The sequence below is a fragment of the Phalacrocorax carbo genome, chromosome 19, assembly GCF_963921805.1.
Source record: "Phalacrocorax carbo chromosome 19, bPhaCar2.1, whole genome shotgun sequence".
Taxonomy (NCBI): domain Eukaryota; kingdom Metazoa; phylum Chordata; class Aves; order Suliformes; family Phalacrocoracidae; genus Phalacrocorax; species Phalacrocorax carbo.
In genome coordinates, this window is record NC_087531.1 from 6,659,820 (window position 1) to 6,898,834 (window position 239,015).

Sequence of the window (239,015 nt, forward strand, 5' to 3'; positions counted from 1 at the left end):
CAGCCGCCCCCACCATGGCCCCGCCCCTCCCAGCCCCCCCCCCCCCGCCCCGCGGCAGAGCGCGGGAAGCTGGAAAGGCAGCCGCCCCCCCACAGTGAGGAGAATTAACCCCTTCTCAGCCAAAACCAGCACATTCCCCACCCCTTATTCCATACCATTTACACCATGCCCAGGTCCCATATGATGCAATACAACCGTACCAACCACCACCCCTCCCCTTCCCATCCTTTAACATAACACACAGACATCATTCCCTTAGTTCATGGACCTTCCCTGTAAAATGTCCATTAAAATGTCCATTGAGTTCACCCAGTCCATGACTCTGGGCTCCATCTGCCGTATCAGGCTTTCAGGGTGGGAGAGGTGGTGTGTGGCGTTGGGTTGCTGCATACCGAGTCAGTCATCGTTCCATCCCTGCTGCACGGCTTGTTTCACAGTCTGTCTTCCATGGGTTGGGAGGCTCGTACTCTGATATCATTGATACAACGCAGAGGTGACACACAATGTTATATAGCAGTTCGCATTGTGCCATTCAGTTCATTGGCTGGTTTCGCCCAAAATCAAATCCCCTTGAGGCACACATCGGATTTCTCCATCCTCCCGCATCACCCACCAAGTGCACCCAGGTCCTCGAGCAAAAGCCATCCCACGAATGGGTTTGCCTCTGCCAGAGGCAGGAAGAACCCAGACTGTTTTGCCCAGCATACTTTTTGCGTGCACTACAGGGACTCTATCCCCTTCCACAGTATGTAGGATTTCTGACTGGGCAGGGCCAGCTCGGTTGGCAGATCCCCTCGTGTTGACTAACCACGTGGCTTTTGCTAAATGTGTATCCCAGTGCTTGAATGTCCCACCCCCCGTTGCTCTCAGTGTAGTTTCTAACAGTCCATTGTACCGTTCAATTTTCCCAGAGGCTGGTGCGTGATAGGGGATGTGATACACCCACTCAATGCCGTGCTCTTTGGCCCAGGTGTCTATGAGGCTATTTTGGAAATGAGTCCCGTTGTCTGACTCAATTCTCCCTGGGGTGCCATGTCGCCACAGGACTTGTTTCTCAAGACCCAGGATAGCGTTCCGGGCAGTGGCGTGGGGGACAGGATATGTTTCCAGGCAGCCAGTCGTTGTTTCTACCACTGTAAGCACATGGCGCTTGCCTTGGCGGGTCTGTGGGAGTGTGATAGAGTCAATTTGCCAGGTCTCCCCATATTTAGATTTCAGCCATCGTCCCCCATACCACAGAGGCTTTACCCGCTTCGCTTGCTTGATTGCAGCGCATGTGTCACATTCGTGGATAACCTGTGCAATAACATCCATGGTCAAGTCCACCCCTCGATCACGAGCCCACCTGTATGTTGCATCTCTCCCTTGATGGCCTGAGGTGTCATGGGCTCATCGAGCTAGAAATAGTTCACCTTTATGCTGCCAGTCCAGATCCACCTCAGCCACTTCAGTCTTGGCAGCCTGATCCACCTGCTGGTTGTTCCGGTGTTCTTCAGTGGCCCGACTCTTGGGGACGTGAGCATCCACATGCCGTACCTTTACAACCAGGTTCTCTACCCGGGCAGCAATATCTTGCCACAGTGCGGCAGCCCAGATGGGTTTGCCTCTGCGCTGCCAGTTGCTTTGCTTCCACTGCTGCAGCCAGCCCCACAGGGCATTTGCCACCATCCAGGAGTCAGTATAGAGACAGAGCACTGGCCACTCTTCCCGTTCAGCAATGTCTAAGGCCAGCTGGATGGCCTTTACCTCTGCAAACTGGCTCGATTCACCTTCTCCTTCAGCAGTTTCTGCTACTTGTCGTGTAGGACTCCATACAGCCGCCTTCCATCTCCGGTGCTTTCCCACAAGGCGACAGGACCCATCAGTGAACAGGGCATACTGCTTTTCATCTTCTGGCAGTTTGTTATACAGTGGGGCTTCTTCAGCACATGTCACCCCCTCCTCTGGTGATAATCCAAAATCTTGGCCTTCTGGCCAGTCCATAATCACTTCCAAGATTCCTGGGTGACTGGGGTTTCCTACTCGAGCCCGCTGGGTGATCAGTGCAACCCATTTACTCCACGTAGCATCAGTTGCATGGTGTGTAGAGGGGACCTTTCCTTTGAACATCCAGCCCAGCACTGGCAGTCGGGGTGCCAGGAGCAACTGTGCCTCAGCACCAACCACTTCTGAAGCAGCTCGGACCCCTTCATATGCTGCCAGTCTCTCTTCTTCAGTTGGAGTAGAGCGGGCTTCGGACCCTCTGTATCCCCGACTCCAAAACCCTAGGGGTCGACCCCGGGTCTCCCCATGTGCTTTCTGCCAGAGGCTCCAGGTAGGGCCATTCTCCCCGGCTGCAGTGTAGAGCACATGTTTTACATCTTGTCCTGCCCGCACTGGCCCAAGAGCTACTGCATGAACTATCTCCTGTTTAATCTGTTCAAAGGCTTGTCGTTGCTCAGGGCCCCATTTGAAATCATTCTTCTTCCGGGTCACTTGATAGAGAGGGCTTACGATCAGACTGTAATTGGGAATATGCATTCTCCAAAAACCCACAACGCCCAAGAAAGCTTGTGTTTCCTTTTTGCTGGTTGGTGGAGACATGGCTGCTATTTTGTTGATCACATCCATTGGGATCTGACGATGTCCATCTTGCCATTTGATTCCTAAGAACTGGATCTCTCGCGCGGGTCCCTTCACCTTACTTTGTTTTATGGCAAAACCAGCCTTCAGAAGGATTTGGACTATTTTCTCTCCTTTCTCAAAAACTTCTCCCGCTGTGTTGCCCCACACAATGATGTCATCAATGTATTGAAGGTGTTCGGGAGCTTCTCCCTGTTCCAGTACAGTCTGAATCAGTCCATGGCAAATGGTAGGGCTGTGTTTCCACCCCTGGGGCAGTCGATTCCAGGTGTACTGGATGCCCCTCCATGTGAAAGCAAACTGTGGCCTGCACTCTGCTGCCAGAGGGACTGAGAAGAATGCATTAGCGATATCAGTTGTGGCATACCGCTTGGCTGCCTTGGACTCCAGTTCGTATTGAAGTTCTAGCATGTCTGGCACAGCAGCACTCAATGGTGGAGTGACTTCGTTCAGGCCACGATAGTCTACTGTTAGCCTCCACTCTCCATTAGACTTCCGCACTGGCCATATGGGACTGTTAAAGGGTGAGTGGGTCTTACTGATGACTCCTTGGCTCCTCAGTTGGTGAATGAGCTCATGGATGGGGATCAGAGAGTCTCTGCTGGTGCGATATTGCCGCCAGTGCACTGTTGTGGTGGCGATTGGCACCTGTTGTTCTTTGACCTTCAGCAACCCCACAACAGAAGGGTCCTTCGAGAGACCGGGCAAGGTAGACAGCTGTTTAGTTTCCTCCGTCTCCAAGGCAGCTACACCAAAAGCCCACCTGTACCCTTTTGGGTCCTTGAAATACCCTCTCCTGAGGCAGTCTATGCCAAGGATGCACGGAGCCTCTGGGCCAGTCACAATGGGGTGCTTCTGCCACTCATTCCCGGTCAGGCTCACTTCGGCCTCCAATACAGTTAGCTCTTGGGATCCCCCTGTCACTCCAGCAATGCTGATGGGTTCTGCCCCTATATAGTTTGATGGCATTAAGGTGCACTGTGCGCCGGTGTCCACTAAAGCTTTATACTCCTGTGGGTCGGACGTGCCAGGCCATCGGATCCACACAGTCCAGTAAGCCCGGTTATCCCTTTCCTCCACCCGGATGGAGGCAGGGCCCCTCTAGTCCTGATCATGGCAGTCACAACTCCCTTCCTGTAAATGTGAATCAGGAGTCCCTCTATTACACTTAGAAATAAAATCAGCGCTTCTACTCCTCTGTCTGGGGACCTGCTCACTGGAAACTGGAGCAGCAGCTTTCCTGGAAGAGCCTCCCTGAGTGACTGTTCTTCCTTGCAGTTCATGCACTCGTGCCTGTAGGGTCGAGGTAGGCTTGCCATCCCACCTCCTCATGTCCTCTCCGTGGTCACACAGGTAGAACCATAGGGTGGCCCGTGGTGTGTATCCCCTCCTTTGGGCCAAAGGACGCTTATTCCTAACAGCTGAGACACTGCTCTGTCGAGGTGGGGAGCAGGACAGATCTTCTTTGAGTTGCTGGACCTCTTGGGATAGTTTCTCCACAGCAGAGATGAGCGAGGAAGAGAGATTTGTGTCGTAATCCCGGAGTCTATCTATCACCTCCGCCACCGTTGGTGTCTCATCGTCTTTCCAGGACATCACTGCCAATGAGTTTGCATGCGAAGATGGTGCGCTCCGTACAAACTTCCGCCACATGGGTCGTGTGCACTCGGCTTCATCTGGATCTTTGGATGACCGTTGATCATCCAGGTCACCATAAATCACCTCAAGCACAGCTAATTCCCTTCGATACTGGATGCCTTTCTCCATAGTTGTCCATTTTCCTGGGCGATATGTAACATCTTCTTTGAAGGGATACCTTTCCTTCACTCCAGACAGGAGCCACCTCCAGAGGCTGAGGGCTTGTGGTTTTTCCCCAATTGCTTTGTCAACACCCCCTTCCCCAGAAAGGGATCCCAGTTGTTTGGCTTCTTTTCCCTCTAGTTCCAGGCTACTGGCCCCATTATCCCAGCATCGGAGCAGCCAGGTCACAATGTGCTCACCTGAAGGACAGCTGAAATCTTCTTGCATATCTCGCAACTCACTCAAGGACAGGGATCGGGTGGTGTCTATTTCATTTATTACTTCTCCCTCCTCTCCCCGCGATGGCCCTGGTTCTTCATCATCCCGTTCTAAACGAGTTGATGTCCGCTTCCAATATTTTGTCTTGTGTATGGGGGCAACTGATACTGGTACGGGTTTATTTTCTGAGCCAGCTCCGGTACTTGTTGTGGGGGTTTGAGTGGCTGCAGTGCCTGTTGTCAGGGCTGGAGTGACTACAGTGCCAGTCACTTTGCATTTCAATCCAGAGACACTCTATTCCACTTTGGGGCACTGAATACTGTTGAGCAGGGCTCGGTATGCATGGGCCAGGCCCCAGCATGTTGCAGTGATCTGTGTCTCTCTGGAGTTCCCAGCGTAACAACATACTTCCACCTCACCAATCCTTCTAGAGTAACACAGCATGGAGAGCAGGGTTTTAATTACGTGGTTTGGGGGGTTGTACCACAGATATCTGCTCCCCTTCAATACAGCTGCCATCCAGAAAGCAGCTGGGGAGGAGGTGTGCAAAGCCTCCACAAGCACCTCAGGGGAAGCAAACCCATTGCAACAGGTTGCACCGAATGCGATAGAATTACTGCAGCTGCAGCAGGAGCCTCCATGAGCAGTGTGCAGCCCTGGAGCAGCACCAGGGGCTGCTGGGGAGTGAGGCCAAGCCTCTGGCTTCCTTTAGACTTGCAAGAAGCAGGTTTTGAAAGAACATCCTCCTGCGAGCAGGGTTGCAGCGAGTTGTGCAAGGCGATTCCCAGCAGCGCCATGGCCAGCGCCAGGGGAGCCTGGGACCAGAAGCAGGAGCTGCCGCCGAGCCAGGAGATGGAGTTGGAGCCCCCCAGGCCCCCACCAGTGCCAGGGAAAACTCAGAGGTAACAAACTGCTCTGCAAATGGGGCCCAAAAACGAGCTTCCCAGCAGCCCTCCAGCAAGGCTGCTTCAGCCTGACACTTTACACTGTAGCAAGAGGCAGGGCAACAATCCCCAGTTCCCCAAGGGGTAACGGGGGCTGAGCTGGGCCAAAGTGGGGCAAAGCCTGAATTTGCACAGCGAGTGATGTCCCCAGCAGAAACCAGAGCTTTTAAAGAAAGCCACCGTGGTTTCAGTGCTGCCTGTGGCAGCAGGGTCAGAGCTGCAGGTTTGTGCTGAGCCTGGCCCGGATGGGGAAGTGAAACCCCAGCCGGGGCTGCAGACGGCTCCTTCCCACTGCTCTCCTCTTTACGGGGTCTCTGCTTCTCCCTCCCAATGCACAGACCCCCCTGTCCTGTCCCAGTCAGACCCGGGCCAGGGGTGTCGAAGGCTTTTCCTGCTCTTGTCCCACATCTCTCCCACTGTCATGTCCTCCTCAAGGCCACCCAACAGGGACCGCAAGCCAGACATGAGCCCATGTGTACACACACCCCGGCTCAGTGCCTGTGCAGGTGTGAACCGGCACATGTGAAGCCCCCCAAGGCAGCTCCCACCCCTCAGGAGCAGGAGCACTGCCAGGACCCCCCCAATGCAGGAGCTGAACTCACTGAGCCACCAAACTCCCTGTCTTTTGCCCCAAAACCACACAGCCAGGGCTCCCCAGGCTACTGCTTCCCCTTTCTCCTTATTCTTCCCCTGAGCCAGCACCGAAAGGAGTCAGAAACCCCCCGGGGCTGACTCCTGGCTCTGTGCAGGGCCGTGGTGCAGGCGCAGGGCAACATGCGTGCCTGCTGCAGCAGCCTGGACCTGGGTGCCCCCGGACCACCCGCCCCCACGCTGGACATCCCAGGGGGCCACCCACCTCGACTGACCGACTCAGCCCTCATCTACAGCAACGTGGGTGAGTGACGCCCCAACCCCACTGCCCTCCTCCCCACCGAGGTGTCTGCTCAGATGGCTGAGCTGAACCCCGCTGCTGTCCCTGTCCTCCTCCTGCAGCTCCCAGCTGTGACCCCTCTGGCTGGTGCTGGGCATTGCTTTGGAGTTGGAAATATGCAGTGGGGCAAATAATAACAAGCTTGTACCACCTCATCTCCTACTTTCTTCCCCCACCCTGGGAAGTCTTAGCCCTCCTGTGTCTGTTCCTCCCTGGGAGAGCTGCGGGTTCACCTCGTCCCCTGCAAAGCTAGCCGAGGAGAAGGAGCTGGGAGACCCCCCTCTCAGTCTGCCCGGGACCCCCTGCCTCCCCCACTGCCGAAAAAACAGCTCCAGCAAGCGGAGTCCCTCCCAGAACAGGGGCTATCCCAGCACTGTCAGGGTGACCCTGCACCATGGGCTGGCAGCATCCTCTACAGCACCCCACCACCCCATCCACAGCACGAGGAGGGGGTTCCCAGCTCTGTCCCACCATGGGACAGACCCTCCTGGGGACCCAAGAAGCACCTGACTGAATCTCAAAGCCTGGGGGAACCAGTGGCCCGGAGCAGCCCACAGAAAGTCCCATCACCCAGCCAAGCAGAGCTGACATTTGGGACGGCGGACAGGGAGCTGGGGCAGCTCCTGCAGCCCCTCAAGAGCCCAGCTGGGGTGTACAGGGTGGTGTTGGGGTGCCAGGCGGCTGCCCTGGCCCGGCTCTCAGCTTGCATCCAGGAGGAGCTTGTGGGGTTGGAGGAGCGGCAGCAGCTGCTGGAGGCAGAGCTGGCGGGGAAGAACTGGGCAGCCCTCAGCATCCTGGACCGGGAGCTGTGCTGTGAAAACGGGGACGCTTGGTATTTCCGGGTGGGCTTCACTTTTGAGCAAACCCAGCTGGTGTTTGCAGCCAAGGTAAGCAGGGACTTGGGGAAAATGCCCCAGGCGGTGCAGAGGGAGCTGGCTCCTGGGGCACACCGGGCTGCAGTGCTGCAGGCAAGCATGAATGCAGAGCGTTGGCTTTTCCACTGACCCCATCACACAGGTGGTTCCTCTTTCTGCATTTACTTCTGTATTTGCTAAATGAGATGGTGCTGCTGACACAGGCCAGGGAAGTGAGGGTGACGGCTCCCACAGGTCCAAAGGACACGTCAAGGACAACGGCATGGCTGGGGGAGACACCCTGGCAAGTGGTCTCAAGGGGCCAGCAGATGCAAAGTAGAGGCTGGAGCAGAGCTGGTTCCTCAGGCAGTGCAGGATGAGACCCATGAAAGCAGCTTTGCAGCTTGCCTGGGGGTTACACCCACACACACACTCCCATTTCTTGCTCAAAGCTGTTCCAGCAGGCACCAGTGGGTTTGGAGGGGGCAGGGGGAGCCCAGCACTGTGTGTGGGTTGGACCAGGGCTGGTGGCCCTGAGCTGAGGTGGTGGCCCAGCCCAGGACAAGGCACCCCATGGCTCCTTCCTTGCACAGCTGGCCATGCCCTGTCTCTCCTTGCAGGTCCCCAAGCTGAGCTGTGCCAGCCTGGGGGTGCAGAGCTCCCTCAGGGCACAGTGCAGCATTCAGCGCTTGATCGGCTGCTTCACCAACCACCTCCCTTGGGAGCTGGTGCTCCCAGGAAGCCCTGGGGAGCAGAGTCAGACCCCTTCTGGAGAGGAGCCAGCCTGTCTTGCCACCCGCCCTGTCCTGCAGGTCCTTATTTCTCCTGAGGTTCCATACCAGACCCTGGCAGGCTTTGTGAAGGGATTCCACAGTTTGCACAGGACCAGCCCTGGGCATTACAAATGCCTGGCTTGCCTCCTCCTCCTGCAGGTGTGCACAGGGCTGGAGCACCTCCGGGTGCAGAAGGTGTGCCAGGACCTCTGCCCCAAGAACCTGCTGCTGGTGTGGTGCCCGTGTCCTCCCCGGAGCCAGCAAGGCAAGGAGGCATCCCTGTCCCTTCCAAGGCTGCTCACCAGCCACTTCTTCAAAGTTAAAGACAAAAAAAGACCTTGTTCTACCAGCCAAGAGCAGGACTGGACTAAGGGGCTTGCTGCATCGCTCTCCCCGGTGGCAGATGAGCTGAATGTAGGCATGCTGATCTATCAGGTCTTGTATGTCGATATCTCTCTGGAAAATGCCTTGGGGTTCAGAAGCAACAGACTTCCTGAAATCCCCTCCCTGTCCATCTATTCCACAGGACTCAAGCATCTGGCCATGTTGCTTCTCCATAGAGATCCCTGCAAGAGGGTCTCCATCGAGCAGGCAAAGAGCATCCTGCAGGTCCTGCTCTGGGGGCCTCGCCAGGAGCAAGATGACCCTCACCCTGCTCCAGAGCTGGGTGGAGGTGAAGAGGGCTCTGCTGCTCCTGAAGTTTGCAGAGAATTCGGCTGGGGCAGGGGCAGGCCTCGGCCTTGAGGAGTGGCTGTGCTGCCAGTACTTCAAGGAGGTCACCAAACACATGCTCTACCAAGTCACCCAGGCTCTCTATACTCTGTAAAGGCCAGCTGAAGTTCAGCCCACCCAAAAGGTCTCCCCAAAGCCAAGAGCCCATGGGGACCTGGCCAAATCCACCAGCTGCCATCTCCTGCAAGGAGCCCAAGCTGGTCCTGGCTGGAAAAACTCTTTGCAAACCCAAACCCGCTTCCCCCCACAGCACATGAACGGTGAAGCTGGGACCAAACTCCCACCCATGGCTTCCACAGTGCAGGGTGTGTTTTTACACCCTCAGCCAATTTTCGTTTGATGCTGTAAGTCCAGTTTATCAGAGCATCTCAGGAAAGACATCTGGATGGATGCCACAGGACCAAGCACCAGTTTAGTGGCTGATTGTCCGGAGTAAAGTTTACAGGACTTAGACTTGGCACAAAACGCCCTCGGACCCCTCCTGCGGCCACGAGGCTTTCACTGTTTTACATAACAATGCAAAGCCACACGACAGCTCACCTTAATGCACGGTTAACAAAGGAGAAATACAATACCTCCTACAGCCTGCTCTTTTTAGAAGCAGTTTGTGGCCTAGTCACAAACATAAATGACATTTTAAAGGGGGAAATTCAACAGCCACACAGCTTCAGTAAAACCCAGAGCTGAACCTCTTAAATACTGGTCCTTTATGTGCTGCTTTGACAGCATTACACACCCCAGTGATCTATCCAGGGAGAAACACAAAACCAAACTTCACTGCCCAGCGGCGATTAGCCAGAACAGCCTCGATGGCATCTAGCAAATAGCTCGGGTCAGTTTACAGCTGCTGCGCCCAGAGACCAGGCTTGGCTGCACCCAGGCAGGGCCGTTGCATCTGCTGCTCGGTATAAAACACACAGCACCACACGGGATGTGCGCCCCCATCCCCAAACCCATGCGGGTGCCAGGTGGCCATCACAGTGGAATACTGTGCAAGGTCCCTCAGGTCATTTATATTATTATTAAGTAATTATGAATCCACTCGTAGCTGACCTGAGAGCAGCAAGAGCAGCCTCTGTGGGCTGTGCACGCAGTGGGATGGACCTTCTCGGGCTTCCCTGCAGCTACTGCTGGGGCAGCCCTGGTGTGCCCATGGTCGTGGGCAGCGGCACACGAGGCAGTCACAAGAGCCAGTGGCATGGCTGGATCAGGGAGAAGTCCTAGGAGTCCCTGAGCTCAAAATAATCCCCCCCGGTAAACCAGAGCTGTGAGCCCCACCCTCAAGATGAAACCACAGGGCAGCACATTCCCAGCTCCCCATGTCAGTGGGTTTCTTCCTCCTGCCCTGCCCGCTGAGCATGGGCAGGCAGCAACCTCATCATCTGGGCTACAGTGGAGCTGAAGACCCACCTGAGACCACAGCCCCTCTGTGTGAGGCCCCGTGCATGCTGGGGGACCATTCCCTCCCTGAGCAGCACCCAAACACAGCAGTGCGGCCTCCCTGCTGAGGCTGGATGAGCAAGGGGGGACCAAACAAGATCCCTGGCCACACAGGGTGACACGGTCACCTCCCAAGCACAGCCAGTCCACAGAAACATTGTTGAAATTTCAATATGGGTTTTTGGGCCAAAACATGCAGGAGGGTTTGTCCTGGGTGAGCCCCAGCCCTGCAGACCCCAGCGCCTCTCCTGTAGTATCTTGCATGGCTACAAGATGGCAGTAAAGCCCATGGCACAGCAGCAGCTCACCCAAAGCCACCTTGGGCATCTGATCCTGGAAAAACAAAGACAAAACCTGCTTCTGCCAGCGCCTGCAGGCCCAGCCCAGCCCCAGGTGGGCACCTCCGAGCACCCCCTGCACCCCCATCTCTGGTTTCCACCATGGGTGACCCCTCCTGCCAGGAGCAGCTTGGGGCACCCAAGGTCAGCAAAATGTCTACAGGGGAGCACAGCCTTCAAGGCAGGACCACGTACACCTCCACACTCACATGTCCCTGCAGAAAGCAGATCGCAACACAGGCACAGCATCACAGAGGAAAGCATGAATTTATCTCTAGAGAACCAGTTTGTGAACTTCAACTTCAAACCTTCGCCAGCCTGTTGAGCAGAAGAGGAACACCCACCCCTCGGTCATGCCCACTTCCTCTTTGCTGGCATTCCACCAAGAACAGCAACTTCACAGCTTTCCAAAAAAACCCACAGGGAAGAGCACGATTGAAGGGCCACAAAAAAATTGGCAAGATCTGTGGGAAGGAGACCTCTTGCATTCAGCAGGCTGCAGCGCAGCCAGGAGCCGTGGTCACAGCGGAGATGATGGCTGTCCTACGTGCCATACCCCAGGACCAGAGCACAGCCACAGCTAGGGAAGCGTTAGTGAGAGGCTGATAAATATCTGAGGCCAATTAAACCATCAAGAACATCTGCCTGTCACTACATTGCTAATTTAACAACAGGCTCTCGGGGAACATGGTGCCATGCCCCAGGGTTACCTTGCGCTGCGGATCCCACAACAGGCTCTGCTCCCTGCTGCATCTCCGAGAAAGGCGTTTCAGGGATTACATTTTGGTGTATGCCACATGATTCCAGTACTGCTTAGCCCAGAACACCTGCCTAGGGGTGACCTGCTTGGTGAGCCTTAGGCCCCCTTGCTTACCTGAGATCCTGAAGCCACGCTCTGCAGAGCTCCATGGGGATCAGGCCTCCAGCAGAGCACACACTCATGATCATGTGCTTCTATTTACACTGAGCCACAGTGTAACAACCTGGTAAAATAACCCACCCCAGGGATTCACCACTCTGAGGTTTCATAAAGATTAATCAGCTCAAACCGTGCTAAACAAGCCTCCAAAGCTGCAAGCACTGGAAAAAGAAAATTGAAATATAATGCTTTAAAGCACAGGCTTTTGGAGACCTATCTCTAGTAACTTCAGGACAAGTTTTGTTACCTCTAGCACTGCACCAGCAGCCAGTTCACCTTCCGTTCAGGATCCTGAACACTGGTGTCTGTGGGCCCCAACACCAGGCACTGCTTGACAACAGCCCCTTCTCCTTACACCTCAGCCCATTTCCCCAGGGGCTGCAGCTCCTGTTCCAGAGGCCACCCAGCCTCAGCAACAGGATTTATTAGCTATGGAAGTGCCACAAACCTTCCTACATCACAGCCAAAGAACCTGTCAAGCCATGCTCAACACAGGCTAGCATAAGACTGCTGTTACCAGCAACATTGAGATTTTGGGTATCAAAGTTGCATATTCGATACTCAAAGACAGCTGAAGCTCAAAGCACCCATGCACTGTGCTTCTCAGCATTTCACCTGTGACTTTCCAACTAACACAGGCCCTAAAGCATTCTATGAAATATTGATGGAACAGGGATGCAGTGATGCTCATTACCAGTGGAAATGGACAAACTGGTAATTATTTCACTAAAAGGAGGCTTTTACAGGATTGCTAGATTATTTCAAGTCCTAGTAGATCATAGCCATGAGTTCTAGCCAAGAAAAGAATGACCAACACCTTTCCATAGCTGCAGCTTTAATGGTTGGGGCCATTCCAGAGCCACCTCTTCAGAGTGCAAGTCTTAAACAGCTTAAACCAGCAATAAAAAGTAAAATATAAATTTTTATTTAGAATTAAAGCAAATACTTCAGTATCACAAACACAATATTAAACTTCAAGAAATATACTGCTAATTTGGAGGGAGCATTTATTTGCACAACCACAACATGCGCACAAATCCAGAGAAAGATGTGGAGTCTGAAATTTTCAACATCTCACCACCAGAGCAGTTGGTCACAATGTTTCATACAGACTTATATATACACTGTAATAGATGTTGACAAAATTCTACAGAATCATCTTTATAGACAACAAGAAAGCTCTAAGAGGCAAACATTGCAATCTATTCTTCTTCTGATGAGTCTCTCTCAAATGTGTAGGCCATGAAGCAAGCATCTGGTCTCTTGGGGACAAGGGGATGCCCTGGTCTCACAATCTCAAAGCCCAAAAAGCTGAAAGTCCGGAGCAATGCAGCTAGGAAAAAAAAAAAAAAGGAGAAAGCAAGTTTCATCCCTTTGATACTGTACAACAGTTCAAGCATCCACCAGAACCAACTTCAGATGCTGCACTTGCATCTCTGGAGACAGTGCTGTGAGTTAACACCTACCTCTATCATCTCTGTTCTTGTGGAAACAAACGAACACATGATCAACTCGAAGCTGTTCTTCGGCAAACTCCAGAAGAACTGCAAAACTGCAAGACAAATGCAAGGTGTTCAGTGTACATGAGCAAACATTTCCTTCAGGAACAGCAAGCCAGGCCCTGTGAGCCGACCTGCACAAGAGGCTAGTGGTGGAGACTCGCACCACAGGAAATCCCAGCCCCCAGGATGAGATTGAGGCAGAAATCTGGGTCTTCATTAACACAGAAAACACGCTTTTCTGTTGCAGCCAAAGGGAGAACTGCAGTGACAGACTCAGAACCAGGCTGGTGTGGACAGAAGTAGCCACCCAGTACCTGGGAACAGAGCTTAGAATCCCAGACCTTTTGGGTGGTTCCACCTGACAGAACAGGCAGAAGAAACCAGGATCACTTAGTTGCAGCCTAGCACAGTAATTAGACTTCAGCTTTCAGAACAACGGAAGCAAGCACCAACAATAGTCCAGTGTTACTCCACACTACCAAAGGCCTTCAAGATGGAGGCAAGTGAAACCCACAGCTGCATTTTATTCTACCTGTCTTTGCTCCCTTCAGGCAGAGCACCACTGGGAATTTCTATATAGAGGTTGTTGTTGTTCAGCACTGCTCTCCAACTAATGTGTTTGGCATCTGTAAGCCTTGACTGGACATTCAGAATTCTTGTCCTGTTATTAGATGTTAGTTCTTCTGTTACATTCAGCCGATTATCCTGTAACAGTAATATATGCGAAGTTATTTCCAATTCATTTTGGAGAAAGAGAAGCCATTAATAGGCTTGAGGCAAGAAATTCATTCAAGCTCACCAGAGCAAGCTGCTTATTATTACTCACCGAATAAAATAAATTAGCTGAAAGATTGTGATCCCTCTGACTATTCCCTCGCCCACCTGGGATCTTCAGGGGTGGGTGAGGGACATCAGGAGCACCACCGAGGCCCCGGACCCAGGTTACTACAGCAATTGAAGGGAACCCTGGAACTAGAAAGAGATCACAGTTAAAGAGGCAACCAGGCAGCGTTAGACAAAGCCCATAGAATTCTAGGCTTTAAACAGCAATCAGATAGCAAGATTAAAAAAAAACCGAAACAACAAAATCAAAAAACAACCCCAAGCCCCAAACCTAGGCCAAGGGAACTCCTCCCACAGCAGCCCAGGGATGTGGCAACACAAAGGAACCTCCAGACCAGAGACAGGAATGCTGCCTCAAGCCCAGACCCATCAGGGTCAGAAAGCCACTACTGCAGTATTTTGAAGGAGATTAAAATACTCTCCACTGGAAGTGAGCAAGGTGTACTTATCTCAAGAGAAGAACCATTCTGCTATCATGTCTGCAGGATCCCATTCTCTCCCCCACGTTGTTCTCATAAGTTATCATGAGTATACTTGACCCAGCAAGCTAGGAATCATTTTTTCTTCCCCTGTGATATATGGCCCTAATTACCTTAGACCTTTGCATCAGCACTCTGGGCTTGAAGTCAAAAAATAACATGCAATAGTCTCACAGATGTCACTACCTCAAACGCTTTCACCATGCAGAGCTCAGAAGCAAGCTCACAGGTTTTAACTCCGAGACCATGCCTGAGTATTTGAAAACCTACCAGCCTTTCCACTGAATTCTTCAGAGCAATTTTACACTGCTCAGCTAAGTTCAGTACTTAAGGTTAAGAATGTTAATCTCCTAAGATACAACACATATTTCTTGCACGCATGCAAAGTTTCACCCCATCCCGCTTAAGCGAATAAGCCTTCTACTGTACGAAGAGCGATCGCTGCGCTGGCTGGCCCCTCCCTCTGCACCATCCTTCACCCTGCAGGCTCAGTCTTGAGTTGCGTCATCTCAGCAGATGCAGCAATCGAGGCCCTTAGGGAAATTTTCACAATCGTCCTGCCTGTGAGTGCCAGCAGCCATTTGCAAATCAGAATAAACATGTACAAAATAATCCACCATTTTGCACAGTTCATACGAGTTTGATTTTTTTTAATTGGCTTGAAACTTGTCATCAATAACACATAGTAGAAAGGACTAAATGGCCATATAGGTCAAATATTATATGCTGGAAGGCATTAGTAAGAACAGCGACTGTAAAGTTCTATTAAAAAATTAATATTTGCACTCTCTCAATTAAATGAGTGTTCAAGCCATTATTTTAGGCTCTTTAAAAGAAAGCTGCTTTTCTTTAATACTAGTATTAGATACTTATTTTGTCTCGGGCTGCAGAGCCAGGCGTTCCTAGTTACCCGTACAAACAAGCCTTCAAGCACCCTGTTCACAAGTGTGCAGTGGCAATCCTTTATACAATCTCACCTTTCACCCGATGAAAGGCATAATGAAGGTTGCCTACACTTTGCAATTGAGAATATATTTTAGAGTGCTGTTTGGGTGCACATACTCCTCTGGGGAAAAAAAAAACCAACACCTTTAAACCGCATCCAAGGACAAAAATAGCTTTCTAAAAAAATTTTGTCGTTCATATACGAGGTCTAATCACAGCTTCCTTCCTACAAGGCAGTGAAGTCCTACACTTCCATTGCTCTACACCAGTCACCCCGATTCTGGTATTTTCTTCCCCGTATCTGTCTGGACTGTTTTATCTTGTTTTAAACTAACAGCATTCCTAACACTCTTACGTTCTACTTTAGGCTCAGTACCTCGATTAAGTTTTCGTAAGGGGATAAAGACTTTCAATCCTTTGATATCTTTGCCTAATTGTGTTGGTTCTTTCTCCAGGCCCTGCCTCCAGCCCGCTTTCGGCACCTTTCAGCCCGTTAACCTGCTCGGGAGCTGCCGCTGACCAGCCGCCTGCCCTCGGGAGCCGGTGTGCGTGGGTCAAGGCTTCCTCCCGGGGCTGTGACAACCGCAGAGACGCGCTGGCAGCTCTCCCCGCCGCCGGCCCGCAGCTAACGCGGCACACGGCGGGGACGGCCAGGAGTACACACCCCCGGGGGACGTGTCGCCCGGCACGGCGACGAGCCACACCGGACCGGGGGGAGGGGGGGCCGCAACCGACGCTACAAGGGCCAGGCACCGCCTCGGGCTTTCAAAAAAAAAAAAAATCCTTTTTTTTTCTTGCCCTCCCGCCTCCCGCCCCGTCTCCGCGGGGCGGGGGGGGGGGATGGCCGCAGCGCTGAGAGAGCAGCGCGGGCCGCCCCTCCCCCCCGGTCACGGGGGAGGCGATCGGCACTGGAGGGACGAAGAGGAGGAGGATCAGGGCGGCCCCTGAGGGGAAGGGAGGAGGCGGCGAGCGCCCAGCGGTGCGAAGGCTGAGGGAGGCCCCAGACCCTCACCTGCTCTGTCCGGTACTGAGGCTCAGCACAGCGGGCATGACGGTGCTTTTATTCCCCTCTTTCTCTCTAGCGAAGCAGTGACTGTTGAGTATCCGCTGCAGGGAGGATTTCACCATCCGGCCGCTCTGGTCCGAACCCCGAAACCCTCCGCCGCCTCTCGCCGACCGCTCTCCAGGCGCTGCTACACAAAATGGCAGCGGCGGCGCAGTGGGACCTTATATAGCCTTCCGCGGTCACGCCCCTCGGGGCGGGCGACGTCCCCGACAGGGAAAGAGCTCCCGTCTGTGAACGGCCCGGTTGTCCCTTAGAGAGTCTCCCTTCCTATTGGCTGAAGGGAGCGATGGGGGGGCGGAGCAGCGAGTTCTTTCCCTATTGCAGTCAATAGGGTGTTCAGCATTGGTTAGAAGGGCGTCAGGATGGGGAAGGGGGGAATAGCGATCTCCGATTGGCTACGGCCATTGCGGGTGGGCGGGGCCTACTGCGGTTCGGCGCCGGGAGGCTCCAGCGCGCCGCCGCAGCTCTCACTTCTCTCGAAGCCGTCGGTTCGAGCCCCGCGTCTGCGCCCCCGCCCGGCTGAGGTACACTGCCAGCCCCGGCCCCGCGCATGCGCCGGCGGGCGGGGAGCGGCCCTGCGCGCGGGCGGGACGGAGGGACGGGGTCTCAGGGCGGCCCGCCCGCTGGTGGCGGGAGCAGAGGGGCGGCGGGACCTACTGTGAGGAGCGGTGGGCCTGGGGGGCATCGCTGCCTTCTGATCTGTCGCGCAAAGCGTTTGTCGGCTCGATGCTGAGAGAAACTTTAATTAAAAAAATAATAAGAAAATCCTCCAGGTGCTGGAGAGGGTCCCTAAAAGGACAGGCTGGAGTTGTGACCCGGTTTTGGGGTGCACGCTGTGGGCTGCGGCCGTGCTCCCGCCTCCAGCATCCCCCCGTGTCCCTCAGCCTGTGTGCTGTGCTGGCCGAAACGTACGTCTTCGGTTGTCTGGGGCATGGGTGGTGGTACTCTTAAACGGAGAAAGGCTTTGTGCTGCACCTTCGCGAGGAAGTGGATAAATCCTGGTTATTTATATAGCAGAAGCTGGTCTGCATCCCCACCCCCACAATGAACAGCCTGTAACGCTCCCCTGGCAGTGGAGCGCTCTGCTTCCCATCACCTGTGAGGGTCTTGGAAATCCGAGGCTTGGGGACACAGTTGGGTCTTTCTGCAGCCCCACGGCAAGAGCAAGGGCCAGAGGAAAGGGTGTGAATTTGAAAGTTGAACGCCCCGCTTCTCTTTCAGACAATGTTGATGAAAACACAGATTCATCCCTTGGGTGGGAGGAGCCAGTCTTCCTAATTTATCTTAAAAGCAGCAAATGTGTACAAAAGGTGGATAGGTTATAATTTCCATGGCAGGAGATCTTTGACTCGGCCATTTCTGAACATTTCAACGTACCAGGTGAGACCATCCCACCTCTGACAATCAAGTCAGAAACACATCCCAGAAGTCAGGGCACATCTTAAACAGTGGATCTTGACCAACATGGAAAGAAAGCTCAAAATTGTGGTTAAAATTATGCTGAATCAAGTTTGCAGTTGGGTATGCTTTGTAAATTAAGTGGAAAAAGGTGTTTATAGAGCCAAAGAAAACTGCTAAAGATATGTTGAAATGATTTTCAAAATCATTGTTTTCTATAAAGAAAAATATTGTAGATGGCCATATTTCTTTTTTCTTCATTCAATTTGGGCTACAACACGCCTATTTTATTGCCTTCAGGTGCTGTAGTTTGCATTTAGGCATTTTTTTATTTTTTACTATCTTGCTTATTTTTATTTGCTTTAAAATATTCCCACCCAGGAGCTCTGAGCACATGGATATTCCACTGATTGGTTCCACTTTGCACAAGGATAAGTCTCTAAATCCCCACCTACCTTCTGTGTCCTGAAACCGCTCTGATTGACTATGATGGAACAAAGTGTATTGCCAAAAGAAAACAGTCTCTTCTCCTGCAGCTTAGATGAGAAGCCTAGCCTGGCCAGCAGCCAGTGACTAGTCTGGGAGTCATGGTAAGTAAGAGGTACGAGAGAAAAACCCTTTTTTTGCTGCAGGTATCTGCACTTAGCTCCCAGAACACACCATAACAGACGTTAGTGCTTGCTTTCACCCCACTCTCTAGATTTGGCTGTTGATTTATGGAGGGAAAACTGGCTGCCATTTAATGTGATACCCAGACACCAACTTGAAACAATGGGATAGCTGCAATTCAGGAATATCTGGATCAAGTGAAGCACATCAGAGAAGATTTAGCAATTCATGTTTTGTATGTTGTTTTAGAAAGGTTTTCCTGAGAGGGGGCTGAATGTGTTAGTCGATGGAAGGACTGCCTTAGCATTTTGTGGTAGGTTTCATTATTTCTAATAACGGTATTTATTATTTATGTAGTAATCTGACTGTAATCCTTATAATGGCGCTGTGTCAGAGGTCATCATCTTTGCAGCTGCTTTCCTCTTTACTGTTGCACTGGAAACAGCTTTGCCCTGTGGATACCCGGCATCTCAATGGGCCACCATTCCATTTTACAGTGTTGTGACCCAGATATCGCTGTGGTGCCCTGTAGTATGCAAAAAGCCCAATCAACCTGTTTTGGTTTTGTGCATTAAGTATCGTGTGGGATTAGTTCCAGCTGCAGTTTTGCTGAGATAGCCCGACTTCCAGTTTAGCAGTGACAGTGATTCATAAATCCTCACAGAGAAGCCTCTGACTCACAATTTCAGGTTTGCCAGCTGAGGCAGTCTGAGATGCTGCCACCTCCAGCTGTTTTTTCAGCACTGGTTTGCCATCATTACCTGACCCATGGCAGCAGAGCAGGCAGAAGGAACTGTGTGCCAGTGTCTCGGTTGCTCCAGCTGCATTCTTAGTCTGGCACTGTAGTCCAAACCCATCTCAGTCCCGGGGATTATCTCATACACTGGGCAGTGAGCCCTAACAGCTGATGTGAGGGTGTCCACGGTAGCTTTCAACACAGAGGCAAGATGGACAATTGCAAATAGAGAATCTTGTCCATCGAAGTCCTGAGGATCTAGTTCATCCCAAGTCCTATGCTGGCATCCACAAATACACTATCAAAGGCCTCCTCATTCTGCTGGCTCCCATCTCCAAAGAATACATGTTTCAAAGGACTGGCACAGTCCCCAAAGCAGGAGATGCAGCAGACAGCTTATATCAGTTCTTTCCTGATCTGCTTACTGAACTCCCCAGAGGAGAGCGTGCAGCGAGTCCCTGTTGTTCTGTGTTCTTATACAAGCAGGTCGCAGCAATTAGGCTGTATGGAACGACCTGGGAAAATACCTTGTACAGTCCAAGTTACTCAGTAGCCAGACCTGTTAACAGAGAAGGTACAGAAGCAGCAACACAACTGAACTCCATGTTAGGAATTGAAGTTGAAATTGTTTCAGGTTGAGGAAAGCAGAGTAGTTTCATTTTCTAGAATTTCCTTTTTTAGCTTGTTTCAGCATGCTTTTCAGCCTCTCTTAACAGAAGAGGTCTCAAACATCAGTCAAAATCACCAGTTAATGAGTCTTTGTCAAGCTTTTGTAGTTTTTACTTCCTGAAAGATATTAGATTGGAAGAAGAGCTTATGCCAGCACAGGAATAAGTTAAAGTCAGGTTCCAAATTGGTAGCTGATGATGTAAACAGATGTTAGGGCAAGAAATGGGCAGGATAAGTAACTGAATGTCTTTCCTCTTCATTGTCTGTTTTCAGGTTTGCAAGTGTTTGTGATCAGATGACGCGAAACTAGCGCTTAGAAAGATGTGCAGGACCTGAAATGCTCATAAGACTTGTTGGTTCTGAAATCCTGCACATTGATGCCGTAGTTGTATCACATCTTTTGTTTTGAGAAGGAAAGATAAACTGTTCTGTGGTTTAGGTGATAAAAACATAACTAAATAATATGGCTGTAAATATTAGTGCTTCTGTGTGGTTTTCTGCCACTATTGCAGAGTGGGCTGCTGCAGGCTTCGCTGAAGCGTCTCCTGCATCCATGTTCCAGAGGAGTAACAAAGTTCCAGGGAAGGTGAATGGAAAAAACCGGATATTTGACATGTAGCAGAACCCCCCATATATTTTCTGCTTAGCTGCATCATGCTGTCATAGCTCTTCTTGAATGTGGAAATAGATATTTATGACATTTAGCAGCTTCATGGGAATTAATCTATCTCTGATTTGCTGACTAGGCAAGTACAACAGAAAGAAAAACATGAGCTCTCTTTAAAGCAAGTGCCGTCCTTACAAGCATTACATGCTTAGTAACTCCCCAAAAATGGTTAAAAAAAAACCTAAATGAATTGAGCCAGACTGTAAAATCAAGTTGTTCTGATTGCCTTTCCTCTCTGTTTCCACTCCAGGAAGACTCTGCTTGTTCTTACAGTTTTAAGAGTTATCTAGAGATGTAGCCAAGCACCAAAACAGAACCAAAACTGAGGCAGAGATTAGTTCCAGAATAACTTAAATGTTCATCTTGCTCAGCTCTGTGTGGAGACAAAGTACAGCAAAAGTTTGTGAGGTCTTTATCAAAACACTGGACAGTGCTATTTCTGAATTTTATAAGACCTATAGTTTATAAGTTCGATAAAGCAGGGCTCTTAAGACTACCTGTCCTTCCTTAGGACTTCTGGTTCGTTTCCTTGCAGGTAATGGTTAACTACCAGTTATCTAATTATAAATACTCCCCCACTAAAACCGCTTTTGGTGTGTTAGAATCTATTCTGATCTTTGTGGGATGTGTAATTAGAACACTTTTTCTAGCTGGAAAACTCTCCTTGTTTTCATTGTCATCATGGGAGAACGATTTGATTTGAAGGTCAGGTTTTCTGCAGACCCACTTGTGCTAGAAGGAGGTTCTGCATGCCACTGCAAAGTTCAGCCAGAATTCTCAGGTGTTTACCAGCCCAGGGAAGAATTTATTTGGATCTCTGCTTTCTCTATTAAAAACAGCTGGTATGAAGAGGACTATATATTGAATGTAAATGAGGTAACAGATGCTTAAAATGCTTTAAAGGCTCGTTATCTGATTTATATGTAATCCAACATAGCGCTGGTCACCTGATCAGTGCTGAGTTGTTTTCTTTAAGTTTGCTTTGCAGTTCAGTTTCCATATAAAAATAATGTGGGGGTGAGGGGAAAAGTCTGAAGTGAGAACAGGAAATGTAGTCAGCTAGAGAGCGGGTTAGGCAACAGCCAGAGACACGAGATACGGTCAGGGGATGACACCTTCACATTTCTGGGGAAAGAAGTGTGCTCGAGCAGTTTGTCCTTACAGTTCCGTAATTTAAGAATACTGTTCCACAAGTTTGGTTTGTTTATTGATTTTTCTCTGGGCGTTGGTACCAGTTATGAACGAATGGGCATGAGGAATTCGGAGGTAGTTACAAAACAATAAAGTGGAAGACGTAAGACATTGTGACATCGTCCATTCCACAATCCATTTTCTGTTTCGTTTCCATTGGGCCAGGCACAGCTCGCATCTCCGTCCCCTCCTCTCCCTCTCCCCCGGGTAATGAGAGGTGATGAAGGTCCGGTTCTTGCAAAGGGCAGCATGCCGCAGAGGGCATTCAGCTCGGGGAGGAGATGGAGCGCTTTCCTTCCCGCTAGCACAGGGGAGAGCAGCGGGGTGCACAGCACCTCGCAGAGCCGGGTCCTGAGAAAATGAGCCCCCTGCAGTCACATGTAATCGGCATTTCGGTGTGCGGCGGCTTTCTGGAATTCTTTCATGAACATTTCTTTCTCTGCTGACCCTTTCCCTCATTTGCTTGCTGAAGCCCTTGTGTGGTGGCTTTATTTCTTTATTTTTTGCTTAGCTTCCCTTTTCTCTTCCAGAATAGTTCAGCACCCTCTGATGTTTCTTGACAGTGTGAGCCACTTTCACAGCCTCTGTGTCAAGAAGGTGAGCTGGATGGCATGGCTTAGTTTCCTGCAGTTCCTGTTGTGCCTGGATCAGCCAGCCTTAGGGACGAGGAAGTGCACAGTACTGCTCAGCTTTTGTAACTCCTAATTTCATTTGGAAATGTTACCAAAACAAACAGATGCCAGCAGGATGAGCATTAAGACCTGTGCAGAATCTGCTCTGTCAGAAACCAGTTCAGAGTCAGTTTTGCCTGCCTCAACATTTCGCCCAGAAGCTCATTAAAATGGATATATTCAAAGGAGACTTCCCCCCCCCCCATTAGATCATTCCTGTGATAAGAGCATTAACGAGCATATTTTCCCATAAATAAAATGAAGGAGCCTCGAGGGCAGGGAAGGTTATTTAGCCTGCAATGTTATATCCCACACTCATCCTTCCGAGCGTTGCGAGTAAGGGAAGCAGTGCACCCCTTTGTTGTAGCTGAGAACGAGCCCGAGAACAGCCTCTGACCAGCAGAATTGGCAAAGCGGGATTTCTTCCAGCTGGACATTTGTGCTGCACACTGCTTTATTTTGGGTATAATCCCTGTGGATTCAGAGCTCAGCAAAATCACTGGCTGGAGCTCACCCGGAGCTGCGCTAGCAGCCAGGAGGGACAGGGGAGGTCCAGCCCTGGCAGCACTTTTGCCAGCCCGTTTATTTGAGCTGCATGCAGCCTTGTGCTTTTGCCCACGAGCTATCCGTGTTTGAACCAATATTTGCTCACAGTGCTGTGTACCAAGATAGTCAGCAATCCCTCTGGGTGAGAGTGGAGCTGGAACCAGCCATCAGGCCAGCTTAGCAGCTCGGGTTGTTTACATTTATTTTTTTTAAATACTCTTGAGTTTCAGGCTGGTGAAAGGTGGCAGCTTGACAGCCCTGGTGAGCCTTTACCCATGCAGCAGATCGAGCAATGACACCACCAGCTTCCCCTGCAGCATACCCCCTCCAACCTGCCCACCCGCTGTGCCCCCAGCCAGGAAAGCCCCTCTGCGCAGCGGATGAGGAGCAGACCCCTCACCCGTGCAGGCCTTGGTGTCTCCCCACTGCCTGCTCTGTAAGTGACAAACTGAAATCCAAAGACAACTGGTGCTATAGTGATGTTTTTAAGGGATTGACAGCAAACTGCTATCAAATAAGCCACCAGGTTGTCAACCCACATAGGAGTGGAGGCTTTAAATGAAGGCAGCTCTATTCCAGTTTTCCTAAAGGTTTTTATTTATGAAGCCATTCTAGGTACAGATTAACTTACCCTGCCTCCTGTTTGTTATTAACTCTAGAAGGAGCTGAGATTTGAAGGGTTCATTGCTTACCCCACTGGAAAGGGGTGACTTGGTGCAAAGTGCTGCAGTGTTTTCCAGCAGCACTCCCAAGAGCATCACAATGCCTGTCCCTATGTTTCCGAAGTAACCAGTCTTTAGGGGAGGTGTTTATTCCCGCATGTCCTGCTGCATGTAAGCCCAGTAATCTCCTGCAGATACCCTAACTCGACCCAGGGGGCTTCCTGCTGCAGAGGCAGGATTGTCTAATCTTTGGGGTGTGCATAAGTGCACTTCCACACCGAGCTGAGCATGTGCTTGTAACTCTTAATAAGACCAACGGATGTCCAAAGATGCTAGAAGATAAAGAGGTGGCATAAGGAAGGCAAAAACCCTTGAAATTAACTGTTCTGGATTGGGCTGATGACCCAGTTAGCTTGATTTCCTGCTTACAGTGACTTTTACCAAGTACTTCAGGTGATGATCTGAAACCCTACTGCTTCAGAAGTGTACACAAAGAAAGGGAGCAGTTGTGATTACAGAAAATAAACTGTCTGGGCAGGAGTTGAGAATTAGTTCTGAAATTTGTTTTTTGGGTATTTTAGCTACTGAAGCTATTACTTCTGCTCTTCTGGACATCTGATGCCCATATAAATGTCCATTCTTGGGTCAGAGAGTTTCCATTTTGGATTGTCTAATGGGTACATCCTTTCAAATTGCAATGCAGATTGTAATGGTGCCCTGCCTTTCTGGTGCTTCCCCGGACTTTTGTCCTACAGCACATTAATTTCTTAACTTACGGTTCCTTATTCCCCACAATGTTTCCATGTTTGCTTGGTGTCACACACAGACATATCCTCGATCTCTGACTGCCAGCTGACAGGCAGCAGTGGAAGCCAAAGATCATATACTATCCAGTTGTGCAGTCTCAGCCCATCTTCAGACTCATTGAGCTCATTAGGGAGGAAAATGTAATCAGCTGTCCTTCAAGGAACAGGATGTGACAGGAAGCAATGAGAGTCAGCAGGTTAGTCCTTAACAGCTGTCAGAACAATGTGCACAGTACGGCAGCTCTGTAGTTCTGCTAAATCAAGTCACAGGCTTAATGGGCTGGAGTATGCACATTAAAACTGATCTCTGCAGAGATCAGAGTGTGTTGCAGTGGCGGCAGCAGATCCTACACCATCCCTGTGACCGCTTGTATTCATTAGGCAGGGAAAATAGGATCTGTGGTTTACGTGTTTAAGCTTCCAATGCTACCTCTCAGTCCTTGCAGCCCTCGTTCTCCCTTCGGAAGCTGTTATTTACTGCACATGTGTCACTGTGGATTGGGAAACGGGCAGAGAGAAAGGACCGTCCTCAAGCTGTACAAAGGCAGAGCTGAGATGGGGACTGAAGAGGTCTCATGCCTCTGCTCCTTTCAGGCTGCCTCCTCTGACCTCGAGTCCTACCAGACTGAGGGGTTTTAGGTCACTTTTAAAAGTCTGTTTATCTCAAAGTATCTTTGAAATAAGCAAAATGTTCTCTTGAACCTAAATTATCTGTCCTTATCCTGTCTCAACTCTCATTGATAATCCTCTCTGTTGCCTTTAAAAATATTTATGGGAGATTATTCTTTGGCAATGACAGTCATGTTTAATTCTCTTTTCTATTACACTGGGCTTTTCTTCTAATGATTTCCTGATATCTTGCTGTTTGGTATTGCTAGGTTTATGTATTGCGGTTTTAAGTTTTTAAATGGGTTCAGAAATACCCTTGCTTGTGGTAACTGGATACTTTTCCCCATGAGCTGTTACAGAGGTGGCTGCAAGATATCAACTTATACAAACCTATATTTTTTAGCGTTCTTATGGTGATGTCAATTGACATCACCTCCGCCTCTGTGCAGCTCTGACCACCATCGCGGCAGCTTGTGTCTTTGTCAAGCAACACCAACGCAATGGCACTGAAACATCGCTACTTTTGCATCGCTACTCTCAGTGTCCCTGGGACTTTTAAAACACTCTGGATTTTAATGACAAGCCTTTCCTGAGCCTCGCATACAAAGCAATGCAAATAAAGTTTAATAATATATAAGGCTTGATGAAGCCTTTGTCGTTCCAGTTCAGACTGTAAAACCACAGGCTGGGATTGAGGCATTCAGACCTGCTTTAGGACTGTCGTCTCCAGGTCACTGTGGGACGTGGAGGGCCTGCTGGGTTTGTGCTGGCAGCTAGCAGCAATTCTGCATCCAGCCTTGAACATAAGTGATCAGAGAGGACCGTGTTTTCTTAATCTTGGTGCTGAGCTTTGTATTACAGATTATGATAGCTGCCATTTCAGAAGGCCATATAACCCATGCTCCTGCCCCAAAAAAGGATCAACTTTTCAGGAATCATTCCTGACAGATGTGTCTAACCTGATCATAAAACCCTTCAGAGATAGGGAGGCCAACATTTCCCTAGACAATCCCTTCCAATGCTTTTCTGTCCTTACTACTACAACATATTTGGGCTTTTCCCCCTTAAATTCATGACTGCTGTTCAGCTTTGTGTTACCATGGTGAAAAGGGTAAGAAGACAGTTTCTTTTCAGTCTCTCCTTATTGTATTCATACAGGACACATTCAAGCTCTTTTTCCTTGGCCAAAATACTTCTCACAGCAGTTCTGATTAGACCTTTTTTCCATGACCTCCAGGTATAACAGCTGTGACACATTTGTTTGGAGGAGACTGTAAGATTAGGAAAAACAAGCTGTTCTTAATTTTCCTTGAAAATAAGCCATTATTGTAGCTCTCCAAGATCCATGCTCGTTATAGTACTTTGAAAAGTTACCAATCTCAAGGCACACACAATCCAAGGGAAGTCAGCTCATGTATCTTCTTTGATTGACTTTTCATCTGGGAAGATTTCAAGAGCTCTTGGCACAGCTTTATGGGACATTGAGCACTGGGACTTCACCATGCTGCAAGGATTACCTTTCCAGTTTCAGAGACCTACATGTGGGATGCGTTTACTGATGGAGGCACAGGGCTAGGAGAGACCTTCTGAGTCAAAACCAGACCTGCTGTCCACACATGGTCCTAGGAGTCCCATTCATAAAGGTACCGTGCTCCACTCTCACGGCCTCCAGTGTGTCCCCTGCAAGGCCATTCCAGAAGCTGAGTGCTCTAAGAGTTATGAAGCTCCTTTTTAATCCCAGTTATATTCATTTGTGGCCAATTTTTTTTTTCCAATTGGTTTCACGCCAACATTGTCCTTATGCTTAAATAGGCGACTCAGCTCTCTCTTGGGTGCTTTTGTGTGTAGCGATCCTATTCCTTCTGGCCTTTGTTTTGTTAGGCTAAGCAAACTGAGATCGTCCTCTGTAAAAGCTTCCTTTCTCCTTGTTATGCTTCTTGTCAAGGAATTATCTCAGCCATCCAAAATCTTTCCCACGCAAGCTATAGATGTAAAGCATCTCCCCATGACCATGTAAGTGCCATTACTTCTTAGGTAAAACCCAACTATTCATAAATGCATTTGCTGGATGTTGGAGAAGGGGCTGAAAAAGCACACGCATGCAAGCGGAACAAGGAGCAAAAAGCTTGGCGCATCTACCTGGGGGGGGTTATAATTCGACAAGGATGTTAGGGCTTATGGTGTTGTGTTTCACAAAAGGGCTGTTGGAGCCCCAGCACTGGATCCTGTGATTCATTTGGGTCTCTGCTTTGCTGTGTTGTTGAAAGCCTTTTTTAGTGGTCTGGCAAAGGGATGCAATCTGGCATTGGTCTGAACCACTAGCTCGGTAGTATCTAGGTGGAAGGAGTTTGGCAAAACCTTTCTCTGCACCACAAAAATGTTGCTTAGAGATCTCCCACCAGTCTGGGCCTGAGCCTGTTTAGCTCCTCTGTGCTGATCTTTGATAAGGAACTAAGAAATTTTTTTTTATTTTTATTTTTTCGTGTGTGTGAAAACTGGTTGTTTTTAATCTTTCTTTGCATTCAGAGCTAGAGATCCTCTCAACATGGTTCCCACCAGACTGGTGGTATTGCCCCTGCAGCCCTGCATGCTCCCAGTGAGCAACAAGTTTCTGAGGACGGTGGGTTTAGTAGGCATTACTCATGGAAGAGGTGCCAAAAGGGGCTCAGAAGTGACACTGTGACTTGATGTGCAAGAGCAGCGAATCTGCCAGCCAAAAACTTGCACCCTGCTGTCCTGCAGGTCCCAGAGATGGCCATTTAAAAGCTCTTTTAGTTGCAAAAGCGTGGAGCTCTTTTTTGGGCAGATCTGTGCTATAAAAAACAATTGTGTTTTTTGTAGCTGTGTGTAGGTTTGACACCTGGACAGGGGACATCTGAGGGCTCAAACCCCATCCTCCTCCTTCCTGAGGGGGCTGCAGGTGATGCTGAGCCAGGGAGCTCCTTGCCAGTGACCAAAGTATGTTCCTCCATCTGAAAGGAGTGGAGATGGGGAGGGAATCGATGACAAAGAGAAAGAAGGATTGTGGCAAGGCTTTGCTCAACTTGAGGATCATCCTGCTATGCTTCAGGGCTCAGGCTCCACTCCCCAGTCCCATGCCCCCAGCCCCATCAGGGTTCAGCCCGCTTTGGGCTGTGCTGTTGGGAAGACAGTGCTGAGGATGCCCACGTCCCCTTGCTCCCCTCTAAAGCCTCTCAGCACGAATGTGGTACCAGCATCCATCCTCAACACAAACACGTGCTCTCCTCGCAGGGAGCAATTGCGCTGCTAGCTGGTGTTTGCACGGATGATGGGGAAGGGTCTCCCGTGTCTGTTGGATGGTTGGAGACGCTGTGTGAGTGGAAGGGCTGGATCCCAGGAGAAGTCAGGCTGGCAGCACGAGGCTGAAACAAGCACTGCTGGGAAGCGATGTGGCCTCCTTCCTCCCCCAGCCTCCCGTCTGCGTGCAGAACTGATGGTGCCACACTGGCGGCATTAAGCGGTGCTTTCCCCTAAACCCATGCACTCGTCTTCTCTGTGCCAAATGTTGCCCAGGCAACATACCTGGGCATGGTTGAGGCTGTGCGGTGGCTGACTAAGGGTGACTCAGAGCTGGCCCGTGCAGGGTGAGGAGCTGGAGTGGGTCCCACCTCGTGGCATTAGTATCTCTCTCCCACTCCTCCTCCCCATCACCCCGTACCTCGACTCCTCACCACTGGCGGGTGGAGCAAGACTGAACTGGTCTCTGCATGCATATCGCCTTTGTCTGGTGTGGATGAACATAAACTGCTGGAGGGAAGCATTTTAACAATGAAAACCGTGCGGGGCTCAATTGTTCCCTGCATCCATGGAAAATTACTCCTGCTCACTCTCCCCTTTGCTTGAGCAGCTCCAAAACATGTTTGTAAGGGAGGGCGAGGAGGAGGGAGGTGTATGTGCCTGTGGGGTCAGAGCTGCTGCTTTCTTTTTCCCCTGCCCCTAAATGATTTATTCTGACAGACTCTCGCCTTTGTGTCATTGGGAAAAACACACAGCAATCAGAATGCGTTTTGGGGCCAGCCATTTAAATGTCACTGGGAAAAGAATAGAAAGAAATGAATCCCTGACATCCCAGCGATGCAGCCCCATTCCCCAATCCCTCCCTCCCCTTCCCATCTGGCACAAGCAAAAACAGATGGGAGAGGTGGCCGTGGTGGGGCCGCAGTGGAGGGTGCTGGTCCTACTGCCTGCCTGGGCTCCAGTCCTGAGCACTGGCCAGGCGGGAGCTCCCCTGCAGCAGGGGGCATTTCCCTGGGCAGGCGGTGGGCAGGGGAGTCAGCCGGGACATGGGGGGCACACACCTGGGCAACACGGTGGCCGTGGGCACCGCTCTGGTGCTCGGGCTGCCAGTCACTGTCCCATGAACCCACCCTGGGAGCTCTGCTGGTCCATCTGTCTGTCCATCCCCTTCATGGCTCTTGTCCTTCAGGGCTGACCGGGTGCTCTCCTCCTGCCTCTTCCCCACAGATTTGCTTTGCAATGGTGCTCCATTTTTCTTTTTTTCACCTCTTTCAGACCTTGCCTTTTTTACCCAAATTTCTGACTCGTTTGCTCACCCTCATCCTTGATTCTTTTCCTTTCCCTTTTACATTTTCCCCCTCCCTCCACTCCCAGTACTGCCCAGCTTTCCTCTTTATCTCCAGCTCTTGCTCTCATTATGTTTTCTTTGTGGTCCTGACGACAACATTCTCAGGTATAAGAAAAGGAAAATCCCAGCGATACTCAGCTGCGCAGCTTTCATTAGCAGTTGGGGCTGACCAGGCTGGCTTTTTTATTCCCTGTGCAAACCATGCCTTCCCTCGCCGCTCTGCATTACCCTTGCACTCCCTTCCTCAGCCGATCCCCGGTGCTGCAAGATGTGCCAGCCCCACCAGCTGCCTTCAGTTACCTGCTCTGCGAGGATGGAGGTGGGAAGGCTCAGGGCAGAAACCTTCCCAGGAGCTGGCTCTGTGCTGGGCCTGGATTTGTCCCCAAAAACCAGGGAAGAAGAGAGCAGCTGTTGCAGGTTGGCTGGGCAATCGCTGCCATAGCCAGTGACAAGTGGTGAGCACCCAAAGGAGGAAGGCAGCAGCATGGATGATGTATTGTGAAAGGGATTAAGCTAAATAAATGTAGATGATAGGCTGGGTGTCAAGGATGATTTCTGGTTGTGGGATGTGGCAAGCAGTGGATGGTATCTCGAGACGAGGAACAGAACTGTTGTTTGGATGCTGAAAGCTGAACTGAACAGAGCTCTGGGAGATACCGTTGTATAGTTGGGGTTGGTGGATTTAGGGTTAAACCTTGCAACAAAAATGTGAGATACTCTAGTAAACTCATCTAGGATCTTATACAATCCGTCTTTAGTGAATTGATTTACCTTTCCGTGATGTGGGGAGCCTGGCAAATATTATTCCCTCTATTTACAGCAAGGGAAGCTGCAGCACTGTGAGGCGGTGGGATTGCCCCTGGTCAGAGCCCACAGCAGGTCCAGGCTTGGTGCTCGGCCTCCATCAGCCTGTGGCTCTGCCCCAGACCCTCCTGCACGATTTTCTCCAGTGTGTGCACTTCAGCCCCATTGTGTTGTGGGAACGCAACAGGCCGCCCTGACAGGCTGATCTTCTCTTGCCCGTGGTGTGAGATGATGCTTATCTTCAAACATTCCCTCTGCATAGGTGTTCCTGGCACCCGCAACACTTTTTTGCACCCAAGAGCCTTGGGGTGGGCTTTTTTGGCATATATTTTTGCATTTTCAATTTGTTTTCTTCTGCTTTGAAATCCTTCTTGTGCACCTGGTGTCTTTCTGAAACCTGGTGAGAGCCTTCTTCCCAAGGCGGGACGGAGCAGGAGGCAGGCTGGGTTTCATCCCAGGTACTTAGCTGTGGTGCTGCAGCCTGGCTCGCTCTGTGGGATACTTCAGGGGTGTGCCTTGAGCCACCTCCTTGCCATTGCAGTTCCTTTCACTCTCTAGTACTCAAATTCAGTTTTCTTGCAAAATCCTGATTCCTACAGGCACCGAGGGAAGGAAGGGAGCTGGAGGCATTCCCTGGTACAATCAGGGAGCCACTCCTGCCATTCCCCTCTATTTGTTCACCTTTTTTTCCCAAGACCTTGAGCTGTTTCAACTTCTCTACCCTGCCCAGGCCTGGACAGGACAGCAGAGACCGATATTTAAAGCATTTGTGAAACTGCAGCTGAACTTGAGTAGCTCTGCAGTAGCCTAGTCTCCCTTCTTGGTTTTGAATTCTTTGCCTCTGTTTTCCATGTAAGTGGAGAGCTGCTTTATTTAGGGACTGGTGAACACCCTATCAAAGGCGTCTACAGCAACAGGTTTCTGTGGCGTTTAGGTATTGCTCAGGGTCCCAATTCAGTGGCTTGCTCAGGGTTGCTAAAAAGGCACCGGAAAGATGATGTGGGGAGGCAGGGCTGGAGCCAAGCTCATCTTAGGTGTGGTTCCCAAGCCAGTCTCTTTTGCAAGCAATTGCTCACTGCAGCCTCCCCGCTGACTTCCCCACAAACCCAGCAGCCTCTCCCTTCTTGGTATTGGAAATTATTTCACTCAGAAATCAAGAATCATGAAACTGAGGTCATGGGACCAGTTAGTTACATGAAGGGAAGCAATCCCACAGCATTTTTTCCATATGAATAACGCCAAGAATCCCTTTTTGGGCACATGTATTGTCCTGCCGTAGCCATGGTTACACCGAGAGGCATGCACCGGGCAAGAAAGTCAGAGCCCCAGGGAAACTGGAGAAACGTTCCCCGGCAGCAGGTGGGGTGGTACTGGTGTAAATCCAAAGTAATTCTATCAGTTTCACTGGAGTTAGACCAGAAGTTATGTCCATGTCACTGACATGGCAGCCTTGACAGTTTGACATCTAGGGTTAGAAGCCTGAAGGACACGTGTAATTTAAGCCAATGGGGAATTTCATGGCTGTATAAGACCAGTGACCTTCATGCCAGGAGGCAGAAACCGGGGCAGTAGCAAAAAGAGCAGCTGTAGCACAGCATAGGTTAGATCCTCCCATCCTGCGCTGCCCAGGAGTTTGTTCACTGTTTTCTTGCTGCACCTCTGCGTTCATCACATTTAGTTTGTAAATCACCCTTGCTTTGCGCAGCCGTTGTATCCCGAATTGGCAAAATTTACAGGACTTTACCCCTTATGCCATTTTCTGGCCTGTTTATGTCTCGTAAATTAAATCAGTAATGAGCTTGGCATGGGATCTGAAAGTTTTTCACAGCAGGATTAGTTTCTTCCCTTTAATTAAACATTACAGGTTCCTCATGAATCATACTTCATGCTGTTAAACTTTTATTAAAAGTCTTAACATAGTAATTTATGGGAAATCTGTTTTGATGTGCACATCTGGGCCTCGCTTCTAACCTTGGACACAATTGCAAAGTTCCTGTAAATCACCTGACTTTGCTGGATTTGCATCTACCCTGCAACTGCAAATCGGCGAGCACAGCCAGGCCGAGCAGGCGTGCAGCACCGCAGCCAGCCAACCGACGTGCTGAACTTGGGCTCTCGTGTCTAAACTTGGGCTCTCAAGTCTAATAGCATGGACCCGTCCTCCAGGTGGGTTTTTAAACCCTTTTCCAAAGTAGGTCTTCCCTTGGCTCCTACCGCATTTCTTTTCTGAGATGACCAGAGCTGTGGCAGCGGTCGAGATGTGGGTGCACAGAGGATTTCTGCAAACACAGGGTGGGCTTTCCTAGCAGCATCTCTGCACCACTTGCAGCAGTTCCCTAGGATGCCTTTTTACTGTCGTGAGCCCTGAGCTGACATTTGCACAGTTAGATCCACCGTGACTCCAAGATCTCTCAGCAGCATTAGCTCATTTACAGCCTGTTACTGCAGATGGGTTACTGCTTTTTAAAGAACCAAAGTGTACGTGATCATGCTACCTGGCGCCCCGCCCCTCTTTCTAATAACTGTAGAGAGCACTGACCAGCAACAGATAAACTGGAAGGAGGGGTAAATGTCCCCAGGATGGTTGGTTTTCCTTTTCGAGTGAAAGAGGGAGACGCGGGGCCACACGGCCTCTCACAGGCAGGCAGAGCTCCGCCATGCAGCGCCCATGCTGGCAGTGAGGCTGTTCCCTGTCCACCAGCTCTCCTGCCTGCACCCCAGCCAGGGTACCCTGCTTGTGCCCACCGAGGGACATGAGGGGTGCTGGGGATGGGGGGCAAAGGAGAGAAGTCAGTAGGAAAGCTCCTCCGGTTCCTCTGGGCACAGCAGAAGTCGTCCCATGCGATGGGCTAAGCAACACCAAATTCAGCTGCTGTCCTGGTGTCTTGTCCCACGCACCAGCTCTGGTCCAGGGACAAGTCAAGTCACACATCACTGAGGTAGGATGGTTTCAGACGGCTCACCTCTGTCTCAGAGGGGTGTCCAAAAGTTGTTTTTCTAAAAAAAACAAAACCAAAACTCTTTGCAATGTTAGCTTATGTAAAACATCTGCTTGGCAGAGACAACCACATGTCCAGTCCCAATGTGGGTGTCAGATCATTTCCACCCCTTTTCCACATCAAGTTTTTTTGCCCGTTATTCCCACTGCTCTGCCTACTTAGTCCTATTTATAGAGCGCCTTTCATTGGAGTCACTAGGCTTTTAACCTTTATTCTTGGAAAATTATTCACTTCTTGGACCTGCCATTGAGCAATTACTCACTAACACTCCTCCCCAGCCCGACTTTAAAAGAAATTCCCACGAGGCAGCCCAGAGCTTCAAACCTCCCTGCAGCCAAGCCCCAGCTCTGCCTTGAGCCGCGACCTGTCTCGGCTTGTCCCGCGGTTCTCGGCCTGGCTCTGTTGTTCATTCACCTGCAGAAATGGTTTGCTGCCTTTGATGCTTCTCCAATGAGATCATTCATCTCCGAGTACAGGAGCAAAACACTCTAAATGGGATTCTGGCATGGGCTGATTGGTTCTCCAGGCTTCTTCCTCATTCTCTTGCTCATCACCTGCTGGGCCACCACAGCTTCCGTCTCTGGTCCTGGTGGTCACTGTGGGACAGAAGAGCCCAGAGGTGACCATAGAGCAATTTGGGGGTGGCTGGTCCCCCAGCTGGGGATAGCTTCTGTAGGAATGAAAGTTGCCTCTTCCCCCCACCCCAATATTTCTATAGCACGCTCCTTGCATTCTGTAGGGTCTGAGATAATCAGTGGGTTGTTAGAGGTGCCTGTTGCTACCTGGCTTTCCAGAGGTGCGTGGGATCCATCCAACACTGCCTCAAGTCCTCAATGGCTGTGCATGCAAGCAAACATCGGCACGCTGCCATTTCCTGTGCATGTCTCTGCACCTACCTGCCCCATCCCGGGGCGCATTTCATTACTTTGTGCCTTTTTGCCAAGAAATACCAGACTGGTGTCGTAGACGATCATGGGAACTAATTCAGTTTGTGCCGAACTCTGCTGTTGTGATCCGAGGCATGATCATGGAGGGCTACATCCTGCCCCGAAATATGTCACGGGCTGCTGAAACCGGAGTGAGAATGAGGTTGTTTGGTTTCTTCAGGGGGAAAAAGAGAAGGGTCAGTAGTCAGAACAAGCCTCAGTACTCACATCACCATGTGGTATTGGTGAGAAAGCAGCATAAAAAACAGGGCAGTGCTCCAGACTGAATGATTGCTTAACGCAGGAGCCACCTGGGTGGAGGCACTTGCCCAAGTCCCACTCAAGACCTTCCCCCAGCCAGGTGGGCAGGAGCCCGCTTTCATTCAAGGTTCATTCTTGTATCTTCTGCTCTGCCATGCATTAAAAAATTCCACCTAAGCTTGTATTGATCATGGCAAGTTGGTGATTGCATCCAGGCATTTGGTGATTGCAGCCTGGCTTTTCCAGGACATTTGCTTTCTTCTGGCGATGGCAGGGAGCTCTGAATGAGCATCAGTCCTAAAGATGGGCCTTTTTGATGCCAAAGAACCACAGCTCCATAATTTCCTCATAAATCTAGCATAACCCCATGTATTCAGAGAAGCTGCCTTGGATTTACACTGGCAACACTCCTCCTGGCCCGCAACCCAACATCTTGAGCGAAGCATTTGCAATTCAGCAAAGACCTTGCAGGCTGTGGGTATTAATGGTGACCCATGAGCATAAACTACAGCAGCATCTCTCCTCTTAATGCTGCACAGATGGGCCCTGTGCAAGCTCCCGGCCGCAGTGCCGAAAGCAGAGTGACGCTCCTGGAAGGCTTTTGTGTTTGTGCTACAGGGTGGAGGGAAAATTTAATTGCTTGGCTGCTGACCATCAGCTCCAGCCCAAAGCACGCTGGCTCTGGTGTGGCGGCGCAGGGTCCTGGCTTCACAGGCTCTGGGTGCTTCTCTGAGGTCAGCAGAAGCTGGGTTTACAGCAAGGGGGGATGTTCTGTTTTCTGTCCGTCTCTGTCGTGGTTTAGCGGCAGCTCAGCCCCACACAGCCGCTCGCTCACTGCCCCACCGGTAGATGGGGGAGAGAATCAGAAGGGTAACGCTCGTGGGTTGGGATAAGAACAGTTTAATAATTAAAATTAAAATAAACAACAACATAAATGCAATGTAAAGGAGAACAACGAGAGGCGCAAAGCCCCGGGGGAAGGGGAGGAACGAACCGCCGACCCGCCCCCGTGCTACCGCTGCGCCCCCTTCCCACACACACACACCCCCCACACACCCCCCACCCCCCCCCCCCCCCCCCAATATACTGGTCATGGTGTCACGTGGTACGGAATGAACCTGCCATTGGCCAGTCGGGGCCAGCCGCCCCCACCACGGCCCCGCCCCCACCACGGCCCCGCCCCCACCATGGCCCCGCCCCTCCCAGCCCCCCCCCCCCCCCGCCACGCGGCAGAGCGCGGGAAGCTGGAAAGGCAGCCGCCCCCCCATGGTGAGGAGAATTAACCCCTTCTCAGCCAAAACCAGCACAGTCTCTTTGTCTGCTTGTCCTTCAGCCAGCCACAGCCATGGGGTTCTTGTAGTTCGGTCACCTTGGGGAGTCTCAAGCCTTATTTTAAATACAAACCTTGTTGCATGCCGTTTGAGTAGGAGCAAATGACCAGCAGGGACATTTTGGGCAAGGACTAGAAAACATTAAAGATCCTGAGCTTTGATGTCTTCTGCTTTAGCCCCAGAGGATGGGAGCCAAGAGCCCTGAAGTTCCTATAGACCTGCAAGCAGGGCGGATGCAAACAATTACTTTTTTGCCTCATTGCAGTGGAATTGCTTGTGCTGGACAAAACCTGGTCTGTAGGATGATGTTAAGGGTGGTGGGTGAAAAGGAGAGGAAACTGAGTAATTAAGAATATGGCTTTGGGAAACAGTTCTTGCTGCTATTTTGATGCCTAAATGGTTTGGTTCTTGCTTGTTTCTATTGTGTGAAATATTTCATTTGGCATTACTTTATGCAAGAAGGGAGAGGGAAAGCTGGAGCAGAAGGGAACTTAACTCAAAAACCTTGTCCCCAGGTCCCAGCCTTTTCTGCACTGCTTATAATTAACCGAGTAGTTAGGAGACCAGCTAAAATTTTGGAGAAGGAAAGTCATTGTCAAAGTTTCCAAACCTCAAAGAGATGACAAAACCGATCCGTGAGGACCGCAGCAAGTGCCTTGCAGGGGCAAGAGGCTCCAGAGCAGACAGTCCTGGTCTTATCAAGGGTGGGGACTTTTATTAAGAAGACAGAACCCAAACCTCTCCAGCCTTCCTTTACTGTCACAAAGAAACCGAGAAATATGTGGTGTGAGGTGGGGAGGAGAGAACAGACAAGCCTGGTGTGGACGAAACTTTTGCCCTTCGTTTCTGAAGTCTGCTGAATTTTAACTTGGGAATTTCTTGTCTGGTAACAGAGAAAGAAATGGGGAACTGGGCAGGGAGGCACTGGGAAACTGGGAAATGCCAGCAGAGGGTCTGGCAGCGGGGAGGGGGTAGATAGGAAGTTCCTGCTATTTTTGCTGCCACTGCAGTGGTTCTGCTGTACTTTGTGGTGGACTTTGTACTTTTATGGCCCTCCTAACCCTAAAGACCTGAAGCCTGTCTGGGGCATCCCCTCCCTGCGTCACGTCGCACAGCCCATGCGAGGGTGCTGGGGCTGAGCCACTTCGCTGCGGTGCCACAGCTCAGCACCTCCCAGAGCAGCTGCCAAGGGCTGTGAGCATCCCCCGCGATGGCAGAGGGATGAAAAGGCATTTCTCTAAACACGGGCTGATGGCTGCTCAGTTCTGCTGGGGCTTCACAGTGTTATTAATGGTGTCGGGACAACCTGGAGCCCTGGGAAAGGCGCTAAAACTGGCAGGATCTGCTCTCCAGTAGGGTGCCATTGTCCCAAAGAGCTGGGAAACAGCCCCTCATCTTTTGCATGGGGCAGCGGCAGCAGCAGAGCCCTCTCACTCTCGATGCCCTGTGTAGTTTGCAGGGTGCCCACTTGGAGCAGAGGGAAGCGGCTCCTTTGTTGGGTGGGATTTGGAAAGGGAGGAGTGAGGTGGCATCTGCAGATCCCGCAGTGCCAGCGTGGGGGGACGAACCTCGCCGCATAAAGGTACTATTGAACCAGTCGCTGCCCTACCTCAGGAAAGTCAAAATGGGGAATCTTCAGTGACATGGGATATTATTCCCAGGCTGTTCCAGCACTCCTTACCCAAAGCCTCACTTTCCCCTTAATCTCCTTTTGCCTCAGTTTCCCCGGCATGGCTGTTTCAGACTGATAGAGCACCAACCCCCAGCAGTGGCTCTTCAAGGGACAAACATCGCGGCCTCTTTCACCATTCCCAAATGGCACTTCCAAGGACAGTTCATTTGAAATATCATGTTCAAACACAGTCCCATACTTGTATTTGCCTCAGAGGTACGAACAGCTGCAAATCTTCAAAGAGAAAAATGATTAGCCCTAAGCAGCGCTGGGCTGTGAGAAAAGAGATCATGGAACAATTGCTGAAAGCAGCCGAGACTAAAAGTAGCATTTAATGGGATCCAGCATCTTCTGTTCCCACTGACCTGAATGCTCCTCCTTCTGCCAGGCAAAGGGAGCAAAAACCTCTGAGATTTGTAAGTCAGAGTATTTAAGTCACACGTGGATTAGAGTGTGATCAGGTTGGCTTTAATGTAGAGCTGCTCTGAATACCTATAGCTCATAAAGCGCACTGAGGGATCAATGCTTCCAACGGCTTTTAGCAAGGTGATGGGGCAAGCCTGGTGAAAGGCTTTCCCTCCCGCAGCACCACAGTGTTTTGTACCGGCTGCTGGCGGCACAGTGGTTTATGGGTGTTACTGACCCGTGTGTGGTCTCAGCTGCTGCGCTGGGAGCGGTGGGGCTAGGAGCCCCGTGGGTGGAATCACTGCCTGCAGCACAGCCCCGCGCCATGCTCGCCCCTGCTCGGACGTGGGTGTCACGGTGAAGGAGGAGGTGCAGGGCAGAAGGGGCTTCTTGCACCATCTCTGTTGCCTCTTTTGCTCTTTGCAGAGACCTAACAAGCTCATTTCATCTAAGACCACATCCACACAGCTCTCAACCAGTTACAAATGCATCCAATGCGGCATTTTCTGCCCCTGCCAGCCTGATGTCTTGTCATGGTGCTGAGTGGCCTAAGCTCCAGCTAGTCCTGGGACTGAGGTCTGTAACCGACCCATGGCAACCTGCGGCACCAGGACCTGAGGGCAGGACTGCAGCTGCTTCTTGTCCTGTTCAGCTCTGCCAAGCCAAGGCCTGGCCCCAGCATAATTCCTCCATCATCACTGGGAAAGATTATGAGACAACCCAGGCCTGACCATGATCGGGATGCTGCTGCCAGGTGGGTCTGTGTGTCCAGCACAGCCACTGCTCTGTCCCTGCAGACCAGCTGGCCAGCTCTAGCTCAGGGCTGGAAAGCCAGAGGTGGTGTGGAAGAGTTTCTCTGATGGATGTGATCACCTTTGCTGTACTTGACTGGACAAATGTGCCCACATGTGGTTAAGCTGGTGCTGGGTCTGCAGCATCATGCTGTGCTCCTGAAGACCCCGTAGAGGTGTGTCCTCCCAACCTGGTCCATTGGCAGGATGTTCCCTTACCTTTAAACAAAGACCCATAGTGTTTCTGGCTAGCTGTCCCACAGCTAAAGCTCAGGGTAAGAGGAAGAAGAAGGTCCTCGAAGATGCCCCAAGCTGTGATTCCTTAAACCAGGAGCTGGCCTGAGAGTGCAGAGCTCCCATCTTCTCCCTCTCCAGTTCCATACCATGTCAAACCCTCACCCCAGGTGAGGAGGCAGAAGATACCCTCAGCTATGTTTTCCTGGCTAACCAAATCACTGAAGCTACAGGGAAGGGCCCAGGTCTGAGTTCTTGCAGCGGTTCTCTGCTATCAGATGCTTTCCATTAGCTGAACAGAGCAGGGCTGTGACCTGCAAGCAGCCAGCCAGGGAATTGCACCGGGGCATCAGAGCACGTCCAGGTATCAGCTGTGGGTATCAGCTTGCACAGAGGATGTTCCGTCTCTCTCGCTGGCTTCCTCCAACACAGGCAGCACTACCCAACCCCACTGCAATACCTGGTGGCATGAAGCCACAGGGACATCCAGCTTCCAAAATGCTCCAGGCTTTCAGTTAGCTGCACCTCCACCAGGAGATTGCTCAGCTCAACGTGTCTGAAATCTCCCATGATGATAGATCTTGATTTGACAGAAGCACAGCTGGCAGAGAAAAGACATCTTTTCGCTTCCTGTAACTTCCCAAGCACGTCTTAATAATGCCAGCGCTCATAAAGGTCTGTGGTTCCTGCAATCACGCGGCAAAATAATCTCCCTGGATGATGCTGATGCGTTGCTACCTCGGGGCAAGGAAGCAGCAGCTGTGTGTCAGCACACAGACGTTGCACAACCGTTGAGGATGGGAAGAGCTGATGTGTGCTGGATCCAACTGAAAGAGGAATTTTAGGTCAGCAGAATATTGTTGTCAGTGCTGGGTTGTGGCCAGGTTGCTATGGGGACACCTGTGCCTTTAGGTTTTTGATCGTGTGAGGAATCAGGATGCTCTTTCACCTGATTTCCCCAAGAAATCATGCTTCTGTGATCCTCTTTTCCAGCCACCAGCCCCGCTCCCCCTCCGATCGCATCTCAGCCCAGTGGCAACCTCCAACCACATCTAAGAGAAGGGTGGAGGGCTCTGAGACACAAAGCACCTACGACAAGCCCATGCAACACCTGGCCTGAGTGCCACGTGCATCTCCGGCAGGTATTTGGTGCCAGGCAGCACGTTGCAGCTCCGCCAGCAGCGGCGGGAGACACTCACTGGATCAGCTGAGCAGGGACCAACCTACAAAGCTGTCCTTTGCCCAGGGGACCTGGGCTTAGCAGGCAGCATCCAAATTCCCGTCTTTAAAAGCAGGTCAAAAGCCCAACCCTGCCTACGTGAGGAGTTGAAGGATAAATGCTTCAAGGGCTGGAAGGATGTTTTCAACTCCCAGGCCTTGGGAACCTGGGCGGGTGGGTCTGGTGGAGCCAGGGATGAAATCTGGGGAAAAGACCTGCAGCCAGCCTGGTGAGCTGGTGAGTTTGGGCTGAGAGCTGGGGCAGCCACCCGCATAGCTGGCTCAAGCATCCGCCTCCCCTTGTACCTGTGGCAGGAGGAGCTGGAGTCAGGCTGGGGCTGCTGTAGCAGCAGGGGCTCTGGGGAGAGGGGGAATTGCATGGAGAAAAGGAAAATTCATCCCCAGAGCTAACCTGTGCCAAAAATAATCAGTGACTAATTTTATGTCTTTATGATTGGCTTTTAACTGCAAGTTATTAAAGACGGGGAGAAAGAAGATTATGTCCTGGTGGGAGGATAAATGAGTGTTGCCATAGAAGCGAGGAGATGCTGCAGCACAACTCGGTCCATCTGGACCACAAAGCCAGAGCAGAGCCTCGGGTGGCCGGTGCGCTGCGGACAGAGGCACACTCATGTGAATCTGAGGCAAGCTGTCAGCCTGGGAAGTCGGAGAAGATAGATTTGTGTTATCAAGCCAAAGCCAGAAAGTCAATATTTAGCCTGGGCATGGAGCCCAGCCCTTGTGCAGCCGGGCCCATGTCATCACGCTGCTCAATTGCCATCCCAAGCTCTTCCAGCAGTGGCTTTCTCTCCACCTGGTCTCACAGCCAGATTGTGTTTCCCCTGTCTCTGAGCTAACCCTGTCCCAGAGACACTTTTATCAGTCTCAGGGCAAGGGAAAAGCCACGATTTGGGGGGGTTCAAGGGATTAGGAAAGAATTTGCCTCTGGGAACCTCTTTCCTCCATCTGCCTGGCATAAATTGTCTGATGGAGATGGAGGCTTTGCAGCTTGGTGGGGAACTGCTCAGAGCTAAACATGTGGAGGCAAAAACACTCCTGGTCCCTCCCCGCTGCAGGAACTTGGTGTTGAAAGGTCTTGGAAAGGGTAGGGAGAGCTCTCTGTCCCGTGGCCCCATGCTGGGATGGAGTGGGAGGGCGTTTTGCCTGGGCTCTGTGCAGGCAGACGTTGCCCGTTCAACCCCCGGGGTTCTTTCCTGGGAGAACCAGCTCGCCCACGGGAGGCAGGAGCAAGCTTATGAAGCTGCAAGTGCCATGCAAAACTTGATTAACTGGGAGAAGAAGGGATTTTTATTTGGCCTGTTTATAATTTTCTGCTTTCATTATGTCCCTATCAAGCAAATATGCCTTGCCAGTTAACAGCCCTGACCTTACTGGAGCGGGAATAAAACTGAGAAAACTACCCTTGGCATGTGTGCCCGCAGCCCTGGCATGGCGTGGGGGGCTGTGTTTACAGCTCCATCCCTTTCTCCATCTGTGTTCAGCTTCTGCAGCATGTTATTTATACTGCAGCACAGTTCACGGCGTGCTCGGTCCTGTCTCTGCCAAAGAGGGGAAATCCCTGCCCTGGAAAGCAGATGACTGCTCCTAAGTTCATTTACAGCATGATCCTAAAGCAGGATCATGACCCAGTCTCACTGGGTCTCCAGAGCCCTGGAAAAAGTCTAGGTCCCCTCTGGGATGCCAGTGCCCAGTTTATGCCTCCTTCAGATCTTGCATTCAAAGACCTTTCACACCTCTGCTAAAGAAAAATGTCAGTACTGCAGACGTGACCTGTCACAGTTTCAGGTGTATTTTTTTTAAAACCTGAAGCCTTTGGGAAGTGGATCTCTATACAAGAGATGTCCTCAAAGCAGGATGCCTCCAAGATGTGCCGGGCTGGTACCTGCCACAGCTGCACCACATCCCCTGGGACAGGCGCTTCTGCCCGAGGCTGTACCTGCCCATGCTGAGCTGGGGGCTCCGGGTAACCTTGTAAGGCAGGACCAGAGCCCAATAGTCCTTCTCAGCTCCCCAGATGGGTGATGCTTCATCTCCTCTCTACCTCCTGCAAGCGGGAATCTGCAGGGAGGACCGCAGCCCTCTCCACCTCCCCAAGAGCTGCCTGTGGCTGTGGCAGGGCTCCTGGGGACCTGGCTGCAGGAGCAGGTACCACGGAGAAAACGGAGGGTTCGGAGGGCAAAGGACCTGCTCTAAACACTGGAAGAAAATGGTTTTCACTGGGGTTTTCTAAGTACTGCTGGGCCCAGGGGATTGCTCCTCCTCTCTCCTGCACCACCTTCTTAGCCATGCCTGGCAGGTTTCTGATCTGCCTCTCTGCATCCCTAGCACCCGTGTCCATCCCACAACTGGCTCAGAGACCCCAGGTTGGGAAGCAAACGGCCCCTTCTCCCCCCTTCATGCTCTCCAGGGGGGCTCACAGAGGGACAAGCCACATCCCAGGTGCCCTTGAGAGCCGCATTCCCCTGCGTCCACCTTGCCAGCAGCTTCAGCTCCTGCTTTCAATGCCTGGGGCTAAACTGCCTTTTCTGGGGCTGAAGCACGGGTGCTCCGGCTCCCGGTGATTGGGTGCTATTTTGCTCCAGCACTGTTCGGCAGCTGTTGCTGTATATTACCCCAGCGAGCCAGAGCCAGCCAGGGGGCTGGAGGCAAGGCGGCGGTGGTCGAGCCCCAGGTACGACTTTCTGTGGGTTTTAACCCTTTCAGCTGGATGCGGGGCAGCCCATGGGCACGGCCCACGAGGCAGCGCTCAGCCCGCTGCCGGCCGGCAGCAGATCAGGGGCCATAGGGCCCATCCCAGTGCTGCCATGCGAGCGCACACAGGGAGAGCAGGACAGGCAAGGGGACTATTTTTGGAAGTTAGTTTGATGTGAGTCAGCGGTAGAGGCAACCTTGGGCAGGAAAAGTCCCAGCGGCAGCAGAGCAGAGCTGGTTATTCATTGAGTGTCTGTAGTTTTGTGGATTTAAGAGAAGATCTGGCATGTGGAGTGTGCATCCAAGGGAGCTGGAGCATGAGCAGTGCTGGGATGGATGAATGGATGGAGCAGGCATACAGGAGGGCTCCTGTGCAGGAGTGTGAACCGAGGGCTGGAGCTGGGCTCCGGGGCTATGGGTGACCAGCCTTCCATGGGCAAGCCGTCCCTGGCATCAGTGGCCATCCTTGCTGTGCTTGGCCTGGGCAGTGGCTGTGTGCTTGGTACATCGGCACTGGAGCTGGTCCAATAGGAACTGGCCCCAGGAAACCTGGTCCTGCAGGTGACACAACCTGTCCTGGCTAGGGATGAGGATCCCACGTGGGTTGTAGAGTCCTAAAATGCCTCCCTCCAGGGCACAGACCCCCATCTCCTGTCTGGGGGAGGGGAGAACAGACCCAGACACAGGGCTGGTCAGCTCCTGGGACCGAGGTAATGCCCATCGGTGCCAGGGGAGGATGGCTGCCTGCCTGGCCACAGAGTGGCTGTTGCAGAGCCCTGCAGCCGTTACAGCAAAGCCGGGAAATGTGCCCAGGGGCTGGAGGTGGTTTGGGCTCCTCCATCTGGGTGAAACCCAAGGAAAGGAGGCGTGGGAACAGACCAGCACCCCGTGATGGGGAGCTGAGCTTGGCCAGCAACTGGGGACCACAGCAAGGATGTGGCAGGACGGGCCGTGTGCTGCAGGGCACTACCGCCTGCTGACCGCCTGGCATTTGTTTTATCCCTCTCGGTTTAGTGAGAGTCCCTTGAAGTGACATGGCAGCAGGTCCCCATGAGGTGTCGGAGAAAGACTTGGGATGCCCCGAGGCCACCGACGAGCTGCCCGGGCAGGTGGGGAGCACTCAGAGGCAGCCAAGGAAGGACAGGAGAAAAGGTACCTTGTCCGTTCTGCGAGCCAGTGGCCAGGAGGTGCCGGCTGTGGCTGTGCCAGCACTGCTGCCGTGGTGACTGAGGCCTCCCAGGAGAGGGCTCAGCCTGGTAGAGATGGCTCTTTGCGGCACAGTGAAATCACAGGGCAACCTCGGACATCAAGAGGCACCTGTGTGGTGCCGACCCCATGGGGACATCAGCCATGGCCACAGCAAAGAGGAATGGAGGCTTATGCCCTCCTCCATCTTCCTTGTGCTCATCTTTCTTCAAAAAAAGTGTGAATAACTGTGTAGCTCAAAAATACATCAAGAACTTGGGGGAAAAACTCTTTAAGGAAAAATTCTCCATCTTTGTGCTTTCCTCGGGGCTGGGAACCTGCCAGCCAACACGAGTCCTGCAGCAGCTCCTTCGCTTCCCAGCAGAGAAAGGACCAGACTCGCCATCACTAAAAGAAAACCAGACTTTTTAAAATTTCCTGTTGAAAGCTAAGACCTTTCATGCCGCGTTTCCCCAGCCAAAAGGCTTCCTCTTATTTGTTTTGCTTCCAGTGTCATGTCTTAGATTTCATCCTGGGAACTGGTATTTTTTCTCAGTCTGGTGAGGGCTTGCAGGGATGTGGCAACCAGATCCCTGCAGAGCGAGGGCTGCACTTGGAGGTGCTGAGAGGGCTGAGGCCACTCGGTGTCAGGACCGTGTTGTACATCCTCACCCCAGACCCAGGGGCAGAAGAACCCCCGGGGAGCTGGGGTGCAGAGCCCTGGGGACCCCCTGGTTTCTTCTCTCATTTCACATCTGGGAAAAGTCCCAAGAATCACCCCGAGCTTCACAGTGCTCTTGGGTGACTTGTGGTCTTCTCTGAGGTCAGATTGCTCCATGGTAGCCGGAGCTTGTCCTGCTGTCTAGGCCACAGCCTGAGCTGCCTCCAGCCTTCAGCCGCGTGTTTTCAGGGTATCTGTGCATGCCCTGGGCTGTTTGTCCCACCATGCGCTGTGGCAGGGAGGTCACCATCCCCCTCGGCTGGGGATATCGAGGACATTTTGGGGCTCAGCAGCCCCAGACGTGCTCTTACACCCCAGCCTTGCCAGCTGCAACCGTGATGGCTGGGGACTTCTGAAACCTCTCTTGACAGGTGACCTGGCTGCGCTAATGGGGGAAACATGGCCATAATGTCCTTGCTCTGCGAGCCAGTGGGCGGCAGCAGGAGGATCACGCACACCTGGCCCCCAGTGATTCCCACCTCTCTGAATTCGCTGCCTAACAGACTGCGCTGTGCTTGCCTTTAACAGATGTCAACACGCCGGTGAGCAGCGCCGGTGAGAGCGATAGAGCCCATGTAAGTGTGCAGTATCCTGGGGCTGGGGGGGCTGCTGGGGGTCCCTGTGCCGCGGCGGGGGGCTGAGCAGGGTGCCGTCCCACGGCAGTGTTCAGCCCAGGAGGGCTCTGCGGGGCGTTGCACCAATGTGCACCCCAGGGGAGCCAAAGGCCATGTCCTTCAGCTGTCGCTGTCACTGATCCGTGCTGCCGGTGGGCAGCTCTCCCTCGTGGCACCGCTCTGGTGCCACTGACACAGGCCAGCAGCCAGCCCGGCCACCAAACCCCCCGTCCCCAGCAGCATCCTGCCCGGACCCCGATGCATTGTGTGATCCCACTCCTGGATCTGACCCGCCGCCCTCAGTGGATGTGTGCAGCCATGCTCATCCGGGCTGGGGGCAAAGCCAGCCCCGAGGGCTACGCTGGGGTGGGCTTGCTCAAGCGCAGCCATGGGTCAGCAGCCACCAGCCCACCCCGTGTGTGCTGGGGCCGCACCCCAGTGCCTGCTCTGCAGCATGGAGCCAGCTAGTGGCTAAATCCATCTTAACAGACAAAAAGGAAAAACCCAACGTGTTTGTAAGGCTGCCGATGCAAACATGCGCACCAGGGTTAAGTGCTTGAGGAGCCGGTGTTGAGCCTGGTTAGTGCTGCTCGGGGCCGGTGGCAACATCTGCTCAGCCCCGGGGGACTTGAGCAGGGTGAGCACAGGCTGTGGAGCACAGGGACTGGGTCCCTCCACAGCTGTGCTGAGCACCCCTTGTCTGGGAGGCACACACGTGCAGCCGTACCCCCTGTGCTGCTTGCTTTCCCCATGTGGGCTGTGTGATGTTCTTACACCCCTGGCTGCGCTTACACCCTTCCCTGCAGGGGCTAGAGGAGGTGAGGACCCAGCTTGGCATCTCAGAGTGGGATCCAGACGAGCCTGAGCTGAGCATGCCAGAGCCAGCGGCGCTCAGCGTGTACAAGAAAGCAGCAGAGAAGAAGCGGGCAGAGAAGGTGGGAGCCAAAGGCAGTGCTGCTGGGCCTCCAGGTAGGTGTGCGGGAAAGCCCTTCTCTGCCCCAAAGCGGCCAGCCTGGCCCCAGGTGCCCTCAGAGGCACAGACCCTGCCCTGCATCCCCGGCCAGCGCGGGAGGTGCTGTCTGGCCATGGATCAGTGACGGGATGAGCTCTGCTCTCCACAGTCCCCATGGAGCTCAGAGCATGGACTTAGGGCTTCTCATCCACCTGCCAAATCCCTCTCTTCCTCCTCCTCCGCCTCTTAGCCCTGCCCAGATCTGCTCCTCGGGGGGGAGCAGCAGAGCCGAGAGCACAGGCAGACGTCTTCCCCATTTGGGCCCCAGGATGCTGTAACACCCTTGTGGCCCAAACACCTCATGCTCAGCCTCCCCCATGACACTCTTCTCCCCACCCCTGCAGTGCAAACCCCTTCCTCTGCTGGTGGTGGCAGAGCAGGCAGCTCCTGCCCTGGCCTCTGCCCCTGCCCCTGCCCTTCCCACCCCGCTCAGCACCCCATTTGCCACTTCCCAGCTCTCCAAGTAATGCTTTTTCCTGGGGGGGGGTCCCCAGTCCCCAAGAGCCTCCCTGTGCAGAGGGAGGTGGAACCCTCCAGCCTGGACCCCACGGAGGAGCCGCTCCTCTGGGAAGGGCTCACCCTCAACAAGTGCATCCTGGTGGCCTCTGTCATCGCCCTGCTCAGCATCACCTTCCAGGTGCTCCAAGGTGAGCTGGGAGCCGGACGGCACCAGGGACAGGGTGGACAGACCCTGCTACCCCCTCCTGCCCCCTCTGCCCTCCTCTCTTCCAGCACCATGCTCCAGGGAAGGAATCAGCCGCGGCAGCCAGAACCCTCCACCACCTCCCCTTCACGGTGGGTTCAGATGATCTGGGCTGCCCCGATACCCCGAATCCAGCCTGAGATGGGGCCGTGTCCCAGGGTGGGGTGGGTGGCCCTGGGACCCCAGTTCTGGGACATCACAGCCCTGTCCCCTGCTGATGGTGGCCCATCCCTCTCCCCTCCCAGAGGTGGTCAGTACCAAGGAGGAGGCGGTCCAAGTGGTGACTGCCCAGCCTTCCCAGCCCGAGAGCAGCATGTTTGAGGATGATGATGGTGATGATGATGATGGCGATGGTGACAGCAACCTGGTATGGGCCCTGGGGTCCTCGGGGCACCTCCCACAGGGGGGAGCATTGCATCCCTGGGTGGGAGGGATGGTCCTGGTCCCTTGAGCTGCATCACCAGTACCTGGTCCTCTCCATCCCCCACCAGGCAGAGCCCTGGATCTTCAAGAAGTGGTTTGGCCGCTCAGCACCAGAGGACGGGGACGAAGAGCCCACGGATGTCCCTGAGGTGTCACCAGCTGCAGTGGAGGTGAAGAAGAGCCAGGAGAAGAAGCCAGAGAAGAAGGAGAAGAAGCCAAAGAAGGAGGGGGAGGGCCGTACTGCCCAGGCGGAGCGGAGCAGCTGGAGGGAGGCGCGCGCCAAGGGCAGGGCGCTGGGGGACAAGCCCAGCAGAGCCCCCAGGCCCCCCCGGGAGCCAGAGCAGCAGCCCCAGAAGAAGCGGGGCCGGGAGGGGAAGGAGAGCCGGCGGAAGTGGGATGAGCCCAGGAAGGAGGGGTGGAAGGGCCGTCCCGGCAGGGCTGATGGCAGCAGGGAGAGCCCAAAGTGGGACTGGCTGCAGCAGAAGGGCAGGAAGCCCTGGGAGCCAGCGGCTGCCCCTGGGAAAGACAGCACTGCCAGGCCCAGGGAGGGCAAGAAGCGTGACTGAGGCTGAGGTGATCAAGGGGCTCGATGATGCTGAATCCGGGGGGGTCCAACCCTGCCACTCCCCAGAGACACCCCTGGGCCGGTGGCGTTGGCAGTGCAGGCAGCGCTTCAGGATCTCCGAGCAGCAGCCTGGGAGCCTGGTACGAGCCTCCCTGGGGACTTTGGGCCCCCCTGGATTAGATGCACAAAGGCAACCCAAAAGGACCAGGGGAAGGAGCTTCTCTTCATCTGGGCTTCGCGCTAGTTCGCTGTCCCCACCTGAAAGCTCTCTTGCAGTTCATTTTCACTTGCGAGCCCTGAGGCATCGGGGCAGCACAGTGGGCACAGGGATCCCAGTGAACACAGTTTGTCTCCAGACTGTGTAGCTCTTGCATTCAGTTAATGGTGTTATTTAAAGCAAATCAAGAGAGAAGTGTATTCTGGGTTAATGAAGCCAAGCTGCTGCCGCTGTCTTCAGAGGGATGTCAGGGGAATGACCACCCGACCCCGCTGGGCCCCGGTGCCATTGCTGCAGGGTGGCTTGAAGCTTGCTGGTAACTAAAGAGGGCTGGAGAGCCCGTCACCCGGGGGTCCCTTTGGGCCTTGCCTTCACAGAGTTGCTTTTAGGAATGAAACACAAGTGCAATATCACGCAGCACTGTAGCAACTACAGGAGACATTCACAGCCCCAACCCACAGCAGGTTTAAGTATTTGCTAATTGAATAGAGGTTAAAATAAACTATTGTCATTTTTAATTGGGTATTAAATTGAATGTTTAAAAAAAACCCAACCTGTCATCCCTGGTTATGTTTGGGTGTTCTCTGTGCCCCCCACCACTGGTGCACAGGGGCTCATGGCTAACCCGGGTCCCCACATGGGCTGGGGGCCGGGGCCAGTGTGTGCCAGCCTCCGCCCGTGCCCCTGCAGCCCCATGGGGACGCTGCAAAGCCCAAGGGCTGGTCTAAGTGCTGGGGGCTGCAGCCAGGACGAGCCCAGCAGCTGCTTTCCTGGGGCTTGGACCCTGTGGCAGCCCTGGCAGGTCTCACAGAGGGCTGGGCTTAGCTGGGAAGATGATCTGGGGGCAGCCAGGCTCTCCATGCTGAAGCTGGCGGGGATGCGGAGCAGGTGCTTTGGCAGCCATTCGTACCCGCTCCTATTAATGGTGTGAGCAGCCCAGGAGGTGTAACAGGATCGCTCCCATCTCAGCCCTCTCTTCCTCCCTCCCCTCATCCCTCTATGGCTCTGGCAGCATCCCGGGAGCAGGGTCAGCACAGGGCGAGGCAGACATGACCCGGCAGCGAGCTCCAAGCCACTGCCAGTGCCCCTCCATGGCCCTGGCTCACATGGGGGCAGGTCCCCAGATAAAGGCTGGGGATTTTGCCTCTTGTTCTGCTTTTGCAGGTGGAGCTGTGTGGCTGATGGGGGTTTAGTGAGCTCAGGGGGCCGTGGGCTGGGGGAGTGGGGCTTGGAGGAAGCAACAACTGCCCTGCCCAGCCACTACAGGAACAGAAGGCAAGGGTAAAATAAGCATGGTCCTGGCCAGATCTGCCAAGCCTCGCCATCCCATGATGGCTCCACAGCACCAGTATCCAGTCCAAACCTTGCCACAGGGTCAGAGCCCTGCTGCAGCATGGCCACACGGGGACCTCGGGCACTCCTGGCATCGGGCACAGCTGCGGGGTAACACCAGGCTGCAGAGCAGCCCCCAGGGACCGGCACAGGTACAGACAAACCCAGAACCAGAGCAATGCTAACGAGCCAAACCATGGGGAAAGGACACCTGGGGAGCTCCCACCTTGGAGAGAAGCACCAGCTCCCAAGCTGCAAGGGCAAACTGGGCAAGGGGGGAGCAGGATGAGGGTGGGCGGGAGCCTCTACCAACAGCTGCACTCCTCTGCCACCATACTGGGGAACTTGCGGACCTCCAGCCCCTCCGTGGAGAGGCTGATGATGAGCTGGTCCAAGTAGCAGACGGGCACGCAGCAGGGAGCCCGCTGGAGGGGGGAGCCCTGCTCCTGCATGCCCAGCAGCAGCACCATGTGCAAGTAGTAGTTGGGGACACAAGTGGAGAGGGGCAGCTTGCAGGGACCCTCACAGTTGTTGGCCGCATAGACAGTGGGCATGACAATGAACTTGCGGTCGTGCAGGTCGATGGACAGCTCCTGCAGGCAGCAGCGGGCCTGGGGCCGCGTGCTGCGGTTCTGCCGCAGCACCTTCCTCCGCTCCTGCCAATGCACCCTCACCATCTGCAATGCCTTCAGCAGCAGCAGCGTGTGCAGCTTCCCAGAGCTGGGCAGCTCCTTGCCAGCTTGACCCTGGCCCGGCCCTGGCGGGTAGTAGCAGAAACTCAGGAGATGCTGGAAAAGCCCCGTGTTGGCTTGGAAAGCCAGGATGTCCTTCAGCTCCTGGATCACCACCTGCAGCTTGCCCATCAGCAGCTGCAGCACAGTCCCGTCTGGCTGCCAGCCCCCCCAAGTGCTGCTCCAGCATGGCTCTGCTGTCCTGGGGGAAGAGCAGCACCGATGGCTCCTCCAACTGCACCAGTCGCTCCAGTGCTTCCTCCTCCGACAGGTTGAGCAGCTGGTGAGGGAGGGTCTCCATCACCTGGAAGTCCAGCCAGTGGTGGGAGCTGGGCTGGGTGGGCGGCTCGCTGGAAGGGCTCAGGACCTGGCGGATGAACTGGGTCAGGATGCCCAGGAACTGGCTGCTGCTGCCAGGCGCTGGGGATGAAGCGTTGGCTTGGCTCGGGGCAGTGGGGGACAGCAGCTCCTCAGTCCCGGCCTGGGGTGGGCTGTGAGGAGAACACAGGGAGGGTAACAGGGACACCCTGCACTCCAGCGTTCCGCCAGGGTCTGTCCCGCCTCCTCCCACCACAGTCCCGCAGCAGAAGGGCTGGGGCTGCCCCTTTCTCCCCCGCAGCTCCCAGCCCCTGTGTTTTTCCATGGCTGTGGTGAGGGCCACAGACCTGAGCTGCGGGTATGGAGCCATGTCCACCACCCCGTCGGCAGAGAGGTAGGAAGAAGGAGCCAAAGCCACCTCCTCCTCCTGCTGTGACTTGGCCAGGAGGAGCAGCATGGGGGTCATCCTGGTGACGCACTTGTCATCAGAGCCAAAAAGGAGCTGCTGGGTCTCCATGGGGGGCAAGGGGGCACCTGGTGGGGAGAAGAGCGGTTGAGGATGGTGGCTGGGGTCTCCCACACGTCCCCAGAGCCCCTCGTTACAGACAGGCTTGAGAGGATCTCAGATGCCCGAGTCAGGACTCAGAGGGCACAGATGTCACTGTCCCCCACCACCACAGGCTTCCCATGGCCCTACCTCCCTCTCTGCAACGCCTGATCGCCAGCGAAGCCTCGAAGCTGAGCTGCTTGCTGGTGCGGGTGACAGACGCTACAGCATCTCCCAGGACCAGGTACTGGGGTCCCTGGTGAGGCAGAGGCTCTGCACAGAGGCAAAAGATGCAGGAGCCCCCAAGGAGGTGGGTGAGACATCACGGGGGGGGACACACACTCAAATGAGCCCCCCGCTGAGGTTCCTGCTGGCTCCTGCTCACCCAGTCCACAGTGGCCCAGGGAGCAGCGAACTGGGAGGGTTGGGGCCACCAGGAGCAGAGTGGGCTGGGGGGCTTCACTGCACAGCCCCAGAGCTGCTCGGGGAGCTGTGGGGTGCAGGGAGGCCCACGGGGTGCCTGGGTGGGCAGAGAGCCCCGAGCGAGCTCAGCCCCCGACCCACTTCTCCCGGCAGCGGTGCCATGGCTGCTGCCCCTGGCCAAGCAGAGACCCCTGGGGCGGGGGGGGAGCCAGGACCCCCAGAACGGGATGGGGACCCCGGGGTGTCCCTCTGTCCTTGCCGGGAGCTGGGGACAGGGCAACAGCACTTTCTTCAGGCACGGCTGGGCCTGGCGGGAGGGTGCGACAGGGCAGAGATGCTGGCGGGGGAGTGGCAAAGGGCTCGGGGGGGATGACAAAGGGGCCAGGAGGGGATGGCTAAGGGCTCGGGGTGGGATGGTGAAGGGCTCGGGGGGGGGGGGGAATGGTGAAGGGCTCGGGGGCAGATGGCAAAGGGCTCGGGGGGGGGGGGGACGGCAAAGGTGCTGGGCCAGCAGAGCCAAGACACCCTGTCCCACTCTCCCTGCTGACACCCAGGCCCAGGCACCCCAGCCATGGCCACCCACCTGTTCCCGCGTCAGCCCCATGCCAGTGGCCAGCAGCTCTTCTCGGCGCTCAGCGCCCAGCCCCTCTCGGCTGCCCCGGTAGAAGAGCAGCAAGGTGAACCGCAGCTCTCCCAGCAACCGGCCAACCTCTGCCTGGAAAACCAGCTTGAATGACAGCTTCGCCTGGGCTTCCCACTTCACTGGAAAGGAGAAGACAGAGGGGATGAATCGCCCCTCCAGTGGGACGGGGCTCCTGGAGGGGTGATGGGTGAGGAGGGGACTTTGGGGCCAAACACTGGTCCCAAGCAGCGGCCACAGCATCTGGGATGGAGCCAACGGGGTGGAGGGACGTGGCAAATCCCGTTCCCCGGTTTCAGGGAGGTGGTCAGCAGGGCGAACCCTGCAGCCCTGGTGAGTGGGGGGGGCTGCCTCGCTCCCAGAGCGGCTCTGGCAAATTTTCATGGGCAGATCCCCACAGAAATCTCTTCTCCCATGGCAGCTCCTCCAGTGGCTCGGGGATGTTGTGGCCATTGTGCCACAGCCAGCAGCACTGCCTAGGCAAGAGCCACGTCCCCAGCTGGCCAGCACCAGCGAGTTTAGCTGAAAAATCCAAAATCCAGGAGGGGAGGAAAAGTTTTCAAGATGAGAGAAAGAACTGTGACCCTCTTGCTATGCAGGAGGCTGGATTAAAACCGAGGGCTGTGCTCTCCCTCAAGCACAGTGCTTACCACTGAGACAGGCCAGAGGAGTGCGTGTTGCTGGGTCCTGCATCAGGCTGATGCTACACAAGCAAGCCCAGGACCCAGGGTCCTCAGCAACACCGAGCATTACAGATTGGCTCGGGCTGCAGCCGACTGCGAGCAGCCGGGCTCACATCACAGCAGGACCAGCCAGGGCCGCTTGTCTGACCCTCTCTTCTCTTTTCTCAGTCAGACAGAGTGGGGACAGGGTCCTAACCCGGGTCATTAAGGCAGAAAGTGAGAAACGCTTGTAATCTCGAAAGCAGAGCAGAAGCCACGGAGACTGTGGCACTGGGCGTTAGGCACAGGCAGGGACAAGGCACCCTGTTGCACACAAGCTATCATCACTACTAAAGCTTCTTAAAAGTGTACCCAGAAAGGCATTTTACTGTAGCGCTTTGCTAATTTTAAAGGCACCCAACCCCACAAAATTAATTTTGTTCCTAAATCTCTGATTTAGGACAAGCAAAGAGCATCGACCTCCCCAAGCCCCGTGCTTGCCCCACTCAGCCTCAGCACAGGGATTTTGCACCAACCTTCCTCCAGATGCAGCACAAGGAAGCAGTCCTGCCCCAGCTCCACCATGTGCGCATGGATGTGCTTCAGGGAATGGAGAGCAGCACCCCCCTCCCCGGCGGGGCAGAGCCCAAAGGTCTCGAGATAGCTTTCGTCCCAGCTGGTGCATTGCCTCAACAGCTTGATGAAGCTGCTTTCATAGTGGGTGAGAACACCCACAACTTCCAGGTGCCTCAGGGTCAGCCCGTCCTGGTCCATTTTTCACCCTGCACACAGGCCCCTCCAGCTCCCCGAGCGGCCACGGGTGCAGGCTGGAGCTGGACCAGCTGATGCCCCCATCCTCAGCCATCCCCTGGAGGCATTTTGCTCCTGGGCCAGGCTTTGAGAAGAGGCGAGCAGCAGCAGTCATCCTTGAGCTTGCCGCTGAGCTGGGTCTCACTCTTTCCTGTAAACTTGCTTTTTCTCTCTTTCTCTCGTCCGCTTCAAGTCCCAGCTCCTCCAGCAGGCTCAGCTCCGGCTGGTTAATAGGGGAAATCCTCTCCCCTGTGCTTGCTTTTCTCGGAAATGATGCAGAGAGGAGCAGCAGCACCAGGCACGGCAAAAGTACCCTAAGAGCAGCCTTCATGTTCCCAGTTCAGCTACTCCCAACACAGTCATCAGAGCCGCTCACAGCCACTCCATAACACTTGGGCGGAAGGGGAGGATGGCATCTCCCTTTTAAAAACCAGTGGCCTTGAGTTGACAATGCACAACACACCTCCCTTGAGAAACTCAAAGGATGCCACGCTCAAGAGGAGGGAGGGATGTTTCAAAGAAACTTTTTTGTTCTATTTTTGGGTTTGTATCTAGCATTGGAAACACAAAAAATTAAAGCGGTTTCTCTTACTCGTAGGGATGCACGTCCTTGACTTCAGATGTTTTCTAAAGGAGGATGGACGTCTAGACTCGGATCTTCATGGGAACTGGCACACACTATTCCCATCATCAGTGAAACACCAGGAGGGAAGAATTAGCCAGACTAGGAGGAGGGGGATAGAGACAGATAATGGAAACTAAGTAAATGCATGGCAAGCCACCCCCCTTGGCTGGCACCTCACACGTGGCAGGTTAGAGAGGCCACCCTGCAGGGGCTCCTAACGCCTCTCCTGAGCCCCGGGCTGCTTCGGCCTGGGAAGGACAATCTCATGGGGTGCAGCAGCAGCCTGATGACTTTGAACGCTTAAGAGTTGACTTAGAAAGTCTCACAACACACATATAGGACTTTTCCCTCTGTGAGATGCCGATACTCACTGTAACACTCAGAATTACCAATGCCACCTATCATTAGATTATTACCACCCCAGAGACCACCCTCCCCCAAGGAACCTCCTTTTTTTGCCAATAGCAGAGGGGAAGGTACCTGCAAAAAAATTTCCAACGCATGTTCAGACCCTTCTCGGGGTTTCCAAGACTTTGCAGTTTGGAGCTCAGGATCTGACTACAGCACATCATAAACGGGCTGTGCACCCGAATGGGAGAGGGACCACGGGCACCACACCAAAGGGCTGGTGAAGGCAGACCTCTCCTCCACAGGAACTGTGACAAAGGACAGGCAAAGGGGAGGCCCACACAAGCCCATTCAGGCACGGGGCCAGCTCAGCTTGAGCCGAAGCGCTGCTACTGCTTTACGGTGGTAAAGCCAGGGAGGGCTGGGCACACTCTGCCTGGCTCCAGCATTGGTACGGCTCCGGGTGTGATCCGTGCCAGGCCAGCAAAGGCAAAGACTTTGATTCCTCCATCAGAGGGGCACACAGCTGCAGGGCCGCAGCCAGCACAGCCTCCCCCGTGGTCCATGAAAGGAGCCAGGCACTGGCCAAGAGCAAGTGCAGGTCAGGCAGCCTGGCCTCCAGCGACGCCTTTACCCACCGAGCACACTGGTATCCCCCGCCAAGATGCCCCAGTTCGGGGAAATGAATCCTGGAAAGGACAGAGAGGAGACATCTCAGAACTACTACTTTTTAAGGGGAAACCATATGATTGTTTTAGTATAAACAAAACCACAGAGAACTAAAAGCTTGCTAAAACTAGCCTACTAGTGGGAGGATATATACAATAAAACTCATGCCTGACAGCAGGTGCTTCCTAACAGTACAGAAAACATTTAATGAATTATAATAACAACTGAAGATTTAATATCCCTGCAGTTTTGTCAATTTGAATGCTCCCAGATGCCCCTGCCACACAGGAGAGCACCAGCGCTTTGTTTGTGCACCCATGTTTGGCATAAACAGTCTAGTGAGCAGCAGGTAGGAGTGAGGCAGCTGCACACCGGGAGGGACGACTGCCTTCCCGAAACTGCCAATGAAATCTCATCTGGCGCTTTCCAAGGACTCCCGAGGAGCAGTCCAAACTGATTTCCTCAGCAGAGATGTTTCTGTGATTTAGCTGGCAGCACCTGAGCTACTGTACAGTGCCCCAGCACCAGGAGGAGAAAGGTTTCCAAATGCAGCAGGAGCACTGCTCTTCTGATTGCAACCCTAATTCAGCAGGGAGACGGGGAAAACAGCCTTTAGGAAATTCTGCTTGCCCTCCATCCTGCCCGCTGCTGCGATTACTGGGGATGCAGTAACAGAATCCTTTCCGTGTGCCTGTGACAAGTCTCCCCACCACCAAATGAATGACTTGATGAAGGACTTCAGTTGAATAGCAACTGATTAACCAGCTGGTAATTTATGGGATACGCATCAAGCAGACTAAGAGGGGGTAACACGTTAAGCTAAGGCAGCTGAGCTGAGGCGATGTAGCTGCTTCAGTTCGGAGGAGGTGAGGTGCCTAGAGATTTCCAATCCTTTGCCTCCTCTTTGGAGAATTTCCAAGATGTAACCAGACTGGGAATGCTTCATATATCTAAGGGCTAAAGAAAGCGAACACATGGCAACAGTTTTAACCAAGACACAGGAAAACAGAGAAAGGAAAATTGAAAACCTTTTAATGAACCTACAGGATTTTGTCACATTCACACGGATACAAAACAGATATTCTTCTGAATCAGTTGTGATCTGCATATGAAAAGACAGGAGCTAGAGGAGTCCAGCAGGACTGAGTCCAGGAGGGGCTTCAGTTGGAGGGAGGTGGAGGGGGGATAGTGCCTGGCCCCTCTGTGGGGAGAGGTGGTCTCATCATGGGTGGCAGGGGAGCAGGGGGGGGTATGCCGGGTGCTGGTGGCAACTGAGGCGGCACTGGAGGCGGTGGCACTGGTCCAGAGGGAGGCATGGGAGGCAGAGTCATGCCTCCCGGAGGCGGCGGCGGCATGGAGTCCGGCAGAGGTGGCCTTGGGGGCAAGCCGTTCATCAGCGGGGGTGGAGGAGGCCGCTTCACAGTTGGGGGCCCTGGAGGGAGGTTTGGGGGAGCAGGGGGCTTCTCCATCTTGAAGTGGAATTGGAGGAAGAACTGGGGAGGGGAGGGGAGAAAAGCAAAGAGAAGGGAACAATTAATCCTCAGGACAGCTTTGTGCCATCACACAAGACAGCTGCTCTCTGCCTTCAGGAACACAGCTCAGACTCTCCTGACCCGTTACCTCCACGGATCATGGCTGCCCTTCTACCCTGGCAGCATTCATGGCTTGCACCAGTCTTGTCCAGCCCTTTAACGCCTCTGAAACTTGTTCTAAGCGCTAAGCTATCCATGACACGGTCAGTACCTGTCACGGTGCATTTGCCCCCTGCTCTCACACGCAATACCCAGCGCGTACGTCCACACCACAGGCTCACCACAGACAGCTGCGTGCAGGAAACGCAGCGAGGAGCCACAGAGAGGGCACAGCGCTGCAGCTCACACACCGTTCTGCTGCTGCCAACGGCAACTGAGGATGCTACCTCCCAGGTTAAATTCTCACAAAGATCCCACAGAGAAAGGTCTTTCTGTCAGGAGGAGTCACTGTACAGTGGCATTGAAGGAATGAAGATTTTGGCATTGAAGCCAGCACAGGTATCGCTGATGTGTACTCGTCCTGCACTGCCTTCCCCCCAAGCTGCTCTGCCCTCCTGCTCCCTCTTTGACCCTTCAGAAAGATGCTGCGGTGCTCCAGCTACCTGTTTGGTTTCCCTGTTCCAGTGGGTCCAAAACTTTCCTTCTGCTTTGTCGATTTCTCTGCTTGGCACCTGCAACAAAAAAAGAATATGGAGCTATTATTAGCACCACAAGATCAGCTCAACGGCCCTTCATAGCACCAGAGCCTCCAAGATAAGCACAGTTATTCCAGGCCTTTGTGAGATGGGCTAGTCCCATATGTTATTAGATAGAGATGGGGGCAGGAAAGAATTAAGTTACTTCCCTATCGGTCAAGGACAAGTATGCTGGCAAAAAATCCTCTCTCAACATCTGCAGAAAGGCTGAGGAGCGAAGCCCAGAAGGCTCCTTTCTGTGCCAGACACAGAGAATTCCATGGCTCCCCAGAGCTCAGCACACAGCCTAGTTTTCATGCCAGAGTCCTCCACTAATTCTCAGCAGGGTTTAATGACTTCCAGTCATGTCTTCTTGACTCCCCTTTCCACTCCATTAACCCCTGAAGGCTAGACCAGAAGTCTACAATGATGCTCACTGGGAATTAACGTCTTGGAAAACACAGGAAGGGAACTTTCCCCAACAGTCAGTTAATCCCAAATCTTACCTTGAAAGCTATGGTTTCATAGGGCTCCGCTGCCATCAGAAGGTATTGCCAGCGTCTATCCGGGGGCTCAATCCTTTGCTCATAGGCTGACATGAACCGATGACGAGGCATGATACTTTCTGCAATCTCCGGATAATCAATCTGTTGGGGTGTTATTAGAGCATTAAGGAGATCATCCCGTTTTCAGTCCCCCTTCATACAAAATGAACCCCTCAACTATGAAGCATATTGAGAGATCAGCTCCAAACAGAAAACTTAGTGTCACCGAAGGAAACAGCCTGACCATTGCAGTCATGGATTTGCTTGACACAATCAGCAGCAGAGGACTAGCAGGGTAAGGCCTTTTAAAATTTATTTATTTCATGAATGCTGTAAAGAACTGCTCATTTAGCAGGACTTTTACTTGGATAAACCCAACACCAGGGATTTAACAGTGCCCTTACCTGGAAGAGAAGGCTCTGCTGGCCTGTTTCTGGATCCCTCTGTTTGGTCACTGTAAAGAAAGCACGAAAGCTCAGTACATCACATATCAGGGTCAGAGCAACATTATTTCTGCCCTAGGAAACACACAAAGCTTCCAACAACAAAGCATTACAAGATTTTTCTCCCATTTATCAAACAAACACCACATTGTCTTTAACTGAAGCTACTAAGGATCTCTACCGAAATTCAGCTGCTCTGGGGCAAAGACGCCAAGCACTGCAGAACTAAGCTGGGAGATAAAGAAGCCAAGTTGTATACTGAAGGCCAAAACAAAACAACGGGGAGTTCAGCGAAAAAACTTGAGCTAGATGGGCAACGAGTGATTTATGAGCATTAGTGAAAGACAGTGCAGCACGATAAAAGGAGAAGAGAGACCGAAACAATGTCATCATCTCCTGCATGACTACTAAATAAGAGCTGAAAGACTGAGACATACCAATCTATTATTAAAATGGTTGTCACTCGACTGTGAGCAATAAAGAGATGTTCCATGGGAAATTTAAACAATAAAGGACATCAGGAGATAAGCCCATATCTTATTCATGGACAGATCTGCTAAAAAGACTGACTAATAATTCACATCCATAGGACTGCACTTCAGGCAAGCTCCAGCAAGCATTAGGTATCTCCAATGACTGGAATATGCTATAGATACTATATAGGAATATATCTGTTCTTTAGATATATACTGTTATAGGAATATATCTAGTTATAGGTAGTATGTCACGCCCCTGAGATACCTTTATAACCCGGTCGTCCAATTTTCACAAATTTCTTCACTTCCACTTTGACTTTTTCTGGTGCGGGCTGGGCAGGGGCTTCCTTAGCTTCCTTGGCAGCTCGACGGGCCCTGGGTTAATTTGAAATGTGCCAAAACGCAAAAGGTTAGCTGCACTTCTTCCTAAAAGATACACGAGGAGCGGTTTGAATCCCTCACCATGGAATATTCAGTGCTTCACAGAAAGCATGCCAAGAAAACCTGCTATTTCTCTTCCCCATGCACCACGACAGGCCACCTGTATCCACCCCCTGACTAAAGGCCAGCATCTCAATTATCTCATCCACCCCCAAGATGACCTTGGTGCCTGTCTCCACAGATGGATTTCAGAGAGTGACTTCTTGAAATAACAAAGAAAAATCCCTACAAACTAGTAATCTAAACCAAAGCAAACTGGATTTCTTAAAACAAAACTTACAACTTGCACTCACAAAACCAGGTCCTTACACCTAGACTCAGACAATTCGCTTTTAAAACCCTTTCTCCCCCTTCCTTCAGAAATCCCACAGCTGGCTTTGAACTTGAGCTCGAAATGGAGCTTGTCAGCACCATCTTTTGGAGCAGATCTAGGCTGCACCTCCTGGCTAGTGCCAGGCTGTTCCCTAGAAAACACACACGGTGAAAGAACACTCAAGCACAGCATGCTACTGTATAATGGAGTTCAAGATTTATCAATGCACACAAACATAATTTTAAAGTGCTTAGGTAACAGAGAGTGAAGTTACAGCAGAGAATGACTTACAAATTGGTCTGATGCTTCTTCCCCTGGGTATGTGCTAAGTAACTTCCCTGAAATAAAAACAATGAAGAAAGTTAAACGAAGACAGGACCGTTCCCGCACTGAAAGATACTTGTCACAGAGGAGAGACTGTATCATGCGTTGACAAGGATATTTTAATCCTTAGCAGAGAGGAATCTTACTCAAAGGTTGCAGATTGCTCTCAACTGAACTGTCACAAACTGTCAGGCTTAACTCATACAAGCCGCAACTCAACCATCATCTCTTCAGCAGTCAGTCATCAGACACGTCCCAGGTTCTTGCACTTGAAGCTACTATTGTTCTAAAATTCCTGCTGCCAAGATCAAGACAGACAGCCGTGCAACTCACCTCATTGTTGTGCAGCGTTAGGCAAAGCTTGCATTCATAAGAGCCCAAGTGATTTTTCATAAAATAAGGGTCCTAGGAAGAGAATTATTTAAAAGTTATGTGCAAAATACATGGCAAAACAACAGAATAATCAAAATACCGCCAAACTTTTGCTGCACTGAAAGAACTGAGTTAATAGATTTAAATGAATAGCATAACACCGCTTTAGGACTATGAAAACAGAGAGAAACAATAGCATTTTTGTTAATTAGTGACAGACAGAACTCTCTACTAAATCTCTCTCCCTCCAAGCCGTTTCACTCGGGCAAAGCTCTAAACTTATGCCCACAACAATCTGCAGGATGGGAGCCCTGTGTCTTTTCTTTCCTATGCATGCAGAGGCCAAGGCTCACCTTATTGATGTCGATGGTTTCCAAAGCCAGCTGCCGGAGCCGCTCCCTGCGGTCTCGGTTACTTTCCGAGGCAGAGGCTACACCTCCACTTCCAGTTTTACCTCCAGGACGATGCTGAAAATCCATGATGGGGACTTCTGTGCTTCAGCTACTTATGGAGAAAGAGTCTGGAAAAATGAGGAAAAGCAATGTTGAGTGATAACTGACGCTTCTCCTAACTGCAGTTTGTAGTGCTGTTTACACCCATCAGAAAGGACACAAGACAAGCACGACAAACCATGCCCCCGACACTCGGCACGTGATGCAATTCAAACGGAGCAGGTCTCATACCGCTGACTCAGTGAGTTGAGTATAAGTAAAATGATCCACAACAAGAAGCCCCAGAGCCCTGCCCACCTCCTCAGCCCCTTCTACACACAGACGTATCCCCGCAACATGTGTGGCAGCCACACCAGCAGCTCCCCACAGCCCCCCCGACCAGGAGCCTCCAACACCCCACCTTGGCAGCCAGCAGCCCCAGACCCTGCTGTGGGCCACAGCCCCTCTCCACCACCAAGGCTCAGCGCTGCCCCCCACTTCAATGCCCCCCCTCAGGCCCCAGAGCCGCCCCCAAACCCTCTGCGAGGGCCAGAGCCACCCCCACCTCCCCCCACACATACATGAACCCCCCCCAACAAGGGTAAGACCTTCGCAGGAAGGCCACAGAGAGCCCTCAAACACCCCCCAGCAAGGGTCAACCCCCTCCAAACCCTCCCCAGCCCCTCAGCAAGGGCTAAAGCCCCCACCCCAGTGCCCCCCGACACCTTAGCGAGGGTCAAACTCCCCTGAACACCCCTCAGCAAGGACCAAAGCCCCCCAAAGCACCCCCCAACAGCCCCTCAGCAAAGGTCAAAGCTCACACCTAAGCGCCCCCCAACCCCTCAGCCAGGGTCAAAGTCCCCCTCAAACACGCCCCAGCCCCTCAGCAAAGGTCAAAGCCCCCCCCCCCCCAAGCGCCCCCAACCCCTTAGCAAGGGTCACACCCCCCAAGTATCCCCCAGCCCCTCAGCCAAGGTCAAGGCTCCCCCCAACCCCTGAGCCAGGGCCAACTCCCCCCCCAAACACTTCCCAAGCACCCTTCAGCAAGGGCCGCCACCCCTCAGGGACAGTCCGGTCCCGGACGCCCCCCCAACCCCGACAAGGCCCCAGAGACCCCCGGACCCCCTCCGGGTCCCCCAGGCCGTACCGGCGCGCCGGGCCCCGCTTACCGCTCCCGCGCCGCGCATGCGCGCTGCCCCCTCCCCCGCCAGCGCGAGCGGTTCCGGGGCAGGCAGGAGCGGTTCCGGGTCGTGGCGGGGTCGGGCGGCCTCACCATGCGGTACAACGAGCGGGAGCTGCTGTCCCTGGCCCGGCAGCCCGCCGAGAAGGCGGCGGAGATCCTGATGCGGGTGCCCAAGAAGGGGAGCGGTGAGGGGGGGTCGGAGGGGCGGGGACTGGCAAGACTGGAGAGTCAGGGCTTGGGAACTGGGGGTAGGACCAGGGCAGGACTGGGAGTGGGGACACGGACACGGACACGGACACGACTAGCTGCGTTGGGTGGGCAGGACTGGAGCGGGACTGGGGGTGCTGGTAGGCAGGGCTGGGAACAGACTGGGAGGGCTGGTGTGCAAGACTGGGGGTATTGGGACGTGGGAGTGGGAACAGACTGGGAGGACTGGTGTGCAAGACTGGGGGTATTGGGACGTGGGAGTGGGAACAGACTGGGAGGACTGGTGTGCAGGACTGGGGGTATTGGGACGTGGGAGTGGGAACAGACTGGGAGGACTGGTGTGCAGGACTGGGGGGGAGCACAAGTGGCAGCATTAGACCAGGGGCGCAGGGACCAGGGGATGGGGGGAAGAGGCTCTTTCCTGAAACCTCCCAGCAGATGCCCGTGCAAACCTGCACTGGGGTGCAAGGCTCAACCCCGCTCCCTCGTCGCGGGCCCCTCCTCCGCCCAGGGACCTGCAGCGTCTGGCGGACTTTGTCCGGAGGTGACCTCTGCGCCGGCCGCCGCGGGCAGGGCCTCCCCTGGGACTGGCAGCACCCTGGGGGTGCTCAGGGCCCGTCGGCCGCGTCCCCTGTGTGTCGGTGCCGTGGGCTCTCTCAGCCCAGCAGCCACTCGGGAAGCTGCAGAGTGACTTTGTCACCCTGTGGCTGCGGTTCAGCCGAGGGCAGCCCGGCGGGGTCGGTGCAGAGGGTGCCCTTCCCGAGTGCGTCGCGTGTCCTGAGCTCCTCTAGAAGCAGAAGGCTAAAGCGTACCGGAGCTTCCCCATAGGTTTGCTGGAATTGGTGCCGTGCTGGGCGCTAGCGGGGGTGGAAGGGGCCTCCCCATGCCGGCCAGCTCGGCCCTTCCACCCGCCTCAACGCTCTTTTCCTTTACAGTGTTAAAGAAACGCCTTGTGAAACTTGTCATCAACTTTCTCTTCTACTTCCGGACAGACGAAGCAGAGGTATGGATTCTGCTTTTTTGTTGTTGTTGTTTGTTTCCCTCCCTCTCCTCTTTTTTTCTGTGAATTGATTGTGTGGGCTTTGTAAAGTGGCACGGTAACTGGCTGCCAGAGCCAGGACGCAGCACCCCTATTTCCTCTTCCATCTCCTCAGCAAAAACTCCTGGGGGTGAGGAGCAGCTCTGCCATCTAACTACAGCCCGCTGCTTCTCTGTGAGCTTGGAACGAATCTTTTAAACATAAGAGTTGCCCCAAAACTGCAAAAGGTTGAGTCTGTGATGTTTGTTTGTGGGGCTGTGCCTTATCATACCAAACTGTGAGGGGAAGCTTATATTTTGCTCTCCTTGGAGAAGAATTAACGTTTTTTCTTCTTTTTTATGCTAGAAATTTTACTTGCGTACAACGCACACTGCTACTGGGAAGCTTTTGTGGCTGTACCCTGACAATATTGTTATTTTGGGCATACCCAGGTCTAGGGAAACAGAAATGAGGGATGGGGCCTTTGGGCTCTGTTTCTGGCTTGGCCACTGCTAAGATCTGGTGATTTTTAGTGAATCCTGTGGTAACAGTTGCTAAAGATTCTCTTCTTGGAAAATGAATATAAAAGCAATCTTAATAATGCATGCGAAGAAAGGTGTTGTGTGCATGCTGGTGCTACAAACACAGGAACTGGAAAGCTTCTAGTGGCGTTTTTAGACTCGTTCCATCACAAATATTTTACCCTGATACCAGCTGAGCTCCTGTCTTCAGAAATACCCTTCCCTCCTTTCTGCCGGAGTGCAGTCGCTAACCACGGCCTCACTAGAGCTGCAGTCGCAGTTCTCTGGGTAGGGCCGAGATGCTGAGCGGTCACTCTGGCATGTGTCTGTGTAAAGGCTCAGCTGTGGCTCCTGCACTGGCGTGGGACGAGGCTCTGAGAACACGGCCCGTCTCCTTCGCTGCCGCTCTGCTCTCTTCTTATGTGGGAGTTATTTGTAAATGCTTGTGTGTGTTCTGGTGGGGGGGATGGTCTTGAATAGATCAAAAATAGCTCAGCAGGTAGGTGGAGGGTGCTAATGTAAAACCGTCGTGCCAGAAACATGTAGTAAACCAGGTTTTTCAGTATCTTCCCTCCCCTCTCACATTTTGTTTAGCCTGGAAAAAAGAATTCACTTGTGGGTTGCTTTTGTTTATGGCTTGTATCACCCTTCGGTTCTCATGTCCTTGCTCAGTGCACGCTGGCGAGCAAATAGTACCTACCGCTTGTCTGTTTATCCTGAGCTGTTCTCGTTCATCAACACACTGTTCTTAACCTCTTGCAAGGCTTGGGGACAGCCCTTACAAAGTACAACGTGAGTTGTTCTGTGTGTCGTGGTAAATATTTAATCTTCATTTGATTTACTGAACAAGGAAGTAAACGTGTCTGCGTCGCAGAAATGAACACCAAAGCCCAGACTGAATCTGACCAAGCAGAAATGTTTAACACCTAATTAGTGTATGCAAACTGTTACAGGCAAGACTAGCACAATGAAGCATGTCAGCAGACACAAAAAGGTCGATTAAAAGAACATGGAATTTTCGTGCAATTGGACTGAATTACTTTAAAAGTAGCACCGGGTTATGAAAATTGCTTAAAAGGCACTGAGCAAACTCCGTGGGTTCAGACCACTGTCGCACGGGTGGGCAATGCGGCTTAAACCCTCTCTCCGGGTCTTTTGCAGCCCATTGGAGCTCTGCTGCTGGAGCACTGCAGGATCACCAAAGAGGAGGAGAACGTCTTCTCGATCAGTGAGTTCTGCGTACGCATTCCCTTTGTGTTTCCCTTACGGCAAATACCGTTATGTGAAAGGAAACGTTTTGCTGCGGAGTTTCTGCTTTTCCCTCTGTTTCTCTGTAACAGCAGGGTTAGTGCTCCTCAGCCCTTCTCCTCATCAGCTGCCAGTGGTTACTCTGGTGTTGCCGTGCCCCATCCTGAGGGCAGCAGGCTTTCAGTGCTGGCTGAAGCAGGCTGTGTGATTTGCACAGCTGCATGTGAGGAGAGAAGCAGCAACAACAGACAGAGCGCAGCTTAGCGCTTGCGGAAATCCCTCTCTAGGAGGGTTTGCTGTTGACAGATTGCTGCTTCTGTGCTATTGCATTTTATCAAAAAAAGTGACTCAGATAAATCATCTGTTGGGCTAATCTAGCAGCAAGTCCTCCTGCCACGCGGTTTGTCCTTGTGTTGATAGCCACGGCTCCAGCTGGCTTGTGGTGTGTCATCCTTTGTAAGCAGCCTTTCATCCAACAACTAATAATTGTGTGAGAGGTATGTGGTGAAAATAACAGGATGTTTCTCCAAGGCCATCCCCATATCTTTTGGCCTGGTTGTCGGGCACAGCTGCTTTTCTGTGTAGAGCCTTGTCTCCTCTTTTAGCTGGGAGATGTGGTGCTCTCTCTGTCTCCAAAGGACCCTCAAACAGCCCGAACGTACCGATCTCTCTAAGCACCACACTCTGAATTTCTGGGGCTTTAGGACCGTCCTGGTGGATGAGGATTCCTGAGAAAAGTGTTCAAACCAACAGCAGTTGGTGTTAGGTTGTGTCCCCACACGGCGGCCCTGAGGGGTTTGATGCAGTCTGACCCAGTTATTTCTCAGCAGCAGCCTTGATCTCTGTGGACTGTGTACTAAAGAGCAGAGCTCTGGGGAAAATGTAATTAATTAGATGTCCTGATTCTGTCTTGGTAAAGAACTGGAGTTGCACGGGGACTTGCTTTCTGCTGTGCACTGTACCAAATTCCCAAAAGCCGTGAGCAAAGACAGGTCAGTACCTTCTCCGAGTACAATTTAATTCCTCAGATGGCTGCCCTCTGCATATATCAAAATCACTTCCTTGGGGCCATTTTCCACTTTGGTTACTGACACTCTGGTGACTGTTCACAAGGAGGCTCAGGGAGTTTCAGTCCTGAATCTGAGCATGTTGGTCTGGTTCAGTTCTGAGCTGTTGCTCTCAGTTTCAGAAGTTGCTCTTTCCTCTCAGAAGCCTTTGGCTGCCATAAGCTGATGGACGCTGTAGGCAGCTGCTCTGGGTCACCTGGGAGCCACCCAGGGAAGGGAGAGGGAACAGAGGCCGGGGTTACCAGCTTGTTCACATCTTAGTTGAACAGAGGTGCTAATTGTGGCCTGGTAGAGTCTGGCTGTTGCTGGGGAGGGAGAACAGTGGAGCACAGGCAGCTCTGCCAGGACCTCCCTTAAACCTTTTCCTTATCCCTGGCAGGTTTCGTTGAGGAGCCAGAGAGGAAATACTGCTTTGAATGTGACAGTGAAGAGCAGTGTCAAGAGTGGATTGAGGCACTAGAGCGAGCCAGGTAGGCTGAGCCACTAGTGTGAAGCCTGCGTCATGCACTCTGCGCTGTTTATCTCCTGGGATCAGCTTATGGCAAACCCAGGGAGGAAAGCGGTCGTCTCCTCCCAAGCCAGCTTCCCTTCAGCTCTAAATAGCATTTGAAACTTCTCCACATCCTTTTCTGCTCAGCCTGTCGCATAGTCTGTTCCTGTCTTACAGCTATGAGTTCATGAGGAGGAGCTTGATTTTCTACCGGAATGAGATCCAGAAAATGACAGGGAAGGTGGGTCCCTTGAAGTCATCTTGTTGGGTGGTGACCGATGGGTTTGGGCTGGAGCAGGAGCTGGTGATCTCAGGTGTTGCTGCCAACTGTCTTGTTCAAGGCTGTTTGCTGCCATGTGTACAAAAGAGATCCCATAGTAAGCCAGATCCTGAAGCCATTGTCTCAATGGCCAGACCTGAGAGTCTTCCTCTACCGAGCAGCCTGTGTTGTTGCGCTCAGCTCCGGCTCTTGGAAGAGCGTGCGTACAACGGTGGAGTGGCCCGAGGTTTGTAGCTTGACAGGTCCGGCCTGGGCTAGCCCGGGCTCCCACCAGTTCTCTGGAAGAGTTCCCAAGCCCTGGCCAGATCAGGGTGTACGTGAGTTGTGATGCTGCTTACACCTCTGCCAGGCTCCTCGGAGCATCCCTGCTGGAGGGGAGGGAGGTGGCTGTGGCTTACCTGCACGCTTCTGTGCCAGAGTGGACTGAATACGGCTCGTGGGCCGTGGCTATCCGCTGTGTCCTGCCTGAGGGTGGCTTGACTTTCTGCACCAGAAGCAGCAGCCAGGGGCTGAACTGGGGTAAATCCAGCACACAACTGGAATCGGTGCCCAGCCCAGCCCTGGACTGCGGGCTGGCTGAGGGACAGTCCTGCTGGCCTCCCCCCTTGTCTGCCTCTCACTGGTGCCTTCCCTGTGCTCTCGCTGCAGGACCCCCTGGAGCAGTATGGGATCTCCGAGGAAGCCCGCTTCCAGCTGGGAACGCACAAGCAGTAATCCCCTTGCCTGGGCCAGACTGGCTTCTGGCCCCTGCTCGCCCCAGAGGGTCAACCCAAGCCCCCCTGGGAAGAACAGCAGCAGTTCCTCCACAGCGCTGACCAAGTGACTTTTTTAATTTATTAGCCAAATAATTTTGTATGATTTTTTTTTTAAAGGAAATTCATTGCACATTCCCACTTGCCCCAGCTGTGGAGGCAGCCGGTCTTAACTGCTTCCTGCAGACTGTGCCCTTGAGCTGACACCGTACTGCTGCAGCGGCAGGAGTAAAACCAGCCTGGCTCCTAGCGAGAGCAGAGGCAGGGACTGAACAGAGCTCCCAGCACCTGCTCCCCTCCAGCACAGGCTTGCATCCCTCTGGCCCCGAGCTTCTGAGGCAGGCCCTGAGCCAGCTCTAGCCCTCTTCTTCCTCCCTGTCCCTCTCCTGCAGAAAAGCTGCTCAGCTTTTCTGGCTCAGGATCTTCCTGCAGTCTCCAAGGGAGCCATTGAGGGTTGTTCATCCCCTTGCTGTAAGAGGATGCTTCAGCCGATTGCATTTCTGTGCTTGCAGGGTTAACCCTGTCACACCCTCTCCTGTTCATTGCTGAGACCCACTGGCAGAGCCTGATGGCTCAGCTGTTGAGGCCTTCACTGACACGAGAGCTCAGCCACAGCTCCAGCTGACAGAGAGGGGGCATCTGCCTCCTGTGTCAAGGCATCAGCGTCTGTGTAGCTACTGGCACCTGCCTCTTGGGGTTGTTTCCTTCTTTTTTCCCTTTCTGGGCAGGTGGTGCTAATTCCTAGAGGCCTGATGAAGCCCACGCTACAGCCCATTAGAGCACTCTCATCAATGCTTTGGAGAACAAAGCTGCAAAGCACAGGGGAGCCAAGACAGGGCTGAGCTCTGCTTAGCGATACTGCCTCCCTCTGCAGTGCTGTGGGCTGGGCTAAGCTGTGCAGTAATTCAGCTTCCCAGAGAGGAAAGCCAGATGGAGAGGCTTGTAAAGACAGGAACTGCTCCACTTTGGCTGGATGTTTGAGCTCCAGGGCATGCAGAAGTTAAGCCCAGGGGGCATGCAGCAGGCATTAATGCTTCATTCCCTGAGCTAGTGCTGCAGCTCTTCCCTTTGTGAGTGTCCAAAGGGAAAGACCAGAAAACTGTGCCAAGGTCTCAGCAAGCTGGCAGGGAACAAGGGCTGCCTTCCCTGGGCTCCTGTAATGGAGAGATAAGAACATCCCTCCTCAGGGCTCTGCACCCTCAGCCAGCGCTCTGGCTGCACAAAGGGAAACTGCCCAGAGAGGAGGGATGGAAAGACACTCCCCACACCTGCAGCCAGGGCTCTAGCAACCCAGTTTCCCAGCTCCCACAGCAAAGTGTGCAGCTGGCTGCAGCAGCTCCCCTGGAAATAGACCAGGAAAAGCTCCAGGAAAGGCCCTTGGGAAGGTCCCAGGTAACATTCTCAGGCAGTTGATGACAGAAGGAACTCAAGTCACTGCTGGGGCAGGTAAATGCCCCAAGGGCTTGGCCTGAGCTTTGGGGGTTTGCAGCTCTGGGCTTTGTTCCACCTGGCTAGCAGGAAGGCTGTGCTGCAGCTAACCAGCACGTGGTACGTGACGGGGGGGGGGGGGGGGGGGGGGGGGGGGGGAGGGGAGAGCAGCCTGCACTGTGATCTGCGCTTGAAGGGAAGTTTCGGGGCTCTTCCTCTTTGACTGGGAATTAATGCTGAAACAAGAGCCCCTATTGCAAGCTTTAGTGGCCTGGCCTTCCCTCTTTACCTCATGCTGTTGGGTACCAGGAGAGTGGCAGATGTCACTGATGCTTTATTTTTAACCTCAAAGCCAAGATTTTTTTCTTTCCCTCCAATGGTTCCAGGTGCTTGCTCCAGAAATTACCAAAATAAGCAGAGGGACAGATGTCCTGCATAATGAGCTGAGGGCAGGGTAGGGTGGAAGCAGAAAATAGGTCAGTTTTGAAGACAGATGGCAACTCTAGTGGAAGCAGCAATGAGGGATTAAAAGCAGGAACATACGAGAGCTTGTGCTTTAGGGAATTAGTGTCCTCAGATGACTTTAAAGTGCATTTTAATCCTCAGAAGCCTACTCTGCTTTACCTCAGCGCAGGGGCATGTTCCTGACATGTTGGTGGGGTACACAGCAGCTTTACTTACTGTGAAAAAGACACTCGTCTGTCTGGTCGCTTGAGAGAGGACAGATGGATGCACTCCAGGCTCAGCAGCAGGATAACCAGAGCTGCGCTGCAGCTGCCATTTCCTCTTCTGTAGCATGAGCAGAGCAGAGGTGGGCTCCCCCACCACAGGTATCTGGCTTTGGTGTAGCAGCAGCAAACACTTCCACGGCTCCTGCCAGCCAGTTTCAGAGGCAGAACGTCCACGTCCAAACTCAGCTCCCCAAGGTTCAGCATTAGCGAATTCTTCACTATGCAGAGCTGACCCACGTATAAACAGAACCCTGGGAATTCTGCCAACGTTCAGTCATTTCTAGCAAGCAAAATCCTGGCGCTACAGCGAGGCTCACTGTTTCTGCCAGCCACCTTCAGTAGCTAACAGCTCTCCACCGCGTGCCTTCCAGGACCTTCGCTAGCGTCCTCTCTTCACACCTTTCAGAAGGTAGAGCTGACACTCACCATCTTCACTGTACATAAAATGGGCATTTTCTTTCAATGTTATGGGGAACAGTTGGGTGAGCAGGAGATAATCCCAACACTTACTTATTTAAGAGGCAACAATGACATTTCTTAACTGAATGTAATACAATGCTGTGAAGAGTTATGCGGGCCAGTGCAGGCCCAGTAACTTACTTGGATCAACTTCTAGAATAGCGCTAGGACACTGGGTTAGGTTTCAGGAGTAAGGGAAGATGGTACTTCTAGACACTTTGAGATCTGCATCAACTGCTGGTGATTTATAGACAATTGTTGATTTTTCATCCTCTGGCCACAATGCTTTTTGCATTTCAGGGGCCTGTTCCAACAAGCGCTGTGTGCAGGCTCCCTGAAAGCGTGCTGAAGTCATTTATCTGTTGTAAGTGAACATTTCCAATAAAACTTGTTTTAATCTTTGTGGCAGTCAAAGCTGTTCTAAGAAACCAAAACTGCTGGGGAGGGGTGGCTGCAGCAAAGCTGGGGGCTGGTGCAGCCCCGGAGGGACTGGGCGGCTCACCCGATGGCCGGTGGCTCCACACCTCGGCACTGCGCTAGAGGAGGTGTCACAGCCAGGACCAGCAGTGGAGGAGCAGCAGCTGCACCCAAGAGCCTTCAGCCCCACGAGGAAGAGCAGGGTGGTAGTTGGAGCAGGAGCAGGTGTGGAGCCAGCTGCAGCTGGCTCTACACTCTGACTTTTAGAGGCCTTTTGCTAAGGGAGCTGAGCACTTGGCAGTAGCTTGAGTGACAAAGACGTTTGGGAAGATGAGCTGGGTCAGACTGCTGCTGCAAGCTGACCCCAATGTCAAAAAACCTATCTAGAGCTTTCCTGCGTTCTATGAGCTTCATGGTATAAATTTGGGGCTGTCCTGTGCAGGGACAGGAGTTGGACTTGATGATCCTTGTGGGTCCCTTCCAGCTCAGGATGTTCTGTGATTCTACGAGCTGTGCAAGCGTTCAGTGAAGCAGGGCCTTCATCTCATGTTAAGACTCCTACAGCGGATTAGCTCAGAAAACATCATGGCCATCACTGCCAAAGTTTAAATACGGTGCCCGGCTGATGCCAGTTTCATTTATAGTGGTGAAATTAATGGCTAAAAGGGTGAATAGGAAATGTCACTAGGGTGGGTTTGTAATGTCGCTAGCATGCTTACTGTCCTCAGCTTTGCCAGAGCTGAATGCGCTGCCTAATTCAGGGCGCGGGGGCCTGTCCCTGCCTGCGCCGGCTGCTGCTGCCACACAAAGCTGTGGTCGGGAACATCTTTCCGTGGCGGGAGCCAAGTGCCATCCCCTGTGGACGCCCGTCCTGCTGAAGCAGTGAAACTCCACAACAGTACGGTATATTAAAATACATACACTTTAATATAAAGGCAAAACTTCAAAGCATTGTTTCAATTACAAATCAAGGTAAAGACACAAGAAATTAAGTGGAGGGAGGGGAGAAAAAACTAACTCTTACATTGCGGAGAATTAGAAAGGCAGGGTGGAAATATATATATTATACATACATATATACACACCAGAAGAATTCACGCTACTTCTATGGAAGAATGAAAGGAATGACAGGACAACTTACCAGTATAAAAAAGAACCCAACAAAAAAAAAAGATAAATTAGGGGAAGTTTGAATTTTAAATAATTCCATTTAATAGGCTAAATTATATAAACTAATTCCTATTCACTAGGAAACATCCCATATCATTGTTCTAAGAAAATGTTTTTTTTAAAAAATCCATTGAAAAATGGATTTTTATTAGTAGTTAAAAGTTTACTAATCAATTCCTGAGCAACAGCAACCTCATAATCTACTGCTTTCTCCACAAAAGCCCCACTCAGCGAGGGCAGGCTCTCACTCCTAAAAAGTTTAAGTAGAACAGAGTCCTAAACCGTTGTTTTATAATTTGAGATCAATTGCTTAAAAGATTAATAGGTTAAAAAAACCAAGCAGGATGGATCAACCCATTCCACCTCTTCCTCATTAACTCCAGCAACAAGACCTTGCTAAAGAATGGTTTGACTGCACCAGAAAAGCAAACAGATGTCCCTTGAAAAACCCAAAGGATCACAAACTTGAGAACTTCAGGGTTAGCATCGCAAAGATGTGATTTTTGTTTTTAGGCTATGAAAACTTAGGAAACCTCTTCAGAAAGAGGGTCACAAACAGCAAATATACTGGAGAAGTATTTCCCATTCTTGCATCTCGGGTTTAAACCCTGAAGTTCACAATTATAGCATCTTTTACTGCAATATTCACTCTAGATATTTATATAATTATAATGCATAAGGATAAATAAAATATGGCACAACAACATTTTTAAAACTGGTCATCCATCGTTTAGTGAAAACTTGATATGCAAGCTATGGAGATGTTGGAGCAAAAAAAGGAGAAAAAAAAAACCAACCCAGCCCTTTAACAGCCATAAAACTTAAAATACTCTTACACCGACTATGCATCTGTGCTTCCCAAAACTCCGAGTCTTGTGATTTTTCCTCAGTGCTGTAAAGATAGTTCACAAAAACACTGTCTAGTTTCTTCTCCCCAAACTGTGATTTTAAAATACATTATTGTGGGTTTGCAGTCCACTGTACAATGACCATCCCTTAACTGAAGCAATCATCATTTGGAGCTCCCAATGCTTAATCCTCTTTATGCTTTTGGCAAAACAACAAATGCAGAATTTTTCAAGACAGCCACCTGTGTGAGTTGGGATAACTCCCTCCAAGAAAAAAAATACCTCAGTAATCTTCAGGTTTCCATACCCTGTATTAAAAGGACTGATTTCAACACAAAGCAGTGAGTTATGCATAGGACTTGATCAACCAAAGCCGCCTTATGTCGGCACTAGGGCAAAATTACCAAGTCCTAATGAACGGCTCTTCTGTGAGCAGCACCTGTGATTGGCACCAGTCGGCTCCAGCAAGGGATGGCAACCCGGGCTGGGGACGCATGTGTTTGTTTGTTATTAGTGCTTGGAGGTGATTAGCACCAACTCCAGACCCGGCTGGGGAAGGAAGGGCCATGGGGAAGTCTGAGGCAGGAGGGGAGTCTCTGATCAGCAGCTTGAAAACATGCTCCCAGCACTGGAAGTTTCCTCTTCCAGCAATGCAGCAAAACCTCGAGCAGGGCAGGCAACCACAGGCTGACAGAGCAGCCGTTTGTAACATCAAGGCCTAATCCCGCAAACCTCCCCTGCCTGCAGAACCACCCTGCAGCAGCAGCGCTGCGCCAATGAGTCCCTGCTGCAGGAGCATCGTGAGGGCACAGGTCCCACAGGTCCTCGTGCGAAGGCTGCTGACATCCACAGGAGTGACAAAGCGGTGGGCCCTCTGAATAAACTCAGAAGAGATGAAAGCATGTGCTGGCCCTCAAACTGCTCGCAGTGACTCTGTGTCCTGCAAAAAAACAATCACCTGAACAAGAGCCAAGCCTACCCTGCTGCAGATACCAGCTCTGCATCCACTGATGCTCTCTCTTGCCATGCAATCGCTCAGCCTGTCTTCTGCTTGGACTCTCTTCCAAGTGGAAAAAAAATGGGTGGGGGGAGCAGATGCTGCTTTCTAAATATACAATCCTAGCAAGAATCAAACCACACAGGTCCCTGGAGGCAACCCCAAGCTGCCTGTCCGTGGCCTTGTTACTCCAGAGCAAGAGACCATCTCCTGGAAGGGGAAGCCCAGCAGTATGGGAAGACACAGCCTCCCCTGCAGGGAAGACTGGGATGAGACAGAACCTCATCACCATGGGGAATAAGTGCACCGTGGTGTGAAGCACCCGACCTGCAAACACTGTTGTAGCCCCCCTGCGTTCGGTATGAATCTGCACTGCAATAAAAGCAGGCGAGGCAGATCTGGCTTACATCCATCTCCTTCCCACCCACACCCTCCCATTTCTTTTCTGAGGCAAAGCAACTACCCCCGATAAGTCTGTACAGAGTCATAGAATGGTTTGGGTCAGAAGGGACCTTTAAAGGTCATCTAGTCCAACCCCCGAGGGAGGAGGATGAAGAAGTGTCACCCACACCCCTCAGAAGGAAACTCTTGTTCCCAGCAGAGTGAAGGCAGGTACCCACAGGCAGCCACACACCTGCCCATGCTGCACTGAGCCACACAGTCAACCCCGACCAGCTACGAAGGCCAAGCAGTATTGAAGCGATGTTCCACTCCAAAACATTACTCAGATGCAATGGAAGAGCTTATCAAGCCTGAACCCCATCTGCTCAGCAGATTTCAAATGAAGAAGTTACTTGCTCGGGTATTAAGTTCGACTAAAGAAAGAAAAAAAGCTACTCAACACTTTGACTTGAGATGAAGTAACCAAGTGTGACAAACGGTTGGGTGAGTTTCAGGCTGTGTGTTGAGTCCCGGGGATTTGAAAGCTCTTGATTCACAAAACCAATGACTAGGAGATCCCTTCATGATCAAGTGATGCAACCTTCCTGCCTGGGGTACTTCCGCAACTGTAGGCACAGTCACAGATTCAGACCCTACGAGCTGACCTTCATCCCCACATGCCCATCCCACCAGTGAGTCCTGGCACAGGCAGAATTCAGGCTTCACAACCCAGGTTGAGCCCACACCCAGAGCCAAGCCAAATCCCAGCAAACAGCGGGGCGAGCACAAAGCATGTGCTAAGAGATAAAGCAGCTATCACCATGAGGAAGGAAGGACATGAGATGGAAGCACAAGAAAATATTTCTATATTTGGCCAAGGAGACACGAGTTCCTGCTATTAGAAGAAACCAGTCGGAGATGGTGCTCTGTCTCTAAATGTCATGCACATCATGAATGCGCTGCGCTCCCTGTTGTTGGCAGCTGCCCCAAAGAACAGCTTCCCCTTCACCTCTCTCCCACTGCATCCACGACCTGAACTAAGAGAGGTGAAGGTGCTTCCCATTATTATGGTTGTCCAGATCGATCCACACCTTCCTAAAGGAAACAGCCTCATTTGCACCAAGAGGCGATGCAGGAACAGCCACCCTGCACACCAGCTCAGTTTCAGCAAGCCAAGCTTCTATGTCCCCCAGCGATGTTTTCCTACTTTCTCCCTCAGCTACATGAAAAGCAGAGAAATCTGATTGCTGGGTGCTCCAGACACCCCTGGCTAATGGAAGAGTTGTTGCAGAATGACTACTCTGCAGCAGTGAGTTTAGGTTTAGCGCTTCTGGAGCACTCCCAGCCTCGCAGCACGGTGGGTCTCTGGACTGAACCCAGCAAGCGCGAGCCAGAGGTAGCAAATCACCAAAAAAGGAAGAGTGCGCAAGGCTTGTTCCTCAAGGCTGACGTTTAGCAGCAGGGCACAGGTTTTGCTCAGCACAATGCTCAGGAAGTTCCAATTTTTTTGGCAACATATGTGCTACAAGATGTATTTTAGCTTCCTGATGAGTCCCTCGCTGGCAGCAGCGGTGTGGAGGAGAAGGAACATGTGTGACGGCCATGAAATGACTGGACCCGGCAGGATGTGGTAATGCAGAAGGAATTCCTTTTTGGAACTGGGTGTTTGGCTTTGATTACTCAAAAGTATCTCCAATTATTGAAAACAGGTTTCAGACCTCTGGCACGGTGTTCCTACAGTAGGGTCACGAGGGTCTTATTCTTGTAGCCATATGGATCAGATCTCAACATCTCAAACCTATTCCTTCAGCAACCCTGCAGTAAGGTAAATGCTTTCCCTGTTTTGCAGACAGAGAAACAAGTTGAACTTGCCTGAAATTATGACAAAGCGATAAAAGATCAGGGAGCAGGGAAGACGACAACACAAATCTCTTGGCAACAACATCTCCCAGCTAACGCAATACTACATCAATGCAAAACCTGCACTCACCTGGCTTCCCATCTCACACTACTCCCTGCAAGCATTAGCTTATCAGGCACCTTCCTGGGAGCGCATCTCGGTGGGGATTAGTACAAGGATTTAGATTAGAGCTGCCGCACAAGTGAAACACACTGCAATTATGCAATGCATCGCAAGGTGAAAGTGCCAACCGTGCCAGGTGTGGGTGGAAGACACTGGCAAGGGCAGAGCAGCTCCAGACTCCTGCAGAGTGGGCTGCCAAGATGGTAACATCGGGTCACTGGGAATGACAGCACTGAGGTGATGCAGAGGTAGGTGAAGGCCCGGTCCCAACGGATGCCAGGAGGCTGAAGCAGATGCTCAGCAGGTTGGCCGGCAATCTGAATCCCTTTCAAGTACGTCCCAACTATGCGTTTATTCCTGGGTCAGCATCTGGTTTCCTTTGGCCTTCCCGGATGACGGCTGGAGAGTCACAGACTCCAAAATCCTGGGTAGTTGAAAACATCTCGATAGTGCACATGTGCTCAGCTACAGCGAGCAGGCTTGTGCTGCTGATTTCCAACAGCTGCTCGTGAGCAAGTCCTGCAATAGACACTGGCTGGCTACCGATCACCAAAGCACCCGCTACCACAGGTGACACTGAGGGACAGAGGGGGTTTTGCTTTTCCATGACACCCACCAGAGAGCAGATGACAGACTCCTTACCCAGGGCCTTTGCTCTGAAGGGTCATAAAATTGTTTATGTTGGAAAAGGCCCTTAAGATGCAAGAGTACAACTGTAAACCTAACACTGCCAAGTCCACCACTAAACCATGCCTCACAGTTCTGTCTTGCTCCCCAGACACCGACTCCTGAAATGCTGTGAACCTTGGGGCAAAGCAAGTCATTCCCGCAACACGGATCTGGCCATGCCCTTCAGCTGAGGAGGAGTGCCAGGAGCCAGCTGGGCGATACGGGCCTCCAGCATGTACTGGACAGCAGAGCAGGTTCAAGGGAGCTCTCAGTCGGTTTCTCCTCCAAACAGGCATCTTTGCTGGTGTCCTGTGAGCGCCTCGGGTATGAGCACAAGCAAACCCTCCCCATACAGAACAAGCGATGGTAGCCGAGTTCTCTTGCTGGATGCCTTCCGCAGTTTGAGATAAAGGGGGGCACAAGAGTCCCAAGGAGCACCGTATCTTGGTCCCTTTTCAGAAAAGGATCTGATAAAAGCAGAGTGATTAAAAGCTTCTACTTGCATTTCCTCGTCTCTATCTCATCAGGGATATAAATGATAGGGGGGAGATGTAATTAAGGCTGCTGCCCCTCCAGCAATTGCTCAGGCACAGCCTACCAATTTAAAGCCTTCAAAGACCTGAGCACTCTGCCGTTTGCTGGGAAGGATGCTAAGGCAGCTCTGCAACTTCTAGTTACCCAAGGATTGGAAGAAGCTGGAGCTGCCCAACTCCCAGCTGCAAAACGTCTGGGTTACATTGTCTTCCTGGATTCCAGGACATAAACTGTACGGCTTCTACTAGAAGCTACTGGATGTTTCTCAGCTATCACCCTCTGAGCATTTTTGCCTTTTTCCAGGTTTTCATCTTGCTGTTAATAACTCAGCAGGGCGCACCGCTGTCAAGTCCTCTCCCACATGCACAGCAGAAAACAGTTCCAAAACGTCCCTAATTTCCAGGGCTATCAATCCCTTCCCTTTCCAGTGAATAAGAAGGCAAAGTTAGATCGACAGTTTCTGCGCACAAAGGCTGCCTATGGAAGACACACTTAGAATCAACAAAATAACTGCACTTTGTCCTAAATCTCTACTAAGATTGCCAGGGATGAGGTACAGGGAAAAGGGCCTAACTGAAGCCTGTAGAGGGTAGGAGCTGTTACGGCACCGCTCCCCCACCACCCTCTTGAGCATGGCCAGCATGACGCTCACAACTGTTCCTCCTGGATCGAGACAGCAGGAGAGTGCGCCCGAGGGCAGAAGTATCTTGCCTACTTCAAAAAACAGAGGCAGGAGTTAAACAGCTAATGCGTTCAGCCCAGCTTTTTGTGACCGTGGGACGCTCCATTGGGTGGCTGGTAAAGCAGGGCTCAAATCTAAGGTGAATGCCCGATTGCTGGAGGTGGGGGACTCGTTAGGGAGTGCTAGCGACCTAGGAGGGATTTAAGGACAGTGAGTGCCTCTGACGCAGAGCAGTCCATGCTGCCCCTCAGAGCACCGGGGCTAGCAGGCAGGTGTTTCCCAAAGCCTAAATGTGCTTTTCTTCTAGTCATTTTGCTGTTGCAATTCCCCCTCTTTTACTGTTGTTTCCTTTATTGGTGCTTGGTTCCATCTGAACTACAGACCAGCGTGATTTCTACTTAATAGATCATCCTTCTCCTCACTTTGTGCATTTGAATAAATAAGTTTTAACAAGTTTACTGTGCATTGTACAATCTAAAAATAAATGAAATAAAGTATATGACATTTATAATTTTTCATCACATCTCTATAAAATACAGCCGCCGCTCCGAGCGGCACTTTCTGTACACAGAACACCAAGTCACAATACAATTAACTGCACCAGTTTGATAGTGTGACAGCACGGTAAGCTAGATTGTGGTGTTTTTGTGAACTACCATTTAGACCTACTTAAAGCAAAGAAATACAAAAGCAAAATGCACTTCGCCAATAAATGTACACAGCTAAGCCATCTCTGAATCAAGTATCAAAACCCTACTAACAAAATACATTGTACTTTGAACAAAAACAACAAGCTGAGAAAATCTGCTACCTGCACCAGTACAGAAGCACTACGTTCAGTCTTCCCAACGTTGGTAACAAGGGCCTGACCAATACCAGTGATTATGCACCCTGTTCATATGCCAATGACGTCCCAAACAAGTTACCAGACTAGCTACCAAAATTCACAGTGACTTGAGTGCCACCAGCAACTGCAAATGGCCCAGTGCAGTAGTTACAACGGGGCAGGACTTGAATTTCTTCTGTTCAAACTGTGCCTGCATTGGCTGAGCTTGCCTGGGCGACCCCAGGCACTCTAGCTGCCACTCCAGAGGGGAGTACTGAGATCTTGTTTGTAATTAACACAATTAAAAACCACCCAGTTACCAGAGCGCCTGGCTCAGTTCAAATTAAAACACTAAAGGCTGCCGTTCTCCGTAGCTCACACTGCTGCAAACCAAGCAGATTTTTGGTATATGAACAGAGTAACTGGAATAAATAAACTGCAGGCCTTTCTGAGAAGTGGGTTTGGCATTGGTCAACCCTCCAAATTCAGCACCAAGGATTCAAACTAGAGGCACAGTTCTGACGGATGAAATAGCACCGAGGAAGCTCTTTACATCTCTGCTGGTGTGCCAGTCCTTTATTATTCAGATAATTTAATAATAAGTTGTATTTATGATTCTAGGTGGAATAAAATAAGTCAAAATTGTTTTCACTTTAAAAAAGATAAATACTTTATCTAAACTATCAACAATACAAACTGGAGCTTTAAGCATTTCTTTTGCCTTTTTTTTTTTCTTTTTTACTCAGATTCACAGTAAATATTTTCTCTGTTGTTTAGGTCTTTTTATGTTTATATTTTGTCCAGTAGTAAGAGAGTAGAAACCCCTGCACAGGCCAGGTGAGCACCTTTCAGTGGAAGCCGAGTGAAGTTGGTCCACATTGTCCTTGCATAGGTCACATTGGGTTGAGGTAGAAATCCTAGTTACCTGCACAACAGGAGGAGAGGAAGAGACTCATCTAAATAAAAGATAAAAATCTACTGTGTGTTAGATGTATCAATCATTTCTACAATGCCCCAAGACCTCGTTAGCCAGCAAAGAAGGAGCAACTCTTGACCCAACCTCAATCAGACAGAAAGGATGCCTCCAAGAGTGACACGCGGCCCGTCACGGCTACTGCTGTTTTTAAAGCTTTCTGACAGTGTGACCATACTGAACTCTTATCCTGTGACTGACCTCAAGTCGGGGGGAAAAAGTGTTTTCCCACTTAGTACTTCACCTTTTTCTAGCACTCACTAATCTGCTTTTAATTTTTTATTACTCTGGGGCAGAAACATTATGAGAAGCAAAGCAGTTTACTTTAGCCCCCGATTCCAGATTTCAACCTTGGTTCACTGAGGACTCTGAGCACACGTATTCACACTGAAGCCAATGGAACTGCTCAAATATTTGACCTGCATTCAAGAGTCACAGGGAGCGGGACCACAGCTATGGTATGTCTGTCAAACACCATCTCCTGGTGGTGTTATTTCTGCTCCTTTGCTCTGCAGTCCAGCTTTGCCATCCACCTACCCTTCTCCATACATCACTTTTGTGCCTTGCCTATTTTGCTCAGAACCTTTTTGTGACAGGCACCACCACATCCCATGGTTTGGAGTCTAGTGCAATATGACCTCAGTTCCAGGTAAGGCAACTGCTTCAGCAGAAGGCTTCCATGCTGCTCTCGCTTGAGTCGCTCATGTATACAAAACCCCAGGTCTATCCCTCCTCGCCCATCTTATTTCATTTCAGGGTCTTTCAAGCCCATTCTGTAACCACGTCACACTTTGTCCCTGTGGGCGCACAGGGACTGCATTACTCAAAACCCTTCCTCAGCCTCGCTTTCTTGTATAGAAGGACGGAGGTAATACTTATGTGCCTCACAAAAGCCTAATGAGGACTTGTTCATGTCTGTGGAGCAACTTGATGATGAAGACACTATACACAATGCACAGTCAAAAGAATCTCTCAGGTATATTGTAATTGAGTCATATGTTTTATAAGCGGCAAAGAGTATTCAACCATATATTGTACGTAGCTTTGGTATCAGCGAACAGCAACAACATCAAGGACCTACAAGAAAAGCATGGAGCAAGCTCTGGGGCCTAACATACTGATTTAATTTTGCAAGCACAAGTTGTTACATCAGGATGCCACAGAGTAGTTTCATTAACAACAGTACCCAACTCTGTGGTGGTACACTTTATTCTGGAGTTGCTCTAAAGACATTTAAATATTTGCTTCAGTAAAAATGCATACAGTCTCCAGAAACCCTCCTTTCTTCTACAGCCCCAGCCTTTATGAAGCATGGACCACAGTTAACCCTGCAGATTCACTGTGTTCTCATTCACAGTCTACCCAGTAAGCCAGTGATTGCCAAGTGAGCATAAATATAGCATCTGATGGTAACTGTTAGCCCTAGCAGGCAAGTCCAATGAAGCTGCAGTGCACAGATAAATTACACCCCTTCTTTGCTACCTGTGGTTGTTTTCCAGTGATGCAGGGGGCACATTAACTGCAATGCAAGACCAGTGCATTCGCTCTCCAAGGCAAAGCTGCAGCTTGTAGCCTAGAGATTTTTAACTTCGTGATTATTTAGAGCAGCTGGTTTTGACTACAGTAAAAACAAGACCACTGCATTGCCACATACAGTCACAAAGCAGCACCATCACATATCCTAATGCTATGTGAACGTGGACTTGTAGAGATGCAACAGTCTGTGTCAGAGGGCAAGAAGAGGGGAGGGGGAATCAAAGTAGGCGACAGCCACTTGCAGTAAGAGTACAAAACCATATTTAAAAAATAGACATTTCTTCCTGATTACCGATCTTGACAAACATTTTCATGAAGTGATCCTAACCTGAACATAATCCTAATGTCAGATAAGACAGACCAGAGTTACCATTGTGAGCACTCCTTGTCGAGAAATCTTTACTCCCAGGAGCAGAGAGCATTAACACTCTCCATCCTCTGCAATCAGATTATTTGCCTCCCACATTTTAGAGGTTTCTCTGTTTCATAGAGCCCATCCCCAAACTATCTCTGAAAAGGAAGAAGCATCATTCCACATCTTGTACAAAACTCCTCTTCTTTTTTCTCTAGCCTTACCTTACAAAATAAGAACTGTTAGCTAAGCAAGCTCTTTATCGTGGCTTAACCCCAGAAAGGTGCGAAGCATAAGGAGACTGCATGCCAAGTGTAACCCACATAGCGGACGTGCCAGCTGCGTTGGACTGCGTGATCATGGGCGCGGACTGTGCCAGCGCCAAACGGGGCAGAGGTGGGTGATGGACTGTAAAGGAGGGGCGGGAGGTTTTGTGCTGGAGAGAAGCTAGCTTAATAGACAAAGAAGCATTAGCAGATTGGACAGAAGCAGCAGAAGAGGATGGCAAAAAAGCTTCACTAGGTGGGATGGATGGCAGGTTCTGCAGAAGCACAGGCTCGGAGTTAGAAGCAAGTAATGGAGGAGGTGGGGGCAATGAAACATTAGGAGGGGGCGGAGGGGAATGGAAAACAGATTGCACTGGCGCTCTGTTGAGGTGCTGAGCAGATCTAGTCTCACTAGATGTTACTAAATTAGAGGAAGGGGGTGGGAAGGATGAGGATGAGGTGCTGGCAACAGCCTGCAGAGGGTTTAAGCTTAGCACTGTGCTGCTAGAGACAGCACTGCTGCTGAAACTGGCTCCAAATTGATGAGGAGAGGAGGCAGAAGGCACCACATGGTTAAAAATACCTGCAAACAGGAGAGAAAAACTCAGCTTCAACAGATGGGCTTTGTACAGTCTCAAGTGACAAGAGAAACAAAAAAAAAAAGAAAAAAGCAAAATTATAGTTACAGCCCCACACAAAAATATGCAGCATGAGAAGGCAGCAAGCAATGAGAGTAATGGTGCAGGCCAGGAGGTACAAAAGATTTCACTTACCTTTCCTACTGCCAACCTCTAAATGCCACGAGGAAAAATGGTCAGACCCAAGAACTGTCAGTTCTATACCACATGGGTAGACTTTTGATGAGATTACGTGGTCTCTAGAGTTGCTTATCTGAAGACTCAAACTGCTGCTCTTTCCTCCCTACCCTCCTGCTTTCCCACATACAGGGCAGCAGAGGGGAGACTGTATTTCCAGCAAATCTATGTGCTGAGAGATGTGAGAGTTAGGATTTCCCAACATGGTGCCTGAATGATTATGGACAGGTAAGAAAAACTGCCTTGGACACTTAGTAACGGCAGGTTCAGACTATCTTCTAGTCCTGCCAGCGTGTCTCCGGTTTGGGCCGCAGAAGCCAAGCCTGTGCAGAATCCCAGAAGTGCAAGGCGCATATGGCATTGCCCTTCCTGGCAAAGAAATGCTCTTCGTGTCCATTCAAGAGCCAGAATGCTATGCAATTCCCAACACCATCTCCTCTGAAGTGGCACTGATGTTTTGCTCTTCCTGGATCATGTTAAATCCATTCAAGGCCTAATCTCAACCTTTACTCAAGTTGACAAGTTAGAGATCCTTAACTTAGTACCATGACAAGTTAAATCTTTTACCTGCAGGCAGACCTAAGTTGGTTGCAACACAGCAACATCTGAACAAGAATACATTATGAAATCACAAAGTCTGGGTGTATTCTTTCATTAAGGTGATACAACAAGCTCATCTAGTAGACAAAGCTCATGAGATTTCACTGTGGGGAACTGAACTCATCCTAGCATTTCCAAGAGAAAGAGGGGACCGGTTATATGGGACAGATCTGCTTCACATCCTGCAGAAATGAAAGCGTTTCACCCCTGGAGAGGCAGTGTCAGACTTTCCTTTAGGCCCTGTCTTATACCAGAAAAAGAGTTCTGCCTACCTCCAACTGTTCCACCTGTAACCCCAGGAGAGAAGTTCCCCATAGTGTGAGAGTTAGTCAGTCTGGTTGCACCTGATGACACGTGGACCAGACTGGCAGCAGCTGGCATTGAATTAAATAAGGACTGCAATACTGAGGAATTTGTCACCGAGTTGAGGTTGGCTTGCAAGGCCATGGGGCCGAGGGGGAACTGCGATCCAGTGGTCAAAGTGTTTAGGAAAGGATGGTGTGTCTGAACAGAAGATGCTGGGTTGCCTGCTGAAGAAACAGCAGTAGAAAGGCTTTTACCATTCAGAAGGCCACCAGATGAAACAGCAGCAGAAATGAAAAGGTTGTGGCCATTTTTAAACTCCACATCTCGGTCCCTTCCTTTGCCAAACTTTCCGTTATGCTGCAAAGAGTTTTTTTCTGAAGAACCCCCAGTACGAATACTTATTTCACTGATCTCTTTGCCTTTGACTCCTGATCGATTCAAATCTTCTCCTTTCATGCCGCTGAGGCCTTCGAGTTGCCTCTTGTTCAAAAAAGGATTCGTTTCCGATACCCCCACATCTTTGCTTCGCTGCGACTGGAAACCCAGGGAGCAGCTGGAAGTCGTCATGTCTGAAGCCTTATGCGGAAGAGAAGCACCATCGATAAAGCTGTGTAAACTGATGTCAGCTGACAGTCCACCATTGTATGTGAATCCGTTAGTGGAGTTTGTACTAGGGCTAAGCCCGTCTGCCCCAGACGAGGGCATGGCAATGCTTTTCCTTGTGTGTGCTGTGATCTTGGTGTCAATGGCAAGGCTATCCTCAGAGGACGGCTTGAAGGCAAACAGCGAATTCTGGCTCAGAGATGAAACCGACTGCAAGGGACTATCTGTAGTTTTGGCCAGGTTGATGTCAGATATTGGTGAAAAAGTAGATTTCCATTTACTGCTATTCATGTTCTCGTTGCTTTGTGCTTGTTTCCTCCCAGATAAGCTGCCACCTAGTTTGGAAGAAAATTACTAAGTGTCAAAAATCAGCATTCACTGAATCTGCTCATTAAGAACAGCGTTTTATCTTTCAACACCCACATTTTACCAGTCTGTAATTCTATTTCTGATCCAAAGGCAGAAAATTTGTGAAGTCACCTATAAGTCCTTAAAATTTACTTTAATGCTCTGAAAAAGCTTGAGAATGCTGATCTACTTTTTCCTCAATTTTGTACTACACATTCCCTCCCCAAACCCTGGGTCAGTGAAAAAAATGGTCAGATCTTTGTGACTACAGAAAAAAACTGACCCAAAGTCCGTAATTATCAGCCACCTGTCTTAATTACAATTACACAAAGCCCTGGCAGAACTGCACTCTGCTCAGCAGCACAGAAGGGTCTGCTTCTGACTAACAGCTTCAGGCAGTGGCAGACACCCATTCCCAAGACCAACCATTACGATGAATAATTAACATTCCTCACACCCACCATTTTCAACAGTCTTCTGTGGAGATTTGCTTTCCAATGATATCGTTGCAATTTTCCTTTCAATTCTAGTGGAAGAATAAAAAGGTTATAGCACTCACTGCAGACCTTTTGTTGCACATTTACCCTTACAACCTATCTTCCTCATGTTCACATCTTAACAGTTGACTAGAGTATATAAGCCAGGTCAGCTAGAGAGCTGTATGTTACTAAAGGAACTTCAAAGCATAAAAAACCCACCGCAAACTTTAAGTAGAAGCTAATACAGAATTTGTGCTCTTTGCCAAGATTAGTGCCCATTCAGAGAACGTCATTGTTGCTCCTCTTTCACAAGAAGTAGGATGTTGCTCACACTTCTATAGTGGTTACTTTTCCAGCACCTTAAAAAGAAAAAAATTGCAGCCTACAGGCAGGCAAAGGGTGGCAAGTACTAAGTTTTCAGAGCAACAAATCAACAGTTTGGGGCAGGAAGTGAAGAATTTTTAATCAAGCTGAAACTGGGAGTTAGGGGGAGGCAGATTCTTAGTTAAACATTACACACAACCTCAGTACTCCTACAAAGCAACGTAGTAAAAAGAAATCACTTCCACGCTAGTTCTTTCAGAGGCCAGACTCTGTCAGCCTTGCAAACACAGCAAGAGTAGGTTCCCACATTCAAGTACTACTGCCTAAATACCTTCCTATTCACAATTTCAGCTGCGCAAGAGGCTTGGCATAATGGAATTGGTCTCCAAGCAAAGGGAACAAAGGCAGCTTAACACACCTCTCCAGTTTAGAGCACCGTTATCAGCTCTCAGAGAAATCTCATCCTGAAACCTATGCCTGTGTATTCACCTGCTTCTATTGTGCTCATCTTCAGATCCCTGCTCTTCATCTGATGTCAGAGGAGAGTAATGAACGCCGTTGGTCTGAATGATGGGCTTTTCCTTTTTCAGTACAGGGGGCTGGTCATTGTCCTGGTAAGGAACAGGAGAGTTCTTCAGGGAGTTTTCAGGAGAGGAAATGGCTGTTATTTCTAATGGCTGGTTAATGTTATTGACCTGGACAAGAAGGAAAGAAAGCAGTTACAGATGAGAGTATCCCTTTAGAAACCAGGCATCTCGTTAAGATATTAAAAGCAGGCTTAACTTGCCCAGCTTTAGGATATGCCAACAGCTGCTGGTTTAGCACTGCTGTTATACTCCACCATCCTGCATTAGAGCCCGAGATGAAAGCTTTAATAAAATTTGGAAAAATATCTAATTTTCATTCTTCGATTTCATGTTTAAACACAGGAATGAAGACATGGGAAAATCACTTTTTTTTTTTTCTCCAAACTACCATTGCAGGATCACATGAACACAACTTGTATAGCTGGCTTAATTATGCAGGAATGCCATATGCTTCTGGCACTCTTCTGCTGTTTAGTCAATCTTAGTTTAAACTGTTTTCAAAATATTTAACCTACAGCCTAAAAAACAACCTCACTACAGAAACAAGGTCTTTTTCATAAGGGAAGAGAATATTTTTAATTTTTAATGCTCTGACAGCAAAGAACTCTTTGAAGATGTTCTACCTATACAGAAATAGTTCACCAACTTTTCAGCATTTCTCTTGCCTCTCAGAGGGGCCATTTTCACAAAGGGTCTTCACGCCAATTCTAGCTACTAGCACTGTAACAGCCTGAGAGCATGCTGAAGAATAGAACAGCTGAAGCTTATTTCTAATTCAAAGAGCTTTCCCAGGCCCTTCTCTGTTGCTAGAGCTCTTCATTTTTGCCCTTACCATGGAGTTGATATTGAGTGGTGAACCCGACGGTTGCATAAAGAGTCCAGACACAGTAGGTAAGGATTTGCGTTTAGGGGAGACCCCGGAGTTCCCGCTGAGATTCCAAGTAGAGGATCTCTTCCTCCGGCCTCGCTTCTTCCCATCCTGCGTGTGTGCTTGGCCACAGTCCAGCCGAGCGCTTGCGGGCAGAGGACTGTGCTTGTTGGAAGGGGATTGTTTTACATGTCCTGTATTAGGAGAGATTGTAAAGATGATTCTTCTCTTGGCCTCGTTCTCAGGATCTGAAAACGCTGCATCAGACTGAAGATCCCCCTTTGTTCCTTCGGCAAACATCTTCTGAGCATCTGCATATTGCAAAACCCCTACCAGGCTCTGGGAGGTGCCATTTAACCTGGGGCTTGTTGAGTGCTGGTGAGCAGGGGAGTTTTGCCCAGAGTTCCTTGACTGCATCATTAGCAAAGGATGTTGTGGAGTGGAACTCCGAGACCCTACTGTGTTAAACAGACTCCCAGAGTCGTCCAGAGCTGCCTGATCAACACTATGGTTAAGATGGGCTGGGCTGTTTGTAAGATTTCCATTGACTGCCACGGAGCCAGAAGAGTAAGAAAAACCTGTTGAAAGGGAAAGTATACATCATTGCTTCTGCTGAGTGATAGTTCACAGTGCTAGATTTCTGGGATGACTGGGAGTGGTTTCAGCTCTACATGCGGTAGATCAGCCAGCAGCCATGCATTACACGGGAAACTGCATGGCTGCTTTTTACACAGCGCAGTTGAGAACGTGGCTCTGTGTGCTGGTGGTTTCAGTTAGGGGTTAGTTATTTTCACTACTCTTTTGCCAGTTCAGGAAAATTCATGTGTTATATGGAGACAGCCTGTGCTCTACCTGGTTTTTAAATGGAAATCAAGTGTAAGTTTCTTTTGAGCTATTACGCCTTTTGAAATCAGGGCTCCTCTACTCTCAACTCCTTCCTATCGTCAAGGAAACAGATGGCCAAATTCAGTCTGTTTCCTTCCCCGAAAAAGAAGGGACTGTGTCATCTATACAGCCCACCTCCTTCTCAAAATTAAACAAAAGGCTGTGGCTTAGGGAGTGACAGGGGATCTTCAAAGACACTGTGGCAGAAGAATGCCACAGGGAGGAAGCATGGAAAGGGAATTAAGTGTTTGACATGGTGTATCATAAATGGGTTTAGTGCTCTAGTAAGGCCTTGTCTCTGTGCTGTCTAAATGAAAGAGGTAGAAGGGAACATGGTATTGTTTTACAACAAGGGGGGTGGGTGGTAAATACTTCCTTGGTTTTATAGAAAACTGCAGGCAAGCCCTTCTTTGCAAAACAGATGCTAGAAACAACACAAGCCCCTTGAGGTGGTAAACATTAAGAACAAATGCACTCTCTGATGAAGCTGTGGAATAGCTTCTGTATGCTAGAACCTACTTTTCCTGGTCCACAACATTTCCATATCCTGAATAGCTAAAGGCCACAATTTCAACAGATGAGCGAGTTCAGAAGCAATGTCTGCGCTTCAAGGTATCCCTACCCTCTCCCATTTTGACATTTCTTCCTACCCAGATACTTGTGCCTTTACAACTGCTCTCACGAGGCATTGTGACCTGCATCAAGAAATTAATTTTGCTATTAGAACTCCACCACTGTAAAATAAAACTTTTAAAGCCAGATCATCAGCTCATAGCCCAGCTATGCAACACTTCTCTGGTTTGCCACATTGTAAGGGTAGGAATCTCTTAATCCACATTGAAGAATTTACAAAAGCAATTATTTATTTACATTGCAAGGTGCTGCAGTTCAGGTAAAGGCACATCAAACCAATACTTTATGCCAGAATCCATCCAAGCTGTAGGCACATGCTGTCTCAAAACATCATCACCCATGATTCTTTGGTCTCGTTACAAAACACATTTATCTAGCACTCTACTGCCTGAATGACCTGACAAGAAGCGCTCGGAAAACTCCAACACGTGCACTTGGGGGTGCTGTCACAACAAGCCTTCGCATAGATGAGGCTGTTACCTGAGGTAGCCAAAGCCAGTGGCTTGTTTCCAGCAGCATTGCTTACACCATTATGAGAACTAGCACCAATCTGCTTTTCAAGCGTCGATGAGTCTCTACTCTGATGAACTGGGCTAGGTGTGCTTCTCTGGGGGGAGAGAAACAGGCATTTTAGTACAGGAGGTATACTCAAAAGTCAACAGTTTGAACAAAATTCTCATGCATTAGTAGATCTACTAAGGAAAGCAGCTCTACTTCCTAAATGTCCTATTTTGCTTGCTTTGAGAAAAACATATCAGCATATTCTGGGACAAAAATAAATACCATGCTTAATTATAGTGCAATAGTATCTAGCACACAACAGATACCATGCGGATAAAGGGAGAACAGGCTCATCGTCCCAGAAAGTTTAGACTCGTGACAGCACTGCAATCAGAGAACGAATGCCTCAGTCCACTGCTTCACAGGCAGCCAGAAATGAAACAAATGGTTGTATCTTGTCCCCAAGCCTGTGCACACAAAGTTCTCCAAAACAACCCCAAACTGAACACAAAATGCATTAGGCTATGTTCTCTGCTACGCTATCTGAGGGTATGATCAACAAGTGGTGCTCTCCTAGAGCAGGCAAAACAATTGTGAAATGGCAGCCTGAATAAACAATGTGTTGAAGTGAGAGATGCCATCCATAGCTGACATTCTCTCTCTCTGATGACATATGACTTCTGCTCAGAGCTGGGCAGACTGTAGTTCTGCTACAGCTGAAAAAAGATAATGGATTCAATACTATGAAACAACTCCAGCTTTCCAAATACAGGATTGTAAGGCAGGCATTTGTGGATGGATTCTAAATTCACAGCTCTCATGAAAGCAGCAAATGTTTCTCTGTTCTCTACTATAACACTTTTGTGACAAACGTCATTTGTGAGAAACTGGACCAGGCTTTTTTAAACTCCTCTGCCACTGAGAGTAGAATGGACTTAAGGATTTCAAAAGAAAGAGATTGCCCCAAAAGTTCTCTAGTTCCTCTCTGCTGCTACAGAGCAGTCACTCGCACATTAGGTGTTACAGCTGCAAGGTGCTATTCAAGTTCATCCTACACACATATGTGAAAGATAGACAATTTGGAGATGACCAAACTGAGGCAGAAGAATTTGTCTGCCGGGACCATGTAAGAAGGCAGGGGCTAAGAACTGACATGTGTGACTCTCCGCCTTCACTGCCACAAACTCTCAGACTCTGTGCCTTTTCCACCCAGCCAGACATTTAAGGCTAGGATCTCTTGAGGCACGTACTTTACTTTCCTTCCTGGCCAAAACACCCCCACCCCACAGACAAGAGAGAGTAAAAATCTACAGAATTACTAAGAGCCAAGAGGATGCATCCCAACAGCAGCCTCCCCCAAAGCATCAGATGTTCAAGATTAGCAGCCCACTAAGGATTCTGGTGCACAGCACCCCATTACTGCCCAGTGTGATTTTAGTTAGGGATGGAAAGTGTTGACAATCCCTTACTCACCACCTTCTCAACACGGCTAGGTAGGACTACGCTGGCCAGAGGGATACTAACAGGGAGTTTATTGGGCTGCACTGTGCTGAGAGGAATACTGATAGGTAGGCTGGTGATAGTTTCTCCATTACTCACAGAGGTTCTCTCTCTCAAAACCTGTAAATGCAAAAGAGAAAGTAATGTTCTTAACTGCATGCTATTACTGAAAAGGCTTTTTAAACTAATGATAAGCTCATTAATATTTTGTCCCACCTCCCCTTTGTTTTGTTTTTTTTTTTCAAAGAATTATACAATTAAGAGTGATGACTATACAGCAAAGACAGGGCATGCATGGAGCAGCTTTGTCACCAACACCAGTCTACTGGGACAGCAACATCCAACAGCATAAAAATATGGACATTAAAGCTACTGTTGGCCCCAAGCATAAGGAAAAGGATGCCTTAGGCAAGCTCATTTCCTAGTGTCTTTGTTAGAGCTCTGTGAAAAGCACTCGTGACAGGAATTCACATCTTGAGGCCCTCTGTGCGCAGAAGGTGTAGTAGCCAGGAATATTTCCATGGTAACCTCCTACTGGAGGGCACCTGCTTACTCTGAAATGAGCACCAATATGATTCATGGTTGGACCAATTCTGTGGACAATTTTTTGTGATTTTTATTTTTTTAACTATGAAAGGGTTTACTTTTCAAGTTCAAGTAGACACACCCCAGATCAAAAAGAAGTCCTACTGCATTATTGGCACAGTTCACGTGCAAACCAGTAACTCACAGGTAAGCACGTCTTTCATGAGCACAGTATTCTCTTCCTCTAGCCAGCTCCTTTTTGTTGTATCACACCTACTGTATTTTGTGTTATTTTCCATGCCAAGCTGACCACAGAAAAGAGCATACCTGCATTCCCTAGTTTGGCCAACTTTTTCTTTCTTCTAGCGGGTGTAACATCTCTGCACTGGAGCACCAGCAGATCTCTTACCTTCTCGCCTGCACCTGGTAAGGCCGCTGGGGAAGAGGGCCGAGTTTCCTGAGGACTCAGCTTTATGCTGTTTGAAATACCAGGGCTTGGATATGTAAGGCCATTCTCTTTGACATGGTCAGCTCTGGAACAGAAACATATGGTTGTTAGAATACAAAAGCTAATGACTTCTCCTTTGCAAGGAATTCCCGTACCAAACTCAAGGCACCCTACCGCCTTATTTACCTGTCAACTGCTGGTTTTCCCAACACAACACTTACAAGTGTATAAAGCTCCACTTAAAAAAATATTTTTCCACAGTCCAAATAAACCACTGTTATTAAAAACAAGCAACAGTATTAGCCCTCCTTTCCCACCCTAGGAAATGATCACTCTCACCTCTGTATCTCATTAATTGTTGCTTTTCCATTGACTGCATGGTCTTGATTCAAGTGTCTCCTCAGTGCTATTTTAGCTGGGGAAAACCTGGTATAATCAGGTAAGGACAAGCTTGTCATCTTGTCTGTCCTCTGTCTGCTGCTGTGATTGGGGGTACACGGGACTATTTCTTGGTCCAGGTGAGAGGTCGTGTACTGAGGGGTGTTCTGCTTGGAAGAGGGCCTGCTAAAAGTGTTATGAATTTCATAGGGAGTAGCATGGCCGTTCATGGACAGTTCAGGGCTCATGCCATTGATATGGGGCATAGGAAACTTAGAGCATTCAAGCTCCAGCTGGAACTTGCTGTGATCAGCCTCAGGATCACGGCTCAAATGGGTTTTATTGCGTAGCTGTACTGACAGTGACTCATCAGATGGTGTGTACGATTTCAGCTGCATGAGCTCTTGCTGTCTTTGACTTTTCTCAAGTTCCACAATGCTGATCTTGAAATGAAGATAAGGACAATGATTAAAGACCATATTTAACAAGACTATCACATCATGGAGTTTTGCCTTGATATGCTTCTCAGGAAAAGTGGCCCCATTTCTGGGAACAATGCAGAACAATTGACCTACAATTTGAGAAATAAATTTCAACATGCTGCTCTGAGCTTGAGACCAAAAGGCGCAGATAAGGGGAATGGCTCAGAAACTCTTAGAAAGCACCTTTCAGATCTTGAAAGCAAACATAAAGTATCTCCAACTCATAGAGAGAGTATGGAGTAACTCGATACATTGAAGGAAACAGTCACTCCATGTCAAATCATCCAGCAAAAGGCTGGATTAGCTCTACTGATAATCTCACAGGGAAAGAAAAGTTACTCAGTCACAGAAATTTAATTTCTTTTCACTATGGTAAGTGACATTCTGTGGGAACTGATTCCTAAATCAAGACATCAGAGCACACAGACAACATTATCATGAAGCCACATATTACACAAACAAGCAGGATCTTTTCCACCAGGTCATGCTTTTAAATTATATTTCATGATAAACCATGATTCCTTCTTCCACAGCATTTCCAAAGGATCAGGTCATAGCATCTCATTCCCTTAAAAGTTACCCACATCCTTATTCTTCAAGTTTACTAAAACCCTCTAATAATTAGATTAGCCTCTGGGGGAAGTACAGGGGAAGAAAGGTGGGAAAAGAAAAACAGCCACCTAGCTTATCCTTTAACACCATATTTAGTCAAATACCCTTAACTGGCCCATTGCCTAAGAGCTACTCCAATTTGGTAACTCTAGATTTGTCTCTTGCTCTCTACCTGCAATTCCAAACAGTGCTTTTGTTTCTCAGAAATCTGATTCTTCAACGCCTGCTTCTCTTTCAGCAAGTTCTCCAGTGACAATGTTGACCAATCCAGCTTCAGTTCTTCACACCGTGCCTTAAGCTGCGAAGACGCAGGATAAACAGATCAAAAGACAACTTTCACCACTTCACACCACCCAAGGTGCAAGCTGAAGGCCATGCACCTTTCAAATGGATATGTGCAAGAAGCTGCTTAGCCCACTGAAAACTCCTCTCAGCTTAAGCCAAATGCCACTGAAATGGTCCTGTGGTCACCACATAATGTGGCAGGAGGTGGCCTGGTTCTTTCTAAAAACAGTGTTATCACCCAGCCTTCCTTAACCATTTCCATGTCCAGGTTTCCCCCTCACTACCTTAACAGTTTGAGTTACCAAAGATGAACAACACGAGAGTTATGGCTACCACAAAGCAAGCACTGTACAAACTTCTTGGCCAGCGAGATCCAGATTCAGCAACAAGTGCACATACAGGTGCACAGCTGCTTACGGGACACAGCTGAGGCCAGAGTCAACTGTCACCTCAGCATTTCCCCCCGTCATTCTTCTGTTAGAGGAGCTACAGCAGCTGGATGATTTTTCATTTGTTAAGATACCCTGAAGCCAAGGGCAGCCCTCAGCTCACGACCTGCTCTCCTTACATAAGCAGGAGCATCACCCCGCTACTCAGACACAAGCATTGTACACACCAGCTGTAAGCTCTGGTTCCTGAGTTCGCTGTTATCCTTCTCCAGCTGTTTTGTCTGTTCTTTCAGTTGCTGATTGTGAGCAGAGATTTCCTTCTGAGCCTGAATCAGGTCATTGTATGTCAGAGCTTTAACTCCCAACTACAAGATGAAGGGCGAGAAGGAAAGAGATCATACAATAAGGTCTTGACACCCTAATTCCAGACGACTGTCACATTCAAAAGTGGCATTCAGGAGATCCACAGAACTTATGCAGCTCAGAGGAATTCCCCCAGCACTCTCCAAGGCACTTTGTCATTGCTAGGGAATAACAAGGAAGGACAAAAAGCACCTCACTTGGAGCTGCTGTTCCAGCAATTCAACTTTAAAACTGGCATTTAGTTTCTTGCCAGCCAAAAGAACACTGTTTTTGTAAAGAGCCACCACATTTCCTTCTGTGCTTCTGAATTTGCATTAGCAACACGGTTTGTTCAACCAGCAGGGGATGTATCCTTTACTAAAATACCACAGTGTCTGTGGTCTGTCTCCCCCTTCCCTTAGATACAGAGTGGCACACAATTTCAGCAATGAAGATAAAACCTAACCAGAGTGATACAGATTCCACATTATTTAGCATGATCTGCTGCAAAATGGAGGCTGAAGGCCTGAGATTACTCTGGTCCGATTTGTTTTTATCAAAACTGTTTGCATGCAGATAGCTGACAAGATGGCTAACGCTTCCACCAGACCAGGGCTACCTCATCAAGTTTCTGCTGAAAAAGACGTTTGATTTCCTCTTTCTGTGCCTGGCAGTGGGTAAATAACTGCTGTGCTGTCCCCAGTAGCTGAGCATTCTTTTCCTGAAAGAGAGAAGAGTAAGAAAATACACTTTTAGCACCAACTGCAGCATGGTCCACCTTAGTAAGATGTTTACACCTCATTTGTATAGCAAGTTAGGAGGGAATCTGAGCTCAGACGGGAGATGTATGAACTGTTCCAGCTCTGTCTCAGACTTCTGTGAGCCTCTGTTTGTTAGTATTCAACACTTGGTGAAGTTAAGTAAGCTGAAAGGGCCTTTTTCTGCTACGTGGTAAAATATAATCAGGACAGTCTTAAAAAACTCGTTTTCATCTGCCTAATGCATTGTAAAGAAATAGTAATAATCACATCCTACAGAGCAGAAACGGAATTGGAAAAGATTATCTGTAATCCAAAATCTGTTACTAAACTGGGAACAGAATCTAAATCTCTGGAGCCCCAATTCAGAGTTTTCCTACATAATATTCATGGAAGACACAGAGTAAATGAAAACACACTGTGGGGGAGGTAGGAGGAAAGTCATAAATAAGCCAAACCACTTGTACTTCTAATGCCAAAATGACTTCGGTGGGCCACCCTACCCTTCCACGCGCCAAACACTTCCTGCCCATAACACTCTTAACTAGGTACTTGCTTACGAGTTTCATGGTCACGCACTATGTGAGCAACAAAGGGCAAGGACAGGACTGCCTAAGGAGTCTCATTTATTCAGTTCCCTCTCATGCCAACAGCTTGGGAAAACCGTTGAGTCACTGCAATGCTAAACGGACTGCCATAGGTGATGCTGAAAATCATTTATGTTTTCAACATCAGTCATTTCATTCAGCCTTTGCCAGCAGTGGAGGAGCTGACAGCTCCATCTAAGGGTAATCTGGTGAACTAGCAGCTCACAGCACCTTGATTATTTTAAAATCATATCACAGAAATGTTTTGCTTGTACTTGAAAAACCTTTGTGTAAGAGGGAATTATTAAAAAGAATATTCAACAGCACCTCATCAGCAAAGTTCTGCTTCTGCTTTCGTGAAGTTTACCTTGCCATGCCCTCAGTGTAACACTCCATTAAAAAAATATTTTCATACTGAATTCCTCATTTTAATGTCTTAAAGTATGAAACGGCTGTCAGACACCAACACAAAGCAATTACTTTTCCACACTCAATTTATACTTTCAGTGTACAGCACAACACTTGCACACTATCCTTTCTCATGCTATTTTCTGTGCAAGGAGGTAAATTAACTTGATGCTGACTTTCCTGACAAGCACAGAACAAGCAGAAAAATATGCTTCTTAAGGAAAAAGTTGAAAATTCAAAATGCTGTTTGACTGTGAAAACAAATGGAAACAACTGCAGAAAAGAGGTTTGCATGAACACCACATCAGCATCAACCAATTCTCAGTAACGAATAGGGTGGCACAAGTTAGCCTCTCCCCTCTGGAAAATGAGATCCCATTATGGAAAACCCCACAAAACAATGCTACAGCTTCGTGCTGACACCTTCATAAAGAGCACAGAGCAAAGGAAAGCTTCCACAGGGGCTACCAAAAGCTAGAATTGGCCAGAAGTTAAAGACGACTGTTGAGCTCTATGGGGAAAGCTTCCTCCATAGAAGCAGCAAGCACAGTCTCTCTCATCAGGGCTAATTTATAAAGCAATTAAATTATTCATTAATTGAGGCGAGGCAAAGTATACAGGAAGAAGAGGTGTTTAGCCAATAAATCTCCACCCTCTGCTGGAGAGATGGCTCTATAGCAGAGGAAAATGACAGACTTGACAGCTGCAGGGTTTTCTTCACCTTTCCGTGTATTTCAACCCATGACTCTACATTTACACTTGGCCCACCAGTGTAATCTGTGCTGGATTTGGCTGAGAAGGGGTTAATTCTCCTCACCGTGGGGGGGCGGCTGCCTTTCCAGCTTCCCGCGCTCTGCCGAGGGGCGGGGGGGGGGGGGCTGGGAGGGGCGGGGCCATGGTGGGGGCGGCTGACCCCGACTGGCCAATGGCAGGTTCATTCCGTACCACGTGACACCATGACCCGTATGGGGGGGGGAATGATGATGATGACAGCGCGGGAGTGGCGCGGCGTTGTGTGCGGTTTGTTTCGGCGGTTTGTTCCCCCCCCCCCCCCGGGGCTTTGCGCCTCTCGTTGTTCTCCTTTACATTGCATTTCTGTTGTTTCTTTTAATTTTAATGATTAAACTGTTCTTATCCCAACCCACGAGCGTTACCCTCCTGATTCTCTCCCCCATCTACCGGTGGGGCAGTGAGCGAGCGGCTGTGTGGGGCTGAGCTGCCGCTAAACCACGACATAATCTTAACACATTAAGGTTATCAATACTAAGGATGCTTCATTAAGTGTTTGAAGTCAGTGATGACAGTTTGTCTTCTTTAATCCCATACTTCAATTTGTTACAAGTTTAATGAACCATCCTCATGCTAGAGTATTCCATTCGTTTAGACTTTCCTATGGTGGGAAAAGAATAGGGTGTCAAAATCCAGAAAATTCAGCTCCAAGGAATTAGTATCTGTGTGTTTTTCAAGACAGGCCTCAAAGGTGCTACAATCTTTAGCTAGACTGAGGAAAACTTAATTATCTAAGATCAGTTTGACTAGCAGCTCGCAGGATGCACCCATGCAGGGAAGCCCCTCTAAGTGGGGGGCAGGCAAGTATTCAGGCAGTGCATGCTGCTGGAGAAGTTGATCATCACCTCTTGTTCCTGTGACTCAGGAGGCATTTAGAGAAGAGAAGTAGCTGCCAATCCCAAATGGGAGAAAACAATATGAGGCAAGATGGTGTCTTGAACCCTAGGTACACACAGCTTCATATCAAAATAGAGGAAAAACCAGAAATATTGAAGTAAGACTTATTAGGTAGAGGGACATCAGAGAGAGGAGGGAAGGTGCGTCTCTCCCAGTTTGAAGCTGGGAAATTTAAGCACACACAGACTGACCAAGTTCACAGTAAAAGCCCCAGGTACTTTGATTCAGCCTAAGCATTACTCTGTTAGAGTTTTTACAATTGGCCTGGTGCAGCACTGGTGTTAACTGTACACAATTCCCATCTCCAGCATTTTTTCCCCACTTCTAAGGCATCTGGTAGCCTGCTAATTTTGTTTAGAAATGCTAAAATGAGACCTACCTTTTCCTGCTCCAGTAACTGTTGCAGACTTGCTTTATACTGAGGAGTTTTCATATATGCCATGAACTGCATGTACTGGATCTTAAACGAGTCTGCAAAATAAGGAAGGAGATGATACATTTAAAGTGAGAGAAAGTGCAACGGTCCTATTTACCCCTATTTGCTCCCCAACACTTCTCTCCCCTTTGCTCTCTCTTGCTTTTTATTTGGACTGTAAGTCAGACCAAGCCATTAAAGATCAATTTAGAGCACGCTGAAAATCCATCTTCTGAACTCTTGGATCCATTAGCTACTTATAATAGGTACCCCAATGGAAGTCATGACAACGCATTCAAAAAAGCAGAGGAAGATGATAGGCGCTAATGGCATGTTTGCATGATGAAAGGGGAGTTGAACAGCTTTTAATGCACTGTAAGTAGAAATAATAAAAGAGATTAGCTGTAACGGCCAAAACCAGCCCTGAGCCCAGAGCACTCATTCTCCCAGCGTCACAAGCCAGGGCTTGCTGCACTCCTACCTCCATACAGACCGATGACAAGCTCTACACCCACATTTACTCTACCCTCCAAGGAGCACTTGCTCTTCATTGTCCTATCTCCAGTCTCCTATTATGCAATGAACCTTCCTTCAGCCCAGCCCTTACCACTGGGGCCCTTTCATCGCAAAGCCAGCCGCACAATTAAGGCCAGTCTGCTGCAATCACAGGCAGCAAAAACATGTCAAAGATGGTATACAGACTTTTGCAGCAAGATTTACTCCAGACAAGTGTCATTCTCTCTGCTCCCCCTACCTCAACCTGAAAAGTCCTTCTAACTCACTCTTTCTCTACAGGAAGAAATCAGTCATAACTGTAAAACACCACGCAAGAGAGCAAGAGTTAAGGACATCACAGATGCCCTTCATCTCTACATAGACAGGAATATTACACCAGATTCCCAGATCTTAGACTGATGCCCAATGCCAAAGGCCAGAAACAGTTGGGGGGGTAGGAACCAGAAGACCCCAAAAAACACCCTCCAAGTTTTCCCTTAAATCTCCTCTTGCATGTGGAGCATATTTTCCAACCACATCACCTTTGGACCTCAGAAACTCAGACAGCATCTCATTTACTTTGCTCTAAGTTTTGCAGAGAAAATGGAGTTGTGTTCTCCAACATTGTATCATTTAAGGATAAGAGAATGTTTTCATTTAAAATAGTTATTTCTGACTAGCCATTTCCATTTAAAGTTATTTTGGATTCCTGCTAAACCCAAGCTTATTTCCTTTTGTGCCAAGTGAGAGCTGAAACAATGTCAAAAAACAAATGCAGACCAAAACATCAACTTCAGCAGCAAGCAAAAGATACCTCTTGGTGATGCCAATAGAAGGGGGGCAGGTGGGGGAAGATGAGGGAGAAGCTATCCCCCTCTCCTGTTCAAGATAGAACTTTCCAGAGTGGCTGTCTATTAGTAGCCCTTTGATTTACCATATATTCAGAAACCTCAAAGTAGAGGTTCCCATGACAAACACAGTGACAACATTACAGTCTTACCTAGCAGCTTCTGTAGTGCAGGTGGGGTAGGTGTCACCAGTAGCTGGTTAGATGAATGCCGTTGCACTTTAGGAGGTAGTTGGTAGTATGGACTATGAGGTGACTTGTATGCATCTAAAGAGGGAAACAAAGATACCTTTCAGATTATGAAAGTCAGTGTTTCTGGCAAGTACTTTACCACGAGAAAGCATGTCATCTACAACGCAAGATCCAGTAACTTAGCTAGACCACCACACTGCAACAAATCGTTTGAAAGGACATCTACAATTTATCCTTAGAACAGCAGCAGCAAGATGAGCTACCAGCCACAGCCCAGCTCCAGCTTCTGGCCAAGTACCTACAGACAGGTTCGATCACCATCTTCTCACAGACACATACCCCCATCTCAAGGCAAGTTTCACTTTAGCAGCAAGGGAAAAATCATGACACAAAACCAAACTAAACCTAGCAATAAAAGGAAGAATGACCTCCAAGCATGCATTCAGATCCTCAGGTACTCATCCACGCTCATGTGGTGGGGGAGGCTTCTTCCACTGCCAGCCTTGAACTCACCCTGAGGAGAGGATGAAGATGTCTGTGAAACAGTTTGAGCATGCAGAAGTTCTAGTGCAGTTTGGTTCTTCTTGGTCTTGCGCTCTGTATTTGCAGTGTTCATTTTCTTGGGACGTCCTCGTTTCCTGCCTGCCATTTTCCTTCCTTTTTTACTTAGCTTTTTCTTCTGTGCTTTGGAGGGAGATGGCTTTTTAACAGAATTTGCCCCAGCCTTTTCTTCATCAGCACCAGAATCCTAAGAGATTTTTAAAAGCCAAAATCACTTTAGTCATTTCTACCTATATATGCTGCATTCCTTTTAAGCAAGCATTAATAACTTCGTTTAATAACTTTATGAAAGGAAACTGAGGCACTGTAGTTAAGTAACTTGCCAGTGAAGTAGACTTGCTTGGGATAAGAGCTGTCCCCAACACCCAAGGAGTTGTGCTCATTCTCTTCTGGACTTATTACAGAAAAGGAAATCTGTAACTGTTGTCTGAGAAAAGCTGATTATTCTCCCTGTATTGACTATACTCTTCAACTGAATTCCATTAAAAAGTCAAAGTACATTCAATACTTTACATTTTTGTGCATGAACAGTCACTGCATTTCTACCAGTATTATGCAACAGAATGAGAAAGGAAATGAGTCTTTGCAAAAGAGACTCAGCACACTTTGAACTCCATTCAGTGGGTTACGACTCAGGGAAAGCTCTGCAAGCTGGTGCTGAAAGTAAGCAAGGGTGGACAACCAGCTATTCTATTCATCTTGCAACACCTCTTTTTCCAGAATTAGTGGTGCAATTAACTCCCAAGGGCAGCTTTTTTTAAGTCACTCCATCATTTTTTGTCCACAGCAACAGCTATACCGGTTTACACGTTCAGAACACACACAGTCAAGTCTTCCCACAGAATCAGGCTTTTCCTGGCACAGATTATGAGTTCATGCACAGCTAAAGAGCAAACACATTTACGCTACAAAAATGCAGAATGTTCACCTTGTTTTCTTGAACCTTCGTTGGAGTAGTTGTGTTGCTCTTATTTTCTCTTTGTTGACGACGTCTAGCTGCCTCTTGTTCCTCCTGGATAAACGTTTTAAAAGACTTAATAATTTGCTCATAACATTTATCACTTTTTAATACAGACCACTGTGTTTCCCAGCTTAGTCTTCCACAAGAGCTAGGTCTAAGTGCTCTTATCATACAATGCCTAATTAAAAAACAACAACCTTTAATTACCAGCAAGGGAAAAAAAACCTCACCCTGCCTGAAGCAACACTCAGCGGTAAAAGGAAGATAAGTGCAAGTCACCCTTCTGCACTGCATTACCTACTATAATGGTTTGCAAATGTGCAGCCACGGGGCAAAGCAAATTAAGGCCCAACCTCCTCTTTTTTTTCTGCCTCTCCCAATCCCAACCCCCAAATCACACACTGGTGTTACAGGTTTTGGGTTGGGTTTGGGTTTTTTTTCTTAACTATTAAATATTTCAATAGCTTTATCTATATCCCCAACATTTCATGATTTGCTACATCACTTTAAAAAATCTTACATGACTTGAAATGGCAAAACCATTAATCATCATCTAATTCAACTTTAGCCAAGTCTGCAGAGAGACAAAAAACCCCAAACCACTCCACCACAAAAGCAGCAACTTTTAAGCTTGATTTTCTACTAGGCAGTAAGGACAGGAAATTTCAAAGAGCTCACTAAAAGCATTTCTTGTACCTTCCAGGTCAGGTTGAACTTGCATAAGAAAGAATTCTGGCAATTCCAACACCTCTTCAATTTAAGCAAGTTATCAACTAGACCCTATAAATGCAGATTTAAATAGCCTCACCATTAAAACCAGAAGTTCAAAAGTACAGGGATGTCACCCTGCATTTTTCCTTTTGAATCTGAGAAGTCTTTTTTCTCCCAAGTTTGAATTCAGCAGTCTGAAATAACCCAATCTCAAAGCTACCATTAGTCTGTTTTCAACACTTATTAAGCAAGTCACACTGAAAACTAACATTCACCTGAAGTTTCAAATTAAGTGGCCTCACTTAATTCTCTTACTGGGAATAGCAGCCTCATCGGTTGTTTCAGATTAATACAGCCCAGCAGAGTATTGGAAATCCTCTGGCATTTTAATTCCACATGTGATAGCACAGAGTGCAGCAGCTGACAACGCATTTCACGTCTCAAATAGCATGCCCCAAAAGTAACATCTCAGAGTGCTTTTCAGCTTCATTTTCATGCAGCTGAACACTGGGACAGATTCAAACTATCATTTCACAGAATCACAGAATGGCGGGGGCTGGAAGGGACCTCTGGAGATCATCCCGTCCCACCCCTGCTTGAGCAGGCACACCCAGAGCAGGGGCACAGGGCCGCGTCCAGGCGGGGGGTGAATGTCTCCAGGGAAGGGACCCCACAGCCTCCCTGGGCAGCCTGTGCCCCTGCTCTGGCACCCGCACAGGGAAGGGGTTTTTCCTCACATTCAGGTGGAACTTCCCGTGTTCCAGCTTGTGCCCATTGACCCTTGGCCTGTCATTGGGCACCTCTGAAAAAGAGTCCGGCCCCATCCTCCTGACACCCACCCTTCAGATATTTATAAGCATTGATGAGATCCCCCCTCAGTCTTCTCTTCTCCAGGCTGAACAAACCCAGGTCTCTCAGCCTGTCCTCATAAGGGAGATGCTCCAGGCCCCTGATCACCTTTGTAGCTCTCCACTGGACTTGCTCCAGTAGTTCCCTGTCTGTCTTGAACTGGTGGGCCCAGAACTGGACACAGCACTCCAGATGCAGCCTCACTAGGGCAGGGTAGAGGGGGGAGGATAACCTCCCTCGCCCTGCTGGCCGCACTCCTTTTAATGCACCCCAGGACACCGCTGGCCTCCTTGGGCACAAGGGCACATTGTTGGCTCAGGGTCACCTGCTGCCCCCCAGCACTGCCAGGTCCTTCTCAGCAGAGCCATTCTCCAGCAGGTCACCCCCAGCCTGTACTGGTGCGGGGGGTTGTTCCTCCCCAGGGGCAGGACCTTGCACTTGCTCTTGTTGAATTCCATGAGGTTCCCCTGGGCCCAGCTCTCCAGCCTGTCCAGGTCTCGCTGGATGGCAGCACAGCCTTCTGGCGCATCAGCCACTCCTCCCAGCTTGGTATCGTCAGCGAACTTGCTGAGGGGACGCTCTGTCCCTTCGTCCAGCTCATTGATGTATATATTGAGCAGGACTGGCCCCAGCACAGACCCCTGGGGAACACCGTGAGTTACGGGCCTCCAACCAGACTCTTCCCTGTTGATCACGACCCTCTGAGTTCTGCTGTTCAGCCAGTTCTCTGTCCACCTCACTGTCCTCTCATCCAAACCACACTGCCTAAGCTCACCTGTGAGGGTGTTATGGGAGACAGTGTCAAAAGCCTTGCTGAAGGTAAACAACATCCACAGCTCTCCCTTCATCCACCCAACAAGTCATGCCATCATAGAAGGCTACCAGATTGGTCAAGCACGATCTCCCCTTGGTGAATCCACGCTGACTACTTCTGATAACCTTCTTTGCCTCTACGTGCCTGGGGATGACCTCCAGGATGAACTGTTCCATCACCCTTCCAGGGATGGAGGTGAGGCTGACTGGCCTATAGTTTCCCAGGTCCTCCTTCTTGCCCTTTTTGTTGACTGGAGTGACACTGGCTACCCTCCAGCCCTTGGGCACCTCTCCTGTCCTCCATGACCTTTCAAAGATGATGGAGAAAGGCTTAGCGACAGCATCCGCCAGCTCCCTCAGCACTCGTGGGCCATCGGGGCCCATGGATTTGTGAGGATCCAGTTTGCCTAGGTGATCTCTGACCCAATCCTCCTCAAGCAAGGGGAAGTGCTCCTTTCTCCAGATTTTCTCTCTCTCCTCCAGGGGCTGGGATGCCTGAGGGCCAGCCTTAGCAGTGAAGACTGAAGCAAAGAAGGCATTCAGTAACTCTGCCTTCTCTGCACCCTGCATCACCAGGGCACCCACCTCATTCAGCAGCAGGCCCACGCTTTCCCCAGTCTTCCTTTTACTACTGATGTATTTGAAGAAGCCCTTATTGTTATCCTGGACATCCCTTGCCAGCTTTAGTTCCAAGTGGGCCTTGGCCTTCCTCATTGCATCTCTGCAGAGCCTGACAGCGTTCCCATATTCCTCCCAAGCGGCCGGTCCCTTTTTCCACATACTGTAAACCTCCCTCTTCCATTTGAGTTTTTCTAAAAGCTCTTTGTTCATCCATGCAGGTCTCCTGGCTCTTCTGCCTGACTTCTTCCTCACAGGGATGCACCAATCTTGAGCTTGGAGGAAGTGGTCCTTGAATATTGACCAGCTCTCTTGGACCCCTCTACCTTCTAGAGCCCCGACCCATGGGATGCCTCCAAGCAGGTCTTTGAAGAGGCCACCGTTAGCTCTCCTGAAGTTCAGGGTTGTAAACCTGCTTGTTGCCCTGCTTCTACTGCACAGGATCCTGAACTCCACCATCTCATGGTCACTGCAGCCAATGCTACCCCCAACCCTCACATCCTCAACTACACCTTCTTTGTTTGTTAGTATAAGGCCCAGCAGCACATCTCGCCTCGTTGGCTCTTCTACCACCTGTGTCAAAGCTATCCTCAGTACTCTGCAGGAACCTCCTGGATTGTACATGCCTCACCATGTTGCTTTTCCAGCAAGTATCAGGGTGGTTGAAGTCCCCCATGAGAACTAGGGCCTGTGATTGTGAGGCTACTGCCAGCTGTCTGTAGAAGGCCTCATCAAGTTCCTCTTCCTGATTTCCTTCTTTAACTTCAGTTCTTTAATGAATGAATAGTTCTTTATAGACCTCCAATGCAAGCGAAAAACACCTTGCAGCTGCCCCATTAATCCTCTATTAGAAAGTTCTTGAACATGATTGTATTAGCGCTTGATGGCATATGATGCTTCACTCCAATTAGTTCCACACCCACGTTCCTTGCTTATCAATAAAATTTGATTTTCTATCAATTATGTACATCTTTAACAAGTGACTAAATTCCTCATATTGGCTGCTCTGTTATTTTGAGTTTTCTACGGAAAATGACCGAAACTTACCCTGAGTTTTGGATTTTTGAGACTAGAAAAATAGTTTTCAAGCTGAAAATAGAAAGATAAGATAGTCATTTTCAAAGTCACGACAGATGAATACATAAGAAAAAAATCTTAGCTTAAGACAAATGCAGAACCGCAAAAATTCTGACTGTTTTTTTTCTGATAAGCTACATCAAGAAGCCACTCACATTCATTCTTTTCTGTGACACAGACACATTGTGTAGCAGGCCATAATCCAAGCCTCAAGAAGGTTTTATCATTTTCACAACTGCCTATCCTTGTTTTAAAGCTTTGTGTCATATATCTCCACCCAGCAGAAGGTTATTTTCAATGAAGCTACTTCACTCTTGTAGTCCACTAAAATATTTACCTTCACTCTAGCATATTCTTTAACAAAAGCATTATTAGATTACAGCAGACTTAGAAAAACAGTCCTACTATCATATTGCAAAAAAACTCAGTGTGCAAAGAAACTATTTCTCCACAAAAGTTTAGATTTCTACGGGGTTGTTTCTGTTTTAACTGAAAAAAAAAGTGAATGCATCAGCACTGTTATGGAGTTTTGGCTGGTTGTACAGCAACTGAAAGTTCAACTAAAATTGAGGTTTACTGCTTGAATACGGTGGAATGAAATGGTCTGTGCACCACAAAGCAAACTGAAGAATTAAAGACCCACAGAGTCTTTACTCAATGCAGAATCTATAGCACAAGATCACCATTCTGCATAGTTGCATACTCTGGAGCACAAGAAGGAATTATGCTGGTAAATCTATGCACCTTCAACGAATTAACAGACTACCACAGTACATAATTACACTGTTTGTGTAACACGCTGCACTGAAGCAGCCAGAGGCTAAGCCATGCAGTATCATCTGCACATTCAGCTGGACTGAACAGGTAACTGGGGAAGTGCACCTATTCCAATTAGGTGCACCACAGGTCTGTAAATATGCAAATGAATATGAAAACAATTCCCAAACCCAAGGATCTAAAGTAGAAATGTTGATGCCAGAGCAAGTAAAGCAGCCAGAGATTTACTGGCCTGTATTTATACTCACTATGGTTCGGTCAATAGTATGCAGGTAGTAAGAAACTGGTTTCCCGGTCCATGACACAGACCCTTTCAGTGGTGATAGCTCCACAACTCTCATTATAGTGCCAATATCTAAAGGAAGAAAGTCAAGTTAGGGAACCAAAGCTTGCTCAGTTTGCCACTCATTTCTACTCAGCTGAAACTAGCCATGGAACAGTAATGGCATATTCAAAACAAAAAGATAAATTATGTACTCAGATAGCAATCCCCTAGAAGAAAGTGCCACAGTGAGTTTAAAAAGTAATTTCTTATCCTCTTGCTACATGCACCCTACAGAAAACTTAAGAAATTTGGAGGAGCTACCTTTTATTTCTTCAGAGATAGTCAGCCATTCTAGAGTAAAATTACGTGCTAGTGCAAGCTTTTAACAAAAATGGAACTTTCCTGTGCCTCAGAGACAAATTTTACGAGATGTCCAGCGACAACACATCTGTAGTAACAGGCAGGATTTAATTAGACAGAACCAGTAACAGAATGTCATTAGATCCAACCCATGCAAACTGTAAATGTATTTGGATTGGGGACAAACATGTTTTATATTTGCAGTCTTGCCTGTATTTGTTTTGTTCCCTAGAATTAATAGGTATGGGATGTGTCTAAGCATTTCCACGGCCACTGAGTGAGTGGCATGACTGCAGAAGGAATTACGGCACACTTCTAACAAAATAGCAAATTACCCAGAAGAGCCAAAAAGCAAGGTTTAGGATTCAACAACTTCAACCACTATTTTAACCACATTTTAATACTTGTTTTTGTTTGTCCCAACCCTTTCCACATTTCCATTTATTTTTCCAGATGAAACAACTAAGGACAAAAATGGTATTGAGAAAAAAGGTTGCCTGCTTCTTAGAGCTTTATCTTTTCCACTATATTTTTAAAATATACTTTAGATCAAAACATTAGAGAGTCAGGCAAGCCACATGATTCAAATTAGATTAAGGAATAATAAAAATACCACTGAATAAAAGCATCATGAAAAACCTTGCAAGTGAAGGATACTGGCCACATTTGATGACACAAGCTCTCAGTGGATGACATTTCCCTGAAAGCGTCACATAGAACAGGCCATTAAGACAGGAACATGCCCCAGGCCTCGCACACCCCATGCATGTTTATTTCATATTGGTATTTCCCAAATACAGTATGGTCACAGAATGGGCTTAACACCTAAAATTTACTCCCACAATTGTCCCTCACTGTTTGTAGCATACAAAGACCAGTTCAGAACCCCTGAATCTGAATCCCTGGAAGAGTTTCTGTGCTGGTTTTGGCTGAGGAGGAGTTAATTCTCCTCACCATGGGGGGGCGGCTGCCTTTCCAGCTTCCTGCCTCTGCCGCGGGGGGGGGGGGGGGGGGGGGGGCGGGGAGGGGCGGGGCCATGGTGGGGGCGGCTGGCCCCGACTGGCCAATGGCAGGTTCATTCCGTACCACGTGACACCATGACCAGTATATTGAGGGGGGGCAGTGGCAGTGTGGGAGTGGTGTGGCGTTGGGTTGGCAGGTGGTGAGTGGCTGTGTTGCGTGCGGTTTCTTTCAGCAGTTTGTTCCCTTCCCTGATCCCCCAGGGCTTTGCGCCTCTCGTTGTTCTCCTTTACATTGCATTTCTGTTGTTGTTTCTTTTAATTTTCATTATTAAACTGTTCTTATCCCAACCCACGAGCGTTACCCTTCTGATTCTCTCCCCCATCTACCGGTGGGGAGTGAGCGAGCGACTGTGTGGGGCTGAGCTGCCGCTAAACCATGACAGTCTTCTTGGCGCCCAACGTGGGGCTCAAGGGTTGGAGATAACAACAGCTGCTGGTCACAGCACCATGTTGTCCTTTTTGCAGTTGGTGTTAAAGATTGGTGTTGGTTTGTTGACTCTGCTGTGTTCTGCTGTGATTAGTAAGGTTTTGCCTACAAGATTTGTTATACAAACACTGGTTTTCAGCTTTATCTGGTATTTGGGGTTTTTGCTGAAACTGTTACTGTACTTTGGATGCCACCTTGTTGAAGGAATTAGCAATTATACCTCCTCCTCGGAGAGATTTTATATGGAGGAAATACAGAATAGTACCTTTGCAACTTTCTTCTATGATGCCTGTGCCTCTGTTACAACAACCTTTTTGTATCTTGAACATCCTTGGGTGGTTAAGGTGCACTTATTGTTAGTTTTTGAGCATGTTGTTTTGGTTTTGACTAAGCAACTTAAGAATATCACCCAGAAATCTGCCCCGAGGCTTGATAGTTACGAGTGGCAGGGCATGTGGGATAGCATGGGCAAATACCTAGGGCAGTGGGCACCCCCAGTGTTTTGGAGTTTCACCCCTGAACAAGTGCAGAATCCTAAAAAATTAGTAGAATATTTGGAGAAAGTGTGTTGTTACGCTGGGAACTCCAGAGAGACACAGATCACTGCAACATGCTGGGGCCTGGCCCATGCATACCGAGCCCTGCTCAACAGTATTCAGTGCCCCCAAGGGGAAGAGAAGGTCTCTGGATTGAAATGCAAAGTGACTGGCACTGTAGACAATCCAGCCCTGACAACAGGCACTGCAGCCACTCAAACCCCCACAACAAGTACCGGAGCTGGCTCAGAAAATAAACCCGTACCAGTATCAGTTGCCCCCATACACAAGACGAAATATTGGAAGCAGATGTCAACTCTTTTAGAACGAGATGATGAAAAAGCAGGGCCGTTACGGGGAGAGGAGGAAGAAGTCAAATGAAACGGAGACCACCCAATCCCTGTCCTTGAGTGAGTTGCAAGATATGCAAAAAGATTTCAGCTGTCCTTCAGGTGAGCACATTGTGACCTGGCTGCTCCGATGCTGGGGTAATGGGGCCAGTAGCCTGGAACTAGAGGGAAAAGAAGCCAAACAACTGGGATCCCTTTCTGGGGAAGGGGGCGTTGACAAATCAATTGGGAAAAAGAACACAAACCCTCAGCCTCTGGAGGCAACTCCTGTCTGGAGTGAAGGAAAGGTATCCCTTTAAAGATGATGTCACATATCGCCCAGGAAAATGGACAACTATGGAGAAAGGCATCCAGTATCTAAGGGAATTAGCTGTGCTTGAGGTGATTTATGGTGACCTGGATGATCAATGGTCATCCAAAGATCCAGATGAAGCCGAGTGCACACGACCCATGTGGCGGAAGTTTGTACAGAGCGCACCATCTTCGCATGCAAACTTATTGGCAGTGATGTCCTGGAAAGGTGACGAGACACCAACGGTGGCAGAGGTGATTGATAGACTCTGGGATTACGAAACAAATCTCTCTTCCTCGCTCATCTCTGCTGTGGAGAAACTATCCCAAGAGGTCCAGCAACTCAAAGAAGATCTGTCCTGCTCCCCACCTCGACAGAGTAGTGTCTCAGCTGTTAGGAATAAGCGTCCTTTGGCCCAAAGAAGGGGATACACACCACGGGCCACCCTATGGTTCTACCTGCGTGACCACGGAGAGGACATGAGGAGGTGGGATGGCAAGCCTACCTCGACCCTACAGGCACGAGTACATGAACTGCAAGGAAGAACAGTCACTCGGGGAGGCTCTTCCAGGAAAGCTGCTGCTCCAGTTTCCAGCGAGCAGGTCCCCAGACAGAGGAGTAGAAGCGCAGATTTTATTTCTAAGTGTAATAGAGGGACTCCTGATTCACATTTACAGGAAGTGAGTTGTGACTGCCATGATCAGGACTAGAGGGGCCCTGCCTCCAGCCGGGTGGAGGAAAGGGATAACCGGGCTTACTGGACTGTGTGGATCCGATGGCCTGGCACGTCCGACCCACAGGAGTATAAAGCTTTAGTGGACACTGGCGCACAGTGCACCTTAATGCCATCAAACTATATAGGGGCAGAACCCATCAGCATTGCTGGAGTGACAGGGGGATCCCAAGAGCTAACTGTATTGGAGGCCGAAGTGAGCCTCACTGGGAATGAGTGGCAAAAGCACCCCATTGTGACTGGCCCCGAGGCTCCGTGCATCCTTGGCATAGACTGCCTCAGGAGAGGGTATTTCAAGGACCCAAAAGGGTACAGGTGGGCTTTTGGTGTAGCTGCCTTGGAGACGGAGGAAACTAAACAGCTGTCTACCTTGCCTGGCCTCTCAAAGGACCCTTCTGTTGTGGGGTTGCTGAAGGTCAAAGAACAACAGGTGCCAATCATCACCACAACAGTGCACCGGCGGCAATATCGCACCAACAGAGACTCTCTGATCCCCATCCATGGGCTCATTCATTGACTGGAGAGCCAAGGAGTCATCAGTAAGACCCACTCACCCTTTAACAGTCCCATATGGCCAGTGCGGAAGTCTAATGGAGAGTGGAGACTAACAGTAGACTATCGTGGCCTGAACGAAGTCACTCCACCGTTGAGTGCTGCTGTGCCAGACATGCTAGAACTTCAATACGAACTGGAGTCCAAGGCAGCCAAGCGGTATGCCACAACTGATATTGCTAATGCATTCTTCTCAGTCCCTCTGGCAGCAGAGTGCAGGCCACAGTTTGCTTTCACATGGAGGGGCGTCCAGTACACCTGGAATCGACTGCCCCAGGGGTGGAAACACAGTCCTACCATTTGCCATGGACTGATTCAGACTGTACTGGAACAGGGAGAAGCTCCCGAACACCTTCAGTACATTGATGACATCATTGTGTGGGGCAACACAGCGGGAGAAGTTTTTGAGAAAGGAGAGAAAATAGTCCAAACCCTTCTGAAGGCTGGTTTTGCCATAAAACAAAGTAAGGTGAAGGGACCCGCGCAAGAGATCCAGTTCTTCGGAATCAAATGGCAAGATGGACATCGTCAGATCCCAATGGATGTGATCAACAAAATAGCAGCCACGTCTCCACCAACTAGCAAAAAGGAAACACAAGCTTTCTTGAGCATTGTGGGTTTTTGGAGAATGCATATTCCCAATTACAGTCTGATCGTAAGCCCTCTCTATCAAGTGACCCGGAAGAAGAATGATTTCAAATGGGGCCCTGACCAACGACAAGCCTTTGAACAGATTAAACAGGAGATAGTTCATGCAGTAGCTCTTGGGCCAGTCCGGGCAGGACAAGATGTAAAAAATGTGCTCTACACTGCAGCTGGGGAGAATGGCCCTACCTGGAGCCTCTGGCAGAAAGCACATGGGGAGACCCGGGGTCGACCCCTAGGGTTTTGGAGTCGGGGATACAGAGGGTCCGAAGCCCGCTATACTCCAACTGAAGAAGAGATATTGGCAGCATATGAAGGGGTCCGAGCTGCTTCAGAAGTGGTTGGTACTGAGGCACAGTTGCTCCTGGCACCCTGACTGCCAGTGCTGGGCTGGATGTTCAAAGGAAATGTCCCCTCTACACACCATGCAACTGATGCTACGTGGAGTAAATGGGCTGCACTGATCACCCAGCGGGCTCGAGTAGGAAACCCCAGTCACCCAGGAATCTTGGAAGTGATTATGGACTGGCCAGAAGGCCAAGACTTTGGTTTATCACCAGAGGAGGAGGTGAGACGTGCTGAAGAAGCCCCACTGTATAACACACTGCCAGAAGATGAGAAGCAATATGCCCTGTTTACTGATGGGTCCTGTCACCTTGTGGGAAAGCACCGGAGATGGAAGGCGGCTGTATGGAGTCCTACACGACAAGTAGCAGAAAGTGCTGAAGGAGAAGGTGAATCGAGCCAGTTTGCAGAGGTAAAGGCCATCCAGCTGGCCTTAGACATTGCTGAACGGGAAGAGTGGCCAGTGCTCTGTCTCTATACTGACTCCTGGATGGTGGCAAATGCCCTGTGGGGCTGGCTGCAGCAGTGGAAGCAAAGCAACTGGCAGCGCAGAGGCAAACCCATCTGGGCTGTCACATTGTGGCAAGATATTGCTGCCCGGGTAGAGAACCTGGTTGTAAAGGTACGTCATGTGGATGCTCACGTCCCCAAGAGTCGGGCCACTGAAGAACATCAGAACAACCAGCAGGTGGATCAGGCTGCCAAGACTGAAGTGGCTGACGTGGATCTGAACTAGCACCAGAAGGGTGAACTATTTCTAGCTCGGTGGGCCCATGACACCTCAGGCCATCAAGGGAGAGATGCAACATACAGGTGGGCTCGTGATCGAGGGGTGGACTTGACCATGGACGTTATTGCACAGGTTATCCACGAATGTGAAACACTATCCTGGGTCTCGAAAAACAAGTCCTGTGGCGACATGGCACCGCAGAGAGAATTGAGTCAGACAACGGGACTCATTTCCAAAATAGCCTCATAGACACCTGGGCCAGAGAGCACGGCATTGAGTGGGTGTATCACATCCCCTATCACGCACCAGCCTCTGGGAAAATTGAACGGTACAATGGACTGTTAAAAACTACACTGAGAGCAACGGGGGGTGGGACATTCAAGCACTGGGATACACATTTAGCAAAAGCCACCTGGTTAGTCAACACAAGGGGATCTGCCAGGCAAGCTGGCCCTGCCCAGTCAGAAATCCTACATACTGTGGAAGGGGATAGAGTCCCTGTAGTGCACACAAAAAGTATGCTGGGCAAAACAGTCTGGGTTCTTCCTGCCTCTGGCAGAGGCAAACCCATTCGTGGGATGGCTTTTGCTCGAGGACCTGGGTGCACTTGGTGGGTGATGCGGGAGGATGGAGAAATCCGATGTGTGCCTCAAGGGGATTTGATTTTGGGCGAAAACAGCCAATGAACTGAATGGTACAATGCAAACTGCTATATAACATTGTGTGTCACCTCTGTGTTGTATCAATGATATCAGAGTACGAGCCTCCCAACCCATGGAAGACAGACTGTGAAACAAGCCGTGCAGCAGGGATGGAACGATGACTGACTCTGTATGCAGCAACCCAACGCCACACACCATCTCTCCCACCCTGAAAGCCTGATACGGCAGATGGAGCCCAGAGTCATGGACTGGGTGAACTCAATGGACATTTTAATGGACATTTTACAGGGAAGGTCCATGAACTAAGGGAATGATGTCTGTGTGTTATGTTAAAGGATGGGAAGGGGAGGGGTGGTGGTTGGTACGGTTGTATTGCATCGTATGGGACCTGAGCATGGTGTAAATGGTATGGAATAAGGGGTGGAGAATGTGCTGGTTTTGGTTGAGAAGGGGTCGGCTACCTTTCCAGCTTCCCACGCTCTGCTGTGGGTTGGGGGTCTGGGAGGGGCAGGGCCATGGTGGGGGCGGCTGACCCCGACTGGTCAATGGCATGTTCATGCCATACCACGTGACACCATGACCAGTATATTAAGGGGGGGCAGTTTGCAGCTCGGGAGTGGCGCGGTGTTGGGTCGGCAGCAGCTGCGTCGCATGCAGTTTGTTTCGGCGGTTCGTTCCCCCTCCCCCCTCCCTTCCCCAGGGTTTTGCGCCTCTCGTTTTTCTCCTTTACATTGCATTTCTGTTCTTGTTTCTTTTAATTTTCATTATTAAACTGTTCTTATCCCAACCCACGAGCGTTACCCTTCTGATTCTCTCCCCCATCTACCGGTGGGGAAGTGAGCGAGCGACTGTGTGGGGCTGAGCTGCCGGCTAAACCACGACAGTTTCCTATTAGTGGAAGCTATTATCTATTCTTATGCTAAGCAATCTCATCCACTGAATTCTTAACTTGCTATCTCTATATAATTTTAACTTCAACATTCACATTAAGCCTTAAGTAACAGTTGATATATAAAATTCCAGAATTCTAGAAAACATTCCCAAAGAATCCACACTGGGGTGAAGGCTGAAATAGGATGAAGAACTAGCTCCACTCATAGTCACGACCAGGGCTTTTATTAGGTGAAAAAAGCAGAACACATTGGCTCCTTCGCCTCCCCACCACGTTTTTAATAACTGCAGCCTCCCAAACCTAGCAGAGAGAGATAAAGAAATGGTCAGAAGCCAGGAAAGAAAAGGCTTGAGAGGCCAAAAAAATTTTACATAGGCAGGTCTCCTAATTGAAGCCTCAGAAGTGCCTTCTTGTATTTCATCTAGTTCTAGTGTGCTGTAAAAGTGGTGGTAGGCTTTACTCAGGCACTCTGATTGATTAACAAACTGACAGACTGATCTCAACTCTCTGGAGGTTTGAGGATTTCCAGGAGTACCATTCTGCTTTTTTTCCTTTTATTTTCAACTACATGTCTACAAACGATTGGCAAGCCAGGACCCAATGGTTAATGAGGCTCCAGGCAATCAGATGCCACAGAAGAGAGTATCAAACACGAAGGAAAAGGGCAGGTTTGGGTGTCTGAGGCACAGGACATTCACAACAGTTCAAGCTTAGTAAAATTAACTCTCAATGGCACTAGTTCAGTGAAATGCCTTAATGTCAGTCTTCAAATTACTATTCTTGAAAAGCAGTTTACCATGAGTGTCAGGCCAAAACCAGAAAGCTTGAGATTTGTAACCCAGTATGTTACTTGCCATGTTTGCACAAGGAGGGGAAGAAGGCGTTTTTTTAAATTTAGGGTATGTTTTACACTGAACCCAGCCTGGATCGTTCTTTTGCTTGAAAAATTTCAACAATAAAAATTGAAAAAAGGTCAGGAGCAAAACCAACAACACAGGGTGTTAGTAATCTCAAAACCTCATTAAACTGCACTTCACATACTTGCAAAGGACAACATTGGCAAATATCATCAAGTCTATATTCGGAAGAGAAGAAAACCACAAAACTTTGTTGGCAAGCAGACACAGCAACTGGCTGTTTATGGGCTAGGTCTGTCTGATCAATTTACAGTACAGAAGACAAGGCATTCAAAGTTGAACATTTCAGCTTCTGAGCCTTACAAATCACAACTGGTGAGATTTACCTGTCCAAATCTAGACAGCTACGGTATAAAGAGCTTGCATGCAAGTTAGTCACTGTAGGGCTTTGTAGTTAAAGAAATTAATCACACCCTTGAAACACCTTATTTCTCTTCAACTATAAAAGATGCCAGGGAAACAGTGACATTATAGACATCGAAACACAGCAGGACAAACTGCACAAAAAGGGTGTCTGTCTGTCCCAGTGTTGGGTGGGGTTTTTCTGTTTATTTTAAATACATGTCACTTTGGCATGTATACTATAATAATACAACAGCGTTTTTCTACTTACTTACATAACTCTAAGGAGCAACGAAATGCCACTACAAGCATGTTCAGATAACGAATACACCACAATTGTCACGAACAATAAAAAGGACAACCATACCACTCAAGTTTCGACTGTTAATTCTAAAATTCAGAGGTGCAAAAGGTTTTGAGGACACAATTCTCCCACCTGGAAAAAAGAAAAAACAAAAGCAAAGTCAGCTACCATGGTTTCTTCTAGAATTGACCACTTATTAACTATAACCTAGGACACAGCCCTAAAGAGCAGCCTGAATAAAATTACCACTTGTATATAATTTTTTTAAAAAAATTACTTAAAGCTCATTGTGACAGCATCCAAGAGAGTCAATATATTAGTCCTGCCAGGTAGCTGTGAGGTGACACCTCAAGATCACTTTAAAATGACATATCTTAAAACACTTCCAAAAAAGGAGTGCATTAATTCTCAGTGGCAATCTATAGAAGCTTCAATTAGGAACACCGCTATCTCATTCCTAGTTAGTATCTTTTATACACAAGCCCCCAAAGCCCTTTTATTTAAAAAAACCCCACTATTCTCCATTTCACAGCTATTTGTGATCATTCAGCCCAAGGCACAGAGCCTGAGCACCTTCTGGGAAGAAAATGAAGGTTTCTTCATTTTGTAAAGAGCGCTTGAACCTTCCCCACCTTGCCACTTCTCTCAAGCCACCACTAAACAAAAGTTTAAGAAAAAAAAATACCAACTACTAAAATTAAAGGAGACAGCTTGAATTTGGGGGGTTTATGGTTTGCAACAGAGCCCAAAAGTCCCATTATTTACTTCAGCACAAAGCTGTACCATGGGAAGCCACAGCTTCTTTGTTCATGCCATACATTTTTCTTTTCAGAAATACTTATTTTTATAATTTCTGCCATAACCAAATAAAATTGTTACTTATCCAAGCGGTTGAGAAAAAAAAAAAAGACACCTCTGGCAACATAAGGGCCACAGTGGGGTTACTGGGCATTCCCAGTCACTAGTGTCTGCAGCGTGACTTCTCAAGAAGCACACGAGACATCCCATGACAGGGTCCCCATTTTAATACTTACAGTTAATACCCAGTTCTAAATCTGAGAGCTTTAAATAGGGGAATCTGGTAACTGAATTCAGTATGCAGTTACAGAAACAGGATATACAAAGCCATGCCCATGCAGGAAGCTTTGCAGTCTTGGCCATTACATGTTTTGTCAGCTCCCATAACAGGTAAGAATGGACCAGCAGTTCCTCCCACCCCAACAGAGCTCTGCAGACAGTCTTCACATGCAGAGCTACTTCCAAGTATTCAGGTAGGTCAGAGTAGATATTAAGGCAGGAAGCAAAAAGCTCAAGAAATAACCACTGTGGTGCAGACACTTGCCTGCAAGGCACAGAGTAAAACCCACCAACCTGGCTTCTGATGGCTGTAACTAAGCCCTTAGCACCAGCAGTTCCCGCAGTAAGCAGGAAACCAATGGAAAAAGGATTTAAGTTCGATTTGTTACCTTCCTTCATGTTCGCAAATCGCTCCTTCAGTTGGTGATCCACCTCAGGACCAAAGGCAAAATTATTCACAAAAATAACACTGCAAGATAATGGTCTAGTTAATGAAGAGGGACAGGCAAATGGCACCCAAGTATACACACACAACTACCCCCCACAACCACAAGTCACCATCACTTATAGCCACTTATGAAAATGAAAATCGCTGCTTGTCCCTCACTCTACAGCTACTTCCATCTAACAAAATGCTTTCTTCTTGCATCGTGACGTAAAACAGTACCTCACCTTTAGCATTCACAGATGCTGCCCACATAATTACATTTTAAAAATTTTCAAGGCGTCCTGCTCTGACAGTTCCCCTCAGCACACTCAGCTCTCAGCTGAGTTTTGCACCATAAGGTTCAACATAAAAACAATGTGCAAAATGTTTTCAACCCTCTGTGGCAGTGAGATCAAACAGCAACTACCAACGCACTTGGAGTAGTTAATCCACACATGAACAGCAATACTCCAACACAACAGACACATTTCATCCCATTACTTCTTCACATGCATTTAAAATATTACAGCAAAATATCAAAATGTGTTTTCTCTTCTAGCTCTGAAATCCCCCATAATGCAAAAAGACAGTTGACAGGTCTCAGCACGTTTTCCCTGTCCTAAACCCAGCACTTCACCCTAACCCTCAATGGAGGATTTGCATCTTTCTTTCTGGGTTAGGAAATCCAGTGAGGGGGTTTTGTTCTGAAAAACACACAATCATTTGGAAACAAAGAAACCTGCACAGAGGTAGAATCATACAAATGATAAAAATATTTGGGAAAGAAATAGAACACATCACAGACTAAAAAATAAATATCCCTTTATTTTTAAAAGCCTGGGCCTGGTCTAATTGTCCCTGGTGCCTGTTTCCTACCAGCTTGCAACAAGAGTCCTCAACATCTCTTGGAAGCTACTGAGCACCCTGCACATGGAAACTGTGAAAGCCATTCTGGCATATTGTTTCAACATGAAGAACCGATTTCTTTGCAAGAGGTCTGTTTGTAAACCCCCCTCCTAGTGCCTCCACACATGAAACATGTTCAACAAGGACACTGAGTTTAAGAGCAGCAGCCAAAGCTATTAAAAACCACAGATAAAAAAATTTTTATACACCAAGGAAAAAAAAAAGTTATTCTTGCTATGCCTTGCTCTTGGAAATTTGGGAAACCCTGCCTGGCAAGTAAGGCTAGCAGGGGTTTCTTCATCCTCCTCCCCACCATGTGCCAAAAAAGAGGCCTTGCAAAAGAGCCAAGCATATTAATGGGACTAGAAAACATCCAGGAAAGGAAGGGAAAAAGACATAGCTTGCCAGATATATTTTTTTTTTTTTTTAGTATTCAGTCTGGCACAGTATTGTGTATGTGCCTGACAGAAGCACAGGAGCCCCCAGTCCTCCTTGACTTCAGCCCTGTTTTCAGCACGTACCGCTAAGCCACAAGTACAGTTATTAACAGGGATACTGCATGCTGCACAGCTTGCTTACATGTCAGCACTCATCCACGTAGAACTGTGTTTTGGTACAAACGCACCCTTCCCTTCACAGCCTGGCCACCGGGCCACGCTCACGGGAAGGGTGACACTTCAGCTTAAGAGAGTAAGATTGGATGGCTCCAGTGTGAATTCATCAGGCAATCTGCAGTCTCATTAGACAGAGCAGACGCTGAACAGTTGGCACACTCAGAACGCACACAAACACCTAACAGTTGTGAGCAGAAAGCTACTTATTTTTGAATTTCTGTATCAGAGAGCAAGGTGGCTGTGGATCAGCAGGTATACAATTAGCAGCATACCATAAAAAATAAACATCTATCAGCATTTCTGCATGCAGTTAGATGTACTTCAGCTAAAAATAATAAACATTTAAATTTGTTCCAAGGAAAGTTGCACAGGCAGCAGAGGAGTGTGCATTTGCAGTGTGGCAAGCAACAAAGTGAAACCCCACAATGCTGCAAGGCTGGGACAAGTCTGTCCACAAATTAAAAGGTACCTCCAGAAGTTTAACTGAGGTAGATAATAATGCAAAAGCCATCAGCCTGGCAGACGCCTTCTTGATGGAGTACTCTTAAAACAGTGTCTTGGAAGCAATCCATAAATTGCCACAACGCTGCAGACTTTCAGAGAGCCCTCTTTGACAACTGTCTTCCATTCCCCCACATAACAGAGTGGCCCAGAAGGTCATATAAAAATAGAGACTTTTTTTTCTGTCCATAAAGTAGAAAGAATGCAAAGCCTTTAAAAATACAGAAGAATATTTTATGCTTTTAACAAAGTAACTCCCTTTTTATTACCATCAGAAAGGAGTCTAAGCCTCTGTAAAGATCTTCACCGAAATAATCTTCAAGACAATCAGCTTAAATGAATAGACTCACTTAGGTCTTTTTTTTTTTTTTTTTTTTAACAGAAAGTGAGCCTAGCTGTATGCCCCAATAGCCAAGATAACTAGTGTTTTGCCAGAATCACTGATACAAACTACAAGGATATGCAAAACAGAGGTTTATACTTCTCTGTATAACCAGAATTTATATTAGATACACCCTTGTATGTAATATCACAGGATGTGCATTTAAACCCATTTTCTAGTCAGAAAAAAGGATCTAAAGAGGCCAGTATAAAAGCCTGCAGATAGACTTTTGGTATTTGCTATGGAAATTCTATATATAAAGCTGGCCAGCCTCCCAATTTCCATTATAAAAACTCCCAAATATTCAGTTCATAAAGCAGCATTCAATTGCTGTACTGTACCTTGTGTTTGCAATTCTCTCTCTCCATTCTTCTGAGAGGAAGTCACCTCTTTCCAGCTTAAAAAAAGACAACACAAAAAAACCACACACACACACACACAAGAGTTAACATTGTTCCTTTCTGCCCCATACCCCATTTCCTTTGGAGAAGGCCAAACATGCTGTACCAGCTCAGTTATACTACTACAAATAAGGTCAAATGAAGCCTTTAGGAAATACTGAGGAGACGAAGCACCCCGAGCTCAGCAGCTGGCTCTGCCCGTTCCTAAGGTCCCAGAGGTTCCTCCCTCTCTGCTCCCAACCTCAGCTGCTCACCTGCCATGGGATGAACAGGGAAGGGTCTCTGAGTATCACCAATGCCCTGTGAAGGCTGTGCTCCATGGAGAAGCCAGCAGTGCCATACAGAACCCACACCAGAAACCATCAGCAAATGCCTCAAGTCCGTGCTGACCCCCGTGGTTCAGTCAGCCCCTCTTAGCAGAGGGGGAACCAGAGCACAGAGATTCGGCACAGCGCTTGCTGGAAGCACTGGCTTGTAATCCAGGCTCTTGTTGCAACAGACAGACAAGCATCTGATTTTTTTCTGTGGTACTAAATATAAATCTTGAATCTTCTAACACTTTCAAGTTGGAAATCAAGCAACATAAAGGCCTTATTTGAAAATAACTATAATAGTTATGACTTCAGTGACTTATATGGTACCTTTCTGATGAAACCACATCAAGCCCCAGGTTTATACCCACAACTACAGAGCTTTTCCACAGATTAACCTTTTCTCAGTCATACTTTTGAAATGAGAGGAATCTATGGGCTATGCTATTTAGCTGTGCTACAAGTAAGGTAGAAGGAGGGTTGGGGGAGGAAGATAAGAGGAGGAGAGAAAAGATAATATGCAACTATATAATTAATGATGATGACACTTTGAAGGGGCAAATAAGATGATGGTTTATATCTGAACCTCAGGAACATCAAGGCAATGACAGCGACTGCTTAGCATCCTTTTTCTGCATATGTTCCCTTGTATGGAAAGAAGTGAGCATTTCACATGCCAGCACTTATTCTTGTTTAGTGACAACTCAAACAGAAGTGCCTGCACTGCAATGCAGACACACGCAAGCTGCTTCCAAACCTCACTAGCTAAGCCAGGATACCTGTCTCAGTGAAGCACCAGAGCCTGGTATCTTCCACCACAGCTTTCTCTTCCCAGCAGAGCAGCCTGACACCACTCAGAGCCACCAAAAGGGACGTAAACCTGCCTGAGCCATTGTGAGGGACAAAGCCGCAGTTGCCAGCAGTGGGCCTGCTTCTTGGGAGGAAAGGGATGGGGAACAAAAAGAGAAACAAAAAAGAAGTCCAAATGCCCTCCTGCTACACACTGTGCAAGAGGGCTGAGAAAAGCAAACATTGAGAGTTCTTGGGCAAGAGATCAAGAATTTTGCAAAGAGCCTTAAGTGATGCAAAATAAACATGCGGAAAACAGCAAGTTAGAATAACTCAAGTTAGTCGGAATTCTCTGTTCTGCCAAACAGCTAGGCTGAAGTAAGATTTTAAAACAGAATTACTACCTGTACTCTCACACCTGCTGGGAGGGGATGCATGTTTTGATATCCCCACTATAGTAGAAACAAAGCATGTGTTGAGACTTAACTTGGAGAGATCCAACCTAACAACACACTACTAGGTATTTTCAAAACCTAAAGCAGCAACTCATTACAACATCAGAACAGTTTGAAAGAGCACCGAGATCTTCTCACCTCCTATACAGAAACATTTTTTGTGGAGCTCTATATGCCCTTTTTGTGAATGGAAACCATCTCTAGATTATTTTTAAGAGAGAATTTTGCCTCAAAGTCTTCTCTGTTCTCATAGTACATAGTTTCATGGTCGCGTAACTAAGACACAGTAGAAGAAAACCCACATGCAAGGCAACTATATTTATTTTACAACAATTTTTGCAAGTCAGCTTCTATACTGCAGTCCTCCACACCACACAGTTTCTAATGTCTACATGAGGTTTTCATACACTAACAGGAGAAAGAAAAACATTTGAAAAATAAGGAAGCATGATTATAAAGCCATAGCCTAGCAAGAGGACAAAGAACCACCTTAACATGACACTATTTTGAAATACTAAGCTTCATATAAAGGTCTTGACATCTAACCTATGTGGCTGTTATACTTTATTGGAATGTAGTTACACTGTATGTTTGTCCTGCCTATGTAGTTAGGAAGAATAGAGTTATAACCAAAATCTCTGTGCTTTAACCTGATATAACACATGGAGGCTGAACACTTTTTCCCCCTGTCTACTTTTGCAAGATATAGCCATGTCACAATTCAAATGAACCACAGCCCTGTCTAAACCCATCTATTTTTGTATTGTAATGCTACCCTAGCTCATACTTAGCCAATAATTGAGGGGAAAAATCTCACCAGGAAAGATATTGGAGTACAGAAATAACCAGATGGTCAGCTGTGGCTGGGAGAAAATTGGTTATTTATTCCCCTCTGGAAGCAAGACAGTGATTCCTGGATCAGTGGTCTGTTACCTTCAAAACAGAGTACAAGACTTATCTGATTGACTACTCTAGACGGCCAGGTTCTTCACCTACTCTACTTGGGGAGCCGCTATCAATAAATGATGGCGTAAAAGGAGGAAAGTAGGGCCTTCCCCATCAACTGACACAGGGGATCCAACAAAATTCCCCCCAAATCCCAGTCAACTCTGTGGTTTACAACAACTTTGAGAGCAAAACAAGAACTGGTAAGGCAATTCCAGCTACCTAATTCCTGGCCAAGGGCTGCAGTAGCTAAACCAGAAGAACATGGTCCATTATAGTCATGTAGGGAGAAGGTGGCACACCCAAGCAAAGCAGCGGTGACAGCTACGGGGATGCACTCAATCTCTTCCCAGCACTGTCCCCACCCCCATCGTGTTCCTCCTCTCTCTGCAAAACTTAATCTCCTTAGTGAATAATGAATGGAAGGGACCATCTGTAATGCAGATATTTTCATCTGATTAGACAATGCAGGAGACATGCTTTATCTAAAAGGATAATTAGCTCAGTGAAATCCGCTTCACAGAGCTGCCAGCCTGCATTGTTTCTAAATTTAGAAGCCAAAACAGGTTTTTATTCAGGTTTTTCAAACAGATAAATTTCCTCTACAGAGACTGCAGAAATACGTTCAATGGCATCTGATTCCTATAGCTCAAAGAAAACCAGCAGGTCACCACCCAGGGGAAGCAACAAGAGGTACACTCCAACGGCTGTGCATTCATCACGTAGCAGAGCAACAGTTTATGAAGGTCAAGCTCTTCTGCTGCGGAGGAGGGCTCCATTCTCACCCCAGTTCTGGGCTGGGAGTCTCTCTGGTAACACTCTGTTTGAGCAGTTACACAAAGCCATAAATTCACACACAGAATGCCTCATTCCAGCAGCCTCCATGCAAACACTTGGCTCACAAAAACCAGTCATTTCTGCCTGGAAAAGTACACATGGTTATTTTTAGGTTCCTGTTCTTTTCAAAAATAACTGGAGGCATGAATCCAAACCTCTGAAATGTGGCATCATTTCAAAGCCACAGGGGACGTTTGGAGGGCTTTTCAAATACCAAAACATGAAGTTTCCCGCTGAAATAGGGCATTCAAAAATATCTGGGACAAGCAGATATTTTGCCCTTTCCTCAGCTGCAGTGTACTGTTAAGCAATGAAATTTAAGTACAGGTGATGTCCATTATCCCCACAAACCAGCAGCTGGTATCAGGCAATGGAACAAGAGGCAATGGAACTCCTACACAAATTACTCTGCTTTTGCTCAGAGCTGAGATTTCCAGGAAAACAAGCCAGCCGGGGCACCCCAAACTCAGAGAGAAGCCTGCAAGCCTACAGATGCCAGGCTTCCACTGATTTATGCACAACAAAAATCACCTCTAATCCACAGGGCTGAACTACAGAGCATCCTCAGCAATTAGATGCTACTGGGGTTTCCTCTGAGCCGACAGCACGTGCATCCAAGATGTCCATCCAGCCAAAATACCAGCCTTCAGCAATGCTGACCTGTCTTTTCCTGCACTACTTTTGAAGACTTGTGGATGATTTCCACCTACTGCTAAAACAAGCTTTTATGGAACAGAGGAAGCTATTCTGTTATAACAACCCGGAGTAAACAAAACCAAAACAAACCCTAGTCTTCAGCAGAAGTCCAACGTGCGACTGCAGCTACTTCCAGCTTTGCTTGCAGAGACCTACTCTAACCTACGACTGCAAGAATGCCTTCCCCTAGCAGAAGGGTACGACAGGTAGCAGGCACTGAGGACACACTGAAAACTTTCTTCAAGGGTACCCGAGGAAGAACACTTAAGCACTTTCTGCTACATGGCAATCTCAGCATTGTGCCCTAGATACCTGGAGATGGCTCTGATTCTGAGGCCACATGAGGATATTTACAGTTAGAAACCATGAAAACCCATCTGCCTCTTAACTGCAATACTGCTTTTTAATTTGATGACTGCACATGTGCAAAAATTCCCCAAGAAAGACTAATTATCTAGGCCTAATGACCTTAGAAAAGTCTCCTGTTTCCTTCAGACAACAGTTTTCTTGAAAAGAATGGGGTAAGGCTAATCTTGGAAACTTCGCAGTTCCATGAGAAGGGAAATGAGAAGATAAAAGGAGTTGAAACAAAGTGAGATGTGTTGAAAGTGGGACATTCTAGTCCAAAAAGCTGAAGCAGATGATGATGACAAAAGCCCTGGAAGTATAATGCATTCCCTCCAAATGCAAAAAAGACTAGCAGCAAAGAATATGATTATCCCTAACTGATCAGGAATTAAACATCAACCACCATACAATCATAGCATGGGGATGTAAACACTTAGAGCAAGTTGAAACATCTCAGTTGAATATAAAAACTAAGAAAGATTCTTATCAGAAAGTGTTACTCTCTTGGGGTCTTTTTCTCCAATTAGAATCATGAGATCGAAGAACTCATCATTTAAAATGAAACTCAGTTCATTTAACAGGATTACGAGATACGATTACCTACAATAGCTGGAGATCAGGAGACTTACAATCCAACATATGATGAGCAACCTTTCTCCCACTCCTCTCATGCCCCAAACAGATCTTCCCACTCTAAAGCTGCAGCGACGACCCATCACTAGCAGCTGTAGCTCTGCAGAAGCCTTAGGCATCCAACGTGCCTCATGACACTTTGCCACTAGCTGCTGAAGAAGTTTAACATGCAATTATCATCTGAAAGTAACTATGCAACAATGTTTTGTTTTACTGAAAAGATCTGTTTATGTGTGACTGCATATTTTGTACAGAACCATTTCTCAAAGGAGACTCTTTTCTATGAATGCAGACAAAAGAGAGTAGAAATATACCTCGACAATCAGGGTTTATTTTTCATGTTGTCACTGGACCTTGCTCATCAGAATTCATGTGTCCAAGCTCAGAACTCCCAGCAGTAACACAAATATTCTGGTCGTGAAGGTGAGGAAGCGAATCTGATGGCTGCAGAGCTGGTAAGGGCAATCAACAGTTGCCTCACCAACACAGTGTTAGCTACAAGACAAGACTCAAGAGAAGCAGCAGATCACTTTTCAGTGAGAAATCAAAAATCTACTTGTACTGGAAACCTATAATTGTACTAGGCTCTTGGCTGTTAAAAAAACCGCACACCACAGCCCTGCAGGCCCCACTCCAGGATTTACTGCTGCCTTATGTACCACAATTTTTACTTTGACAGCAAGGCAGCTGTTGTGTGCATGAAGTCAAAAGCACTATCCACATTATTCAGACAAAACTGCAGGTGGGATCTGAGACTTCTTCCCACTGAATTTCTGCCAAGCCTCCCTCCTCCAACACTTTATTCTACTCAAAATATTTATTTTTCATATGACTGCCTAAAACATTCAAGTGGAATTCACAAGTTAAGCTCTGCTGATGACAGACTATTTCAATTTGTGCTTATTTTGTCTCCAACATTTGGAATTTTGGGACCTCACTAAGCATTTTGCAGAGACAAAGTTGTTTTCCAGAAAGATAAAGATACCAGGCTTTTAATTCTGTGCCTTCCCGTGTCTTCTAGCTGCATTATGAGACAAGTTTGCTCTCTGTTTAATGACAGTCACCTATAGAAGATGCTGTCTAAGGACTTAGTAAAGAAAAATACTGTTCAGCAAAAAAAAACCCAGAAATGTAAGCCTAGGATGTTTGATGAACCAATAAAAACTAAAATCTGCTCTGTGTGTCTATGTATCTTCAAGCATCACAATAACAAGGTGAAAGGAAACCAACCTTCCTTAAGAAGTGCTGCAAGTGTTCGGCTCTTCCCAGAAAAGCAGACTGCATGCTCAAGAGAAATTTTACTCTCAACACTTTTCAGAAAACAGAGTTATAAGTAGCTTTGTTTCAATATAGTACCAGACTCTGTCAGTTGGAATGCACAATATGGAAATGCTCGCTGCCTACGGCAATCAATATGCTTTCAATATCTTAGTCCAAGTTCCTATCCTATTCTTTAAATTACACAGCTCATAAGCAGAGTATCTTCAGTAACAATTCCTTTCATGTAATGCCAGCTGGGTGACACAATGGAAAAATGCCATATGGCCACTTCATGAAAAGTAAAGTATTCACAGTGTTTCCACAGCAGGAAAGAGCAGCCCGATATCAATCCTGCTACAAACTAGTCCCACAGCAGGCCCAGCATCCCTCTGAAGAAAATCACACTATACAATAAAGGCATTTCAGGAAGAAAGTGCCCAGAGGCGGGTGGCACTATCACCTTCTCCAGACTGCCTCCCAAAGGGAGAGATGTCATATCCTCCGTTCCAAGATAAGACCTCTAAAGAGCACCACGGATTCCTGCAGATGAGAAAATTGGGAAATAAAGGCTGGCCATCTATGACCTGCCATTTGATCCCACACTGCCGGAATGCTGAAAGCCATGTGGTTCAAACCATTCCAGTAACATAGGAATAATGGCTCTGTACAAGAGGAAAATGAAGAAGCAGTTCCCCAAACGCTTGCTTGCACTTCAACTGCGGTACATGTTGCTAGCTGCAACTTCCGAGCAGGAAAGAGTGACCCAACTTCTCTGAGCAATTAGGGAACAACCCTGATCCATCCAGCCTCTTCCTTGACCATAGGAGAGTGGTAGGAGAAGCATAAATACATGTATTTTCAAAACTCCCAGTGGGTTCCTATTGTACTATGATTACAGACTTCTCCCCTCTGGAAAGTGATTAACTAGGGAGCAGATTTTCTTAACAACATTTAAGAAGGGGCAGAAAAGGAAAGGGGAAGGAATGACACACGACAGTGTATGACTCTGCACATGCTTCACACGATCATTACAGAGTAGAAAACACATACAATGATTAAGTAACATTCGGAGGAAGGGGAAAGTAATTTCAACATGTGTCCCTAGCCCCAAGTAGAGACATGCCCTGTGATGGCCCACTTATTCCTCCTGCTCTAGCTCCACCCTCAGAGCATCTAATTCCAATCCTTTCCACACCAGAACTAACAACCCACCCCTTACCTCCAACTACAAACCATCCACCCTATTAATTGGTCCTGAAGTTTTCTGCTCTAATCTCATAGCACCAGCATTCATCCAGAACTTCAACCCCTTGCTCCCCAGTGTTGAAACCCCTGCCACCCCATCCCTTCCCCTCCACCGCCTGTCCCGGGTGAGCACACCTTCACCTGCCTGCAGAACCAAAGCTTTGGCTTTCGTTTCTAGCAGGAGATTTCAGAAGCCCAAGGAGGAGCTGCCATTTTCAATAGTCTACCCAGCAGAACCCCCACACCATGGAGAGGAAGGAGGAGTAAAAGGAGATTTAATACAAACAGAAGACACATGGCAGCCCCAGTTAAAACAATAACGTTTTAAAATAATAAATCTTCCAAGAGCTTCTGAAAAGACCTGAAAATGCTCCCAGTAACACCATACCACATGTCAAGAAAGACAAAGAGAGGGGCCTGGGAGGATGTCTTAGAGAACACCATCCTCAGGATCAAGATAAAAGCCAGGAAGCAGATATGACTCATACTGCTGCTTGGCTGGTGAAAGGCTGAAGAGGACTTTGCAAATTCTGTACATCAGCATGGATCACAAAAGTTTTTTCAGCTGAATTTCACTCACTGTGTATTCTGCATGTTTTTTCCCATACCATTTCATCCACTTCCTGAACTCTCTGTCCATTGTCTAGAAGAGGAAAAACAAAACCACCTATTAGGACATCTCATATTACCAGTTACATCACAGTAAAAGGAGATGCAGCTCTGACAGTGTTCATTGACTCCTGAGACTTTGGTTGGTTGGGTTGGGTTGGGGTTTTTTGCCATTAACACTCAAAGGATAGGCAGACAGACAACCACTGGAGTTTAGTTTCCTTAAAAAAAACCTTTACGCATTACATGCAAGGCAATCTGAGTTGACACTGTTCGGCACTAAAAATGGCACAACCTTAAGTAGCTGCTGGGTTGTGGTACATAATCCCACAGCGAGCAGGAGGCACTGAATGCAGCCCAGTCTAAGCCCAGAGAGCAAAGCAGTAAACAGCATAAAGACAGGGCTGCTAGAGTGAATGAGAAAGCAGAAAGTGGCATGCAAAGCGTTGCAATATCAAACAGAAGGAGCATCGCACTTGCCAGAGCAACCAGGAAGAATGCGTCAAACTACATCTAAACAGAGGATGGAAGGCTGCTACTACCCAACGAGGTAACCAGCCCTGGTTTTTCCATTGCCCAAATATAAGAGAAAGGGACCAAAAACCTCATCTATCAAGATAGCTTGATGCCTTACAAACATGCACCTCCACATTTACAGACTCTTGTCCCCATCTATACAAATTGACAATATGCAGCACGGGTCATCACTTTAGAGTGGCAGTGAGGGCCCAGCTACGCACATACAACACATTTGAAAATGGAACTCAAGTGTCTTGGAAGACTGAAATAAAACCTCCCGATCTTTAGGATGTGACTCCACATATGGAGGTAGCAGGGAAAAGAGATGGGGAGACAAGCATAGCAGGAATTCTGGCTTCACTAACAACTTGGAGATGGTGGGGACGTCCATCAGCAGGTCAAAAAAACAGCGTGCGTTGCCAGATGTGCTTTAAAATTCTTTACGTTTCAAAAGCACTCCAAAGCTTAGTAGGATAACTCACAAAAGTCTTCAGTATTTTCATATCCTGTATGAATTTACATTTTAATTTTTTTAAGACAACTTCACTAAAACAAATCCATAACATTCTCCCTCTTTAGCTGAAGCTTTTCAAAGTCATCTGCATTAATTATCACAGTAACCAGAGATGTGTTGCCACAGCCAATCTTAACTAGAAACTTAATCCAGTCCCCTCCACAAATGTTTGTCAGAGATGGGGAAGAAAACTGGTCCATTACACACAGCACCAGGCAGATTAGCTGTACACAGGCAGCTTCACACATTCTGACTCTGCAGCAGCTGTTTAGTTGTTAAATCTGACAGGACATAGTCTGTAACCAGACAAATAACGCAGCACATTTTGTTCATCCAGTAATCTTATGAAACACTGGTGTACTTCTGAAACTGAAGGTACCCTGTGTGTTAATACTCCTAATATTCAATTTGCGGGTCATTTTTTTGTTTGCTAACCATTTTCACTAAAGCCTTCTGTTTGCACAATGACATGAAGGGGTATTAGTGAAAGCGAGAATTCAACTCTCCCTCTTTAACACTGATCTTTAAGTTTACTAGTAAACACAGACCGGAGTCCAAGCCTTGCAAGTGACTCCCTAATGAAACCAGAACACCCCTGTAGAGGGACTGCAAAAAGCACTCCAGTTGGAAATTTCCACTTGGTCACAGCAGGGGAAACCAAATGGATTTTTAGATCCTTGTCTGATCCTCTTCGCCACTGTGTTTACGCACTTTTTGTCCGCACCACTGAAAAGGACAATCAAGGATTTTTTTTCCCCCCTTCCCTTCATAAGGTATAATTTTCTAGCCTGTACAGACTGAGTCAGTTTGTTTTAACAATACAGAGGGATAAGTTTCTGTTCAGTTTACTGAATAAAGTAAACTTCTTATGGTAAGGCAGGACTAACCTTTATTGTTTGCTTGTAGCTCGTTTGCCTTCCAGGTTTGCCTTGGAACTGATTATTCTTGTGTGTCCCCATTGGCACAGAATTAGAAGTGTAAAGAAAACTGTCTGCCTGACTAAACATTCTGGTTTTCTTATAATAAGATTTCATTTAGATGGCTACTAAGCAGTCATTAACCAGATACCCAACACAGGCTTCATCAATTAGCCTACAACAGTTCAATAACTAAGTTGAACTTCAGCTTTAGGGCACCAAAAAGGGGCATCGCTACCATAAGCAGAATCATAGCCTTTAAAACCTGTAAGAACAATTTGTTTGGTGAATTCTTTCCTAGGTTTGCTTAATGCTATGGTCTCTGGAAGCCCTATATTAGAGCCATTTCAGACACAGAATGATTGCAGGTGTTTAGGTGAAGCTTACACTGTGCTTCCTTTTGAGCAGGACCTACACCATTACTGTTAAAACAGCTGTACAGCTCCTGGTCCTGAAATCACTGCAGAAACATGCTAATGCTTCTTCTGTGCACTCCACAATGACTAGCAAATGACTAGACATATGCTTCCTTCCCCAAGCTTGCCGTGCTCCAGGTCTTACTGACTCAAGAAGCAAAAGCAACTAGGACTGAAACTCTGCTCCTCTTCCTGCACAGCACTGAACAGTAATCCTGAACCACTGAGTTAGCCTTCAAGTAAGGCATATACACACAACTCACATCAAAACAACAACAAAAAAAAAAATAAAACAACTCACCTCAGCATATTTGGCTGGAATATCAGCTTTTTCCACACCATAGTGATGTTTGCAGTTTGTGGCTGCAGCCACTTGAAGCACCACCTGACCCACACCTGCAGGAAAGTAAAAACAAACGTGAGGACAAGATTCAGTAGGAAACCACTGCAAGGGGAGATAAGAGCTTTCAGAGCAAAGGCCAACAGGAAAAATGCGAGAAGTCTGTGGGACTAGGCTTCAGGGGACAATTTCAACTCCCAGTTGCGTCTGACAGTTGCCATATGAACTCTGCCCATCTCTCAACCGAAAAGTAGATTCAAAGCAACGTGTGTTACTAAAGTGAATCCCATTTTCCTACAAGACATGAAATACTAAGAACTGGTTTTCAGTAAAAAGGGTTTACGACCTAACTAGAAAGTAAGCAGTACAATTTCACTTCCCTTCGAGAAAAGAATTTTAGCATCATAGTTCTGAGGTATAGATTCTTCCATATATTGAGCGCTTTTTATGATGATAGCGTAAGACTCCAACATTTACAGCAATGTTTGTATTTATAATTATTAATGGCTACTTTTATTAAATATTACAGGCTCATTTTTACAAATTCACACAGGTTTCAGAATAGCTTCATTTTAATTTTTTAATCTACCAATTTTATATGCATTCCATCAAATCTACAGGTTTTACACTGTAATGCACTATTTAATTAATTGAACCATTAGACAAACCCTACCACATCCTAAAACAAATACTTGTTGGTCACATACCTACGCCATTAACTTAAAAGATTGGCTGAAATGTTTGCCATAGTCTAGCAATACTTATGCTGGTTTTCACCATGAAATGTGGCACAAAGTCTGAGAACATGTAAAGCCTATTTATACATGAGCTACTTCAGAATTTCAGAAGCAGCCACTACGCTGGCAAGACTAAGTATTACTTAAAAATGCATGAACTTCCCATCACTCCAAATTCTACTTGCATCCGATGCTACCAGCAGTAGTTAGCTGCCATTTCTACCCCTTGCCTCAATATATTCCCTCTCCCCCATCCCAGCTTACTTTAAAAAGAAATAATATTCCTTAGATTCCTCTCTGTATGAGTGGCCCACACATCACACACACACTAGAGCAATGTCATTCCATGTTTGTTAAAGCAGTCACTTAACATTTTCTTAAAGCATTCAATATTCATCCATAGTACGTCGATGCGTCGCTTTTTGTCTATGACTAACGCAAAATGCATCTTTGTCACACCAGTGCACTTAATTGTGCTACAGATGACCACATGGGAAACAAGAGTGAATCTAAAAGGGTAGCCCATTTGCACAGAAAACATATTGCTGTTTTCCATTTCATTGGCTGCCGGCAGGAAGCGGCACTGGTAATTGAAGGGGTGGAACTCCTGCATTTAAACCGTTACCACTATAATGTTGTCTGGCACAATGAGAACCGTAGTGCTGACAGGGGGTTTTGTTGTTGGGTTTTTTTGTTGTTTTGGATTTTTTTTTTTTGCCAATTGCCATTTTACATAAACATGCATATTTTATACACATAGCAAATATGGATGTATGAATTTCTGCAGGGGGGAGAACATGGACAATCAAAGGTCTGAGGCAGAACTGTTATGTTGTTTCTTATGAAGAACAAGGAGGACAAAGACTAAAGGGATGATCAAAAACACGCTGCGCTGTCAGACATCACATGACACGGCATAAGAAGTTATTAATCTTATCTTCCTTTGGCTTTTCTTTTTGCAAGAACTTCACTGTATTGTAATTTCAGTTTGCCTAACGATGATGCATACCTCCATAAATTTCTCCCGCAATGAGCCACATATTCCTGGCATCACATGCAAAACTAACAAGAACAGCCCCAGCGTGCTGGTGGGGGTTTAGCCCTGCTGTTCAGCCACTGCTGTAGCCATGTAGTTATTGGAACGGCATTAAATTTAATGAGAAATAATATGCTGTGACAGTGTTTTCATTTACAGTGCACTCAATACTGCATTGATTACAATTTACAAAAGGTTCACTCCTTCAGTACAAACTCAACAACTATATTCTGGTTTTAATTGTTTCAGTGCTCCAAAAATTAAAAGTCAAAGGCTTCTGAATTTAAACCATTCCTTTCATACAGGCTTTGTGGACTGTGAATTTTTATACTGTTGGTCAAGCTCCAGGACTAGAGCAGGGAGGTTAGCAATAAATACCTGATTGTATTTCTGATGATAGCAGGTAAAAGTATCTAACATTTGAGCTTGTTACATAATCAGCAGCACTGCAGGACTTCGGATATGATCTTCTTTAACCTTCTGAACAAACAATTGTGAGCATCTATGGCAATTTTTTTCTTCCAGATGGAAAATAGTTTGTCAGATCTGATGCTTTTCTAAATGTCTCATCTGAACATAAGTCATTGAGACAGGAAATTTCAGAGTTAAGTCCCACTGAGGCAGGAAGCAGGGGGTTAAAATAAAATACTGACAATCCCTGACTGGAAAGGTATTAAGTTTTGGGGGGAATGGCAGTCCTGCTGTATTTAAATTTAAAATATATTTGGTTTTTAACAACTGAATGTATTTTAAAATATTTTTCACCAGAAGTCCTGTATTATACCAGCAACAAAACCAAAACATACTTCATTTAAAACTTTATAACTTGTCCAGTAAATGGGGAAATTCTTATTACTCCTTTCCTGCTCTGAAGCAGATTTTAGCCACAAAAATAAGAACAGCATCTTCTTACTCAGTCTATCTCTTCCACATGTGTTTAAGTCATATCTGGTGTCTTTACAAACTAGAAACATCTATTTCCTTTTAAAACTCTAACCTGTTCACAAGATGCAATTGTAGGTTGTAAGCCAGATTTTGTGGGGTCTCACAAGGCAGCTGTTAAAACTAACTATAAAGTTTTTTTTGACACACGGAAAAGTATGTCAGGAAAAAAACTTCTTAATTTTCAGATTCCACACCAAATGCTTCACGCTGCCATGGGAAGGGTCAAGAAATCACATTTGCAGATACAATGGGCATAACTGAATCCACTGAAAATAGATGAAACCTTAGAAATGGAATTGGTATTGTTATCTTTCAAGCATAATTTTTGATATTGTTTCTTCTTTGTAAGTGTATCTGTAGACAGCAACAGAAACCTAGAGTTTTCTGTAACAAGGGTTTTTGCATTTGTAGGCCGACATTTCACTAACACCACATGGAAGAACGTCTGGGTTGTCTGTTTGGTCTATTTAACCTTGCCATAAAAAGCAGGAGCATCATTGGGGATTATCTAGAAAAGGTGCTTATCCTGTAACACAATCCTTAGTCCTGGTTTACTTCCCAAATATGAATTTCAAAAACAGAAAAAAGAAAACCCATTTAAGTTATTGGTCACTCACCACTGCCCAAGTCAACAAACAAATCATCCTCTGTCATTTTAATTTCATCTATCATTTGCGCCACTAAGTCAAAGGAAGTTTCTCCATAAACCTCTGGGGAAAAGGGCTCATAGTTGTTAAGTTTCTCTGGATCGGTCACCGAGTGGTTATACACTTGCTGCAGGACGTGCCGGAGAAGCCCGTTGGAGGGACGAGTGTTCAGTTTCATCGGCTGGGTGGTTCCCTTCCACTGAAGGTAAAGAGCAGGAAGAAGACGTGAACCCAACGTGAGGACAAGTAAAACATCACCAAAACAAGGCTGCATTGGCATAACATAGAAATGAGATAAATTCCCTCCCATCTCCTCTCTCACAAGCTGCTCTGCAGCTGCTCTGTAAAGATAAAACCAGCAAATGATACTAAAGAAGTGACACATCACAGATTGCTCCGTACTTTGTCTCACCTCAAGTAATAGGTAATTTCAAATATGCCTGCTGGAAATAGGTGGTAAAGGGGGAATTAGAGAGGTGTAAAAATCAATAGGCAACACAAAGCTTAATACTGAATATACTCAGAGTAGGTGTAAAAGTTAGTTCACTCATTTTATATTTACTGATCACCACTGAACTGACATTGACAGTGCAGTCAACATAAGGGCAGTTTCCTTTTCTTTCAGGAACTGTAGGATGGGAGGAATCACATGTACTCAAACAGGGAGTGGCAGGAAAGAGATGGAAATCAAGCTTCCTTTCTCCACAAAAAACAACCTGTCCTAAACATAAAAGTTGTTAAGTTTTAAAAATGTTTACCTCTCCCTTTGATAAGGAAAAACAAGCCAAAAAAGGACAACTCCAGGATCCATCCCTCCTAAACACTCCTCTGTTTGAGATTCAGATGGCAAGAAGAAAATGAAACCATTCAGGTTTGCCATTTCAGACAGCAATTGCCAATGCTGAATAGCTTCAAATTTTGAGCTGTTAACCAGCATACACGTGAAGATGCCTGAATCCAAACAAGCACAAGTTTTAGGGATTTGAAGGCCCACAAAGTGAAGGAAAGCCTGGCAAAAAGGTCTTGTTGCTGTAACACTGCACACTTCAAATAATTCCCACAAGCACAGCAGAGGAAAAATCCACCTATACTTTCAAAATTAAACAGAATAGTAATATTAATTCATTGTTCATGTTTTGCTTCCTCCAATTCAACCTTTTATAGGGGTAAGAAAACCAAAAACTCGTTAAATTGGTCTGAAGAGAGATTAAATTCTAGTTTTGCCAGAATGATCCTGCAGAACAGAGCAGCTGAACGGAGTGGCAAGCAAGGAAATTCCTAAGCCATGGATCACTTACACAATACACAGGAGAGTTCACATGGATTATTTAAGTACCCATAAGCCACAGATTTCCCCACGCAAAAGTAAATCTATATGATAAATCCCTGTGAAACATCTGCACACTAAATGCAGAGAAACCTTTTCTTCTCCCTAAAGGTAACTCAGCTATTTCAAAGTGCCAAAACAATGGTGCCAGAAGTGCACACTGAAGAGTAATAGCTTACAAATCTACGGGGGGGGGAGATATGGATGGGTTTTTTTTCTTTTTTTTTTCCTATAGGAACATCCCTCCAATACTAACTTCTTGACTGCCCAGGTGTGATCAAGAAACTAAAGTTTAATATCAGACTTATTAACTCCCCAAAAGAATGGAAGTGCTCAATGCTGATGATGCAACTAGACTAACACATATAATTCAGCACTAAGCCAGTCACCGCTTTCTGGATGTCATTCATGATTAGTGAATTTAAACCAGCTAGATAAACATCATGGTGCGTAACAAAGGTAAATACATACCAACTGATGAATGCTATCAATGGCTCGGTTGTACTTGTCACAAAGCCTCTGCATGCTTTCAAAGCTATGTGGGAAGAAAGAACACAGGGTAAGTTAAAAACAGAGCTCTAAAAGGCAGGTTTGAAGGTACAACCTTGGGCTTTTTTGTCATCATACACACTCTAAGTAGGTGGCTATTTAGGGTTTGTTTCTTGCAGAACATGTAATTACACACACAGCTTTAGGACTTTGTATACAGTTTTATTTTTTAAAATTCCCCAGTAGACCAGGATTACATAACAAATAACATTAGTTTCTTTAATTAATGCAAAAAGGACTGAACTCGAAGTATGGCTTATTAGAAAGTTTCGTATTCTCATAGTCCATTACTGCTTTTCTGTATTCTCAGCTGCACAGAAATTTAAGACATCTGTAAATTTTTCTCCTTTGTTCCATCATCCCTGCATGATAATCAGTCCTGAGACAAGTAGATACTCTTCTACAAATTAACTCTGGGACTGAAAATGCAGACAGACCCAGTACACAATCTAAAATTCCACCCATCAGAAAAGCATACTGATTGCTTCATGGCTTGACTGGGATTACAGTCGATTCAGGCAGATGCCTTAATGACAGAAGCAGAGAGGATTAAATAAATTCATCTCAGGCCAGGGAAGAAAAGATATCACTAGGAACATCATCCGCTACATAATCAGACCCACAAAGCAACAGCGAAAAATCCAATCCAAGGAGTTACAGGGGTAAGATAATTAAATCATGGCTGTCCCCAAATCAGGAAGGGGGCGGGGGGACCAGGGGACATCAGAAGGAAGTGGCTCTTCAGTCTCTCGTGATCCCCATCACCCCTACGCTGGCTAGGACACCTCTCCAAGGAGTACTGCTGACTTCCACTTCAAGCTTTCAACTGCCTATGTTTATTTCCACATTAAGACAAAGCAAGAGGCTGAAATGGGTTTTTTTTCTGCACAGTGCATGCATTTCCATAATCCGCTGCTTTTCATTCACATCCATGTGTCACTTTATCTGCTACAAGTAATTTTTCTGTCTAATTTTTTCCAAGGAAGTAAAGAGACTAAAACAATTACCAAAATCAGAGGTTTATGACTTCCTTGAAAACCTGCAGAAAGGTAAGTGGGGTGTGACTTTAGGGAACAGATGGGTTTCTCTTTTATATGGTATTGCTGCTGACCACACCGATGCTACCCAGTTAAATGTGCCCAGTGAGGATGCCAGAACTACAGAAGCTACAGCATTGCAGTCACTGTGAGTAATCCACAAATCCACATTAATGGATTTGATGACAAGGGGCACTCAAGCCTGATTTCTCCTTTTGAATTTTTCAGGAGGAAGAGAGGGACCAACAACTCTTGAATGAAACAATTAGAACGAAATTAAGAGAGAAGGAAGCAATACCTTAAGCAGTACGAGACAAGTATCTGGTGCTCAGGACAACAGCCAGTGATTAACCGGAGTGATGCAGTTTCATCTGTAAACCTCATTCTAAAAGTGTGGTCATGCTGTGGCTTTGAACAAATTCGGGTTTTGCCGCAAAAGCAACTAGGGAGGTTTCTGTAAACTGCAGCTTGAGGGTCATCTCTTTTTCCAGTCTCAGTACAGCCAAGTCAACACACAGAACCTCAGGCCTCTCCAAGATAGTCTGCGGGTCAGAATCTGCCTCTCCAGGCCCCAGGGTGAATGCCACATACTATACATACGTTTAAACCGTTTGTGGAATAGGTATTCGCTTGTAACTACAAGCATCTTAAGATTACTTCTAACTGCCCAGAAGAGCAGTATGAATAGATTGCCTTTTAATTGAGCCCCACACCCAAACAGCATCCCACTTGCATTGAATCCTACCCAGAGAAGGGATGGGGAAGCTTAACCTCCCACAGCCACAGCAGGCAGAGGACATGGCACTGACAGACAGCTCTGGCGTGCCACTTTCTAAACAGGAATTCTTACTTACTACAAAAGTAGAAACCTCAGTGCCATTCAGATTCCTAACATTGGACACAGTCCAACAGCGCAGATACCGATCATTGTTTCGGAGTGAGTAATTCCAATGTACACCAGAGCTCAACTTTCTGCTGTGTGGAGTTTCCAATTATGTCCTTAATCCAACAGCCTGTGCCAATATTTCTGTTACACATTTCTTACCAAAATAACTCCACAGACTCTGAAGCCAGTTCTAAAAGAAAACTTCAGTTCATAGTGTCTAAGAATAACCAGTTACAAACTGATTTACTATAAACCGTGCTGGCCTGTCTTCCCGGTGGGGGGAAAAAAAAATATTCCTCTCACCTTTTTGTATCATAGTCAATTAAAACATAGTTTTCCATAGCAAGCTTGAGATCTGGGATTTCTTCACAGACCCACCTGGAACAAGAGAAGAAATAACAAATAAAGACATCTCCAATTAAGTAAAATAAGGCAGTCTGTCTCAATTCTAGAGTGGCATTGCTATATGTTAAGACAGAATACTGCAGCAGACCTGAAACATTATTGCTAGGAGTAAGACAGACACCACAAAATACTAACTGGGAAGCTGAGATAGTTCACATTTGTACTGAATAAGCAGTAAGGTGCCCACGCACATTGGCAGTACTATAAAGCTCTTAAAATGGCCCAATTTCAAAACAAGGTGATAAATGTATTCAGTGCATCTAAAAATACTCAAAGCCATGGCTGATGCTAATCTAACATGAAACATAATGGAGAAGTGCAATATTTCGAAAGAATTCTGATACTGTAACAAGCTTTGGCAAAGCTGAACGTGGAGAAGACATTCCCTACAGCACCCCAAAACAATGCCACCAAACATTCATTGCAAGGATATTCTCTGCTGTGTAGTGCTCTAAACCATTCTTACACCTTACACAACCTAACCTAAAACAGACTTTCAGAAGTTATTCTGATAAAAGATCCCTTTTACATGCAGAGTTAACAAAGCCCCGTATGTTGTTGCCATTAGAAATGCACTTGCAGTGCATCTGACAACAGCATCTCACAGAAGAGGAGACGCTCACTCCTGGAATGTAGGAAGATTAATTCCTTTCAAAGACAACTTAAAAGTCACATAAGCTTTGCACACACCTTCTTCCAAAAGCATCAAAATGGGAAAGCACTATCCTCAATAAACCTTAGAGTGTGACATAGAACAAATTCCAATAGGAACAGCAGAATTTCTTCTTCATGCACCTTGATGCATGCTTCACTATTAAAATGGTGAAAAAAAAAATTACTAAAGCTCCAATAGTTCTGGTTCCTTCTGGCTGATTCACCCTTACCAAATAAATATATAGGCAAGAAAAACCCAGAACTTCTATACCTATGGCTGACTCTCTTCTGACTAATATCTCCCTAAAAATATTAGGGCTCTGATCTCTGCAATTTTTTTTCCTCTTTGATCAGGGAAATGGGCAGTCAACAGCTGTCTACCACTGGCTTGAAGACATAAATACTTCTTTGCATTCTTTTATCCACCACTTTCATAACTGCATTGTGGTTACTTTGCACAAGGCAGTCAAAGGCAGCATGAAAGCCTTCTAACAAGCTGCATTCACTGCAATCATGCTTAAAACACCATTGTGAAACATTACTTTGGCCCAACTGCTTTCTAACACAGTCTTCCCCTTGCCTTCAGCTGGTGTAGCACAGAAAGCACTAGCACTGATGACTCTGGCAATCACTTTCAGCACCACATCTGTTTAAATTCCTTCAGAAAGGGCCTTCTCAATAATCATACTGACAAATGATGCCACAAGTTCCCAGGGCACAGAATCTTAACATCAATACAAGCGAACTGGAAGTAGCAGTGGCAGTGCATCTTGTGGCAAGGTTTTGTAGTCGGAAAAATAAATTTCTTTAGAAAAACGTTTCTTGACTCTAGCCCCTAGCCCCGTTACATATTCTCTCCCACCACAGACCATGGGAAAACGCTATGATCTCACATATAGAGGTAATATTATCAACACTACCATGCAAGCACTTGGCGCTCACACTCCTGCTAGGAGCAAACAAAGCTCACTACCTTTTCCTAGGCCATATGTGACTGACCAAATTTCAAGCTCAGGTGGCTACGCAGATGAAGCACCATTCTTTGCACCTCACCTGTATCTGCACCATCCAACCACTAAAACCCGCTGCAGATACAGCCCTCAGACAGGGGAAGCCTGTATGGTAAGGATCTAGAACAGTTAACTAAGAACAGCTTTTAAATAAACAGCAAGCCATGTCATAACCACTGCCCGTGTTGGGAAATGCTCAGACTTCCTACTCTTTGTATTTGTCTTTCACTTTTATCCTCCCATTTTCCCCACCTCGGTCCAACTCACCAGCAGAATGAAGAGGAATGCTAATAGGGACATCACTCCCAAATAATGCAAATGCTAACAACGCTGCACCTTCACAGCAACAAGGGGAAAGGGTGGGGAAGAGGATATGCAAGACCAGAACTTAACTCATCATGCCAATGATGTTTTCTTAACCTTGCTTTTCTAAAGATTGAATGCAGACTGCCATAAGCACCAAAGCTGAATATCACTACTCATTTTTTATTCTGTTCAAAAGAGAATAGAATATGGCAAGTTAAAATAAAGTCTGTTTGACAGGGAGATTTGTATTGCAACAATATCGATTCAGCTTAGAAAATAATTTAGAGCTGCTAAACCATAACTGTTGCCCTCCTTTATACCTTGTCTCAAGACATCCATTCACTGGGATGCAGTAAGACACACGAAAGGGTTCTAGCCGCGTCCCCATTGAACACTTACCGAATTGTCTCGATAATTTCGTGAGCAGCATCATGGTGTTTGTCCTGGAATAAAAAGAAAAGATGTTTTCAAGGAGACATCAGGCGTGTTCTTTGTCAGAAGATTATAGGAATCACAATATTTTTAAGAATATAGGTGGCAAGCATACTGGGAAAAGAGTCTGATTGCCACCCAGGCCATCAAACCCATCACAATGAGCCCTCTAAGAAAAAATAAGGCTTAAGGAAATACATTTTTCAAGTTCCTATGGACTAGCAAGAGATTTATATGAAGGAACTGTCGTTCTGCTTATTTCTTTGTCACTTCCTGGAATCGGGAATTGTGTAGCTGATACCCTTGAGGATTATTGGTATTCAGTAGGTACTTGACTGCAAGATCCACAATGAACAGCTGATTTTATCGACCTAGTATCTGGTACATGCTCACATCTCTGTATGGGCAGTAAGATTCTAGTACAAGGAATGGCTTTCTAAAATAAAGCATCAAATAAACAGTAGGAGTGGATATCAGTGCAGGAAAAAAACCTAACAGTACACACACACACAAAAAAAAAACCAGAGGCCTGAATATGCAAACCTTTTCATGAACTGAAAAATAAAACACATTAAAACTTGTGCATTACAAGTATACACTAGTCTGTGAGCCGCAGATGCTTGGTGACTTTAACTTGGGAGTTTACTCAGGAGCATCAGAAGCACAAGTGAGGTTAGCAAGCCACTCTAAATTCATATTTATGCTAATAAAGCCCTTGGAGCTGTGTGTATATGCACCATGTTACAAAAAAATTCTATTAGGGGAGTTACAGGAGTTCCTATGTATATTGTTGTGTCCACCCTGTGAAGCCTTAGTTACCAGAGTCCATCTGCACAAAGTTGAGGTTATATTTAGCCATTTGTTTCTTGAAGTAGCTTTGACCTTTTAATTAGGAGTCTAGTATCTAAGGGCCTTCCAGAGTTAGAAGTGTAAAGGCTTGCTCACTCTCATTCTAATTTCCCTTGTCTCCTGCTGCAGAAATATCATTTCTATAGAGCTACCAGGGGGAAATTCTATAGCAAAGGGTAGGGACGGGCAACAGAGAGCAGAGGGCTGGGGACAGGGAAGGAAGGGAATGGAAGAAGAAAAACACTAATGAACAGAGGACAGAAAATGGCTGGGATTATTTCTATTTCTTCAAGACGCGGAAGGACATGATATAAGTCACACAGAAGCTTTTTCTATCAGTATCACAGCTGTCATATTTGCATGAGGATACAGATTTCCCCTTGTATAACCAGTTTATACACTTTGGATTAGCCAGTCTTGTAGAAGTTCCCATTCCAAGAAACTTGTACATAGACTTTTAGATACCTGGATAAAAATCTCATGACTGAGAAGGATAGAAAGAAAGGCAAACATTTCTGAAGTCTGTTATATTAAAGGTATGACGGAACACTTCCTATTTTACTAGGAAAAGCTTTTATTTTCAGAATGCAAAAAGTTAACCCCATATCTAGGAGTCACATGAGAGACTCAAAGAAAAACAAAACACTCCAGTTACAATATCAAAAAGAAGAAACAGCCAACATAAAAATAGTCAGGATTTGGGGGGGTCGAATACACAGTGGCCCAGAAGCTGAGCGTTACTTTGGTCATGTTTCATAACAACATGCCGATGCTACACAAACACCCCGAACATCGCACACCATGCAGAAGAGATCTGGGGTTCTGCTTCCTCTGGACTACAGCGTTCGCTCAGGGCCCGGACTGGGACAGCCCAAATGCAACAGAAACCAACACCACCAGTAAACACTGAGCCACTTCAAGTACAAAAATGTCAGGTAAGTGATTCTATGAATAAATCTTGGCCTAGAAAACAGGGAAGCAACTGAACTAAAATCTGGTCCTCACTCTCACTGCACCTATAAAAGAAGAAAAAGCATACAGGAGGAGGACTTTTCTCTTATTTCTTATCTGCAAAGTATGAGAATAACCCAAAACAGGCACCTAATCCATAAACATCCCCTACACTTCACCTTTTGCTATACTCAGAATGATCATGGTAGAAACCCCCTGGGCTGATCTACCTCTTCCAGTAAATTGTGTTCCTGTATAGTAAGAATACGCTTTATCAACTTAAGCACATTATACCGGAAAAGGGAATTCATGTTTATTCTGGCATAACCGTTTTCTCTGAGGAAGTAATATCCTTCGTTGATGGTTTTGGACACTTTCAGCATTAGCAGAACACATGCAGAAACCCCTTGTCATACAGGTCTTCAAGAAAACACCACTACAAATGAAGGAAATTGCTCAATTAACAGATTATTTTGTCTTGGGTTAAAAAGTGAAAAAATATTTAGAAAAAAAAAAATACAATACACATCTACAACTACAGATCATCTGATTTAACCAAGTGGTTTTACTAACGCAACCTCAAGTGGAAACTCCAGCCAGAAGGGGCCTTTGAGTTTAGTTTGTGTCATTATCTCAAAATAAAGAAGTTGAAAACAGTTCCACATTTACTGCTGCTAAACTTCTCATGCTGAAACACTTACCAAGTTTACTACATAACTAACACACTTTGTCCACGAAGGCAAGCTCCCAAGACCTCATGCAATTCTTGCAAACAAAATCAGAGACAATCTCTGTGATGGTTTTGGCTGAAAAGTGGTTAATTCTCCTCACCGTGGTAATCAGCTACCTTTCCAGCTTCCCGCGCTCTGCCCCATAGGCAGGAGACTGGGAAGGGCAGGGCTATGGTGGGGGCAGCTGACCCCGACTGGCCAATGGCATATTCATTCCATACCATGTGACACCATGGCCAGTATATTAAGGGGGGGCAGTTTGCGGCTCAGGAGCAGCGTGGCATCGGGTTGGCGGGCGGTGAGCGGCTGTGTCGCGTGCGGGTTGTTTCGGCGCTTCGTTCCCCCTCTCCCCTCCCTTCCCCCTCCCCCGGGGCTTTGTGCCTCTCGTTGTTCTCCTTTACATTGCATTTCTGTTGTTGTTTCTTTTAATTTTAATTATTAAACTGTTCTTATCCCAACCCACGAGCGTTACCCTTCTGATTCTCTCCCCCATCTACCGGTGGGGAGTGAGCGAGCGACTGTGTGGGGCTGAGCTGCCGCTAAACCATGACAGTCTTCTTGGCGCCCAACGTGGGGCTCAAGGGTTGGAGATAACAACAGCTGCTGGTCACAGCACCATGTTGTCCTTTTTGCAGTTGGTGTTAAAGATTGGTGTTGGTTTGTAGACTCTGCTGTGTTCTGCTGTGATTAGTAATGTTTTGCCTACAAGATTTGTTATACAAACACTGGTTTTCAGCTTTATCTGGTATTTGGGGTTTTTGCTGAAACTGTTACTGTACTTTGGATGCCACCTTGTTGAGGCAATTAGCAATTATACCTCCTCCTCGGAGAGATTTTATATGGAGGAAATACAGAATAGTACCTTTGCAACTTTGTTCTATGATGTCTGTGCCTTTGTTATAACAACCTTATTGTATCTTGAACATCCTTGGGTGGTTAAGGTGCACTTATTGTTAGCTTTTGGGCATGTTGTTTTGGTTTTGACTAAGCAACTTAAGAATATCACCCAGAAATCTGCCCCAAGGCTTGATAGTTACGAGTGGCAGGGCATGTGGGATAGCATGGGCAAATCCCTAGGGCAGTGGGCACCCCCAGTGTTTTGGAGTTTCACCCCCGAACAAGTGCAGAATCCTGAAAATCTAGTAGAATATTTGGAGAAAGTATGTTGTTATGCTGGGAACTCCAGAGAGACACAGATCACTGCAACATGCTGGGGCCTGGCCCATGCATACCGAGCCCTGCTCAACAGTATTCAGTGCCCCCAGGGGAAAAAGAAGGTCTCTGGATTGAAATGCAAAGTGACTGGCACTGTAGTCACTCCAGCCCTGAGGACAGGCACTGCAGCCACTCAAACCCCCAGGACAAGTACTGGAGCTGGCTCACAGAATCAACCTGTACCAGTATCAGTTGCCCCCATACACAAAATTAAATACTGGAAACGGACGTCAACTCGTTTAGAACGGGATGATGAAAAAGCAGGGCTGTCACAAGGAGAGGAGGAAGAAGTCATAAATGAAACAGATGCTGGGATAATGGGGCCAGTAGCTTGGAATAAGAGGGGAAAGAAGCCAAACAACTGGGATCCCCTTCTGGGGAAGGGGGCGTTGACAAATCAATTGGGAAAAAGAACACAAACCCTCAGCCTCTGGAGGCAACTCCTGTCCGCGGTGACAGAGAGGTATCCCTTTAAAAATTATGTTACATATCGTCCAGGAAAAAGGACAACTATGGAGAAAGGCATCCAGTATCTAAGGGAATTAGCTGTGCTTGAGGTGATTTATGGTGACCTGGATGATCAACGGTCATCCAAAGATCCAGATGAAGCCGAGTGCACACGACCCATGTGGCGGAAGTTTGTACAGAGCGCACCATCTTCGCATGCAAACTCATTGGCAGTGATGTCCTGGAAAAATGACGAGACACCAACGGTGGTGGAGGTGATTGAGTTGCTGGACCTCTTGGGATAGTTTCTCCACAGCAGAGACAAGCAAGTAAGAGAGATGTGTTTCGTAATTCCAGAGTCTATCAAAGAAAATATGTCCTGCTCCCCACCTCGACAGAGTAGTGTCTCAGCTGTTAGGAATAAGCATCCTTTGGCTCAAAGGAGGGGATACACACCACGGGCCACCCTATGGTTCTACCTGCGTGACCACGGAGAGGACATGAGGAGGTGGGATGGCAAGCCTACCTCGACCCTACAGGCACGAGTGCATGAACTGCAAGGAAGAACAATCACTCAGGGAGGCTCTTCCAGGAAAGCTGCTGCTCCAGTTTCCAGTGAGCAGGTCCCCAGACAGAGGAGTAGAAGCGCAGATTTTATTTCTAAGTGTAATAGAGGGACTCCTGATTCACATTTACAGGAAGTGAGTTGTGACTGCCATGATCAGGACTAGAGGGGCCCTGCCTCCAGCCGGGTGGAGGAAAGGGATAACCGGGCTTACTGGACTGTGTGGATCCGATGGCCTGGCACGTCCGACCCACAGGAGTATAAAGCTTTAGTGGACACCGGCGCACAGTGCACCTTAATGCCATCAAACTATATAGGGGCAGAACCCATCAGCATTGCTGGAGTGACAGGAGGATCCCAAGAGCTAACTGTATTGGAGGCCGAAGTGAGCCTAACCGGGAACGAGTGGCAAAAGCACCCCATTGTGACTGGCCCCGAGACTCCGTGCATCCTTGGCATAGACTACCTCAGGAGAGGGTATTTCAAGGACCCAAAAGGTTACAAGTGGGCTTTTGGTGTAGCTGCCTTGGAGACGGAGGAAACTAAACAGCTGTCTACCTTGCCTGGCCTCTCAAAGGACCCTTCTGTTGTGGGGTTGCTGAAGGTCAAAGAACAACAGGTGCCAATCGCCACCACAACAGTGCACCGGCGGCAATATCGCACCAGCAGAGACTCTCTGATCCCCATCCATGGGCTCATTCATTGACTGGAGAGCCAAGGAGTCATCAGTAAGACCCACTCACCCTTTAACAGTCCCATATGGCCAGTACAGAAGTCTAATGGAGAGTGGAGGCTCACAGTAGACTATCGTGGCCTGAATGAAGTCACTCCACCGTTGAGTGCTGCTGTGCCAGACATGCTAGAACTTCAATACGAACTGGAGTCCAAGGCAGCCAAGCGGTATGCCACAATTGATATCGCTAATGCATTCTTCTCAATCCCTCTGGCAGCAGAGTGCAGGCCACAGTTTGCTTTCACATGGAGGGGCATCCAGTACACCTGGAATCGACTGCCCCAGGGGTGGAAACACAGTCCTACCATTTGCCATGGACTGATTCAGACTGTACTGGAACAGGGAGAAGCTCCCGAACACCTTCAATACATTGATGACATCATTGTGTGGGGCAACACAGCGGGAGAAGTATTTGAGAAAGGAGAGAAAAACAGTCCAAATCCTTCTGAAGGCTGGTTTTGCCATAAAACAAAGTAAGGTGAAGGGACCCGCGCAAGAGATCCAGTTCTTAGGAATCAAATGGCAAGATGGACGTCGTCATATCCCAATGGATGTGATCAACAAAATAGCAGCCATGTCTCCACCAACTAGCAAAAAGGAAACACAAGCTTTCTTGGGCATTGTGGGTTTTTGGAGAATGCATATTCCCAATTACAGTCTGATCGTAAGCCCTCTCTATCAAGTGACCCGGAAGAAGAATGATTTCAAATGGGGCCCTGAGAAACGACAAGCCTTTGAACAGATTAAACAGGAGATAGTTCATGCAGTAGCTCTTGGGCCAGTCCGGGCAGGACAAGATATAAAAAAATGTGCTCTACACTGCAGCCGGGGAGAATTGCCCTACCTGGAGCCTCTGGCAGAAAGCACATGGGGAGAACCGGGGTCGACCCCTAGGGTTTTTGAGTCGGGGATACAGCGGGTCTGAAGCCCGCTATACTCCAACTGAAAAAGAGATATTGGCAGCATATGAAGGGGTCTGAGCTGCTTCAGAAATGGTTGGTGCTGAGGCACAGTTGCTCCTGGCACCCCGACTGCCAGTGCTGGGCTGGATGTTCAAAGGAAATGTCCCCTCTACACACCATGCAACTGATGCTACGTGGAATAAATGGGTTGCACTGATCACCCAGTGGGCTCGAGTAGGAAACCCCAGTCGCCCAGGAATCTTGGAAGTGATTATGGACTGGCCAGAAGGCCAAGACTTTGGTTTATCACCGGAGGAGGGGGTGACACGTGCTGAAGAAGCCCCACCCTATAACAAACTGTCAGAAGATGAAAAGCAATACACCCTGTTCACTGATGGGTCCTGTCGCCTTGTGGGAAAGCATCGGACATGGAAGGCGGCTGTATGGAGTCCTACACGACAAGTAGCAGAAACTGCTGAAGGAGAAGGTGAATCGAGCCAGTTTGCAGAAGTAAAGGCCATCCAGCTGGCCTTAGACATTGCTGAACGGGAAGAGTGGCCAGTGCTCTATCTCTATACTGACTCCTGGATGGTAGCAAATGCCCTGTGGGGCTGGCTGCAGCAGTGGAAGCAAAGCAACTGGCAGCGCAGAGGCAAACCCATCTGGGCTGTCACATTGTGGCAAGATATTGCTGCCCGGGTAGAGAACCTGGTTGTAAAGGTACGTCATGTGGATGCTCACGTCCCCAAGAGTCGGGCCACTGAAGAACATCAGAACAACCAGCAGGTGGATCAGGCTGCCAAGATTGAAGTGGCTGAGGTGGATCTGGACTGGCAGCATAAGGGTGAACTATTTCTAGCTCAGTGGGCCCATGACACCTCAGGCCATCAAGGGAGAGATGCAACATACAGGTGGGCTCGTGATCGAGGGGTGGACTTGACCATGGATGTTATTGCACAGGTTATCCACGGATGTGAAACATGCGCTGCAATCAAGCAAGCGAAGCGGGTAAAGCCTCTGTGGTATGGGGGACGATGGCTGAAATATAAATATGGGGAGGCCTGGCAAATTGACTATATCACACTCCCACAGACCCGCCAAGGCAAGCGCCATGTGCTTACAATGGTAGAAACAACAACTGGCTGGCTGGAAACATATCCTGTCCCCCACGCCACTGCCCGGAACGCTATCCTGGGTCTTGAGAAACAAGTCCTGTGGCGACATGGCACCCCAGAGAGAATTGAGTCAGACAACGGGACTCATTTCTGAAATAACCTCATAGACACCTGGGCCAAAGAACACGGCATTGAGTGGGTGTATCACATCCCCTATCACGCACCAGCTTCTGGGAAAATTGAACGGTACAATGGACTGTTAAAAACTACACTGAGAGCAACGGGGGGTGGGACATTCAAGCACTGGGAAACACATTTAGCAAAAGCCACCTGGTTAGTCAACACGAGGGGATCTGCCAGGCGAGCTGGCCCTGCCCAGTCAGAAATCCTACATACTGTGGAAGGGGATAGAGTCCCTGTAGTGCACACAAAAAGTATGCTGGGCAAAACAGTCTGGGTTCTTCCTGCCTCCGGCAAAGGCAATCCCATTCGTGGGATTGCTTTTTCTCGAGGACCTGGGTGCACTTGGTGGGTGGTGCGGGAGGATGGAGAAATCCGATGTGTGCCTCAAAGGGATTTGATTTTGGGCGGAAACTGTCAATGAACTGAATGGCACAATGCGAACTGCTATATAACATTGTGTGTCACCTCTGTGTTGTATCAATGATATCAGAGTACGAGCCTCCCAACCCATGGAAGACAGACTGTGAAACAAGCCGTGCAGCAGGGATGGAACGATGACTGACTCGGTATGCAGCAACCCAACGCCACACACCATCTCTCCCACCCTGAAAGCCTGATACGACAGATGGAGCCCAGAGTCATTTCTTCAAAGCAGAGAAGGCCATGGAAAGTGGAGGAGGGAAGAGGTAGAAACAGATCTAAAGGAAATACAGAGCAGTTTCCCTTTCTTTAGAGAAACTTTCTTTCCCATCTCAACATTACAGTTATAAGATTTAATAAGAATAGACATTTAACAGTACCAGTCATCACATCTGTATTCATGCAATTATGACTGATAGAGAGTCTTGAGCAACTCAAAAGGCAAGTTGAATAGAAACCTCACCAAAACCACAGACTCCTCTCTGACCAGCGCCAGCCTCTGCCCATCATCCTTTCACACAGATGCACTGGTTTTGGCCAGACACACAGCTGAGCTCAGTGCAGCAGCTTTGAGTCGAATCCTTTTACAGACCCAGTGGATGAACACCAAAACCAGCAGGTTGTGAGGGACTGACTGCAATTCCCAATGGATCTGCTGCCATCCCAGCAGTTTGACAAACCTTACACCTGGCTCAGCCAACAGTCAGCCCTGCACATTCAGAGATGGCCTGAAGCTTCTCCAATCCAGACACCTACTTTTTTTTTTTTTTCAGGCCACAGTGACCCATGACCAACACCAGCATGCCACCTACACCTCTGATGCAGGCACATTATACAAGCACATCGTGTTATACTTTGGTGAACAGTCATCCGTGAGAGCACAGCCTTACGCTGCATCTGTACTCACAATGCTTTGTCAGTAAAATCTCCTGGTAAGGAGCCTCCTACAAACAGACTGGCTATCAATCATAAAATACACTGTGCAGAAGCCCTTTGGATGTGTCTCAAGAAGCATATCTGTTCTGTTCACAGTCACGAGATGATGCCACGGTACTCTCTGTCACGAAGAGGAGTTCCATTCATCCTCTGACTCTGCTCCAAGCTGTTCTCCCTCCCTCCCCTCCTCCCCTACACACTGATGTGAAGCATACTATGTGCTGCTTGTTGGCCTGGCTGTACTTCTGCAATGATCTTATATTTATGTAGTTTGAGAGGCCCATGGAATCTTCTGAGCCACATAAGTGGAAGCTATTTCATGAGACAAGACCTTATCTTTTTATGTGGTCTATGCACTAAGCATTTAAAGTAAAAAGTTGCATTCTATAGTAATTATTGAGAATGCCCAAAGCTATTCATAACAAGTTTATTAAAGAAAAAAAACACTAAACACACATTAAAAGTTAGTTATTGCAGTCAATTCTCTCCAGCTGAACTTTATTATAAAGGGTTCTTATTTTCAACCTAAACATTCAATTTAAAACTGAAACGTGAGCTCCCAGAGAAAATTCAATAGTTTTTGCCAAGTATTTCACTGGAAAAATAATGGAAAGAAAGCAGGCACTTTTTCAAAAGTCACTTATAAGAGAATCCAATTTTCTACAGAAAACAGTGGAGAACTGTTTCAGCCAGCACAACCGAACAGCTTCGCAGTTTTGATTCTTACAACAGATTTCTCCATCCACATGTTACTACAACTCTAATCCACAGGAGTTAAGAGTTTGAAGACAGAAACACACCCACTGCTATTACTTTTAGTACAACTAGTGCCCAGAAGCCCTACCAGCATGCATGACTCCTGCTTACACACCATGCCAAGCAGACAGTCCTCCTACAGAAATCAACAAGCCGCATTAGCTGTTTTCCCTTTAGGACATGGAATTTAGGCCATAGAGCGAATCTTAAGGGTTTGATCTTTCCCCTTCCCCTCCTCTCCAAAAGTTTCCTATCCTTAGTTACATTTTTGCTACAAGCTAGCAGTTAGGAAGGCTTGTAATTCACACTTAATACAAAGCACTACACACTCTTCCACCACATGTGGCTGTTTTCGTTACATTATTTTTTCAAGTTAACATCCCTGAGGCTATCTTAATGCCATTATTTTTATATAATTCTGTATTCCAGTACTGTATCCTAGACTCTCGGGTGTATTTGTACAGGACTAGTTATCTCATAGTGCAACAATTCATACTCTAAAGTGAATCTCTAAGCTAAAGCAACAGATTTAAACATTATATGTTTCTTCCTCAAACACAAAGAACACCTTCAATCAAATTGGGCAGTCGTCATTGCCTGAAGCAAGGAACAACACCCTAGCGCCCCTCCAAATTCACATCTTTTTACATTTAGGTCCTTATTATGAAACTATGCTTATCCTTGGGGATAAGCATATGTTGGGGCTTAGGGGCAAGCACTGTATTTTTCTAAACTTCATTTCCCCACATGCAAAGCAGGATCCTCATGAGTTCTAATCAGTCTACACAGCACTACACAGTAAAGGCAGCAAAAACCCCAAACCTGCAAGCCTGAGAGGAGAACAAATGGTTTGAAAATCTGGATGGGGTCTTGAAAAAAAAGAAATTCAGCTCATGCACCTTCAATCAGTAGCTCTCAAAGAACCGTACAAAGAACTTTAAGGCCCCTTGTCTACTCTTCATAGATTGGAAGATTATTGTGCACAGCTTTGACTGCCCAAGACTAAACTGCCCCACAGCAAAAGCAATTCTTACCTTTGCATAGACAGGTTAGTGTTTGACTCACTAGACCGCACTTCCTCCCCCAAAAACAGGCTAGGTGACCAAAGCAGCTCTTCAGAAATGTGCACACAAGCTGTGGTCAAGCATTAGCAAATCAGGAGAAAGAGAGATCTGCCACAAGCTTTTCACTGTCCATCGGATGAATCAGAACAATTCAGAGAAAACAAAACCTGAAACAAGCTAGTTGGAAATAAATCAATGGCAACACTCATATACCTTTTAATGATTGTCTTCAACCACCGTTCTACTTTCAACACTTCTACCACGTAACACCAAGTACTAAACAATGACTCCACTCATGTGTTAACAGAAGTCATTTTGATTTGCCAAATTCTGATCTGCATGTGATCTATTTAACTTATGAAACAAAAGAGGTCAGTCTCACTAGCCCCTGGTTTTAAACAACAGCTTGGTTGCCTGTAGTGGCAGCTCTCTCCCCAGGCAGTGGTCTATAAATCCAAAGGAGAGGATGTTACAGCTACAGACAAGATGGTTAGCAGAGATCAAAAAGATGGATTAGGAAAAGCCAATCAATCTTCTAGAAGGCTAGTGGGACAAGTGCCTCTTTAACGTCCCTTAGGTTTCCTCCATCTGTGGAGGATGATAAACACTCCTCTAGACACCAAGAAAGGCAATGTGAGCTACTGCAGCTGCAGCTTCCCCACAGGAACCAGGAAAGCATCCAGCATTCTGCATGGCACACAGATGCCCTCTCAAAACCACCGCCTTCAGTCTGTCAGAAGTTTGCATTCTTCCTCTCCCAGGGTTTAACTTAATTTACACCCTGTCTGGAAAGATTCACCAGTTCAGATTCTACGTCCAGAGCACATCCATATTCAATGCACCTACAAACAGTGGCTGACAAGAGCTTATGAAAAGCTGAAACCAAAGTACTTCCAGCTGCTACAGCGGCAAAGAGCTGCCTGCAGGCCAGCTGAACAAAAGGAAAGATCTCAAGCTCCACAGTCCTGCCAGCTAGTGCCTTCAACCACTTCACATTTTAAGGTCTTTGCCTCATGCTCAAATGCTAGTTACACTTCGAGTAAGGAAAAGGGAAAGTCTGTCCCCTGCAATATTCAACACTGTATAGCCAGACTTGGTTTAACCATACCAGATTTTATCCCAAATCAAGACTGTGACATTTAGCTTCCACAGCACAAGTTTTCTTACGAAGTCAGACAAGGACCAAAAGCCTTCTTTGAAGCACCCAAATACTGCTGTTCCCTTAATCAAAAAAAAAAGGACATTCACAAGTACACGTATATATTAGCGTGTATAAAGAGAGATCTGCAGAGAACAGCTTGTGTCTGTTCTTTTCCGCCCAGCCTCAGAGAAGGGGTGAGGGAAGCAAGACCTACCAAGACTGCATTTTGAAACCCATCTCCCACACAGCAAGAGAGCAGACAAGTTTGATGAGGTAGTTTCAGTAGCTAGCAAGTTTGCTGTCACACAAAACTAATGGAAAACATGGAGGGCATTATGGCCTCCTGAATAGCTACATAAGGACTTTTAAAGGAAAAAAAAGAAGTTTGGTCCAAGATCCAAAATATACTAAAACTACCGAGTTCACAAAGGAAACGGGCATTAGACGATCCAAACTGCTCCGGATAATCCTCATATAGCACGAATACAGGTGATCCAGAATTTGCAGATGAGACAGCTGTGGATCTGGTTGTAGCAGGGACTCGCACTTGCATTGCAGCTACCTAAATGACAATCAAACCATTTTGCCTTTCCACACAGCAATTCCAACTGTTGCTATGGACACTGAACAATGCAAGAGGGAATGGTTCCCATGATAGTGTGTAGGAGGGGCTGTATAAACATATTAACATGCAATCACTCTGCAGGAGTGTCTACAGCAACATCCACATGGGACGATTAGAGCAGAATGACATATTGGCTTTAGTCTGCGTAAACCAGACATAGCAGTAGTTCTATTATGCAAAAATAGAAACTAGATTTAAAAAAAAGTCCAAAATTATTATACTTGAGTATATAGGGGAATACAACTATTTTGGTAAAACACTACCTTGCAGCACTGGTATATCCTATTGCCCTTTCAGTTACGTTTAAGGCAATTATAAATTGTTCCCACAAAAAAGCAGCTGGAGGGAGCACGCGGACGCTGTAGCTATTGCCGCAACTGAAGAAGCACTATGTGTTTGCTTATTCTGGGACAGAGCGGACTGCTGGGCATTCACTCGAGTCAACAAGAAGGGCGGCCCTACGATCATTTCACAAACAGTTAGTTTGCAAAGAGCATCCGCTCTCATGCAATACTCGTCTGATGAATCAGCCGCACCGCAGAAATTCAGAGGGCTCCTTGGAAATCAGTCACGACCTCTGCTCAGACAATTCAAACTCCTTCCCTTATTGCAAAACGTATTTCTTACATGTCAGCACAATGGAATTAAGGTCCATCCTCCCGCATCACCCACCAAGTGCGCCCAGGTCCTCGAGCAAAAGCCATCCCACGAATGGGTTTGCCTTTGCCGGAGGCAGGAAGAACCCAGACTGTTTTGCCCAGCATAATTTTTGTGTGCACTACAGGGACTCTATCCCCTTCCACAGTATGTAGGATTTCTGACTGGGCAGGGCCAGCTCGCCTGGCAGATCCCCTCGTGTTGACTAACCAGGTGGCTTTTGCTAAATGTGTATCCCAGTGCTTGAATGTCCCACCCCCCGTTGCTCTCAGTGTAGTTTCTAACAGTCCATTGTACCGTTCAATTTTCCCAAAAGATGGTGTGTGATAGGGGATGTGATACACCCACTCAATGCCGTGCTCTTTGGCCCAGGTGTCTATGAGGTTATTTTGGAAATGAGTCCCGTTGTCTGACTCAATTCTCTCTGGGGTGCCATGTCGCCACAGGACTTGTTTCTCAAGACCCAGGATAGCGTTCCGGGCAGTGGCGTGGGGGACAGGATATGTTTCCAGCCAGCCAGTCGTTGTTTCTACCATTGTAAGAAAAGGGCACATGCCTTGGCGGGTCTGTGGGAGTGTGATATAGTCAATTTGCCGGGCCTCCCCATATTTATATTTCAGCCATCGTCCCCCATACCACAGAGGCTTTACCTGCTTCGCTTGCTTGATTGCAGCGCATGTTTCACATCCGTGGTCAACTCCACCCCTCGATCACGAGCCCACCTGTATGTTGCATCTCTCCCTTGATGGCCTGAGGTGTCATGGGCCCACCGAGCTAGAAATAGTTCACCCTTGTGTTGCCAGTCCAGATCCACCTCAGCCACTTCAATCTTGGCAGCCTGATCCACCTGCTGGTTGTTCCGATGTTCTTCAGTGGCCCGACTCTTGGGGACGTGAGCATCCACATGCCGTACCTTTACAACCAGGTTCTCTACTCAGGCAGCAATATCTTGCCACAGCGTGACAGCCCAGATGGGTTTGCCTCTGCGCTGCCAGTTGCTTTGCTTCCACTGCTGCAGCCAGCCCCACAGGGCATTTGCCACCATCCAGGAGTCAGTATAGAGACAGAGCACTGGCCACTCTTCCCGTTCAGCAATGTCTAAGGCCAGCTGGATGGCCTTTACCTCTGCAAACTGGCTCGATTCACCTTCTCCTTCAGCAGTTTCTGCTACTTGTCGTGTAGGACTCCATACAGCCGCCTTCCATGTCCGATGCTTTCCCACAAGGCGACAGGACCCATCAGTGAACAGGGCATACTTCTTTTCATCTTCTGACAGTTTGTTATAGGGTGGGGCTTCCTCAGCACGTGTCACCTCCTCCTCCGGTGATAAACCAAAGTCTTGGCCTTCTGGCCAGTCCATAATCACTTCCAAGATTCCTGGGCGACTGGGGTTTCCTACTCGAGCCCACTGGGTGATCAGTGCAACCCATTTATTCCACGTAGCATCAGTTGCATGGTCTGTAGAGGGGACCTTTACTTTGAACATCCAGCCCAGCACTGGCAGTCAGGGTGCCAGGAGCAACTGTGCCTCAGTACCAACCACTTCTGAAGCAGCTCGGACCCCTTCATATGCTGCCAATATCTCTTCTTCAGTTGGAGTATAGCGGGCTTCAGACCCTCTGTATCCCCGACTCCAAAACCCTAGGGGTCAACCTCGGGTCTCCCCATGTGCTTTCTGCCAGAGGCTCCAGGTAGGGCCATTCTCCCCGGCTGCGGTGTAGAGCACATGTTTTACATCTTGTCCTGCCCGGACTGGCCCAAGAGCTACTGCATGAACTATTTCTCGTTTAATCTGTTCAAAGGCTTGTCATTGCTCAGGGCCCCATTTGAAATCATTCTTCTTCCAGGTCACTTGATAGAGAGGGCTTACGATCAGACTGTAATTGGGAATATGCATTCTCCAAAAACCCACAACGCCCAAGAAAGCTTGTGGTTCCTTTTTGCTAGTTGGTGGAGACATGGCTGCTATTTTGTTGATCACATCCATTGGGATCTGACGACGACCATCTTGCCATTTGATTCCTAAGAACTGGATCTCTTGCGCGGGTCCCTTCACCTTACTTTGTTTTATGGCAAAACCAGCCTTCAGAAGGATTTGGACTGTTTTTCTCTCCTTTCTCAAATACTTCTCCCGCTGTGTTGCCCCACACAATGATGTCATCAATGTATTGAAGGTGTTCGGGAGCTTCTCCCTGTTCCAGTACAGTCTGAATCAGTCCATGGCAAATGGTAGGACTGTGTTTCCACCCCTGGGGCAGTCGATTCCAGGTGTACTGGACGCCCCTCCATGTGAAAGCAAACTGCGGCCTGCACTCTGCTGCCAGAGGGATTGAGAAGAATGCATTAGCAATATCAGTTGTGGCATACCGCTTGGCTGCCTTGGACTCCAGTTCGTATTGAAGTTCTAGCATGTCTGGCACAGCAGCACTCAATGGTGGAGTGACTTCGTTCAGGCCACGATAGTCTACTGTGAGCCTCCACTCTCCATTAGACTTCCGCACTGGCCATATGGGACTGTTAAAGGGTGAGTGGGTCTTACTGATGACTCCTTGGCTCCTCAGTTGGTGAATGAGCCCATGGATGGGGATCAGAGAGTCTCGGTTGGTGCGATATTGCCGCCGGTGCACTGTTGTGGTGGCGATTGGCACCTGTTGTTCTTTGACCCTCAACAACCCCACAACAGAATGGTCCTTCGAGAGACCGGGCAAGGTAGACAGCTGTTCAGTTTCCTCCGTCTCCAAGGCAGCTACACCAAAAGCCCACCTGTACCCTTTTGGGTCCTTGAAATACCCTCTCCTGAGGTAGTCTATGCCAAGGATGCACAGAGCCTCTGGGCCAGTCACAATGGGGTGCTTTTGCCACTCATTCCCAGTGAGGCTCACTTCGGCCTCCAATACAGTTAGCTCTTGGGATCCCCCTGTCACTCCAGCAATGCTGATGGGTTCTGCCCCTATATAGTTTGATGGCATTAAGGTGCACTGTGCGCCGGTGTCCACTAAAGCTTTTTACTCCTGTGGGTCGGACGTGCCAGGCCATCGGATCCACACAGTCCTGTAAACCCGGTTATCCCTTTCCTCCACCTGGCTGGAGGCAGGGCCCCTCTAGTCCTGATCATGGCAGTCACAACTCACTTCCTGTAAATGTGAATCAGGAGTCCCTCTATTACGCTTAGAAATAATCTACGCTTCTACTCCTCTGTCTGGGGACCTGCTCGCTGGAAACTGGAGCAGCAGCTTTCCTGGAAGAGCCTCCCTGAGTGACTGTTCTTCCTTGCAGTTCACGCACTCGTGCCTGTAGGGTCAAGGTAGGCTTGCCATCCCACCTCCTCATGTCCTCTCCGTGGTCACGCAGGTAGAACCATAGGGTGGCCCGTAGTGTGTATCCCCACCTTTGAGCCAAAGGACGCTTATTCCTAACAGCTGAGACACTACTCTGTCGAGGTGGGGAGCAGGACAGATCTTCTTTGAGTTGCTGGACCTCTTGGGATAGTTTCTCAACAGCAGAGATGAGCGAGGAAGAGAGTTGCTTCATACTCCCAGAGTTTATCAATCACCTCTGCCACCATTGGTGTCTCGTCATCTTTCCAGGACATCACTGCCAATGAGTTTGCATGCGAAGATGGCGCGCTCCGTACAAACTTCCGCCACATGGGTCGTGTGCACTCGGCTTCATCTGGATCTTTGGATGACCGTTGATCATCCAGGTCACCATAAATCACCTCAAGCACAGCTAATTCCCTTAGATACTGGATGCCTTTCTCCACAGTTGTCCATTTTCCTGGGCAATATGTAACATCTTCTTTGAAGGGATACCTCTCTGTCACCGCGAACAGGAGCCACCTCCAGAGGCTGAGGGCTTGTGTTCTTTTTCCCAATTGCTTTGTCAACGCCCCCTTCCCCAGAAAGGGATCCCAGTTGTTTGGCTTCTTTTCCCTCTAGTTCCAGGCTACTGGCCCCATTATCCCAGCATCGGAGCAGCAGGTGACAATGTGCTCACCTGAAGGACAGCTGAAATCTTTTTGCATATCTTGCAACTCGCTCAAGGACAGGGATTGGGTGGTCTCCGTTTCATTTATGACTTCTTCCTCCTCTCCCCGCGATGGCCCTGGTTCTTCATCATCCCGTTCTAAACGGGTTGATGTCCGCTTCCAATATTTCGTCTTGTGTATGGGGGCAACTGATACTGGTACAGGTTGATTCTCTGAGCCAGCTCCAGTACTTGTCATGGGGGTTTGAGTGGCTGCAGTGCCAGTCACTTTGTATTTCAATCCAGAGACCTTCTCTTCCCCTTGGGGGCACTGAATACTGTTGAGCAGGGCTCGGTATGCATGGGCCAGGCCCCAGCATGTTGCAGTGATCTGTGTCTCTCTGGAGTTCCCAGCATAACAACATACCTTCTCCAAATATTCTACTAGATTTTTAGGATTCTGCACTTGTTCAGGGGTGAAACTCCAAACACTGGGGGTGCCCACTGCCCTAGGGATTTGCCCATGCTATCCCACATGCCCTGCCACTCGTAACTATCAAGCCTCGGGGCAGATTTCTGGGTGATATTCTTAAGTTGCTTAGTCAAAACCAAAACAACATGCCCAAAAGCTAACAATAAGTGCGCCTTAACCACCCAAGGATGTTCAAGATACAATAAGGTTGTTGTAATAGAGGCAGAGACATCATAGAACAAAGTTGCAAAGGTACTATTCTGTATTTCCTCCATATAAAATCTCTCCGAGGAGGAGGTATAATTGCTAATTGCCTCAACAAGGTGGCATCCAAAGTACAGTAACAGTTTCAGCAAAAACCCCAAATACCAGATAAAGCTGAAAACCAGTGTTTGTATAACAAATCTTGTAGGCAAAACCTTACTAATCACAGCAGAACACAGCAGAGTCAACAAACCAACACCAATCTTCAACACCAACTGCAAAAAGGACAACATGGTGCTGTGACCAGCAGCTGTTGTTATCTCCAACCCTTGAGCCCCACGTTGGGCACCAAAAAGACTGTCATGGTTTAGCGGCAGCTCAGCCCCACACAGTCGCTCGCTCACTGCCCCACCGGTAGATGGGGGAGAGAATCAGGAGGGTAACGCTCGTGGGTTGGGATAAGAACAGTTTAGTAATTGAAATTAGAAGAAACAACAACAGAAATGCAATGTAAAGGAGAACAACGAGAGGCGCAAAGCCCCGGGGGAGGGGGGAAGGGGGGGGGAAACAAACCACCAGAACGAACCGCCCGCCGACCCGACACTGCGCCGCTCCCAAGCCGCAAACTGCCCCCCTTTAATATACTGGTCATGGTGTCACATGGTATGGAATGAACCTGCCATTGGCCAGTCGGGGTCAGCCGCCCCCACCATGGCCCCGCCCCTCCCAGCCCCCCCCCCCGCCCCATGGCAGAGCGCGGGAAGCTGGAAAGGCAGCCGCCCCCCCACAGTGAGGAGAATTAACCCCTTCTCAGCCAAAACCAGAACCAGCACACCGTGTATTTTATCAAAGGATGGGAAGGAGGGGTGTGGGGTGGTGTGGAGGTTAATGAGGTTGTATTTGATAGTGTGGAACCTGAGCATGATGTAAATGGTATGGAATAAGGGGTGGATACTGTCCTGGTTTCAGCTGGGATAGAGTTAAATTTCTTCGTAGTAGCTAGTATGGGACCATGTTTTGGATTTTTGCTGGAAACAGTGGTGATAACGTGGAGATGTTTTAGTTGTTGCTAAGTAGCGCTTACACTGGTCAAGGACTTTTTCAGCTCCCCATGCTCTGCCGGGGGCACAAGGAGCTGGGAGGGGGCACAGCCGGGACAGCTGACCCCAACTGACCAAAGGGATATTCCATACCATATGACGTCATGCTCAGTATATAAAGCTGGGGGAAGAAGGAGGAAGGGGAGACATTCGGAATGATGGCATTTGTCTTCCCAAGTAACCGTTACGCGTGATGGAGCCCTGCTTTCCTGGAGACGGCTGAGCACCTGCCTGCCCATGGGAAGGAGTGAATGAATTCCTTGTTTTGCTTTGCTTCCGCACGCAGCCTTTCCCTTACCTATTAAACTGTCTTTATCTCAAAACATAAGTTGCCTCACTTTTACCCTTCCAATTCTCTCCCCCATCCCACCATGGGGGAGTGAGCGAGCGGCTGCATGGTGCTTGGTTGCTGACTGGGGCTAAACCACGACAGAAGGGCTGGATCTGTGCAGGGGAAACAGCAAGAGCAAGTGGCTGGGGGAAAGGAGGCACGGGACCACCCCTCAGCAGCGGCCTGCAGCTCCAGCAGGTCAGGTGCAATGCCAAAGGGACCGGTTTAGGCCCAAATTTAGGACCTTCCTAAATTTATCTTACCCTACTATGCTATGGCACTGAACTTCAGCAACTGCTCCTACACCTACTCCGTTGTCTCAGAAGTCAAAGCTAGTCATCAGAAAAACTATTCCCAGTAAAGCTGAGTGACACACACAAAAAAAAAAAGCACTAAATTCTTAAACAAGGTTTGTTATTAATCTCTGCCATTGATCCTTAATTTCAAAGGTGATATTCCCTGCTGGCCTGCTATTTTCGTTGTCACTGCCTGCCCTTGAGCTTTTCGTCCACAGCACATTCCTTTGGTGGTAGAATGGTATCAGCTGTATCACTGACTGCTGGGGGGAACCACACACCACACACACTCTGCACTCTTCCCCTGTACAAAGTCCAGCATTAGCAACCTTGTACCCCGTTACTCCTCAGCAGTGGACACACGTACACCCCTCGAACAGCTGCAGGGTGATGCTCTGACAACACAATTAGCCAATGAGAATTTTTTGCCATTACAGCTGAGTGCAAAGTCAGCAGCAGAGAGGATGAACACAGACAAATCAATGAATTATTCAAGTCAGACTTCTCACAGTTGCTAATTTGGAGGCTTAAGCTTCAGCAGTTCAGGTGCCTCACCCTGGTAAAATGTGCACAATGGCACAACCAGGACTGCCCCCTCCTGGGACAGAGTCAAGGGCCTGAGATTTCCAGGCTGGAAGATAGGATGAAATTGGTAAAAGATACCCAGATCATCACCCTACAGGGGTCCACAGTGGCTTGGCCATCAGTGGCCTGGGCTGCAGTAGAAGTTCCCAGGCACTATCACATAAAATTGCTGAGTCTTTACAAGACAAACAGGGAGGGGAGGAAACAGGACACACAAAAACCTGACACACAGAGGTTTGCAGTTGTCTTTTGGGGGAATGCTATTCAGCAGGCGAACAATGGGAAGGCCTACCAGGTGAAACAGGCAAGGCAAGACAAGACAGGCAGATGTCTAATTCTGAAACTTGAAAGGACTCGCACACTATTTAACATGACAGGCACAGAGTCGTTTGCAGCCATCTGGGTGAAGGACCCAGTGGCACTCACAGCGTAAGCCACTCAAAGCCAACACCAGTCCCATCTTCCCCTCACCACCTGGCTGTGTCTTGCCATCCCTCCCCTGTCAGCTCCAACACTTACTTTGATCACACTGCAAACCTGTTCAGTGCAAGCCTAAAGGAGAGGAGATAAATGAACTGCAGCGTCCTCTTACTGATGCACATGCTACCAGAAAACAGGTTCTTCCACATTCAAACTCGTACATTGCAATAGGGTGGCGTTTGACAAACATCAATTTTGGTGACTGTCGTGATTCAGCCTCAGCTGGCAACTGAACACCACGCAGCCACTCACTCACTCCCCCCCACCCCTGTGGGATGGGGAAGAGAATCGGACGAGCAAAAGAACTTGTGGGTTGAGATAAGCACAGTTTAACGATTACAATGAAATTATAATAATAGCAACAATGATTATGATATTAATGGCAATAATGTTAATATAATAAAATGGAAAAGGAAGGGAAAGGGAAAAAAAAAAAAAAGGAAAAAAGACCAGAAACACAAACGATACAACTGCTCACCACCCGCCGACCGACGCTGCCCGTCCCCGAGCCGCGATTGCTGCCTCCCTCCCCCGGCCAGCCCCTCCCAGGTAACATACTGGGCATGACGTTACATGATACGGAATATCCCTTTAGTCAGTTTGAATCCGCTCTCTTAGCTGTGCCCCCTCCCCTCCCGGCTTCTTGTGCACCCAGCAGAGCATGGGAAGCTAGAAATGTCCTTGACTAGTACAAGCACTACCCAGCAACAGCCCAAACATCTGTGTGTTATCTCAACAGGGTTTTTTTCCATGCTAATTTCAAAGCACAGCACTATACCAGCTAGAGTGAAGAAAATTAACTCTATCCCAGCTAAAACCATGACAGTATCCACCCCTTATTCCATATCATTTACATCATGCTCAGGTCCCATACTATTCAGTACAAATTCAATAATCCCTACCCATCTTCTCATCCTTTAACAGTATATACAGATTTTTCATTTATCATTCCCCTAGTCTATGGACCACCCCTGTAAAATGCCTGTGAAATGTCCATTGACTTCATTTAGTCAATGACTTCGGATTTCATCTATTGTAAGAGTCTTTCAGAGAGGGTGGGGGGGGGGGGGTCAGATTGTTGCATGTCAGTCCTTGTTCCATCACCGCTGCACTGGTAGTACTTGTTCTCTCACTGCTGCACTTTGCTCGGTTCCATTGAAAGTTCATTTGCCATTATTATTAAACGGGAGATTCCCACCATGGTAACATTCCATTGATATGGCATAGAGCAACCATAGTAGTGATGACATACAACATCATATAGCAATTAACAGCATATTATTCAGTTCACTGGCTGTTTTCACCCAAAATTAAATCCCCCTGGGGTACACACCGAACTCCTCTATCCTCCCGCATCACCCACCAAGTGCACCCAGGTCCTCGAGCAAACGCAATCCCACGAGTGGGTTTGCCTCTGCCTGAAGCAGGAAGAACCCAGACTGTCTTGCCCAACATACTTTTTGTGTGCACTACAGGGACTCTATCCCCTTCCACAGTATGTAGGATTTCTGACTGGGCAGGGCCAGCTCGCCTGGCAGATCCCCTCGTGTTGACTAACCAGGTGGCGTTCGCTAAACGTGTATCCCAGTGCTTGAATGTTCCACCCCCCGTTGCTCTCAAAGTTATCTTTAACAGTCCATTGTACCGTTCAATTTTCCCAGAGGCTGGTGCGTGATAGGGGATGTGATACACCCACTCAATGCCATGCTCTTTGGCCCAGGTGTCTATGAGGCTATTTTGGAAATGAGTCCCGTTGTCTGACTCAATTCTCTCTGGGGTGCCATGTCGCCACAGGACTTGTTTCTCAAGACCCAGGATAGTGTTCCGGGCAGTGGCGTGGGGGACAGGATATGTTTCCAGCCAGCCAGTCGTTGTTTCTACCATTGTAAGCACAGGGCGCTTGCCTTGGCGGGTCTGTGGGAGTGTGATAGAGTCAATTTGCCAGGCCTCCCCATATTTAGATTTCAGCCATCGTCCCCCATACCACAGAGGCTTTACCCGCTTCGCTTGCTTGATTGCAGCGCATGTTTCACATTCGTGGATAGCCTGTGCAATAATATCCATGGTCAAGTCCACCCCTCGATCACGAGCCCACCTGTATGTTGCATCTCTCCCTTGATGGCCTGAGGTGTCATGGGCCCACCGAGCTAGAAATAGTTCACCCTTATGCTGCCAGTCCAGATCCACCTCAGCCACTTCAGTCTTGGCAGCCTGATCCACCTGCTGGTTGTTCTGATGTTCTTCAGTGGCCCGACTCTTGGGGACGTGAGCATCCACATGCCGTACCTTTACAACCAGGTTCTCTACTCGGGCAGCAATATCTTGCCACAATGTGACAGCCCAGATGGGTTTACCTCTGCGCTGCCAGTTGCTTTGCTTCCACTGCTGCAGCCAGCCCCACAGGGCATTTGCCACCATCCAGGAGTCAGTATAGAGACAGAGCACTGGCCACTCTTCCCGTTCAGCAATGTCTAAGGCCAGCTGGATGGCCTTTACCTCTGCAAACTGGCTCGATTCACCTTCTCCTTCAGCAGTTTCTGCTACTTGTCGTGTAGGACTCCATACAGCCGCCTTCCATGTCCAGTGCTTTCCCACAAGGCAACAGGACCCATCAGTGAACAGGGCATACTGCTTTTCATCTTCTGACAGTTTGTTATAGGGTGGGACTTCTTCAGCACGTGTCACCTCCTCCTCTGGTGATAATCCAAAGTCTTTGCCTTCTGGCCAGTCCATAATCACTTCCAAGATTCCTGGGCGACTGGGGTTTCCTACTCGAGCCCGCTGGGTGATCAGTGCAACCCATTTACTCCATGTAGCATCAGTTGCATGGTGTGTAGAGGGGACCTTTCCTTTGAACATCCAGCCCAGCACTGGCAGTCAGGGTGCCAGGAGCAACTGTGCCTCAGTACCAACCACTTCTGAAGCAGCTCGAACCCCTTCATATGCTGCCAATATCTCTTTTTCAGTTGGAGTATAGCGGGCTTCGGACCCTCTGTATCCCCGACTCCAAAACCCTAGGGGTCGACCTCGGGTCTCCCCATGTGCTTTCTGCCAGAGGCTCCAGGTAGGGCCATTCTCCCCGGCTGCAGTGTAGAGCACATTTTTTATATCTTGTCCTGCCCGGACTGGCCCAAGAGCTACTGCATGAACTATTTCTCGTTTAATCTGTTCAAAGGCTTGTCATTGCTCAGGGCCCCATTTGAAATCATTCTTCTTCCGGGTCACTTGATAGAGAGGGCTTACGATCAGACTGTAATTGGGAATATGCATTCTCCAAAAACCCACAACGCCCAAGAAAGCTTGTGGTTCCTTTTTGCTAGTTGGTGGAGACATGGCTGCTATTTTGTTGATCACATCCATTGGGATCTGACGACGTCCATCTTGCCATTTGATTCCTAAGAACTGGATCTCTTGCGCGGGTCCCTTCACCTTACTTTGTTTTATGGCAAAACCAGCCTTCAGAAGGATTTGGACTGTTTTTCTCTCCTTTCTCAAAAACTTCTCCCGCTGTGTTGCCCCACACAATGATGTCATCAATGTATTGAAGGTGTTCGGGAGCTTCTCCCTGTTCCAGTACAGTCTGAATCAGTCCATGGCAAATGGTAGGACTGTGTTTCCACCCCTGGGGCAGTCGATTCCAGGTGTACTGGATGCCCCTCCATGTGAAAGCAAACTGTGGCCTGCACTCTGCTGCCAGAGGGACTGAGAAGAATGCATTAGCGATATCAGTTGTGGCATACCGCTTGGCTGCCTTGGACTCCAGTTCGTATTGAAGTTCTAGCATGTCTGGCACAGCAGCACTCAATGGTGGAGTGACTTCGTTCAGGCCACGATAGTCTACTGTGAGCCTCCACTCTCCATTAGACTTCCGCACTGGCCATATGGGACTGTTAAAGGGTGAGTGGGTCTTACTGATGACTCCTTGGCTCCTCAGTTGGTGAATGAGCTCATGGATGGGGATCAGAGAGTCTCTGTTGGTGCGATATTGCCGCCAGTGCACTGTTGTGGTGGCGATTGGCACCTGTTGTTCTTTGACCTTCAGCAACCCCACAACAGAAGGGTCCTTTGAGAGACCAGGCAAGGTAGACAGCTGTTTAGTTTCCTCCGTCTCCAAGGCAGCTACACCAAAAGCCCACTTGTAACCTTTTGGGTCCTTGAAATACCCTCTCCTGAGGTAGTCTATGCCAAGGATGCACAGAGCCTTGGGGCCAGTCATAATGGGGTGCTTCTGCCACTCATTCCCGGTCAGGCTCACTTCGGCCTCCAATACAGTTAGCTCTTGGGATCCCCCTGTCACTCCAGCAATGCTGATGGGTTCTGCCCCTATATAGTTTGATGGCATTAAGGTGCACTGTGCGCCGGTGTCCACTAAAGCTTTATACTCCTGTGGGTCGGACGTGCCAGGCCATCGTATCCACACAGTCCAGTAAGCCCAGTTATCCCTTTCCTCCACCCGGCTGGAGGCAGGGCCCCTCTAGTCCTGATCACAGTATTCATCACTCACTTCCTATAAATATGAATCACGAGCATCTCTGTTAAGATCAGTCAGGACATCAGCACTTCTGCTGCTCTGTCTGGAGAACTGCTTACTGGAAACTGGAGAAGCAGCTCTCCTGGAGAAACTCCCCTGCGTAATTGTTCTCTCTTGCAGCTGACGTACCCGTGCCTCTAGGACTGAGGTAGGTTTTCCATCCCACTTCTTCATGTCCTCTCCGTGATCATGCAGGTAAAACCATAGGGTGCCCCATCGTGTGTATCCCTTCTCTTGAGCCAAGGGACGCTTACTCCTAATGGCTGAGATACTGGTCTGTACTGGTGGGGAGTAGGACATATCTTCTTTGAGTTGCTGGAACTCTTGGGATAGTTTCTCAACAGCAAAGACAAGCGAGGAAGAGAGATTCACTTCATATTCCCGGAGTTTATCAATCAATTCAGCCACCGTTGGTGTCTCGTCATCTTTCCAGGACATCACTGCCAATGAGTTTGCATGCGAAGATGGTGCGCTCCGTACAAACTTCCGCCACATGGGTCGTGTGCACTCGGCTTCTTCTGGATCTTTGGAGGACCACTGATCATCCAGGTCACCATAAATCACCTCAAGCACAGCTAATTCCCTTAGATGCTGAATGCCTTTCTCCATGGTCATCCATTTTCCTAGGCAAAATACAATATCTTCTTTGAAGGGATACCTCTCTCTCACCGCGGACAGGAGCCGCCTCCAGAGGCTGAGGGCTTGTGTTCCTTTTCCAATTGCTTTATCAATGCCCCCTTCCCTAGAGAGGGATCCCAGTTGTTTGGCTTCCTTCCCCTCTAATTCCAAACTACTGGCCCCATTATCCCAGCATCGGAGCAGCCAGGTGATAACGTGCTCACCTGAATGACGCCTGAAATCTTTCCGTATGTCCCGCAACTCACTCAAGGATAGAGATCGGGTAGTTTCTATTTCTTGTACACATTCTTCCTCTTCCTCCTCCTCTTCTCATGATGGCCCTGGTTCATCGTAATCTCTTTCTAAACGAGTTGACCTTCTCTTCCATGATTTCTTCTTGCGTATAGGGGCGACTGATACTGGCCCAGGTCGGTCCTCTGGTTTAGCTGCAACGCTTGGCACTGGGGTTGGAGTAGCTGCAGTGTCTGTCATGGGGGTTTGAGTGGCCGCAGTGCTCGTCACTGGGGTTGGAGTAGCTGCAGTGTCTGTCGCGGGGGTTTGAGTGGCCGCAGTGCTCGTCACTGGGGTTGGAGTAGCTGCAGTGTCTGTCGCGGGGGTTTGAGTGGCCGCAGTGCTCGTCACTGGGGTTGGAGTAGCTGCAGTGTCTGTCACGGCAGGTTGGGTGGCCGCAGTGCTCGTCACAGGGGTTGGAGTAGCTGCAGTGTCTGTCATGGAGGGTTGGGTGGCCGCAGTGCTCGTCACAGGGGTTGGAGTAGCTCCCTTCTCTTTCCCTTGGGGGTACTGAATAGTGTTAAATAGGGCTCGATAGGCATAAGCCAGGCCCCAGCACATGGCAGTGATTTGTATCTCTCTGGAATTGCCAGGGTGACAACATACTTCCTCCAAATGTTCTACTATTTTTTCAGGATTCTGCACTTGTTCAGGGGTGAAGTCCCACATCACGGGGGGTGCCCACACTATCCCACATACCTTGCCACGCATAGCTATCGAGCCTTGGGGCAGATCTCTGGATTATATTCTTAACTTGCTTATTAACCTTAGACAGATCTGATACCATCTGCCAAACCAATATCAACAGATGTATCTTGACTACCCAAGGATGTTCAAGATACTGAAAAGTTGTTGTAATGAAGGAGGAGACATTATATAAGATGGCAGCTACAGTGCCATTCTGTATTTCCTCCATAAAAAACTCCTCAGAGGAGGAGGTATAATTGCTAATTGCCTCCATGAGGTGGTAGCTGTAGTACAGTAACGGCTTCCATGCAAGACCTAAATAACCAATAACAGTCAAGGCCAGTGTTTTAATAACAAGTCTCCTAGGCAAAATATCTCTAATCACTGCAGAGCAGAGCAGACTGACAAAACCAACAGCAAGTTTTAACATGTACTTTACAATCAGCATGGTAAAGACTGGACAAACTAATATTGAGAGCAGATAAATCAATGCTGTGACCAGAAACCGTTATTATCTCAAACCCTTCATCGCCCCACGTTGGGCGCCAAAAATAGACTGTCGTGGTTCAGCCTCAGCTGGCAACTGAACACCACGCAGCCGCTCGCTCACTCCCCCCACCCCTGTGGGATGGGGAAGAGAATCGGACGAGCAAAAGAACTTGTGGGTTGAGATAAGCACAGTTTAATGATTACAATGAAATTATAATAATAGTAACAATGATTATGATAATAATGACAATAATGTTAATATAATAAAATGGAAAAGGAAGGGAAAGGGAAAAAAAAAGGAAAAAAGACCAGAAACACAAACGATACAACTGCTCACCACCCGCCGACCGACGCTGCCTGTCCCCGAGCCGCGATTGCTGCCTCCCTCCCCCGGCCAGCCCCTCCCAGTTAACATACTGGGCATGACGTTACATGATATGGAATATCCCTTTGGTCAGTTTGAATCCGCTCTCTTAGCTGTGCCCCCTCCCCTCCCGGCTTCTTGTGCACCCAGCAGAGCATGGGAAGCTAGAAATGTCCTTGACTAGTACAAGCGCTACCCAGCAACAGCCCAAACATCTGTGTGTTATCTCAACAGGGTTTTTTTCCATGCTAATTTCAAAGCACAGCACTATACCAGCTAGAGTGAAGAAAATTAACTCTATCCCAGCTAAAACCATGACAGTGACAATAATCAGCTTCAGCAGCTCTGAAACCTCCCGTTGCTCCATTCTGTATGCAAGCAACCCCATCCCTCACTGGTGCCAGTCCAAACTGTGGAACTGATCCAGATTTAAAAACAAAGCAAACAAAAAAACCCACCAAAGCACCTCACACACCTTTTTTCCCCCCACACACAGAGTAGGTTCAGACTCCTTAAGCAGGAACTGTTGTCGAGAGGAGTTCAAAGTACAACCTCAGATGCCTCACAGGTTAGGCAGGACTTATTATGGTATGAAAAACCTCCATATTTAAACTTAATAAATATTCAGATTTACCTAAAGTCAAAGTGAGGGACAAGAGAATGAACCAACTTAAGGACAAATCTCTGGAATAAACCTAAACACGTGCAAGTCTCAGAACTACAAGGGGACTTCACCCCTTGTATCCATCAGATCTAAGTAATAAGTACCAAGTTGTACATATTGATGCTTGAAGTATGACTACAAATGCCATCCCCGATCAGCATTAGCCTATTTAAGACCACCTAGATCCATCAACTCTGCTCACTCAGCCATTTGAGCATCTAACATTCTTCCTCTATCGAGGCCTGTAACTCACCTAATACCAACGTTAACATTTTTAATGCAGTACCACTGGTCTCTGACAACCTAACACAAGGCAAAAATGGGGCAGGTATGTGGGAGTCAAGGAGTTAAACGGCATACAAAAGAATAAACTCACTTCAGCTTTGATTAAGCAGGGCACTCATAAAAACGGAGGTCAACATCAGAAAATATTTTGAGTCATGAGGAGAGATTACTCACCATGCACTATTCAACTTACTCATCACAGTGTGCTAGCTACGGACAGAACTGCTCACCATGTATTCATTAGGAAACCATGGCCTTTCCTTTGAGAAAAGCAGAAGGCAGGGGAAAGAGTCATACTTTCAGTTTTGTATGTAAGCCAGTGGGAGCCTGTATCTGCAACACCAGTGCTCTCTCCTCCCACAGCCCTAATTAGACTGGTAGGGAAATACATGTTTCACATCACCCTCCCAGGCTCTTTTAGCATCCCAACAAGCACCAGTTTGTCAACTGAGCTATTATGCAAACTCAGCAGTCTGAAGAGACCCCGCTTTTCCTATTATACATTAAATAAGCAGCAGTCCTGCAATAGACAGACACGTTATTAATCCAGGCATCCATTAATATGGGAGATCAGACCTTTAGCCTTTTACGCAGCAATACCGACGCCGCTAATTTCAGATGTAGTAAGAGCATAAAAATAGCCAAGTTACTCAACGCAGGGTTACATCACACAGCAGTGCTCATCAAGCAGCAGGTCGACAATACCACTCAGCCGCTGATGTCAGGAAAGATGATTCCTTGCCATTCCTGGTGCTCTCACCAAAAATAATTAGTAAGGGCTGTGAGCTTCCCCTCCCCTTTCTCTCCAGCTCTCTTTGGAAAATATATCTCACGGCATACGACAGGAAGCAGCAAGAATGCTGCTAAATAAAACTGAAGTGTATGTTCCTAACCCCTGCCAGGTATCCCACCTTGCTTCCTAGGAATCAAGCAGCAGAAAGAGTGGCGAAACTAAGAAATGTTCTGCTTACGTCAAACAGAGCTGAGCTCTAAAACCACAACAGTACATATACCCTGCTGCCAACTGAAGGCTGAACCAACGAGGGAAAGAAAGTCTACAGTTCAGCAGAGTACAATGTTAGCAGGCCAAACACTGCCGTGTACAGAGCAGAGTTTATTTCTAAAGCTCCAGAGCTCATCTGACGCTGCGAAGGCCAGAGCGGCGAGTGGTGCACGCACGTGTATGCATGCATGCCCACGCACGCAATCGAACGCTTCCGTAACACGTGGCGCGATCTTTTCGCCAAAACTGCAGGACAGAATATTGATTGGCTCCAGATGAACCATCCACTTCTGTACTACTGCGGAAAAAATTGCAAGGCAGAGAGGCCAGTTTAATGGCAGGATGTTTGGGTTTTGCAGTATTTCTTCACACACACAGATAGCACACAAGCTCCCCTGCCCGTTGCATTTGCGATTAACTGGAAAAGAAAAATCTATATACCCTGCCATCTTCAGAACCGGCTGCTCAAGTTTTCCTAAATTAACTAAATCCTTATTTCCCATGCTGCAAACAGCATTAAAATGCACATTTTAAGGGGGGGGGGGGGGGGAGGAGAAGGTTGGAAGTTGGAGGGTTTTGGTTTTTTCTTTTTATTTAAGCCCATAGGAAGTTTTGTGAATATACATAAAACCATTCCATCCTTCCAGATTAATCCCTAACCTACGTAATCTTTAACCTATACTTCACGCAACCCGCTTGGAGACACAATATTTGGTGACATGAAGAAAACTGAACTGGTCATCATTATACTTTCAGTTTCTGTCAAATTAAGCACGAATGACAGAGCTGCCCAAACAGGAAAGGCTGCCTTAACCAGCATGTGCTGGAGGCTCCAGCTCTGGGAGCAGCCGATGAAAACAGCACGCCAGCATACATGGAGCATGTTTTGGAACCCAGAGATAGAGCACCAGCACCAAAAGGCAGGCAGCAGATACAAACACACAGCCACCTCCCCTGCCACAAGTGATATAATTCTAATCATTCATACACAAGCACGTTACAATTGCCAAGCGAGCAACAATATCAGCGATATCAGCTGCCCCAGCCTGTGCATCCCAGCATGTTTTCCCCGCAAAGCAGCACACGTACAAGAGCAAAGCCTGAAATGCAAGGAATAATCAACAGTACTCGGGCCAAGCAAAATATATATATAGAGAGAGATTTTTCCTTTTACAAACTGTTCTCAAAGGTGCTACAAACAGTTCGGGTGAAAAATCATTCAAGGATTGGTACAAACCCTACACACACACAAAAAACAACCAACCTCTCAAACCTTTCACCTCTTGTGAGGTTCTCACTAATTCGAACACGGACATGGTTATCAAGGTCACACATCTCACTCAGGGCTCAGGAAAGGCAGGAAAGTCAGGCAAATTAGAAAAAAAACCCGCCGCTCACATAACTAAACGGGGACAAGCGACATTTTATTTGAAAGCATGCGGATTACGGCTGCCATCAGCTGACAAACCTGACTTGAATTCTCTTCAGACTAAATAAAAGAGAAGCTACAAGGGCACTCGTTCGAGGGAAACGTGAGCAACAGCATCAGCCCACCAACACGTACCGAAGGCAAAGCCCTTCTCCCCTGTTTATTTCCACTCCTGCGAGGGGTTTGGGGGGGGGGGGGGGGGGGGGGGGTGTGCCCCCACCGCCCGAGGCCAGCGATAATTTAGGGGGTATTTATCAGCCAGAAAGCCCTCTCTCCATTTCACCCCGCTCGAAGCAGCTCCGGTTATTAACCAGTTACACGAGCCGAGCTCAGGAAAACACGAAAACTTTCCATTAACTAGTCCTCCTCCTCCCCGCCCTTAAGTTTAGTCAAGCAATTATAAAAAGAAATTGGGGATTTGACTTCCAGGCGAGCAGCAGCACCCGGGGCTGGGGAGCCCGGCAGCCCCTCGTCCTCCAGCCGCGGCTCCAGGGGCTGCTCCCGCGTGGGAAGCGCTACCGGGTAAATACGGCGAAATACTCCCGCTCCCGGGCGGGAGAGGCATTAACCGGCTGATTAACAAGTGACAGAAAAGCGCTCGGGGGACGCCGGGGAAGGGGCCGGGGCCGGCGGGGCTGAGCGGGCCGGGCGGCGCTGACAGGGCGCGGGGCAGGTGCGGGGCCGGGGCCATACTCACGTAGACGGGCAGCGGCCAGGGGTAGACGGCGGGCTCAGCTCCCACGGGCGACTTCAGCCGGAGCTCCAGCCTTTCGCCCATGTCGGCAGCCGGAGGAGGAGGCGGCGGCGGCGGCCCCGCACCATGCTAGAGGGGCCGGCCGGGGTGGGGTGTGGCGGCCGGGCCCGGCCGGGGGGCGTGTGCGAGGTGCGGCGGCAGCGTGGGGGGGGGAGGGCGAGGCGGGAGAGGCGGGGAGGGGCAGCCGGTGCCGGTGGGGGCGCCCGTTCCCCTCAGCCTCCTTCTATTGTCGTTAGCGGCTCGCGGGGCTCTCCGGTGCCGCCGCCATCTTGGGCCGGCGTGAGGCGAAGCACAATGAGGCGCCGGGGCCGGGCCGGGCCCGACCGACGCGCCAGACGCGGGAGGCGGAGGCGGGCGCGGCCTCGCGCTCCCTCCCCCTGTCCTCAGCTGCCCTCCCCGCGCCGCGCTCCTTGCGGGGGGTTGGGAGGGGGAAAAAGGGGAAGGGGGGGCGTGTGCCAGGCGGCGCGGGGCACCCGCGGGCAGCGCGTGAGGGCGGGCGGCGTGAGGCGGCGGTGCCGCACGCGTGGGGGGGAGGCGGCGCGAGGCCAGAGCCCCCGTGTGATGGTGCAAGGCTGGCACGCGGCGGCGGGGTGATGATGCAAGGCTGGGGCACCCCGTGTGATAGTGCAAGGCTGGCACGTGGTGCTCATGTGGCCGTGCAAGGCTGGGGCACCCCGTGTGACACTGCAAGGTTGGCACGCAGTGTTTAGGTGATGGTGCAAGGCTGGAACTCCCCATGTGACACTGTCACATGGCACACAGCACTTGGTGGCGAGTGAAGCTGGGGCACCCCGTGTGATGGTGCAAGGCTGGCACACAGTATTCATGTGTGACAGCACGTGTGCACGGTTCACTAAAACAATGGAACGAGCCACGTGGCTGCTGGTGCAAAGTCTGCACACAAGTGACGGTGTGAGCTTTGCGTGGCACCGCAAGGTCACAGTGCAAGGCATGTGTGTCGCATACAGGTGACGCAGCCAGGGGCTTCCCCTTGCACGTGGGTGAGTGTGCCAGGCCGGTGAGAGGGGCTCCACACATTTCCGAGTAGGATCTTTACTGGGGTGGGGGATCGGGAACCCCCGGCAAAGCCAAGCAGCAGCCTTGCACCAAGGCAGCACCCCTGCATGTGCTCCTCCAGTGCATCTTCCAACAGGGACGACGTCTATCGGCTGCAAACACCAAGCACTGAAAATGTAAGTGCTGCCCTAGGGGCAGAGAGGACCCGCGGCAGGCAGGGAGCTGCTGTGCCTGTGACTGCAGCCTTACGACGCGGTGTAACCTCTTAGTGGGACTGAGTGCACCTGCACCTGGCATGGTCCCGGTGCTCTGCACCCAGCTGGGGCTGTCCGACCGCTGGCATGGCTGGCGCTGGGCACGGAGGCACTGGGGAAGCATCCTGGGTGAGGGCTGGCGTCCCCCTGTTGTTCCCTCTCGTCCCCCTGTCCCCTCTCCCCAGCCGGATGCTGCCCTGGGAAGCTGCCTGGGGGAGGCTGGACACCACCCCGTGTCTCTAGTGTCCTGTACATGCCCAGCAGGGCTGGGAGCTGAGTAGTAAAGCCAGGCCCCAAGCTTCCCCCCTCACAGCGTTTTGGGTGCTAATTTCCCTTATTTGGGAACATGCAGGTGCCCTGGGGTGCAGGGATATCTGGGTGCCCTACCACCCTGTCCTGCCACCATGTCCTGGGGTGCAGGGACATCTGGGTGTCCTGCTACCCTGCCCTGGCATGCAGGTGCTGGCTCCCTCTTGCTGCTAGCAGACGCCTGGAGCTCTGTCCCCACGCACAGCAGGGACTTGGCCCCACGGCAGGCTGGGCCCAAGGGGCTCCTGCTCCTGGGGCTTCTCTGCTTGCAGGGATGAAGTAATTCAGGCGGGAGAAAATGCTGCAGATGCTGCACGCAGCTCCCCCAAATTAGCTATGGCTTGCAAGTCCCACCGGCCTGGAAACACGGGCAGGCGCAGCTGCGGGTGGGTGATATGGGGGTCACCTCCACCCCGCACTCATGCCTCAGCAAAGGGACAGTGCCCCCCGACACCCACCCATGGCTCGGCCACCCTCTGCGCAGATGCTGGCGCTTCACAGGGCGCACGCCTGCCTGCAGAGCCTCGCAGGGTCCTCTGGGGCACACAGGTGGGATCCCTCCTGAGAAATACCCACCCTGGGGCTGATGGAGGGGGCACAGCCGAGGCGACCCCGGCCCCAGCCACCCACCCCCAGAGCACGGCCTGGGGGTGCATGGGCCAGAGCCAGAACCAGCCAGGGTACAGAGCACCCCAAAAAGCAGGATCCACGCTGAAGGTCAGAGCCAGACTGCGGGAGCTGCTGTCACTGCGTGGCGACAGTTTGAGCCAGTGTCAGCAGTCAGACATGGTCCTTGCTCCAGAGAAGGAGTGTTTCCAGCCAGGCAGTGTTGGTGCACCCAGAGCTCTTGCAGGTGAAGCACCTGCACCCTCAGGTCAGTTCGGAGCCCTGCAGCCGCTTGCTCCTCTGTCACCCTTGAAAGCAGCCAGTTTCTTCCCAGCGGATGATTTGTAAGTGTTTTTCAGCCCATGGGACACCGGCGCATCCCCAGGCTGTAACGCCCAGTGCATCGGAGCTCTCCAGCCCCCAGCACAGCAGTGTGTGACCCCAAGGGAAGAGTACCCGGTACCACTGCAGCACCCGCACCCTCATCACCCGCCTCCGCTTGCATCCCGCTGCCGGATGGGGCCGGGGGATGGCCATGCCATGCCAGGCGCTGGATTCCATGTGAGGGCTGGAAGAGCAGCAGTGAGCCTGCATCTGCTGGGGATGAGCATCCCTGCGGGGCAGGAGCATCCCGAAGAGGCGCCCACAGCTCGGTCGGGCATCAGCAAGCTCCAGTTCTGCAGTGCAGCCTGACCTGCAGCTGGGTGCAGCAGAGCCAGACGGCTTTGGGAAGGAAAACCAGCCTTTCCCCATCGAACTGGCGGTGGAAGTTGTGCTGGGAGCTGCTACCCTGGCAACACCACCGCTTGGTTTCTCACTTTCTCAGCCAAAGATAGATAAACATGGCTCGTGGCAGGATGTTTTTGCCATCTGTCTCTTCTGGCTGTTGTCCCCCAGCTTATTAATCTCATCTTCCTTTTATCCTGACGGAGAGGATGTGGGTCAACCACAAACACACTGGGGAGGTTGGGGGGACGCCTGCCATGGAGTCGGGCTTCAGCACCTGCCTGCGGTGCCCATGCTTTGGCGCAATCGCATCCACTCTCCTCCTGCGCTGGGCTGCAGCTCCGGGGCTGGGCAAGGCCACCCATGTTCGGCGGGCATCTGCAAAGTCCTTCGGGGTCCTGCTCCCTCCACCTCAGCGACACACAGATATGTCCAGTATTGGACTGAAAACCGGCATCACGGTTGGAGTCACAGCCCATGGCCATCCTGCTCCTGCTGCCGTCGCCCCGACAGCATGACATGGGAGGGCAGGGGAATGCACCATGCCTGAAACACATCCCAGAGCCGCCACATGCCAGAGTGGGATATTTCCTGGCAAGGTATTTCGTGCATTATTTAACACCTCTATTGCTTGAGAGGTCGCTGCCTTCGGCTGAGTTGAGCAGCCATTTGCTGGAGGCAGATGCGCAGCCCTGCGATGGAGACCTCGGGCTGAGTCATGCCCCTGCTCCTGTCCCCACGGCAGGTTGCTCTCCTGTCCAGAAACGCCTCCAAGTCCAGGTCCAAACTTGGCCACTCTTCTGTTTGTATCCTTTTTTTTCCTTCTTAAATGTCTGTACGTGCAGAAAGCTACATAACTAGGAATGCTTTTCTAAAGAAAACACTAAAATCAAGTCAGCAGTGCTTAAACTGCTCTGACTGCCTCTTAAATAATCAATTCATATTTAATTATCTTACCACAAAAATTCCATTAAATTTAAATAAATAGACATGGCAGGAGTTCTCCGAGGCACAGCAGGCTCCGTTTAAAGAATTCTCTTTGAGTTCGTTAGGTTGGTCTTTAATCAGTTCGTCATCGAAGTCCTTGTGTGGCCCAAGCAGGCTCCTGGGCAGCTAATAAAGAGTAATTGAAGCTACAAGGGTTTCCTGGACGGACCCAGCCTGCGCCCGGCCATCTGGCTGCTGTGTGGTGCTCCAGTGCCAGCGCTGATGTCTTCTGACAGGTAGCGGAGAGCAGGTCATTTCTGAAACGCCTGCCTGAACCAGGAGAGCCTTTTTTCACTGTTTTTTCTGAGTTTTCCTTCTGGAGGCAAGGAGGGAAGGGAGCAAGAGCAATGGCTTGTTTTCTGCTGGTTCAGTGAGCTGAACTGCCTGCCAAGAGATGGGAGCAGCCCCAGGGCTTGCCTGGGTGGTGGGAGCCACTCTGCCCCCTTCGGTGGCTCTGAAATTTTGGGGTTTTGGGTCTTCTTTGCCTGCTAGCCCCCCATGCTTGCCCATAGCTTGGCTCTGTGCTGCAGCAGGACCCACCGGGTGCTGTCAGGGCTCCACAGGCCGATGACCTTTCAGGGGCATCAGGCATCAACCTGCAGCATCGCCTGCTCTGGAGTCACAAGGTCAGCTTCAAAATCAGAAGTGGTTGGATTTTGCTGGTGTGGGGGTTTGTGGGGGGCAGAGGTGCCTGTCTCCTCCCTGGGTTTGCTGGCCCTGCTGCGTCCCACTCTGGCTGCAGCTCCTGGCTCTGTGCCGGTGCAGTTCAGAGCTGAATTCTTTGCCACCACCAGGTAAACCAGGTTTGACTGAGGTTGGAAGGGGGAAACGCTGCACAGCTTCCTGCACATGGCCGCCGTTCTGGGCTGCTGGAGAAGGGAGGTTTCCCTGGCAGGTGCCAGGTACAGCGTACAGCCAGCACCCAGCCCTGCGGAGGCACATGGGCAGCCAGCCAGCAGCCCCTCCTGCCCCTCTGCTCCCACACTGCAGGCTGGGCCCTGCCCGGGGACCCCCTGGGGGCAGGCAGTGAGTGGAACAGGGGTCCCAGCTCCTGTGGGCATGGGGGGGCGTGGGAAGGGCATTAATGCACCAAGGACATCTTGCACAAGCAATGCTCCGAGCATGCCCTGCACAAGCCATGTGCAAAGGCGCATCCTGAGCTCATTCCCACGCTGGCATTGTTCCCCTTGGGGCTGCAGGATCGGCTCCCCGCAGCGGCACGCCACCGCGCTCAGAGGTGTGCTGCTCCTCGTAGCCAGCACAGCACTGGCAGCACGAGCGCTTGGCCACGGGGTGGGGGCTGGGGTGGGCACAGGGGCTCGAGGTGCACGTCAGCTTCTCTGGAAACTTGCCTTTTCAACAACGTCTCATCTTGAGTATTGACCCAATTTAGTTGACAATAACAAGTTAGATCACAAAGCGGGTTAAAGTAGGCAAGTCTGTTCCCATCAGATTAAATATTCCAACCAGAGCCCTTTGCATTTGCTCCCGTAACAGCGGGACAGGATGCTGGTGGTCTGTAGCCCCAGGGATGAGGTCAGCTCCCCGCTCTGACACCAACTCCCGCTATGATGTCCCAGCCCTGCAAAAGCCTCCCTTCATTCTGGCTGCCCACATCTTTCTGTTTATTTCTAATTCAGGCTCCCCTGGGATGGGGTTACTGGTGCCTTTCATGGTACGTGGTTTTTCCTTTTCTCCCCCTGAAGCCTGGAGGGCAGCCAAGCTCTGTTCACTGTTTCGTGGTAGGACCAATAAAACTCAGGCTCTGCAAATGGCTCCCATTGTACAGCTTGCTTCACGGAGCAGTTAAGCTGTTTAACCCCAGCTGGAATTGCACGTCTCAGTTCCCTGTTAGCCTTTCGACGGCCCTGTGAAATAAGGCAGGACGTTTGACAACACAAATGCAAACCCAGCCGTGCAGCGCTTCCCTTCCCCTCCTTGCAAAATGGCCCATGTGCAATTTTCCAAGCCCCATTTTAATTTCCCGGGGTCAATCCTGCATCGCACCGGGGAGTTCCCTTCCACATGACGGAGCAGCATCTGTCCTTTCCATCTGTCCCAGCAGCTCCCTGGGCCAAATCTCTCCGGGGATGCTCCAGCTGCAGTTGCCACAACAACAAAATGATTCAACAGTTTCTTTTCGAGACGCAGAAGCAGCATTAACACCAGGGACCAGGGCGGGGAGAGGCGCCACCACTGCGCTGGTGCCGGCAAAGGTCCGGGCAGGATAAAAGCCCTTTTTGGTCATGGATGCCCCCAGTCTGGTCCTGGAAACTGGTCTGTTTAAGTCCAGTTTAGGGGCTTTTCTCCCCACTGAGAGGTGGCTGCCACTGCTGGAACTGCCTTCACGCAGGGAGGGGGAGCATTATCCATCAGGAGCCAGAGCCCCAAATTCACCGGGGAATAAGATGGAAAAAGCCATGGAAATTAGCCTGCTGCCGCACCAGGCACAGCCGATGTCAGCCGATTCGCCATCTCTGCTCAGCCCCCCTGGGCCACACCTGAACCCCACTGAAGTTAAGAGAGATGTTTCCACTGGGACAAGCCCAAACTGATCACATCTCCAGTGCAACTGGGTGCACGGTGCCCTGCAGAGCTGTGTTCCCCTCACTGCAATGGCTGCGTGCCCCACACGGGCTGCGGTGCCTGTCCCCGGCATCCCCGCTGCTGGGGCTGTAGGGTGCCTGCTGTCTACCCCCATGGGTGCTGCAGTTGCCTCAGCACTTTTGGGCCCAAGAGGTGCTCAGGGTTGCACAGCCGGCCAGGAGATCCCCCATCAGGAGCTACCATGGGATGGGCTGGGGGAAGCACTGGAGCTGACGGGATGCAACCCCATCCCAGCTCTCCCTTCCATGCAGCAAATGCCAGGACCTGTGCATGCACTGGGGCATTGCTAAGCCCGTCCCCTTCCCACTGCCCTTCCCCATGCACTGCCCTGGCTGCAAGTGAGCCCCGTGTCCCAGCCATCCCCCCAGTCCCTGTCCCCTCAGGCTGCAGCAACCCCACCAAGCTTTCTTCTTTCCACTGCCTTAGGGCAGATCCACACTCCCAGGATTAAGGGCTCTGCCCTGCAGCCCCAGGGTCCTCTTCCCACAGGGGATCACTGCCAGGCTGGGCTGGGTCCTGGGAAGACAGGGAGCAGGAAAACTTCTCCAGCTCCCATCAACCTCCTCCAGGCTCCATGCCTCAGCACTAGGCAGCACGAAGGAAGGCACCTCTGAAGTGGCTCTGTGCTCACAGGCTGCCGCTGGCCGCATGGGCTTGCCTGTGTGCCAGTGAGTCACTGTGCGGCAGTGCCCAGGCCCGGCCAGGAGCCAGGCTGTGGCGGGACACGGGGGCAAGAGCAGCCAGCCACCCCCAGGGCTGCTGCCCCACACAGGTGGGAGATTAACCCAGTGGGCAAGCGGTGGCATGGCTGGGCATCCTGGGGAAGCCCAAACCTCACTGGTCTGGAGTTAAAACCCCAAAGGGGTTTCCCTCGCTGCAGAAGGCAATGTGCAGGCACAAAATGGTGGCTTTCGCCTCCACTCTGAGCCCAGAACCCTCCAGCATGTGTAGTCCCTGAAATCTGGGGACCAGGCACCTCCTGGGTGTGCACATGCCACTTGCTCAGTTGTCCTTGGAAAACCCAGCTCTACCTGGGACAGCTGAAGCCAACCAGGCATCACGGAGATGGACTGGGGTTTGCTCAGGGACTGCTGAGCCTCCAGGCACAGCCTGGAGATGGGGAATGCCATCCCAGCTCCCTACTGCCCTGCACTGCAAGGTTTCTGTCAGAGTTCTGCTTTGCCAGGGAGAACCAGCCTCAATTTCCTCCTTTTAGGTGCTGCTGGAGCTTGAACCGCCCAGCGCCATGGCCCTGATGTTTGTTAGCAAATGCCATGCAGCTGGAGAGCTCTTGGGGCTATGGGATCTGTGCGGGGACCCTCTGCCTTGCCCCAGCCCCTGGCACAGCTGTGACCCCGCATGGGGACAGTGAGGCCAAATCAGGTCCTGCAGGAGGTCTCCACAGCTGCCTCCCACCTCAGCTCTTGGGGCTTGCAAGCTCAGAGCTGGCTCAAGCAGTTGGGCAGCTTTTGTCCCCAACACACCTCTTGGCTGAGCCCAGCACCCCCGCCCTCCCTGCCCGCACCATGGAAGACAGCCAGGTCTGGGGGCACCCAGCCTTCCACATGTCTGGTGGGTTCTTCCCACCTCCAGCTTGTCGGGCCGTGCCTGCTCCAGTCTGGCATCGTTTGCAACCTATTTCAAGCAAGGAATTAGATGTGGCATTTTTGAGCACGAGGCCACTGTATTTAATCCTCAGGCTCCGTCCCTGCTCCAGGAGGGTACCATCCCCACTGCATTTGGCTCTGTGCCCCCATTTCAGAGGGGACCATGGGGGGACAAAGGCAGTGGGAGGGTGGGGGGTGAGGGGGCTGTGCCGGCTGCATGAGCAGCGTGGTGCCAGACCCAAGTTGCCCACTGCAGGGCCCGCAGCAGCCAAAAGCAGCCGTGGCTCATGCAGCTGCCTGAATGGGTCCCTTGTCCCTGCAGCGGCGGCTGGCCAGGTGCCCCACTCTGTGCCTGGCCCGCAGGGACACCAGCCGCCCCAGCACCCTGCCCACAGCTCACCCATCACCCGAGACAGGGCACCCATCACCTACACCCTAACTTGGGTGAACAAAACATGTGGTGCCCATTACCCAGACATGGGGTACCCATCACCCCCACCCAGACACAGCTCACCCATCACCCAAACATGAACACCCATCACTCCCACCCAAGTACGGGGCACCCAGTTCCCCACCCAAGCACGGGGCACCCATCGCCCAAACGTGGGACACCCAGCTCCCCCACCCAAACGCTGGGCACCCATCGCCCAAATTTGGGGCATCCATCGCCCAAACTTGGGGCACCCATTGCCCAAACGCGGGGCACCCATCGTCCACACGCCGGTCGCTCGCTGCCCCCCGACACGGGGCACCCCACGCGGGTTCCCCACCCCCGGCAGGTCCCACCGCACCCCCCCGCCCCGGCTCTCCCGGGCCGCCGGTGCCATCTCGCGGGGACCGAGCGGGAGGCGGCGGCGCGCAGGGACGGGACGGGACGGGACGGGACAGGCAGGGACGGGCAGGGACAGGCAGGGACAGGCAGGGGCCGCCGGCCGGGAGAGGCAGCGGAGTGGGGCCATGGGTGGGGGCTGTGCGGGGGCAGCAAGGGTGCCCCGACACGGGCATCCCAAGACAGAGCACCCGGGCATGGGGCTCCCCAGCATGGGCACCTCAAAATGGGCTTGTCAGCACAGGGCACCTTGACACAGGCACCCCAATATAGGTACCCCGGCATGGGCACCCCAGCAAGGGCACCCCAACACAGGCACCCTAAGACAGAGCATCCCAATATGGGCATCCCGGCATGGGGCACCACAGCATGGGCACCCCACCAAGGGAAATCCTAGCACAGGGCACCTTGACACAGGCACCCCAATATAGGCACCCCAGCATGGGCACCCCAGCAAGGGCGCCCCAACACAGGCACCCCAAGACAGAGCTCCCCAATATGGGCACTAGGACATGGGCACTCCAAAACGGGCACCCCACCATGGGTATCCTGTCACAGGCAACTCTGCATGGGGACCGCAACATGGGGCACCCCATCACAGGCATCCTGTCAAGGACACCACAACATGGGGCACCTCATTATGGGTACCTCAGCATGGTCACCCTAACACAGGCACCCCAACATGGGCACCCATCACCCCAACTCAGGCACCCATTGCCCCCACTTGTGTCTGGGCCAGCAGCAAGGGACAGGGACATGCTGCGGGGCAGTGGCACCACAAGACCCAGCACCCAACAGCGCCAGCTGCGCCCAGGCTGCCACAGCCCCTCACCTTGGCTGGGCACCAGATGAACCCCACCTGAGTCTGCCTCTGTTTGGGAACAGGATGGTGGAGGTATGTGGTCCTGGGACTGGTGACACCAGGCCTGGTTGGTCCAGCATCACGGTCCTGAGGTCACTCCTGTATTGCAGCGGCTGCTGGAGCCCACCCTGAGTCCAGCTTTTGTAGAAAATCCTATTTTTGCCCTTGGAGGCTGAATAGCACTGATTTCATGTAATGTAACACAGGCCAAACTGTGGGGGGATGAATTTGCAAGTAACTCAGCACTGTTTGACACGTCCTTGAACTGAAGCAATGCGGCGGTAAAAGACAGAAACAGGAATTTGGGAAATGCCAAGAAAAATTTAAGTAAGCCAAAACAAATGAAGTAGCACAAATAGAACAGCCTATTAGAATGTAGCATAAGGCGCGTGCTTAGAGCTAGCTGATGAATAACAGAAATTGTTTGTGCACGTGATCGCGTGAGGAATGTGTTGAAAAGATATATAAGCAGTGAAAAGCTGACAATAAAGGTCTTCTGCAGAACATCTGTCAGGAGTCCGTGACATTCATCCCTGCACCAAACCTCATTAAACCTCCTTGGGATGGAGTCTGGACAGCAAAACCCACAGAGCGCTCCAAGTGCTGGGACAGGGGATCCCCACAAGACAGTGAGAAAACTCATGAAAGTGCTGCCTTTGGGGAAAAAGCAGGATCAGGCCCTGGACTGAGGAGCTCAGGTCCAGCTCCATCAGGGATGCGATGGCCAGGCTTGTGTTTTCCCACCGACAGACACTGGAACTCGGTGGGTGATCGCAAGAGCTCTCCCATGGCACAGCATCCCGTAGGGATACTCGCTGCCAGTGGCAGGAGGAGACGCAGCTGCGAGTAGGAAAGTTCCCTCCCTGAGAAAGCCGCCTGTGAAATTACAACAGCAAAAACAGGAGGTGGCGTTATTTATTTAAAAAAAAAAATCCGAGCTGCAAAAGCCGTGAGAGACAAGAAGCTGGGAATTTTAAGGGCTTTAGATAAGGTAACAATTAGGGTTAGAGCCATGCTCTTAAGAGTGATCATAAGGAAATTTAAGGGTGATCATAAGGAAATTTCAAGCCCTCCAGGGTTTGGAGGAAGGAGAGTAAAAAAGTCATTACTGGCCCAAATTTTTAAGGCTGAACCAAGTCAGGCCACCCCAGGAGGAGAAATCCTTGGAAACTCAGTCTGGAGGGATCAAGTCCTGGGTCCAAATTCGCCTGTAGGAGTCTTTCCCCGTGTGCTTGGTCCCTGGCAGCCTGCTCTCAGGCGTTGCTGCAGCTCCCCTGCCCAGCTCCCACTCTGCAGCGCGGGGTCTGTTGGTGCTGGCGGTGGGGGAGTCGGGTGCGGTGTTGCATCTCCCAGCCTGGGCTTCCACACCTGGCCTTGTCCTGCAGGTGTGACAGTGACAGGGTGATGGCGTGTGGGCCTGGGCTCCGACTGAGCCACTGAAATGGTCTGGGTTAAAATCAGGGCTTTTTGCAAGGTTTCTGGTGGAGCCTCTTGGAGAGCGGCCCTGCCACGCTGGCAGAGGTGGGGGGGCGGCTGCAGGGGATGGTGACAGCGCAGGTGGGCATGGCCGCCCCTTCTCAACCCACTGCCTCATCTGAGGTACCTGGATGTTAGCCATACCCCGAGGACTCCTACGAGCATAACTCTTAACCTTTGACTTTTTCCCCTTAAAAAGGGAAACCTAATGCGTAGGAGCTGATGTCTGCAGCTATTTCTGAATAAAACAAAAACAAACCCATGGGCTCCGTTCTTCTGCCAAGGTCCAACAAAAACAAGCTGTAAGACAGAATCTGAACACAGAGGACAAAGGGGAAAAGCACTGGAAGCAAACAGGAATCCTTTTCCTTCCCCCTGTCGCAAAGCGGCTCAAAAGCCCAAGCAGATCCTGGCAAGGTCACATCTCCTTTTCATCTGCAAGCTCCGTTCTGTTTATTCCTCTCCTTTCCCAGATGCTGGAATCCTGCTCCGGAGACGAGGGTAGGGTGGGAAAGCAGCTCCTCTACATTTTCTTTTCTCTCTCCTGTTCCACGGCACCACCCACCCACAGCGGGACACATCACCCCTGGGCCAACCTGCGTATGGGTATGATGTGGGTGCTCAGCATGTACGCAGAGGATGAGCTGCGGCTGTGGGAAAGCTGAGCCACAGCCTGCTCTGTGCCGGCAGGTGTGGTGCTACCCACGAGGCTCCGTGTCTGCCTGGCTGTCACCCACCACCATCACCTACCATCCATCATAGGCCACCAGGGCAGCTCTCCCACACTGGCACTTGTCACCTGGGGAAATGGGTGACTGTATTCATGAGGCCACCTCAGTCTCCACGAGTGTTGGTGGCTGTGAGCAGCTGTGGAGGCTGATGCTCACTGCCCATGGGGTGGTAGCAGCCCGTGGAGACACATCCCCACAAGGGACACAGCCAACATTGGGCTTTATGGGTTGTGCCGCCATTAAAGGCACCCACGGGCAGGGGCCCCCGGCCCCACGCGTGTCCCCGCCGCCCCCGCCACGTGGGAGACTGGGGGACGGGGCCAGGAGGTGGGCGGGGCGTAGAGGGCGGGGTTAGCTGTAGCAGTGACGCGGCCGTCTCTGGCGGGCGCGGTGGGCGCGGCCTACCGCGGAGTGGGCGTGACTGGAGAGTGGAGGATCGGGCGGGGGGCGGGGACACGCGGCGGGGGCGGGGACACGCGGCGGGAGCGGGGACACGCGGCGGGGGCGGGGACACGCGGCGGGGGCGGGGCCGGGCCCTCAGCTGACCGGCCGCCATTTTGTTGGGCGCGGCCTACCGCGGAGTGGGCGTGGCTGGAGAGTGGAGGATCGGGCGGGGGGCGGGGACACGCGGCGGGGGCGGGGACACGCGGCGGGGGCGGGGACACGCGGCGGGGGCGGGGACACGCGGCGGGGGCGGGGCCGGGCCCTCAGCTGACCGGCCGCCATTTTGTTGGGCGCGGCCTACCGCGGAGTGGGCGTGGCTGGAGAGTGGAGGATCGGGCGGGGGGCGGGGACACGCGGCGGGGGCGGGGCCGGGCCCTCAGCTGACCGGCCGCCATTTTGTTGGGCGCTGCGAGATCGAGCGGAGCTGGGTTTTGTGGCGGCTAGGGCCGCTCTTGCCCCCGGCCAGCTAACCTTCCTGCTGCCGCCGCCCCGCGGGTGAGCTCCGTCCGCGCCCCCACCTCCCCGCCCGGCATGTGAGCGGCCCGGGCCCGCTCGTTTCACTCGGCTCTAGCGGTAGCAGGAGCCGCGGCGGCTACCTCCGGCTGGGCCCGGCCCCTCAGCCCCGAGCGCAGGCCCCGCCGCCGCCGTCATGGCGCTGAAGATGGTGAAGGGCAGCATCGACCGCATGTTTGACAAGAACCTGCAGGACCTGGTGCGCGGAATCCGCAACCACAAGGAGGACGAGGTGAGCGGACCCGGGCCTCCCGTCCCCGCGGAGGGGCTGCCGGCTCCGCTGCGCGCCGGCCTGGGCGGGCTCGCCTCACTCGCCCGCCTTGTCCCCTCTTCCCGGCCGGGTCCCGCTCCTCCGGGGGCTGAGGGAGCCTGCCGGTACCGCGCTGCCGCCGGGCAGCCTGCGCTAGGCCCGGCAGCAGCCGGGTGGTGTCTTGGCCACCCAGGAGAGGGGATGTTGGTTTGGGGAAGGTGGAAGCAGGAATCTAAAGGAGGAAGATGAGGCTGAAGTGTAGGCCTTTGGGAGAGACTGTGGGAGGACAAGAAAGCGTTAGGGGACCAGTGAGTGGAAAAGGAGGGTTAGGGAGGGTCGCGTTTGGTGTTTGCTTTCCCATTTAGTGTGTTATTGTGGTGTGGAGATCCCCGAGATACGTATATACGTATAAAATAGAGCAATTCCTGCCTGTTGCACTTCAGGCAACTACTGTAGTCAACTATATGTTCTTCATCGTGAAGCTGATATACAGGAAAGCTGAGTTCGGTCATAATTCAGCTTTCAAGTTATTCACATTGCATACCTTCTGATTAAAATGTATTTCAGAGCTTTTGTAGGCAGAAAGCGACTGGATGCTTTGGCCTGTTCTTTTTTGTATTAGAGGCACGTGATCAGGAAATCGGTAGAGGTGAAATTAGTCATCAAGAACATGTTATGTGAGACTTTCCACATTGAAGTGTCACATGTTAATTAGGAAGTAGTGGACACAAAGGATGTAATTTATTTTCATCTGCAAGTAAGTACTCATGGCCTTAGAAACTTTTGTATGACTAGGTTAACAGGCTTTGCTGTGGAGTTAGTGACAGGCTGCTTGTGTATATTTATAGAATAAAAATATTTGTAGACTACAATGTCTCTTCATGTGAGTACGTTATCCAAATGGTATCAGCTAGGAAAAGTAGCTGGAAAAGTTGTAAACATGTAACTAAATGAAACACTTAATTTGGAAAGCAATGATCTTCATTACTGGTGCCGTTGGACTGAAACACAAAATACAACTTCTGAAACCGCTTAAATGTTCAAATGGCTTTTTAAGCCTATTGTGCACAGGACAAGGTGTTATTTGTTAGTGGTGATACCTGGGAAACCTACGTTTTTATTTTAGCATACATCCAATTTTTGGGTGTTGGTTTGGTGATGCAGGAAGATAGTGCTACTACAGAGTGTGCAGTGCTCTGCAAAATGTGCAAAACTATGTGGAGAAGTGGAAACAGCATGTTTATGTGGACACTTAATGTGGTATACTCAAAGCTAGACAAGGTGAACAGTATTTCTATGGAGCACTAACCCATGCTGTGCTTGGGTCCAGTTTGCATGTTACGCTGCTTTCAGTAAATATGCTTTATTCTTTTGTGCGTAGGACAGAAAATGTTTCATCAACTGTCAGACCTCTGAGGATCCCCCTGATGAAGGCCCAGGCTGGTCCAGGCCTTTGTGGCACCAGTCCTCTTTGAGGAGGATTGAACATACTGTTCTCATTTCTACAATAATTTTGTGACAAATAGCCCCTTTTCCAGGACTTCATAAAGAGTGCAAGTGCTGTTAAACAGTCAGGATTAACATGTTCCTGGGCATCATAAGCCGTACTGAGTTTGTTCTTAGTCTGTGACAAGAAGCATTGGCTTTGATCTCCTTTGGAGTTAGGGAAAAATACTCCTTAGACAATTTTGTAGGGCTCTGTATATTTGAAGGAAGTTGTTATACAGGTATACACTCTCTCTAGGAATCAGTGAGGTCAAAGCAAATGTGTTGCCTCTTACTGTATGTAGGAGGCTGATGTCCATTACAATAGTTGCACTGTAGAATGACAGTATTTTAAACCACGGTAGCCCTTTAGTTTGAAAGACAAGTGGTGAGATTATTTTAAAATAGATAACTATAGGGATAATTCCTTTTTATATGCTCATGTGCGCAGCAAAAGTTAAAAACCGAACTGTAGGATGTGTTCAGCTCATCAGTAGATGTTGCACTGATGAAATGTGTCTCTTCTGTAGCATAGTCTGTTTTTGGAATCCTTCCTGGATTTTGCTTAGTTACTTAGAGTGGCTGCAAACGGCCCAGGATTGTTCCCTTTTCTAGATCAGTCAGCTGAAGAGTGCTGTAAACCTTCTGTTAAGAGATACTGGGCATTGATTCAGTGACGGAAAACCAGCGGAAGACAGGCACCATCCGATGATGATCAGCAAGTCTTGTTTATTGGCAATCAGCAAACATCTTTTATACCATTAGTTAATTAGCACATACATATTGCAAAAGCACAGCTCATCATTGGCTGGGAGGTAGATGCCAACTCCTCCCATGCTTATCTCTTGTGTTCAGCCTTGCAATTAGCAGTTACTTGTTTCTTACATTCTTTTACTGATCAGCAACAGCTGGGCTCACACTCCCTTGTAAAACACCAGCTGGCCTCACATTCTTCTGTTGACCAACAGCTGGGCCCAAGGTCGCTTCCGACCTGGAGCCTGTTTTCCTACTTCAATGCCCTCTTTCTGCTAGCCGTTCCCGGGCTAGAGTCTCCCACATTTCCCCCTTTTTCTTTTGTTCCTTGAGAAAGGAACACGGCACTCATACTTCTTTCCATCATTCGTTGCATACATTGCGATATACAAGGGACACACATTAATATAATAATAAACAGTATAAATATTATTAATCCCATCTGCAAAATACTCTTGATCCCATTGCCAATGCCCCATCCATTAAACAAGCTGTTAAACCAATGCCATGGATCATCCTGTCTTACGGAGTCTACATCTAGTAATAAGTCAGATAATGCTTTTGATGTAGCATTTGTTTGCTTAGCTAGCCAACACCCTAGCTTGTTTAATGTCGTGAGGCTTTGAGCAACACCAACTCCAGGAGCCAAGAAGGAAGCAGCTATGATCTTTGTAGGATTCCGAAATTCAGCTGTAGAGTCACAGTTATCCTCAAACTTATGAGTGCTCCTTTTGCTTCTCATCTTTCTATGATGTTGATAAATCATTGAAGTGTTAGGGGTAAGAAACGTTAGGCGACCTATAGAGCAAGGCTCTCCCTTTATATGTGACGGGATGCCAGGCCAAGCCCAATCTCCACAAATTAAAAACAAACCTGCAGGTAGCGCAATAGGCATATTGTTAGAGCGTGATATATTTACAGAGGTATAGTTACACCAAGCAGTAGCGTTTTTATATATACTTAGGGTGGCATTCACAGGCCAAGAAAGAGACTGGTTCTTTCCTGTGTAAGTAAGATATAAACAAGCATCCATTGACAAAGAACCCAATAGCTCAAGCTCTTGTGGCTCAAGATTAGTTTGAGGGCGATGGACTGCCCAACTGTCCCAATTATTCACACAATTCTGGGGAGTATCACAAAGGCTTCCTAAGTGTGGTGTATTTTGTGGTATCACTAGCGTCCAATTATCAACTGGCACTCCAACCAAACAGGTGGAGAAGGGATTTCCTGGTGATGACAATGATAGGCAGATGGAATCTTGGCCTGTTAGATTTGCCAGGGTAACCCATACATTCTGTTTGGGCTGGGGCGGTATGTATATGCCCTCGGTGATTCTTATCACGATACTTACGATGACTAATGGGAGTACTCTCGTGTACATTTTTTCTTTGTCTTTTCCCAGTGCCTTGGTGTTACTTCCCATATTTCAGGTGTATCGTCTAGAACCCTCTACCTCGTGGCCTGTGATGATTAAAGCCTTATGTGTCTGTAAGTGGTGATAGTAGCAACTGTCACACCACCTCCTAGCTCGATGGGTTTTTACCCACCTGCGCTATTAACAGTTATGACATTCTCTTAGTGCCCAGGGTCGGCACTTATTGCATTGGGGACACTATCCGTATCCTGTCTACCTCTACCGGTGTAGTCATACGTCTTCACCGTCTACTTCGCAGATTTCGTTCTTCTGTTCACTAGGCATAGCCTTTACCCACTTACTGGGTATCCACCTCAGACCTGTGGGGGTAAGCACACACATGTAACCTCGACCAAAATACTTGACTTCTATGGGCCCTTGCCATAGACCAGTGGAAGGGTCTCGATACTTCACCATTACTGCCTGTCTTGACTCTTTCCTATCGTCATTTCCATGCACCCACGCAGGAGGGTTATCGTGTTCTGCAAATAGGCATAAGTGATTTAATACAAACAAAACTTTTGCACAAACAAAACTTTTGCCATTCCAACACCCTTATCTTCTCCCCCTTTTTCTTTTTGCACTGAGTAAGTGCACCCAAAATGTGAGTAGAACCATGGAGTATGGGGAGATCGATGGGGAGATCGGGGTCCAGGTGGTCTACTGCTCTCTGGACGATCTCGGAGCTAAGATGTTGTATCGTAGTGTGTTGTTCAGCAGTCGGTCGGACCGGCGCGGCAGGGTCAGTGCCCTTTAACATTGGGCGAAGAATTGAGAGTCACTGATGCGCCACCCGAGGTATTTCCATACCGGTGAACGTTGAACCTTCTCTGCTGCTATTACTAGGCCGTGTAGCTGGAGCTGTTGCTGTAAATATAATTCTTGCTGTGCTGAGAAAGGTTGTACTCGCGCAAACAAGATGTCATCCATGTAATGGTAAATTATAGTGTCCGGCCATTGCTGCCTCACTTCTTTCAATGCAGCATCTACAAAGAGTTGACACAGAGTAGGGCTATTCTTCATGCCTTGTGGCAATACTGTCCATTCGAAGCGTAAGTCAGGATCCTCTCTGTTGATTGCCGGTAATGTAAATGCAAACCGCTGGGTATCCTGAGGATGCAGCTTTGTAGTAAAAAAGCAGTCCTTTAAGTCGATAATTAGTAAATGCCAGTCAGTTGGTAGCATGGCTGGATTTGGAAGGCCAGGCTGTAAAGCTCCCATCGCTTGCATTTGCTGATTCACTGCCCGTAGATCATGTAACAGCTTGAGATGTCCTTGATCTAATTGTTGTTTTATTAATATACAGGCTTGTTGTAGACTTTCCCGTTTGAGCGGTCACTGCCCGACCCATACTGGCTCTGCTGTGAGCCATGTCAGTGGGATTGGGAAAGTCCATGTGGCAGTGACCCTCTTTGGTTACTGTTGAGAGTTTTTGGCTGGACCCAATGGGGCGAGAGCGGCACAAACTTGTTGCTGAACGTGTACCATTCCCTGCCCAACTTCCCTCAATGCTTCAACTAACATAGCTCGGGGGCCGGGAGGTACCCGACTCATGCGTTCAAGCATCACCTCAATGCCTGCGTCTAGGGGAAGTGTAATTAAAATGCTTTTAGTAGCATGGTTGGAGTTTTCCATAACACATTGACACAGCAATGGGCCCTTCATAAAAATTTTCCAATCAAGAGGATTATGGTGTGCGAATAAATTTTGATTGTTAGCAGGGTCCGGTTGATAGATGACAGGGAAAGCCTGAGCTAACAAATCGGCGGTCTCTAGGTCCCCGTTCTGTAATGCCTCTAACCCAATTTTTCGCCAGTCAACCTGGCTACGCACAGCAGGCACAGAACGGTGACTAGACGTGCTCGGCTTATTTTCCTTCACCGGAGAGACTACATCACATAAATTTTCAATATCTTCACCTCCCTTTCCCAAGCTTATTCCTCCTCCGCTAGTTTCTACAGATGTAGATTTATCAGGGGCGGGAGGGGGGGGAATAAGGGGTTTTCGAGGTACGACAACTGGGATCCCCGAGAAGGGAGGAGAGAGATTGTCTAAGCCAATTCCAATCTTTCCAGCATTGGGGTCACAGTTGTCTAGCCGATCAGAGGCGGCTGTTGCTAATCTTTTTTCAGTTTTATATTTTTTCATACAGTTAATCACTTCCCGCCAAGGTTTCATTAACTTTTCCGCTGTCTTATCGTCATCTATCACCAAATCCCACAAACAATGACCATAGGCTCTCCCCTCCTCTACTTCAAAAATCGACTCCGGTTCTTTAAAAAACCCTTTCGCTTTACCCACTGCAACTAATCCTGACAAGTCTTTTAACTGACTTACTCCCTGCTTTTCTAAAAAGCGCTTTAATAATTCGAAAGCTACCTCGACCTCCATCGCCGATGTGAGGAAAATCAGCGTCTTTGTACAGCTCTCGCTCCCGGGTTAGCTTCAACTGCGGAAAGCGGATCCCCTCTTGAATCCCGAGGTTGGATCCAGGCCGGAGGGTCGGGACGTATCAGAAATGATGCATAAATCGACTCCTCTTTGCCCCCTGGCCGCCGTCTGCCAGTGCATCTCTGTCTCTCGCTGCTGTATCAGAAATAATCATTTTCAGGTGTGGGTTACTAAAGTGTCCCTTCTCGCATCCCCAGCTTATGAGCAATGGTAGTTCTTTGCGTAGATCTATACCCTTAATGCTACGCCTTTCTAAGAGGGATGTAAAGAAATCATATGCTGCTTGCCTCTCCATTGTGCTCGTCGGCGCCGTTGCAGCTCCCAAGGTCTCGGCAGCACGTATCGGCTGAGCCCACCTATGTGGTCGCCCAGGGCACGCAGACTGAGCCCACCTATGTGGTCGCCCAGGGCACGCAGACTGAGCCCACCTATGTGGTCGCCCAGGGTACGCAGACCAGCTGTGCTGTCTGTTTTGCCGTCCCTCTGCTTGCAGGACCCGAACCCTACGCTGGACCGTCCGTGGTATCACGTCGGGGTCACCATTTGACGGAAAACCAGCGGGAGACAGGCACCATCCGATGATGATCATCAAGTCTCGTTTATTGGCAATCAGCAAACATCTTTTATACCGTTCGTTAATTAGCACATACATATTGCAAAAGCGCAGCTCATCATTGGCTGGGAGGTAGATGCCAACTCCTCCCATGCTTATTCTTGTGTTCAGCCTTGCAATTAGCAGTTACTTGTTTCTTACATTCTTTTACTGATCAGCAACAGCTGGGCTCACACTCCCTTGTAAAACACCAGCTGGCCTCACATTCTTCTGTTGACCAACAGCTGGGCCCAAGGTCGCTTCCGACCTGGAGCCTGTTTTCCTACTTCAATGCCCTCTTTCTGCTAGCCGTTCCCGGGCTAGAGTCTCCCACAATTCAGTGCTTTCCAGGCAGCGGTCATGGATGTTTTCTGGTTTTCAGGTGATGTTACAAAATCAGAATAGTATTTTAGAGGAAGTAGCTGCAAAAATTCTTCCTCCTTTTCCTGCAGTGCTGCCATTGTTCATGGAAGCTAAGTGTGGCTCCGATACTGGATGGAGTTGTTAAACTGACATTTGTGTTGTGTGTCTCCAGATAAGTGTCTAAGCTTAAGACACACGCTTTGTCCTCTTCAGAAGAGCAAATTTGTTTGTTTTAAACAGCACTGTGCTTTCGTGGCAAGGATGTTAGCTGTTGATCTCGGCTCCACAAGAGTTACTCAATGAAAGAGATGCCTTTGGAAAGGAGGTACTGTGGTTGTTATTTAACAATGACATGGAAAAAGTTGAAGGCTTGATTATTGCTTTGACTTCTGATTTAGTTATGCTTTTTGCAGGTTAATTTGTTGTGTGCGTTGGCTCTTGTCTTTGGGAATTTAATTGTATGGGAATTCTGCCATCGCTTTTTCCCCTTGTCTTTGTGGGCAGCCTCTCCTTGTAGATAGGATATAATAAGATTTATTTCTCTCCGGTTCCTCTGCAAAGTACCATCACAAGCAAGCTTATCTGGTATTTCACTGATGCATTGAGGATGTGTTTGTAGTGCAGGATGTGCCAAATGGTGGTCACCTCGGTTCAGACATGGGTTTCAACAGACCTACCGCATTCCTGCTTGATGGTTATATGTTCATCCTGTATTGCTCGGACTTGTAAGCACATACCCCAAGGCTTGTTGTGAGGTAAATGGAGCGCAATGAGCTCTGTACCAATAAATTTTAGATGTCCTCCTCGGCTCACTAGAGGAACTGAGAGGGTACTGGAGGCTGCTTGGCACTTTAGCTCACACCCTTGCTTCAGAGTGCTTAATTACCTGTCAGAAGCCATTTTCATTTTAATTTCTGGTCTGTATCCAAAGCTGACCCATTTATTTTGAGTTTAAAACACTGAAATTGAAGTGATGGCCTTCTGTAAGCATGAGAGGTAAGGGACAGGAGTTAGTTAACACAGTCACTTTTCTGTGCAGACATACTCTGTCCATTTTCCAGTCTTCTGGGGAAAACTGGAGCTGTATCATCCTTCTGCGAAGTAAATGCTAGCGTGGAAGGAATGAGGTAGTGTTAGATCTCTTCCTAGTTTGATGTGTTGTGTTTACTTTTCAGCAGTCTGTACAGAAGCTTTAATCCCTGTGGTGTTTCCCAGAGCCAGTTCAAAGTTTGAGGGAAAGCCAAACCTGCTAGGAAAGACAACCCTATTCCATTCTCCCTTGACCTTCACTTCTAATATCTCTCTTTCATTTGGAAAATGAATCCTTTTGATAATGAAAGTGGTGAGTCTTTTACCTGTTACTAGGTGGGTTTGTACCCTGTGGAATAACTTCTCCCACCTTGTGCCTACTTTTTATGGATGTGCTACCCAGTACGCTCAAGAGGGGATGGATTTTTTTTTCCCCAAGATATTAGAAACTGAGAAATTATTTCTGTTTAGGGGTGTTCTCCTGAATGTGAAATAAAGGAAGGGATAATCCTTTGCTGTTTTGCATTTGCAGTTAAGAAGTTTGTTGTTCCCAACAGGGAACCTACTGTCAGATGGTATGGTGAGAAGTTCTTTCATAAAATGGAAATTATAAAGTAACAGAAACAGATGTTAGGCGAGTGGTGCTTTGTCCTCTTCGGACCATAGCCCTCTGTGTTTCGAGTGTCTTTGATTTACTGGAGGACACTTAAGGAAGGAGAAGGGGTTAAAAAAAGTCCTGCACGAAATGTCTGTGCACTTCTCTCATGACTTGATAAAATTGTCTTCCTCCTCTTTCAGAGAATCTGATGCTTGTGTGCCAGGATTAGCATTTCATGTTTTTGGTAATTGATACTTTCAGGAAAAAGCATATTAAAAAAATCACATTATCTTGTGTGTAGTGTTCAGTGATAAGTATCTCATTGCTGGCTTACATTTAAGAAGTTGTTTTGTATGGAAGCAAGTTGGAGGAGCGAAGGGAGCAATTGGTGTTTCTGGTTGGAAAACATAAGTTAATTTCAGTTTATAATATAATGCTAAATGAGAGGCGTGTTGAGTGTCTGTGCTGTGGAACATGTGTTTCGCTGCTCAGAAAGGCCCAGCTTACCAAACTGGCAGCGTGTTCTCACTTCTTAGTGACTGTTACCTAAGGACAGCGGAGTTGTATTGTTAAAAAAAGCCTTTTCCCCTAAATGTAGGGCTACTGCTGGAAGTGTACAGTTGAGCGCTACTTCTCTGACACGTTTTCAGATTAATTGATGGCATAAGGAGTTTTGAGGAGTCTCTTAACGTCACAAAAGTCTTTTGGGCGCAGCCTGTCATCAGCAAGGCTGAAGACCATCTAATGCTGTGGTCTTCTGACAGCTTGGCCTCTAGCCACTGGTGCAGTGTTAGTTTATAATGGTAAAGGATATGGAATGGAACACAATAGGGGAATTTTGAGGAATGCTAAAAAGCTTGTCGGTGCCCATGTCTGAAAAAGCAGTCCAACTGATAGGGTGCAGTTCATTGATGACAGACAGCTCCTTCAGTCACTGATGCTCGATCAGTTACTGCTTGTCATATGTGTGTTAATATCTTTGAAGGGAGCTCATTATTCCACCCACTTTCAAGTGGATCTGGAGTTGCTATTGTTAATTCTTTGAGCATGTGAATCACTGGAAAAGACAAAGTCAGAAATAGAAACAATACACAGAAGAGGGTTCGGTAGTAAAAAAGCAGACTAGTAGTGGCCTCCAAGGTCGCAAGGCCCAGTGTAACAGTGTCCCTGCCTTACCTGCTGTGTCATGGAAAATAGAGGGCCTGGAGCTGTGGAACATGAGCCATGTGGGCTTTTTCTTGTGTGATTACAAGCAGAGAGCAGCTGAGGCTTTGCATTAGTGCTGCCTTTCATTAGCTTCTTGCTTTCTCCTGTGTTAAATATTACTTAATTGGCTGTGGCATAAGTTGGCATAAGCTTTGTGTCCAGTCCAGATCCTTTTGTAGCTGTCTCTTCTGAGGGTTTGAAACATTCCAGACAGAATGCTTTCTCACATGTTTCAGTAAAAATTCTCTCTAGGCAGGTCTGGGGGAGAGGAAGAGCTTTCTGGTACCTCATCCTGAGTCACTCCATTTCTTGTACACCGCACCTTTTGCGAGGCCGGTGGAAGAACAGCCAGAAAAATCAAAGTAGAATAAAGATACTAACAACACTTCTCTACTGTGGTTATCCTCAGAGTTGTTGATTTGATGCTTTTTGATGTGGCTCTCTTTGTCCCAGTACTGAGTGCAGAAAATAGGGACTTTTGTGATTTCCCCCCCCCGTTGTTAGTGTCCACAAAAGGGTCTGAAAAACCTCTTCCTCTATGATGTGGGTTAGTGGATATACTCGGTGTACAAAGAGTACCTTCAGGTTTTTCACATAAGTGTTCTTTGGTAGCCTGTCCCATTTCTGGTGCGATGTGAAGAGCAGCAAGGGAAGCATTAAATAACATGCATCAGAAAGACTGAGTCATGGGACCAGTTACAAAGAAGCATTTGTGTTCCTTAGGTTATTAAAAAACCCTGATCGTTCATGCTGAAAAATAGAAATGCTTCCTAACCTAAAGGGGAGTCTGCTTAAATCCAGGTGCAGGAAGTATGAAGATACTCGAGTAAGATAAAAGGTGCAGAAACTAACATGGTTAGTGGTAGTGTTATTAACTCAAAGGTGGTTAAATACTTCTTAAAATAAGAAGCATATGTTCAGAATACCGAAGAGTAACTGAGCATGAAAAAATTCTTGGTTCATACTGGCTTACCTGAGGTAACCTCAGTCACTGGCCAGCAGGCTGATCAAAGGGGGTTTACAGACCAGGTAGTTGAGTGCTGGGTTTTGTATTGGCTCTTTCCTTTTTATTGTTGTTTATTTTATGACCTAGATTCATATGTTAAAAGCTGTCTTAAGGGAAGTGGGCATCAATGTAGGTATGTTGAGACTTTCTTCCGATGGGCTCAGTCTTCACAGCAAATTCAGGCTGCATAAAATATATCGCTTCTGGCTATTGCAGTGTGACTAAGCTTCAGCCTTGAGGAACGTACGTCTGTTTAGAGCGAGTGGTATGATTGTACAGCAGGGAGTAGGTGAACAAATTTAATGACACAAATATTTGTACTGAATTTAAGAAGTCAGTGGTGGCCATGAACCATCTTTTTCTTCATTGTTCTTCTTACCTTTCCATGACTGAGAAGTACTCATAGCTTTGCATAAATTAGTGTTACATCTAATACTTTTTGTTACATGTTTATATAATATTAATACATCATTAAGCATCTTTTTTTGTGATGTTTCCCTCTGAACTGATTCTAGTCAGCTGAGTCTGTGAAACAATAGCTACTTTAGTTCCTTAGAAGGAAGTGATGTACAACAAAATGTGTGCTTGTAATGAAGCCTGCCTCTATCAAAGCCTGAAATTATGCAGAGAAATATGTCTGGAACTAGCAAATTGAAAAATCTATGGTAAAGTACTCGCACAGCTTTTTGCATAGTAATATAAAAATAAGTGTTTGAGTACCTCTTGTGTTTGCAGGGATAAAGACTTTTAGCTGCCACATCTCTGGTCTTAGAAGTTGTCTGCTCAGGTACGATTTAGACAGCACAGGCCCCTGAGGGTTGTTTAATTGCCGTGCAATTAAATTAACAAATACTGTGATCGGACTGGAGACCTTTATATTAAAGGACTGATCAGACTGGAGATGTATTAAGGGATATCTCTAGAGCCTTGCTGATGATACACACATACTGATTTATGTTAGACTGTTTGGGGTTTTGCTATCTAATACCTGCTTAATTGTTGGCAGCTCAGACTAGCCCGCCTGGGGAGGTGGCCCGTGTTGGCTTGTGTAGCTGTGCTCAGCTTCCTGCATAGCTACTCTTCCGTGTGAAATACTTCAAATCGTTTGGGTAAACAGCTGGAAAGGTGCTCTCCATGGAGGTGACTCCAAAAAGTCTCTGGTCACCAGACTGCCTGAATGCACTGGTGCTCAGAGGGGTGCTGCAGTGCTCGGTGTGTCTGGGGCAGCGTCATCTTCCAGGTGTGTTCCTTGGCCTGTGTCTTGCTTGGAGTCACTTTGCACAAGCAGATGCAGCTTTATGTCTGTTTCTTTTCTGAACTCCAATCCTCTGTGTTACCTACCTGTCTGGAAGATTGTATGTGTTTTTCTACAGTGCCTAATGGAGCAGTGGTGGTTTGCTTGGGGTTGTTTAGTATCTGCTCTGAAACTGGTATGTGTACATATGTGTACATGCTTGAATTTGTAAAATAAGGTTCAAAAGTTGTTATTGGTTTATGAATCAATTTAGGATAGATGGATGCATCATGCCAAATTTCAGTTGGTGTGTATCATTTCAGTAAAAATTAAGAAGAAAGTGTAAATTGACTTTTCACATTCTTCCATCAGTGTTGTTTGGCCAAAGAGTCTTGCTTTGTTTGTAATAGACAAGGGGGTAGTGGATAATGTGTCATGTTTCTAATACATAATATAGAAGACAGCTGCAAATGAAATGGCAAAGGTTCACCTTTGTGCCTCCAGTGTTTATCACTGATGAAAACAGGACAGTGGTCTAGAACCTATAGGCTACCTACAAGGTGAGTGAATAAATCCCTGAAAAGCTAGATAGCAAAGTTAAACTGAGACATGTTAAACACATATAGCAGTAGGGTTTATCAACAGCTAAGTGAAAGATAAGCTTGGCTTTCAAGTTATAACATGTTTTCTGAGCTCTTCATTGTATCTGACTACCCTCTGCACCAATTTATTTTGGCTCCTGCAAACCTGCTTAAAGGAATGCTGTGGAACTTCTCAGTTATTGCTTATATTCTGTTACATGCTTCTCTAATTTGCTTGGTTAATGGTTTTAGTGAAGTTGTTTGTGAGAGAGCATGTGCCTTGGAATTGTCCTTCCATCCAGCCCTGGAGTAGTCTTAACGAAGGATCCTGTTACTTATCTCAAATAGCTTTTTCTACAGTGTTTAAATAATACAATATATTTAGTTATGTATGACAGAAGTTAACATCTAATACGCTTATCTCTAGCACTGTGTCCAAGTGAGGGGAAGGCAGCATGTTTTGCCTTTTTTTAAGCTGTTGTCCGTTACTTCAGTTGACTTACTCTGTGCTGTAATGGTACGATGCTTGTGTGTCAGGTACTGTAGTCCATTATAGGTGTATAAATTCTATTTGATTAGTTCAGTGGTGTTTGTTGATGTAAAGTACTGCTTCAGGGGGTTTTGATAGAAGCCTGGCAAGTGATAATATTTCTTTCCAGTCTCCTTTCTAAATTAGGAGGTGGCAGCTGATCTGCACTGTGCTTGTAACAGGATCTTCTGTCTGAAGCACAAACAAATTCAAAGGTTGCTTCACCCCTGCAAGGTGTCTGTGGTGTAACTGCCTTTGGTGTTAAGCATCATGGTCATGTCGCATGGCTTGCATCCCATGGGTAGTATTTCTTAAGATTATAAAAAAAAAAAAAATATGGAAGGGCAGTAGTTGCTGGTTGCTGATTTCTCTGCAGTTGGAGCAGCGGGCATCTTCCTTTCATGTGAGATTGTCGTGTGCTTGTGGTCAATGTGATTTCATGGAGCTAATGTGTCTCAAAGTGCTACAAAAAAAAATAAATCCTACAATCTTAAAATAAAAGAAATGTCATATTTTGTGATTCTGTGAAATAAGAACAGAGTGGTGGGGTTGGAAGTGACCTCTGGAGATCATCCCGTCCCACCCCCTGCTTGAGCAGGCACACCCAGAGCAGGGGGCACAGGACAGCATCCAGGTGGGGTTTGAATGTCTCCAGGGAAGGGACCCCACAGCCTCCCTGGGCAGCCTGTGCCCCTGCTCTGGCACCCGCACAGGGAAGGGGTTTCTCCTCATGTTCAGGTGGAACTTCCCGTGTTCCAGCTTGTGCCCATTGACCCTTGGCCTGTCATTGGGCACCTCTGAAAAAGAGTCCGGCCCCATCCTCCTGACACCTGCCCTTCAGATATTTATAAGCATTGATGAGATCCCCCCTCAGTCTTCTCTTCTCCAGGCTGAACAAACCCAGGTCTCTCAGCCTGTCCTCATAAGGGAGATGCTCCAGGCCCCTGATCACCTTTGTAGCTCTAGTAGTTCCCTGTCTGTCTTGAACTGGTGGGCCCAGAACTGGACACAGCACTCCAGATGCAGCCTCACTAGGGCAGGGTAGAGGGGGGAGGATAACCTCCCTCGCCCTGCTGGCCGCTCTCCTTTTAATGCACCTCAGGACACTGCTGGCCTCCTTGGGCACAAGGGCACATTGTTGGCTCAGGGTCACCTGCTGCCCCCCAGCACTGCCAGGTCCTTCTCAGCAGAGCCATTCTCCAGCAGGTCACCCCCAGCCTGTACTGGTGCGGGGGGTTGTTCCTCCCCAGGGGCAGGACCTTGCACTTGCTCTTGTTGAATTCCATGAGGTTCCCCTGGGCCCAGCTCTCCAGCCTGTCCAGGTCTCGCTGGATGGCAGCACAGCCTTCTGGCGCATCAGCCACTCCTCCCAGCTTGGTATCGTCAGCGAACTTGCTGAGGGGATGCTCTGTCCCTTCGTCCAGCTCATTGATGTATATATTGAGCAGGACTGGCCCCAGCACAGACCCCTGGGGAACACCGTGAGTTACAGGCCTCCAACAAGACTCTGCGCTGTTGGAGATGCAGGATATTTCAGTTTTTTTTTTATTCTACTTATTGCAAACTTTTTCCGTTCTAGAATGGTATAGTTACACATTTACATCACAGAAAGGTAGGGGTTGGAAGGGACCTCTGAAGATCATACCTTGCTTCCTGCGGCATTCACTGTTAATCATCCTTCCCTTAAAACACTACTTAACCCTGGAAGTGCAAGAGAAATAGGGACTAATGTTCACTGACATTTTGCTGTTTCATCCAGGTGGAAAGCACTTTGCCGTTGCAGTGACAGGTTTGAATCTCAAACCAGTCGTAGCAGATCCAGTGGATTGAGGCTGGGTCCTGACAGGGACTTCAGTGGGGGATTCTGCTGCATTTGGTTTGCTGGACTGTAACCCAAAGTGGTAAGGATATGAGTTTGCCATCTCTTGGTTTCAGAAGGTGGTGCATGGTTGAGATGAGAGTACAGCTTCTTGGAAATGAATAGCTTTCATGATTAAATTTAATGTAAAGGTTCTGCAGCGATATCCATTCTAGTCGTTAATGTTTTCTCATCAGCCAATGGAAGTACAGCATAGAGAGTCACATTTCCTAGGAATGTAATCGTTGTTCAGTTAGATTAGTGATTTTTCAACTTCTTTCACGTATTGCTTGAAATCTGTCTTCTGTGAATCTCTCTGAAATTGTCAGCAAACCCCGAGTTCTGTCTTGGCTGGAGCTTGGAATAGTTTTTAGTGTTTTTCGAAGTTAATTCAAAAAACATGGCTTTGGAAATTAAAAAGCCTATAAACTAATATTTTTGGCTTCTTACCATGACCCACTTTTCCCTTCCTCCATCCCTCTGTTTCAAAGGGATTGTCTTTGATTCTTGATACCTTCATTCTTATTTTAGCCATTTGTGCTAGTTTAAATGCACATATTTTCTGGGTGAGGTCTTGGAATTCTTGAGGAATTTGGGCTTACTTTAAAAGTTAGCTTGTGTATTTTTTTAATGGATGTAAATTGCAAACTGCATCTGTTTGGTGGAATACATTAAGAAATGGCACTTACGACTTTGTGCTGTATTCACAGCTTTGAGTTATTACTACTAACATCTGCGTGCTTTACTTGGGTTTTAGCTGCGCTGCTCTGAGCGTGTCTCTAATCTTCCCCCTTCTGAGGGATGCACAGGAGAAAACAGTCACCCAAGTGGTTGCTATAGCATTTCATTAAGTAGCCTTTTCCACTGAGTTGGGAAAGGCCCCTTTCCCACTTGGCAGCCTAGCACGAATAAAAAAAGCTCCCCTCAGCTCTTTTCTCTGTGTTATCATATGCCCTTCAGCTTTTGACTGCAGACTGGCAGCTTTGCCTCGATCGCCGTCATTCTGAGGGTGTTCTTTCGCTTAACGGCTCTGCTTGTTCTTGACTACACTGGGAGTGAAAGGCTTCCTTATAATTGCCTTGCTTGCTCAAAGCAGGCTGGCTGGGAATGTCCAAAGGTCCATAAATATTGTGACTTAGAAGTGCTCCTCAGTTGACCAGCCAAAATGTGTGAGCAATTGAGCAGCATCCCAGGAAGACCTCAAATAAGACTGTCACAGAATTAGCAAGGAATTAATAGTTAAGAAATATATTGGTATTAAAATCAATACTCCGAGCATAAATGAGTGCTGAAGTATTTTCCTTTTGCATTCCTTTCTTCATGGGATCTCAAAGCATTTTATGAAACACTGAGCCAGTTATCCTGGGAAGTAATTATTTTTAATTACCACACTTGGAAATTGCTATATTAGAATGATTTATGCAAAAACTAGCAGTGACTCAATGTTGGGAAAAATATCCAGATTTTGTCTTGTATGTTAAAGGGTTTTTTCCCTGCAAGTGTTTAGCCTGGCTGAGTGACGACCATTATTTTTTTTTGTTGCATCAGGTGGTGGTTCACCCTTTCCCTGTCTAGCCTGACTGTCTGAACTGAACACCTTACAGGCTGCAGCGTGCGGCCTCAGGGTGTCGGTCAGCACAAAATTGCTTTGGTGCAACCTCCCGTGTGGTGCTTTGCGGAGGTCAGCGATTGCACTAGCTGGAGACCAGGGAAGAGCTTCGCTGAAGGTCCGCACATGCGTACTTGTTTCCTTCGTATTTATATAGAAGTTAAATGTGGTAGGGAATCAGCCTGGGGTGTGGTGGCTGGGTTTTCAGGTTTAAGTAGGAGACTAAATCTGTTTTCCTCATTGCTTGTTCGTGACTCCACATAGATTAACAAAAAATGAGTACCTGCTGATCCTTTAAAGCTTTCTGTGCATAGGGTCTTCCATTCCTTGTAGCCTTTCAGGGTTTGAAGTACAGCTATTTTGGAAGGATTTCTTTCTGCTCTTCAAAATCCCTTATTTTAGTCTCAGATTGGATTGAGTTCTGTAATATACTTTTCTACCCTCTTTAAAGGAAGTTGCTTGTTACATTAGGCTAACTGGTAGACAAGGGTTTGCCTGTGGGCTGCTGGGGCCATCAAGTGCGGCTAGTGATGCTGGGGCCTGTATTTGGCTGTACCAGGCTGTGCGTTATTGAACTTATCTGTACTCTAATTTTTTCCCCTCCTGATCACACAGTGGTTCACGTTCAACTCCCAAGAGGTTTTCAGGAAACTTAAGCTTAATGTTTATTGGGGTAGATGCTATGGGAAATGACAATGAAGCTTGCTGGTTAGGGACATAAAAACTGAGAACCCGCACTGGGAACTGGCGCTGACCTTGCTGACCAAGATGTGGCAACGAGATATGCATGGGAAGGATTCTGACACTGTTCCAGCGTTCTCTGTGTGTGCGTAAAATATTCAAGGCTTGGTACAATGCATTTGTAGATCAATTGCATGTTGTAGTAGAAAACACACACTTGAGAGATGCTGAAAGAAGGACTTCTATCAGATGGGTTTTTTTAGTTTAAACTCAAGAGTTTAACTTCCCATGGGAGTTGTCTGGACCTGAGTCACTCTTGGGCAATGGGTTTAGACTCCCAAATCTGCTTCCTGGGAGATGTCACCTGAGCTTTACATCATTAAGCACTTGGAGGCAGTGCCATGTCCACTTTCAGCAGATGTGATCCCACTTGTCTGTATCCAGGAGGACAGAGGGTATCTCTGGTGTTTAGCGTGCCCTCCCTTAATGTGAAAATTCCCATTGCAAAGATAGAATTTCTACCCCAGATACAGGCATTTAGGAATATCTTAAACTTCTTCAAGTAAATTCACTTGCCAGCTTTCTTTCATCAGACCTTCTCTGAGTTATGCTGGAGAGTAGGGCTGCTGTTTGAGGGACCTCACCAGGCTGCAGGAATGGGTCAGGCAGGAGCTCTGTGAAGGCCAGCAAAGGCTTTTACTAAAAATCTCAGAATAACAAATGTGGTTCCACCTGAGCTTACCTGGCTTTTATCCCTCTGTAAGTACAAACTTTGGGAGAAAAGCCCAATATAATTATTCTGCTTATACAGAAGCTGTTAAACCAGTGAAGCTGCTGTTCCTCTGAATTATGTGTATTCATTGTGCGTCCTGATGGTGAATTTTAACGCTGATGTAGCTAGACTTTAAATGATAGCACTGTAAATTGTTGTTCCATGACTGCTGCTTGGAGTATGAAGTCCCTGTGTTAAAATTCAGTTGCTCTCTTTCCTCACCTGGATCACTGCAGTGTCTCTTTGCACTACAGACCTGTACAATTTATTTTTATTGGCATGTACTATTCATTAAAAAGTAACATGATCAGCTTCTAGCAGCAAACTTTTATGACTTGAAGTATGAGTATCACTCTAGGACATTGTAAAAGACCAACGAATTGTTGGGATAATACACAAAATTTAGAGTAAAGTGGAGAAATGTTAATTGAAGGCAGGCCAGTAGACTTCTATGCTGAAAATATCTCTTTGGTGGAAGGTAATGGTATTCAGGCAGGATTCTACTTTGGAACTAGGCAATCTGTTTCTGACCTGGTTCCTCTGGCAGTTGATTTATTTATATTGAATGTGAAATACCCTGGTGTGTGTGTGGCTTTCTAAAGAGAGATTACTTCTCTGCTCTTAAATTTTCATTTCTGTAGCAGATACCTTCAGTACTTAATCATAATTAATTGTGAAGCGAAAGAATCGCTGACTGAGCTAAGCCTATTTCTAAAGTAAAATCTGAACAGGTATTTTTAAATCATGCATTGCCACATCCCTCCAACAAGCACAAACATGATTGTTTGGAAAGAAGTGAAGGTCCAATGTTTAAATGTAAACATTGACATTTGGCTCTCTGAATTACTGAGAAATTCATACAAATAACTTGCTTATCAAAAATGTGTAAATGGCAAAAACACTCATCTAAGTTGTAAACCAGGGAGGGGGCATCCGTGCCATGGTTCAGGTGGGTGGCAAGGGTTACAGCCAGAGGTGCCTGTACCCCGTACAAGAGTTGAGCTGTGTCCCTTCAGGCGTGAGGACTGTTGAAGGTGCACATCTGCAGTGCCAGATGTATACGGTGTGCCTGAAAGAAGATTAACTCATAGTATTTTCATCAGACACCTTAAATTTGTGGGCTATTAGTAGTGTTTTTCTAGATGTGTAATGAATGGGGGATTTCTGACTTCCCATTGAGGTAAGTGACTGGTGGAACAGTGGAGCGCAGGTTTTGTTCAGACCGCTGGGTACACAATGTCTGTTGAACAACTTTTTCACAAATATTTGAAACTAGAGCCCTGGACTGAACAGTGGAATTGCAAGGGGAACCACATCTTAGTGTACTTCGGTTTTGTAATAGAATTGTGATGTTTCTTGTTAATTAGTAGTTTTGTCAGAATTAAGTGCTTACCTAAATAGTGTGTGTGTGTTAAGTCCTTACCTAAAGGGTGGGGGGAGGCTGGGGGTGGGGAGGGTTGGTGCTTGCAGATGATGAGATCTGTGTCTCCCCACGAACATGCTGAAATGTACAAACCTGGTAAATGAGCACAAATTTTTGTTTGTTTTCCTCAGGCAAAATACATCTCGCAGTGCATTGATGAGATCAAGCAGGAGCTAAAGCAGGATAACATTGCAGTGAAAGCAAATGCAGTCTGCAAACTTACATATGTAAGTGCCTTGCTGGGATATGGTGTAATTGCATCTTTTTTTTTTTCTTCCTTGCTGACTAGGAGCTAGTCTTCGGCCTGAATGCCGCCTTCTCTTAGGCTGCAGTTTCTTAGACTGTTGTAAGCGCAGGCTGCAGGTGAAAATGCTCCCACATGTCTGACATCAGAGGCTGCATATTCTTTCCCATTCTGTTCATTGTGCTGGCACTAGGACTGGTACAATTTTATTCTATTGAGATAGATCAGGAAGCTAATCTGATTTTAAACTAATCCAATTTTAAAAGTTTTCAACTGGGTTGTTTCTTATTGCAGTTGCATAAGCACTTGAAACTGGTGTTTCTCTTTGTGCAGTCCTTTGTTGAGAAGGAGAGGAGGGAAATACTGTTAAAGAACTACTTTTGGGGTTCTGTCCTGGTTTTTATTACAAAAAAATCCAGGGGGAAAAAAAACTTCACAACGATGCTTATAACTGCATATGTAGTACCTGGAATTAATGCAAACTATTTAAAACTAGCATTGAGTGGAACTTCAAGACTTATTTCACTTATTACAAGGGGCGTAGAATGTGACGTTAATCATAAATTTGATATCTTACAGTATTATTTTTGGATTCTTGTTCCATCTTCCATTTTCTGAGGCATCTTTACCTATTTTCTTGAGTCTCTTATTTCAGAAGTTTGTTTTCTTGGCTTCTCTGCTCACAGTTACAGATGCTGGGCTACGACATCAGTTGGGCTGCTTTCAATATAATTGAAGTCATGAGTGCATCGAAGTTTACATTCAAAGTGAGTTCTCTGTGTAATTACAACTGCCCTAGCCAAGCTGCTTCATTACTGTATTTAATGAGTGCATTGGTACATCATCTTTTGGTTTGCTTTCTTCAGTATGGAAAGGAAGTAGGCTGTATTTGTTTCTAGTATATGGATAATACCCGACCTGCTAGTATAGGCTCTTTCTACCAGGTGTTTGACAATAGATGTTTGTCAAATATCTTTTGTGAAAAAACAGGGTATTTTTTTTACATGAAGGCCACCTACAATTCCTACTAGCAGCCATACTTAGCTTTATAATTTTTCTGGAAAGGTCTTGTTCGTGCTCTACGTTGTAGACCTTTTCCAGCAAATGGGGCAGAATGTTACCACTTAAGGAATAGTTCCCAAATTGAGCTTTAGTACCTGAGAGTCAGGAGTCAAGGAGTGTTGTTCTTGTTTTGTACTAAATGCAACACAGACAAAATATATGTAATAGTCCCCATTTCTTCTACTGACAATCCTGTTTTATTTCTACATCTTTGTGGTCATTGAACCTGTTTGTTCTAATAAAGTAGGGGAGGTGAAGCTAGTTTAATATCATTAAGATAAATATATTGTCCCTGGAGATGTTACTTGTGTGAGATTAGAAAAGGGGGTTTATATCAGGAAAGAATAGAGAACCCTGTCTTTCCTGTTATACAAACCTTCTGTCTAATTGTTCATCTTTTTAATATTGCTTATGAAGCTGCCAGTTGTTGTTTATGTAATCATTGTATAAACTTCTAATTTTCTTTTTCTCCTTGCCTTTTTACAGAGAATCGGTTACCTAGCTGCCTCTCAGTGCTTTCATGAAGGGACTGATGTAATTATGTTGACTACTAATCAGATCCGCAAGGTAAATTTTTTACTTCAGTTCTTAATTTTTTTTCTTGCACTGTCTCCCTCCTTGTATTTTCAAATCGTATGAAGTATCTCTCTTTTAGGAATCTAACGGTGTTTAAGTAGAATTCTGTTTACTTGATTTACAGCCTGCTCTCATCCCACAAGCTGAAGGATTAATGAAATACTCAAGACCTGTCCATAGGCTTCCCTCGTGCTGTCTCATACCAGCTCTCTGTGTTTACTCATCACAGTGAATGGTGACAACAATAACCTTTGTTAATACTACTAGTCTCTTAGGCAGCCTTTATAAGAATGTAATGAGTTAGAAAAACATTCTTGTTCCTGAAGTAAAATGAGCAGTCACCTGGCTCCACAAAATTTCTGTTTGTGAGGGCCTCTCTTCTTCTGGTAGTAACAGATCAGGCTTTTGACTCGTTTGGTATAATTGTGTGTAAAAATGGTGAAGAGCATATGTAAAGGTGTGTTCTGTATTATTGTACCAAAGTGTGTTGTATTTTGTTTTTATTGGGCTTTATCACTTGATTATTTTTTTTTTCAGAGTTACTGGGTCGCAGGAGTATTTTCCTGTTCTTCAGATTGCAGATATATTTTTAAGTTTAACTTTTTAAAGTATCACTGCTTTAAAACTTGGCTGATGAAGTACAAGATGTGCCTACATTTTTACCATCTAAGTAGCTAAAATGTCTTTTACTTGCTTAAAAAAAGATCGGGGGGTGTTATCCAGTATCTTTCCTAAAGAACTAGTGTTTTTCCCTTTGTCTTTTAAACTCTTCTGCTCTGACAGGTGCCTATTTTTAATTATATCCATCCATTTTCTTTATTACGGAGATTTTATTGTACTGAATTTCAGTCACTTACTATGGTATTCCTTCCTTTTTGAGCCTGAGTTTTTACTTAAAGGCATAAATAAAGATGCTTTTTCATTGATGTAGCAACTTTCTATTTTGAGGGGTTATCAGTTCTCAAACTACTTTAAAGCCAGAATAAATTGCAAAGTTTTGTTGTTCCTTAAGTAGTAGATTTCATTAAAGTAGAATCTAACTTCCTACCACCTGCAAAAGGTTTTAAAATGAGGTGCAAATGGCACAAAACCCTGAAGGCCTGGCTATGTCTAGCTCTCCTAAAGCAGCCTCCATGTACACATTAATCCAGATGGTTAATTCTGGTAGTTCATGTGGGAATGCTCTGTGTGCTTCATATTTTTGTTACTTAATAACTGCAGTTGAGTGATCCTGTGATCCCCTGTATTCAGTGAGGTCTGGTTTTATAGCCTATACTTGAATGTACTCAGATACGAGTATTAATATTGGTAAGAGTGAAGCTTAGAAATACCTGAAAGACGATGCAGGACTATGTAGGATACTGACTTCAAATAAGTCCACGGAAACTTGTCCAACGAAATGTGTTTTACGCCCTAGCTTGTGTTATGTCTTTATGGACTGAAAGTTATGGTGCTGCTAGCAGCTTGGAAGGAAAGTAATCTCATTTCTCTAATAGAGATTAAGCACTCGACAGGAGTGCCTGTTCCCACTGAAGTTGATGACAGTTGGATTTTGAGGTAGCAGGGTTAGTATTTAATACCCGTTTTTTAGGACTTCAAACATGTTTGTGATCATATCATGAGTCTTTAAAAGCTATTTGCCATTTCTAACTTACCTTGGTGGTATTTTATCTCTAACTGCTTTTTTGTTGCAGTCATCCATCTTGTTATGATTCCTCATGCCCATTATTAAACCCCAGGCTTGGCTGTATTTTAGCAGGTGTTGGAGGACACTTAATAGTTGATGTAAATATTCCCAAGAAGTAGAAGTTCTGCTTCATATGTGTGGAGTGAATAAAATGGGTCTGAGAAAATTATTTCTCAACATCCTGTGTGATCTTAAATTTTTGAGCCTGTTTTTCCTTTTTTAGGATCTGAGTAGCCCTAACCAGTATGATACTGGAGTTGCACTGACTGGCTTGTCCTGTTTTGTTACTCCAGATCTTGCCAGGGACTTGGCAAATGACATCGTGACACTGGTGAGTTAAGATTGAAATAACTCTCTCCTGTAATTAAGAAAATGTTAAATTGTTCAAATCTGGTAAATATCTGTTAGTTTTCACATGTAAGAGTTCTGAATGTGACACTGTTCTTATGGGGGTTTGGGACCCTTTACAGATCTTAGTTCAGGAGGATTACCTTGAACTTTTCTGTTAGTTTTGGTGATAAATGACAGTATTTTGCTCCCCGCTCAAAGCTGAATTCTTGAAAAGTAGTTGAGTCTCCCAGAAATAAATTTTGAGGCAGTGGTATGGACATAAGGACCTTGAAAAGAACTCTGGAAACAAATTTGCTAAGAGTCTGATTGCTGTTGTTTCATTAACAGATGTCTCATACAAAGCCTTATATCAGGAAGAAGGCAGTGTTAATCATGTACAAAGTTTTTTTGAAATACCCAGAGTCCCTCCGTCCTGCATTTCCTCGCCTTAAAGAGAAACTTGAAGATCCAGATCCTGGTGAGTGGATTTTAGTAAATTAGTTCTGCTTCAAAACATCTAGGTATATAAACTTGTAGAGTTTGTAGAGAGAAGAATACATGAAAAATGCTGTGATCATCTTTTGGGTACTGATTCACCTGTTTAATAGGTAGATGAGCATATGAGGGTTTTGACAGATGTTGCCATATTAAAAATGCATTCTTTAAAATGTCCAATTCTTACTTCAAACCTAAAGCTATTGAAACTGTATGAGTGTGGATTACATCTTAGCAGGACAAAGCTACTTAATGATTCCTGGTTTGTTGCTTACTTGGCTGTTGAAAATATTTCAGTTGATTTCAGGATTTGGGGGTGTTTTGTTGTTTCCTGTGATCTTTTACAAAGCTGCAGCTATTGGCTTGCAATGGATGTACTTATACTAAGTGATGTGAAATTATTTTTCTCCCCTATATTTTAAATTTAAATTTTGAGTCCAGACTGCTTTGGGCCCTTCAGTACTGTGGCAGTGCAATGCAGCTGCAGCACAGGAGACTTGCAGTTGCTCTGTATCATATTCACGCTTCCACTCAGTCTTCCAGGATGGTGCTGATCTTCCCTCGCTGCACTGAAATGCCCTGCGCTTGTGTCATGGTTTTAGCTGGGATAGAGTTAATTTTCTTCACTCTAGCTGGCACAGTGCTGTGCTTTGGACTTAGTATGAAAACAATGTTGAGATAACATGCAGGTGTCTTGGCTGTTGCTGGGTAGCGCTTGTACTAGTCAAGGACTTACTAGCTTCCCATGCTCTGCTGGGTGCACAAGAAGCCGGGAGGGGAGGGGGCACAGCTAAGAGAGTGGATTCAAACTGGCCAAAGGGATATTCCCTATCACATAACGTCATGCCCAGTATGTTAACTGGGAGGGGCTGGCCGGGGGAGGGAGGCAGCAATCGTGGCTCGGGGACAGGCAGCGTCGGTCGGCGGGTGGTGAGCGGTTGTATCGTCTGTTTGTTTTTCTTTTCCATTTTATTATCATTATTTTCATTATTATCATAATCATTATTATAATTATTTTATTGTAATCATTAAACTGTGCTTATCTCCACCCACAAGTTCTTTTGCTCTTCCAATTCTCTCCCCCATTCCACAGGGGTGAGGGGAGTGAGCGAGCGGCTGCGTGGTGTTCAGTTGCCGACTGAGGCTGAACCATGACAGTTTGTTTCAAGAATTCTGTGTGGTGCAGTTCTGTGATCTCTGGTTGATTTGTGTGTGTGTTTAAAGGGAGACATTTAATTGCATGTACTGGACTAGTTTGGTGTGGACATGTAAGGTGCATCTTCTAGGGACAATGTTTTTAAAGAAAGCAAAACACCCACCCCCCTCACCTGCAGACAAGGGAAGAAAATAACTGATTGCTTTATGGAGAAAAGGACTGTCCTCTGCTAGAAAACCCAGATTAAAAGATACCACGTTGTTCCCAATCAGTTTAAAGGCTGAGCAATTAGAAGGGAATGAACTTGTCCAGTCAGATTGTTTCAGTATTCGTTATTTTTGTGTTGCATTTAAACATGTCTAACGTATTTTAAAGACGCAAAAGTTCTTGGAAACTTTCTGGTGGGTAGGACTATTGATTACTATGTTGTCTGTGTCCCATGAACAAGCTGTCCAGAGTAAAGGGGGAAAGAGGCTGGCAGTATCCTGTTCTTCCTAATACAGCACCCAAAGCGGATACCCAGCCACAATTAAATAAAATTCTTTCTCAGTTTGTTTTTGCATTTTTGTGTTTAGCTCAGTACTTCATGGTTGGTAATGAGGCTGAACCATTCCTCTGGACACAAGTCTGAATCTTTAGCTGCTTTTGTTCTGGGAGTTCTGCACTAGAAACTTCAATTACAATTAAGGTGTTGATGAGATTTCTGCTTTCCTCACTTTTCCCAGGTGTGCAGTCTGCTGCAGTAAATGTTATTTGTGAGCTGGCTCGACGCAATCCCAAAAACTACCTTTCCCTTGCTCCGCTCTTTTTCAAGTTGATGACATCATCAACCAATAATTGGGTTCTCATTAAAATTATAAAACTGGCAAGTATTCTGGATTTATGTTTACAGGGTTGGGGTTCTCATCAAATTACATTGAGTGTAGAAATAATTTCTTGCTTGGAGGTAAAGTTACCATTAAACCCAAATAAACAGAAACCAGGAATATCTTCTATTGTTTGTGAACACAACCAAAGAGAGAAAAATATTTTAAATATAATGAGCTGCAATTTAAATAATGCTTTTATGCTGTTTAAAAGCAGCTATTAAATCACTTTCTTGTCTGTACTTCTTCAATAGTTTGGTGCTCTTACTCCATTAGAACCTAGGCTGGGAAAGAAACTGATTGAGCCTCTGACCAACCTCATCCATAGGTATGTATGACAAGTGTTACTTTGTTCATTCAGGATTGGTGAAGTGCCTGTGAGGTAGGTCAGTAGCTAGGTCTGCAGATGCATTTCTGAGAGACTTGAGGTTCTCCATCTGCCTGCCTTATTGTGAATTTTTGACCTTGGGCAGAGGATTTGATTTGATCCTTGGACAAGATTGCTTCAGTGCTCTGTAACTGGTACTGAGGTTTTGAGTAACTGCTTCCTTCCTCATTCCTTGTGATACTGCTTCTCAGAGATTATTTTTCTTTAAAATATTCAGTAGCCCTTCTTCCCCACAACAGTTTTTAAGTGAGAATCATTTCATCTAGTTTGAAGGTATATGGAACAGAATACTGGCAATTTCTCCTGTAATTAAAGGTGTTAACTAGCTCCCAGATATTGCTGACAACCCTTTAACATGTGCCGGTTTTATCCCTTATTTAAAATACTTGATTTCTGTTTCAGCACCTCAGCCATGTCTCTCTTATATGAATGTGTGAACACAGTAATAGCAGGTGAGAACTGATATTTGTAACCTAGAAAAAAAACATTACCTTTGTCATCAATTAACACCATCTGTAAACCTTTTTTAACTTAATGTATTTTATAACTGAAATAAGTTCCCTGGCAAACTTTTGATTCATGTTACTGTGTAACTGAAATCCTTTGTCAGTCCATGAGGCTAAGTTACTACAGCTATGTCGTATTTGCTAAAGGCTGAAACGAAGTACAGACAATGAGTGATTATATGCATTTATATCCTAAATGTTGCTAGAACTACCAGCAGCAATAGAATTAGAATGATGCCTCAGGGAAACTTCGACACAGTTTTCTTATGCGATGAAGGAAGAGACTAATTTTAGTTCTACTATTTCACAGCTTAAAAACTTGGTGTAATTCCTTAAAGGAGCTAATTGGAATCATTGATTTACAGTTTCAACCTCTGGGGGAGGGATATAAACCCCATAATGGGGATGGAGAGAGAAGCAAAGGCAAAAAGGGATAACACAGTATTCCAGCTCAGACTTGACGCTTTCCCTATCACAGTGTGGAAGTAGAGGATTATTGACATCTGCAGTTTGGCCACAAGCCTGTCTCTTGTGGGTAGTTTGGATAATGATGCAGGAACTTGCTGTACTGGGTCGGTTCAAAGAAGAAAGGGTGATGTGTCACTCCGTGTGTGTTTATTCCTTCAGGGAAATGTGAGATGACGCTATGATGGGGGGAGAAATACCACAGGTTAAGATGAGTGTGCTTTGCTGAGATACAATAGGATAATTCTGTGGTCAAAGGGAAATTCACACACCCAGGACACCTCAGGGACTGTAAAGTAAAACTCAAATACAGAAAATAAGACGTGAAGCTGTGTGCCTGCATTAGAGCAGCACCTTGCACCTGCCAGCTCTTTGCGTGACCTGAAATGATAGCATCCAACATGCCTCCTTTGAAATGTAGCTCTGCAGGATTATGGAGAGCAAAATGCCACTGTACTTACTAGTCGCGAAGGGCAGCATGTGTGGCTTGCTCAGTAAGAGTTGGTGCTGGCATGGACATGCTATGTGACAGCAGCAGTTAACAAGATAATGCCACCTCTTGCGCTGTGGGGTTGCGTGCTGCCACAGCTTTACAAATGCCCAAAATAATCAACAACGGGACCTGATTTGTGCCTTGAGTCTCTGCTGGCTTGATTAAAGCTCCAATCTAATTACATTAAACTCAAGGATCCATTGCTGCATCTTATTACATTAGGGAAGTGCACACTTAAAGATTCAGCTGTACAGTAGCTGATGACATTTACTGTCTTGACTGCTACGCAATATCAGTAAAGTAAATCTTAATGAGAGCAGAGCATAATGAAAAGCAGCTTTGACCTGGCTGTTCTAGCGGTTCCTACCTCTACACTTTTTTTCCCGTCTCTGCTATTATTACTCTTAAGGTATATGAAACTACAGTTTGTCTCGCAAACTTCTCTCCACCCCCCAAAAGTCCAGGCGAACAAACAACAAAATAAACTGGCATCTTTCCTTGTGAGCTGAACTCACCATTGACCTTTAGGTGTTGTGTTGTTGCATTCATTCAGAACACAGAAATACTAAGATTTCTGCTTGTGCATTTCAGTTTTGATATCTTTGTCCTCTGGGATGCCTAATCACAGCGCTAGCATCCAGGTACGGCACTGGGTTTTGGTGGGGTTATTTGTTCTGCTCTACTGTGTAATACCAAGTGCCATGGAGAAAATGGATTCTGTTCCTCTGCCAACAGTTAAAGCAGTAGCTCCCTGAAGCACCCTCACCCAGACTGAAGCATTTCCTATATAAATTCTCTTATTTTCTTTGCTCTAAAATGCAGATTCTTCTCATTTAGAGTTCTCCTAACTCTTATTCAGCTGCTACTATCAATACAATCACACAGAGGTTCCCTTTGCTTTGAAATCTGTTAATGCAACCAAACCCTCTTACTAGAGGCCCCGGGTCTTGGTCAGAATACTTCCTTGTGTATGAGTAAACTTCATGAGTTATTTTCATTAAGACTTTTAAGGCTTGTAATAAGCATGATGTGATCTTTTTTCCAGCTTTGTGTTCAGAAGTTAAGGATATTGATAGAAGATTCTGACCAGAACTGTAAGTATGTTGCTTGTCTACATGGAAGCTTTTAGCAACCAACCACTGGGGAGAAATTGCAGCAGCCTTTGAGCAATGAGCTGTTTCTCCAAACAGCTTGTTCAGTGTTGTAGTACCTGGTACGTTGTAACCAATTGCTGGGTTTTTGTACGTGGAGATAATTTTTGATAGTGAGCACTTCTTATAATGAGTGCTTTTACAACAAATGAGATTAATTATTACTGCTGTTTGTCATCTTGTAAACCTAAACCACTTCTCTTTCCATGCTCTGGGTTTTCCCCTTTTTATAAACTTGCTGCTTGGAAAGCAGTGAGGGATATTCTATAGTGTAACCTATTTTAGTGACTGCAAAGAACATGGGAAATGATTTTTTTTTTTGTGCAAACCTTTTTCCTGCCTTATGAATTTTTCCCACTGAGAACAAGGCTGCTACTTAATACAGGAGTCCTGTTAGTGCTTTTAAAGCTGTGTTCATCCTGTGATGCCTGGTCTCAAAACCCATAGTTTCTATAAAAAATCAATGATAAAATTTGCGGTACAAGACTGAAACAAAGAGTATATATGTAATTACATGCCTGTATATGAGATTATGAAATTAAAGACTAATCTGTGATACACTGTTACTCAAAAGTTCTCTTCCTCATAGATTTCTGAGTGTATTAAAGCTGGTTTCAGTAGAAGCACTCGGTATTAAGATTTCACGCTCAACACAAAACAGTGTTTCTATATTTGGAAAGAAGTTTTATTTTGTCTTTCACAGTGAAATACCTGGGACTGTTAGCTATGTCCAAAATCCTGAAAACGCATCCTAAATCAGTTCAGTCTCACAAGGATCTCATTCTCCAATGTTTGGACGACAAAGATGAGTCTATCCGACTCAGAGCTTTAGATCTCCTGTATGGCATGGTATGTTTCTACATGTATTTCCTTTCCTCTCCAGCCCCCTGGAGGTTGATGTTTAAGAAAAACATACAACGTTCTCTTTCCCTCTCCCCAGTAGTCTCATGATAACAACTCATCTTTTTTGGCACTTAAGACAAGTACAAGATCTGGCATGAGCTGAGGGGGCTTTAAAATCTGATTCAGACTGGGAGGAGTTTCTGAGTTCAGGTGCTGTGGAAGTCACCCAGAAGGCTGCTTTTCTAATACCTAAGCCTTAGGTGCTTCTTCTGCCCTTAGTCTAGGTTTTAAGTGGACCACAGGCATATTTGGATAGGTCAGTGCAGTTCTGTATTGAAGTCCACATTGCAGCACACCATAGCTCAGATTGATGAAGTTATGCAAAGCCTGGGAAACAGTCCGGAGCACTCTGAAAGAGAGGAGAAGGCAGCTTTAAACTGTCTTATCGTCAAATTTGCCCTTCACTGTAAATATTGTTATGCCTTTTAATGTACAGAATCTCATTCTGTTTGGTCTCCAGCGTGCCACCAGTTCTGTGCACATGTTCTGCAGCTGTGCAGGGCAGTTGATGAAACATGCATAGGCTACAGGGGCAATCCTGTAGGGACAACATGCGATCTCTGAAAGGGCTGTGGTTATGACTGATATAGTAAAGTGCCTTTCACTCGGGTCTGTGCCCCACACACGCATAAAGGGATCGTGACAGACGGGTCTCATAGTTTCCTATTTTAGAGGAGAAAGTAAAAAGTAAGGACACCTTTTGTCTGGTATTCCTTGTGAGATGGGAATGACAGGGTGGTGGTTTTAATATGGTTGCAAAGAGAATAATAAGGGTTCATTCTCAGTTCAGGAGGTTAAATTCTGCTCGTTATGCCTTTAGTCAAAAGATAACCTAGGAAAAAGTTTAGCATTTTAATCAACTGGTGATATTTACTGAATATTTTGGTGACTTCATTTAGACAAATAAGTTTCCAGAGCAAGTTAATACACTATGTTTTGAAATGCTAGATTTCTGCTGGATGTTAATGGCGCTTGTATTTATTTAGTTTAGAACCAAAAATGTTTTAAACTATTACATTTTCTACCTGGCAAAAGTAGAAGATTCACTTTTCTCCTGGATTTCTGCATTGCTGCTAGTAATTCTTATTCTCAGCTCTCTCACAGCATGGTCTTGTGTACTTGTGCTGCAGTTTTTCAGCTGTGACTGAAACTGGGGCTTAGAGGTGGTTCTGGTCTCTTAACACATGGCACAGATCTGTCAAAGAGCTAGCAGCTGCTTTAACAGAATTAGAAGGACTTGACAGTGTGGGAAATGGCTTAGTTTTGGTTCAACCCTTCAATAACTCCTTTAACAGGTATCGAAGAAGAACTTGATGGAGATAGTGAAGAAACTGATGATCCACGTGGACAAAGCAGAAGGGACGATGTACCGGGATGAGCTGCTGACCAAAATCATAGATATTTGTAGTCAGTCCAATTACCAATATATCACAAACTTTGAATGGTCAGTGTTTTTACGTGTCAACTTTGAGATCATCAGCAATGGTAATGCACGATTATCTGCTGATAAAATTGCATCCCTTTCACTTTTTGTAGGTACATAAGCATCTTGGTGGAGCTGACCCGGTTGGAAGGCACACGGCATGGGCATCTTATAGCAGCTCAGATGTTAGATGTAGCTATCAGAGTTAAAGCTATTCGTAAATTTGCAGTTTCTCAAATGGCCATGCTTCTGGACAACGCTCATCTCATAGCCAGCAACACCCAGAGAAATGGGATCTGTGAGGTGCTTTATGCTGCTGCTTGGATATGTGGGGAGTTCTCTGAGTAAGTGTAAACAAAGCCAGACGTGCTTTGAGCAGCTACTTTCGGGCAAAAATTCAGGTCACTGAAAAGTGTTTTTGAGAGAAGGATAGTTCAGAATATGCACCCTAAAGCTAACAAAATGATTGCTTCTTTCCTGTTCCCTCACCCTGTAAGACTCCTCAGCTGTTTCTAGCCAAGATGGATACTTCATTTTGAGTATGTGGTCAGTTTTCTTACCTCTAGCCCTGCGTACTGATGCAGGAAGGCGCAACTGTGAGTATAACCAGTAAGATCTTAAGACACTGATGGAACTCCTTAACTGTTAAGATCTAACCCCACTTATATCATAGGGAAAATGTTCAGTCACCATGTTTGAATTGGTTTTTTATCTCCTCCCTGTTTTGCCCTTGTTGAAAGGTTTTTGCAGAGCTTAATCTTTCTGGGGTTCAGAAGTCACCTTTTTTGCTCAAAACTTATCTGGACCCACAGTAGCACAATTTTCAATATTCTTGTGCCGATAGTGGCTTTTACCTTAAGTAGATGTGTCTCGTGGTTGCACGCGCATATACACATGCTTCCCTAGCTTTCATTTTGGTAAGCTGGACAGACCATGATGCTATAGTCTCCTTCTGTCATCTGGTTTGGTGCCTGTTCTTGTAACTGCCACTCTGAACACTGGTTCCAGGTTCCAGTTTAAAATCACATAGTAGGTGTGATATTTTTAGGCAACACTGGTACAGCTCAGAGCTTTTTAATTAAAAAAAGTTCTGCAAATAAAATTGTAGATTAAGAAGCAAGAGAACATACTCTCCTGGTTCAGTTTGATCCCATTTTTACTTTGAAAGAACTTAAGCTTTCCATTCGTAATGGACCAGTAACTTTATGCGTCTTCCATTTAGCTGTGAGCAGGCAGTTTTGAATAAGAGCATGAGATTTATTAAAACAAGTGTTATGATCTGCATTCTTTTGTGTATTAAGCATTGCCTACTAGATCTGTTTCTTTTCAGTAAATGATTGGAAATACCACCTCATTGATGTGAGTGGTGAAGTACAGAACTGCAGGAAGGTAGTTGGGCTGCTAGAACCAATGGAGTTGGCACTTAAGGGTGCAATGTGTAGTTAATGGAGAGAATACTGAACTTGTAAAGGTGGAAACTGAGCTGTCCTTCCCCTTCTGTAAAAGGGTAAAGCTGTAAATTCTTCTGTGCCATGTTAATATTGTAATTTGTAAGGGGAAAATATGCAGAGGGCAAATGGTTATGTATTTGTAGTCTGCCCTGTCTTTCTGCAGCACTCAACTGAGGTTTTTGAAAAATTCTTCTCCAGGAAGGCTGATGAATTGTTGAAATTTCTCAATTGCTGTCTTTTATCTGTCCACTCTGTCTTTACAGACACCTCGAGGAAGCAAACCAAACTTTAGAAGCAATGTTGAGGCCTAAAGTTACAACTCTACCAGGCCACATCCAGGCAGTTTATGTCCAGAACATGGTGAAGCTCTATGCATCCATCCTACAGCAGAAAGAGCAATCTGGGGTAAAGGAAGCAGCTCAGGAAATTACACAGCTGATGATTGAGCGTTTGCCTCAGTTTGTACAGAGTGCAGATCTAGAAGTGCAGGAGAGGGTAAGGGAACAAACTTGCTTTGGAATTTATTGTACAAAGACTCTCATCTGTCTTGGAGCATATACGTAATTTTCTGTGGACATGCACATTTTATATAGCCATTGGTATCAATGGAATTGTTCGTTTATTCTGTGTTTTCTTGTAACTCAGTGAAAGAGAAGCTCTAGAACTAGAGGACTGGGAAGAGTAGTGACATTTCATGTCAGAGCCCAGATCTTACTCCGGTTCAATACCACCTCAAAAGACTGCTTGCAAGAATTTCACTCAAAGCAGTTTAACTTTAAAATTATGCAAGCACATAAGGACACAGCTAGAAGAGAGGGTTAATATGGATTTTTTTTTTACATTTGCTCCAAACCCGCAGTTATGCTGCTTCCCTTAGTTCCCTTAATGGAGTAGGACAGCTATCGTCTGCTGACATTCATTGCAGTTGATTTTTTTTTGTTCAGTTTGTTAATATTAATCCTGAAATTATTTCTGCATTTGTTTTTAGGCTGCTTGCATTTTGCAGCTAATAAAATTTATTCAGAAGCTACAAATAAAAGAAGTACCTGTAGCTGAGGAAGTAATAGCCCTGTTTGCTGGTGAGCTGAACCCTGTGGCTCCTAAAGCACAGAAGAAAGTACCAGTTCCAGAAGGGTACGGTTCCTTCTCTCTCCCAAAGCTTTATTTAAACTTTTAGACTCTTAAATAGTAAAGCTCAGTATGTGATGAGAAACACTGAAATACTCCAGTGTGCTGAATCAAGCTATTTGTTTACTGCAATTCTTACCAGCTTGGACCTTGATGCCTGGATCAATGAACCTCCATCAGACAGTGAGTCTGAAGATGACAAGCCCAAAACAATTTTTCATGAGGAGGAACAAAGGCATTCCAGACATAGGCAGCCAGAAATAGATGAAGAGGAACTGGCCAGGGTGAGTGAACGTTAAAATGCTTTTCCCTACGTAATTCAGTAGTAATGCTGTAAGTGCTACTAAAGCAGCTGGAGCGGTTGTGGATTCTCCATATAGCCAGGGAGCCGTTCTGCTCTCTACAGCTCAGGAAATCTGATGATTCGATGTGAACAAAATATATGTGTTTGGATATGGGTATTTTTTTAGGCATCGTGGAATACATTCCATATAAAGCTCTCTTGGAAGTCTAGCTTGCCTGTCTTGTCCAAATGGAAACAAGATATTATAATAACTTGGCCCTTGTTAGGAGTTTTGAGGTCTTGTAAAAGTCTGACCTGTGAACTGTGGTGTCTAGTGGAGTTCACTTTGACGTACAGGGTCTTGAGGATGAACATTTGTGCTGAGCTGTGCAGCTATTTGGTCTCTTACACACCACCTCCACTGGTGTATTGCTGTTCTGTGCGCTCTACATCAGCAGAAAAAGAAGCAGCGTCTCTGCTCATGGACTTTAGCAGCTTCTACAAATTACTGTAATGTGACCGCTCTCAGTAGCGATACCACCTTCCTTGCTTCTGACCTTTTTGTTTTCATAGAGAGAACTTTTTTTATTGATAAAAACCTTCTCTTCTTCCTCTCTTTGCAAAAATGAAAATAAAACCAGTTGAATTGCCAGCAAAATCTGGTGTTTGGAAGTTACTCTCTCTAGTCCAGAATTAAAAAGCAAAGTATGTTCTAAGAAATATTAGAGTAGTAATAGTACTTGTAGTTACATTCCAGAATGTCCTGTGACTCAAAACTGGTTTATCATACTCAAGGTGCTATGCTGGAGTCTTTTTGCAAGTAGTTTTGCGTTGTTCCAAAAATTCAGGGAGATTGCATTTCATGCTTTGATGCCTTTTATCTCTCTTTGCTGATAAACATTCTAACTAGAAATACTCTCTTGCTTCCAGCGTCGAGAAGCCCGGAAACAAGAACAGGCAAACAACCCATTTTATATTAAAAGCTCTCCTTCCCCACAGAAGGTGAGTGAGTCTGAATTAAAATCTCTTGCTGGCCTCTCATAATTGTGTGAAGGCTCACTGAATGTCAGATCTGCAGCTGTCCTCTGGGACATCCTGATTATTTCCACTGTAGTTCTGATCACTTGATAGTGTGCCGACTGGAGAGGGTACCTACAACTATTTTACAAGTCTTGTTTGTGTTGAGAAGCTCACAAATGACCTAATGTCACAAGAGCAGCCTGCTTTCTGTGTATCTCTGGACCTCCAGTTTAGAAATAAGAGAGTGGTAATTGTCACGGCTCCCATTACAGAGTAGTTTAGAACAATCTGGATTAACTTGTCATGGAAAGCAAGCGCAGTGTTTGTGTTTCACCAAGGACTCTAAAAGCTGTCAAGGAAACCCTTCTTCTCTATGCCCTTGTGTGACAAATTCCTGTGCAGGTAGTCTGTCCCAACTCTGGGTGATGGAAGGGTTCAGATTGTCAGACCCTTCATGAAGAGCAGTGAAGGGAGAGTGAACTTTGAACATGTCCCTCTTGAACATGCAGTGTGTCATATGGATCAAAAGGTCATTGTGGTCTCTTCTTAACACCTTTTTTCGGGGAAAGAACCTGCTTTATTCCCTGTATATCCTAAGGACTGCCCCATTTTCCTCAACTCAATTATCAAACTTTATCTTTTGAAGTGGCAAGTTATTAGCAATAAGAAAACAAACCAAAAATTCTTCAGAGTTGCAACAAGCCTTCTTCAGGGCAGTAGCAGGGTTAAAAAACTGTAGCTAAAAGTAGGGTCTTTCATAGTAGTTATCAGCTGGCTTTAAAATACACTCTGCTACCACATAGGATTTAGTGCTGAGCTATTCCATTCCTATCCTTTAAAACATTCATTAAAGGATTAAACTGCTTGATGTTTTGAAATGTGTATTTATATAGATTTGTATCTGGCAATACTTGGAATGTAACAAATCTTCATTTTTCCCAGCGATACCAAGACACTCCAGGTGTGGAACACATACCTGTGGTCCAGATTGACCTTTCTGTCCCCTTAAAAGTTCCAGGTAAGTGCAGCTGACCTTTAAAATCAATTACAGAAATTCAGTTAAGTAAAAGTAATAATTCTTTCTTAGGAATTCCTCCTTAGGCTTTTAAGGGCAAGGAGCAGACTTTCATTAGACTTAGATGTATCTCCTTAACTTACACATATTTGGGAAGAGTATTTTGCAGTCCAAGTGCAGTTTCTCTCAAGACAGTATTAGAAGTCATTCTGTGATTAGGTATATTGTGCAGTCAGGTCTGTGTAACATGTAAACTAACCACTGTTCTGTGTAGGTCACAGTCACCTTTGGAATGTCTTAGAGGGCTGATGAAGGTGATCAGGAGACATTAAGTGGATTCTAATGGTAGAGACACTATTTCAGTATCTTGTTTCAAAAATCAAAAGGTAGTTGTACATCTAGTGAGTGGTTTGTAGCACTGAAAAGCTGGTGCTGAAGTGCAGTACACTGCAAGTGATGAGTTCTAAGTGCAAATATTTAAGGCTTACATAACAAAGTTTTTTCAAAAAGTGTGGGAAGTTGTCAGTGTTAGTACAGCAGTGGCACCAATTCTACTTAAAATATCGATGTTTAGATGTTCTTTGTAATCCAGTTAATGTGGATGAGAATCAGGGAGCAGGACAGAGCTCTGTCCTGTTTCTGGAGGGATGGAGTGTGATAATAAAGCTGGTGCTATTGGGGCTGTATGTGAGATGACATGGAAGCATAGAGAGGTGTTGATCCTTCTAATTCTGAGAAGGTTTAAGCAAGGTTTACTCCTAACGTATTGTTTCAGTGATCAGTGTCCATGTGGACTGTACCTGACAGCAGTTTGGCTTCCTCTGCAGGGATGCCTATGTCTGACCAGTATGTGAAACTGGAAGAAGAGCGAAGACATAAACAAAAACTGGAGAAAGACAAGAAAAAGAAAAAACAGAAAAAGGAGAAGAGGGGTAAACATCATCGCCATAACTCTCTGCACACGGAGAGTGAGGAGGATATTGCTCCAGCTCACCACATTGATATCATAACAGAAGAGATGCCAGAGGTCAGTTGCTTTGGTTGGTGGCCTGAGTTGCGGGGTTTATCTGTGCGCTGCTTTTGAGAGATTTTGTTTCCCCAAGAACTGCCAGCCAGTCTGTATTATTGCAGTTTGAGCTCTGATTTCTTGCAAAGCTGTTTAAGAAATGACTGACTGAGATGGTCCTAGGCTGTTCTTGGCAGGGGGAGAAATTATTCTCTTTGTGCACAAAAAACCAAAAATTGACACTGAAGCTATTTAAGAAAAAAAACCACACAAAACCCAAAACCTCACAAAACAAACAATATGCATCTCTGCTATAAAAGTAACACTGTCCAAATAGTCACTTCATTTGTTATGCTCTGCTGCTTCACTTTGACATTAACTTGCTGTCTAGTCAGCAGGTTTGCAGCTGATTATAATTAATGGTGCATGGTAATGATGCAATGTGTTTGTTCCTAAAACTTCCTTTAATCAAAACCGAACAGCAGCAATTCAAATCCTGCAGTTTATGAAGAACGGTTTTCAGTTCTAAATTAATCTTGTAACTAGATGCTGTGTTAAAGTGCATTGTTTGTGTAACTTGCTGTGCCTGACTGCAAGCTGACCTGTTCTAGGGTTCACAATCTTTAAAAAGACTGGTTTGAGCAATGTAAAGCTTTATTTTTGAAATTGCCTGTGGTTTGCTTCTTCAGTGGATGGTCTCTTCATCTCTCCTGTAGAATGCTTTGCCCAGTGATGAGGATGAGAAAGATCCCAATGATCCATATAAGGCACTTGATATAGATCTGGATAAGTAAGTGACAGTTTACATGGATTTACTTAATTGCTGACCAGAATGCATGAGGCCACGTCTGGGGCTAAACAGGCAAAGGCACTATCTACAGTCCACTAGGTGAAAAGACTAAGTCACTAAGCCATATCTTGGACGTAACCTTAGATGATCATCCAGGCATGGGTTCCCACTGCAGCATAGGTGACAAAAGCTGAACTGCTGAAGTAGCAGGGGTTTGGGGAGGGGCAGGGCAATCATTCTGTGTGACTGAGTGGAATCTGAAAGCCCAGGCAGCATAGTTAGGATCAGATGTAGAGTGTTAGTCTGAGCTTTGGGGTGTACCAGTATCTATGATCTAACCTGTGTTGGCACTGAGTGACCTGCATTCATCTGTGCTCATCTCAGAACCACTGTACACATGGCAAGCCTGTATGCTCTGCGTTGTAATTGTTCGACCAGTAACAGCCAGTCCGTAGCATCCCCATTGCCCTGTGGATATTCAGTGTCGTTCCACTGTTGAAAAATGTTGTTCTAATATAGTTGAGCGAACTGCGTATCATAACTTTGACCAAAGTCTGGTCCCCATCCAGCTACTGGGAATTAGTCTCTGCTGCACTGCAGCCTGGGGTGCTAGCACTGTAAATGAGTCCCTGCACACCGTGTGATAACTAGCAGTGGGCTGTTAAGTATTGCACATGGAGACTTTTTTGTTGCTGTTTTACAAAATTGCCACGCTAAAACAAATTGCTCATTTATGGTCCATGGATGCCTTGTAAAGTTCTGAAGACTGCGCAGGCACATGTGTGCATGTGTAGTATCTCTCTGATGTTTAACTTCAAAGTCTGTGCTGTTTTCTGCAGTTGTCAAATCTGTAGGGGTTTGGCCCCTCAGTACCTTGCAAGAAAGTGATGTAGTGTTTTTAAAATGTGAAAGAACAGTTTCTGAAAAAGTTCCTTTTTTTTTTTTCATGAGCTGGTCACATTCCTCTGAGTCTGCAGGGGGTAAATGTGTAAAAGCAAATTAGTTTCTGACTGTAGACCTTGTATTTGCATTAAAAGCTTCAACGGCGTAGAAAACACTGAGCAGAGCAGTTTCTGAATCCTGTGCTCCAGGAGGCATCTTTGGACTTCTATATTGTTTCCATCCCTTCACTGCCCGTTTCATATGAGTCACTGTGCTCTCCTGTCATGTTTTCTCATGTCTCTGTCCTCTCTCTTTCTTTCTGTGCTTGCACTGCTATGTCTGTGTCACGCTCACATGCAGTCTGGTTTCAGGGAAGCCTTCCAGGTAAGAACATACTGCGAAGTGGCTGACCTTCTGTATCAGGTTGGTTGGTTTCAGTGGACAGCGTACATACTTGAAGGGGGGCGAAACTATTGAAATCATTGACCCTCAAATTTGTGAGAGTCTATTTCATCATTGAATTTCAGCACCAATCCCTGTTCGTGTACAGGTATATGTGAAATAACTTTAAGACAGGATCTGTTGAGTGTTCAAACAAATGGGGGCCATCTTGCCCTTACAATATCTGTTTCAAAAGAAAAAATTAATTGAGTCTGGTTCTTCATGCAATATAAGCAAAAAAAATTAAGGTGAGACCATTAGAAATCTTCCTGAACTGGTGTTTGCTGCTCAAATGTGAAAATTAATGCTAAGTAAAAGCTGTAGAAATAGAAAAAGAGGCTATCGGTGAACTTGTCACTGACTTCTGGGCAGTGTTGGACAAGGATGGAGAAATCTGTGGTGTGTTTTTCCCAAGTAATGGATTTGGGCTACAGTGTAAGTCTGAACGATGACTCGTGCTTTTTGGAAACAGATATCTGAAATTAAACACCACTTTTTAAATGTAACGGTAGAGTACAGGTTCATAGCATAAACTTCCAAAATAAAACTACTGCTTAAAATAACTTCCAGTTGAAGTGATCTGTTCCTCAATACAACAAAATGCACGCCCTTCAAGGGCAGTTCAAGCTATGCTATCATTCCATTGCTTGAATTTCCATGCTGTTGCAAATGCTTCCTGCTGTTTTGCATCTGTGCTCTTCCTTTGAGAGTGGTTCCACAGCAATTCAGCATAATGCTATGTGTATGTATTCTTCTGTAAATGTTACTCAGCCTGCAAGCCTGTAGTTATCACTTCTAAGAGTGATCAGGTGTCAGCAAGAGTGTGGCCCTCAGTCACCTTCAAAGCTTCTAATCCACAAGGGCAGTGTCTGCAGTTACATAAATAACCTCCAGGTACAGCAGTGTGTGCCAATTTAAGATTTTTGGGTCCCAACTCTAAAAACAAAGCATACCTTGTTTTGGCTGTCCAGCAGATAATCTGAGCTGAGGGAGACTGTTTGCAGAAGGGTAACAGTATCTTTGTTTTTAAGACCGTTAGCAGACAGTGAGAAGCTGCCGGTGCAGAGACATAGAAATGTTGAGACCCTGAAGTCACCAGACTCAGAAGCTCCCCTAGTAGAGAAGAAGAGCAAGAAACCCAAAAAGAAGGAAAAGAAACACAAAGAAAAAGAGAGAGAGAAAGGAAAGAAGAAAGAGAAAAAGGCAGTCGAGGAGGAAGAGGGAAAAAAGGTAATTCTCCAAGACTTGTGTTATTTTATAAACTGGTGTGATGGGCCATATTTATTGCTGTGTTTTGTTCGTTGCTTAGGAACAGTCACATTTGACAATTCAAACAGCTGAATGTTTTCAGCCTTTATTTCCTTAAATTTTTACAACCCTAAGAGCAGGTATTTAAAGATTTCTGTTAATTAAAATAGCATTTACTTGGCCTTGTAAGGTAACAGAATTCAGCTTACTGCAACCTATACAGCAGGTCTTCCAGATCTAATTTGGAAGCTGAGTTTACTGATGTTTTTTCTGTTCTTAAAATGGGGAACTGTCTAACAAAATATCTGGAACTCATTTTTGTTCTACATCCTGTCCCCTATACACTTCAGAATCTTTCAGTTGCAAAAGCTGACATTGACTCTTCAGAGTATCCTCCTTGTTAACCACTCTGGAGATGCAGGCTTCCTCTAAGGTGCAGCCAGTGTGCTTTGAAAGCTCGTAGATATTGTGATACGTCGGGTAACTTGCAGTTACTGTCAGCTATGCCCGGGTTTGGAGGTGTGCTCAAGGGCTGAAGTTAGGCTTCATGAACTATTTGCTCCTGAATGTATTGCAGCATCTCTATGTGAGTGGTCTGGAGAAATGTTTCCATGGACACTTAAGGTTTTAATTTAATTGATGGGGTGGTTTTTAAGAATGGTTTCAAACCAAATCATAATGGTTTTGTTTTCTCTTGAAATTCAGGGGGAAGACTTAGATTTCTGGCTCTCCACTGCTCCACTGCCCTCTTCCACTGCCCAGCCACAGGTAGACATCTTACCATGTCCCAGGAAACTTTTGTCACAGCTAAGATGCAATCATAAGAAAGAGTGCTTTGTCATGCTGCGGGAGAGAAGAGAAAGATAGGCTTCATGTCCTCAACTTATTGCTATGAAGCAATATTTTATCTCCTCAGTTTACAGACGCTGTAATGGGAGGTTTCAAGCTCATTCTGCTGTGCAGATCAATGGATAGAAATACAGATGCAGCTACAGGCTTGGTGGGTTTTAATATTGGTGGGGCTTAATATTGTATTGTTAGTGTATGGCTTTATTTCCTAGTGTGAGCGAGACACCAGCAATATGAGAGAGACAGTCTGAAAGAAAGTCTCAAGAATTCTGATGGGAGACTTTAGAGGAAGAGGCAGGGAATGTAAGGGGATGGATTCCTTGGAGCAAATCTTCTGTATCTTGTGATCATATTTGCTGGGTTTCAGAGGCAGAAAACAAAAGGCTTGATACCATGTTAGTGTAATGTGATTTTTGGAAATACCAGTTGATGGGAGGGCAGGGGGTGTCACTGTTAAGATTTTTGTTTGTTTGTGTGGGATTCAGTAGTTTCAACTGCATTCCCTTAGTGTCATAATCCTTCTGCTACTCAGAGTGAGCCAGAAGCGAGTGCTTCTGTTGTGGCTGAACCCCAAGAGGTAAAAAAGGAAGAAAGGGAAGAGCGAGGTGAGGAGGAGGAGGAGGAGGATGAAGGAAAGGTAAGTGGTTTAAGTTGCTGGCGCCTTTAGCCATATTCTCCTAGTGTCTCGTATTCATCAAAAAGCACACAGGAATTACCAACAGCATCCTGTTCAGTGTAGTGGCTACCTGCAAATAGGCAGCAGTGGAATGTTTTGTGCTTGAGGAGCTCTAAACACCTCACAGTAAGAGGTTTGGTTGCTCCTTGAGCCAAGGGTCAGGCAGCAGTTTTAAAGTGGAGCTTCCAAATGGTTGAAGAGATTTGGCCTTCTGCTGATCCCAGGCTACTTTGGGTTAAGGCATTGTCATCTGAGTGGGGAGCAAGGGTTTACTGGGACTCGGCACAGAATGACAGCTGGGGTTTAAGGAACAGGAGCTCTGTTTTGGGTTTCTGCAGTAGTAGGAAAGTTTGTTCAGTCATCCAGAAGGCTGCATAGCATGAGAGCTTAGAGTTGGAAGATTGGTAGAGGGCTCGTGATGCAATGGCTGGAAATACAGGGTTTCTTTAAGGGTTTATTGTAGTTTTGTGTTCTTTTTGGTAGAAGTCCTCCAAGCATAAGAAGAAAAAGCACAAGAAAGAGAAAGAAGAGAAATCAAAGGATAAAAAGAAATCCAAAAAGAAGAGTTATCACAGCAAGGAGGAGACAACAGAGTCAGTGCAGAATGGAACACTAGACGATGAACCACTACCAGTGAGTAGCTGTCCCTGGCAGTGCTTGCCTTGGGGAAAATGCAGGAGCTAAACTGTTTTGGGAGGAAGGAGAATGACAGCTCTTTGCAGAGAAATTAGTTATACTGCAACTGTGATTTCTTTCTTGGTTTTCAGCCTATGTCCAGTTACCGCCTTCTTGCTGAAAATCCATATGTTAAAATGGTGAGTTTTTGGCATTCAAATCCGCATGCCTTTGTGCTCTCTAAGAAAAGAGGGCATACCCTGGGGATAGTATAGCAACTTTATGTAGACAACATTTAACTGAAGAACTGTTTAAAACCCAGGAGGCAGAAACATAGCAAAGCTCCATTTCCACTCCTTTGGATGTCCCACTTCACAAGTTTTTAAGCTGATGTTTTTCCCACTATTTAGCAGTATCCCAGGTTGGAAGGGACCTCAGGGATCATCTAGTCCAACCTTTCTGGGAAGAGCACAGTCTAGACAAGATGGCCCAGCACCCTGTCCAGACGACTCTTGAAGGTGTCCAACGTGGCTGAGTCAACCCCTTCCCTGGGGAGATTATTCCAGTGGTGACTGTCCTCAGCATGAAAAATTTCCCTCTGGTGTCCAATCGGAATCTCCCCAAGAGCAACTTGTGTCCATTCCCCCTTGTCCCCTCCACGTGACTCCTTGTAAAAAGGGAGTCTCCATCTTCTTTGTAGCTACCCCTTAAGTACTGGTACATGGTGATGAGATCCCCTCTGAGCCTCCTTTTCTCAAGGCTGAACAAACCCAGCTCTCCCAGCCTATCCTTGTATGGCAGCTTCCCAGTCCTTTGATCATCCTGGTGGCCCTTCTCTGGACCCCTTCCAGCCTGTCCACATCCTTTTTGTAATAGAGGGGACCAGAACTGTACACGGTACTCCAGGTGTGGCCTGACAAGCGCTGAGTAGAGCGGGATAATGACTTCTTTCTCTCTGCTGGCGATGCCCTTTGATGCAACCCAGCATCCTGTTGGCCTTCTTGGCCGCAGCAGCCACTGTTTGCTCATGTTGAGCTTTCTGTCTGCCAGGACCCCCAGGTCCCTTTCCACAGAGCTGCTCTCCAGCCAGGTGGATCCCAGTCTGTGCTGCACTCCTGGATTATGTTTTCCCAGGTGCATGACCTTACACTTGTCCTTGTTGAACTTCATAAGGTTCTTGCTGGCCCACTCCTCCAGCCTATCCAGATCTCCCTGCAGAACAGCTCTCCCTTCTGGAGTGTCTGCTTCCCCACTCAACTTGGTGTCATCTGCAAACTTCATCAGGCTACACTTGATGCCCTTATCCAGATCACTTATAAAGACATTGAATAACATTGGGCCCAATATCGATCCCTGGGGGACTCCACTAGTGACAGGTTGCCAGTTTGAGGAGGAGCTATTTACCACCACCCTTTGGGTGCGGCCTGTCAGCCAGTTCCCCACCCACTGCACAGACCACTTCTCTAGGCCATAACGCATCAATTTCTCCAGGAGGAGACTGTGGGGGACCGTATCAAAGGCCTTGGAGAAGTCCAGGTAGACAATGTCCACCGCCCGCCCCATGTCAACCAGGCAAGTCACTCTGTCATAGAAGGCCACCAGGTTTGTCAAGCACGATCTGCCTTTAGTGAAGCCATGAAAAAAAGTACTGTGGAGCTGATCACCAGTGTACTTTTCGTTGTTCTATAGCTGTACCAAATTACCTTCTTTTTGAAGCTTGCTTTATTCTGATGCTGTGTTTGGTTCTGGTGCTCTGCTGTTTGAAGTTTCTGAATCTTTCCTGTGATTCTCTTCCCCCCTTCATTTGCAGACCTATGATATTCAAGGAAACCTCCAGAATGATAGTCAAGTTACTGTCTCTGTTATCTTTGAGAACAAAAGCACTAGCTTCCTTAAGAGCATGGAACTAAATGTCCTCGACACTCTCAACACTAAAATGCTCCGACCAGAAGGATTATCAGTACATGATGGGATACCCGTGCCCTTCCAGCTACCACCTGGTATGTGCAGCTTTGCACGGGGTTCTTGGAGTATGTCTAGTCCTGCACTGCCCTCCTGTGGAAAGAATTGTTTGAATGCCTTGCTACTTGCCGTTTTCCAGAAAGTCGTGGCCCTCTGCCTGGGTGTTCACTGGGCTTTCACACAGTTCACTGGAGAGGATAAGCCTTCTTTACAGTATGGCTAAAAACACAGGTGGTTCTGTACAGCAAGAGCAAAGCCTATAACGTAGGGCTGGCAGTCCGAATGTCGGAGTTCCTTTTTCAGGTGACTGCAGGCTGGCACACCTTTGAACGTGCCAGCATTGCCAGCTACAGGAATCCAAAATTCATGAGGAGTTTGCTATGAGATTTAAAATGAAGCAAAGTTACAGGTTCATGAATTAGAATCTGGTCTGGATTTATTCTTGAGCTATTGTTCCAATGTTTTAATGGCAGAGGCCATATGCAGTGAAAGATTGTGATAAGTATGTGCTTATTTGGATGGGGAACCGAGCCCTTAAGAAATATTAGACATGGAGATGAAGGATAAAGGCTTCAGACGCAGCACAATAGTACAGTCGAATCACTGAACATCTTTGAATTTCACTTCCCTTGCCAAAGAATTAATTTGAATACTGAAACAGCTCACAGAGCCTTCTGGGACTTAGTGGCTTCAGGGTGCGTTTTGATCCCCCCTGAAAAGCGGTGGGGTATCTTTTATATTGTTGTTCTTGACCCAGGCTTGTATATTAAAAGAAAAACAGACACATTAGAATTCACATTAGTTCTGAAGACTACTTAGAAAGCTGTGTATTTTCCAGTTATACAAACAGTTTGAATATATTGATGCTGTGACATACTTTGCCCAGGCACTCACTCAATAAGCTCTACCAAATGCCAGCTCTCACTGTTGCTTTTCAGAGACTCAGGAGTTAAGTGCTGTAACACTGGTAATTCACAACAGGAATTGCGCATATAACTCTTCCAGCCACATGGAAAACTTCAGATTTGGTTCAGAAATAGTCAGTACATAAAGCTTAACTGTTAATGATCAGTTTATTCTAACCATTACTTAAATATGGAAACCATCTTCTGACCTGACTTCTCTCTTCATGCTAGGAATCTCTAATGAAGCCCAGTTTGTGTTTACACTTCAGAGTATTGTTATGGCTCAGAAGTTAAAAGGAACACTGTCCTTTATAGTCAAAGTAAGTGCAGCTTTAAACTTGGTGTGTCTGCTTCCTTTGGAACTGCATAAGGGAGCTTGACTTGGGTGGAAAGCACTGCTTTAGAGCTTTTCTTAGGCATCATTTCATCTCTGCTGCACCAACCCATTCTGTGATGCGAGAAGTATTTTTACATGACATCTTGTGCAAAGAGTGTCCCGAATACTGTGTAAGCATGTCCTTAATTGTCATTCCTGGCAGCGTGTGAGCAATGCAGCCTGAAACGTATGCCACATTGTCAGCTAGATCACTGCAGTGGTGCATCTGCTGGGGTGAGGAGGTCAACCAACTAGTGAGAGATGCAACCCAGAGCCTGTTCCCTCTGATCTCAGTTACCCAAAGATCAGTTGGACACTGCTACTGGTACAAGGTTGGAAAAATAGTAATAATAATTAGATACGGTTAATAAGGATGGAAACCCAGAATAAGAGTGAGGTTAGCTGAAGGCACTGTTTAATAACTGTCGACCTGTATAAGACTATGTGGGTTTCTAATCTTCAGTAAAATTCTTAATGAAGGAGCTGCTCAAAGGAAGTAAATAGACACAGCTGTGGCTACTTCTGAGTCAGCTATTGTCTCTATTTTAATGGGTTTCTTAAAAATAGTATACTAGTCCTATTTTCAGTACCTAAGAATCTGGTAGATACTAATTTATTATTTTGCTTGGGAAATAGTGAACTGTAAAACCACCTTTCCAAGTCTTAGTTTAAATTCCATCTGCTCAATATATTTCAGAGTGCAATCGAAAACGCAGCTAGATTCCTTTCAGTTGTGTCCCTCATCTGCTCCAGGTGTACATATCAGCTAGCTGCCCAAACCTTTTTCTCTGAGTGGCCTGATGTTGTAGTGTGCTGGTCATCCTCAGACTGATCCTTCAGGCCCAGCCAGGGTATATCAAAGGGAATTGAGCCCTGAAGTCTTTGTTGGTGCCTGTTTGGTAGGTGGGGGTGGTGCCTCCTCTTGCTGCCTCGGGGCTCCCATTCATCTCCTTTCCTTTGACCTGTTACAGAATGATGAAGGTTCAACCCATGAAAAACTAGATTTCAAATTGCACTTCAGTTGCGCTTCATACTTGATCACAACGCCTTGCTATAGGTAAGTGCCATTTAGGGAGCACAACATTGGTGCTTTTGCCGCCCATGTGAAGCTGCGCTTTATCTGCAGGCCATCTCTGCAAGATACGCAGCATGCTTTTGACTTCGGCTGCCTGTGATTGCTTTGGTTACAGTTCAGTTATCTTGGTTAATGTTTGACCGTTAAAGTATGTCCAGCAACTTACTTCAAGTGGTTTCTGAAGGTGGAGCTATGTGCCCTGTAGGCTGGCAGAGGTTGTGTGGAAGTAGCTCTGGTTGAGGTCATAGGGTACTGCAGTGGAGTCTGGAGTATGGTTCCCGTATTTGCTGTAAACCCATTTTCCTAAAGCTTAGTAGTACTTAGACTTCTGCATCCTGAGATGTCTCAAGGTCTGCATGGGGGCTAATGTGGCAGATTTCACTTGGATTTCCAGTACAAGTGTTTACTTTCCTTCCTGTTTTGCAGTGATGCTTTTGCCAAGCTCCTAGAGTCTGGAGATCTGCATATGAGTTCTGTTAAAGTAGATGGAATTAGCATTTCCTTCCAACATCTACTGGCGAAGATCTGTTTTCATCATCATTTTTCAGGTGAGTCTTCCTCAATGCAGAACCCTCTGCAAAATTATGTATTCTAAAACTTTTGCTGTGCTTGGCAAGTGCAACACTCCATGGCCTCAACAATGCTAGAAGCAGGTGATGCCCAGATTAAATAAATTTGGGAGAGGAGGTGGTTTTTTCCAGTTTTGTAATGCATTGGTATCCTCAAAGCATGCAATGTTCTTCAAAATGAGCTCTCCATCTGTCCCTGTGGCTTTCCTCCGGTCCAGCAAGGCACGTGGCAGGTGTCATGGGAGCAGCTTGCTTACAGTTAGGGCTGTAACTGTTCTCTGGAGGGTGTATTTGATCTTCAGTGCTTCAGCCTCCCTCTTTCCCCAGTGCTCCATTTCAGTAAGGGAGAGCACAAGCTATTCAAATTTGGACTTTAATTAAAACACAAGTACTGGATGAAGCAAAACAAATGGCTGTTTCATCATGCTCTGGTGTATGCATTAGATGTTGCCTCACTGAAAGTGTTTCTGGGGAAGAGATCTGTATTCTGGTCAGCATTTTTGCCACAAAACAATTGCAGCTTGCTTAAGACAAATGACTAACATTGTTGTTGTGAAATATCCCAGATAGGAGCCAGGCACGTTACATCATCTTAACCCTGACTTCTTCCTCCCCTCACTCAGTAGAAGCTTCTCTTCCTTGAGGCCAGGCAAAGCAGTAGTTCCTCTTCACCAGAAGCAAACCTTGTATTAGAAGTTGTTCCACTAAATGAAAGCTCCTCCTTTCTTTATAGTCGTGGAACGCGTTGATTCGTGTGCATCGATGTACAGCCGTTCTATCCAAGGCCATCACGTCTGCTTACTGGTAAAAAAGGTGAGAGCATTGTAACACTCTGAAACAAGACCTGAGGGAAGCCAAATCTGCAGCTTTTCCTCTCCTAACAGAAAGAGGGAAATATTCCTGTCTAAATCATCCAGGGGCACCATGGGCAATTTCATTCATCTGGCCCATCTAACAGTTCTCGCTGTGCTACTGCCAAGCTTGTACCTCCCCAGGGGCTTTCTGTTGCCCAGCATGGTCCTGGTGGGTAGTAGCAGCACTGATGGCTTCCCCAAACTGACCCCTCGGCTAAGCCCGCCATGGGCCTGTGCAGGCTCCACCGGCTGCTTCCAATCCCTGAGCTTGGCTGGGAATAAAATTGTCCCCGCTTAGAAGAGGAGCTAATGGATTTTTTTCTTTTTCTTTCCAAGGGAGAGAACTCTGTATCCATAGATGGGAAATGTAATGATTCCACCCTGCTTAGCAACTTGTTGGATGAGATGAAAGAGACATTGTCCAAGTGCTGAATATTCCTTAAAATATTCCAACTACAAGAAACACACCTAATGTGCAAAGACGAGCAGACCCAAGTGTTAAGTTTCTCCCTCGTACGCATGTACTATCCTGGGGCACGTGCTTTTCAGTTAACTCCACCGTTGTTTGCAGTTTAGACATTTTAAGGCTGTATGTTACCTTTTTATTTCAAAACTTTTTACAGACTCTGGTGTTAACCCTTTCTAGCCCAAAGAGATCCTGGTGACATGACTGGAGGAGGGAGGGAGGGGTGCTATTTATTCAGCAGCTCATGATGATCCCATAAACCTTGCCAGCTGTGTGGGATGGTGGACTAAGCAGAATTTTATCAACAGTAGCTCAGAGTCTGTTGCTTGTGCTCGTTGCCAGGGAAGGTTGACTTGATCCTTAGCCATAGAATATGTTTTCAGGGCTGCTGTAGTCGGTATATATTTCTAGCAGAGGCTGGTGCTGGACCTGAAGGCCTCTTGTTTGTTGTTTTATTTTTTGTATATGATTTATTATTTTTATCTCAAGATCTATTGTGATCAGCATATAAACATCCTCCATCTCCTTGAGCTAATCCAGATGAGCCCTGTGGGAACTGGGATGTTTGAGTTTCTGTTTTATAGTAGTTGCCTTGAGCCTTAACCTTCTTTTAGTGACAGCTGAAAGAGTAGAGAGCAAATGCATGAAACAGGCTGAAAGTGTTACTGTTTGGTTCTCTGCTCCTGTTGGCCACCCCCACAAATGGAGTCTATCATGCCTCTCCCCTTTGAGCAGTCTCTGCTGATGTGTTTTATGAGTCCACTTCAATTTCACATTCCTGAAAAGCTAGGGTGTAGCAAGAAACTGGAAATCCAAAGGGGTCTGTTCCTGCTTTTTTATCACTTTGCTCACCAGCTGAGGTTGACCACTACCAGGTTAGAGAAACGCCCACACATGTAATCCCTTGTACTCCGAACAGTTTGCAGATCCAGCCCTCTTCCCTCTGTGCTGTGAAATCAGATGTTGTGCTGTCTTAGTTGTCCCCATAGCATCCTATGGCCCTGCCCTCGCAGCAGTGGGTGCCAATTTAGCAGTGCAAGTGTAACTGGGTCCCTGCAGCAGAACTCTCCCTGCCTGGGTGGCAGGAGAGAGGGCTTAGGGAGGAGCTGCAGACCTGTCTCTGTAGCAGGTGACTTTGGAGGGAGGAAAAAGGGAGGGTGTACAAAGTGAAGCCTGTTCTGCACTATTGAAATCTTGTGAAATTGCTGACTGGAAAGGGATGTCACTGTGTCCTTTACAGAGATGCTTAACTGACATCCTTCTCCAAAATCTCTTGCTTTTGTTTTGGTTTTTGGGATTTTTTCCCTCACAGTTCTTTCACTTGCTGTTCTACACCCAGCAAACCGAGAACATGCTTGAACAGTTTTGCTTTGAGGTACGGGTTGCTGTTCTCAGAAGGGTCCCCAGGGAGGAGCTGGGTTGGTCTGCACTTCTCCAGCACCACCACCTCTCTGACAGCCATCAGCAGTGCCCAGGAGAGACAAACTAAAATCCTACACAGGGAACAGGATAAAATGTTGGTCTTATCCTTTGGGTGAATGTCCTGTACTTTAAGCCTGTCTTGTGCTCTTTACACTCTTCCCATGTTAGGGTATGTTTGCGAAGGCTCTGCTGTGGTTTTATTGCTAGGACCAGCTTCGTATTCTGACCGTACTTGTGCGCTGCAGGAGTTTGTTTGCAGCGGGCTTCACTGCTGGTGAGGTGGTAGGTTTTGGTATCAGTCAACCTCCTTTGGTTAGCCAGTTTGTGTATTAGAAACTGCACATATTAAAATTGTCTTAAAGGGTAATGTTCCTCAATTAGTGTGTTTTTTAATTCATGGATGAAAACTGTCACTTTAGCATGTAGAGTCTTCTTTTACAGAATCCTGTGCAGTGATTCTAGAATTTTGAAACTGTATGATGTGTTGCATTCACAAATTTATTTGCTATCAACATTCCCTTAAAAACAACGACAAAAAAAGAAAACATACCACAAGCTGCTGTAATGATTTTGTGTCAAGATGATCCAATAAACTTTCAAAACAAAGTTCAATTTTTGGCTTTGTAAATAGTCCTTTTCTAAGACCCTTCCACTTTGTATGGACCCAACCATGGATGTACCCCAGCTCTGAACGTCTGTGTCTTTGGGGGAGATAAGAGGAATCTCATGCCAAAAGCTCTGGAGGAGCTAAGAAGCAATTTCTAACAGAACTGTGTGTGGTGGTAGGTTTTTATCGGCTGGGGCCTGGTGTGCATCAGCGTGGGGAGCCCTGCCAGTCCTGTATCCCTGATGTGCATGTCTTGTACCTGCTCTGCCAGTGGCAGCGGCTCGAAGGCAAGAAGTACATGAGCAGAAAAGGGTTCTGTAGTGAGGGAGACTGGAATGATGCTGTTCTTAATCTCTTGCGTTTTAAACTGACCTGAGTTTTACAGGCACCAAGGCTTTGATTCCTACATGCTTTGAATAGCCAACTGGTCAGGCTGTTGGGTTTTAACACCCCTTTGGAAAAGTAATTCAGACAGCCTCAAGTTAAAGCTGCAAGTGTGATAAGTTAATGCAGCTAAAATCTAAGCACTAATGAAACTTGGCCCCTTCTGTCTCTTCCTCTCGGCCTGGCATCCAGTAAAATTCATGATGGAAACGTAGCATTAATATGAAGATTAAAGTCCAGCACTGTTGCAACAGGAACTGAGGCAGCGGTTTTGGTGATGCTCTCAGTGGTTGCTAGTAAGAGCAGAGCCTGTGAAAATCATCTGTTATGACAGAAAATATCTGGGGCAGTGTAGTCAGGAGCTACCTGCTCTGCACTGAGAAAAACCCATGGCTTGCACTGCCTTGTCAGACCGATTAGTGGTAGATGAGCTCCCGCTGCGAAGGAAGGACCAGGTCAGTGTGAGACCCATATTGCAATCCTGTACAGGCCTGCAGGGCCCGCTTCATCTGCCGCCTTGTGGGACTGCACAAATCTGATGAAACAGGGATGAAAACAACAACAAACATCCATTTCTTTGCAAGTGCATGAAAACAACCCACAAACCCAGGAAGAACTTGAGTGAACATTGGCTGTTTAATGAGCTGCAGGATGTTAACTGGACTATGCAGGAGGTTACAGTGAACCTGGCCCTGTGCCCTTCTGCTTTGAACAGTAAGACAGGCTCTTGTCCTGCTCTCTGTGCTTACCTTGTGTCAAAATTCACTGAGCAACTGGACAAAGAAAATCAGTCCTTCTCTAAGTGTATTTTTTCACACAGTATGTTGTGAACAAGTGCATAAAAGAACCAGTACTCTGTACCATCCTTGCAGCGAAAGGAGATTGCCACCCCAGAGGCTGGTGGTTGCAACTGCTTCGTGCCAAGTCTTGGGCAGAGCAGCACCTATTCCTTGGAGGTACACGAGCATTGCAACTGCCGTCTCTGAAGAAGCACCAATGGTGCTGGAGCAGCTACTCCAGCTCCTCCCGTGGGTGACAACCCTTCCCTGGCCTGCAGCTGTGGCCACAGCCTGCCCTTGGGAGCAGACACAGGCTCAGCTGCTCTGCAGGAGCATCCAAGCTGCTGGGAAAAGGCTGTGCTGCCCTGGGGCCAGCTGGGAGCAGCAGGAGGCCCGGATCAAGGAGCTGAAGCCTTCACCCTCTGGTGCTGCTGTATGCTCCCATGGCTGGGCTGCGAGCACCATGGGAGGAGATGGAGGTCTGGGACTGCCAGTTTGGGGCAGTCTTGATTTGGAATCGAGGGCACAGAACTCCCTGTGGTACTGGCCAAGGGGTAGGAGCGTAGGAACCACAATCCACATGCAGGACCCGAGGGAGGCGGAAAGGAGCTCTGCGGACTGTGGGCATAGCTGTGCTTTCCATGTGTTATTTTTTTAGGCTTCCCAGGCCTTAACCACCTGAATTTGTGAAAATTTCCCTCTGAAGCAGCAGCTGCATTTCCTGCTATTTCTCCTTTTTTGACTTTAAACTTCAGGTATGCGCACATCTCTCCAGCCGCTCCTGTCCTACCACCTGTCCTGCACTCAAACCAGCTTAAGCCTCCCTGAACATGGGGGTCAGAGCTGGATCTGGCTGCAGGCCTGGCCTGGCTCGGCCTGGCTCTGCCCGGCTTCACCCTTTCCTGGCATCAGGCCCTGGCGGTGTCTGCCTCCCGAGGGTGCCAAAACCACCCTCCAGCTCCAGCCCTCCCGCAGCCTCCCATTGAGTGCCACTGGGCTGGGGATTGGAAAAATAGGGTGGTTTTTGGGGTGCCAGCAGGCAGTCAGGCTTCTGGGAGGGGGCTCTGAAGGCAGCTGGGGTGGAAGGATGCTCCAAGGAGGAGCGGCATCCCCCAATGGCCACCATGGCAGGAGGAAAGTGGTGGTTTTTTGGTCATGGTGCTGCTGGGGATGGGCTCTTCAAAACTCTGCTCGGGGGCCCCGCAGGGGAGCCAGAGCGGGCCCAGCCCCTGACCTGACACCGCAGCCATTGCTCCACGAAGCCCCTCCAACCCTGGGAGCTTTCCTGACCCTAATTTAATTTTCACTTCTAATTTCTGAGCATTTTCCCCCCTTTCCAGGGTGCCTCATTACGCTCCTCCATCCCACCGTGGTGAAAGTTGAGGCAGACCTTCCCCCGGCTCCCTCGTTCCTGCCAAGGCGTGCTGTGCTCTGCCACCGGGCTCCGCTGGTTTTGAGGGATAATTTAAGACAGAATTTAATTTAAGGGATAATGTAATTCTAGGAGGCCTGGTGGGGGCTGCAGCCCCCCAAGCACCCCTGGGCTGGGGTATGGCTGTGGGCTGCCCTGTCTTCCCAGCCCCAGAAAAA

At 47.8% G+C, this 239,015-nt stretch overlaps 7 protein-coding genes and 1 long non-coding RNA gene across 21 annotated transcripts; 4 read left to right on the top strand and 4 right to left on the bottom strand.

Moving 5' to 3' along the window:
- The first annotated feature begins 5,436 nt into the window (after positions 1-5,436).
- On the top strand, positions 5,437-8,903 carry PEAK3 (PEAK family member 3). Its single transcript, XM_064469910.1, has 4 exons — positions 5,437-5,543; positions 6,335-6,476; positions 6,708-7,403; positions 7,991-8,903. The coding sequence occupies exons 1-4, from the start codon at positions 5,437-5,439 to the stop codon at positions 8,885-8,887; spliced, it is 1,842 nt and encodes a 613-aa protein (XP_064325980.1). The 3' UTR covers positions 8,888-8,903.
- Positions 8,904-12,474: 3,571 nt separating this feature from the next.
- Positions 12,475-16,554, bottom strand: OAZ1 (ornithine decarboxylase antizyme 1). The gene is given in 6 exon segments (XM_064469341.1): positions 12,475-12,905; positions 13,039-13,124; positions 13,607-13,779; positions 13,901-13,987; positions 13,989-14,046; positions 16,354-16,554. Coding segments are annotated over 6 exon segments (651 nt in total). The 5' UTR covers positions 16,470-16,554; the 3' UTR covers positions 12,475-12,774.
- Positions 16,555-48,855: 32,301 nt separating this feature from the next.
- AMH (anti-Mullerian hormone) lies at positions 48,856-54,248 on the bottom strand. The gene is given in 8 exon segments (XM_064469366.1): positions 48,856-50,607; positions 50,609-50,924; positions 51,099-51,285; positions 51,449-51,550; positions 51,553-51,571; positions 52,305-52,483; positions 53,560-53,798; positions 53,800-54,248. Coding segments are annotated over 8 exon segments (2,007 nt in total). The 5' UTR covers positions 54,165-54,248; the 3' UTR covers positions 48,856-50,007.
- A 2,242-nt stretch (positions 54,249-56,490) lies between these two features.
- SF3A2 (splicing factor 3a subunit 2) lies at positions 56,491-62,253 on the bottom strand. Its single transcript, XM_064469989.1, has 9 exons — positions 62,174-62,253; positions 60,949-61,115; positions 60,557-60,628; positions 60,191-60,237; positions 59,411-59,520; positions 58,631-58,680; positions 58,188-58,328; positions 57,610-57,678; positions 56,491-56,968 (listed from the first exon to the last, which is right to left on the bottom strand). The coding sequence occupies exons 2-9, from the start codon at positions 61,072-61,074 to the stop codon at positions 56,636-56,638; spliced, it is 948 nt and encodes a 315-aa protein (XP_064326059.1). The 5' UTR covers positions 61,075-61,115; positions 62,174-62,253; the 3' UTR covers positions 56,491-56,635.
- PLEKHJ1 (pleckstrin homology domain containing J1) lies at positions 62,239-69,364 on the top strand. Of its 2 annotated transcripts, none has more exons than XM_064469990.1 (6): positions 62,239-62,394; positions 63,352-63,419; positions 65,117-65,183; positions 66,650-66,740; positions 67,689-67,859; positions 68,305-69,364. In XM_064469990.1, the coding sequence occupies exons 1-6, from the start codon at positions 62,301-62,303 to the stop codon at positions 68,339-68,341; spliced, it is 528 nt and encodes a 175-aa protein (XP_064326060.1). In that variant the 5' UTR covers positions 62,239-62,300; the 3' UTR covers positions 68,342-69,364. The 2 variants fall into 2 exon arrangements, with proteins under 2 accessions (XP_064326060.1, XP_064326061.1); XM_064469991.1 differs by lacking the exon at positions 68,305-69,364 and adding an exon at positions 66,938-67,001 and having other exon boundaries at positions 62,240-62,394; positions 67,689-67,906.
- A 2,366-nt stretch (positions 69,365-71,730) lies between these two features.
- Positions 71,731-172,450, bottom strand: DOT1L (DOT1 like histone lysine methyltransferase). Of its 12 annotated transcripts, none has more exons than XM_064469531.1 (29): positions 142,331-142,465; positions 140,204-140,247; positions 137,733-137,807; positions 135,429-135,492; positions 133,601-133,829; positions 130,227-130,321; positions 127,531-127,593; positions 119,372-119,427; positions 116,590-116,669; positions 115,187-115,255; positions 105,998-106,104; positions 104,943-104,984; positions 100,872-100,955; positions 99,896-100,130; positions 99,344-99,457; positions 97,813-97,904; positions 94,614-94,715; positions 93,880-94,017; positions 93,151-93,276; positions 91,846-92,327; positions 91,468-91,591; positions 90,507-90,653; positions 89,013-89,139; positions 86,979-87,592; positions 86,049-86,254; positions 85,218-85,282; positions 83,772-84,743; positions 82,043-82,667; positions 71,731-79,882 (listed from the first exon to the last, which is right to left on the bottom strand). In XM_064469531.1, the coding sequence occupies exons 1-28, from the start codon at positions 142,448-142,450 to the stop codon at positions 82,078-82,080; spliced, it is 5,262 nt and encodes a 1,753-aa protein (XP_064325601.1). In that variant the 5' UTR covers positions 142,451-142,465; the 3' UTR covers positions 71,731-79,882; positions 82,043-82,077. The 12 variants fall into 12 exon arrangements, with proteins under 12 accessions (XP_064325601.1, XP_064325600.1, XP_064325604.1 ...); XM_064469530.1 differs by having other exon boundaries at positions 71,731-81,007; XM_064469534.1 differs by lacking the exon at positions 142,331-142,465 and adding an exon at positions 172,019-172,450 and having other exon boundaries at positions 71,731-82,667.
- On the top strand, positions 171,741-175,986 carry LOC135316342 (uncharacterized). Its single transcript, XR_010375722.1, has 2 exons — positions 171,741-171,843; positions 174,621-175,986. It is a non-coding gene; the product is annotated as an uncharacterized LOC135316342 (long non-coding RNA).
- An 8,932-nt stretch (positions 175,987-184,918) lies between these two features.
- Positions 184,919-236,267, top strand: AP3D1 (adaptor related protein complex 3 subunit delta 1). 2 transcript variants are annotated; one of them, XM_064469759.1, is made up of 32 exons: positions 184,919-185,275; positions 205,009-205,104; positions 205,808-205,888; positions 206,670-206,750; positions 208,670-208,777; positions 209,125-209,254; positions 211,153-211,292; positions 211,548-211,621; positions 212,084-212,133; positions 213,737-213,786; positions 214,191-214,239; positions 215,000-215,145; positions 216,495-216,643; positions 216,736-216,966; positions 218,337-218,568; positions 219,062-219,207; positions 219,344-219,485; positions 220,415-220,486; positions 221,447-221,522; positions 222,347-222,546; positions 223,242-223,315; positions 225,670-225,868; positions 226,592-226,654; positions 227,244-227,372; positions 227,895-228,044; positions 228,179-228,226; positions 229,837-230,026; positions 231,125-231,213; positions 232,241-232,326; positions 232,771-232,892; positions 233,647-233,726; positions 234,104-236,267. In XM_064469759.1, the coding sequence occupies exons 1-32, from the start codon at positions 185,180-185,182 to the stop codon at positions 234,197-234,199; spliced, it is 3,675 nt and encodes a 1,224-aa protein (XP_064325829.1). In that variant the 5' UTR covers positions 184,919-185,179; the 3' UTR covers positions 234,200-236,267. The 2 variants fall into 2 exon arrangements, with proteins under 2 accessions (XP_064325829.1, XP_064325830.1); XM_064469760.1 differs by having other exon boundaries at positions 227,268-227,372.
- The last annotated feature ends 2,748 nt before the right edge of the window (positions 236,268-239,015 follow it).

Coding starts and splice junctions, on each gene's coding strand:
- PEAK3 (XM_064469910.1), top strand. CDS start 5,437: ATGGCCAGCGCCAGGGGAGCCTGGGACCAGAAGCAGGAGCTGCCGCCG. Junction 5,544..6,334: donor GTGCCAGGGAAAACTCAGAG/GTAACAAACTGC, acceptor GGCTCTGTGCAG/GGCCGTGGTGCAGGCGCAGG. Junction 6,477..6,707: donor CAGCCCTCATCTACAGCAAC/GTGGGTGAGTGA, acceptor GGGAAGTCTTAG/CCCTCCTGTGTCTGTTCCTC.
- SF3A2 (XM_064469989.1), bottom strand. CDS start 61,074: ATGGATTTTCAGCATCGTCCTGGAGGTAAAACTGGAAGTGGAGGTGTA. Junction 60,629..60,948: donor AAACCATCGACATCAATAAG/GTGAGCCTTGGC, acceptor TTCTCTTCCTAG/GACCCTTATTTTATGAAAAA. Junction 59,521..60,190: donor AAGAAGCATCAGACCAATTT/GTAAGTCATTCT, acceptor AAATTAACCCAG/GGCCCGTCGAGCTGCCAAGG.
- PLEKHJ1 (XM_064469990.1), top strand. CDS start 62,301: ATGCGGTACAACGAGCGGGAGCTGCTGTCCCTGGCCCGGCAGCCCGCC. Junction 62,395..63,351: donor GGTGCCCAAGAAGGGGAGCG/GTGAGGGGGGGT, acceptor TTTCCTTTACAG/TGTTAAAGAAACGCCTTGTG. Junction 66,741..67,688: donor GAGGCACTAGAGCGAGCCAG/GTAGGCTGAGCC, acceptor CTCTCGCTGCAG/GACCCCCTGGAGCAGTATGG.
- DOT1L (XM_064469531.1), bottom strand. CDS start 142,450: ATGACAAGGGGTTTCTGCATGTGTTCTGCTAATGCTGAAAGTGTCCAA. Junction 135,493..137,732: donor ATTGACTATGATACAAAAAG/GTGAGAGGAATA, acceptor CTTCCCACATAG/CTTTGAAAGCATGCAGAGGC. Junction 130,322..133,600: donor GTTTGTTGACTTGGGCAGTG/GTGAGTGACCAA, acceptor ACTTTCCTGCAG/GTGTGGGTCAGGTGGTGCTT.
- AP3D1 (XM_064469759.1), top strand. CDS start 185,180: ATGGCGCTGAAGATGGTGAAGGGCAGCATCGACCGCATGTTTGACAAG. Junction 226,655..227,243: donor CTTCCACTGCCCAGCCACAG/GTAGACATCTTA, acceptor GCATTCCCTTAG/TGTCATAATCCTTCTGCTAC. Junction 232,893..233,646: donor TTTTCATCATCATTTTTCAG/GTGAGTCTTCCT, acceptor CTTTCTTTATAG/TCGTGGAACGCGTTGATTCG.